This window comes from Lygodium microphyllum, chromosome 14, assembly GCF_053477565.2.
Source record: "Lygodium microphyllum isolate KBCC chromosome 14, Lygodium_microphyllum_v1.1.10, whole genome shotgun sequence".
NCBI classification, from domain to species: domain Eukaryota; kingdom Viridiplantae; phylum Streptophyta; class Polypodiopsida; order Schizaeales; family Lygodiaceae; genus Lygodium; species Lygodium microphyllum.
The window spans coordinates 17,210,020-17,498,377 of record NC_141148.1 but is presented as its reverse complement, the minus strand read 5'-3'; the positions used below and the strand labels follow the sequence as shown (position 1 = coordinate 17,498,377).

Genomic DNA, 288,358 nt, shown 5'->3' with positions numbered 1-288,358 from the left:
CCCTTTTAGTTTGTGATGAGATTTTCTCCTCTCAAGAGTCTTGGGCTCCTCTCTTTCCCCTCTGCTTTCTCGTTTGAAAAGTTAGCTTTTATGCAGTCTTTTACTACCACTACTTTGAAAAACTATTGGTATGGTGACAATTTTGTCCTTTCTTTTCCTTGAAAAGACAGCTCTATTGGAGTGCTTTCCTTGTGCTACTCTGGCCAGACACTTAGTTAGGGTAAAGGGGCCAATGATATGACATTAACTCCTTGTGGTGTGATGTCACCACACAGGAGAAGATTCATTGAATGGTCACTCTAGATGTTTGCATAAGGTGCTGAGCTACCTGTAAAATAGTAAATTATAATCTTCCTGCATGATCAGCAATGACAAAGCCAAGATGTATGCCAAAATGCTAGAGAAGAGTTTTCGGTTGTTCCAGTTAGTATGGAATGATGGAGCAGAGGTTTGAACCCATGTCTTGATGAGGAGAGATGAGCCATGTCTACTAATGAACCTACCAACTATGGTTGCGCTGTGTTGTGACTGAGTTCAGAAATTCTAGGCTGTAGCTGCTATCTGCTCAGACAAAGAGTATTATGAAGAGGCAAATGCCTAAGAGCGGTACTATCTTTTTGTTGTCGATGGAGGGCATTTGATGTTACAGATAGTGTGAATTCGCTGGTGTATGTATTTTTAAGGGTGGTACTCAATGTCTTTTTGAGTAAGTGTTTTTTCGCTGACTCTGCGGATTTTCAGACTCCTGAATTCCTCTGGCTTGAGCTGCATAAGTTTGCTTTGTACCAGTAGCTGAAGTTTTGCTTGACCACCTAACAGTGTGGATGACTTGGAGCTCCTTTTCTGTCAACTAGGTATTCAGAACTGTAGAGGATATATAGGACCCCATACTAGCAGGAATAGAATACTGTCCCCCTGATTTTAAGGTACCAAGTACTAGGAACTCTGTAAAGAGTGTTGCAGTACATCACAAATGCAATGGTTGTATGGACAACCAATCTGGTGGGCTATAGTGCCAGACCATCTGGGGGGCCATATGGAAAAAGGAGCCGAAGTCCCAGTGCCGTAGGAAGGCCTTGGCACGAATAGTATGCTCGACAGTCCAAACAGGGTAAGGCTGCTGAACTTGTGTATGCTTGTAAGGTAATGGCTGCTTGCAGGGGAGAGGGGCTGGAGAGCAGGGGACAAGGGAGTGGTGAGTGCACGTTTTGTGACTATGTTTGATAGTAATGCTGAATTACAAACTTCAACTTCACCAATCTACATCTATCTCAATTTCAAGAGATTTTTACAACAATGGTCTTACCTTGTGTAAACCCAAGAGCATGCTCTGTAAAGCATCATACCAGTGTCAGAGCAGAGTTCTTTTCTCAACAGCAATGCTTGTCTGAAAGGAATGTTTAATGACTTAAGTGCAACTGCCGCTTAACAGTCTTATCAATATGGACACTCTGCTCAAGTTTTCAGCTGCTTCAGGTTGTGCCTCATCAGTCTATCCGGTGATACCTGTCCCACAGATTACCACTTACTCTAGGGTTATTGACATTAGAATTTAGTGTGCAGAACTGATGTATGTTCATGATGTTAATGGCATACTGAGAAGTAATAGTTAGCTGGTAATTTAACTTACACTTGCTGCTCCCATGTCCCCCTACAGGCTGATACCTGTGCCACACCCCACCACTCAGGATATGGTGACTGACATTAGTGTGCAGAACTGATGTATGATCATGATGATGTTCATGGCATACAGCGCAGTAGGACTGGTGCTGCCTGAGGTCTAGGAGGGTTTGACTCATGTAAAGTGTTTTATCAAATGTACATAAATAGGAACTGAGGGATTCAAGGAATGGGAATAGCAAATTATCAGCATGTTTTCAGTTACAGTGGAATTGATTTATGTAGCTACTCTTGAGGTGTGTGGATGAGGGTAGAGGCATCACATTCTGACGTATGGATCTTCTCATGGTTTTGGCTGTTGTGGAGTTTGCAATGAATTTGTGTTGTCTACTTGTTGTCCGTGTGATATCTTACAGATTTGGGTGTAAGAGTGTGATTTTAAATTTTGCGCTCATACATTTTAAAAATGTCTAAGAGTGTAGTTTTAAATATCACATGCATGCTGTGACAAAAAAGCTACAGTATCTGGTTCAAAATGTGAACTTAGGTCAGGAGTAGGCGGGAGGTTCCCTGACAAGCTTTTACGGCTGTATCATGTGTCATCTGATTGGACAGTTTGGACTCTTCTGCTACAAACTTAATCTTCAAAACAACTGGTTTTGCTTGCAGATTAATGTTCAGGTTTGACAGTTTGAATTTGGATTAGCTCAGGTTAAGAAATGGAGACAGACTTTTGTATGCTTATTCTGAAGCTAACCGAGTTAATGGTGTCTTAGAGAATATAATGCTCTAAAAAGCTCAGGATGTTTTTATTTCTTTCTTTGAGTATGAACAGCAAATTCCTTTTTTGATGTTTTTGAAGTTTTGAGGTTTAAGAGCTGCAGTGTCTATATAGGATATTTCAGTCTGTAGTTTGAATTTCAAGAGCAAATTTATCTTCACTTTTTCCAGTTTGAGCTTCAAGAAACTGCAGACCATGTTTGAGCTGCAAGCTTTCAAGTGTAGGTGAGTTTATTTTTTTATCAGAATGCAAGTGTATGCTGTGGCATGTTTGATTTACTATACCCAGTTAGTGGTTTGCTTTTGTAATGGAACACATCTGGGTGTTCACATTTTAAGGTCAGTAAAAATCGATTTGGCTTTTGAGTGGATCACAGGATGCCTGTACTTCTGATGTTAACATTTGTTTTTGTGTGGAGTATACAAGTTACTGATTGGTAAAGATTGACAAATTAATATCAGTGTTCAGAATTACTCAGGTTTAACATGATTAAGAGATTGTCATCTTTTCAGTTTGCAGTTCTTAAAATTAATGGTTTTGACTGGGATTTTGTGTAGTTCTTGGCTCTGCTCCTGCAGGCATGGCACCCCGTGTACCCGTGTTTACACCCATGGTTCGTCCTCCCTCTTTTCCTTCTCGACCTCCACTTCAAGCAGGTAGCACATTGTCTCTACCACGACCAGTACTGCGTCCAGGTGTCATTCCTCCCAAGTTTCCGTTGGGGCCTGTGGGATCAGATCTGGGTGCTAAGGGTGTTGGCCCTCTTCTTCTACCTGATAAGCCACAGACCACAGTATATGTTGGAAAGATAGCTCCAACGGTGGATGATGAGTTTCTAAGGTCTATTTTAGAGGTAAGTTTCTGTCAATTGCAAGTGTGCATGATTTTCTCCATGAAGAACGAAAGCTGAATGTCTTGGTGTCTTTTCTTTACAGCTGTGTGGGCCTCTAAAGAGCTGGAAACGTGCCCCAACTACTGGAACTCCTAAAGGATTTGGATTCTGTGAGTTTGAGTCAGCTGAAGGAGTGCTTCGAGCATTACGGTTGCTGAACAAATTCAGCTTAGAGGGGCAGGAACTTGTGGTATAATTAACCTACTTGATTTCCAAGTTCAAATAAATTATTTTGTTGCTTGTGGGAATAGCCCTAAAAATGCTTATCTCTGCCAAATATAGCCCAGCTGAAGCTTTTGTAGCTTAAGGAGTCAAAACATATTGGTTGGTACATTGAACTCAAATCTTCTAACTGTCTGGAGGATTCTGCTATGTTATTCATTGTACATATTTTTCTAGACTGCTCTCACGTTCAGCAAGTAGAACTTAGCTATTTCCTGTCCCAGAATGCTGTGAGGCTCGCTTAGAACTGTTTTAGAAAAAGGATCTGATTTGGTTAGAATTTGTATGGCAGCTCAATGTTAACCAAGCAACAAGAGAATATTTAGAACGTTATGTTCAGAAGAAGGCTGAAAGAGAGCAGCAGTTGAAGGAACAAAACAGTCAGTCTGTAGACACAGAGGTGGAGACAGCTCCTGGTGTTGATGTGCCTGAACCTGTGAAGCAGCCTGTTGTAGATGTCTCAAAAAAAGAAGCATCTGCTGAAGAGCAGGGTTCAGAGGAAAGTGCAAAGAAATTTGGCATTGTCAATGATGCAGATAAAGAAGCTGATAATGATGCACTTAAAAAGCTAACGAACATGTTAGAGGAAAGGTAACACCGTCTTCGTCTCTTTTTACATGATTTTGGGTATTGGGCATTTGCTGAAGTTATCATTTCTCTTCAAGTCATTATATGGTATATTTGCTGAAGTTATCAATTGTCGTCAAGTCATTATACGGTATAACTGTGGCAAGGGATTCTAACAAGTAGACCTAACAGGGCGAAATTGAAACCTCTCCCTCCTCCACCACCTCTACCTAGTGCTTCAGATGCTGGTAAATCCAATTCAATGTCAGAAGCTCCTGGAAAATCCAGAGATGGTGAGTCTGTTACTGATGGTGGGAGAAATGGTAATGTTATTTCATATTTTCCTAGTAATTTGATTTGCAAAACTTGCTATAAAGCACATGTAGTCTCGTGGTTATATTGCTGTGTTTCTTCCTGTTACAGCAGATGGACATGAAGGAAAGAATGAAGAGGAAACAAGTGAGAACAAAGCAAGCTCTGAGCTTGACAGGCCAGAAACAAGCTCGTCTGATCGTGGGAGACGGTCAGATTCTCATAGGGACAGAGACAGGGATAAAGACAGGGAAAGGGACCGAGATAGAGATAGGGACAGGAGGGATAGGGGTAGGGATCGTGACAGAGAGAGGGACAGAGAAAGGGAAAAAGTACGTGAACAGAAAAGGGAAAAGGAGCGTGAGTTTGACAGGCTCGAACGGGACAGACAAAGGGAGCGAGAACGGCGACAGCGAGATCGTGAATATAGAAGTCGAGAAGCTGAACGGGCATATGAAGAAAGGGAGAGAATGTGGGAGGAGCATGAAAAGGATAGAGAGCGGTTGCGGAATCGTGAGAAGGAGAAAGAGAAGGAGAGAGAGAGAGAAAGGCGAAGGTTGATGAAGGAGCAAGAAGAAGATAGTGAAGAAGATGGATGGCGGAAGAGGAGGCATAGAGGGGATACATTTGATGAAAAACGCAGAAGGATACAAAGAGAGAAAGATGACGATGAGGAAGATCGGCAGAGGGAGGAACAAGAAATAATTGAAGCCAAGCGGCGTAAGCTGAAAGAGGAGATAGAAGAACAAGCAAGGAAGAAGCAAGCTGAAGAAAAGCAACTCAAGCTTGCTGAAGCTGAACAGATGGAGATTGAAAAGACTGAAGATGACTATATGGAAGTGGAGGCAACCATGATAGTTGAAGAACTACCTAACTCTGAAAGCAAGGAGCAGAATGCGCTGCCTAATGGTAAGCTTGATTTGTTACTTAAATAAATAAGTCTGAGAGTAGATATCTTTATTGAGGGTGCTTACATCTATCCAATATTATGTTTTGGCAGGTGATGATGTTTCGAGGAATGGTAATTCTGATATCCTGGTTGAAGAGGAAGATGGAAAAAGGGCTGGTACTCCAGTGCCTAAGAAGCTGGGGTTTGGTCTCATAGGATCTGGTAAGCGAGCTGCTGTTCCTTCTGTGTTTCACCAGGAAGATGAAGATGAGGAACCCAGGGATCGTAGTTTAAGGCAATTGGTTCCCATTGATTATTCTGCGGAGGAAATGCAGGTTGTCACATCGGCAAAGCCTGCTACTCCTTCTGTTGCCCCAAACCTTGTTGCAGCCGCTGAATTTGCAAAAAGCCTGTCAAATCTAGGCGCTACCTTTTCTAAAGATGAGGCTGAGTTTGATCGAGAAAGGTCAAAACGCCTAAATGACAGGTCAAAAGAAAGAGAGAGAAACTACTGGGAAAGGGAGGAAGACCGAATCAAAGAGAAGGACAGAGACACAGCAGTGAAAGATGATGCAGATAAGTCTAGGGAACGGGAAAGAGCCAAGCAACTGATTGATACCATTCCAAAAACAAAAGAAGAGCTTTTTGCATATAAAATAGACTGGGCAATATATGATCAGGTAAGTAGTTTGAAATGAGTGTCCTTATTTTCTTTCATTTACCTATCTGACAATCATCTCTTGGTGTTTTACAGTATGAGCTGCACGATCGAATGAGACCTTGGATTCTAAAAAAGATCACTGAATATCTAGGAGAGGAAGAGGCTACTTTGGTAGATTTTATTGTATCAAATACTAGACAGCATGTAACTGCGGCTCACATGCTGGAACTTCTGGAGAAAATTTTGGATGAGGAGGCTGAGCTGTTTGTTCTCAAAATGTGGAGGATGCTGATTTTTGAAATAAAAAAAGTGGAAAAGGGTTTGCCCACACGACAGAAAGGATAGCCTGCACCCTCAATTGTAAACATACTTGCTCATATTGATCAGCCCTCAAAAAAATCTCTCTTGGGTCGATTCTCCCACTGGGTTGTCACAGGGCACTACTTGGCTGATTCTCCATTTTTCTGAGTGAAGCTTCAATCACCCCTCCACTTGAAAGTTGACGATTGAGATTCAAGTATGACCCTTTAATTATTTTGGACCAGATATTTAAGATCTTTTGAATCATATGTAATTTGAAAACTAGAGTTGGAAGAAAGATGAGTCTGAGCTTTATTTTGGCAGCCTTGTGCCTCATTGAGTTCAATCTGAGGTATAGCTTTATTTCCAAAATAGAAAGGAAATGAGTAGGTCAGGACTGTAGAACATAGAAGTATGTCTTCTGGCTCGGTACAATGCTTTTGGAGAGGTCATGCTACATGGTCCCAAAGTGGCCTGTTGTGTTATGAGTGAATTGGAGCTTTCCAGAGATGTTGAAATGCTTCTAAAGTTAGTGGAATGGGAAATCTCAGGATGAAGCAGTGTGAAGAAAGATGAAGGATGATACCATCTCTCATCTTTTTGCAGCCAGGTATGTTGTTATGAACATTGGAGAGCATGGTCGAATGTCACTGATGTCAAGCACTCATTGAAGCTTGCTTACCATACGGGAGTTGCTTGAGAAGGCTTATGTGAGTGTGCCGAGCTTGCTTTAAAGCTATCTTGTCTTGAAGTTGGTGTGGTAAAGATAACAGGGAAGGTTATCTTGTGTTGCTAGTGCAGTTGGGCTTTACAATTCTTGGTCTTGAATGTTATAAATGTGTATCTCAATCAACATGAGACCTTTCCACGCTCTCTATTTGCTTGTAGCCCCTTTGGTAGGGTGTAGATGTACCTCTTTGGAATAAAATACTTGGTAGTTTCTAATGCACGTTATTGGACTTTCATTGGCCTTGTTCTATATGTTACTCCAGATTTGAAAATCTAGTGTCTTTGCTTTTGATGGTAACACTAACACGAGTTTAGGGTTGTAACACGAAATCAAAACAAGTTAGGATTTGCTTGTGATGCCAGGACAATTTCCAAGAGTTGCGAGAGGTGGTCTCATTAATCACTTGGTAAGGGCTTTCCCCTATTCTACCATATGTGGGGGCTTGTGTTGTCGATAGAGAAACTTAGCGATTCAAATACATGGGTAGAAAGGCCAATGGTGGGACTGTGTTGCACAAATGATGCGGTTATGACGTGTCATGGCTCCATGACTTATTGGGTACAGGGCCCCACATTTGGTCGATGCCCTTGCCCAAAATTTGATGTTAACACTTGGGCTTATTATTGTGAGGTTGTGTTCAAGTCTTGGACACCTTGTAGCCTCATGGTGTGTATAACACTCGGTTCTGCTTGGTAGGGTCCTCAAGGAGGGTCCTAGTGCGGTGAAGCTCCATTGTCATTCAGCTCAAGATCTATATTATTTGCACATAGGGAAGACCAAACTTAGAAAAAAAAAAGAAAAGATCCACTGCCATTGTGGTGCTCATCAGAATTCATGTGTCTTATCTCAAAATTCTTCGTTTTTGGGGGGTGCGAGTCATATCCTTTGCTTCTTGTAACAATTGTAGGGGTAAAATTCCTAGAGATCAATCAACTCATTAATTGAACCTAATTGTTGATCTAGGTGGTAAAAGGGACTTGGCACCATTTTCACATGGTAACTTGCATTCCATATTAGGAGCATTAAAGCAATGAGATAATGTGCTCTTAGCTTCTAGCATGTCCAATCTTAACAACAAAAAGTTTCACAAGGATTATTCAAACTAATTCTTTTTGAGATCTATGTAGTCTACATGTTCTTATCTTTGCTTGTGTCTCATTAGTAGTCGTAACATGCATAGTCATCTGTTGCTTGTGAGCCTTGATCTAAGTTAGACAAGGACATAAGAAGCCTTGACATTAAGCGTAGGTAGCCCTTTCTAGAGCATGCATTTCCCTTTTAGTTGTTGTAGGTGTGTTCATAGTAGTTGCTTGATTTTTAGCATGTGTTTTTTTCTTCACTAGGTTAGGTTTGCGTCTGCATTAGCTAGGATGAGGTGACTGGCTAATCGAAGTGACATTATTTTATTTAGGTTAGCATTTTTGGGGCAAGTTTGATTAGGTTGGCTTATATTTGGGCATTTCTTACTAATTGTAGTAAGCCCAGTTGGTTGGTTGCTTAGTCATAGGTTCATTCTTATAGGCTTTAGCATGCTTCATCATACAAGAACTTCTCTTTGTTTTCTAGTGTTGCCTTCTATCATTAGCTTGAATTGGTACCCTCATTCGCACTTTTGTGTGTAGGGATTGATCATGCCTCTTTGTATTCAACGTTCTTTTTCATTGTAGGTTTTTTTCTTTCATTTTCTTCTTCCATTGGAGTCTTTCTTTTCCCCTCCAGGTTTGTGATTCCACTTTCATTGTGTGCTCACATGGTATCATTGCCAAGATGTGGACTCAAAGGTTCTACAAAGAGAAGCGCACTCAACTTGCTGTTTTGAACAGATTTGCCATGAAGAAAGCAAATTTTGTACCTTGTTTGGGCCCACTACTTATGAAGTGTGTGGGATAGCTACAACTTCCTTTTGTAGGGTGTAGCCAATTTCTTCTCTGTTCGGGTAGGTCAACACCAAAATGCAACATATTCTTGTGTGTTTTTGCAAGTTCTTTTCGAAGAATTGTGGACTAATTTGGTGATTTAGAAAAGAGATCATTCAATCTTTTGTTGATAGGTCACACAAGTTAGATTATTGCAAAGAGCAACATGAAGAGCCTCATTTGTACTTTGATAGGTCTAGAAAATTGGAGCCTCCTTCTCCCCCCTTGCTTCTTTACATCTTTCTCACAGGGTGCATTTTATATGTCCTTGCCTAGCTATGATGGCTCCCTTGTAAGTGCTCGTGCTTCCTTTGCTTCCCTAAGAAAATCAACTAGATGATGTGAAATACCCCCTTTGATCATGCAAAGTACAGTGCCTTTGGTCATGCAAAGTAGAGTGTATCCTTGATACCATTGACTTATGGCACTCTATTACTACCCCAATCCCCATCCGATGCAAGATCCTCGCATTGGTTCTACGATGGACCTAAGAAAGATTGGCTTAATTCTAGAGTGCGATCTTTCCTCTTCATGAGTTTGCAACATTTTGTCCTTGTGCATGTGTGTAGACTTCGGACTATAGCAGAGGGGTGGATGAAGCTCTCTCCTCTATATGATTAGAAGACCTTTGCTCCCCATATCACCATGGAGAAGAAATTCTAGATGCTTTTTGTTGAGGAGTCCTCTTCTATGCATGTCACATCAACAAAATGGAGAACATGCATGATGAGCTTGCATCCCTTGGCACGACGATTTCATTAGAGGATATGGCAATGATTCTCATTACTAAAGGGCCATCTCCCAAGTATGATGTCTTCTATGCCACCTTGGTTACCTCCAAGATTTGGAAAACTCTTTTATGAGAAGAGCTAGCTCTGCTTGTTTTGGAGCATGAAGAGTGACTCAAGGGGATTGGTACTACTGGATTTAACCTTTATAAGGCTTTAATTGTAGGTTCGAGAGGGGGCAACAAGGACAAGAAGAAGACAAAGAAGCATGTTCAAGATTTAGAGTCTTCCTTGGGCTTTAACACATTCAAAGAAGCCTGAATCTCCACACTATTGGAAGGGCACTCATCCAGAGGAAGTGTTGGAAGAAATACCCCCACCTTCGTCTGAGAGTGAAGGATGGAGCTAAAACGTTTGAGCCATGCTCTACTTCTACACTAGCTATTACACATGAGTTTGTGCTCCTTTAGATCCATGAGATGGAGGATCCTTCTTAATCGACTTGAGAGAGAGAGGCCTTGGCTTCTAGATAGCAGTGCTTTGAGTCATATGAATCCTTGATGAGATTTGTTGTAGGGTCTTCATCTATTTGAGGGTGTAGTCACTATTGACGACATTTACTTGATGCTTATTAATGATGTTGGCACTTTGTCATTATTCCTTGACCAGCCATCAAGCTTCTTTTGGAAGTCCTCCATGTTTTGGACTTGGCTTCCCACTTCTCTCAATTCATGGCCTTACTAGACTTGGTACTTTGGTTGTCTTCACTAAGCAAGCTATCTTTATTGAGGGTTCTCCTTCAAGAGCCATTTTAGTGAGAAGTTGGTAGGAGAGAGGGATATACAAGCTCCATTCCCCTTCCCTTATGCAAGGTTCTCCGAGGCAGTTGCCTATGGCACCATTTATTTGGTAGGTTTCATCCCGTTTCCCACCATTTCTTCTAATTGTTTCCTTGCAACTCCCATCCCTTTTAGAGAGCGATTATATCGGTGATGCGGCTATGGATCTCGACCCCTTATGTTTTAGAGGGGGATTCCCAAGATTTTGAGGAGCTTCTTCATCGACACAGTCAATATCTTGCTTTGCATGTTGCCAGGGTATCATGAATTAGATTGCCATAATGTTACTATAACATAAAAAATGGTACTTTTTTTTTCTAGCAAAAGTATGTCTAGTCTTCCAAAAAACCAGCTAACTTATCTTAGCTAAAATGTGTTTTTTAAATCTACAAATAAGCATACTAGGTTAACCTGTTGACAGCCTAATGTTTTTGTTCATTAAGCTCATTAAGCTTTTGTTCTCCAATGTATTTGTTCCTTGTGTTGAATTGATTATTGTTATTTAATGTCTACTTCCTTAATTAATTTTTATAGTAATGTTAAATTCAATGCTTAATTATTCAATAATGATTCACTTGGGTTATTTTAATCACATTATTTTTGCATATCTAACATTAATTGCATGCTTTGATAGAGTAGTGGTTAATCTAGATGATCGCATCAATCCAATGGAAGCACATGCAATTACAGACATCGGCTTTAAGTCATTAGGAAACATATCTCATTCCACTACTTGGAAGCTCCAAATGATAGTGCATGCGAGGATTTATCATTGTACACTTTGAAGGTGAGAGAGCAATGCCCAAATCAATTCTTAAGAAACAAGCTTTTCCACAAATTAGGCAACTATAAAGTTACAATATTGTTGAAGTTCTTAGATTGCCAACATGTTGGTTTGGCAAAAGTTCTTCTCAAACACTTCAATGAATTTGAGAAGTCGATGCCACATAACAAGCAATTCCCTTTACACCTAGCACAACAAATATATATCTATGATATACTAAAAAGAAAAGTGAACTAATCAGAGAAGCCTCAATGTAGGGATTCGTCTACGAAGGGAAAGTAGTAGGGTTATTGCTAGAAAAGGGAATTAGAAACCAAAGTATATAGTTGTGATTACAAGGATCCAATAATAACATGCTGCTTTCTAGAATGACATGGCATCATTGGAAGAACTTGTGGAGAGTCTCACTGAAGAAGTTGATGTGCTTTGTAGAGAAAGAGACAAGGCACAACAACATGTTATTGATCTCTTGGAAGAGCTTGAGATTACTTAGTTGAGATAACTACAAAAGAGCATAATGATGAGTGGGGTCTTGATCAAATCCTTGGTGAACTTACCTAGGCCATCCCTTAAGAGAATATACACAATAAGGTAGGTCCTTCAAACACCAAAGAGGGTTGATCATCACATATTAATGAATAAAGCCTTATTGGTAGAAGATAGCTTTTGCAATGATTATTTAAGTCTCAGGCCCAATTGCATTGTAATAGTATTTGATTGGTTATAAGCTAATCAATAAACCATTCGACTTAAGCAAAATTCCTTTAACTCTATCCAAGGTACTTGAATAGAAGTTTGAACACAAGTTGGTGCAAATGGGACCTCGTTCACATGTAAAACCTCTTGTCCTACAACTCTCCACCACTTTGGGGCCATTGTGGTTAGTACTTCCTTGATTCCTCCTTCTCCAAACTTTGTTGGACTTGACTTAGAATTGGGGTTTGTAGAAGTAGGGGAACATGTACAAGCATGTACAAGCAAAGTGTGGGTGGAGTTTAAGAGGTCGAGAAATTTGGTTTAGAGGGGGTGGGTTGAGTAATGAGATTATGGTGGAATCTTTGAAGGGACTGAGGCATAATTTCACAAATAGGAGATATGATAAGAGCAAGGTGCTGATGACACAAAATGGAAAGAAGTGGTAGAGGTAGATGGGATATTGTTGTGGAGTAGGCAAATGGGGTGAAGGGAATGGCAAATAGTTTGGCGGAATGGGGGAAGGAATCTTGTCACTATGAAAGTGAGTGTGAATCAGTGCACAACCCTAGAGTAAAAGTGGTACCCGACCCTAACTATCCCTATCCCTAAATCCCTTCACTATCTTAGAGCGCATGCTCTCTCTCTTTCTCTCTCCCCCCTTCTCTCCTTCTCTCTCTCCCACTATCTTCTCTCCTTTGTCTTCTTCAATCTTCTTCTTCTCTCTCTCTTTCTATATTCTTTCACTGTCAGCATTCTCTCATTATATTCTCTTCTACTTCTCTCTCTCTCTCTCTCTCTCTTTCTCTCTCTCCACACACACACACACACACACACACACACACACACACACACACACACACACACACACACACACACACACACACACACACACACACACACACACACACACACACACACACACACACACACACACACACACACACACACACACACACACACACACACACACACACACACACACACACACACACACACACACACACACACACACACACACACACACACACACACACACACACACACACACACACACACACACACACACACACACACACACACAAGGCCAACACCTCACAAGGAATAATAATCATGCCTTTGATAGCTTATGCTAAAGCTTTATATAGCCTTAGAATGCTATGCCTTGTGGCCTTCTTTTCGAGATCTCAATGAATGAACGGAAGTCCTTTGAGGGCGAGTTCTTTGTGGATATGTGTGATTAGATCTGAGATGATTGCGAGCATAATTCATAGTGTGAGGATGAAGTTAGAGATCATGACATTAATGATGATGTATGATGAGCATGAGCATGATGACATTGTTATGGTAGGAAGTTGCTCTTTCTTAAAAAAAAATATTAATGACATTACAATATTACTCTCTCACATGTGAAATGGCAACAAGACAATTGCTAAGAGATGATGTTTCTTCCACCACCACCACCACTAAAAATGCACAAGCTGAAACCTACCCTTCTTGAAAGCTCCATCTAAATCAACTAATTGTATCAACCAAATTAGTCATATAAGCTAGATCTAGCTCTTGACCTAAAACCCTCTTATGGGAGGTCATCCATCTTGGAATTATATGCTAATATGGCCATTGATATGGGTGAAAATATCATCACATGCATTAGAATCCTCGACAATATCTTCACCTTATTTGCTTTGTGGCTACAAAAGGCTAGATCTAGGTCTCCTAGACAAAATACAACCATGAGGCTATAAGGTCTCTACCTTGTGGGAGGAATTGGAGTCCATGTTCACCAAGTATCCCTTGATTTGATAATGAGATAATTTCTACTCAACTATGGCGTAAAATAGCTATCGCAGGTTGCCTCATAACCTCCTTCAAACACACTTACATAAAAATGAATTTGGAGATATTCATGGATCTAGGTTGTCTTGCAAAATCTGAGTCAGTTTTCTCGTAGAGATGGTTCATCTTGTGTATAGCGTCAAAAGTCTATTATTAGGTAATAACCAATACTTAGTAGCATCGTGTCATTGAGACTAACAAATACAATATTCTATGTCATGCCTTGACCTAGAATAGATCATTAGAGGATAACAATATGCTCCAACCATATCCAAATTCTTAGTGAGAGGAAGAGCTTCATGTTGCTAGGAGAATAGGTTCAAGTAATTTCCAAATTGATATCTTGACCTACATAACACATGTTAGCATACACCCACATGATATGGTTCACTATGTGACATGTGAATATAATCCTCACATTTTTTATCGATTTCCGTTATAGCAATTGTATGTCATATCACTTTGCATATAAATAAGTTTAGATGCATCTTGTAATTGAAAAACCAACACACCTTAGAATCAACACATTCACAAATCACGCATCATGATCCTAAGAAGTATTGCATTCAATTAGGTGGGGGGAGGGACTCTTTAGACTCAAAACAAAAACCAGAAATCAAGTAATTCATCAAATCTAAAAGCTAGGACTCAATAGGGATCAAAATATAAAATTTTTGTGCATGAGCTAACATTTTTAAATCAATAGAGAAGTTTCTTTTTATTAATAAAATCATCTCATCATCATGTGCTGTGCTAGGTTTTTTAAAATGGCAGGAGAAGGAGAGAAAGCTGTGAACAAGAAAAAAAGCAAGCCCTATGTACCATTCATAGAAGAAGCCCAAAAAAAAATACAACTTGAAGATGGAAATTGGATAGTATCACCACCTACATTACCCTCAAATTCAAAAGCTTACCAAAGTAGAGATCTAGAAGCAAAGTAGATGGTGGAAATATATGGATTGAAGGAAAACATGGAAAAGTTTGAATGGGACATGGACTAGGACAAGTACATGGTTGTAATAGCCCCTTCCCCCAATATACAAGTTATCTCCTAGGACCTGGGCTCATCGAATCACCCTCCTTAGTCATGCATAATTTACTCGTGGCTTGTCAAAGTGCCTCCTCAGACTATGCATGGCTCACTGAATCTGTTCTCCGTTGTGCATAAATATTATCCATTGCATGTGAATGAGAAAGATGAGAAACAAAAAATTGATTAAGATCTAATACCTTATAGGAAGAAAAAAAAAGGAAGAAATGAAAGAAAGAAGGGAAGGAATAAGAGGGGGCATCCTGATAGGCCATCATTAAATGGTACCTCCACCCAATAAAATTTTCAAATAATTAAAATATTTAATTAGCTTCCCCTCTCACCCCTCTGCCAGCCAACCACCCCACCCCTTCTCTCTTGTTAGACTAATGATGGACCCCCATTTAATTTTTAAAAAGTGTTATATTATTAAGGTACCTCCCCCACTCCATCACTTTAGTTAGGGGGAAGGGCAAGAAGCGAGTTTTTTGAGCGAGCTTTTGAGTGAGTTTTTTTTTTCACAACCCCTCTATTCTTATTCCACATAGTTCACTTATTCTAGCCTTGGATGTACCCATCTGCACTTCCACTTCTACCACCACCACTGCCGCTAGCTCTACCACCACCACATCCATCATTACCTTCACCACCACCTTCACTCACTCACTCACTCACACACACACACTCTCTACATGTAAGTAGCTCATTCTCTTTGTCTCTGTGTCTCTTTTTCTCCTCTTACACAACACACATTCTCTCTCTTACCCTCTCTCTCCCTCTCTCCCCAAAAGTAATTTGTGCTAGCACTTTGGATTGATAGAATCTGTATTATATTGTATTACGAAAGGTGTTTTAACAAATAGTTCTCTCTCTCTCTCTCTCTCTCTCTCTCTCTCTCTCTCTCTCTCTCTCTCTCAACCCAAAAGTAATTTGTGCTAGCACTTTGGATTGATAGAATCGATAGAACTTGTATTACATTGGATTGTGATATGTCTTGCAACGAACAATTCTCTCTTTACTGATATATAGAGCTCTCTCTCTCTCTCTGTCTTTGTCTCTCTCTCTCTCTCTCTCTCTCTCTCTCTCTCTCTCTCTCTCTCTCTCTCTCTCTCTCTCTCTCTCTCTCATTTGCAAGGCAAAAGTATTTGTGCGAGTACTCTAGGTTTAACAGAACTTATTTTACATTGGATTATAGTATGTGTTGCAACAAATAGTTCGCTCTTTACTTGTAAATAGCTCACACACTCATACACACATACATTTACAATACAAAATAATTTCTACAAGCAATCCGGATCTAGATTTATATTACATTGATAAGTGGCAAGTGTATTATTGTTCCATAATTTGATAGACAATGATAGTAAAAGATTATCATAAATTTGATTATAGCTAACCAAGCGATGTATATCTGTATTTTCTCAATAAAATAAAATGCATTTGCTATAAGAATTAGCAGTGTCTTTTCTTTACTAGCTACAAGATAGGTGATGTTGAAAAACTTTTTCTCTTTTTAAATATGAGATGTAAGTTCTCTTCAATAAGCATGGATTGGTATATAAACATGTCTATATTTGAGTCAATTCCAAATACTCACTAAACATTTTTCTTTATACATGGCTCTAGCAATCTCATTAAACATTGGTTTTAAAATTATTATTAACGCTTGCATATTTGTGAATTATTTGTTGTGGTGGAAACATAAGATATTGATTGGTGAAAATATGAGAGAGAGAGAGAGAGAGAGAGAGAGAGAGAGAGAGAGAGAGAGAGAGAGAGAGAGAGAGAGAGAGAGAGAGAGAGAGAGAGAGAGAGAGAGAGAGAGATATTAATGAGAGACAAGAAAGAGGTATCTTTTAAAAAATCATTGATAAGAGAGAAAAGAAAGAAGTGTAAAAAGTAGTTTGGATAGGGAGATACCTTTTTCAAATTAATGTAGGAGAGGCCCAAAAGTAGTATTGTAGTATTATAAGAGAGTGCTAGAAAATTTTGAAGCCAAAGAAGGGGGGACTTCCCCTTCTTTGGCTTCAAAAATTTCTAGTACTCTCTCCCTTAATACTACCTTAGACCCTCTTCTACATTAATATCCTTGGATCTTTACACACACACACACACACACACACACACACACACACACACACACACACTCTCTCTCTCTCTCTCTCTCTCTCTCTCTCTCTCTCAATACTACAATATTATCTTTGGGCCTTTTTTACACATTAATAGCTTTGAATATTTATCAAAATGCACACACAATCTCTCTCTCTCTCTCTCTCTCTCTCTCTCTCTCTCTCTCTCTCTCTCTTTGTGGCTTAAAGAAATTAGAGCAACTCTCTCCTATCATACCACAATACTACTTTTGGACTTCTCCTATATTAATAGCTTTAGACCTTTACACACACACACACACACACACACACACACACACACACACACACACACACACACACACACACACACACACACACACACACACACACATTCTTTGTGTGTGTGTGTGTGTGTGTATGTGTATATGTGCGACTTAAAAAAATTCTTTTAACTTTCTCTTACAATACTACATTTGGGCATTTCCTAGACATTAATAGGTTTCGATCTTTGTCAACACACACACACACACACACACACACACACTCACTCACTCTCTCTCTCTCTCTATGTATGGCTGAAAACAATTATAGCAACTCTATTCAATAATACTACAATACTACCTTTGGGCTTCTCTTACATTAATAACTTTGGACCTTTATCAAAACACACACACACACACACACACACACACACACACACACACATTTCATTCCCTCCCTCCCTCCCTCCCTCCCTCCCTCCCTCTCTCTCTCTCTCTCTCTAACTTGAGATCAACTTCCTCTATTTAAAAGTTTTTGGACCAAGTACAATTAGACAAAAAAGTCACATTTTGATTATAATTTTAATCGTGTAAAACTTTTTAAAATCTTTGATAAGGTCTTTATTTTTCTAAATACACAATGCAAAAGATAATAACCATTATACATAATGTTAATTATTAGTTTTCTATATTAGGAGAAAAAATGTCCCAAAAGAGAGAACTTCTTTTTGTGCATAAGGTTCAAACATTTCAATATAGTTCATTCAAAATTTCTCAATCTACTATATCTCATATTAAAGTATATCATAAATATATACATAATTTGACCTTCCTAGCTAGTAATTATTTTTTCTCTTCTCTCTCATCAAACATTATTTAAAAACTTCCCTCTCCTCTTCACACACACACACACACACACACACACATTCTCTTTTTCTCTATTGACTCTATTGAGTCCTAATGACGAGAGAGAGAGAGAGAGAGAGAGAGAGAGAGAGAGAGAGAGAGAGAGAGAGAGAGAGAGAGAGAGAGAGAGAGAGAGAGAGAGAGAGAGAGAGAGAGAGAGAGAGAGAGAGAGAGAGAGAGAGAGTTGCAAGAGATACACATCGTGATAAATGAAGATAAGGGTCATGTACAAACACATACACATAGAGAGAGAGGCACATACATACAAAAATTTCACAAGCCCTCTCTAAACCTTTTTTTCACTAAACATAGAGCTGTTAGCAACCCCTTCCCAACCAAAAAAAATTCCATAAGTGTGTCCCCTTAGAGAGATGGAGGTAACTTGTGAATTTTTTTCGTCGAGAAGAGGTTGTTGGCAACCCCTGTTTGGTGATAAAAAATTTCAGGTCCCCTTAGAGAGATAATGGAGGAAATTTGTGATTCAAAGCTCACATACACACACACACACACACACTCTCTCTCTTGCCGAGAAGGGGTTGCCGGCAACCCTTGTTTGGAAAAAACAATTTCATGTCCCCTTAGAGAGATGATTTCAAAGTCACATAATCTCTCTCTCTTTCTCTCTCTCTTAATGAGGAAACTAGTACAACATTCAAGTAGACAAAGATTTGTTCTTCTCGTTCACATAGGAGATAAAGAGAATTTCGAACCAGATGATGATATTGAGTCTCAGAAGTCATGCAAGTTAGTAGCATGGAGACTTCTCTACATGCATAACTTGGTATCCTTCTATAGAAGTATATTTGCAATGGTATCTTGTCGATGTGTTCTCTATATGTAATAGAACTATGAATAGTAGGTTCATGTATGGGTAATTGGTGAAGGGGATATTGCAAAGTTTGCTACAAAAATGCACAGATTAGGTGCACTTGAAGGAGGATTAGCTCATATATAAGGATCACCAGATTGAGCAGCAGTGGAATGAGGAGGTGTACTGAAGATGTCCTATCTTTCTCAACTACCTAAATGTGATTTTCCCTCCAGTGAGAAGGCATTATACAAAAAATACTCGAATAAAAAAAGGTGCAGGAGATATAAGGATCTAGATTTCAATAAGTAATTCCACATGTATTCTTTAGAATATGTCACACTTTTTATGTCTTCAAAGAGAATATGGTTGATCGTAGGAAAGTGATTAATCGAGTGTATTTGTTCTCGTAACTCATTCCTCAGTAAGGAGTCAGTGTGAAGCCACAATTTCTAAAATATTTTGGTGATATTTATTGGTCACACTTTAGCCCTACAATGATACTTTTTGTGGATAATAGCATAAAGAAGATACAATGTAACCCACCTAACTCCTTTACATATCCATTTACATTTCAAGAAAATCCCATGGATTCTTCAAACACATGCTTCCCTATTTGACTAAGGAAAATCCCTTCAATACTATTCTCTTGGAATACATGCTTCCATGTTTGATTGAGCTAATAGGTTTTCACGGGGGAGTCTAGGAGTTTATTACACCCATTTCACCCTCTAGCAATGGACAACTTGATTGATATTTAATATTTGCAATAAATATGTTCATTTTCTTTGTGCATAGTAGTTCAGTAATTTGCAAATGCATTTGTCGATTTAGTATATTTTCTTTGTAGTTTTTATAGTAAGTTAATGCAATGCAATGTAAAATATATCAGTATATTAAAATATTTGATTGTTGAAGTCTAGAGTTTGAAATGAAGAATTCTTGAAAGGAATAATATCTACAAGTAATAAAGCAATATAGAGCTATATTTTACAGAGATTATGAAGTGATTTCTTGCAAGGATCTATTGTAAATGAATACATAACTTCAATCCGTGTGTAAGCCTAATCAAATGAGAGAGAGAGAGAGAGAGAGAGAGAGAGAGAGAGAGAGAGAGAGAGAGAGAGAGAGAGAGAGAGAGAGAGAGAGAGAGAGAGAGAGAGAGAGAGAGAGAGAGAGAGAGAGAGAGAGAGAGAGAGAGAGAGAGAGAGAGAGAGAGAGAGAGAGAGCAATGTGCAAGTATAAGTGGATATGTTTGTAGTTTACTCATATGTGCATGATTAAATTACTAACACATCAAGATGTAATTATAAAATAGGTGCAAAGAAAGAATAGAGGGGATATGAATGTATACGTAGTGTGATATCTCATATATATGCATACTTGAACCATTAACATTGTAATAATATTATCAAAGATAAAAACATAAGCTTAATCTAGTGATGTAAATAAGTCAAGGTGAGAGTACTAGTGCATTCTTAGAGAGAGAGAGAGAGAGAGAGAGAGAGAGAGAGAGAGAGAGAGAGAGAGAGAGAGAGAGAGAGAGAGAGAGAGAGAGAGAGAGAGAGAGAGAGAGAGAGAGAGAGAGAGAGAGAGAGAGAGAGAGAGAGAGATGTGTAAGTGTATTTGGTTTTGCTCATGTGTGCACAATTGAAGTACTAATACATCATGATGTAATTATAATTATATACTAATAAATGAGAGCAGGGAAATGTGAATATATATGGAGTGTGATGTCACTTGTGTATGTGTAATTCAACCACTAACATTGTAATAATATTATAAAAAGTAATCATATAAACTTAATGTTGTGATGTAAAGCAATTAAGGAGAGAGAACAACTAGTGTTGAGAGAGAGAGAGAGAGAGAGAGAGAGAGAGAGAGAGAGAGAGAGAGAGAGAGAGAGAGAGAGAGAGAGAGAGAGAGAGAGAGAGAGAGGAATGTGCAAGTGTATTTGGTTTTGCTCCTGTGTGCACAATTGAAGTACTAATACATCATGATGTAATTATAATATATATACTAATAAATGAGAGCAGGGGAATGTGAATATATATGGAGTGTGATGTCACTTGTGTATGTGTAATTCAACCACTAACATTGTAATAATATTATAAAAAGTAATCATATAAACTTAATGTTGTGATGTAAAGCAATTAAGGAGAGAGAACAACTAGTGTTTTGAGAGAGAGAGAGAGAGAGAGAGAGAGAGAGAGAGAGAGAGAGAGAGAGAGAGAGAGAGAGAGAGAGAGAGAGTAAAAGAGAGAAAGAGAGAGAGATAGAGAGAGAGGGTGTTATTGAGGGGGATGAGAAGAGGGAGATGCATATCGTGGGTCTCCAAGATATGTGAGAGAGAGAGAGAGAGAGAGAGAGAGAGAGAGAGAGAGAGAGAGAGAGAGAGAGAGAGAGAGAGAGAGAGAGAGAGAGAGGAGAATCGTTTCTAGTTACGATGAGGAGGATGAGAGTAAGATGTGGTGGTGTAGTGGCAATGATAGTGGTGGTAATGTTATTTAGGGGAATGAGATGTTGGTGGTTGGTTCCCAACATATGAGGAGAGAGGGAGGAGAATTGGTTGTGGTTCTAATGAGGAGAGGGAGAGTAAGATGTTGTGGTAGTGGTGGTGGTGGCAATGGAGGAGCAACATTGGTGCTTGATATATGCCCAAAAGAAAAAGAGGACCAAGTGGACTATGTGGAATAAAACTTGAGGTTGCCAAAAAAAGCTCACTCCAAAAGCTCGCTTCTCGCACGCACTCTTTAGTTAGTAGTTATCATCTCCCCCATCTTCACCTGCCCCCCCATTCCTTTGCCAACCCCCTATCCCCCCCCCCCCTCTCTCTCTCTCTCTCTCGTCAAGATTGATGATGGACCCTCCTATTTTAATTTTTTTAATTTTATATTATTAAGGTACCTCCCCCCATTACTTTAGTTCAGTAGTCACCAGCCCCATCATTCCATATATACACACAAAAACAAACCTCTCTCTTGCTCTCTTTCTCTCAATAACATGATTATCCCCCCCACCTTTTTTTTTTGGAAAAAAAAGGAAGTTTAAACATGCCCTCTCCTCCTCTTCTTGTAATAAAAAACTATCTTAGTTTTTTTGTACTGTCCTCCCCCTTGACTAACATGTCAACCCTATTTTTCCATTTTTAATAATAAAAATATTAAAAATCCAAACAACACTTCCTCTCTCTTCATTAGATTTAAAAATACATAAATTTACATTGTGCCAACACATTTCTATCTCCTAAAAATATCCAAGATATTTTCTACCACTTGCAATTTCCCAGATAACTTAAAAAATTTTAGAATTTCTCAATAGTTGACACGTGTCCTCCATTAAAAAATATATATATATATTTTTGCTACCATAGGACACCTCAAAATTCAATGACGCATGCATGAGATCTTCCCCCTTCCCCCTTCCCCCTTCAACTATAAATAGAAGGCAAAATGTGATGAGTAGAGCATGAGAGAAGGGTGATGGCAGGACTATGCCAGTTAAAGAGGAGTAGAAAAAAAAAGAGTGCGAGAGTGAAAGTGTGAAGAGGGAAAAGATGAAGACTCTCTCAACCTAGTGCATCCCCAAGGCAAACATCCATGACCCATTTCTAAACCTAGTTTCTTTCTCTTATCCAATCCCTTTCTCCTTTCTTTATCCATGATTCCCCCACAAAAGAAGCTCCACATGGTAGGCCTATCTAATAAAGAGGGATATTCAAATATGGCTAGCCCAACTGACGTAATAAGGCCTTTCCACGTGGATGTAATATTCTCCGCTTGCGAGGCATAGGAACCCCCCCAATGTCTATAAGAAAATAATTGAAAAGTTTTTATTACCACCCCCTTGTCGTCGTCGATAGGAAGAGGGAGTGGAGTCGATGGGGAGACATCATGATGATGTGGAAGGGGGAGAGGAGGCGATGACGTCGAGGAAGAAGAAGAAGAAGATGATGAGAATCCCGAGGGGGAGGCCAAGGGCCTATCGCCCCTCCACTAGTCCTCTTGACTAGACCCTATGGCCCAAATGGGCCCTTGCTGCCATGCAAAATAGGTGGAGTTTGATGATAAAAGCACTTAATGTCAAAGCACGGGAAGAAGGACAAGCATGGAACCCAAGAGAAGCACTTCAGAACCAAAGCATCCAATTGTAAGTGTAACATCAGTTCCACCCACATCGCAAGCTTTTGAGGTCCTATCTAATGCATTAAAGTAGGTTATCACATTAATAAGCTGGTTGGGCCATGATTATGACTAGAGTTAGGTTGGATTGGGTTGGCAATATTATTCCTGGAACCAATTGATAAACCTATAGCCTACGTATTAATACCTAAGGTAATTACACTTCTTGGAAGAAAAAAAAGCTATGGACTATGTCATTCCTTGTAAAGCATTCAAATGGAATTGTTTTGGTTTATGCCAAAATATCATGATACATACTTTGTTGCTAGTTAAAAGTAGATTGTTTGCCTTAACTCTTGATTGAAATGGGAGAACTCCTTGAGGGGGGAGAGTTGCTTGTTTCAAGGCTTAACAGACATACAAGGGTTTACTTAGGACTAAAACTAGGATGCCTTGAGATTCGTCCAATAGCTACTATGTTTATCAATCCTATTCAGGGATTGGGCTAGATACAAACAACAACTTCGAGCCTCAAAGGCAAATAGAGAGCTCAAGGGGTTAGGAAAACCCAAGTCAAGGGAAAGACCGATGCTTTTGTACTTGTTGGGAAGAAGGCTGGGTTATCGATCAATGTAAGTGATTAATAGAACTTATGTCTTGTACAGTGTTTGAAACCGTAACATATGCCTTAGCCGAAAGAAGGGTGTGTTAAGTAAATTTTACATAGAACCGCTCCTAATCCCAAGGGGGAGAGCAAATACACGATGGAAAGGTTATCACAACTATTCCTGCAATGTTTGGAAAAGGATACCATTGTTTTTTTGGATTGATCAAATAACGTCCTAAATGCTTTTGCATTAAACTGATTGTTGGGATGTGATTTGGATGATTATTTCAAGTGCTTGTGCTTGATGGTAAATGCATGACAAGGGTCAGTGATGACAAGTTGCCATGGGGAATAAAGGAATGTTTTCTTGGAAGATGATATTAGGATGATTGCCTTGATTGTGCTTGATTCTTAATTGGATTAATTAAGGAAGGATATTTTGTGTGGGTGGATCATCTCCAAGGTCACACCACACTTCAACATGAGAGGGCACTGATTGATTCATGGGCCGAAGGTCAAGTGGTGAAAAGGCCAACCACGGAAGTTGTGTCTCACTCCTAGGTCGCTTGGGGTCAGGTGGAGCTCTGCACACCCCTTGCTTAGTCCAGAACATAGTTGAAGACTGTCGTGAGCCCAATGTCAGTGGCATTGGAAGATCCTATTCTAGATAATGGATGGAAATTGTGGTACCATGTGATCTGGACCAGGTACTCCTATTAGACAGAAGGGATACATAATTTCTCATGTATGGGTAGGAGACAAAGATTAACTTGAAGATAAGTTAAGAAACTTGTTTGTCAAAAGGACTACTTGCTCTGTATTCGTGTTTGTGCCATAAATTACGCAAATGAACCCTATTCCCTAAAAGGCTTAATTAATGAAGCTGATTTTTAATATCACACATAAATGTGATACGACCTAATTAGATAACTAAAGAACACCCATTGAGGGAAGTGGGTGGACGACGGGTTCATCCTATGGTAGGGTGGTCCCAGAGAACTGGGAGGCTTCTCACAAGGTTTTATCGTCGTTTGACCTTTAGGTATTGTTAAGTTAGAACCCAATTTATCTTGTTTTAGGGGATTGGAATGAAATTATGTGCTATGGGTAGAGAGGTTGAGCGATGCATCCCTCTCGTTTCCCATTCTCTTTGAACCAAGTGCAGCATGGATTTGCTTCGGCTTGGGTATCTCCACGTAAAGTAGGATGTCTAGGACCCGACACTGGAATGCCGTCACGAGACCTTGACTGTTAGGGATCCAAGTTTCAAGTCGATCCTAATGGGTTCGTCAGCCGTGAACATTCCGTTGTGAGGCAGACTCGAGAAACCCTACGCGACAAACCCTATAACATTCCATGGGAGTGCTGGGCAACATTGCTTAGATTCTGGACTGCTAAAAACGTGCTTGGACAGCTGATAGGCGGGCACGTTATAGTGGAGGAGCCATCTTCAATGAATCTTAATATAGGGACAAATATATATTATAAAAATTTAATGAACATTGGAATTGAAAAAAGCCATAGGATTTGTTGATCTTCAAGTTACTTATCCAATTACTTGTTAGAAAATAGCATGCATGAAAGATAATGAAGGATCTAATTTACTTAGAATATACTTGATTCTCAAATCTTTCCTAAGACAATGTTTTTGAAGCTAACAAACATATCAAAATATAAAAAATCTATGAGTAGTTTTGGTTGTACTATTAAAGCCCATTCACATGCATAATCATACAATTGATATGTCATGGTATTCTCAACATGTAACCTCTCTCCTATAATTTGAAGCATTTTGGAAGCTATAATTTTTCATTACACTTGTAATGATAATTTTAAATCGAACCATAGGGTGCAAATAGATCTCTACCATACATGGCAAAAAGGACAAATGCTTGTGTCTATCTGCTAGTCATAACAAAATGAGATCTAAACATCCTATAATTATTATTGAACCCTTATAATAGGCATAACCAATAAAAAGTTGGGATTAATTACATATGACAAGCTGTGTATAGAAGCAAAAGCATGTAATTCTAGCAAATGGGACACAATGATTGTATCAAAGACTTAAGTAGTGAAATTTGATTGGGTTATTGCAATCACTAAATTAGAAAAGTGGAGTCTTAAAAAGGGTATAAATATCCTTTTATCATTAGAGAAATAAAATATTCTTTGAGGAATACTAATTGGTTACTGTATTGGGTTGAATTTTGATTGCGGTTTATGTCCAAAAATTGATAAAAGCTTTTACTCATGCCTAGATAATGGATACTACTGAGTAGTTTGCACTTCCCCCAAGGGAAATTATTAGGGCTTAACTTGAGTCCATTTTTTTCTGGCTAAGAGTGCTTTTGACCAATGTCTAGGAAAAAAGGTCCTATATGGAAGGTTCCATGCTATTGCAATACAAAACTGAGGGGCTTTGGTCAGAAATTGTAATTGCTTAGTTGGTCCTATGGTGGAGAAGAAATCTGTACGTGTATGATGTAGCTAGCATCAAGAGCTTGAAAATTATGGGCTACATATTTCTCTTTTGAAGAAGAAGATGGAATTTCATACCTCACTCTATGAGTAGAAAACAAGTGTAAAAATTATAAATATTAATACAAATGTTTTGAAAGGACTATCTTTGCTATTTTTGTATTGTACTTTAAGACGTGACATGAACCTAGTGATAAGGTAATTAAGGAAGTTGTGTTTGAATGTCAAACAATGTGTTAGTATGCTTAGCTTATACAATTAAAAAAACCACATTCGAATGGGAAGTGGGCGATCATCTTTCTCTAATAGAAAATGATTAAAGGGTGGTTGGACTTGATGAGTCAAGTGCTGTTCTAATATGGAAAAAATTAGGAGACAAAGAGTTGGTTGATGACTTTTCTAGGGTTTGATCTTAGAAGACAGTCACACACCATTTAAGGGAAATAGAAATGAGGTTTGGCCTTTTGGGCAAAGGAGGAGAGTTCAACTCTTCCTCACCTCTCACTCATTATGAAGCAAGTGTAGTGATTGACTTGCTCTTGGTTTTCATAGATTACAAAGTGATCATCTTGGTTGAGTGGTGGAATGCTTTTAGTGATAGTTAGGTATTTAAGATTCCTCACGTCAATCCTTGTGGATTGAGGCTAAGCACTTGACTATGAGGTAGGGGACCTAGGGGCACCTTGTCAAGACCAATGTTTGATTATTCCTATAAACTGTGAACAATGGTAGTTGGATAAACCCAATGACTACTAAAGTGCTATGTTTGGCAATAAGCGGTTGGTGTGAAAATCTATTTCAGCTTGGTTGAGCATTGATTAACTTAGTTTATGCTATTACAAGAAAAAATGCTCGTACAAAACCAAGTTGAATTGCATATATTTGACTGAGAAAATTGGGTATGTAATATCCTTTTCTCCTCAGAGAAATTGAGATGTTCTCATCTTGAGAGAAACTCGGGATGCTCTCTTTGGAGAATGGATTCCTCAATCCAAGTTGCATCTTCTTCAGGGAAGTCCTTCCATTTAATTAGGTATTTCCATATGGTATAATTCCTTGAAGGTTTTTCCTACTTTCTAGGATTCTCTCAAGTTGGACTTCAAGAATCCCTTGGGTTGGTGTTACCACTTGCTAATTATCAAGGATATGCTTAGGATTAGGAACATTAGATTTCAATAAGCTTATGTGGTATACATTGTGGATCTTTAGATGAGAAGGTAGGGCTAGCTTATATGCATGTGTTCCAAGGCATTTTGCGAATTTGTATGGCCCACAATATTTGGAACTAAGCTTTTTGAATTTCCCAAGAGATAGATAACTTTTCTTGGTCGAACCCTTAGGAAGATGATATCACTTTCTTTAAAGATTCAATTAGTCTTGTTTGGATTTGTGCATGTCTTTTGCTTGATTTTATTGGAATATGATGAGTTATCTTAGTAAGAATATCCATAATCACCAGGATGGAACCATACCCTCCTTCAATAGTGAGTAGGTTCACTATAAAATCCATGCTAATACATTTCCATTTCATTTGAGAGATATCAAGGGGTAATTCACCAAGGAGCTTAACCCTTTCTACCTTCATCCTTTGTTAACTTAGACATTGGGTTACGTATCTAAAGATATCTACTTTCATTCCTAGTCAATATAGCTCTTTTTAACTGCATTTAGAGCTTTGGCATAACTTGGTGTCTAGCCATGGGTCTTTTTTGACCTTCCCACAAAATTTTATTCTTCAACTCCCAGCTTTTGGGTACATAAAGTCTCTGCTAATAATACATCAACTCATTTCATAAGATATCATTCTTGAACTTGGCCTTATCTTTTAACGTCTTCTTTTCAAGATAGATAACCCTTTAACTTGTAGGTACTCTAGATTTTAAGGGCTTTAGTAGTAGCCATTGCATCCAAAATGGGATTACTAGGCATTGAGATGAGGCTTGCAAACTTTCTTGCATTGTAGGGTTTTTTGCTATTAGAGTGTTTAGGAAAGCTTTCTGAGACTGAGAGCATCAACCATCACACTCTCCTTGCTAGGGAGATATTGGAACTTGAAGTTAAATTCTTGCAAGACTTTGCTTCACCTTCTTTGCCTCATGTTGAGATTTGGCTAAGTGAAGATCCATTTTAGGCTTTTGTGATCACTGATGAGGGTGAATGTGTGACCAAGTATATAATGGTGCCAAAGTTTGAGAGCATGGTTAATTGTTAAAAGCTTTAGATCACGTGTAGAATAATTCTTCTTGTAAGACTTGAATTTTTGAGAAGAAGCTATAGGCTAGCCTTCTTGTGAAAGCACACAATCCATTGCAATAATGCTAGCATCAGCAGTGATGATTTTGAGATCATGAGAGGAGTTGGGGAGCCTTAATGTTAGTGTAGTAGTGAGGCATACTTGTAGTTTATCAAAGCTCTTCTGCTTTATAGGAGTCCACACTATCTTATTCAGTTTCTTGAGGAGTTCGATCAAGGGGGTTGTAAATAAAGGCATAATCCTTGATGAAAATATGGTATCATCTTGTGAGCCCTAGTAGGAATCCTCAAATTTCTCAGATAGTCAGTGGAGGTGGCCAATCTTGGATATCTTTCACTTTAGCTAGGTAGACCAAGATTCCCTTGGCTGAGACATGAAAGGTAGAGCTGGAGTGGAAGCACAGAAGCAAAAATAAGAGCAAAGCTAGAACTATGGTTGATGGAGCAAGAGATCAAGAGAGAGAGACATTGTATGTGGAAACCCCAACAGTCACAATGTGTGATTGGCTTTCCCTTATTCAAATGTCATTGAAAGAATAAAGAATAAAGTGACAATAGATGGTGTCTACCATCTCCACTATAAAGGGGTGTGGGTATTATCACGTTAATGGATACACAAGTAGTTAGGCACTGGCAGCTTTACCCCCAACAATCTCCCACTTAAAGGTGAATGTGCCACTAGTGAGGAGAGACCAAGAAAAAAGTGACAAAGGACAATTGTACATAAAGTACAATAGGATGAGAAAAGATGTCATCTCATTCAACACCCATAAGCTTTCTATGAAACCAAAACATTTTACAGAGAGACTTTTAGTGAGCAGATTTGCAAGATTCTCATTAGTTGAGATCTTGACATGCTTAATAGACTTATCCTCTACCACCTCCTTGATGAAGTGATAGTGCATCTCAATGTGCTTTGTCTTTGCATGGAATACCAATGGATTCTTGGCTAATTGAATGGCACTCATAGAATTCAAATGTAGTGTAGGGACCACATCAATAATACTAAGGTCCACAGCCAGATGGCCTAATCAAAGAGCCTCCTTATAAGCCTTAACAACTACAACATAACGTGTCTTTGTAGTGGATAGGGCCGTACATTTTTACACCCTACACATCTAAGAAACAACATCTCCAATAAAAGTGAAGAACTTAGGAATAGACATTTTGTGGGGCAATTTTACCACTGGTTCTTAATCTCATTATCTACTTCTTGGCTAGGGGGTAGTTATATTAGATCTTTAGGAAATACATTAGTGTATTCACTAAGCCATGAAGGTTCTTAAGGGTCCGTGGGCATGTCTTATTTCATTCGATCAAATAAATGGGTAGTCCTTTCCTTAGACCCTTAATTAGTTGACTTGCTTGCTATTTGTAATACATGTTTTCATGCCTTTCATTGAGCTTGGACTAAGGTTCCCTTGATATTGTTGAAAGTAGTTGTTTCTTCCTGTAACATTGAAAAAAAATCTTTTAAGTGTTAAAAACAACCACCACAACATGCAAACTCATCATCATTATGCATATTCATCATCTCTAGCTCGTCCTCATCTATGTCATCCTCATTGATCCTAGTGTCCATAAAGCCCACATCATGATCATCGAGTAGTAAAGACACAAAAATCTCTAAGACTTGATTAGGGAGCCAACAACTTGCACATGGTAGAGAAAAACACACTTGGGTGCCGAGTTAGCCAAATGATATGTAAGCCATAGAGCTTGAGATAATGAAATTTATTGTCTTCCCTTTGCGTATCATGCTGAGAGAGAGAGAGAGAGAGAGAGAGAGAGAGAGAGAGAGAGAGAGAGAGAGAGAGAGAGAGAGAGAGAGAGAGAGAGAGAGAGAGAGAGAGAGAGAGAGAGAGAGAGAGAGAGAGAGAGAGAGAGAGAGAGAGAGAGAGAGAGAGAGAGAGAGAGAGAGAGAGAGGTAGTGAGAGGGAGGGAGTTAGGGAGAGAGTGGAAAAAAAGGGGAATAGAAAGGGAGAGAGAGAGAATACTTGGATTACCTTTTTCTCCCTATTGGAAAGCTTTCTTGTTTTTCTAGATTCTAAGAATGTCATTTTCCTCACCTAGTTTTACTTTTATGAGATCATACAAGGGTCCAAGAAGGGATAGAATACACACATGTTAAAAGAAGTTTGCTTGCTATAATGGCCCTAAAGCAATGGAGAGTTGGATGGCCCTGAAGAAATGGAGAGTTGGAGTGGGACAAGAGGTTGCATGTGTGAACAGAGTCCCATCCACACCAACTTCTAGTCAAGTGCCATTGGATAGATTTAAAGTAATTTCGATTCAATAGATAGATAGATAGATTAGTCGGCTATTGATCCTACTTGCAACACTGAAGGGAAAAGAGTAGTTTCTATCCATTTGACTATTCTTAAAATGATTGCACAATAGAAATGAATTGTCCATTAGGAATAATCATGATTATACCCTTAAAGGATGAAACTACTAGGAGTATAGGTAGTTGCCTTGCTCATGTGTGTAATGTGCATGTCAAAATGTTGCATACTAACATGTTATATCATCTAGGAGGAAACTTTAGCATCATGACTTTTAGAAAATATGAAGAGGGTTTGAGGAGTATTGCATCCTAAATAATAAAGAGACTATCATGTATTGTTTTATATGATTGCGCTCAAGGAGAGATAAGTTGTGGATTATATCTTTTGTTGTGGGATATTCAAAGGAATCTGTTTTGATTTTGATAAATATTTTCAATTATTCTTGTTGCTACGAAAATGATGATTCTCAAGTTGAGAATAGATTGATTGCCTTGTTTGTGAATTTTTAAAAAGAGATATTGTGCCTACGTGGGAGGATTATTGGATATACCTAGGTCTCCTCCAAGACTAGCGGCGGAGCTCTTCACCAAGGGGATGAATTTGTTCACAATAGGTGTTAGGACTGTCCTTGGATGCAAGAGGTCTCTTTGTAGGGAGGATGTTAGGCAAGGAGGTGACAAGGTTACCAAGGGGCTATAAGTCTTGTGGGTGTCAAGGATCAGCCTACTAACCCTTGCAAGCTAGAGATGGTCTTCTTGGAATGCCTTGATGCTAGATAAGAATGGATTGGTAGATTGTGACCTTGGAAAATAAGTACAAGTAATCCAAGTACTTTGGATATGTGTCTTGGTATAAGAAAAGAATATTGGTACAACATTGTACCTTGGAGAAGGTGTGGATAAATATATTGCTTACAACATTTTTAAAATATTTTTTAAAAGCATATTTATATATTTACCTAATTTAGATGAAAGAATATTCTTTTAAAATGGATAATTAAGGAATTTGATTGCTATATGTTAAATTAAATCATGCTAGGACCAATTAGCAAACTAAAGAAAACCTTAGACGGAAGTGGTTGGCTAGATCCTTGATGAGTCTTACCAAAGGTAGAGTGGTTTTGGTGTGATGAGAGGCTACCATCATAATTAAAGTGTTAGATTAGAGAAATCTAGGAAGGGCCAAACATTGACTATCCTAACATATCATCACTAGAACCCAACCAATGCTGTTTTAGGGGGTTAGAGGTGAGACTTTACCATGTGGGAAGAGGGGTTGATGCACATCACTCCCCCTTATTTTTTACTCTATTTGAACCAAGTGCAGCAATGGTTCACTTTTTCTTGAGGGATGATAGCAATGCAATCACCTGAGAAGCTGATGCTAGATGGTTGATAGGAGACTATAGCTTTTAAATTAGGTTTCCATTTTTAGATCGAACCTTGTGGGGTTGAGATGGAGCTTGCCTTGTAGGGTAGACTCAAGTAATTGAAGATTATGAATGTTGGGATATTCTAATGAGTTTCGAGGGGCAATACTCTTGGTTACTTCTTGATGGGGTACTAAAATATGTGCTAATGATGTTCATTTAGGTAGGCACATTACACTTCTCCACTATGGATACTTACTTGATTAGGACCTATCTAATCCATATCTCAGAGGCAATCATATGTTTATAAGGATAGAACCTAAAAGTTTACCTTTGTGTGTTGGTTTTCTATGTAAGTGAAGTTCAACATTTTGACAATTTGGTTTGAGTATATTTCTTTTCCGTTTTCTAGTTTGACTACGAGTTTTCTAGAGTGGGTATCTAGATATAATTTCTTAACACATTTAGGAGAGATGAGGGAATCAGCACCACAATCAATAAGAATTTGAAAGGATTTATCTTGGTACACTTCAGGCACTTAAAGGATGGTAAATTAGTGTTTGGCCTCTTGATTATTGAGGGCCGTATGAATGGTACCTCTCTCTAATTCCTTGTAAATGGTAGAATCCTCCTCTTCTTCTTGCCTAGCAAGGAAGCAAGTTGGTCCACTAGTCCCTCATCTTGCTTCCCATCCTCGTCCTCCTCAATTAATGAAATTTCCCCTCACTCGAGGATTATGAGGAGGGTTAGCATTGTTTGTTAAAATAGGACATTCGGCTCTAAAGTGGCTATTGGTTGCATCTAAAGTAATGGGTTTGGGCCCCTTGATTGGTATTTACAAGGTGAGGGTTATTATTTTTGGGTTGCTGGTTAGGCCATTATTGACAAGGTTCAAGCAACCCCAACTCCAATTTTCGCTTTGAAGATTGACCCTTGCTCCCTTTAGGTAGGTACATCCATGGTTTGGAAAGTGTGGGGTAGCCCAAAAATTCCTTATGGGGAGGAAATCCATCAAGTGCTAAGCTCACAATAGTGCATCCTTGAGGTTAGAGGGTTTCATACCCTTTGCTTGCCCATTTAGTGATGGATTTAGGCCTTGGAAAAAGCAAGCTACTTGTTGCATCATTATCATTTTTCGAGAACACTTTTCTTTGATCAATCCGAACTCAAAAACAAAATAAAGAGGAAAACAAAATGGGAGTAGTAAACTTCCATGGTTGCGTCTTATTGCCGCAAACTAAAAAATCATCTAGTTTTCAAATTTTGTGTGCTATAGGGATATGTATATTTCTTAGACAATTGCCTTAATCGATTTCTAGGTCTATGAGGTCTTAGAAATAACTTTATGGTGACACCATTGCTTCCACCATAGACATGCTTCTTTGGTGAGACATAGTCCAATGATCATAGCATGATTGGCTATGCTCGTCCCAGCTGTGGAAAGGTAGTCTTCCATTTTCTTGTTCCAGGTTTTGGCATTAGTTTCTATATTTTCAATCCCTTGCCAATAAACTCAGGTGGTTTAACTTACTTTAGTAGAGTTTTCATGTTGATCAACCAAGAAGAATGGTGGTGGGGATACCTAAAAGATTTATTCAAAATTTAGATGAGATTAGTCACACCATCAAAAGCTCAAGTTTTGTTGCATCAGTATGTATATCATGCATGCTTTAGAAAAGAGTTTTTTGAATAAGTAAGGTTTTATTCATGGAATGTGGCCACATGTATTTCTTTATATTTTACAGGGGATTTCTCATGAACCTTAAGAAGTTGATAACAATTTGGTTGTTCAGGGAATCCTTTGATAATGTAATCATTTCATTTTTGCCTACCTAGGTGAGCTATTTTGCCAAGAGGTAAGAGTCGGTCACTTGATCATAAATATACCAATCTTGATAGATGCTTTGATAGTTTAAAATTATAAGGGTTCTAAAGCTAGATACTCAAGGGAGAGATTAGGAAATCCCTCCACTTGATAAGCAAAAGCATGTGATCTACAAAGGAATATAGGTTAGTTGGGTTGAATGACTTGAATAATCTTACTATACACCCACTAGGCTTGGGTCATAGCCTCGTCCTCAAAAATTGGACATGGAGAATTTGGATAGAAAGTAAAACGTTGAACTATGTTTAGTCTCTTGGCCCAACGAATCCTTCACAGCTCATATTTGAGGTTGCCGATATGATCGACATGCATGTAGTAGTTGGTAGAAGTCTACACAATCCATATTCTATGTCCACTGGAAAGCATGAAAGAACTAGTAGCAAGATGAAACAAAGATCCAATCCATCAACTGGAACACGTGCTCTTGCAACAAGGGTAGGCTACACTATGAGCTTCATTGGTATACTAATGGAAACATTGGGCGAAAGCCCTTCTGCATAAGACATCAAGTATAAGAGAATCCCCAAATATTTTTTCCTTACTAGCTTAGATATTTAGTTCTTTATTAGTTAATAACATTGAACATTACTTAAGATGCCCACCACCCATTTGAAGGTTAAAGAGTATAGATCATAAGATTTTTGGGTCACTTACTTTATTTGATTCTTGGAAAATTTAAGACATTAGTTGGCCTAAATTTATACTCTAATGGCAAATTGATAGTGGTTTTGCTAGGCTTGAGTATGTACTTTCAAGAAGGATTTGTATTTACATCAATGACCAAGAGGGGATAATCAAGGCAACTCAATATTTTTATGTTGGGGATGAAAGAAATGTAAGGTTGAAAGGTGAGAAGGATCGAAGCTTGCTTGGAAGTGAGTTATGGCAGAGAGCAAGAGCAAGAAGAGAGAGAGATACAAATGGGAACTCCAACAACCACAATGTGTGGTTAGGCCTTCCTTTATTCAAACTGTCACTAAAAGAATAAAGAATAAGTGACTGTGACGGGCGCCTGCCACCTGCAGTGTGCATTGGCCGGTACTGTCAGTGTAGTAATACATAGGTGGCTAGGCGGAGGCGCTTTACCCCCAAAAACCTCCCACTTAAAGGTGAATTTGCCCTAGTGAGAGAGAAAAAGAAAAGACAATACAACATGTACACATGTACAACAGGATGAGGAAAAAGACGTCATCTCATCCAATGCCCATCAATCTCCTGAGGAAGGCAAAACACTCGATAGTGAGGCTTTTCGTGAGCAAGTCTGTAGGATTCTGCTCAGTTGGAATCTTGGCAAGGTCAACATAATTGTCCTCAACGACCTCGCGAATGAAGTGATACCTCATCTCAATATGTTTCGTCTTTGCATGGAAGACTGTAATCTTGGCCAATTGAATGGCACTCATAGAATCCGAATGCAGTGTAGGCATAGCATCTGTCATACCAAGGTCTGCAATCAAACGGCCTAACCAATCCCAACTACAAAAGCAATATCTGGACGAGTGGCTATCATGGTATACATAAGACTGCCCACGGTTGATGCAAAGGGAATCTTGGCCTTCTCGCCCCTTTGCTCATCTATCTGTGGACAATCAGCGTGTGAAACCTGTTAAAGATGTGGGATCTAGAGCATGGCAAATTGCAGAAGCTATGGAGGATGGAAGATGAAGAGAGAACTCATGATGACATTAACAAAGAAGACAACTGTTATTACACAAGTGAATTAGGTTCCAAGATTGAGACTTGGACTCATAAAGACATTCTTGTGTAGTACTGACAATGACACAGAGACTTGATAAAAAGAGAAGTACTATTGCATTATCATCATATGAAAGTGATAGTTCAAGTACATCATTATATAGAGTTCTTTAGTAGCACTTAACATCCACTGTGCATATGGGATTTTGTCTCTCTTCTTCGAATGGATTGCATCTTCCTAGCCTACCTATTCCATACAAAGGGGCATACATAGGGTGTGATTGGCAGATTCTCAACAAAACCTTCACATGAGAAGGTAATGAACAACCAATAGGCTTAACATCTTGCATGCGGAAGCACTCAAGGACTTTATGAATGTACTCCCTTTGTGATAGATAGAGTAGTCCCTGAGATCTATCGCGCGTAATGCGCATATCAAGTATATGAGAGGCTTGTCCTAGATCTTTCATATCAAAGCTCTTCTTGAGCCGAGCCTTAAGAGCATCTAGCTCCTCATGAGCTGTCCCTGCTAAAAGCATGTCATCCACATAGAGTACCAAAATTAGTAAAGAACCATCACGGTCTTTCTTCATATACAAGCACGGATCCATAGCATTGTGGCTGTAGCCCTGTGACTACATGATTGCATCAAACTTATGGTACCATTCCCTAGGTGCCTGCTTCAAGCCATATAGAATCTTCTTTAGTTTGCACACTAGGTGTTCCCTGCTAGGGTCTACAAAGCCCTTAGGCTGCTCCATGTAAATCTCATCATGCAAGTCCCCATGTAAAAAATCCATCTTGACATCCATCTGGTACAAGTCTAGGTCAAGCTGTGCAACCAAGGCCAAGACTAAGCATAGGGTGGTCATCTTGGCCACAGGAGAAAAGACTTCATCAAAGTCAACAGCATGCTCTTGCTTAAAACCCTTAGCAACCAATCAAGCCTTGTATGCTAGCTTGGGGTATCCAGTGGTACTTTTCAGCTTGTACACCCACTTGCATGGCAAAGTATTCTTACTCTGAGGCAAGAAAACCAAATCCCAAGTCTGATTCTTATGCAATGAGTCAAGCTTAGACTACATAGCCCTCTCCCAAGAGTGACAATTAGCCCTGCGCATAGCCCATCATAAGTGAGAGGGTCTCCTCCATCTGTAACCAGTACATAACCCATAGAGGGTGCAAATTGGTCAGGAGGTCGTCTATCTCTAGTAGAACGCCTCAATCCAGGCTTTACTGCTTGTTTAACATCAGCATGTCTAACATTTGGGCCATGAGTATCAGGTGATGCTGCATGCTGTCTAGCTAATCGTGGAGCGGGCTGAATGGGAGCAGGTGGCTCTTCCTGAAAGATAACTCTGCGTACCTCAACCACTTTCTCAAGCTGTATATGCATTTTGTCCTCATGAAAGATGACATCATGGTTGCGGATCACTTTTCGCACCTGTGGATCCCATAGAAGGTAACCCATCTCTCCTGCATCTCCATAGCCAATGAAAATGCATTTGACACTTTTAGGATCCAGCTTATTGCATTTGTCCTTGGGCACATGGCAGAATGCCTCACATCCAAAGACACACAAATGATCATAAGAGGGGGGACTTGCTTGCCCATACCTCCTTTGAAACCTGAAAGTCTATGCCATTGCTAGGCGATGTGTTAATGAGATGCACTGTAGTAGTAACTACCTCAGCCCAAAAGTGCTGCAGTAAGCCTACATGGCTAAGCATGCTAGGGACTGTTTCCTGAATGATCATATTCATGCGTTCAGCCATACCATTCTGGGGTGGGGTGTAAGGGGTGGTCAACTGACGCTTAATACCCCGCTCATCACAAAAGTGTTCAAAAGCACGTGAGACATACTCACCCCCATTATCTGACCTTAGGTATTTGAGCCTTTTCCCAGACTAGTTCTCTTCCAATGCAAGCCAATGTTGAAATGTGTCTAAGACATTGGATTTTCTCTTTATGGGATAAGCCTAAAACTTACGTGAGTAATCATCTATGAAAGTAACAAAGTACTTTGCCCCACCAAGTGACTAACAAGGCATGGACCCACATACGTTTGAGTGCACAAGAGCCAAGGGCTCACCCATGTGTTTCTTACCAGACTTTTTATGTGTATTTCTAGTCTACCTACCATACAAACAATGATCATAAGAATCAAAATGCAAAGAGTCAAAAGGCAGAAGATACTGCAAAGCACGGAGCATTTTCATTCCTTTAAGATACATATGCCCCAAATGAGCATGCCAAAGGGATACATGGGGAACAGAACCCACAAACAAAACATGATCCAATGTAGCTCCTGATACAAGTAAGGGATAGAGACTGCCAGACTTGGCACCTCTTGCAAGTACAAGCCTGCCACGAGTAATCTTCCATGTAGAGGCTCCAAAAGACACAAAATACTCTGCATCATCAAGATGTCCAGTTGATATAAGTTGTGAGTCAACATAGGTACATGGCATACATCATGCAAAATAAAAGAATTGCCATAAGGAAACTGCAGCCTAACATCTCCAATGCCCACAATGTTAAGAGACCTATCATCACCAAGGTGCACAAAACCAGACATGGTACAATAGGTATGAAACCAATCTCGACAGGGTGTCACATGAAAGGGCGCACCCAAATCCAAGAGCCATCACTGCACATACATAGAATGTATCTCAGAAGCCTGTAAGGAATCGCATGAAGAAGCTACAAGTATGTAATCATCATCTGAATCAATGGCCTGCATAACATTAACCTCTTCTATCTTTACACTGGACTTTGTAGGTACAATACTGCGATCAGAAGACTTTTTATGCACTTTTTCTTTTCCATTTTCCTTGCACTAATCATCACGCATTTTATGGCACTGCAGCCTAATATGTTATGCTTTCCCATAATAATGACAAGTAAGATCAGACTTCCATCCATGGGGCTTACTGCGACCACGTGACTTGGACCTAGACTTCTGAGAGTCTCTGCCCTTATGATCATTATCATGCCTGCCATTTTTGCCACCTCTAACGGTCAATGCATGTGAAGAGTGGGAAGCATCATTGTTTCTCCTATTGATTCCCTTTGTCAATAAAGCACTCTCAACATCTTTGATTTTCAGCCCATCAAGCTTGTTCGTGCATATGGCAGTACGGAATACATCCCATGATTCAGGCAAGGTGCCAAGTAGAAACAACAAGTGCAAGTTGTCTTTGAACTCAATACCCTGTGACAACAGACTCTTCATGATAGCATGAAACTGACTGAAATGAGATGAAAGGGAGGTCCCCTCCTTCATGCGAAGGTCCATTAACTGCTTTAGCCAATACATATGTGATGCAAGACTCTGCTGCGCATAAAGCTCATGAATCTTCTCCCATAAATCCCATGCACTCTGATTCTCATCTTCAATAACATTATGATGGACCTCTTCTGTGAGTGACAAAATAATGGTAAACTTGCATAGCTCATCAATTTCCATCCAAACATCATCATCCATATTCTTAGGTTTAACACCCTTGAAACACAAGGGTTTAATCTGCAACTTCTATACCAAAACCTGCCATATTTGGGACTTCCAATACCCATAGTTTGTACCATCCAACTTGGCAATGTTAAAGAGAGCTATGTCTTTCAAATGACCAGCCATATTGTCCCAAATCAAAGCAAAAAAGTAAAATTGTAGGTTATTGTAATTAGCAGAAAATGTACTAAAACCACTACTAAAATTGGCTGAAAGGGTGGATTTCACCAAGAGAAGAACTTGTCCACCAAATATGACCAAGATAACATCAAATAGTAAGCATTACCCTTATAGAAGTGCTCAAAATCTGCAGATTTTAGCTTGCTGTAATAAATGACAACAATATGTAAAGCTGTCCCAAAATAAATCAATCACTGATACATATGTCACTGCAATTGCCAGGTAACAAGATACATCAAACAATGAGTTTCCAGGGGCAAAAAGGTACTAAGAACTGTCAAACCAATAACCTGTCAGGCAAGAGACATCTCTCATAGGTCCAGAAGTCATGCATGTAATGTGTCTCGCGGTGAGAGAAGAGACCAAGCACAAGCACAAATGATAGAGCAAGAAGCTCAATACATAACCATCCAAGATGCATACAAAACTGACAAACCTGTGATAGAGATAGGTGCCTGCCTCAGTAGTCGTATCAAATCAACCCACTATAGACAAATTGCAGACATAAAGCTCTCAAGAGAGTAAATGCATGTAACTGTCCCACAAGCTCAAGCTCATATGTAAATAAGACTCTATGTACATCTGAATATACCAAGAGGCTCCCACTGGAAGTGAAGTCAGATGCAAAGAGAGCAAGCAACACTCTAATACATCAAATACATAGCATCAGACATGCCAAATCCCAGTAGGGTACATTCGGAGTATAAATCCCAAGCTATCTCAGACTCGTAAAGCATAAGCTTGAAAGCATTCAAAGATCATGTAACTGACAACCAAATGTAATGCCAGTAGATCCAAAATTCTCAAATACACCTGAAGATGAAGCTCCAAGTAATTGTCAAGCATGGGCAAACCAAGAGGCATCCATATCTGACCAAAGCATAAATGCAAGAGGCCTAAATGTCAAGCATTGACAATAGGCATAGACCGGTCCAAAGCATGCTAGCTGAAGCCAAATGCTAGTGAAGAACAACCAAGTCAGAGTTTAATACAAGCTCAAAAGCATTCCGGAACCAAAGACAAGCTTGATGTCGTACCCCGAAGGTCAATACTTGATTGCATATCCCAAAGACATAGCCCGAAACCAATATGCATAACCAAACGTGAGATAATAGGCTTCAGGCCATTGCGGTACAACACTGATTTACTGTTTAAAAATGAGTATTTTTAGCAAGAAAATCAATCCAAAATGATGGCATAACATGTGCCTTGCATCCCCAAACAATCGGGCATCAATAGGTACCAAACCGGTTAAGTAGAAGTGCCCAAACAAGCATAGCATTAGATGCCAATGTTACTTCTACATAACATGACTGTGGAACTGATATAAATAGTCTTGGGAATGTACAAATCAGACCCAAAACTAATGCTAATGATCAAGGAGGCTTCAACCAAAGTTAGAGACCATTGCTAAGTGCATTGCCAAGCCCGAAGAAGCATGACATAGCCATCAATGAGGAGTAGGTGAATTGCTGTAGTGTGTTGTATAGAACACCCAAAAAAATGGTGCAAATTTGTTGATCCCTTCTTCTGCTCTTGTGCATCCACATGGCCTCAATGGTAGTGGTTGGAGGCTCCGGGGGTGCCCAGGGAGGCCCACAACAAGCCTCAAGTGCCAAAATGCAAGAGGGAGAAAGATCCAAGCTCCAAGGGTTTGAGCTATGGCTGCCTTGTTTGACTGCAACTTGAGAACTGAAGAAAAAAACTAAAAGAAAACTTCCATACCTCTATAGCAATGCCCTGAGGGCACCTCAATAGGCCGAGAAGGTGCTCGGGAAGACGGGGAGTGACGGAAGCTCGGGAAGGTTGGCTATGGCTACTGGGAAGGAGACCCAATGCTGTAGGTATTTGAATGGAAGCTAAAAATGCCACGAACCAAGCTTGGGAAGTTGGGAAGCCTTGCTCTGATACCAGTTGAAAGGTGAGAAGGATTGAAGCTTGCTTGGAAGTGAGCTATGGCGGAGAGCAAGAGCAAGAAGAGAGAGAGACACAAATGGGAACTCCAACAACCACAATGTGTGGTTGGGCCTTCCTTTATTTAAACTGTCACTAAAAGAATAAAGAATAAGTGACTGTGACGAGCGCTCGCCACCTGCAGTGTGTAGTGGCGGGTACTGTCAGTGTAGTAATACACGGGCGGCTAGGCGGAGGCGCCTTTACCCACCAACAGAGGTTGCATTCTAATGTGATTAATATTTACATATTTTTTGAGTCCCGAATACACATACTAATTCTAGTCGATCAATTGCTTATTTACAAGAATAAGGGCTTCTGAGTCTTTGATTTTGAAGAACCAAAAGACTTCAACCAAGTTATGCTATTTAAGAATCTAAGCTCTTAGTATATCATTCTCAATGTGCTTGATCCTCTCAATATCCACTAGGTAATTTCCATTACAAAATTTTCAACTTTCCTCTTGGATTGTTGGACAATCCAATCTAAGGATAATCTTGAAAGTAATGAAGTGCACATTGTGCCTGAATAAAAAAGTACTAGATTCACAAGCCATGGTATACATTTTTCGAAACATCTCATGGCTCAAAAGTTGGTTAAGAAATCCCTTTAAAAAATATTACAAGCTTTAGTCAATTGATTATAGCATTGACCTTTTTACTCTAAAAATACATATTTGATAGACAAGCTCATAATATCAATAGAGCATTAAAATTTACATTCTGATACCAAATAAAACATACCCAACCCTAAATTATGGAGGCAATACTATGGTACTTGTATAAGGACTCAATCTTGATCACCACTATCCATGCTTACTCTGAGTATGCATATTTAGGTAATTAGGTGTTCCCTAGGTCTACATTGCAAGCAAAGCATCTAGCTTCATCCCACAAGGATGGACCTACAAGTTCCTAAAGACAACTATAGTCTCTAGTAGCATTGTAGCATCAAGCCAAGATGATCACATTTTATGAGATATCAATGACTCAAGGCAGGTAAGAATTGCACATGGTTCGATAAGAGTGACAAATGAGGGGGAGCCAAGCATCAACCTCTCTACCCATAAGGCACAGTCTCACATTGCCCCCCTAAAACAAGATGCTTAACTCATTCTAGGACTAACATTAAGAGGTCACACTTGTTGGCTCTTTTCAAAACTTTGGGGAAAGCCACCCAACACCTGATCATAGGACGGTGTTGAGGGATATCATGTTTAGCTATGACTCGTTGGGGATCACTCAGACAAGACATGAAAGAAAACACTAAAGTGATACCAATAATCTCTTTGTATTATGTATGAGTTGGGGGCAAGAGGCAACTCAATCTTGCAAGAAACACTTCTTAATCTCGGCTTCTGAATACATTTACTTTGTCTTCTTGAAGGTTTGAACAAGTGGATTTTACCATTATTTGTAGTCTTCTCATCCCTATAATGGACTACTTTATCCTGTCAAAAGCTCTTTTGCCTTTAGGCTTTCCTTCATGCATTTGAGTATAGGCATTCTATGCCCTAAGTCCATGCTTTTCAATTGTGGATACATTTGTCAATCTTTTTTTGTGAGTGATTTTCCTCAAAACCATATTACTAATGCTTAAGCTTTAAGCTTTAAAGCTTAAGCTTTGCACCTCCTTTCAAAACATAGCATAGTTGCTCTAGATCAATCGTCATATCATCTTCATAGTCAAAATTTGCATGCTTGGTCTCCACGATTCTTGACCTTTGTGGTCTTTTATGCCCTCTTTCTATATCTTATTGGGCTTGTGACCTTGCATGTGACCTTGCCTTTTGTTAACCCTTGTCTTGCTTGTTCTAGCTTCCTTTCACGGCCTTTCATCTTGGCTGGTTTTGACCTTAGCCTCCCTAAGCTAGTGATGGTGCTATTCATATTAATTTATTGGTTTCTCTCTTGGGGGGACTACATTAGCCTTAGGAGAATATAATAATAATTTAGATTTAGATGGGAGTGGTGATGCCATATTCCCATCCATGATTGAGATAACCTTTAGTCAACCTACCAACTTCTCCTTCTTCAATGCTGATAGCTTAGAGTTCTTCATCCTGCAACTCAATTCCAGAGACCACCTATTTGGATTTTCTTTAATAATTGAGTTTAACTACTTTGATGCATTTAGACTAAAACTAGTTCCTTCCAATGAACTAGCTCAAATTTTAAAGTGTTCACACTCCTTATTTGTTGAACAGGTTCAAGGAAACTAGTTCCCATTTTAATATTTTCATACTCTCTTGCAATGAATTGGATATTTTGAAGCCTAAAGAGGCTAGTTCACATTCCTCTTCTCAAATTTACTTGTCAAAGACTCGGTTTCTTTGTGTCCCTTCAATCACCCCCCCTTGTTTCTTTGTTTAATCATTGTCTACTCTTTATGAAATTATTCCTTGGCATCCTTTTCCTATTTTATTGCTAACACACTCACATTCAAACATGTACCAAAAGGTGGGTTCATGCATGAAAAAACACACAAGTGGGTTTATATACAATGGCTAATTTGAATAAACTTGGTGGATATACATATATTGACTTTAACAGAAAATAAATAAGGACGAGAAATGATTCAAATACACTATGCAAGAAAGGAAATCCCTAAAGTATGGGTTCACATGAAAATACATGAGAGATAAATCACAAACAAAAGACATTGATGAAGACATATTGGGGTCTTGCTATTTGGCATTCCTCTTGGGTTCTTTGCGATTGGACACCTAGCACCATGACATCCACCCCCTGTGAACTTGCACATCCTTCGGATGGGCCACTATTACCCATTTTCATCTCCATTGAGATCCACAAATAACTTGATCTCTTCAACCTCTACATCATGTCTATCTGCTATATCATTTATTGAATCATCAATGTCCTCCTTATCTCATGCTACATATCTATCATGCATCTCATCCTCCCAAAACTCTTCAATTGCATAGGTCTCATGCGTTCTCCTCCTAAAGGTCTTTATCCTTTTCCCTATAGTAGGTACTTGCAACATTGTCCATCAAGTTTGGCCAATTCATAGGTAGCATTGTAAATATGCTTCACCACATATGACCTAAACCACCTCTTCACATCTTGTGGATGGCACTATATTGATTATCTAGGATGTTGTCATATACCAACACCCAATCAACCTCTACTATAGCTCTAGGCCATAGACATTGCCCACTATCAAATCTATCTTTATTCCTCAATCTAGCTACCTTCAATTTCTCCACTTCCAATTGCACATCTTTCTGGTCTTTGTTCTAGTTGTCTAATGGGAAAAGCTAGAAGCTCTTCTCCAAACAAGTCCTCTTGCCAAGGCAACATACTCCAATTCAAGGCACAAGTCTCAATGGGCATAGCTGGTCTCTATCCATACATCAATTCTATTGGCATAAATATTGTAGTTACACTGTGAGTCATATGTTCAACCCATAATGCAAAATGTAGCAACCTCAACCAATCTCCAATCCATCCACTACAAGCTTTAGCAAATACTTCACTATAGGTAGATGTCCTCTCTCACTCTTCCCATTTCCTTTGGATTATAAGCAGTGGTCAAAGCTAGTCTGATACCAAGTTTAGAGAAGAATTCTCTAACTTCTTTTACATCTAGTTTACTTCAATCTGTAGTAAATTTTCCAACACATTCATGCAGAAAATTTCTTTAGGAAGAAATTTGCATATGATAGTGGTAGTTTTAGTCCTTAATGCTCTGCTCTCTACTTGATTTGTAAGATCTTATTTGGCTAAAACTATATATCACATTTGCCAAAGACCCGTTGGCATAGTGACTAGGTCTCAACAGGTATGTAGGATGTAGCTCGTCCCTATGACATATTATTGAAGAATGCAATTAGTAGTCCCTGCAAGTCCCTACAAAATAAGAGATGTCTTTATACATGCCCTTCCACCAATACCTCTCCTTGATCTTCTCATATGTCACCCATACACCCCTATGGATACCCCATAGGCTCTTATGAAACTCTCTGATAATCTTTAGTGGTGGGTAGCCTTGTCATAGACTACATGCAAGGTTAGACCATCTCTCTTCTTAGGATGCTTCCAAAGCATTTCATCCCTCAAGAAATATCCATAGGCTTTTCTTCTCATTTTGCTAAATTTTGCATCTATCCATTCATTTCTCTTGATCAATGTACTAAGATACTACCCTATGTGCAACATCTCTCTAATGTAAAGTTCTTCTGAGGAAGGCCTCAATGGTTGAAACATAATAGACATGATCAAGTATGGTAGTTGAAATCTCTGCATCTTCCTCATTTGCAAGCAATGACTCCTCATCCTTATACCTGGCTCTAGAAAGCATATCTGCAAACCAAGTTCTCCTTTCCTACTATGTGCCTAAAATCTAGATTTAATGACTTGATGTAAGTTATCCATCTCGATATAGCTATGTCTAGGGTAGAGAAATTGGTAATCATGCCTAGCAAAGGCAAGCAATTTGTTTCAACCATGACTAGGGCTCTAATAAAATATTGCTTGTCATACTTAAGAGCTATAACAACTCCCCATAACTCCTCCCTCTAGATATGCGGATACCGTCTTTGTCTCTTGTTTAGGATCTTCACCCCAATTGAATGGCATACCTATGACCCTCCTCATCATCTTGACCAACAACCCAACCTACACTTAGGAATAGTGTCAGCAGTCAATATAATAGGTCTTTCACAAGTGTAGTTTGCTTTCCCAAGAGTAGGAGCAACTCAAATTGTAGCAATCTCTTCAACTTCTACATGGCTGTAGTATGTCTTTCATTCCATAATATTATTTTCCCTTTTCACAATAGCTAGTATAGAACATCTGCAGTGTGTGAAAAATGGGGTATCCAAATCATATAAGACACATATCATATCCAAATGTGTGCAAAATGGGGTATCTAAATCATATAAGACACATAAGCACTAGTGAATCTTCTGATCTTTGATGTAATAGAACAATACTTTGCAATCTTTCCAATGGCATCCACCTTCCCAAGCAAAGGTCTCTTGCCATAATGGCCACACATGTGCCCAACAATGATGACCTCATTCACACTAAAGATGGATTTTTGTCTTGAGTGCCAAGTTCATTTCCTCAAGCCTAGTCAAAATCTTCTCACAATCTATAATGTGCTCTACAACAAAGAGTCTACATCCCTACTCATTCAAATTCTCATCCTTCTCTTCTTTTGCTCTTTATGGGTACATCATCTAAGAAAGGCATGGAAGCTGAGGGATATACTTGTATGAGTCCTTGTGCATATCATTCATTATAAGAACAATAGAATTAATAGCACCTTAAGGCAAGGTACACATCCTAACAAGGTCTATCGGAGTCCGCATTAGTGGTAAGATCTCTACTTTCCAAGGCAAGTTGGAATTTGTTGAGTGTTGAAATGACCTATTTTTTGGCTGATTTTTATTGTTTTTGAGAGCTGAATGGTTGATTTTATGAGATGATTGATTGGTTTGGAAGTGTTTTGAGAGTGTTTTGGATAGGTTGGAATGGTTTTATTAAGCTCATGATGTTTATTAGTAGAGATGTGAAGTTTTGATGATGTTCTGATATGTTATGTTTGGTCCTGATAGCTTTTGTTGAGCTTCCGTTTTGTTCTGTTTTCTCTCTGTAAGGAAGGATGGAGTATTGATTGATAGGGTTTGAGATTTTTTGAAATATTATTGAGTGATTTTTGATGGTTTGGAATGGTTTTGGTATGAGTTATGTGGTTCTGATGCTTTCTGTTGACCTTCTATAACTCTCTGTTGAGCTTCTGTAAGCTTTTGTAGACCTTCTACATGCCTCTATATGTGTTCTGTTGGATGAGAGTGTAGCTTGGGAAAGTTTTCTAGCCTTGGAAAGAGGTGAATACAAGTGCAAAAGAGCTAAAAGAAGTCAAAGAAGTAGCTGCTGAAGACTGAAGAGAAGACTAAGTAACAGTGACAGTGGTGAGCTATGAAAAGACATTGTAGTGGCTCTGGTGCCTCTTCATATCAGACATACCTCTTGGGAGGTTCATCCACGACCTAAGAAGGATTATTGAGGGTTATTATTGAGTGATTGTAGTGAGGATATGATGTACTATTGATGGAGAGAGAGAGAGAGAGTCAGAGATAGTCAAATCTATCAAAACAGTGCAATTGTATATGAGAGATTGAGAGAGAAAACTATGAAGACATTGAAGATGAATAATATGTGATGTATTTCCATTCAAAGATGGTGTATTCCTTTGTGTTCTTTGTTATATTGATGGATTTTATGAAGATGTTGAAGAATATGGTTGATTCTATCAAATCAGTGGGAGATATCTACTATGGTGCTGCGTGAAGATTTGGTGTTTTCTTTGTTTTGATGATCAAAAGAATGAAATAAAAGCTTGTTGATGTTACAAGATAGATTTTCTTGCAAGAGAATTCCATTTTCCTTTGGTGTTTCTCTTGGGTCTCCATGTTTTTAGTGCGCAGCCGGGGAAACTTGCCATCAACAAGTACTAGAAGAGGTTGAAAATGAAGGAAATGGCATTGCCAAGAAGAGAGGAATTCAATGGATGTTTGTAAAGTTCCTTCTTCCCCTGAAGAGTTGGAATTTCTCATAATCAAAGCCACTTTCCACAAGAAGTTCATCCCACAATGGCGGAAACATATCACCATCATGATGCATGCTCTATGTGTTGGACAGTTTCCTCTTTCTGTTGAAGTAGCAGAAACTTGCATCTTGGTGGCAAACTGTTTGGAAATAAACTGAAGAGCAGAAACAGAGAGAATGACCATCTATGGAAGATTTGGCATTCATTGAGAAGTTTCCGGACATCATCAAGTGGGAGATTGTGAATAAGCTTCAGGAGTCGTGGTCTGTAGAGGTTCACGAAGACAAGAAGGAAAAAAGTCAGAATTTGTTCGTGGATGCTCAACAACAAGATACATGGGATGCTTGGTGTACTGATAATCTTCTGTTTGTTCAATTGTCAACACATTGGAAGTTGGTAGATAGAGTGTTTTTCACAACATACACTGTTGAAACCATCAGAAGCTAGCATTACTATGATGATGGCACCACCACAATGCTCAGACGTATGCATTTTGACACCTTCAGAACCGAATACCTTCCTCTGTGCAGTGGCATGAAAGCAGAATTCAGAGACGTTGAAAAGGAAGAAGTAGAAGAAATGTTGGCAAGAGAGTCCTCCAGAGATTGAAGCCTTCTGTTATCCCTCTGTGGAGCATTGACAACATAGTGGAGCCAACCCCCTGATAAATGACGCAATAAAGAGGCAAGCATTAGAATGAGTCTAGAGGTACGTGAGAAGAGAGAAAGCAAAAATCAAAGCTGAGAACGAGCTCGCAGGAGAAGCCGCCTTTGACGCCCTTGCGGAACTCTTTATAGAAGTCCCAATGGCACATCAAGCCCTTCCTCCTCCTGCTGGAGGTCCACTTCCAAGCTAGATCCGTCCTGGAAATAGTGATGACAGGCCAACGAATGTAGTTCCATTGCCAATTTTTAAGGGAGAGTACAATGAAGACCCTGATCTTCATGTAGCAGAGTTTATGGTAGCATGTGTGGCTAACAATGCTAGAACCCCTGAGCATTGGTTAGCAATATTCCCCGCCACTTTCAAGGGCGCGACCTTTCAGTGGTATGAGAAACAAGTAGCAGGAACTTTTGGCACATGGGACGACCTGAAGTTGGCCTTCCTCACTAAATTCAGGCGTGAAGGTTTTGAAGAGCGGATGCGAGAGAAATTTATGAATTTAAGTCAGTCCTCTGGAGAAAGAGTAGAAGCTTATGTCTCACGAATGGAATCCATCCTGAAGAGATGGACTAACCATAATCTAGATGATGGCATTCAGAAGGGGGTGTTTCTCAGAGGATTACAACTAGAAGTCGGTAAGTTTGTGGAGCTGCAAAGACGAGCCACACTGCAAGTTGCAACAGAAGGTGCAAGACTGTACGATGAAGTGGAAGCTAGATTGGCGATGAATCCAGAAAGAGGAATCCTACCTCCTCTGATGCCAGGAATGATGTACGCACCAAATGCAGACCCAGGGATAGTCCCCTACCCCTACCAACAAATGCCCCCAGTATCACAGTACAGTGCACCAAATCTACAGTGGCCAAATCAATGCCTCAAATGATGGTTCAACCACAACAACAATGGTCCCAACCAATTTTCCCAATGTCAAATCAGTAGCAACAGTGGAACCCTACCAACTAGAGCCAATAGCCAACAGTTCAAACAGGAGCTCTGAATCAGAATCAGAACAAAAACCCCTCTGTACTATCCAACCTGTTTATGCAGTGATTACAGAGACTCCTCAAAACCCTACTGCCAGTACCTCAGGAGGAGAAAGCTTGAAGGATTATTTATCCAACTCAGTTGCAAATATCAAAAAGGAGTTGATGGATGTGATTACAGAGCAGCTACAGACGCTGAAAGTGAATACCGCTAGCATATCCAACGTGGCAGGAGTAGGAAGAGATGTGATGCAGTCAAATACTTGGTGTGGTAAGTGTCATCAAGCGGGCCATTTAGCCACTGAATGTACACGAAAAACAACCATTCCTGGAGCTTTTTGTTCCTACTGTTTGCGGAAGAACCATATAGAGGATATTTGCTCTTTGAAGGAGATGTATGATAGGAGAAGGAAGGAAGAAGATGCAAGATTCAACTTGCTAGAATCTAAAATGACAACACAGGACATTGGACCAAAGCCTAGAGAGTTTGGTCCTAATTTCGGTCCAAGGAGGTTTCCCTCTCAAAGTTACAGAGGAAGACAGTCTGGCCGTACAGAGCACTACAATGCCACAGAGAGTCACACAGACAGTTCCAGAGACAGGACCAGAGGTCTAGGAGATAGAAGAGGAGGAGGTGCCACAAGTGGCAGAAGAAGTCCCCACGATGCCCCTGTTGGAAGAAAAAAGGAAAATGAAAATGGGTGTTGCCCCATTCCCTAACTGGTTAGAGAAGCCAGTGGATCCTATTAAGGAATACGATCTGGTAAGAGATCTAGATATCTTTAAACCAAACCTCACATTCCGACAATTATTGATGTTGTCTCCCAGTTGTTGAAAAAGGTTCAAAAGTATACTGACAAGAAGACGTGGATTAAGGATTGCTCCCTCAACAGCAACAAAGTCCAACAAAGCTCCAGACCCTGTAAAAGAAGTGGACGTGGCTAATGCCTTCCTAGATTCGGGTACCCCAGAGACTGGCGTCTTGATAGAAGACTGCTTTATTGCAAATGCACTGATTGATGGTGGTTCATCAGTGAACATTATGATGGATGTGACAATGAAGGATCTAGGCCTACAAGGTGTGCAACCAACCCAATGGCTCATCAGATTGGCGGATCAGAGCAGAATCAAGCCTTTGGGCATTCTCCCATATGTGAAGACTACAGTGGTTGGAAAAGATTATTGGCTAACCTATCTGGTGGTGAAGCCAAACTCTTATGGTATATCCTACCCTCTGTTACTGGGTAGACCATGGCTTTTTGAAGCCAGAGCAAGGATGGATTGGTTCAAAGGAACCTTGACCTTGGGTAGAGGACTCAATAAAGTGGTGCTGAACTTATATGGTGCTCAAAAAGGACATGGATCCACCTCCTTGGAATTATCTTCTGACTCCCCTAATGAGGCTACAGATGGAACATCAGCAGACGAAGATGTTGTCAAACAGATCCTTCCCAAGAAAACAGTGGCACGTTCCTTAACAGTGGATACTGTAAGCCAACTCCTGAAAGATGCAAAGCCCTTGACAATGGGTGAATACTTCCTACCTGAACCAGGAACGATTTCCGAAATCACTTCTGACAGTGAGATAGAAGCATGGATGTACTGCTCTCCCTGTTACATGGCCATAGCAGAGCCAGAAGATTAAACAGAGAACCTGTTCTTCTCTTACCGAGCTCCTATAGAGACAGAGACAGAGATAGAGACAGAATCAGAGACCGAAGAAGATGGAGATGATATTGAAGAAGAAGGTTATGAAAGTGAGATGGAAGAATCTATCCCACCCAAAGAGGATATATATGAAGAAGAAGTTCCAGAAGCATCAAAAGCTGACAAGCTCATGCTGTGGGATAGAATGGTGATGGTACCATTTGGTCTGGTAAATGGATCTTCTCATATGCAAAATCTTTATAAGAAATGGATAAAGAAGACCAAGCCATTTTTCAGTAGTGGCTCATACCACCCTCACCCACCTTTGCCAATAAAAGATGATGATGATGCACTGTGCCAACAAGCACCAGTCTTACGATTCCGACAGGCATTAGAGGGTCCCTGTTATGTGATGTTCCTGGACGTGTCATCAGAAGATGAGTCTTCAAGCCAAGAGATAACTAATCTTGAAACCAAACCCGAAACGGCTCTAATCCCATTTCAACATCTCAAGGAGCAACCTAAGTCTCCATCAAAAGAAGAAGTTGGGTCTAGTGGGACATCAAAAGAGGACACCACCCCCTTGAAGGAGTCGGATCTATATCCAGAAGCAGTCCGTGGGACCTTCATCCGTGAAGTAGAAGGTGAAAGGTAGTTAACTTTTGTGGATGCGGATGGCACTGAACGCCACTTGAAGGTGGGTAGCTGCCTACCAGCAAAGGAGTTGTCAACTTTGTACAACTTGTTGAAAGAGAATTTGGACGTGTTTGCATGGTCCTACAAAGAACTAAAGGGGATTGATCCCACAATATGTCAACATCATATTGATTTGTGAAAGGTGAGAAGGATCCAAACTTGCACACGAGCTATGGCAGGAGAGCAAGAGCAAGAAAGAGAGAGACAAGAAATGGGAACTCCAACAGTCACAATGTGTGACCGGGCCTTCCTTTATTTACTAGTCACTAAAATGAATGTAAAGAATAAAGTGACATGACGGGCGCCCGCCACCTGCAGTGTGCAGTGGCAGGTACTGTCAGTGTAGTAATACACAGGGCGGCACGGCAGAGGCGCCTTTACCCCAACAACCTCCCACTTAAAGGCGAATCTACCCCAGTGAGAGAGAAAAGAAAAGAAAAAGATAGTACAATTGTACATAGGTACAAGGGATGAGGAAAGGCAACATCTCATCCAATGTCCATCAATCTCCTGAGGAAGGCAAAGCGCTCAGTAGTGAGGCTTTACGTGAGCAGATCTACAGGATTCTCATCAGTGGAGATCTTGACAAGGTCAATAGACTTGTCCTCCACGACACCACGTATGAAGTGATGCCTCACCTCAATGTGTTTTTTCTTCGCATGGAAGATGGGATTCTTAGCCAATTGAATGGCACTCATAGAATTCGAATGCAGTGTAGGTATAGCAGCAATCCCAAGGTCAGCAACTAGACGGCCTAGCCATATGGCCTCCTTGCAAGCCTCAGTGGTTGCAACATACTCGGCCTCAGTGGTAGACAAAGCCACACACTTCTGAACCCTGGACATCCAAGAGACAGCACCTCCAGCATAGGTGAATACATAGCCAGAGGTGGACTTCCTACTATTTGCATGCCCTGCATAATCGGAGTCAATGTACCCCACGACCCCTGTATCCTGGCTGCCATAGCAAATACACATATCTGTTATGCCCTTCAGGTACCTCATGATACCCTTCACGGCATCCCAATGTTTCCTGCCAGGTGTAGCCATATAGTGTGCCACAACACCAACTGCAAAGGCAATATCTGGACGAGTGGCTATCATGGCATACATCAAACTACCCACGGCTGAAGCTTAAGGGATTTGGGCCATCTCGGCCCTCTGCTCATCTGTCTGCGGACAATCGGCCTACGATACCTTCACATAAGAAGGCAATGGACAGCCAATAGGCTTTACGTCCTGCATGCGGAAGCGCTCAAGAACTTTATGAATATGCTTCCTCTGTGACAAGTAGAGGAGTCCCTGATGCTTGTCGCATCTAATGCGCATACCAAGTATGTGAGAGGCCTATCCCAAATCCTTCATCTCAAAGCTCTTCTTTAGCTGAGATTTAAGAGCATCTAGCTCATCATGAGCTTTCCCTGCTATCAGCATATCATCCATATAGAGCACCAAAATAAGCAATGAACCATCACGGGCTTTCTTCGTGTAAAGACACGGATCCATAGCACTCCTGCTGTAGCCCTGTGACTGCATAAAGGCATCAAACTTATGATACCATTCCCTAGGTGCTTGCTTCAAGCCATAAAGACTATTCTTCAACTTGCACACTAGGTGCTCCCTGCCAGGTTCTGCAAAGCCCTTAGGCTGCTCCATATAGATCTCATCATGCAAGTCCCCATGTAAGAAAGCCATCTTGACATCCATCTGATATAGATCTAAGTCAAGCTGAGCAACCAAAGCCAAGACCAAGTGCAGGGTGGTCATCTTAACCACAGGAGAAAAGACCTCATCAAAGTCTACACCATGCTCTTGCTTAAAACCCTTTGCTAACAATCTAGCCTTGTATGCTGGCTTGGGGTGTCCAGGGGTACTTTTCAGCTTGTACACCCACTTGCATGGCAAAGCCTTCTTGCCCTTAGGCAAGGCAACCAAATCCTAAGTCTCATTTTTATGCAAGGAGTCAATCTCAGACTGCATAGCCCTCTCCCAGGAGTGACTGTCACCCCTGCGCATAGCCTCATCATAAGTGAAAGGCTCTTCTGCATCTATAACCAAAACATAATGCATAGAGGGCTGAAATCTATCAGGTGGACGTCTGTCTCTAGCAAACCGTCTCACTGCAGGCTCTGCTGCTTGCCCAGCTGCCTGTCCAACACCCTGACCATGAGCATCTGCTGTAGTTGTAGGCTGTCCAATTGGTTGTGCAGGAGCTCTAGGCTCCTCCTGAAAGATCACTCTACGGATCTCAACCACCTTCTCAGGCTGCCTGTGCATCTTGTCTTCATGGAAGACTACATCATGGCTGCGTACTATTTTCCGTGCCTGCGGATCCCATAGGCGATAGCCCATCTCTCTTGAATCACCATAACCAAGAAAGATGCATTTAATGCTCTTTGGATCCAACTTACTCCTCTTGTTCTTGGGCACATGGTAGAATGCCTCACATCCAAAGACACGGAGATGCGCATAAGAGGGTGGCTTACCAGCCCAAACTTCCTCTGTAACGTGGAAATCCAATCCACTAGAAGGCGATCGGTTTATGACATGCACTGCCGTACTAACTACCTTAGCCCAAAAGCTCTGTGGTAGGCCTGCATGGCTAAGCATAGAGCGGACATGCTCCTGAATAGCCCTGTTCATGCGCTCAGCCAAACCATTCTGGGCGGGGTTGTAAGGGGCGATCAACTGACGCTTAATACCCCTGTCATCACAAAACTGCTCAAAAGCATGTGAGACATATTCTCCCCCATTGTCAGTCCTAAGGCATTTCAGCCTATACCCAGTCTGGTTCTCAACAAGAGCAAGCCAACATTGAAAGACTACCAAGACATCGGACTTTTGCTTTATGGGATAAGCTCACACTTTCCTAGAAAAATCATCAATGAAGGTAACAAAGTACTTCGTGCCACCCATAGACATACACGACATGGGCCCACAAACATCTGAATGCACCAAAGCCAAGGGCTCACTCATGCATGGCCTACCCGATTTCTTATGCGTAGACCTATTCTGCTTACCATAAAGACAATGATCACACGAGTCAAAAGGTGCATAGTCCAAAGGCGGAAGATACTGCAAACCAGATAACATTTTCATTCCCTTCAAAGACATATGCCCCAAATGGGCATGCCAAAGTGATACATGTGGGATAGAGCCCACTGCCAAAACATGGTCTATAGAAGACCCAGATACAACAAGAGGATAGAGGCTGCCAGCCTTGGCGCCTCTAGCAAGCACAAGTCTGCCTCTGGTAATCTTCCAGGCAGAATCTCCAAAACATACATGAAACCCTGCATCATCCAACTGTCCTGCAGACATAAGACTGTGCGTAAGCACAGGTACATGATGTACATCCCTGAGCAAAAATGAACTGCTAGTGGAAAACTGCAACTGAATATCTCCACAGCCCACAATATCAAGAGACCTGTCATCTCCAAGTCTGACTGATCCAGATACAGTATGGTAAGAGTGAAACCACTCACGGTAAGGCGTCACATGGAAGGACGCACTTGAATCCAATAACCAGCACTGTGCATACATACTAGGTGTCTCAGTCAAGTGTGAGGCATCAGAAGAACTAGCTGCAAGTATGAACTCATCACTACCATCGGAATCCTCGGTCTGTGTGAAATTAATTTCTTCAATCTTGACGCTGGACTTCGCAGGTACTATGCTGCAATCAGAGGACTTCTCCTACACTTTCTCTTTCCCCTTATCCTTGCGCTTCTCATTGCGCAACTCATGACACTGTGGTCTAATATGGCCCTTTTTCCCACAATGATGACAAGTGACATTAGTGTTATGCCCATGCGACTTACTACGGGACTTTCCACGAGATTTAGACTGACCCTTCTGCGGGTCACGGCCACGGCCATGACCACGATCATTCCTGTCATTCCTGCCTGTAACTGTCAAAGCATGTGAAACATGAGAGGTTTCTAAGTTTTTGCAATTAACCTCTTCCTGCAGAAGAGCACTCTCAACATCATTTAGTTTCAGAGTAGCACTAGAGGCACATAGGGCAGTGCGGAATACATCCCATGATTCATTCAGAGTCCCAAGCAAGAAAAGAGGAGTTACTTCCTCTCCAAAGGTGATATCCTGTGCAAAGTCAGGTTCTTCAATATAGCATGGAATTGGCTCAAGTGAGCAGACATAGTCGCATTATCCTTCATGCGCAGATCCATAAGCTACTTCAACCAGCACATCTAACTCGCCGAACTTTTCTTATCATAAAGATTCTTGATCTTATTCCATAGATACCATGCACTCTGTGTTTCCTCAAATACATTATAATGTACTTGTTCAGTGAGAGACAATACAATCGTGGACTTGCGTAGCTCATCAAGTTCAAGCCAGTCGTCATTGTCCATAGTTTCAGGCTGCTCCCCGCTCAACCGAAGTGGCTTAATCTGAGATTTCTGCACCAAGACCTACCAAATTTGACTCTTCTAATAAGAGTAGTTGGTACCATTCAACTTGGTGATGTTAAATATGGCATTACCAGTCGAAGAGGATGCCATAATGCAGGCTGGAAATGCACAGACAATGTAAAATTGCTGGCTGTTTTATTGCAGAAAATGCTCAAAATTCGCTGAAATGAGCTCCAAATGGCGAGAAAAGTGTGCCAAAAGATGCTGCCTAGTTAGTACTAGGTGCGGTACACCAAATCAGGATATTTCAGCATAAAAAATACTACTCAGTCCACCAATAAATGCTTGTTGTAATAAATTTCAGAATTGCAATAATGAGAGCAAACTATCCCAAAACTGGATCTGATGTCAACTAAACAATGCTAGGTCCAAATCCGGCATAAAGAGGACAAAGTAAAGCCAAATGACAGTGAAAATACATGAGCATAACACCGAGAGATGTCAAATGGCATCTGCCAGTAAGAGGCACACCCCTAGACAATCCATGCAAAATGTACTTGCAAACTGCCAAAACCTGACACAAATAGGTGTCTGCTCAAAGGAAAGAGGATCCAAAATTGAGACTCAGCTCATAAGCATCCTGTGAACCAAGACATATACTCAATGCAACATCCAATTGTTGGAGTATAATCCCAAAGTCTCAATACATCTATAACTGCTCAATGACATAGACTGCTCCAATACATGTAACTGCTCCAATAGCATATAATCCCTGCTCAAGGTCAAGTGAGCATGCAAGATTCTCCCACTGGCACAAAAGGCGTACAAACGAGCTCAAGGGCTCAAGCAACCCAAGACAAAGTACCGGTGACAAGTGACCAAGTCAATGCATCATACGCATCCCAAGAGCATGACATACATGAAGCAACTGATGGAAGCAACCAAGTAAATGATCAAAATGAGTTGAAAATGCTCAAATACATCTAAGGTGAAGCTCCCAATGTCGGTAAAGCATAGATGAACCAAGCGGCATATTTCACGAACCAAAGCATGTAATGTATGAAGCCTAACTGTCAAGCATAGACATGAGGCATAAGTGGTCCAAGAGCATGCCAAGTCGGTCCAAATGCCAGTGAATACCAACCAAGACGGAGCTTATTCGTAGCTCAAATACATTCCATAGATTCAAACATGACCTCAAAGTTGTCCCCAAATGTCAGATACATGATGGAAAATCCCAAAGCATACATCCGGTACCAATAGGTAAGTGACAAAGCATCCAAAGTACCTTCAGCCCACTGTTATTACAGCCAAGTTTGACTGTCAAAACTGAGAAATTTCAGCCAATATTTCAGGCCAAAATCATGGCATAATCATGTGCATACATTTCCAAGGCACTAGGCATCAGGTAGGCCGCATACAGGCATCAAACAAGGTAACCGGAGTAGAGTATAAGCATCAAATGCCAATGCCAAGTGTGGCTGCCCTGTTTCCATCATTGTATAACAGTAAATGATAGTCCCAAATCAGCCAATATTTCAGGCCAAAATCATGGCATAATCATGTGCATACATTCCCAAGGCATTCGAGCATCAAGTAGGCCGCATACGGGCATCAAATAGCACAACCAGAATGGAGTGTAAGCAACAAATGCTAATGCCAATGGTGCTGCCCTGTTTTCAGCCTGTTATGACAGTTTATGACAATCCCAAATCTGAAGAAATCAGCCCCGAATGATCAAGACCAATGCCCAAAGCTTGAATGACATCAAACATGAAATCTAATAGCCCTCTTGATCAAGGTAGAGAGCAAGAAGCAATGGCCAAGTGTGGAGCTGAAGTAGACGAGTGCTAACAACTTGGAAAAAATGGCACAATCTGCCCTGTTGGTGCTGAACTTGCTGCTGCTCCACATGGGCTGAAAGGGGGTAATGGGGGGCTCAAGAAGGGCCTATCAAAGGCCTATGACAAGCCTCTTTGAGCCTTGATAAGTGTAAGGCACAATATGAGGGGAATAAGCTTCAAGGGTTTGAAGCCATGGCTACCCTTGCTGTTTGCAACCTATAGACTGAAATAAAACCTGAAAGAATGATCAAATACCTCAGTACCAATGCCTTGAAGGTGCCTCAATAGGCCGGGAAGGTGCTCGGGACACCAGAGAGTGACGGGAGCTCGGGGAGATCGGATATGGCTACTGGGATGGAGATCCAATGTGTGAAGGGAGTCGATGCGAAGGTAGAGAAGCACCGAGTTGAGCTCAAGAAAGAGGAAGCCAAGCTCTAATTCCAGTTGAAAGGTGAGAAGGATCGAAGCTTGCACGTGAGCTATGGTGGGAGAGCAAGAGCAAGAAAGAGAGAGACAAGAAATGGGAACTCCAACAGTCACAATGTGTGATCGGGCCTTCCTTTATTTACTAGTCACTAAAATGAATGTAAAGAATAAAGTGACGTGACGGGAGCCCGCCACCTGCAGTGTGCAGTGGCGGGTACTGTCAGTGTAGTAATACACGGGGCGGCACGGCGGAGGCGCCTTTACCCTAACAATTTGGAGCCTGATGCCAAGCCAGTACGGCAACGACAGAGGCGAATGAACCCGAATTATTCCACATTGGTGAAAGCAGAGTTGCTGAAGCTTCTGGAAGCTGAGTTCATCTATCCAGTGGCAAATAGTGAATGGGTCTCACCCATCGTGGTTGTACCCAAGAAGAATGGCAAGCTTCGTATATGTGTGGATTTCCGCAAGTTGAATTCCAAGACAAAGAAGGATCACTTTCCTATCCCTTTCACAGACCAACTATTGGACATAGTGGCAGGACATGAGCTTTATTCCCTTTTGGATACCTCACTCAAGACCCTACAATCCTGGATCTCTACGCTTCCCATCAATACAACCCTGACTTCTTCAATTGGTTTGGCCAAGCTTACCTGACAAGAATCCTAGACTATCTCTTGGTTCTACATTAGAGTCACCCAAACCTCTTGACCAAGAGAAAAATATCTCTAAACACAACACTTGCACTGATAAGAAGCAATGGAGGCATGTTCCAAGGGGTAAGGACAAAAGTCTAGAGCATATGTCCAACCAGGAGCAACTACCAATGCAATCGGATGAGGGGCTAAATGAAAGAGAATTGGCTAAAGAGCTAAACTCTCCACAAGAGAGGCATTTGTACCCTCAAAACCTACCAAGGCTATCCAACAGGCTGTGGCTATGTCTCATGAGGAAACACCAAAGAAAGAGAAGGCTGAGGCCCAACCAAGCACATCAATGGTTGACCTAGTTTAGGGTCTTGAGTCTTTAAGGGATACACCTCCATTGCCCAAGAAAAAGAGAAGAAAGAAATGGCAATTAGAAGTGGTTGTAGACACCGAGAAGTTTGAGACTAAGAGCTTTGAAGAGCTTGGGAATAAAGCATCGAGTCCACCCACTAAGGAAACCATTGCCATCTCTCCTAACAGTGGTGAAAAGTCAGACACATCCGTGCGTTCTGATAAATCAAAGCACCCATTACCATCAACGATTTCTTGCAACACTCAATCCACCGACAACAGAACTTACATTGACCAATCAAGAGTGGATACAACATTGTCACAATAGGTTGACGAAGCTATATCAATCACATTTGAGGAGAACCATGACACAATAGCAACAAAGCCTTAGGAGAAACATGAAAAACCCGAACAGGAGCAATCCTAGCTTTGACCAATCTTGCTCATCTAGGCTTGATCCCCTAGCTATGCTAAAGCCTAGGGAAACTCCCAGGACCTTGCATGAAATAGCAACCGAGCAAGCTTTCATAGAATATAGAAGTGTCATAGAGTGCTTGACTGAGTTGGATGCTAAACTCAAATTATTCACATGTGTTTACATCCTTGCAGACACAGGCATACTCCCTAGGGAGTAGCTTGAGGAATACTTACTATACCTGCTATCCTAGGAAGAGCAAGAATATCTCAATGAGCAATATGACAAGCTCCTACATGAACACGTGCAACTCATCTCTGACGAGGAGGCCGACGAACTACGCTTAACTGTGACTTCAATGAAGTGCTTTGCCAACCAAATCTCTTAGAGATAGAGCAACTAAAGCAACAATTAGAGGGTCGAAGTCAATTGGTTTGAAAATTGTGCTACAATGGCCGAACTTGGATCCTAGATTATGACAATATCAGAGGAGTGATTGGCCAAATGGCGGTCTCAAAGAGACCCAATCTACATGGCACCATTTTCCCTTCGAGTACTGATTGTTGTTCGAGGTATGGACTTAGCCGAAACTAGCCAAGAAAACTCTCTGATTGATAAAATTCTCATTGAGGAGGAGCTACATATTGCCAGTACTCAGATAAGGTACCATGCTACTCGATGTTGCAAAATATATGTTGTTATTGAGTAGGTTGCCAATGTGTGTGCCACATCCAGTACAATCCCGAGTTCTACAATTGGTTTTTATCCTCATGAAGTGATGGATTTATAAATGTGTATATAAATAAACAATGAGTTTTTGACTGTGTATATATAATACAAAAAAAAAACAAAAACAACACACACACAAGCAATGATAATCAAGTGCAGGTGATATGCATCAAAGTCAACACCAGGGGATTTAGATAAGTGATATCTCTTTGAGCTACACATGTCCATTATAATTGAAGCATATGACTTGCATGTACTCTCATGAGTTGCCAAGTGAATGCAGATTGACACATGTCTCGATACGAAAGTGTTCAATGTCCAAGTCACCCCAAGACCACCAACCCCACAAAGAACCATTATGGAGAAAGAAACAAAAATACCAAGAATAAAGAGCCATGACGGAAGCCTTGCTTGTTGGAAGAGAAAATCAACCATGCAGAAAGCACACAATGCATTTGAGCATGTCCCAAAGCATAGTCATTGGCTACTCTTTCTTTCTTGGCCAAACTCAACATCTGGGTAGGAGCCATGCTCTCAACAATGACAAACATTTCTTCGTCTACCAAGATGCAATTCACCACCAGATGCTCTATCCCTTGTCCATGCATAGCTCAGTATAGTCACTACCTCAATTGTATCGATGTCTCACATGTTACAAAGAGGTTTGCAAAATCTCAAGTGTATCTCTCCATCTCAACAACTGTTCCTCTAGCATCGAGGCTAGTAACACAATCATCCTTGTAATATCCATTTTTCAAAGCCTTTAGATCTTGACATTTCTCACTCCAAATGAAAGACTGATGGCCTCAACGTATTGCAATGGTTTATTTTCGAAAAAAGAGAGAGAAGAAAAAGGAAAAACAAAAAGAAAGGACAATAAAATAAAAGAATGAATGAATGAATGAAAGAAAAATGAAAAAAGCACTCACAATCATAGCACAACACCTAGGGGTCCTCAAATTAGGTGCGTCTAGTGACCTTGGTCGGATGGTTTCGTCCCTAGTACCCTAACCCTTTTCACATTCCCCCATAATTGTTCAGGGCACATCAAGGGCAGGAAACACCTAGGGAGCTTGTCTTGCCTATGGTTAGACTTGTCACCCTGACCCATTTGAACGATTCCTTTTTTGCACTCCACTTCAATATTATTGCAATAGATCGTGGTAAGCAACACACGAATGATCATGGGAAGTCCACCGTACTCGTTGAGCAAGAAAAGTAGCTACCATACCAAAAATTAAGATATCGATGAGTTCAATTATGCTACATTGTGTTGTCATAGTGCAAAGGATGTCTCATACACCTTCATGTGTACTTCTCCTCAACATTGACAACTTTGCTTCATCCACACGTTGCTATGCGGCACCAGACCAACAGTCTTTTACCTACGTAATATCTAAGTATCCATGTGCACTCACATAATATCTGCACCACAATATATACACAGTTTGGGTCCTCAAGTGCAGGACAATACTCTCAGCTTTCGACCTGTCTCCCAAACAAATCAAACTATGTCTTGTGCACGATAAGAAGACTAGCACTACCCTTAGGGAGAGTCCACCTATAAAGGTTTTCAATTGCAAGTATTGCAGATTCCAACGAAATTACCGTCAGCCCTTCATCAACACTCAACTTTGAATTCTTATCCTTTATCATCATGCAAGCCCACCAAAGAATTGTCATGTGCAGAATCCCCAAAAAGCAACACCTGTGCCAGTCATTAGTGCAATTTCCAACAAAGAACAACACTTGTGCCAGCCATTAGTGCAATTTCCAACAAAGAACAACCCTATCACCAACTCCAACAACCCTATCACCAGCCACCCAGGCCAACAACATGCCCCCAACGACCTTTATCCGCACCACCACCAAAACTCCTCCAAGGCAAACCATAGATGTCCCTTCCACTCACATCTTTGGTGCATGCGAAAGCCTACTACCTACGGCGGTGAGTGCCATGGGACTGGCACTCATCTAGGAGGGGGGTAATATTAATCCTAAAACAAACAAGGTGGAAAATCTAAAGTAGAAGACAAGGCTAAGGCAAAAGCAAAACGGAAGACGAATGCGCACCAAGAAAAATATGGAAACACAAGAAGTGCAGAAAAGTCCTAAATCAAGGAGAAAGGTGCACAAGAAAAAGCATAAGTCAATACTCTTGTAAAAGAGTGCAAGGCGCACTAAGATTTATTTTAAGAGTGCCAGGCTCTCACTCGTGCAAATTATAAAGGTAGATGGGTAGTGGAAAGGAAGCTAGAAAGATAGGAGGACAATGGGAAAATGGGCCTAGGTCACGGCCGGCCATGTAAAAAAGGTGATAAGGGGATGACCATCCAAAAAGGAATAGGGTGTTGTATATAAAGTTGAAAAGTGAATGAGAGGCTCATTCTTGTGTGTGGCCAAAAGTAGCTCTCCTCTTCTTCTTCTTCTCCTTGTTCTTGCTTGCTTGAGCTTGTGCTTGAGAGAGGGAGTGTGAGAGTGTGAGGGTGAGGGACCATGGTGGAGAAGCTCTCCATCTTCTCCTTTCTTCTTCTATTCTCTTCTCTTCTCTTCTCTTGCTCACGGCAATGGAACTTAGAGCATGGAGCTTGAGGATGGATCTTGCTTGAAGCTTGCACTTGGATTGTAGAGCTATCGGAGTGCTCTGGAGAGGAGGTAACTCGATCGGGCATAGAGATAAGCTTACTACACCCATAGAGATGGATGGCGCGTCGGCTATGTGAGAGGTAGCCATTAGTGCTCAACTTGGAATGCTTGAAATAATAAGTGGTTCGTGGGTATTGACGGTTGATCGCCTCTATACATGGGGGAATGATGACCAAGAAATGTGTGCAAATAAAGGCACAAAAATATGCTCAAGATGTGAACATGTTTTGAAAATCATGCATTTTTCTTTTGTACCATCTTGTTAAAAAAATCAAATATGAAGCAATGTAAAATGTGGGTCCAAAGCTCACATGATAAAAATAAACAACTTTTGTCTCATGCTAAAATGAAAGGGTCTTCAGACCTTAGCCAAGATGTTTGCAAGTTCAATTTTATATATCAAGAAAGGAAAAGGAAGAGGCTTGTTAGGTGATTTGAGGAGATGGGAGGTTGAGGTGGTTACAACCTCTCTCTTTCTTTATCCTCTCTTTTCACGCTTTATTTCTCTCCCTCATTTGGCACAACTCTTGGACTTTCTCTCTTGTGCTTTCTTGCTTTATCTCTTCCATGGAAGAAGAGAGTGAGAGTGAGGATGGTGATAAGGACAAATCTTGGTGTCTTCTTCCTTCTTATGTGTTTTGAGAGACGAGTTATTGGTGAGAAGGAGTGTTTTCTTGTGGGATTTCATGGCCAGCAAGCATATTTGTAGCCTCTCTTGGCTGGTTTATGGCTCATTTTATGCCGTGGTAGGGTGCTATTCACCTAGCCTTATGCATGCTAACAAAATCATCTACATTATGCTTAATTTTATATACCTACTTACAACCAATATCTTTCTTGCCCTTAGGCAATGGTCCTAGAGCCCAAGTCTTATTGGCTTCTAATGGAGCCATCTCCTCATCAATTGTTACATTTCAACGAGCACGACCAACAACATTGTCAAATCAAGTGGGCTCAATATCCTCGATCACCTTTACTATATAAGCATAATAGTGAGTTGCATAACCTTCAAAGAAAAATATTTTAATAAGGCATTTGACCTTGCTAGACTCGCATGCCACTAGATCACTCAATGGAGCCTTTGCATTACTATTTGTACACATGATGTTTTGATTGAAGGAATACCAAGCTCATCATCCAAACTCTTTGGACCATTGGATTGTCCATCATATCCCAAATGACTAGTAGATGTATCATTATCATCTAACACTTTCTTATTTCCTTTGTCTTTACTTGTAACACTTATAGATGCACCTAAATATGTGGGCTACATCTTAGTCACCCAGACCAAGGGGGGCTAACTATAGATGTGGTACTAGATGATGTTTTTTGTCCACTAAGGCTACGTGATTCTTGCTTTTCTTTATGCGCATAATTATCATAATCATCATTATCATTCAATATATCACCACTAGATGTATACCAACTGCTCATCTCATAAAAAATAATATTCTTGCTCACTATGAACTCACTTGTGATAGGGTTATAATAGTGCAATCCTTTTTTCTCTAAAGAGTACCCAATAAAAATATATTTTTTAGCCCTTAGATAAAGCTTTTTTGTAGGTCATCTAGCACATAAACATATGCAATACAACCAAGCACTTTCAAGTGTGATACATCAGACTTCTTTCCTGTAAAGCATTCTTTGGGAGTCATCACATGAACTGTAGCAATATGAATAGCTTTAGAACATTTTTTTTTGGTAAATTCTTTTCGGCCACTATCAATGCTTGTGTAACTTCTGTAATATATCTATTTGTTCTTTTTTGCAATCCCATTTTGTTGTGGATATATTTGTAACAATCTCTTTATCCCATATGACCTCAAGAAGTCATTGAACTCATCGAACATGTATTCTCCCCCTCTGTTTGACTTCAAGCACTTAGCTTTCAAGCTTGTTTTTATTTCAACAGTAGCCTTGAAAGTTTTGAAGTATTGAAATACATCACTCTTTTCATTCATAAAATATATCCACATATTTCTTGAATAATCATTGATAAATGTGACAAAATGTATGATGCTACCAATAGATATCTTTTTTCAAGCACCTAAACATCTGCATGCAGAATATCAATTATATTCCTTCTTACATCTCTATCATGTGAAAAAGGTTGTCTTGCCTGCTCATCAAACTGAATGCTTTACACACTTCATGAAATTTTGTAATTTATAAGCAAGCAACCTTGTAACAACATTTCATCGAACTACTGATTTAAGATGTTTTGCTGGTTATCACTAGCACATCTTATACCATGGCCTCTTAAAGAGGATCTACCACATCCTCTTATTAAACTTGAATAACATGCTTGGACCTATTCACCACCTTTTTCAAATGATTGCATGTTGATATTTTCAAGGATCTGAGAAAGACCAACTCATCAAAAATTAAAAACGACTTCTCTATATACATAGAATGACAAATAATTTCCAAGCCTTCTCATTATTAAGGCCACCCAAGGTAAATAAAACTAAATCATTGTCATTAAATTGATTGCTTATTATGTATTCTCTATTTAATAAATTTATGTCAATAAATTAATGACTCACTTTTCTTTAAGTGTTGATGATGATCTAGCATGGCCATGAGACCATTTAGAGACCAGTATTTCTAGTGCATCACTTAATGGGGTGATCAGAGCATAGTGACGGGGATATTTGGTACATGCAGTACAAGCTATGAAGGAAAAAAGAAGTGTTTGCCAAGTGTAAGAGTGTACATAAGAACCAAGGAGTTACATGTAAATGAAGATGGATTGAGTTCTAAGAAGAGGAAGTGCATTGGCATTGTGTATATGTATTTATGTGTGCATCCAGGGACGCTTGGGAATGTTTACTTGTGTGTAATGAGCATTGCATTCATTTGGGGTCATCCTCTCCCCTATAAGTCAAGGTTTAAGGTCTTTTCTTTCATTAAGAAAGACGAGCGAGGGAATTCTCTCACTAAGAAAGACGAGAGACGTGATTCTCTAGAAGTGAGGAGAAAAGTGATTTTCTCTTTCTAAGGTCTAAAATGATACAAGCTTTTGTGTGGAATTCAATCTTAAGGTTGAGGCCCAAGGCAATCTAATAAACTCTCCTTATCTATGTCTCAAGGTGGTTGCATGGAGCACAAGTTAAGAGTACAGTTTAAAAAGCTATTTTTTGAAAAATCCATTTTTTAAATATCTCGAAATAGAAAAAGGATCTCTAAAAACGGGTCGCGAAGGTTATTGGAAACAATGAGATCTACATCTTTTGTGTTGGATGTTTTTTCATCCAAACAATGCGCAAAGAGATATCTTGAAATTAGTGCTGCATAGTGGAACAACCACATCTTGCATGAAGATCAACTCAACTCTCTCTCCAAGAAGAGAAGCTCTTGAAAGCCTATAAAAGAGGAGGCTCTCCTTGGGTGTAAGAGGAAGGTGAAGGAAGCATCACTTTGCATGTATCCAAGAGGAGAAGAGAAGGTGCAAGTGCTGCAGAAGCCCTGCTGAAATCAAGTGTTGTGGAAGCTTTGCTAAAATCAAGTGCTGCGAAAGTTTTGTTGAAATCAAGCTCCAAGCGGAGAGCCCTACACATATTGTGTAGGAGAGAAGGAGACTCAAGAAGGATCGAAAGGTGCCAACTTTCAAGTTGTGCAAGTGTTAGCCGGTTGTATATCGTGCAAGGAACCGTGATCTTGTTCCCAAGATCTACAAGTAAGAACTAGCTTATGTGTAATGGAGGAGCTTGCTCCTTATCAATAATATAACTCCACAAGGGGGGGGACTAGCCCATCTTCCAGTCCCTGGTGTGTTGTCAACCTCTCTATCTCTATCTCTCTCTCTCTCTCTCTCTACATCTTTCTTTTCTCTCATATGTTCTCTCTCTGTGCTAGTACAATATTTACCATATATCTTTTAAGTATATAAGAAAGTCGAGCATGTATCTTTGTAATGTGTCCGCTCATCCACTTGTGGGACACGCCTTAGCAGCCCATTGGGAGGAGGGTCTAGAAGGCTCCGCTTGGCACTCACAAGGAATGACATAGGGTTTGCGATCTAGGTCTTCCCGAGTTTGCCCCGAGCAGAAGTGTCCTACCGTTCCCACTTGGGATCAACCTGAGGTCAGGGTTCCTTTCCTATCCGCAAAGTCTCTAGGAAGAAGCTAGCGTCGAGCTCCAGATGAACCACTTTGTGTAGAAACAATAGAGTCGAAGAGGATTCATGTTGCACTTGGTTCATGGAGAATGGGAATCGAGAGGGATGCGAAGTTCGACCTCTTTGCCATATGGCATAGTCCCATTCCTTTCCCCTAAAATAGAATAAATTGGGATTCTACATCTACTGACACTAGATCTTCATAGTTTGTTATCTCATCATTTGAGAAAAGTTTCTAGCTAACCGGGACCATCCTTCCGTAGGACGAACCTAAGTCATGTCACCCGCACTTTTCTCAGTTTCCTTTAGTTATCTAATTACCTACCACATTATGTTTTGACATGAAAAAGCAGCTTCCTTAATTAATCAAATTAATCACGGGTTCCTTTACGCAACTTAGGCACTGACACAAAAACATTGTCAAGCAAGTTCCTTTTTCTCCAATATGTGTTCTTTATTTATCATAATCTTGGAGTACATCCAATATCATGCCCGAAGGCTATCCTAGCAATCTACAGGATTGCTGCTCCAAGTTCCGCCCGTTGATTAGTACACAGGCCTCGAGATCCCATCTCAAGTCACGTCGGCCTCTTGTGCGGGATCCGGAGGCAAGGGATTTACAGCCAGAGCCTCGCCTGGCACCCCAACGTCCTCTCACTCCAAGCAGCACCCATGGAGAGACCTTTCACGGCGGGTTAGGTCCATATAGCTGGCGCGGCTCTAACAATCCCCTTGGATAGGGCCAAGCAGATAGTCGAAGGTAACTGTTCGTGCCTCTCCCTCCAGGCTTTAAACCTAAAGCATTAAGTGTTTTTCCTTGAATTAATTCTTTGAGCAAGGAAATCAAATAACGTACCTAAGTACAAGCACGAACATTTCGGAGGTCGTTTGTACAATCGATTGCTAAGGTGTGACTCCCTTTTTTCTGGATGCTCCCAGCATTCGATCCTGCATCTTTTTCCTAGATGCTCTTGGCATCCGATCCTGGATCGTTCGTGACTTGGCGAGATCCCAATAGTCTCAAACAAGATTATGCAAGCAAATGTTCTTCCTTATGGTATCTTAAACCTAACTTAGGCATTAGTTGGTCAATCAAGGCAACTGACATGCTTTATTCGCAACCCAACCAAGGGTCTTTTAATCTTCCAGTTCCAACCAAGTTTAGTTAACATACTTGGCAACATAGGACTCTTCATTTAGGCCTTCAAGATACAGTCTAGATGCATGCGCTCCTTCCATTTCTCTTAGTGCGGTTCCATGCAGAATTTTCCAATCAACCTTATCCATCATGCACATGGTGCATTTAGTATAGTTGTACATCATAAATGACCTTTATCTCTCTTCATTCCTAGCAACCAATAATTATCCCTAATGCATTGGATCACATGTGACTTGCGTATATGAAGGTCTAGGTCTTTATCCAACGGTGCAAATGTATCTCATGAATGAAAACCAACATTTCATGTGTTTCTTTTAATCAAGATTGCAAAACAGGAATTCAAAATGACTATTTATGCACTGAACTGGTTTAAAAGCTATTATTTTATGTGAAATAATGCAAAAACCTTATCATTTTATGTGTGTAAAAGCTATCATTTTGTGCATATAAACTTATGCGAACTCCATACTCTACCATTTCATGCATGCAACCTAGCGCTTAGAGTAAACAAAAATCCTAAGACTTGTTCTTATTCCAAGCACGTAGCTAACCCCTTCATTTCTTCCACGAGAAATAGTACATAATTAATTATAAAGCTTAAAGAACCAAGGTTTGATTTGTGATCATAGGGGCATTTGTCACGTTGGTCGCTCTGCTTGCCTCTCCTGCATTATTGGTACCAACGGTAGCTTTGGCACCTACGCTTCCCGCGACTTTCTTCTTGGGAGCCATTTGCCCCGTGGAGATTGGATAGTCTGGACCTTGACGGATTTCAAGACGATAGGCTCGGGTAGGAAAGGTCATTAGATGGGGGTCCTTCGCCAAAAGGATGGCTTCACGAACGCGACTCCTTGAGGCTACACACCGACTCTCACTCCCTCTCTTTCTTTCTCTCTCTCTCTCTCTTCTTCTTCTTTTCCTCTTCTTCTCTCTCTCTCTCTCTCTTCTTCCTCTTCTACTTTTTTCTCTCCTTCTCCTTCTTCTCTTCTGTCATGAAGGAAAATACAACATTAATATTTGCACCTTGGATTAATTCCAGCCTTTGTAAATTTAGCTTTAGCCTATATGTACATGTGTGAATAGCCCTTAAGTTTGGAAGAGGGTTAGAATAAAAGGGACTAGAGGCCAAAGGCAAGACATCTTTTTTGGATCATTCAATAATCTTGGCTTTACCATTTTCTTGGAGTTAGCTTCTTTCTAGCCTATGAAGCACTCAGCCATGGCCGTCATGTATTTTTGAATCTCCAACCATTAATACATGTTGAGGATGTCTTGGTGCAATAGATTTGTTAATTCTTTGTTGCAGCTTAGTTAATTTTCAATTTCAGTTAGATTTCATTCCATGGTTGATTGCTTTCATTACATTGGTATCAGAGCAGTAGCTTAGATCCTTGCAGAAGTCATTTTCAAGTACTAGATTCAGTTTCCTAGGCTAGAGAGAGCAAACCATAGTTAGGAATTTGAGTGACAGGACTTGACAGGACATGAAGATTTCAAACCGGAGTTATATGTGAAGGTCTGCTACAAACAAGGATGAAGATGGTGATTCTTGGCATTACCAAGGGAAGAAATGGAAGGCTCCAGCCAAAATAGCAGGACATGATCAAGATTGAGCCAAAATTTGGGGTAAGTGTACAAACAAATGGTTGCAGGACATTTTAACCGTGGTTACTTTTGAGAAGAAAGGGTTTCTTCTTCCCTTTCCTCATTTCTTCAAGCTTTCCACAAGAATCCATGGCCAAGACCACATCAGATCTTCTTCTTCTCACTTCTATCATGAGAATGGGTTGGATGACCTCTTTCCCTGCCTCAAGAGCTTCAAGAGGAGTAGCTTATGTAGCTACTTGGCACCATTGCTGATTTCCAGGACGTGAGTATGCACTCACGCTGTTTGCACCATCTGAACATACTCCTATACTGTGGGAGAAATTCAGGGTGATGATCCTCTTGATGCATTGCTATTGATTCCGGCCTTGGCTCCTTGCTCCTGGAACGCTTGTCTGTAGACTACGGCAAGAAATCAAAGCTAAGGTTTACTGTGTACCTTTCCCCTCAAGTGTCTACTTCCGTTGTGGAGCCCTGCAACAGCGTCTTGTCCACTCACTTTCTTCTCGAGCATACTGATGTGTCTGTGCTGCTTGACAATGAAGCCATATACGACATTTGCAGACGCTCCTTGGACATTGAGCGTCCTACCTACACTAATTTGAATCGACTCGTATCTCAGGTTATTTCCTCCCTTACGGCCTCGCTTCGCTTTGACGGTGCCTTGAACGTAGATGTTACCGAGTTCTACGTTTCTGTAGAGGTCTTGTGAATCTGGAGCTTGCAAGCAAGCTCTAGGACGGCGACCCGGCCCTGAAAGCGCACTAATACTTTCCACAGTTCCATTGCGGTTGTTCTTCTATCGGCACAGATCATCCTTACACAGCGGCCGTTCCAGTGAATCCCAAGCCCTTCTTGAACAACTTGACTGGCAAGCTCGTCATCGGGAATGGAATACAAAGGTTACCTGGCATCTGTGGATTCTTACATGAACTTACAATTGGGTAGCACAGAAGAATATATCGATGGGCAATTCACAGGAAATCTTGGTGAAGTACTGATAAGATCTCCACCTTGAGCACCATCCGTCTGTCCTGTTCACAAAGTAGTTCAATTGGAACTTCTGTTTAAGTAAACCCTGGGATCTCAGCCAATTGTGCATCATGAGACGGGGCTTGATTCACAATTCAAGGTTGTAGACCATGATGGCTGCACGCTTCAGGAAATCTTCCACTGAAAAGTCGTAGTCTACCTTTGCAAAGAGCTCCTCAGTCTACCTTTGCAAAGAGCTCCTTAGTCTACCTTTGCGGAGAACTCCTCAGGGCTCTGCTACAGAACAGAAGGCTGGTGCCTTAAAAGGCTTTACGCCTAATCATGAGAGAGGCCCAGGTTAGTGAGCAGGGTAATGGTGGCCTCAATTTCCTGCAAGCTGTTGTGCAGGATGCATGTGAGGACCTTCGTTAATTCAACAGATCCTTTCTCGAAACCGGCCTTCACCAGGCAATAAATCAATGGCTGGGAGATGTGTTTGCTGCGGCGACAGAGAAACTTGAAGGAGATCTGCAAAAATTTGGCAGAGAACCCATGGATTTGAGCTGTGGCTCAGGGACTGGTTGCATACGACCATTTTTACCAAACCATTGCTGTGAAAGTAAAGAGAGCTTTGACAACTCTATATCTTCTGCTTCAGCTGAAGCTTATCAAGGAAGGGATTATCCTTGAATATTGAAGATCTCTTGGACTGATTTTAGTTGGATTATCAAGCTCAGCCCACCTATGTCAAGCATTATGGATTGAAGGTCATTCCATCAACAATGCTCTTCTCCAATCAATCAAATGAGGTACTCTAATCACTCTTAATTTCTCTTTACATCCAATTGTTGCTGATCTCATTTCCAATTGCTGAAGAGAAATAAGAGGATTAAATGAAGCTTTCATTCATAGCCTAATGCATTACATGAAGCCTATAGGTTATCTCAGTCATTTTCTTTACTAAACCTCTTCAATTTTACTGAAATGGCCATCTCTAAATGTCTCAAACTCTTCCATAATGAATGAGCATTACCCATCTATTTCCATTCACTGAAATCAGTAATTTCTTGAGCTTCATTACTCAATCTTTTATTGCCTAACCCTGACATGAAATTGATTGCCTATTTTGCCTCTTGATCATAAGAAAATCATTACCCAATTGGTAAGTGAGAAAAAACTTTGTAAGCAGTGAGTCACTGCTGAGGTAAATACCTCTCCACTTCTCATTTACATTTCAGCCTTTTCAATTCCAATCTTGCATATCATGAAAAAGGGCAAATGAAAGGCAATTGTATTTCCTTCCTATTCCATGCATATCATACTGATTTTTAGAGCTAGAATTCACTTGCCATGTACTTGCCCACGAGGAAAAAGTGGATGCCGGGTGAGTCGGTAGGACAATAGTGAGGTGACCCTCCCCTACCGACGAGGACCCTGAAGGGGAGCGCAACCCGGCCCGAGAGGGAACTTTGCAAACCCCTCGGGTCTCGGATCCCACGCATTTTCAAGTTTAGGTGCAGGTACAAATCTCAAAGGCATTTGAAATCAGCCTACAGCATGAGGATGGACAGTGAGCTCTTGTGATATTGGCAAATGTATGGTATGGCAAATGTATGAAGACATATGGCTACAGTAAAATGTATACATCCTATGGTAAAGACACTATGGTTCAGTCTGAAAGATTGGAACAGAGTATGTATACATACCCTCATTAAAGATTGCAGTCTACTTTGAGTCAGACAGCCATTTTACTGGTTACTGAGGTCATTTCCAGTATGGGCAGACGTATGAGACTCTCCTACAAGGTTATGAAGTTGGTACATGCTGGGTATTGATGGTACAAGCCATTAATTGACTAGAACAGGGTATTCACTGCCTGCAGGAATTTTCAGACAGCAACAGAAAATTCCTTACAGAAATTTCTGTACTCATCCATTTTCTGCATTTGATAGATCATTGGATAGAGGGCTCTTCAAGCTTTAAACAGAGCCAGAGACCTCGTAATTTGGAGCTCTAGAAGTAAAGATAATCAAGTTTTTCTACTACAGAAATTCAGGACAGAAATCAACCCATGGCTAGAAATAAGAAGAGAGACCCTGTTTTGGATACTATCAATGAAGAATTGAAGGAATATCAGCAGGATAGGGATGAACATCAACAGGAAAGGGGTGAACATCATGACACTTCTCAAGATGCCATTTATCGAATGCATTATGAGAACGATGAGGTCGATGCAAGCTCCACTCATTCCCCTACCAATCAACCCATAGAGACGTCTCATATCTCAATGAATTCAAACAGTTTTCAGCAATTGTCAAATGATATAAAGGATATGAAATCAGGTTTCGAAGGTATGAGGTTGGGTATTGACAAGCTTGTAGCACTTCTTGGTGAGAAAATGTTGCCTACAGCTGGTCTTAATATCCCACACCCGCATAGGGCTGAAGAACCACCTAAACCACTTACTCCTAAGGTGGTAGGTCAATTTGAAGTTGGAGAATCATCTAAAGCTAAGGATTTTGCTCGTCCCACTTCACTTCAGCCACAATTCCATCAACAAAAGGGTCACTTTCAGCCACATGGGCAGGATTTTCAAGAAAGAGTGCAAACAAACTCAAAGCATGATGAAGACATCCATGGGTGCAACTCTTTCTACAAGCAATTTTACCCTCAAGCAAATGTTGGTGGTTATGAGCAAGTCCATATTAATTCAACCCCAAACTCTTATGGGCAGCCACATGGACATGTGAATTCAGCCCCAAATGCTTTTGGACAGCCACAACAAAATTTCTCTCCTCAAGTGCAGGTCAATAGGCCAAGTCCCATGTCAAATCATGGTTGGAATCAGCAAAATAATGGGCAGCAACCACCTTTCAATTCACCGATGCATGGACAACCTCCTAATGTGAGCAATACATACTTTCATCCTCAAGGACATTGTTTCCAGCCACAAAGTCATGGTATGCATTATGGACAGCAAACTCCTTATGCACAAGGGCATGGAAATAATGAATATCCTAGGCAAGGACCTTTTGGCAATTCTTTTGGGCCACAAAACCATAGTGGGCAGCAGCACCCTAATGGACAACCTCCTCAATATGAGAGAGAGTACAAGGAGAAAATAATTATCTCAAACTTCAAGGGAGAGAATCCTTCACCCACGGAGTTGGAGGAGTGGTTTGACAAGTTAGAGATGTATTTTTCTCTTTACCCAAGGCCCGAGAATGCCAAAGTAAAATTCGCAGCCCTTCATCTAGAAGGCTATGCTCACACTTGGTGGAGATATATGGTGAGGATGGGACATGACTTCTTGTCTTGGGATGCATTGAAAAATGCTATGATTGAAGTCTTTGTTTCCCCTATTGAAAAAGAGAGGTTAGAGAAAAAGTGGTATGCTCTTGAGCAACGTGGTCTCTCGGTTAGAGAGTACTCAAATCAGTTTTTGAACCTCTCGATGTATGTTCATGGGGTCTCCGATAGTGCCAAGTTGAATAAATACATATTTGGTTTGGAACCTATTATTTCTTCTGAAGTTGGAGCCATGAATCCTACATCCCTACAAGCTGCCATTCAATTGGCTGAACGTTATGGGCAGAAATACAAGGGTTTTCAGCCAAAAACAGGGCATTCTTTTCAGCCTACGTAGCTCTCAAGGACATCAGGCCATTATGGGCATGCTAAAACTGATTTTCAGCATATTGGGAAGCCATCAAATACTTACAGCAATACCTACAGCAAGATACCCACTTTTCCTACTGTGTTTGGGTCAAAACAAAGCAGTAATTTCAGACCTAATGCTGAAAATAGATTTGATGGAAAGAGGACTGATATAAATGCCAAAACTTCAGTCCCTACTCAAGGCAAACATGTATCGAATGATAAGCTCAAAGATATGTATGCTAAAGGTCTATGCTACAAATGTGGAGAGAAATGGTCACCTGATCATAAGTCCAAATGCAAGGCCAAAAATATGAAGATTAGCATGATCATCGAGGATGATTCCGATGGTGAATCTATTGAAGGAAGCTTGGCTCAGCTTGATGTCACAACATCTCAAGAAGAGGCGCATGGAAATGAAGAGAATGGCCATGAAGAGTTCTATGATCCGATGGATGGGTTTCCTTTCGACCCGGGTGGTCATTATTTGGATGATTCATGGACTGATTTACATCCATCGCTATGTGCCATATCAAGTGATGCATGGAGTGGTTCAAGAGGGGATAATACCCTACGCCTTAAAGGTCAAATCAAGGGAAGGACCGCTCATATACTCATAGATACGAGAAGTACACATAGCTTCATTAATGCTAAGTCACTCAATGGGTTGAAATTGAATACGCATGAAATGCCTACATCACTCAAAATCCAAGTGGCAAATGGAAATTTTGAGATGAGCAATCAATGCTGTCCAAATGTACCTATCACCTTTTCTCCATTGTGCACTACATCAGTGAGTCTAATTGCATTAGAAATGGGTCCCATTGATATAATACTTGGCTGCAACTGGCTGAAATCTTTGGGCAGATTTACCATGGATCTCAACAACATGGAAATGGAGTTTAAATGGTGTGGACAACAAGTAACACTACATGGAGCTGAAAAGAAAAGAATGGAGATGATCAGTCCCAAGAAGGTTAAGAAAGAGATAAATGCAAAGGCATGTATGTTCACCATTCTTCTTTCCAAGATTGAAGAGGATCAGCCCTCTTCTCCTACCAACAATATGGACCCATGTCTTTGTAATTTGCTGAAAGAATATGATGATATTTTCCAGCCACCTATCTCTCTTCCTCCCAAAAGAGAAGTGGATCATCCCATTGACTTGCTGCCCAATACAAAGCCCATCAACAAACCACCATATCGCCTCTCCAAAGTGGAAAGAGAAGAGGTAGAACGCCAAGTCAAAGAGCTTTTGGAAATGGGTCTCATTAAGGCAAGCCAATCACCTTTTGCTTCTCCAGTCCTTCTTGTGAAGAAGAAAGATGGCTCCTTTCGAATGTGCATTGATTACCGCGATCTCAACAAGGTCACTATCAAGAATAGGTATCCCATACCTAGAATAGATGATCTCTTAGATGAATTGAAGGATGCCAAGGTGTTTTCAAAAATTGACTTGAGATCGGGATATCATCAAATACGCATGAAGGAAGGGGATGAATTCAAAACAGCCTTCAGGACGGAGAGGGGTCTTTATCAGTTTATGGTTATGCCTTTTGGGTTGTCAAATGCTCCAGCCACATTCCAGTCTCTCATGAATAAGATACTTCAACCATTGCTCTTTAAAACAGTTTTGGTATTCTTTGATGACATTTTGATCTATAGCAAGAATAAAGAAGACCATTTGCAGCATGTAAAAGAGGTCTTTGACATATTGAGGATACACAAACTGTTTGCCAAGGCCACTAAATGCTCTTTTATGACAAAGGAAGTGGAGTACTTGGGTCATATAGTGGGAGAAGATGGAATCAAAGTGGATCCTAAGAAGGTTCAGTGCGTCAAAGAATGGCCTACACCAACCAATGCCACTTCATTAAGAGGGTTCCTTGGTTTGTCATCCTTTTACCGACGGTTTATGAAAAACTATGCTCATATTGCAGCTCCTCTTACCGATCGGCTGAAAAAGGAGGCCTTCTTTTGGGATGAGATCGCGGACAAGAGCTTTAATGAGCTAAAAGAATTGCTTGTTTCAGCACCCATACTAGTTTGCCCTGATTTCTCCAAGACTTTTACCATTTATGCAGATGCCAGTGGTAGAGGTTTGGGAGCAGTTTTGGTACAGGAGCATGGTGTCATTGCATTTGAGAGCAGAAAATTTGATGACAAAGAGAGAGAGATGCATGTTTATGAGCAGGAGATGCTTGCTATTTTACATGCAATCAAGAAATGGCACCACTACCTCTATGGGACACACTTCAAAGTCAAAAGCGATCATAGGGTCTTGAGATATTTTCTCTCGCAGCCCAATCTTTCTCCCAAGCAAAAGAGATGGTTGGCTACTTTGCAATCATATGATTTTGAAATATCATACATGGTTGGTAAGGATAATGTGGTGGCTGATGCGTTATCAAGAATGTGGGCATGTAGTCTATCTACTGTGTCCACCATCTATAAGGAGTGGATTGAAGACATTCAAGAGGAATATGTGCTTGATGAGCATGCTGCCCATATTTTACAGAAATTACAGCAAAGGTGTGATGCTGAATTTCCAAATTTTAAAGTGCATAATGGCCTCTTATGGTTTAAAGGTAAAGTGTACTTGATTCCTAGCAGTAAATTCAAGCTGAAGGTGCTTCAAGAGATGCATTCATCGCCAATGGCTGGTCACTTGGGCCTTTTTAAGACGTTTGATAGAGTTCATCAAAGTTTTTATTGGAAAGGTCTATGGAAAGATGTTAAAGAGTATGTATCTCAATGCTTGGAGTGTCAGCAAAATAAGGATTCCACTCTATTACCAGCTGGCTTACTTCAGCCTTTACCTATACCTACGGGCAAATGGACAGATATTTCCATGGACTTCATAACGGGATTGCCTACTACCAGTCATGGATGGAATAGTATCTATGTGGTAGTTGATAGATTGACCAAATCAGCCCACTTTATCCCAACTAAAGTCCAATATTCAGCAAGACAAGTCGCCGAGCAATTTATGGAAGGTGTGTTCAAACTACATGGTATGCCTATGAGAATAGTATCAGACCGTGATTCGAAGTTTATGGGCAACTTTTGGAAAAGTCTATTCTCTTCTATGGGTACTTTCCTCACTCCTAGCATGGCCTATCATCCTCAGACTGATGGGCAAACGGAGAGAGTCAATCATTGGGTGGAAGTGTACCTTAGGCATTATTGTCATGACACACAAGCTTCATGGGATCGTTGGATCCACCTTGCTGAATTTTGCTATAATAACACGCATCACATGAGCATTGGGATGTCTCCGTTTGAAGCTCTTTATGGGTATAAAGTTCAACTTCCATCAGTTTTATTTCATGAAGACATCAACCCACAAGCAAAGGAAGAGTTGGAAAGAATGGAGTTGCTCATGAGGCAATGCAAGGACAGCATAAGGAAAGAACAAGACGTAATGAAGGTCTATGCTGATGAGAAAAGAAGACATTTAGACTTCAAGGTTGGAGATTGGGTATTTCTCAAAGTGCCCAAGGCGCATTATGCTTCACTAAAGGGTGGGAATAATAAGCTTGCTCATAGGTTTTATGGACCATATTTGATTCTAGACAAAATTGGAGAGCTTGCTTATAAACTTCAGCTACCATCCTCCACTAGAATACATGATGTATTCCATATTTCACAGCTGAAGAAGTATGTTGGGCCCGATGTACAAGTATTGGAAGAGTTACCACCATTGGATGAGGCAGGACTGATCATATATGAACCTGAAAGCATTATTGGAAAGAGAGAGAAAGTTCTCAGAAATCGTACTCTCATTGAGTATCTTATTAAGTGGAAGAATTTGCCCATTGAAGAGTCTTCTTGGCAACCATCCACTTATGTCAGTAACTTTCCTTGGCTATTACAGGATGATATATGATGCAGTATGTAGTGACTGTGCAGAGACAGCTTGCTGTATGAAATTTCTGCAGACAATAAAACTGTCCTGACTTCATCAAAATTTGATTATGATGTTATGGGGTGATGCTTGGGAGTGTATACTTCGTTTCCACACCTCGTATGCCATATTTGGACCAATATATCAAAAGTTATGGCAGTTTTAGTGAATCAGCCCTGTTTGGACAGCAGCCAGTTTTCTCACAGTTTGGTATGCAAAAGGTCTTCTTTTCATGGACAGTGCTTTCTTATCATTTGGAAGATGAATGGGCATGATTACTATTATTCTTGACTTGGATATAGGCCCTTACTTCTTGGTTTTGAGGACAAAACCATCTTCAGGAAGGGATGGTTTGTCATGAAGGAAAATACAACATTAATATTTGCACCTTGGATTAATTCCAGCCTTTGTAAATTTAGCTTTAGCCTATATGTACATGTGTGAATAGCCCTTAAGTTTGGAAGAGGGTTAGAATAAAAGGGACTAGAGGCCAAAGGCAAGACATCTTTTTTGGATCATTCAATAATCTTGGCTTTACCATTTTCTTGGAGTTAGCTTCTTTCTAGCCTATGAAGCACTCAGCCATGGCCGTCATGTATTTTTGAATCTCCAACCATTAATACATGTTGAGGATGTCTTGGTGCAATAGATTTGTTAATTCTTTGTTGCAGCTTAGTTAATTTTCAATTTCAGTTAGATTTCATTCCATGGTTGATTGCTTTCATTACATCTTCTTCTTCTCCTTCTCTCTCACATCTTCTCTTCTTCTTCTTTTCTCTTCTTCTCTTCCTCTCCTTCTTCTTTCCCACTTCTCCTTCTCTCTTCTCTCCTTCTACCTCTTCTTCTTCCACTTCTTCTTCTTCTCTCTTCTTCTTCTACCTCTTCTTCTTCCACTTCTTCTTCCCTCCCTCTTCTTCTCTTCTCTCTCCCTCTCCTTCTTCTCTCCTTCTCCTTCTCTCCCTTCTCTCTCTCCTTCTCTTCTTCTCTCTCACTTCTTCTCTTCCTCTTCTCTCTCTCCTTCACTTCTTCTCTCCTTCACTCTCTCTCCCTCTTTTCTACTCATAGCCACAACGTCTGGTGGTCGAGGGGGGTGGCCTGAGTTGTAAGCCCCAGGGGCGCTATTGCAGCAGGTCGGGGGGAGGGGGGGCTCAATTGGAAGGCCCAAGGGGCCACGCAGTTGACTGGCGGAGGGGAAGGAAGGTGACACAGCAGGGAGGGGGGCGCTCTCTCTGTCTGTGGTCGAGGGAGGGGAGGAGCCTCCCCTTTCATAGGAGGGGGAGGAGGTGGGTGGCATGGCCACCCCTCGCACCTAGGGGGTTGCATGCCCCCCATTACACCACATCACTCCCTCTCTCTCTCTCCCCCGACGTACTGTCGGTGGGGAGAGAGAGAGGGAGTTTAAAAAATGTAAATTGATAATATTAATAATTTTTTTTAAATTTAAGGGGGGAGTTCCTATGGGGGGGGAGCACGGGCATGTTACATCCTCTCCCCCTTAGAGGACTCATCTTGAGAGGACTTGGGGGAATTGTTGGTTGAGAGTGTCTTTGTCCATCCAGGTGGCATCCTCTTTGGGATAATCTTTCCACTGGATGAGGTATTATCTCAAGGTCCTTCACCTCAATTTCCTCTCCCTGACATCTAGGACTCTATCGTAGCTCAAGGACTCCTTGGCTAGGCATTACAATTTGCTGATCATCAAGTACATGGTTCGGATTAGGTAGATATTTTTTCAATAGGCTAATGTGGAATACATTATGAATCCTTACGATTGCAGGCAGTTGTAGTTTGTAAGCATTAGGTCCTAGGCACTTAGTGATCTTATAAGGTCCACAATACCTCGGACTTAGCTTCTTATATTTTCCCAAGGACAGTGAACTCTTTTTAGGGCATACACGGATGAAGACCATATCATGTTCAATGAAGGATCTGTCTTGCCGTTTCAAGTCAGCGTAAGCCTTCTGTCTATCCTTGGCACCTTGGATGTCTTGCCTTATTGACTTGGTTTGATCATCCATGTCTTTCAGCATCTGCCTTGAAGCTTCTACCCTCAAAGTTAGATCCGAGAAGCTCAAAGGGGTACGACAATCGTGCCCATACAATGCTTGAAAAGGGGTCATCTGAATACTGTGTTGGTAAGAAGCATTGTAGGCAAACTCAACCAGTGGAAAATATTGAATCCACTTTTTGGGTATGTGATAGCAGTATGCTCTAAGCATATCTTCAATGACTTTATTGACTCATTTCATTTGACCATCAGTTTGGGGATGGTAAGCTGTACTGAAACATAGTTGAGTTCTAATAGCCTCAAAGATAGCCCTCTAGAAGTGTGATGTGAATAGAGAGTCACGATCATTAATGATTCTTTTGGGTAACCCATGCACTTTGACTATTTTCTTAATGAATAGTCTTGCGATGTCTGAAGCTTTATAGTTTGTCTTGACAGGGATGAGATGTGCGACCTTGATGAGCATATCTATTACAACCATAATAGAGTTGTATCCTCCCTGAACTTGGGGTAGGCCAACAATGAAGTCCATACTAATAAACTCCCATTTCATTTGGGGAATGTCAAGTGGTTGCAATTTCCTCGGCATTTTGACATGTTCTGCCTTAATGTGTTGACAAGACAAACATTCCGTGACATATCTGAGAACATCACCCTTGAGCCTATCCCAATAATAGCTCTTCCTAACTGCATTAAGGGACTTGGCATAGCCAGGATGTCTTGAGAAAGGGGAGTCATGGGCTTCCCAAAGAATCGTCTGCTTGAGAGTATGGCTTGCAGAGATACATAATCTTGTCCTAAAGTAGTTAAGTCTACTACTGACAGAGAAATCTTGATACTTAGTCTTTAGCTTTGGGTCTTGATCCTTGATGGGGATCTCCCTTAGCAATTTCTGATAGACAGGGTCATGATATGGCTCTTCTTTAGCTAGCTCAAGAATTGGGTTGTTTGGCATTGATACCTTTGTGGCTAGAGATCTTGCTGTTGATGGATCTTGCAAAATAACAGAGTTTAGAAATGCCTTGCGGGCTGAGTGCATCGACAACTACATTCTCTTTTTCAGGCCTGTATTTGATTTCAAAGTCATATTCTTCCAGCACTTCGATCCATCGATGTTGCCTCATATTGAGCTCATTCTGGGTGAAGATCCATTTAAGACTCTTGTGGTCTGCCACTAAGGAAAAATTGTTACCTAGCAAGTAATGCCTCCAAAATTTGAGAGCATGGATGACAGCCAACAGCTCCAAGTCATGGGTAGCATAATTCCTTTCACGGCTCTTCAATTTCCTTGAAGAATATGTTACGGGATGACCTTCTTGCATAAGCACACATCCTAAAGCAAGTGTGCTAGCATTAGTTACCACTTCAAACTCCTTACTAAGATCATGAAGTTTCAGGATGGGTGCTGATACTAAGCTTTTCTTTAGTTTGTCAAAGCTGGTCTGTTCGGCAAGTGGCTATACAATTGCTACTTGCTTCTTTAGTAGATCAGTCCAGAGGTGCTGCAATTAAAGCATAATCTTTGATGAAAATCCTGTACCATCCTGTCAATCCAAGAAAACTACATATTTCCTTGACAAAAGTTGGTGTTGGCCATTCCAGAACGTCTCTAACCTTAGCTGGATCTACTGAAATTCCTTCCGTTGATACAATGAATCCCAGATATTCAATCTGTCGCTTGAAAAATGCAAACTTCTTCTTCTTGGCATAAAGCTTGTGTGCTCTCATTGTTTCAAGAACAATGCAAAGCTAGGGTTCATAATCTTTTTCTTGTTTAGAGTAGACTAGGGTAGCGTTGAAGAAGACGAGTACTTTTCATAGGGCCTAAAGAAATCTTGCATTAACCTATTGAAGGTAGCAGGAGCATTTGTTAGCCCGAATGACATCACTAGGAATTCAAAGTGTCCATACCTTGTGCTGAATGCAGTCTTCGAGATATCTTCTTCCTTGATCCTTATCTGATAATATCCAGATCTGATATCTATCTTGGAGAAGATCTTCGCTCCTTGAAGATGGTCAAGTAATTCATCTATTCTTGGAATGGGGTATTTATTTTTAATGGTTGATTGATTCAACCCTCTGTAGTCAATGCATAGGCGAAGCGTTCCATCTTTCTTCTTTTGGAATAGCACTGGAGCTCCCCATGGCGAACTGCTAGGATGGATGTATCCTTGGTCTAACAGTTGCTTGAGTTGCTCTTTCAGTTCAATAGCTTCTAGAATGGACATCTTATATGGCCTCTTTGTTGACTGGTGCAACTCCTGGTGTGCCAGTATGATTTCGTGGTCGACTTCCCTTTGAGGAGGATGTTCTGTCAGATCTTTAGGAAATACGTCTGCATATTCCTTTTAACCATGAAGGCTCTTCTCTAGATTCCTGATTCTAATCTAGCTTATTCAGTTTAATGAGATAGACAGGTAGGCCCTTTCTAACACCTTTTATTATCTGGGTTGCTTTTGCCAGCTGTATTTTTGGCTTACCAGCCTCTCCTTGAGTTGTGACTAGTTCCCCTTCAGAATTTCGGAAGGAGACTTGGCCCTTTCCACAGTGGATGTGGGCATCATTGGGTATTAGCCAATCCATTCCCAGTAAACTTTCGTGGACACCTAGGTTCATTACCCTGAATCTCACCGAAGTTAGTTTTCCACCCAGTAGGAATTTCACCTTAGCAGTTTGCCTAGTACAAGAGACCTCACGACCATTTGCCAATTCCACAAGTAAAGTAGGTGCATCTATTGTGGCTATCCCTAATCTTTTTGCATAGATCGGTGAAATGAAGGAATGTGTACTGCCACAATCAATTAGGGTTTTGAAGATTTTACCTTCATAATCTGATGGAGTTTGAATCATTGAGAATTGGTGATTCGGACCCTTCTTGTGAAGAGCGGCATGAACCGTTGCCCTCTCAATATCAGCATCCATGGATGGATCTTCTTCATCGCCCAGCTCCTTGTTGGAAACACGGGAGGTTCTCCCTCTTGCCATGACGGTGGTTCCTTGGCCATGGGCAGCTCCTTGGAATTGCCCTTGGCGATGTCCTCTGCTAAGCTTGGGACACTGCCTCTTGAAGTGTCCAGGCTCATTGCAATGAAAGCAACGTGGGTTGCGGTCATTACTTTGTGTAGGAACAAAGTTGTTGACAGCATTGGCCCTAGCTTTCTTTCTTTGGCCCTGATTCTGACCCTACCTCTCTTGGTCTGAGCCTTAAACATACCCTTGTTATGATCCTTGTAAGGCCAAGTCCTGTTATTCTTGGTTTGGTCTGCACCTCCTGTATTATTGGAGCAACTCGAATGAGTGCATCTTGTAGGTCCGTTGGGCGCATGGATTCCAATCGGGTGTTTATGGGTGGATTCAACCTAGCACAAAATTTTGACACCTATTGTGTCATATCCATTGGAGGTGCGCACTTTAGGAGTGAAACGAACTTTGAATAGTATGCATCAAGGGATAATCCTAGCTGCTTCAAATCATAGAATTCATTCATCTTTTGTGTGCGGTAGGTAGGTGGTAGATACCTCCCTCGCACAGCTTCCTTAAGCTTCTCCCAAGTGACTGTCGCTTCCGAGATCGCTTGGTCTCTGCACCACTGTTTCCACCAAAGTCTCGCTTCGCCTGTAAGCTTAAGTTTTGGCAAGCATGGCTTGGTTAGCAAGTGCAATTCATGCTGCCTCAAAGTAGTCCTCCATAGACTCAATCCAGATCTTGGCATCGGCTTGAACATTCCTTCTCTTGCCATCAACCTCAGTTGGCTTAATTTGTTTGAGAAGGAACTTCTTCTCTTGAATCACAGCTGAACTTAGTGTAGGAGTCAGACTTGGAACCTGCACTTGGGGTTGCGTTTGGACAATAATATTCTTTATATTAACAACTTATCAAACGTTTCCCATATTACATTAATACGACTAGCACAGCTTTTAGCCAAGTGATTTAATCGCTTAACATCTTAGCTAACATTTACAATCAAGATAGACGATAGTAAAAAGTCTTGTTCATTCATGAGGGCATAACCCTTTGAGTACATTTATTTTGGGTAAGTAGAACAAGCTGATTGATACATCAGTTTGGGGAAAATAGGATTGTGTTACAATCGGATACAGGGATGGAATAATAATATGGAGTGGGTCATGGATTTTCAAGAAACGATAAGTCATAGGAAGCTTGGGGCATCCCTTCCTTTGATATCCGTTCTTCTCATAGTGCCCTAACACTTTGATCCTGTCTCGACAGGGATTACCCAGGTCACTTCTTCATAGACATACGTGTTCTGCTTGACTTGCCGACCGCCAACATGCAAAGTTGCATTTGCATGAGCTTCGACAAAGAGGAACAACTTCACAATCTTTAAATCCTCCATCCACTTGATTCTCTTCAAGTTGGTCTGAAGGTACGCGAGTCGGTGGGCCGCTATGTAGTATATTCTTGATTCTCTCGTTCATCTCCGTTCCGCATACAGGGGTGAAGGATTATAGATGTGATCTAGAATATTCATCTTGCTTAGCCTCTAACGATAATCTGAAGCATGCATTGTAGTCATAAACATGACTTGGAACACCAAGAACTTGCTCCATGCTTCGTGACTTTGCAACCCAACATCCATAAGTGAGTAAAGAAATGTTTTCAATCAAAAAACACTGCTCTATTCCACTTACCTTCCCTTGACTGTCCCCTTATTCCCTTTATTTTCCTCCATTAAGTTCCCTTGTAATCTTAGATCCCATTGGTTCACTCTGATACCAACTGTAACATGTCTGCTCGTTCGCTTGTGGGACACGTCTTAGCAGCCCATTAGGAGGAGGGTCTAGAAGGCTCTGCCTGGCACTCGCAAGGAATGGCATAGGGTTTGTGATCTAGGTCTTCTGCTCAGGGAAAACTCGGGAAGACCTAGATCGCAAACCCTGTGTCATTCCTTGCGAGTGCCAGGCGGAGCCTTCTAGACCCTCCTCCCGATGGGCTGCTAAGACGTGTCCCACAAGCGGACGAGTGGACACGTTACAATCTCGAATTCTATAACAGTGGTATCAGAGTAGGTCTCTTTGATTTTCTCAAAGTAAAGGCAATCCTTGCAAGAAGAAGGTAAAGATGGCAACTGATGAAGCACCTACAAGTTAGCAATTACAAGCTCAATCGATAGAGTATCATAGCTTGTTGGAGATTCCGAAAGTATGTCAATTGATTGATAGCTTAAGGGCAATGGAAGAAGCTACTTATGAAGGAACGAATCCTCTAAAAGATGGTGATACTAGAGGAAACACCATTTCACCAATTGATGTTGAAGATACAAAGCATCCAATTGTTGAGATGGTTCCTAGAAGGAAGAAGGATTCTCGGGTCAAGAAGAGTAAAAAGACCTCACCTCGAGTGAGGCAGATAAGGAGGGAGTCATCTGCCTCAGCAACCAACTACTCCCCTGATTACTCAAGTTCCTCCTCCTCCTCCTCCTCATCTTCTAATTTCTACTCTCTTGGTTCTAAGTCTCATGCAATCCGCAAACGGACAAAGAGGGACCATAAGAGGAGCAAGCTTAAGAAGACTAAGACTTTCAAGTTTGGGGGGACATAAAGTTTGACTCTTACTCCGGTAAGAGAGATCCTACTAAGGCATTAGCCTTTGTCAAGCAAATTGAAGTTGCTTTCTCTAATGGTAATTTCTCAGAAGAGTCCAAGCTCAGGCATGTAGGTATGCACTTAAAAGACACCGCTAGCAATTGGTGGTTGACTCTCATTTTGGAGGGAATGAAACCTATGACTTGGAAAAAGTTCAAGAAGAAGTTTTATGCTTAGTTTTTGCCTCCTGATTTTGAGAATGATGTCAAGAAGGAGTGGGATTGGCTAGGCCAAAAAGAGCATGAAAAGGTCACTAGTTATGTGGACAAGTTTTGGTCTACTCTTCTCAAGGTTACTCCTTTCATGGAGATCAGCGCGATGAAGAGAAGAAAATGAAGTTTGAAGCTGGCCTACTCCCTCATTTACACAGAACCATGAAGGTGTATCCACATGAAACCTTATCTCGCATGATGGAGTCTGCTATCATAGCTGAAAGTTTGCATACACTTGGTACATCTCGAAAGTTGGAGATGAGTTCTTATAGAGCTAGACAAGAGCAGCTCTATGATCAACCAAGAGACATGACTAATCGAAGAAGATCTACTTTTACCCATGACCAATATTCAAAGCCAGAGGGTAACAAGAAGAAGCGCAAGTATCTCTTGCCCTTTGAGATACAAAAATACAAAGAGGAAGGAAGGTGCTTTCTTTGTGGTGAGTTAGGGCATATGAAGCCTGATTGTCCTCACAAAAGGAAGTGAGCAAATGTGGTTAAAGATCCTCCTCCACCATCCTCAAATTCTGTTCTGGATGTGCAAGATAACACTCATTCAAATGAGAAGAAAAGACAAATCTTAAAGGGTTGGGGGACACTCGACAATCAACGAGTTTTGATACTCTTTGATCCAGGGTCCACAGATAATTTTGTGTCAGCATATACTGTTGAAAGGCTACAAATTCCACTGGATCGATTGGGAACACCAATTGGATCAAGTTCTCGGCATTTGAAGGACTTACAACCAATTCTACTCCTATTCAAGGGAAGTTGAATCTTAGAATTGGGGATTACCATGACCAAGAATCTTTTCTACTTGCACACATAGGTAACTATGATGTTATCTTAGGCATGCCTTGGCATTACAATATTAGACCTCTTCCCGATTTTGTTAAGAAGACCCTTGCATTTCAATTCAAGGGTCGGAACATAGTATGCATTGCTGATGCTAGAGATTGGCATGTGCCAATGGTTAGTCATGTTAGCATTTCTAAAGAAATGAAGAAAGCTATTTTTGTGTACATGATTTTTGCGAGAGAGTCAAAAGAAACTAATGATTCAAGGGCACGGTGTGCCTCTAATGAACACACAATACCAACTAATGCTTTTAAGTCTTAGACTTTAAAATAACCCCTCTCTTTAATTGATCAAGCTAGACATGATTTTGTAAAACAATATGAAGATTGTTTTAGTGATTCACTCCCGGGAGAGTTACCTCCTAAGCACTCGAAATATCACACAATTGATCTTATCCCAGGCAGTTCACCACCTAACCAACTGCCTTATCGAGTAAGTGCAAGTCAGAAAGAGGAGATCCTAACACAAGTTAAATGAATTGTTGGAAAAAGGGTTAGTTCAACCTAGCTCTTCTCCATACTACTCTCCAGTCTTGTTCAAAAGAAAGACAGCTCTTTCTGTATGTGCATAGACTACAGATCTTTGAACAAGATCACAATCAATAATCGTTTTCCTATCCCAAGGATAGATGATATCTTGGATAAGTTGCAAGGGGCTAGTATCTTTAGTCACATTGATCTCAAGAGTGGCTATCACCAGATACGAATAGCACCTAAAGATGTTTATAAGACAAATTTTCGTATGACATTTGGACTATACGAGTTCTTAGTCATGCTATTTGGTTTGACTAATGCACCCGTCACATTCAATTGAATGATGGAGAGAATTTTCAGACCTCACTCAAAGTTCACATGTGTCTTCTTTGATGACATTCTAATATTTTCACGGTCTAAAGGAGAGCATAGAAAACATATACCTATTGTTTTTCAAGAGCTTCGCAAGCATAGACTACAGGTCAATGCTAAGAAGAGTGAATTTTTCCTTTCGGAAATTCATTACTTAGGCCATATTGTTTCTCACAATTTGGTGAGAATGGATCCTGAGAAGATTTGAACCATTGTTGAATGGCCTACACCTACTTCTGTACATGAAGTTAGAAGTTTATTGGGCCTATGTTCATACTATAGGAGGTTCATACGAGGTTTTGCGTATGTTGCATCTCCTCTACATGACCTTACTAAGAAGCGAATGCCTTTTGCTGGCGATCAAAGCAACTACAAGCCTTTGAAAGAATTAAATTCCTTGTGACTCAAGAACCAGTTCTCATAGTTTCGGATCTTCAAAAACCTTTTGAAGTTCAATGTGATGCTTCTGGGGATTGCATTGGAGTTGTGCTTAACCAAGAGTATCATGCAGTAGCATTTGAGAGCCAATGCCTCAAGGACCATGAGCTACATGCTCAAGTATATGAGAAAGAGCTTATGGTAGTGGTACATGCTCTTCAAGTATGGAAACACTATTTACTTGGTGCAGATTTTGTTATTAAAATAGATCACCAAAGTCTAAGATACTTCCTCACTCAGAAGAAGCTCTTAGAGAAACAGATGTGTTGGGTAAATTTCTTATCTATGTTTCATTTTCAAATCCTTCACACATCTGGAACTAAGAATGTGGTAGTAGATGCTCTATCACGGTGACCTCGAGTGAATGCAATCACAACTGTTTACCATAACGAGTTCATGGATTTATCCAAAATGTATGCAATTGATTCAGACTTCTCAACCATATGGGATCAACTTAACTTAGGTCAGTCAATTACGCCTTACTCGATTTGAGATGGTTATTTGTATCATCTTCAAGAAATTTGTGTAGCATTACCATTGTGACACAAGGTAATGGATGAAGCATATGCATCTCCATATGCTGGATATAGGGGTATTCTACCCACTATTCAAGCATTGGAAAGATATTTCTTTTGGCCCACTTTTAGAGCTAACATTGAAAGATATGTCCGTGAGTGCAAGATATGCCAAAAAGTAAAGTATGACAGGCATAAACCACCTGGTCTACTAAAGCCATTACCTATTCCCAATGAGCCTTGGAAAAGTATAGCCATGGACTTTATCATGGAGCTTCCTCACACACAAGCAGGCAATGATGCAATCTGGACTATCATTGATAGATTCAGTAAGCAAGCTCACTTTATACATGTGCGAAACACAATCAAAGCCGATCATATGGCTAAGCTATTCATTGCTCATATTTTCAAGCATCATGGCATGCCTAAGTCCATTATAAGTGATCAAGATCCCCGCATGACCAGCCTCTTTTGGCAAGCTCTCTTCGAGAACCTCGAGACAAAGTTAACATTTTCATCCTCTTATTATCCTCAGACGGATGGGCAAAGTGAAAGTGCTAATTCTACTATTTTGGACCTTTTGAAATCATGTGTCTCTGATAATCAAAGAGAATGGAAAAAGTATTTGCCTTTACTAGAGTTTGCATACAATAATACGGTGTACTCTAGTACTGGTAAGGCACCCTTTGAGATCATCTATGGTAAGCCTCATTTACCACCCATTCTTCTTATGAAGGATAAGATCTTTGCACCAGATGAGTTTGTTAGAGACATTGATACAAATTTTACTCAAGTAAAAGCTGCTATCCAAAGGACACAAGAGAAGCATAAACACGAAGCAGATAAGTATTGTCGTAAGCTAGATCTCAAGTTGGAACAATATGTTCTTCTTAAGTTTGAGAAGGGTCGCTTGAAGAAGCAGAAAGGTCAAAAGGGTAAAGTGGTTAAGCTTTCTAATTGCTATTATGGCCCTTTCAAGATCACAAATAAGATAAACGATGTGACTTTTTGTTTGGATCTACCAAGTCATTGAAACATTCATAATGCTTTCCATATCAGTTTGTTACGTCCCTATATTGGAGAACCTCCAATGGAACCAATCAAGGAAGATTTACCTGGCATAGAAGAAACATAAGAGTTCCTTGTGCACCCAAAAGAATTTTACACCATCAAGACAATACTCTAAGGTCGAGTAAGGTATTAAGGAAGTGTTTGGTTAAGTTTAAGAATTATCCCCTTAGTTTATGACTGAGAGAGAACTACAAGACTTTCCAAATCTTCTTAAGGACTATGTATCCCCTCTACAGTTGAGGTCAACTGTTTAGAAGCCAGAGGGATGTCACTAAATTGATTGCTTACTATGCATTCTCTATTTAATAAATTTATGTCAATAAATTAATGACTCACTTTTCTTTAAGTGTTGATGATGATCTAGCATGGCCATGAAACCATTTAGAGACTAGTTATCCTAGTGCGTTACTTAATAGGGTGATCAGAGCACAGTGACGAGGATATCTCGTACATGTAGTACAAGTTATGAAGGGGGAAAAAAGTGTCTGCCAAGTGTAAGAATGTACACAAGAACCAAGGAGTTACACATAAATGAAGATGGATTGAGTTCAAAGAAGAGGAAGTGCATTAGCATTGTGAGGTTTAAGGTCTTTTCTTTCATTAAGAAAGACGAGAGAGGAAATTCTCTCACTAAGAAAGACGAGAGACATGATTCTTTGGAAGTAAGGAGAGAAGTGATTTTCTCTTTCTAAGGTCTAAAATGATACAAGATTTTGTGTGGAATTCAATCTTAAGTTGAGGCCCAAGGCAATCTAATTAACTCTCCTTATCTATGACTCAAGGTGGTTGTATGGACCACAAGTTAAGAGTATAGTTTAAAAAGCTATTTTTTGGAAAATCCATTTTTAAAATATCTCGCAATAGGAATAGGATCTCTAAAAATGGGCTGCGTGGGTTATCGAAAACAACGAGATCTATAAATTTTGTGTTGGACATTTTTTCATCCAAACAACGCACAAAGAGATATCTTGAAATTAGTGCTACAGAGTGGAACAACCACATCTTGCATGAAGATCAACTTACCTCTCTCTCCAAGAAGAGAAGCTCTTGAAAGCCTATAAAAGAGGAGGCTCTTCTTGGGTGTAAGGGGGAGGTGAAGGAAGCATCACTTTGCATGTATCCAAGAGGAGAAGAGAAGGTGCAAGTGCTGCAGAAGCCCTGCTGAAATCAAGTGCTACGGAAGCTCTGCTAAAATCAAGCTCTAAGAGGAGAGCCCTACACATATTGTGTAGGAGAGAAGGAGACTCAAGAAGGATCGAAAGGTGCTAACTTCCAAGTTGTGCAAGTGTTAGCCGGTTGTATACCTTGCAAGGAACCGTGATCTTGTTTCCAAGATCTCCAAGTAAGAACTGGCTTATGTGTAATGGAGGAGCTTGCTCCTTGTCAATAATATAACTCCACAAGGGGGGAGATTGGCCCATCTTCCAGTCCCTAGTGTGTTGTCAATCTCTCTCTCTCTCTCTCTCTCTCTCTCTCTCTCTCTCTCTCTCTCTCTCTCTACATCTTTCTTTTCTCTCATATGTTCTCTCTCTATGCTAGTGTAATATTTACCATATATCTTTTAAGTATATAAGAAAGTCGAGCGTGTATCTCGGATTCTATAACAATCATTATCATCTGGCATTGCATCAATAGCTACTAAGGAATTTGCAATGCTTCTCACTTTTAAAACATATGTGTTTACAGATATCTTTCCTTTCTTAAAAGTGTTCAACTCTTTCTTGAGTTGAATCTTCCGTGCCTTTGTATTTATTGAAAACACGTTCTCAAATTTTTTTCAAGATGCATATGAAGTATTTACATATTGAAGATGTTCTAACATAGTATTATCATTGACTGTAGATAGCCAATACATTTCCTTTTTGTCTTTTACATTCTATTCTTTCCATGCCTTTAATTTTTCTGCAGTCACAAGATTACTTAACTCTAGTTTCTTTTCTTCACCAAAAATAAACTCTTAGAGGCATTTTTAATAAGAAATATGTCAAATGAAACTTCCATAATGGGTAGTTATTATTGTCTAGCTTCTCAATGATGGGGTTTTTACAGTTCTTTGCCATTAGGACAAAATTAATACAAAATATCAAGCACGTCTTTTGAAACCTTTATAAGTACATAGTAATACACTAAGCAATTGTTTTCATTGATTATTGAGTAGTATATGAATTTACCCTAAAACAATTGTGCACAACCTTGGGGTTTGAAATGGGGCTTAAAACAGCCTCCTCAGATGGCCAAAAGGTCAACGAGAAAGTGCTTTTCTCACACACCAAATCTCATAGCAACATGCGATTGTCTCCATAGGTACTATCCAAGAAAAAGAGTGGAAGAGTGGGAGAGCTTCTTACCCATTGCTTTCTTGCTCGAATACTTGCTTCTTCTCCTTTACTTTAGCCTTTAAAACTAGACTCCCTCAGTGGTGCCGCTCTAATACCATGTCACAAATTGCATAGTTGGGGCTTTCTTAAGCTACTGCACCAAACACACACCATATATACAAGAGGAAGCTCACTCAACAATACAAGAAGAGAGATAAAGGCTAAAAAATTTTCTAGTTGGTTTTTTCTTCTTCTTTTATCCACAATACAACGCACACAAAGAATAGACAAGATACAATATAAAGAAAAGTGGCCTACTAAGTCAAACAATGCATAACTAACTATACTAATCGATTGATACTATAACTATGCCATCTATAGGTAGGTACAATAAACCAAATATAATAAATAATAAGCTAGTGACCATGTGAGGATCATAATGACCACTGATGTGCTAAGTGTAGATATGCAGATCCATCTAACCAAGCAGTCTATCATCAATGTCCGCAGGTGTTGAGCTTGCCATGTCAATAGATTAGCCTTGTTTGCAAGAGATCTCTCCATAGGAAGGATGTCATATTAGGAGGCAATAAGGATACCAAGGGGCTCTAGCCATAAATTCCTTATATGCTTACAACTTGCATAATCCCTATGAGACCAAGATGATCTTCTTAGAAGGTGTTCCTACTAATTAAGATGTATTATACTTTTAGATTCGTCCTTATGGATGATAAACATATTGTAAAAAAATAAACCTTCAAAATGAATAAATGAATATTTTATAAGAATTACTTTACTTATTTTAGTGTTATGATTTTAATTTACATGAACAAATTCTATGTTTAACGATTAATTAAGAAAGCTACTTTGACATATTATCATAAATATGCTAGATAGTTAGATAACTAAAGAATTTCCAAAATAGAAGTTAGCACATTAACCAATTATAAAAGCTAGAAAAACCCTAAATTCATGACATCTTAGGGGACTGAAGTGAGAGTATGCCCTACGGACAGAGTGTTGAGATGGCAAACTCAATATGTGCAGACATTGATGATGGACCGCTTGGCTAGATGGATCCACATATCTACACATAGCACATCGATAGCCATTATGATCTTCACATGGCACTAACTTATCACTTATTATGTTTAGTTTGTTACACCTACCTATAGTTGACAAAGTTATAGCCTAGTCGATTAGTATAATTAATTATTCACTGTTTAACTTAATATGCCACTGTCCTTTATGTTGTATCTTATTTATACTTTGTGCACATTGTATTGTGTGTGGAAGAAGAAGAAGAAACAAGCAAGAAAATGTTTTGGCCTCCATCTCTCTTCTTGTGCTCTTGAGTGAGTTTTCTTTTGTGTGTATGGTGTGTGTTTAGCGCAACAACTCGAGCAATTCTCCCGACCACAAAATTCTTGACGTGGTATCAGAGCCAGTACCACTACGAGAGGCTAGTTTGAAAGTTGAAGTGAAGAAAAAGAAGGAAGGATTCGAGCAAGCAAACAACGTGTAAGAAGCTCTCCCATTCTTCTACTCTTTCTCTTGGATAGTGCATGTGGAGGCACTAGAAGCAGGGCCGGGCCAAAATCTCAGATTGCTATGAGATTTGATATGCGTGTAGAGCACTGTATATTTTGCAGATAAGCCCTTTAGGACTTGACCATTGCTTTTTTAGGCATCTGAGGCCATTTTGAGCCCCATTTTAGAGCCGCAAGGTTGTAGAAAATAGTTTCAAGGTATATTGCGATTTCGGCCATGTCAACCAAAAGTGGATGTACAAGTTGCAGATTTTGAATATATAAAATTTAAGGTATTTGCTAGGAAGCAAACATAAGTTTTATTAGTAAACATGTTTTAGATTACATGTATTATTGAGCAATAATAAGTGAAAGAGATCACTTCGTGTATTGCTGTGTACTTATTTTGAAACGTTGTAGAAGACTTGCTTGCTATTTTGTGTCTTTATTGTTTTGTGATAATGGTAGAGAATAATGAAAATTCCATCATTGAGAAGCTAGACAAGAACTTATTATGAAAGGTTGCAGAAGACTTGATTGTTGTTTTGTATCATTTTTGTGATAATAACAGAGAATAGTGGAAATCCCATCATTGAGAAGTTGGACTAGAACAACTACCCTTCATGAAAGTTCCATGTGACAAACTCCCTTATTGGAAAGGGCATTTATGATTTTATTTCACGTGAAGAAAAGGAGCCAAAGCTGAGTATCCCTATGATTGCAAATGAATTAAAGGAGTGTAAAGCATGGAATGAAAAGAAAAAAAAGGTGATGTATTGGCTATTTGCAGTCATTGTTGATAATACTATGTTGGGATGTATTAGGAATGCACAAACTTTACATGCAGCTTGGATAAATTTGGAGAACATATTTTCAGTAAATATAAAGGCAGGGAAGTTTAAGCTCAAGCAAGGGTTGAATACCTTGAAGAAAGGAAAAATGTTTGTTAATGAGCATACTTTAAAGGTAAGGAGCATTGCAGATGCTTTAGCAATTTTCAATGCAATGCTTGATAATGATGATTTGGTTTCATCTACTTTGAGTGGCCTTAATAATGAGAAGACTTGGAAATCATTTATCACTTCTGTATATATATGGAAGCCATTTCCAAATTTTGATGGGTTGATCTCTCTCTTAATTATTAAAGAGATCAATATGTAGGGTGATCCATCTGAAAGGTCCAAGCATTTTACTCAAGTTCAAGAAGGAGACATGGTAGATCCTCTTCGAGAGGCCGTGGTATGGGATGTGTTAGTGATAACCATCAAAATAGCTTAAATTAGCAATTTAGAAAAATGTACATTTCAGGAGGTTGTGGAAACTTTAGAGGCAAAGGGAGCTCTAGAGAAAGAGGTGGATGTTAGATCAAAGGTTCTAAAAATTCTACTATTGTTTACCATTATTATGGCAAAACATGTCATATTACAACCCATTCTTATGTTAAGAAGGATGATATATGCAGTGGTGGTAAATTGCAACAAGGAGACTATGTATCATCTTCATGGTAGAATGAATACAAAAATGAGCGTCTATTTGTTATGTAGCATATGATGAATGTTATTACAAGAAAGGAAACACATGATGATGCATGGTATGTTGATTCACATGTACCTAATCATATGATCAATCATGCTGAATGGTTTGGAGAGATGCAGTATTTATAAAATCTAGGTTATGTGCAAATAGGTGATGATTCATGCACCCAATTTCACACATTGAAAAGGTTTCATTGTCCTTGCATGATAGCTAGACAAAAAGTTTATTAGATGTAATACATGTGCCATCAATCACAAATAATTTAGTGTTTGTTGGCCAAATGGTAGAGCAAGGGTTGTAGGTTTGATCCAATGCAAAAGGTTGTTTTATAGAAGACTTTAATGATAAGCGTAGGTTGGTCACAAAAGGAAGTAGAGTCAGCCGCATGTTCACTTTAGATGTTGGAATTCCTACAATGAATGCTACTATATATGTTGAAGAAAAAGGAGTGGTTCAAGACATTGAGATATGGCATAAATATATTGGACATGAAAATGTGCAAAGGCTGAAATTAATGCAGTCCAAAGGATTGATTCCATGGTTGTCTACTTTTAAGTTGTAAAATTTCATAAAGTGTGTGAAGCATGTCAGTTTGGTAAACATGCAAGATAACTCTTTTTGCATGAAAGACATGTGAGTAAAAACATACTTGATGTTCTACATACAAATGTTTGGGAACCTACACATAACATATCTCGTGGTGGCAATAAATATTTTGTTACGTTCATCGATGATTGTTTAAGGAAGCTATGGGTATATTTCATGAAGGAAAAGAGTGATGTATTTGAGCATTTCAAAACTTTCAAGGCTACAATTGAAACATAAACATGCTTGAAAGTTAGGTGCTTGAGATTAGATAGAGGGGAAGAGTATCTCTTTAATGAGTTTAGTGCCTTCTTGAGGTCTCATGGGATAAAGAGACAGTTTACTTGTAGGTATACCCCACAACAAAACGGGATTGCAGAAATAAAAAATAAGCATATCTTAGAAGCTACATATACATTGATGGATAAAAAGAATATGTAAAAATATTTTTGGTCTAAATTTTTTCATACTGCTATCTATATTATGAACAAGACTCTTACATCTACAGTTCATGGGATATACGCAAGATGCTTTATATGCAAGACACTTTATACGCAAGACGCTTGATGTGCCACACTTGAAAGTATTTGGCTGTATTGCATATATTCATGTGCCAAATGAGCTATAAAAAGAGCTTGATCCAAAGGCTAATAAATATATTTTTATTGGATACTCTTTAGAGTAGAAAATGTATCGTTGTTAAAACCTTGTCACGGGTGAGTTCAGAGTGAGTAGGGATGCTATTTTTTATTAAATGAGCAGTTGGTATATATCTAGTGGTGATGCATTGGATGATGATGATGATCATGTTAGTTATGTGTAGAAAGAAAAGCAACAATCAGAGAGCCTTAATGGACCAAAATTTTTATCTAGTACTACATCTATAGTTAGCCCTTGGTTTGGAAGACTAAGGAGTAGCCCCACATCTTCAGGTGTATCTACAAGTGTTGTAGGTAAAGACAAAGGAAAGAAGAAAGTTAGATGGTAATGATACATCTACTAGTCATTTAATATTTGATGGAGATTCTAGTGGTTCAGAGAGTTTGGATGATGAGCTTGTATTCCTTTAGTCAAGACATGAGGAGTACAAAGAGCACATAGTAATGTAAAGGCTCTGTTGAGTGATCTAGTGGTATGCATATATAGTAGGGTCAGATACCCTGTTAAAAGATTTGGTTTTAAAGGTCATGCAACTTATCTTTGTGCTTATATGGTAAAGGTAGTTGAGGATGTAGAGCCCACTTGTTTTGAGGATGCTATTGGTTATGCTTATTGGGATGCAACAATAGATGAGAAGATGGTTGCATTAGAAGCCAATAAGATTGGATTTTGTACCCTTGCCTAAGGGCAAGAAAGCTATTGGTAGTAAGTGGATTTACAAAATCAAGCATAATGTAGATGGTTCAATTAGCAGGTATAAGGCTAGGCTGGTTATTACAAAAGGTTATACCCAAACATATGGCATAGATGATGAAGAGACATTCAATCCAGTTGCTAGGATGGCAATTGTTAGATGTGTGATGTTGCTTTGGCAATAACTAAAGGTTGGAATTTGTAGAAAATGGATTTTAAGAATACCTTCTTGCATGGTGAATTGCAAGAAGTGGTGTATATGGAGCAGCCAGCAGGTTATGAGAATTTAGAGCATCCCACATATGTGTGCAGGTTAAAGAAGGTGCTTTATGGGCTCTAAAGCAAGTACCTAGGGCATGGTTTGACAATATCAGAGAGTATCTTGTTAACATTGGTTTTTATATTTCTATCATGACCACTCACTTTATGTGAGAAAGGGAGATGAAAGCTTGGTCATTATAGTCATCCATGTGGATGACTTGATTATTACAGGTGATTATGACAGTGGGATTACTGAAGTTAAGGACTTTATGAAGAATAAGTTTGAGATGAAGGATTTGGATGAGCTAAGGTACTTTCTTGGTATTGAGATGATAAGATGTGATGATGGTATATGGCTATCCCAAAGGCAATATGGCTTAGATCTGTTATGTAAGTATGTATGACAATATGTAAGTCTTTTTTAGTACCATTGGAGCAAAATGTGAAGTTGAGTACTGATGTTGGGGATGCGATAGAAGACCCTACTATGTTTAGGAGGATAGTAGGAAGTTTGATTTACATGACTATCACAAGACTAGACTTGAGCTATGCCATTGGCCTTGTTAGTTAGTTTATGAAAATGCCTAGAAAGCCTCATTTGGATGCAGTTAGATACATATTGAGGTACATGAAGTCCACTTTACACTATGGACTCTTTTATGAGACAGGTAAGGATGTACAGGTGTTTGGATACACAAATGCAAATTGGTCTAGTATTATGTGAGACAGAAGATCTACTAGCAAATTTATGTTTTCCCTTGGTAGTACAGAAACCTATAGTTGCTTTATCGAGTACATAGGCTAAGTATAGAGGTGCTGCTATGGTAGCATGTGAGGTGGTATGGCTACAAAAGTTATTGGGTGATTTTGGATGTGCAAGAAAATGGCCCAGTTGTCATTCATTGTGACAACATGAGTAACATACAACTAACTAGGAATCCAATGTTTCATGCTAGGACAAAACACATTGAGGTGCACTACCACTTTGTGAGAGAGAATATACTTCCAGGAGAGATTGACTTGGTATATGTCAATATACAGGATCAAATAGCTGACATTTTCATAGAGGTATTGGATGTAGAGAAGCCTCCAAAGTTTTGAAGCTTACTTGGATTTGTAGAGATATTATTGAGCTTGAGGGGGAGTGTTGAGATGGCAATCTCAATATGTGCAAACATTGATGATGGAATGCCTAGCTAGATGGGTCTTTATGTCTACAATTAGCATGTCGGTGGTCATTATGATCCTCACATGGCCGCATGCTTATCACTTATTATATTTAGTTTGTTACACCTACTTATAACTGACATAATTATTGTGTGAGTCAATTAGTATAGTTAGTTATGCATTGTTTGACTTAGTAGGCCACTTTCCTTTATGTTGTATCTTATCTATACTTTGTGTACATTATATTGTGTGTGGAAGAAAAAAAGAAACCAACAAGAAAATGTTTTGGCCTCCATCTCTTCTTGTATTCTTGAGTGAGCTTCCTCTTGTTGTATGGTGTGTGTTTGGCACAACAACTCAAGCAAATCTCCCACCATGTGATTCTTAACATAGAGGGGTTGATGTGCCACAGTTCCCCTCATTTCTTACTCTCCTTGAACCAATTGTGACATGGGTCCACTTCAATTTTAGTGGATTTTCCCTAAGTAGACCCTCGAAGAGCAACACTGGTAGTTGGTTAGGTGACCTTAGTTTATGTATGGATAGGGTCCTTATGGGAATGTCTAGAAACTTCCCTTGCAATGTTGACTCTAGGCGACAAACTTCTAGTATTCCAGGGAGTCTTGGGCAACATTGCTTAGAGATATCTCTTGATGGACCACCAAAATTCATGCCACTGAGGAGTCTTCAATTGGGCATGTCATAAGTGGTATTAGAACTTAAATAAATGTAGAAATGTTTGCAAAATATATGAGAAGAATGGATAATCTAAGTTGGAGTTTTGGATGTTTTTTCACTAATAATGTGAAATGAACCTTGGTAGAGTGGTCAAGCTTGGGAATGTTTTTTGGTATTCCAAGCAATGTAGACATTGGTGATGCACTCTTTTGACATTGGGTGGAGAAGAGAAGTTATGGGCACCTTAGACCAACTATACGATCCTTCACTACTACACCAAGAAAGACAATGGTGGGTTTGGAATTGAAAGTTCTACAACTTTGACACCGATCATCTTCCTTACATATGTACCAACTTGAAGAGGATACAATGGATGGAGAACTTCAAGGATGTGAAGGCATTTAATATTTTGCAAGTCTAAAAGAAATCACACTTTGTTCATAAGTAGCCGGTAGATCCATCTGGATGGCTACATTCAGGACAACAAGGTGAAAAAAGTGATTCTAACAGAGAGAGTGTCCATGTAGGGTTGCTCTAGTCACCATGGCTATTACGTAAAGGGTCTCCCAACTTTCCCATTTGGTACAAACTCATGGATGTACATGGCAAATTTTCATCCTATTACACTATTGATGTATATGATTTTATCGTTCCTAAGTTCCTGTATGAGAAATGTAATATCTTAGGTTATGGAATTCAAAACATAGAAAGGGTCTACTTACTTGAACTAGTCGCCCCTACTTGACGTAATAAACCTAGCTAGCATTATCATAGATGTGAATAATGAAAAGAGTCTTTTTTTACTTTTTCAATTGTGTACTTATTGTACTACATTTATGTTCTTGAGCACAAATTATGGGAATCATATATTGTGAATGTTAAGTGAAAGATGCAATTTTAATATGCTATATATTTGATCATGTAAATTTTGTCAATCCTAGGGTATTGTGCCTACTCTTGGCCTTGTCAAAGTGCAAGAGAAGAAGTTCCTTCTCAAGCAAATCAAACCACTTGAGTTTGATGGCAAGGGAAATGATGTGAAATCCAAGGTAGAAATGTGAATCGAATCAATGGAAGACTACACTGCTATAGGAACTATCCCTTCCAATTGAGCAATGATCGCCAAATTAAAACCAGAGAATCTCCCCTATGGTGGAAACAATGGTGTAAAGACCAAGGAGTTTTTGAGTTACCCATCACTTGGGATAAATTGAAGGAAGCATGCACAAGAGATACGTTTCACCAACTTATTGGACCATGAAGATGAACAAATTCTTCATCTTACATAATCTAAATCTAAGCTTGGAAGCTTACTACTTGAAGTCTGTGTCACTTTTGAAGTATGCACCACCCATGCCTATCTCCTAGCAAATGTCAAATTTTTGGCATGGATGAGCTCTTCATTTGAGGTGATGTATTCATCTAATCTTCAAGACACATTGATCTAGGCGAGGGAAATTATTCAAAAGCTTCAACCAAAGTCTAGATAGAAATGGTAAATTTTGGGGACATGGTTCTCCATACAGAGGGCCATGTGGCTTCATCAAAGGAGTCCAAGGCCAATAAAAAAGTAATCAAAGCAAGAAGGACAATACAAATATAGTCGGCAATTTTGTGCCAATAGGGCAACAATGATATGTAAAGATGTTGCCATTGCAATGAGCTTGACTACTTCAAGAGACAATAACCGAAGCTTAACCAAAATTTTTGTAAGGGTAGATTCATGGTAAAAACTGATTTGCCATGGCTAGAGACAAAAGAAAAGTTTCTTGTGTGACTCATAGGGAATTGGAGAAAATGAAGACTCTATATTGGAGATAGAAATGGATTGAACAACTATTCATGCTACCCTCAACAAACAGGGGGACTAAATTGCCAATTTATAATGATTTCGACACTAGTGACTTGTTGAGGTAAACATTTCAAAATTTTGATTGATTGTGGAAGTATTCATTCATTAATTTCACCAAAGTGTGCAAGAAAGCTAGGGATAGACATTGCACCTACATCCAAACTTTTGGTAGAATTAGTCAGTGAAAAAGAAGTTATTTGTGTATAGCAACTTAGTGAAGTGGAATTTGACTTAGGAGGCAATCCTACTAACATGAGGTTCAAGGTTATTAACTTGGGAGCCTATGAGTGCTTACTAGGAATGGATTGGCTAATCCCATATGACATCCCCATTCATTGTGGAAAGGGCCAAATTACATTCCAAAACCTAAAGGAGAGTAAGTGACAATCCAAGGTGAGGCTGAATAATCTAGAATAAAATTGGTAAAAGCTTCTTGCATTGTTAAAGCATTAAGGAAATACCTACCTATGTACTTAATTAAACTTAATAAGATTAAACATAAAAATGAAGCCAAAGAAGGACCATCTTGGCTAAAGGAATACACACATGTATTTCCAAAGAAATTAATGGAACCCCCACTCCAAAGAGAGGTCGATCATGAGATTAAGTTAGTATTAGGAGTTGCTCTAGTTGCTAAGTGACCATATTGGATGTCCATTCCAAAAAGTATTGGGTTGAAGGAGCAACTTAAGAAACTTTTGGATCAAGGGTACATCAAACCAAGCAATTCAGCTTGGGGAGCCTTAATCCTATTTTTGAAGAGAAAAGAGGGAACCCTCCACCTTTGCATTGACTATCATGGGCTAAACCAAGTAACAGTCAAGAAGTATTGATGAGCTTCTTAATCAATTTGAAGGAGAAAAAGGCTTTTGCAACATTGATCTACAATCAAGTTTCTACAAAATAAGGATTAAGGAGGAAGAGATTCCCAAAATTGCTTTCAATAAAGATATGGTCATTTTATGAGCCAATTGTAATAATTTTTGGATTGATTAATGTCTTTGCTACTTTCAATAGATTAAGGCAAGATATCTTTCAACCCTATCTTGATGCTTTTATTCTTATCTTCTTTGATGACATCTTGACATACTCCAAGGATAATGAAGACCATGAATGGCAACTCTGCATCATCCTTGATAACGAGGACACAAAATCTATGTGTGAAGAAAAAGAAATGTGCATTCTCAAGATGCAAATTGAGTATCTCGAATTCATACTATCCAATGAAGAAATTGCGGTGGATCTTGCCAAGGTCAAAGATGTTCAAGAATGGGCACCTTCAACAACAGTTAAGAAGTGCAAAGCTTTTTTGGGTTAACTGGATATATATAGTTTTTATTAAGAATTATGCCTCGATTGTTTCATCTCTCATTGATTTGCTCAAGAAGCAAGTTGCTATCATATGGACTACCATTGATGATAATATCTATCCTAAAGCCACTCAACCTAATCCAAGAGTTGAAAGTTGTAATAGATACAAGCTCTCGTGTTGGATTGTGTGCTTATGGAGGAAGGTCATCTAATGGCTTACTCTTTGAGAAAAGTGCATACTCATGATAAGAATTATGCTAGTCATGATCTAGAGCTACTACCAATAATCCACGCTCTCAAGTTGTGGAGACATTATTTATTTGGAAACAAGTTCTCTCTAGTCACTAACCACAAATGTCTATTGTGGATCTTTACATAGTTGCATCTAAACATGAGGTAGTGTTGATGGATTGAGGATTTTTAAGAATATGATTTCCAAAAGAAGTACGGGCCAAGCAAAGAGAATGTATAAGTGGACACTTTAAGAAGCAAAGAATTTCTTAATGCTCTTTTCTTAAAGGAACCCTCTAAAGCAAGATCTCTAGCTGTTATGGTGTCAATGACCAAAAATCCTATTATAGATATGGTAAGAGAAAAATCAACTAAAGACTCAAGATATTGACAGATGCTAAGGGAGGTCCAAAAGCCAAAGTCTAACAAAACCCAAAGATCAAATTCAAGTATAAGAACTTCTCTATTGACGAAGGAATGGGCCTACTTCAAGACAAGGTTATACATATCTTTGAACCAAGAACTCAAGAAGAAGATACTTTTGAAAGCTCACAACTCCCCATTCTCAAGACACCCTAGCTATGCAAAAACTTTCAATTTCGTGAGGAAAAAATATCATTGGGAGAAGCTCAAAGGAAATGCACTTAAGTATATTATTAAATGCTTGAGTTGCTAGATGTCATGAAAGCTCTAGCCACTTGATATCCCTCAAATGAAATGAGAATGAATCAACATGGATTTTGTAGTTGGGTTACCCTTAGTTTAAGGAGGATGCAATTCAATCTTAATGATTGTGGATGTGCTAAAAAAAATTGTGCATCTTATGCTAGTCAAGACCAACTACAAGGCTTCAGATATGGCAATGCTCTTTATTGTTAAAGAGATACTTAGCCTTCATGGATTACCAAAGAGGATCATTAGTGACCATGATCCTCTCTTCACTGCTCATTTCTAAAAGATCTTATTTGAGACCATTGGAACACAACTTTGCTTTAGTACAACTTACCATCCCCAAATTGATGGCCAAATAGAGCAAGTAACTCAAGTCATTGAAGACATACTTTGAGCTTATTATTGCAAAGAACCTAAGCCATGGATATAATATCTACCCTTGATTGCATTTGCTTACAGTGCATCCTATCATCAAAGCATTTAGATGACTTTGTTTCAAGCATTGTATGGGCAAGATTTTCTTACACCACTCAAGTTTTTTGACCCTAAAGGTAGAAGATTCTAAGAAGATGCTACAAGAAATGGATGAGTAGGTTATAGCCATTAGATAATATATCTAAGCTGAGAAGGATTGGTAGAAAGAATATGTTGATCTAGAAAGACAAGAGTGGATATTTAAGGAAGGCAAAATGGTCTTTGTCCTTGTCCCCCCTAAGAAGAGTTTCTTATTCTTGGGACAATTCAAGAAGCAAAGCCCAAGATATTGCGAGCTATACGAGGTTATCAAGTACATAGAATCCAATGCATACAAGTTACAACTCCCTAAGCACTTGAAAGATCACAATGTGTTTCATTTTAGCCCATTGAAATGTTATGTAGCCAACCTTGATCATATTCTTGACGATCATAAAGTTGTAATGCCAAGCAGGAGTTCTTCAGCTTCAACCTGATAGGATGCTTAATGTAAAAGATAGAATCCTAAGGAACAAGACCCTTAAATAGTATCTCATCCAATAGAAGGATTATCCTTAAGAGGATGCTGAGGAAGCACTATCTAAATAGTATCCCCAATTTCTTTAAAGATGAGGATATCTTGAATTCATCTTAGGGAAAGAGGATGCATCCCCACCTTCATCATATGTGACAAGGGGATGGGGGGTAGAAAATTAACTTAAATTTAAAACTTTGAAATTAATCAAAAGGTAGATTAAAAACTTTAGTATTTATCACATACATATTGTTGACCTCACTATCACGCCATCACCACACAATCAATCCTCACCATGCAAAGAGGGGGAGGTTATCCCTCCTCTAAGGCTATAAACTCATTATTATTTTACCCCTTAGAATTGGTCTTTGGCCTAAGCTAGTATGCTACTCACATATATAAATATAAATAAATAAAAATATGGAGAGAGAAGTGGAGAGCATAGAGAATGATAGTGAGAGATGTAGGGATTGAAAGGAGGAAAGAGGATCACAGAAGCTTCTAAGTTCCATTGGAGGACCCCCTCTTCTTCATCAAGGTCCAAGTACTTTCCCCCTTCCTTTGAAATACATTGCGAAGGAAACTCCTAAAGCTACATCACTTCTATAGTCTCAATTTTCCATCGGTGATTCTTCTTTAAGACTACCAGAGCTAAGGAGCATTGCATGATGGCACCCAAGAGAACAAAGCTTAATAACTACAAGTGTGGGAGAGAGAAACATAGTAGCAAGCACTAACAACATGCCAATATGCCAAACGGACTCCAAGTTCTCCTATTGCGTGTAAGCCCTTGTAATTGAAAGTAATATTTTGATGCTCATTTCAAAAGATGAAGAAAGCTTTAGTTTAGAGAATGATTTTTTATTTATGAATTTGTAAGGCTTGGCTTAAATCAATCGAATAAATTAACTAGGATGATGAAACTCTATTAGACATAATATCTTTGGGTTACAAATCTATCGTCTCAACAATACTTGGAATTGTGTTTATCTCACATACATGGAGAATAACTATCCTCTCAAGATCCTTATGAGGATTAGAAGGTGAATGATTACTCAAGGAATAGAATTAGAAAAGGAAAAAGGGGTCTTGAGCTCCCAAGGAGTAAAATATCCATGGTCAGTTATTGTAGTTTTCTTAGAGAAAACGCAAAAGAGAAGGCTTTAATCCCCCTTTTTGTGACCCAATAGGCCATCATTAGAAGATTACCATCATCATGCCAAAGTTAAAGGAAGTAAGGAAACTTCTTTGAGTTTTCATCAATATGTAGGAGAAGATTAAAGGTAAAACTATGTGATGCTTGAGATCCATCAATCAAGGGATTGAAGCTTTAGAAGCTTGAAGAATCATAAGAGCATAACCCAAACTAGATGAGTAGTTTGGATATAAGTGAGATCAAAATGTGCGATTAATGAAAAACAAGATGAACATAAGAGAGAACCTTAGTTCTCTAGAAGGTTAGGAGAATTCAAGGCCTTGGAAACCCTAGGAAAAATCCCAAGGGAAAGAGTAAATCGAAGAAATATTGTACAGATTGCCTACTAGGGTAAATTCCACCCTAATTTGTGCATTTAAGGGATTGATTGATGCACTATGAAATGATATGTTTGTGTTTGTAGATTTAGGATTTGGATTAAATCTTAACAATAACAAGTTGATATGGTTGCATAAACCTCCCCCAAGACTAGTACCAGAAACCCTATATTAAGGATGTTTTTTTAATCATATTAGGAGCTAGGTTTGGCCCCCTTTGCGAGAGGTCTCTCTATAAGGTAGAAAATAGGTTAGGAGGCAATAAGGGTGGCATGGGGGATCTAGTCATAAATTCATCACACGCCTAGGATATGCCTAACTCCTATGAGCCTAGGATGGTCTTCTTGGAAGGCTCCATTACTAGTTATGGGTATGAACTTGGTGGATTATACTTTTAGATTCATCCTTATGGATAGGAAAGATATTGTGACAAAATAAACCCTCAAAATGAATAAAGGATTGTTTTACAAGAGTGGAAAAGAGAAGTCATGTGTATCTTGGGACACTATATGATCCTTTGCCACTCTATTGACAAAGACAATGTGTTTGGGATGGACAATTCTGCTACATTCATGTCGATCATATTCCCTACATTGGTAGTGACTTCAAGAGGATACAAAAGGTTGGCTTTGATATTCTGTAAATCTAGAAGAAATCCAACCTTGTTCACAAGCAGCTAATAGATTTGTTTGGACTGCTACATTTATGATGAGGTCACAAAAGTGATTCCAGTAGAGACAATGTTAGTGTAGGGCCGCTCTAGTCAGTACAGGTATTGTGTAGAAGAAGGTCTCCTTGACCTTCCCTTGTACAGACTCATGGATGTCCATGGTGAATCACCATCCTATTAAACTATTTATGCATTTGATTATCATTCCTAGATCCCTATATGACGAATGTAATGCCTTAGACTATGGAATTTGAAACATAGAGAGGGATTATTTTTCTACAAACTAGATAGAAATAATTCCCCCTACGTGACGTAATCAGTCTTGCTAGCATTATTGTAGCCATGAATAATGAAAAGAGTCTCATTTTTTTCAAAATTTGTACCCATTGTACTTACTTTAAGCACAAATTGTGGGAAACTTCTACCATGGATGTTAAGTAAAAAGAAAAATTTTAGTATGATGTACATTTGTTCATGTAAATTTTGTCAATCCCATGGTAGAGTGCCTACTCTTAGCCTTGTTTAACTGCAAAAGAAGAAGTTTCTTCTCAAGAAGATCAAACAACTCAAGTTCTATCACCCAGCCCTGTGGACAAGCATAAGCAGTGAAAATACAAAGAGAATGAAGTCAAAACGCAGTCAATAATTGCAATAAATGCAATTGTCCTACATAAAAATAGGTCGCCTCAGCTTGTTGTCCCTAAAACACAAACAATGGACTACAAAATACTCAAAAAAAGAGCAAAGACTAGACTAAAAATGAGTAGAAGATGGTCACCCATGCTGAAAAATCAATTCGCAATAATAAAAAATGAGTCCAATGAGCTGTAGAAAAGCCAAAATGCAAACTTGAAATTGTAGAAAACAGCAACACAAACTTGGATCCTAAAATTTGATACCATGTCAAAAGTGGATGTAGTAATGAAAGCATAAAGAGATGCTATTCATCTTTCTTCTCTTTTCATCAATCCCTAGTGGATTTGTGCCTAGACCTTTCCAACCCCTAACATTTGGTGAGCTTGATGTGAAAGGCCTAACTCAGAGTCTACAAGATGGGAGAACTAGCTAAAGATGAAGTTGTTGTCATTGCAATAAATGCTAGAGATTTTGTGAGGAATTATGAGTTGATTAAACATGAAGAGACTATTACCAAGGCTCTATAAGAAGTGATTGCAATAAAGATGAAGAAGTTTGATAGCATTTTTGAATGTTCTTTCTGAGTTCTCTTCTTTGTAGCATTCTTCTATGTTTTTTTCTCTTTTGTCCTTGTGTTCAGTAGTCGAAAAGAAACCCTTGCCAAAAATGTAAAATTTCAAGCTTGACTTGACTAGGCTGCCCATGAGCTAGTCTCCCAGGGAGCTTCTCTTAGTTGGAATCTAAGATTGGAAGCTTATTACTTGAAGTTTGTATCGCTTTTAAAGTATGCACCACCCATGGGTATCTCCTAGCACTTGTCAAAGTTTTGCTATGGATTGAGCTCTCCATTGAATACCCATCTTGAGGCAATGTGTCCATTTGGCCCTCAAGTTGCATTAATCTTGGCAAGGCCAATTATCCAAGGGCTTCAGTCAAAGCCCAAAAGTGGGATATTTTAGGAACAAGGTTATCCAAATAGAGGGCCATGTGGTTTCATCAATAGAGCCCAAGGTCAATACCAAAGTAACCAAAGGAAGAAGGTGAAGAAAAATGTAATTGGTTATTTTCTGCCAATGGATGGCAACAATAATATTCAAAGATGCTACCATTGCAATGAAACTGGACACCTCAGAAGAAAATTCCCAAAGCTTAACCAAACTTTTTGCTAGGGGCAGTTTCATGGTAAACTTTGATCTACTATAGATAGAGGCAAAGGAAAATTTGCCGGTGTGAATTATAGGAATTAGAGAAAGATGAAGACCCTACATTGAAGGTAGAAATAGAAAGAGCAACTATCCATGCCTCAACAAAAAGTTTGAAACCTTTACCTCAACAAACACGACTTACTGAGGTAAAGGTTTCAAACTTTTGATTGACTAGGGAAATACTCATTCATTCATTTCACCAAAGTATACAAGAAAATTAGGGATAGACATTGCATATACATTCAAAATTCTAGTAGAATTAGCCAATGGAAAAGAAGTTATTTGTGCATAGAAATTTAGTGAAGTGGAATCTAACCTAGGAGGAAATCCTACCAACATGAGGGTTAGTGCATGGATGCTAGGAATGGATTGACTTGTCCCCATTGATACCTACATTCATTGTGGAAAGGATCAAATTACATTTTGAAACTCAAAAGGGGAGCAAGTGACAACCCAAGGCAAGATTGAAAAACCTAGAATACAACTGGCAAAAACTTTATGTATTGTTAAAGGATTAAGGAAAGGCTTATCTATTTACTTAGTTAAACTTAATAAGTCTACCTATCAACTTAGTTAAACTTAACAAGGTTAAGCATGAAAATAAGAACAATCTGATGAAGCCATAGATCATGCTTTGAATCCATCAACACTCCTAATATAGTGCTGAAGGATTATATATGCTCTTCAAGTTCCTTATGAAGCGATCCTACCAGCCAAAATCAAGGGAATGCCTCATTGAGGTAAACATTGATTAAAATACCAAATTTTTTTGCCAATATTCATAGTTTTGAAAGGGATCTCACTAACTTGTTGGAGCGATTCATTTTTGCATCGAATGTTCTTTTAACAAGGTTACAACGAATCTTCCTATATATTAGTTTTATTCTTTTTGCTCTAGTACGAAATATGATGTGTCTCCTTGAGGCATCCTTGGCAACATGATTTAGTGGTCCTTCGAGATGATTCTTTCAAGGAAGTGCCACTCAATACTTCTTTGAATAACATGAGGTTTAATGTCTAGACACTCTAAGCTCCACTTTGGAACAAAAGGTCTTGGCCATTCCCACGAGAATCAACCTGAATTTTTCATTTTCTATGTAAACTAAGTCTCCTATTTGGAATTAGCTAGCATCAGTCTTTGAGCAATTGCTTATGCTAGATTACTTGAATCAAAGCTGACTTGTATCGCACTTGGTTCAAGGAGAGTGAGAAATGAGGGGGAGTATGAAAACATCAACCCCTCTACCCATAAGGTAAAGTCTCACTCCGTTTCCCTAAAATGGTATGGAGTCAAGGGTCCTAGTTGACTCAATGGTCAATTTCTCCTATACACTGACACAACGAATTTGTGAGAAGCTCTCGGCTTACTGAGGCTACCCTAACTTAGAGAAGATTTGTCAGGGATCATGCCCTTTTGCTTCCCTTGGTTGAGTAGTTTAGTTATTTACTTATTGAACACATTTAAATTGTACACAAAAAATCATCTTCCTTAATTAATCCTTTAAATTACAATGTTATTTTACATAAATTAAAATCACAGCACACAAACAATGAAAAAAACCATTTGAAAGACATGTTCTTTAATTAATAAGAATCCTTATACAAGTCTTCATCTTTCGCCCATATGGAAGAACGATGCGAAGGCCAATATTTACCCAAGATTTTCACCCCTGCATCAAGAAGCCCATCTCAAGTCACATAGGTATTTGGATGATTCCTAGGAGTCTAAGAGTTTATCAACTAGAGTCCCTTGGCACCCTCACTCCTCCTGCCCAAATAATTCCTATGGAGTGATCTCTCGCTATCAAAGTCGGTCCAAAACTCTTTAAGGCAGAAATCTATTTTCCCCTTGGGAAGGGACTTGCAACTAGCCTTGGGGGAGGTCTAGTGTGCTTTTCTTTTTATCCTATTGTAGACTTAGTGTATTAGGATTTTTCCATTATTCAATCTATTTCCTAAATGCATTGAGTCAAACTCATATGCATTGCTACAGACACAAGCGATTTCTTTCAAGTCATTTCTTAACAAAGGAGGCAATTGAGTAGGATCTTAACTTGGAGGCAACCCTTTCCTACTTGATTTTTCTTCTAACTCTTAAGTTTTCCTAATTTTCCTTCGGCTTTGATTTTCTAACTTTCCTTTCCCTTAACCCTGAATTAACTTTCCTCTTTATGATCATTTTCCTTGATTATTGTAGGTCTTTGAGTATAACCTTTCATTCATAATTCTTATCAATGATTGATCATTAATCCCATTAAGAATTTTAGAGATTATCCTAAATGGGGAGAAATTATTGGATTTTTATTTTTATAGTGGGCTTTTCTCCCTTAAGAAATACCCTAATTGATAATCTTGATAATCTATTTTATCCTTATTAATTCACTTAATAGAAGCGAAAGTTATTCTTCTTTATTTATAAATACTAATGGGATATATTTTTTCAATATTTAAGAATTTTGTAAGCATGAAGAGAAATGTAAAAACTAAAGAGACTATTATAAATGCAACTTTAGTTATCCTAGTTTTACATAATTTATAAACGTAAAATGATTTTTTTCTCAATGTAACTTTTATCTTTCCAATATTTTCATGCAAAAAGAGTTATTATCAGTGCAAGTTTTTATCTTTCAATGTTTTCATGCAAAAAGAAATTATTCTTAATGCAACTTTTTATCTTTCAATGTTTTCATGCAAAAAGAAATTATTCTCAATGCAACTATTCATCTATAAGGATCATAAGATAATTGTTCAATGAAATATTATACGATTTACCCTAGCTTTAAATTTTGACTTAATAATCCTTACAGTCTTTTTTTGGTTTCTAACCATGTATTTAACAAGCATCAATTTATGAAGGAACTTGATCTTATGCCGTGTGAGGTGGCATGTTGACCACACTTGTGACCATGTTAGTAGCTTCCACACTCTTTGCTTTTGGGACCCATTGCAAAAAGGCATCCACAATACTAGTTTTGAATTTGGGTGGTCTTGAGCTCCAGATAGATTTTACAATTCCTTGTGGGATCTCACTCTCTCTACTAGGGAGGAAGGACTTGTGTTGAAAATGTTGGAGTGGTACTCCTCTCGTGCTTTAGGGATGTCTTGTTTGTTCTCACTTCCCCTCTCTCTTTACTCTTCCTTCCCTCTATACTTCTTTACCTCCTCAACTCCCTCCCCTCTCTCCTTCTTCTCCTCGCCTCTTCTACTTTCCTCCTCTTCTTTTTCTCTACTCTCCTTTCTCCTCTCTCTCACCCCTCTATTCTTGCTCCTTCCTTCTTTCCTTTCTCTTCTCCTCTCCTCCTTTTCAATTCTTCTTTTCTCCCTCTCCCTTCTTTTTTCTTCACCCTTCACTTCATCCTCTCTCCTCCTTCTTTCTCCCCTTCCCTTCTCCTTCCACTTCTTCTTCTTCTTCTTCTTCTTCTTCTTCTTCTTCTTCTTCTTCTTCTTCTTCTTCTTCTTCTTCTTCTTCTTCTTCTTCTTCTTCTTCTTCTTCCCTCCCTCCATCTCTCTCTCTCTCTCTCTCTCTCCCTCCCCCTCTCTCTCTCTCTCTCTCTCTCTCTCTCTCTCTCTCTCTCTCTCTCTCAAAACACAATAGTCGCAATTGGGTGCATAGAAAAAGGCCAACTAGTCTTGCTTAGCATTAGGCTAAGGTACAAACAAGGACTATTCAAAGGAACAAACAAGAGTAAGAAATCAAGGTGTTTAGGGAAAATAATAACCTATTTAGCTAAACAAGAGTCTAGGAAATGTGCATATATTTGCATAGTGGCCTAGTGATCCAACCCTAAAAAAGGATAGGACTCCTAGCTTTGGATAACTGTTAGAGGAACTTGACATGATATTGATACCACCTGAGTTCTTGATTTGAGTGATAGAATCACCCAATTAATTTGACCAAGATAAGAAGACACATAAACAAAACCATGTCTAGGTTAGATTACTTGGGAGACATCCTAGAGGACCTTTGAGAGTTCCATGACATTTTCCACATGAATGCAAATTTATATCTTTCAAAGATAGCACCTAAGGAAATAGAACCAAGATTTATGATCCTAAAGGGTTAAGGTACAAGCATGTTCAACAAATTGTTGGCCTTACCATGGATGCATAGTAGTAGATGGTTGAGATGCAAGTAGACATAGACAATATTGATAGGATGCTTTTACATTTTGTGAGTTTGTATCAAACTTAGTACAAAGACAACTATTTTGATAACATTGGCATACCCAAGTTAGAATCCACATGGTCTGAACCATGTAAATGCAATAGGTCACACATCCAGGACTAGAGATCAAGCCAAAGTCTCCCTTTTCCCAAACAAGTAAAGAAGTATAGAGCAAGAGATTATCCTTACAACTTCATATAGAAGTTCAAGCATGTGTGAGGAACAGAACATAGAGAGAGAAGGAGGGAAGAGAAAGACTGCAACAAAAGAAGAGAATAAAAGAGAAAAATCTATGTTAAACTCTAAGTGAATGTTGAATAGAAGGAAAAATAATCAATCCCTACACATAGTCCAATGCATCAATGAGGACACTAGATCAAGCTAATGATGGAAGGTAGCATTGAATGACATAGAATGTCAAAGTGTGCTAAAGATCTATAGAATAATGATGAACATCCATTGTGGAATGGGTACAAATAGCCAAAGAATATTGAAACTAGTTAATTGCTACCATACAACTCAATAAATGTTATTCAACTAGCATCATGATTATTAACATAATAATAAAATGCTATCACCTATAGGGAATGCTAGTCACTCCATCTAGCTAGTGTTAATGCAACATTTAAACATGGAAAAAGAAATGCAAATGGTTGGAAAACTAGATTAGTCAGTATGAACACACCCAAATCCAACAAAAAAAGAAATGCATGCTCTCTATCAAAACACATGATATGATGGATAGACACAATGTCAATGTCCTTTGATTAAGACTGAGGCTCACTAGTAGGCGATGATTGTGTAGCCAGTTCATGGGTGAAAAGGGGAAAATATAGTTTATGGGCCTAGATGTCATTATGAAGTCATCCTTTGCCACTCTCAAGGACCTCTTCATTAACCAATTTTTGAATTGAAGAGAGTCCAAATGACAAAGCTATAACCAAAGCCTTCATCATGAGACTTTAGGATGAAAGGATCTATATGGTAGGCAACTCAGTTTTGGATTGATCCTATATTAAGAGAATACTAGATGAAGCCATTTGGATTGGTGATCTCCATAGAGAAATGGATAGTAATAAGAAAGGTACAGGGTCCCAATACGATCCTCAGCCAAGTAGAGTAAAGTTCAAGATAAATACAATCCAAGACTTCATGATAGATTTTAAGAAGCAATAACATGAGCTCTTGAAATTTATAGAAGCTCTAAAGTAATCATGACCTTATTGGCAAAATATGCAATACATACATTGTGACATAAATGATCTTTTATCATAATAATGTAGATAGACTCGAGCATGTACCCATTGTGAATGTGTTGGCCATAATGCAACATACTTCAAAGCCTTAAGAAGACCCTCTTATTCGACCCCGAATACAAATGTTTGCTATCGCTAGCTTGATAGAGGACTTCTTTGCCCAAATTACCAAAAATTGGCCTTACCTACTCCACCTGAACAAATGCTTGAAGCACCTAAACTTGACATCAATCCTTCTAGAACTCCTAGACCTTTAAGGCCGATTATTACTCATCCCCGTAGTGATTCTTCTTTGCACTACATAGAAGATTCCATAATAGATGAGGACTACAAGAATGCCTATGTCTCTTATTGACAAAGAGGGCAATCCCATCCTCATGGACTATTGCCCACTGTTTATCATGATGTTGGGATGTGGAAGGGAATGAGGATGTTTGGCATTGTGAGACCATAGCATGTTGGACATGTGGCTAGCTAGCTCATATACCCTCTAGATGTCCTCAAAAGTAGGTTCTCCCAAAGAGAATGAAGTAGAACAAATATTTTTTGAATGTGAAATCAACCATATGTATCCCTATTACCCTTAGCAAAGTAGAAGGTTAGGAAAAGCAAGGCAATTGTACCCTTAGTACCTTTGAGTCTTTTGGAGCCAAAATGTCAAAGACAAGGGTATTCTCCCAATCTCCATTAATGCTATTACATTGGTACAAAACAAAAAGGGGGATTCAACATTCTTGGATCGACTATTGCTAATGGAATGGTGATATGCAAGAATAGTGCAATAGAGAGAGGAAAGCATGTTGTAATTAAGTTGAAGAGTGAAGGACTAACCATACTCCAAGAACAAGTAGTGATTGCAAATGCAGAGAATGCCACTACTAGAAAAGAGTGAAGGACTAACCATACTCCAAGAACAAGTAGTCATTACAAGTGCAGAGAATGCCACTACTACACCTCATATAGAAAATTTTGACTACCACATCCAAAGTAGGTGAATGTCTTGACCTAGAGCAATAGCTGGCATTAAGCGATAAGGTAAAGAACTAGATTGAGGAGGAGCAAACTAAGCCACTAGAAGATGAAGCAATGGAGTCTATGAGCATGCTAGGTGTATCCAACATAGCACCTCTTTCCATCCCCATTGGTCCCCATAGCTTTGGGAAGTCTACTTTTGAGCCACATGTTTTAAGAGAGACTTTAGAATGGACCCATACAATCACAATGAGATAGTGTGAGGCCCATGAATTTCCATTTCAAAGACATAGATCCTAGTGTCGTTACAACCTTGGCCTCCATTAGGTGTCATTATCCCATCAAGAACATGATTCAAAGGAAGTTTAGTCATTTACATAATCTTTAAAGGCTAGATTGATGGAGTCAAAGTAGTTGAATAAACTATTCAAGAGCCTCAACAAGGTAATATACTCATCCTACTTCTTACTCCAACTCTAGAGCCCTAGATGTGAACACATATTGGGAAGGAGCTAAGCATCATATCATCCTTCATGTGGAAGCCTTAGGAGACTCTGTAATAAGAGGGATTATTGATACTAGAGTACCGATTAGTATTGTCAATCAAGAAGTTATAAAGTCTTGGGGAAACCCTCCAATTGAGCAAGTACATTTCAACTTGACCATCATTGATGGATTGAATATTTGCCCATTGGGAGTACTCAAATATTGACCGATCATGATTGTAGGAATCAAGTTTTCTATCAAATTTGTGGTTATGAAATGACTTGATTATGACCTAGTCCTTAGATGTCCTTGGATGTGAGATGAGATAATAATTTGACAATTGGGGCAATAGTCTAGTCTTCTTAGGCAAAAAGATGAAATTTAATGCAAATAGAGAGAAAATTTTGAAAAACCACTCCAATGGACTTTGATGTAATATCCAACATGCTATGTGGAGATACTAATTGTCCTATTACACATTAACCATCGAATTGATATATTCCTTGATAAATATTGAATGCACATTAAACTCATGAACAAAGGAGTAAGAAGGAATAGATAAACCCACTTTGTACATGCTTGAGCCTGGATAAAAACATTCTTAGTGCCAATACCTATCATGAACCTCATCCCAATGAAATAATCTAAACTAGGGGGCTACCACACCCCCTCTGATAGGCTAGAGACTAAAAAATACTCACACAATGGAATCCCTATTTCAAATTTTTTTGAATTAAGAGGCTGTCACACCCCCTTTGATAGACTAGAGATTCAAAAAATATTCACACAATAACATTCCTATTTTAAGGGCAAACCCGAAGCGAATCTACTCATCTTTGAAGAGTTGCTAGCTAGATACAACTAGTAATGGATTGAGCTACATAGACTAGTATAGTATGAGAGTGACAAAAGAGTTCATCAAGTATTATATAAAGGTATAATCATAGAAAAAGTATCAATTAACCCCAAGTCATCAAAGGCAAGAAGCTTGATTGTAGATACCAACATAGTTAGAGTGAAATTGGAACTTGAATGGCTAGAACATTTAGAGGTCTTAGATCATGAACAATCACCATACCAATCTATATAACTATTACTCACCTTTGAAATTATAAACTAAGAAAAGAGAGGATACAATCTTTGATGCTCCATGGAAGTCTAGTATCAAGCTTAAAATCAAAGGGTAGTGTAGATACTAATCCTAAGATTCCATAGATAGCATGGAAAGAAAAGAAAAATATTCCTATTCATTTGAGAAAAAGGTGGCTCAAGAAATCTCAAAAGGACCCATACTCTAGAATCAAGCCTTTAATAGAAGCCACAAGATGTTCCTAGTTGTTTTGCAAAATTTAAAAAAGGTGGGTCCAATCATTATGATGTTTGTTGGTGGAAAGACATAAGATGAATCCAACAAACCAATTGAGGGACCTATTAATGTAAAGGAGGTAAGCCTCGCACAGAGGAAAAGGAATTCCCTAGGCTTGTCTTTATTGCAAAGCACCTCATTGCTAAAAATAAGAGTAAGCTCGTCACCTTAGTCTAAGAATATTGAGATGTGTTAACTTGGAATTAAATCGACTTTAAAGGTGTATCACCTTAGGTACCTAACACGTAATATTCCATTAAACCATGATGTATCACCTTAGGTACTAAATCGGAATTAAATAGACAAAGGTGTATCACCTCATGTACTAATAGATGCTATTCCATCAAACCGTGAAGCCAAGAGAATCAACTTGTAGCCTTACACAATGAATCCTGCTATGCCCATCATGTTTGTGAGGAACTAGACAAATTATTGAAAGTAGGATTCATACATAAAAATGTTCAAATTCTTAAACGACTATAGAACCTTGAAATTCATGTACACATCTCCCAAGAACATGATCTATACCTTTCTTACACAACACACCATATATCTCCTAAAAGAACTTGCTGCATAGTTCTAACTTTTGGTGGTGCTAGTCTCTAATAGGATCACTAGGAATGATTCCATTAGTAATAAATTGCAACATTTGATCATAATATAAATTTGCATCAATAACTTGATCCTCAAATAATTCACATCAACTGGGTGATCATTGATTAGTTCTTTAGAATATTCTCCTTCCAACCTACTTAGAAAATATGCTATGGCATGCTCCCTTTGTAGTGTATGAATCACCCTATAATTGATTTCTTACTAGAGGTCTTCTTGTAAGTTAATCTTATCTAACCAAATAGAATAGAGCGTAATGATCTATACGAAACACACATGATTCTCCAACAAATAATGTCTAAACTTTTGCAAAGCATATACTATGCCCAATGCTTCTCATTTGTTACAATTCAATTCTTTTTTGTTGTAGCTCCTACTAGCATAATACACTATTTTAAACCATCCAAGAACCTTCTCTTGCATTAATACTACTTTGATAGAGCAACATTTCGAGAATCCACAAATACATTGGAAAGGCAAACCCCACTGTGGGGGTTGTAGTATCAAAGCTACTAAATTCTTCAACACATTAAAAGATTTAGTTTGATCATCCATCCATGAAAAATGTAGCCCCCTTCATTGTTAAAGTTACTAAAGGTTCACAAATATAAGATAGATACTTGAGATATTGGCCATGCCACTTAAATTGTCCCACAAACCCCATTTCTTCATGTACATTTCTTGACTCTTTGACATTTTGAAATACAAAAATGTTTCTTGGATCTATTGATATTCCTTCTTTTGATAATATATGTCCCAATAGTACTACTTTTTTATTAGCAAACATTGATGTGAAAGGATATGTTGAACTTACTGTATCTCTCAAAATATAATCTTAAATGTCTCGAATGATCATGCATCCTCACAAAGAAACAAAATTTGTCTAGGAATACTTTCTTAAAACTTGCCAAATATGGATCAATGTTTTTTGTGCTACTCCCTCAATTTTGGTAATCCATTCTTCAACCAAAAGTTGGTACTTATATTGAGAAATGCTCCCCATTTAGTTTTAAATCTTGTTTTATCAAGGTCTTCCAAGGCAAGCCATGTAGCATGAAAATCCATCCAAAAAGCTATATTGAGTTTCTTGATATAGTAGATTTGTAAAATGAGATAGGAAAGGGATCTATGATGGTGGCTACATCGAGTTTCTTATAGTCCACACAAACCCTGATCTTGCCATTCTTTTTGGATACCACCATAAGTATCACCAGAATTTGTTAATAACTACATCATCTCGTGCATCAGCTTAATGAAGTGTATTGTAACTACCTTGTCAATTTCTTTCTTAACCTCATTGGCATAATTTGGATGCATTTGTTATCTCCTTTGAATAATCAGCTTAACATCCTTCTTCAAATTGATTTGGCCTTGACACATCAACTAGTAAAATCCCTTCATATCTATGCACTCTTAAGAAAATATATCTTGAAATTTTTTGTATAATTCAACTACCTTCTACTTAAATGCTTGATCTACATGAAGAGTGACCTTTATAGGTTTTGTAATTGTCTTTAACAGTTAGGTTTACCTCCTAAACTTCATCCTCAAACACTTTGGCTAAATGAGTCATAGTGTACTCATACCTCCATTTAGCTTTGTTGGATTATCTCCTCTTGTAAACCTTTCATAATCTAACTCTTCCTTTATTGCATTTCTATTTTCTTAAATTCTTGACTATATCACCTTTTCTTGCATTGCCTACTTTCATATATTCATTTGTGTTTTAGCAAGAATTTGCATATAATATGAAGAGCTCTACCATTTTGAAGAAGTCTGCTTTGCTAAATTTTGGTCTTTGGCTCTATACTTCTGAATTTTTGAATTTTGTACATTTGTATCTCCTCATGCTCAGATTTTGTATCTCTGCATAATACCTTCCATATCTATTTCAAAAATTGGAATGATTGTGGGATTAGTTTGCATAAATTGCTCCTCCTTCTCATCTTCTACTTCATCTACCAAATTAATTGTTTTGGGGAAAATTTTGACCTCTATACTTTTGATTTGAGAGGATCTTATTAGTTGTACACAATCTAAACCATGGTCTTCCTAACATATACTATGATTCTTCAATATCATCCATCCTCAAAACTACAAGGTTCACTTTGAAAGTGATACCTACTACTCTAATTTGTAGATTCTTTAGAATCCCTGAGGATTTTAATCCCCTTTGATTAGCCATTTTCACTTGAAAAGGGGTTGGTATAGCTCAATTGAGATCTACTCCAAAGGTTAATTACAATGAGCATTTGTGTAAAACTTGAAATAATTCATGAGATCCATTGACTTCCTACATTCCCAATTGTCCTATGTCCACCCTTTTCTCACTTTATTTATCATCCTATATACACCTTTATCATGCTACAATATATTAGACCTAAGCCTTGGGAATGCTCCTTTTTGTATTTTAGTAACCTACTTAAGGGTGTCATTCCCATTGCAATTGATGTTTGCTTTGGCCTTAGATCTTGTGACATTGCATCCACTTCATCTTGACAATCTTCCACCACCATGCAATTAGAACAATCATACCTCTCATGCAAGCCATCCTTTAATTGCTAGTTTACCTCAACCTTTACAAACTATAGGTTTCACAAACCATAGTCACGGATATGCTATAGCCATCTCATCTTTTCCCTTCCCTTTCTTTGAAGGTAATTTTGCTAGAACTGCTTCAATTGGGAACAATCTATTTTATTGTTAATGTGCTCTATTTTTTGTGTGTCATTCTGGCTTCTTCTTACTAGCATTCCTCTCCTAGCTTTATGTTTCACCCACAATCCACAACTTGGTCCAATATAATGAGCTTGAATTATGCAATAATGACATGGTCCTGCTTGTACATCATGTTATTCTTTCATTCTATTCAGTGGGGAAATCTCCTTGGTTCCTAAAAATTACTTATTGTCTATTAGCATGAATTACTTAATTTAGTTGCACTAGCTCTCACGGTCTCATTGTTGGATATATAATGTGTAATGCTTAACTACTTTTGACATTTGTATTATATGAAAGGTGAGAAGGATCGGAGCTTGCACGAGAGAGCTATGGCAGGAGAGAGCAAGATCAAGAGAGAGAGAGAGAGTCACAATTTGGGAACTCCAACAATCACAATGTGCGACCGGCCTTCCCTTTATTCATGTGTCACTAAAAGAATAAAGAATAAAGTGATAGTGACGGACGTCCGCCACCTGCAATGTGCAGGCATGAGTACTATCAATGTAGTAATACATGGGTGGCTAGGGAGAGGTGCCTGTAACCCCAACAACCTCCCACTTAAAGGCGAATTTGCCCCAGTGAGGAGTGAAAAGAAAAAGAAAAGACAGTACAACATGTACACATGTACAATAGGATGAGGAAAGACGTCATGTCATCCCATGCCCATCAATCTCCTGAGGAAGGCAAAGCGCTCCGAAGAGAGGCTTTTGGTGAGCACATCTGTGGGATTTTGGTCAGTCGAGATCTTGACAAGGTCAATAGACTTGTCCTCAATGATCCCAAATATGAAGTGATACCTCACCTCAATGTGTTTCATCTTCTCATGGAAGATCAGATTCTTGGCTAACAGAATAACACTCATAAAATCCGAATGCAGTGTAGGGATAGCATCAATACCAAGGTCATGAACCAAACGGCCTAACCATATGGCCTCCTTGCAAGCCTCAGTGGCTGCAACATACTCGGCCTCAATGGTGGAAAGAGTCGTATACTTCTGCACCTTGGATATCCAAGAGACAACATACTTGGCCTCAGTGGTAGCTGCAACATACTCGACCTTAGTCGTGGTGTGGGAGCTTTCACTCAACCGCGAAGACCCATGGACCGCTTATTGTTTCAAGCGTTCCAAGCCGAGCACTAATGGCTACCTCTCACATAACCGACGCGCCATCCATATCTACGGGTGTAGTGAGCTTACCTCAGTGCCGCTCGAGTTACCTCCTCTCCCGTGCACTCCGGTAGCTCCACGATCCAAGTGCAAGCTTCAAGCAAGCTCCATCCTCAAGCTCCATGCTCCAAGCTCCATTGCCGCGAGCAAGACAAGAGAAGAGAAGAGAAGAGAAGAAGAGAGGAGAAGATGGCGAGCTTCTCCTCCTCAGTCCCTCACCCTCACATACTCACTCCCTCACACTCTCGTACTTCTCTCAAGCACAAGCTCAAGCAAGCAAGAACAAGAAGAAGATGAGAGCTACTTTTGGCCACACACAAGAATGAGCTTCTCATTCACTTTTCAACTTTATATACAAAACCCTAAATCCCTTTTGGGCGGTCATCCCCTTTTCCCCTTTTTTACATGGCCGGCCGTAGCCTAGGCCCTTTTTCCCATTGTCCTTCTATCTTACTAGATTCCTTTCCACTACCCGTCTACATTTACAAATTGCACGGGTGAGAGCCCGACGCTCTTTTACAAGATTCCAGGGTGCGCCTTTTTATTTTAAAATACGCCTTTCCCCTTTTGTATTTGCCTTGGACTTTTAAGGTTGCCCTTGCGCTTTTGGCCTTTTCTCCTATTCTTTCTTCAGTCGGGCTACATTTTTTCCGCCTTTGCCCTACGTCTTTTCTATTTCCTTTTGCTTTCTTCGTGTTGGGGTTAACATTACCCCCCTCCTAGACGAGTGCCAGTCCCATGGCACTCACCGTCGTAGGTAGCAAGCTGTAGCATGCACCGAAGACATGGGTGACAAGGACGCTTGTGGTTTCCGTGGAGGAGTGTTTGTGGTGGTGTGGTGGAAGGTCCTGGGGGTCTGTTTGTGGCCAAGGTGGCTGGTGGAAGGTTGTTGGAGTTGGTGGTAGGGCTATTCTGTGTTGGGGATTGCATTGATGGCCAGCACAAGTGTTGGTTCGTTGGAGATTCTGCACAGGACGATTCTTTGCGGACTTGTCGGATGGTAAGGGATAAGCATTCAGAGTTGGGTGTTGATAAAGAGCGAACAACACTTTCGTTGGAGTCTTCAACACCTGCAATTGAAAACCTCTCATGTGGTCTCTTCCTAAGGGTAGTGCTAGTCTTCTCTATTGTGCACAAGACATAGTGCAATTAGTTTGGGAGACAGGTCGAACTCTAAGCAAGTTGAGAGTATTATCGTGCACTTGAGGACCCAAACTGTGTATATACTTTGGTGCAGGTATTATGTGAGTGCTTGGGCATACTTAGATATTACTTAGTTAGAAGACTGTCGGCATGGTGCCTTGTATAGCAATGGGTTAGTGAAGCAAGGGGCTAAGTTGAGGGAAGATATTATCGATGAAGACAGGGAGTACACTTGAAGATTGCTTGAGAAATCATTATGGTCTTGTCAAGGCCATGTAGTGTAATTGAGCTCCTTGATGTCTAGCTCTTGGTAGCCAGTGACTACTTGTAGTGCTTGAAAAGTATGGTGTACTTTTCCATTGTCTTTCATGCCTTGCTTACCATTATTGATTGTAATGGCATTGAGATGAGTGCAAAAGAATTGTGCAAGTGGTTCAGGGTGACAGGTCTAAACATAGGCGAGGTGAGCTCCCGAGGTATGTCCTGCCCTTGATATGCCCTGAACAATGGTAGGGGATGTACAAAGGGCTAGGGGATTAGGGATGGAGTGAGCCGACCAAGGTCACTGGACGTACCTAATTTGAGGACCCCTAGGTGCGCTGCTGTGATTGTGTGTGTGTTTTTCTTTTTCTTTTCTTTTCTTTTCTTTTCTTTTCTTTTCTTTTCTTTCCTTTCTTTTTTTTCCTTTTTTTTTCTTTCTTTTTTTTTCTCTTTTTTTGTGTGGTGGAAAAATGAATACAATCAATGCCATACTTTGAGGCTGTTAGCCTTTCATTTGGATTTGAGAAATGTTGGGATCCAAAGGCTATGAAGAATGGATATTACAAAGATGATTGTGTCACTAGCCTTGATGCTAAAGGAACTGTTGTTGAGATGAAGAGATATACTTGAGATTTTGCAAACCTCTTTGTAACATGTGAGACATTGAACAATTGAGGTAGCACTTGAAGTGAGCTGTGCATGGACAAGGGTAGAGCATCTTGCGAATTGAATCATGGATGATGAAGAGATGTTTGCCCTTGTTGAGAGCGTGGCTCCTGCCCGAACATAGAGTTTGGCCAAGAAGGAGGGGGCAATCGATGATTATGCTTTGGCCATGCTCAGTTGCAATATGTTCGTTATCTGCAAAGGTGTACTTGGGTTCTCATCCAATGGCGTTTCCGTCATGGCTTTGGTTTCTTGGTATGTTTGTCACTTCCTCCATAATGGTTCTTTGTGGGGTTAGTGGTCTTGTGGTGACTTGGATATTAAACGCTTCTAGACCTTGACCTGTGTCATTCTGCATCCACTTGTCACTTCGTGAGAGTATATGCTTGCTTGTGTTAAGTGCATCGAACCAATGTAATCATGATAAGACATACTTTTTTAGAATTTTATGATGTTTATTGGGATGCCTATTTCATTGCATGTTAAGGTCGCATACATTAACAAGAAGTAACAAGAATGTGTACAAGTGGGGATCTTGCCCCTTTACTCATCAAAAAACAAAATGTTATGGCATGTTGACTTGTCGAGCTACTTGTACATCATAGGGATTTAGTCGATAGGTACAAGGCGGGGTGAGTCCGATTGGCTAGGCGACTGGGGCGGTGCTAGTGTGGGGCTCCCGTGAGGCTGGGCAGGGAACATGTCGACTGGGACATGAATGGTGTAGTCCCAGGCTGCGACCGTTTCCAAAATGTCCTTAAATAGTTTATTAAATTCTTCCCTGTCCCGGGCCGCCTTTTCTACCCTTGAGCATCTGGTGCCTGAGCGTACGTTGGGGGTTTGTGTCACTGGCGTTGCCACCTGCTGCGCGTTTCTTTGAGTCTCGACTTTCTTGACTCGAGGATTCTTTGGTCTTCGTCCGGGACGGTGTCGCTTAGGGCCTCACTTCTTGGCATAACTCTTGAGGGTGGGCACATAGCGCTCCGGTGGAGGGGCACATGCCACATGCTCCCGTCGTCTGTGAAGAGCGTCTTTGTATGCCAGATGTCCATGGTTCCCCATGTGTTCCATCTGGAAGCCTGCAAGATGCAATCCAAGGGTTAGACTTGATACAGGATACAACTGTTTGCATGGAAGGGATTTTAGTGTGGTTTATCAAGTGCATATGACAAGAAGGGGAGGGGTGAGGCATGCAGTGTTTGTCGTAAAGGGATAGCCCCCATGATGATGTTCGTTTTGCCTCCATCCATTAGTCGATATTGGCTTATGCTAAGTTGTGTGGACTGGTTGTCATGGAGTGGGATAGGGCACATCCTCGGAAGGATAGACCAAAAAGGGAAGAAGGTGTATAGAAAGGGGCTGCACCCTGTCTACACCATCAGTGTTGTTGGTCAAGGCTTCCTATGGCGGTAATGTGGGTTGCATGCCCTTCACTTGGAGGTGGGGATGGTCACACGGCTTTTAAATGTGTGATGAGAGGAGGACTTGAGGAGCTTAGCTTGTCAGACCCAACTCTTCTCCCTGCGCTTGACTATCATTACTTGTGTGTGTTGGTATTGTTTATACAAGGTGACACAAGAATCGGTGCTTATTTATATACATAATGTCACTTCACAAGGATAAGAACCAATTGTAGAACTCGGGGTTGTACTGGAGCGTGGCACACGCATCCAGCACTCGTGGTAACTTGTCCGAGACTACTGGAAACATGTAAATCCTCCTCTGTGAGAACCTTATCAAACAGAGAAGCCATGCAGACCTACCCCAGCACTAATAGATATTTTGCCACATTGAGCAGCATGGACCCTTGTCCGAGTCTACTGGAAACATGTAAATCCTCCTCTATGAGAACCTTATCAAACAGAGAAGCCATGCAGACCTACCCCAGCACTTTTGAACTGAGGCAGTTATTATGATTGCCGTGCATATCGTTAATAGATCGCTTTGTAGTGCCATTGATTTCCAAGTTGCAGAGGAGGTATGGACAGGAAAGCCTCTCTCTTATGCGCATTTACGTGTCTTTATATATGAGGTATTTTTCCATGTGCCCAAGGATAAGTGTAACACGCTAGATCCTAAGAGTGTTAAATGCATATTCTTTGGTAATGGAGATGCAAGAGAGATGGGTTATCGTCTATGGGATCCACAGGCAGGGAAAGTCATCAGCAATCATGATGTAGTCTTCCATGAAGACAAGATTCATAGGCAGCCTGAGAAGATAGTGGAGATACACATGGTTATATTTTAGGAGGAGCCATGAGCTCCCGTACAACCAATTGGACAGCCTGCAGTAGCATATACTCATGGTTAGGGTGTTGGACAGAATGTTTGGCAGTAGGCAGCATAGCCTACAGTGTGGTGCTCTGCTAGAGATAGACGCCCACCTAACAGATTTGAGCCCTCCATACACTATGTCTTGGTTACAAATGCAGGAGAGCCTCTCACCTATAATGAGGCTATGCGTAGGGGTGACAGTCACTCCTAGGAGAGGGTTATGCGATCTGAGATAGAATTTTTGCATAAAAATATGACTTGGGATTTGGTTTCCTCACCTGCTTGCAGTAAGAAGGCTCTGCCATGCAAGTGGATGTACAAGCTGAAAAGTACCCATGAACACCCCAAGTTGACATAGAAGGCTAGATTGGTAGCAAAGGGTTTTAAGAAGGAGCATGGTGTTGACTTTGATAAGGTCTTCTCTCCTATGGTTAAGATGACCACCTTGCGCTTAGTCTTGGCTTTTGTTGCATAGCTTGACTTGGACTTGTACCAGATGGATGTCAAGATGGCATTTTTACATGGGGATTCGCATGATGAGATTTACATGGAGTAGCCTAAGGGCTTTGCAGAGCTTGGCAAGGAGCACCTAGTGTGCAAGTTGAAGAAAAGTCTTTATGGCTTGAAGCATGCACCTAGGGAATGGAAGCATGGAAAGCTCATGATGAGCTAGATACTCTTAAGGCTCAGCTCAAGAAGAGCTTTGAGATGAAGGATGTGGTACAAGCCTCTCACATACTTGGTATGTGCATTAGACGCGACGGGCATCAAGGACTCCTCTACTTGTCACAAAGTCCTTGAGTACATTCATAAAGTCCTTGAGTACTTTCACAAAGGGAGTGCATTCATAAAGTCCTTTAGTACTTCTACATATAGGAAGTAAAGCCTATTGGCTGTCCATTGCCTTCGTATGTGAAGGTATCATAAGTCAATTGTCGCAAAGATGAGTAGAGGATTGAGATGGCAAAGATTCCCTATGCATCCGCAACAGGCAGTCTTATGTATGCCATGATAGCCATCGTCCAGATATTGCCTTTGCAGTTGGTGTTGTGGCACACTATATGGCTAAACCTGGTAAAAGAAGCATTGGGATGCCATGAAGGGTATCATGAGGTACCTGAAGGGCATTGCAGATATGTGCATATGCTATGGTAGCTAGGATACAGGAGTCATGGGGTACACTGACTTTGATTATATAGGATGTGCAGATAGTAGAAAGTTCACTTCTGGCTATGTGTTCACCTATGCTGGAGGTGCTATCTCTTGGATGTCCAGGGTGCAGAAGTGAAAGCTCTTTCCACCTGTTAATCCCAACACGAAGAAAGCAAAAGGACATAGAAAAGATGCAGGGCAAAGGCGGAAAAAAGGTAGCCCGACTGAAGAAAGAATAGGAGAAAAGGTCAAAAGCGTAAGGGCAACCTTAAAAGTCCAAGGCAAATACAAAAGGGGAAATGCACATTTTAAAATAAAAAGGCGCACCCTGGAATCTTGTAAAAGAGTGCCGGGCTCTCACCCGTGCAATTTGTAAATGTAGATGGGCGGTGGAAAGGAATCTAGTAAGATAGAAGGACAATGGGAAAAAGGACGTAGGCTACGGCCAGCCATGTAAAAAAGGGAAAAAGGGGATGACCGCCCAAAAGGGATTTAGGGTTTTGTATATAAAGTTGAAAAGTGAATGAGAAGCTCATTCTTGTGTGTGGCCAAAATTAGCTCTCATTTTCTTCTTCTTCTTCTTCTTCTTGCTTGCTTGAGCTTGTGCTTGAGAGAGGGAGTGTGGGAGTGTGAGAGAGTGAGTGTGTGAGGGTGAGGGACCGAGGAGGAGAAGCTCTCCATCTTCTCCTCTCTTATTCTCTTCTCTTCTCTTCTCTTCTCTTCTCTTGCTCGCGGCAATGGAGCTTGGAGCGTGGAGCTTGAGGATGGAGCTTGATTGAAGCTTGCACTTGGATCGTGGAGCTACCAGAGTGCGCGGGAGAGGAGGTAACTCGGGCGGCACAGAGGTAAGCTCACTACACCCGTAGATATGGATGGCACGTCGGTTATGTGAGGGATAGCCATTAGTGCTTGGCTTGGAACGCTTGAAACAATAAGCGATCCGTGGGTCTTGGCGGTTGCGTGAAAGCTCCCACATTTTGGTTCCGTTGCCGGGACCAACGGATTCAAGCCTTGAGCGCTTGCGCGCTTCGAATCGAGCATTGGAGTAGGGTTTTCCCCGAACCGGTGCTTGAGGTAGATAGGTAGGAAACGAGGGGGTTGAAGATGGTATTCGATCTCCTTGGCAAGTAGGTTTTTTGATTTTTTGAGATTTATGTTGTGAGATGGAGTAGTGTAGGTATTTACTTTGTGATTTGGATGCATTTAGGATAGGAAAAAAACAAAGAAAAAGAAGCAAACAGTAGGGTTTTCTGTTGCTGTATAACAGGCTAAAACAGGGAAATAGGGGCACAGATCCTTGGAGTGCCGCTTGATCCGAGCACCATAGTGATTCTAGGCATGTCAGGCACTTCCTGGTAGTGTTTTGTACCTATCTGGAAGGCGCTGGCCGATTCAATGGAGTAGACATTGACCTAGAGACATCACGCACAACTCGCGGGCCATTGTCTGCGCCGTCGAACCAGGCCGTCCGAGTTCCAGAATCGGACCACCCAGAATCGGACCAGTCCATAATCGGACCACTCAAAAGCGGACAAGGCCATCCGAGTCCCATAATCAGACCAGACTGTCCGAGTCCCAGAATCGGACCAGCCAGAATCGGACCAGTTCAGAATCGGACCAGTTTCAGAATCAGACCATCCGACTACTAGAGTCGGACCAGCCCTGTCAGACAGTCCGATCGGACGTGCCACGTGGCACTCGGACCAACCAGAATCGGACCACCCAGAATCAGACCAGGCCGTCCGAGTCCCAGAATCAGACCAGTCAGTCCAGAATCGGACCGTCCGACTACTAGAATCGGACCACCCTGTCCGATCCGATTACCAGAATCGGACCACTTTGAAAATCAGACCACTTTGTCAATCCGACTCCAAGAATCAGACCAGTCAGTCTAGAATCGGACCGTCTGACTACTAGAATCGGACCACCCTGTCCGATCCGATTACCAGAATCAGACCACTTTGTCAATCCGACTCCAAGAATCGGACATGACTAAAATCGGACCACTGGTCCGATCAGACCAACCCAAAATCAGACGTCCGATTCTGATAATCGGACTCCTGAAAATCGGACATCTGAGAATCGGACAAAAAACTGTCAAAATCGGACAGGTATCTAGAACACAAATTCTAACAAATCTAAACCCCGAAAGACCAGTAGAGCTAAAGGCACATCACATATCCATCACTGGGCTGAAACTTAGAGCAAGTAGTTCAAAATTTGGCTATAAACGGTCCTCCAAATTGCCAATGGTGTTTATTGTAACAGCCCTGCGGGCCGGGGGGGGACTGCCTCCCCCGAACCCCCGCAAAGGGGGCTCTGCCCCCTCCGCACCTCCCCCGAGTAGGTTGGAGAGAAAACGCGCGCCATGACAGGTCTTTCAAATTGGACCCTAGTGAAGTATTGGCTCTACACGAGCATGGATTCTCGCTTGCAAAAGAGCAGCCAAAAGCCCATACCCGAATAGAGACAAACAGAGAACCTAGAACCTCAATGGGCCCATCTAGCCAACAAGGGCAAAAAGGCCACACTGCAAAAACACATATGTGTTGCATTCGAATTGCATCTACTCAAAGCAGAAAGCAACAATATCAAGCTACAATAGCGAGAATGACTAGATATGACAGTCCTGACGATAGATGCTCCTTGAATAACACTACACAGACAACCCAAGATACCAGTGGAGAATCCACATCTAGTCCTATAGTCGGGGACACAAGGGCATTTGCCAGAAGGCTTAAATTTACAAGCCAAGACCTGGAAGATGAAGACGTAGTACCACCTGCTTATCTTAGGGTCAAACTCACCGCAGAAAGAGAGCATAGTGTTGATGCTCTCATTGATGAAGGAGTAGATTTCAATATCTTGACTTACGAAGCATGGACTCTACTAGGTCAACCAGAGCTCAAACCGACTGATGCAACTCTTAACCCTTACGGGGAACACCCACAAGCACTTCTAGGGAAGTGCAGAATCCTCGTAACTATTGAAACATAAAGCTTGCTAGTCCTGTTCTATGTTCCTCCAAATAGCGAGAATTGTGAAAAGGAAATCCTCCTAGGAAAGCCCTTCAAAAAGGCAACGAAGTGTGAAGTGGACTATATAGCACAGAGGATACACCTAACACTATCGGGTGTGAGGATAATCACAACTTTTAGCAAGGGTGACCTCACCAAACCTCGAGGGAAGGGAAAGGAGCATTCTGACATACCAAGCAAGCCTAGTAATGAGAGCAAGGACTTGTTGGAAGAGTTGATACAAGCACATGTCGAACAACGAGAACTAGTGAGTGAGGCCATGCTTAAAACAAAAAGGTCACGAGACAAGGCCAAGGATGGAGTTGGGACTTATAGATATCGTAGAAGACCACGAAAGGAGTCCAAGCCTTATAGATGCAGGCATCGATGGAGGGTCAGCACAACGCCGCAATGGATATCCAAAGCATTGCTACGTGCTCAAGGGTACTACGTAGGCCACCGATGGATTTGGGTACCAAAACCCCCTCTTAAACCTCCTTTGTCGACTGAAGGCCAGGACGTATCAAGAGCAAAGAAGTGTAGGAGGAGATCGAAACGAAAAACCAAGTCCCAAGTCAAAAACAGTGGAGTGACCGAGCCCCTCATGGTCGAAATCAAGAAACCCAACGGGACCAATTGGAGGGTAGATCCTCAGCCTAGTGTGCTTGACAAGCAGACATCAGATGTAATCATTGAGTATACGCAAAAGCCACTAGTGCCCAAGGAGCCTTTGATTCCCCAAGAGGATAGTAGGCATCATAGGCACAACATTGCTCATGGCAAGGTTAAATGCTCAATAAAGCAAATAGCAAAATCATCTAATAGCCATGAGCAAATCTTCAAGCCAGTGTCAAAGCCACTTAGGAGTCCCAAGTCTCCTACACCCTCTTTCCCTAAACGGACATAGGAAGCACAACACTCGTCAAGTGCGGCTACTCAATCCCAATCTCAACCTACATCAAAGCTTCCAAATGTCCAAGAGGCAGGACACGACACCACCCTTAGCTCTCAACCTAAGGATGTGCCTGTGCAATCCACCATGGCTAGACCAACGGATACTCAATCTATGCAAGTGAATGCTCTAAGGGAAACAAAAGGCACGACCACTTTTGATCTGCCTAGAGACTTGACACCGCAGTCTACCAATGGTAGCCAATCCACTAAACTAGCCACCACTACTTCCAATTAGTGACCACAGCAGCCACAATCTTTGGCCGTGACAACACCCCTTGCGGAACATGTCCTTTTTAGTTTACCTATGGAGGAGGTGTTGCAACCAACTTTCTCGACAACTCTAGCACTCTCAAAGTGCCTAAAGCCTAGGCTGGAGGAGTTAAACACAAGGGAGTTGGCTGAAGAGCTAGATTCCCCGAAAAGGGAGGTAGTTGTGCTCTCACAACCTAGCGAGGCTATTCAGTAGGCCACGGCCATGTCCCGTGAGGATACTCTAGAGAAGGAGAATGCTAAGGCCCAACCAAGCACATCAACGGTCGACCTAGCCCAGGGTCCTGAGCCGTTAGATGCACCTGCGCTGACCAAGAAAAAGAGGAGAAAACAATGAAAAAAACAACTATTGCATGTAGTTGCGGACCCCAAGAACATTGAGACAAAGAGCGCCGGAGAGCCGATGAATAAAGCATCGGGTCCATCCACCAATGAACCCATAGATGTCTCCCCTAATAGCGGTGAAACCTCAAACACATCTGTCTGCTCTGAAAAATCAAAGCAGCTATTGCCATCAACAGTTGCTTTCAACGCTCAATCCACTGACAGTAGAATCCACATCGACCAATCAAGAGTGGATACAACACAGTCACAACAAGGTGACGAACTCACACTAGTCACATCCAAGAAGAACCATAACGCAACAACGAAGCCTCTAGAGAAACATGGAAACCCCAAGGGCATGAGCAATCCCAACGTTGACCAATCTTGCTCATCTAGGCCTGAGCCCCCAGCTATGCTAAAGCCAAGGCAAACTCCTAAAACCTTGCATGAGATGGCAACCAAGCAAGCCCTCGCTGAACATAGAAGTGTTGCAGAATGCTTAACTGAGTTGGATGCTAAGCTCAAAGTGTTCGCACTTATCTACGTCCTTGCGGACATGGGCGCATGCCCTAAGGATCAGCTTGAAGAATACTTGCCATTCCCCTTATCTTGGGAAGAGCAAGAACACCTTGACGAGCACTATAACAAGCTCTTACATGAACGCATGCAACTCATCTCTGACGAGGAGGCTAACAAACTGCGCTTAACTGTCACGTTCAATAAAGTGCTCTGCCGACCAAATCTCATAGACATAGAGCAACTAAAGCGACTAACAGAGGGACGAAGTCAATTTGAACAGTGTTGGTGTGAACGCCGCATTGTAATGGCCAAACTAGGGGCTCTGATCATGGCAGTCTTTGAGGAGCGATTGGCCAAATGGCGATCTCAAAGAGACCCAACCTATGTGGTACCAACTTCCCAACGAGTGCTGATTGCCATTCGGGGTAGGGACTTGGCTGAACCACCTAGCCAAGATGGATGGTCCTATTCATTTGCTTAGCCCTACCATTCTGGGGAGGGGTGTAAGGGGTGGTTAACTGATACTTAATACCCCTTTCATCACATAATTGCTCAAAAGCACATGACACATATTTACCCCCATTATTTGTCCTAAGGCATTTTAGCCTATGCCCAAACTGATTTTCTACCAAAGCAAGCCATCTCTGAAAAAATTACCAAGACATGGGATTTATGCTTTATGGGAAAAGCCCATACCTTACATGAAAAATCATCTATGAAGGTAACAAAATACTTTGCACCACCCAAAGACTGACATGACATGGGCCCACAAACACTAGAATGTACCAAAGCCAAGAGCTCACTCATGCGTGACATACTAGACTTCTTATGCATAGACCTAGTTTGCTTGCCATAAAGACAATGATCACAATAATCAAAATGAGAATAGTCAAGGGGCGGTAAGTACTGCAAACTAGAAAGAATTTTCATTCCTTTAACAGACATATGCCCCAAATGAGCATGCCAAAGAGATACATGAGGTAAAGACCCCACAGACAAACATGATCAACTGTAGATCTAGAAACAACTGAGGGGTAGAGGCTGCTAGCCTTGGCACCTCTTGCAAGCACAAGTTGCCATGAGTAATCTTCCATGCAGAGTGTCCAAAAGATACATAATATCCTACATTATCAAAGATGTCCAGTGGACATGAGACTGCGTATCAATGTAGATACATAACATACATTGTGCATAACAAAATTGCTACTAGAAGGAAACTGAAGCCTAACATCACCAATGTCGACAATCTCAAGAGACCTGTCATGACCCAAGCGCACAAAACCCAAAACGGAACTATATGAATGGAATCACTCTCGACAAGGTGTCACATGGAAGGACGCACCTAAGTCCAAGAGCCAACACTGTGCATGCATAGAGTGTATCTCTGTCATTTGCAAAGCACTAGATGAAGGTACTGTAAGGATATAATCCCCATCACTATCCTCGGGCTGCATAGCATTGATCTCTTCAATTTTAACACACGGCTTAGCAGGTACTATGCTGCGATCAGAAGACTTTTTCTGCACTTTCTCTTTCTCCTTGTCTTTGCGCAATTTATAACATTGTGGCCTTATGTGGCATTTCTCCCCACAATGATGACAAGTTAGATTTGAATTTCTCCCATGAGACTTATTGTGCGACTTGCCACACGACTTGGACCGAGACTTCTGCGAATCCTATCCACAGCCATTATCACGATCATTCTTTGCATTTCCATCATGTCGGCCTCTAATTGTCAAAGCATGAGACACATGAGAGGTATCCAAATTCTTACGGTTTATCTCTTCCTGTGCAAAAGAGAGCTCTCAACATCAGATAGCTTCAGAGTAATGGTAGAAGCACATAAGGTAGTGTGGAATACATCCCAAAGAGTTCCAAGTAAGAACAATGGAGTGACATCCTCTTTGAAATCAATGCCCTACGAAACCGAGTTCTTAAGAATTGCATGAAACTAGCTCAAATGAGTTGACATGGTCACATTCTCTTTCATGTGGAGATCCATAAGCTGTTCCATCCAATACATTTGACTTGTAGGACTTTGCTTGTCATAGAGGTTCTTGATCTTATCCCAAAGCTGCCAAGTACTTTGTGCTTCCTCAACTACATTGTAATGCACTTGTTTAGTGAGAGACAAGATGCGGGTGGACTTGCATGACTCATCAAGCTCCATCCATTCCTCATGAGTCATAGTTTCAGATTGCTCTCCACTCAACCTTACACTACAAGATATATGCCTTATACCGACATTAAAAGCGACGAAAATGTAAATAATAAAATTTTCCCCCGTCATCGCAAAAAGCGTCATTATTGGCGATGCCATAGAATAGTCGGTATCATCGGCATTATTGGTGTCAGTATCAGCGTCGCAAATAGCGACATTGATACCGATAGTCTGTGAGACGATAATAACGACGCCAATAATGATGCGAGCAGTAAATCTGCGACACTAATAGCAATGGTAACAAGAAAAAAAAATTGTGGCATGGCAGCTTTATAGCACTGTGTGCTTTATTTAGGCCATACAAAATAGTTTCTGCACTGTGTGCAATGCTCGTGCAAACAAAAACAAAGTATACTAAAATCATAATACTGATACATGAAATAAATACATGATCACATAATGAAAGCGATTGTACAATCATGACAAGATATCACTAATACATAGAAAATGTCTACATAGATCAGGCGACCAAAAAAGAAAGGGGTGTAAGCTCCAAGGATCCAAGGGCGAGCTACATATCCTCGCCATCCAAAAGCTCGTCCTGCCGCAAAGGAGCATTGAACGGACTCTGTTAAAAAAGAAACAACAACATATCAATTCACCATACAATAATGCATTCTAATTAAGCATGGTAACTACGGACAAGAAAGATGAGTGACTTACAGGGCCACCGCGTCTATACGATCGGTCGATCAATGCAGTGAGACCGTGCCTCTTTGCACATCGAGTCTTAAGGCCGGTCGGATCGCGATTTGTAATGGAGTGCTGCAAAGAAAACAAAATACTAACTATTAGAAACATGATTGTCAGTACAAAGGATATTGCAAAAAAATAAACAAGCAAAATAAAAGAAAAACTTAAAAAGTCCTCCAAATATGTCATGTGGCCGCCACTCCCAAGATGATGAACCACTTCGGCCTCGAGTTGTGCCCTCGCCGCCTCGCACTACTGACTCCAACGTCTTGGAGAATCTGTAGCCTCCTCCCTCAGTCGGCGCCAGTCATCCGAGTCTAACCACTCGGGCTTTGCAGCCCCACTCTTGAGTGCCTTGCGTGCGTCCGATCGTCTGTGACATATATGCATGCATGCAATCCATCATCTAGTCCGTAGAAAATCTATCTACTGAGGCTCGAACCAGAAACTCCTCATGCAAGGATGCTACTATGTAGTCCTTGCTCCCCTCCGGTATGTTCTTCCAATGATCTAAGACGTTGTGCCGAAAAACTTGTTGGCACAACTCTCTCATGCGAGCCATCACCCTCCTCCCCTCATCATTCATGATGATGGCTCATGACCTATTATCGACTAGATATGCATATCCCCTTGGGGTATGCGTAATATGGATCCTCTCCCATCTGGGTCCACGCTCTTGGGCATATCTAGGAGACCCCTGTGCATCCGGTGTACCGACCGAGGTAATATTTGTCAGAGTGGCACCCATAGAGGTGCCACCTACAGACGATTGAGAAAAAGTCGGAGTAACTGGAGTAGATGTGCCCACAGGTGTGACAAATCCTAGAGGTGACGCAACTCCAGCTGAACGATGAGATGGAGACACCGCATCTGTGCCTCCATAGTATCCACCTGAGCCTGAGCCACTCTCCCTGGAACCGCCACGAGAGCGAGGAGTCGCACCTATATTTTGTGCTGACCGCGGACTCACTACCTCCGTATCTCTGCAACATCCCCTTGACCCTGAAGCACTCCCTCCCTCTGGCCGAAGTCTGGAGCGTCGACCTCGTCTGCTCGAAGCTGAAGCATCTGATTGCACTAAAATAGATCTAGCAGAGCAGCCTGACGATGTCCGAGACAGCTCCTGATTTGCCATGTCTCTGAATCTCGTGATCTGGTCCGGAGACATGCGCGTGAAGATATCCTGCAACTCCTCATCGCTCATCCCTCGACTCATCCTGAAAATGTCACTTACACAAATAAAAAATGATGTTAGAATAATCAATTTAAATCATACAAAGCACAGTAATATAAATTCTAAAAAAATATCTCACTTAAAATGCATATCTTATATATCCTTATAAGCGATTGGTCAACGAATTGAGTAAGTGGATGCTCCAAGTATGAAGTATCCTATGGTCCCATGTCAATCTCTTGACACAACTTCGCATACACTGGAAGGTTGATAGACATGTCATCACAAAAGGATGAGTCCACCTCGTTCTCAAAGAATTTTTGGACTCCTGTATTTTCATCATTGTTAGCCGATGCTAGCTCCAAGCTTTCGGTGGCCTCCACCCCTTGCAATATTGACCCCTCTATTTGCATATTATCTTCATCTATGCTCGAAACATCGCTTTGATCATATACTCTCACACTTCGAGGAGTTGAAGGTATAATATACCACCATCGAGGTTGTCGGGGGTTTGGATAGAAGATTATCTGTTCACAAACACGTACAAGAGAGTTTAAACTATTGTGACATGTACCATATCGTAATACAATTAACAAACAAATGAGTGCATGCACCTGTTCACAATGGGCCAGAAACACAAAGGTGTCGTGCAAATCCGTCCATTTTTTTTCGAAATCTATTTCGAGAAATCTAGATGGACCTTGTCAAACTGTTGCTCCAGCTCCTTCAAGTACCACTTTGAATCATTGCACATCGAATAGTATCATGGAGAAGCTACGGTAATCCACTGTAACAATACTTTGCAAGTTTCCAAAATACTCCATCTCATCTATAATCATGTTTGGATCCGTTGCTCGTCGTCGGCTCTCTTGCTCAAACCTTGCCATGATACCACATTCCATTGTGGAGTGCATTTTGTCAATACGCTCCACGCGAAAATGTCGTGCGCGCGACCACGCTGCACTATATATTTTGTACTATACATTGAAACACTCAAATTATATGTCACATATAAAATATAGATACGAAAAATCCTAAACACCTCATCATCTTTGGACTACATCCCCTCGAGAATTCCCACTCCTCCATTGAGACCTCTGCCCCTTCGCAAGACACTGTGGTCAAAGCTCCATGCAACCATCACGTTGACATGAACCGCGGCATCTCCTCCATGCCCTCGTGTTATCGAATTGGTCGATGACGTGTACTACGTCGGAATTCAAATCGCGCTTCCTCTTGATCTTGCCTAGTGATCTGGTATTTGGCGAACCACATCTCCATAGAAGCATGGTGCAACATACAAAAGCGATTCACCTTCTCCTCCATTGTAGCATCCATTCTTTTTTCTATCCCATTTCCAACCACCACATCTCTGGTCAGTCTATCATCGTCCTTTAGCGACCATAGCATTTTGTTGTCTGGATCCACCGTTGGTAGCCATTGTGACATATGCACTAGCGTCTGAGACACCAACCAACCTTCAGCCATGCTACCTTCTGGCCAAGCTCATTGTCGCACAAAGCCTTTCAGGGTTTTCATGAAGCGCTCCAAGAAGAACATCCATCACGTATGGATAGGTCCAGCAATATCCACTTCATCTATAAGATGCACAAGAATGTGGATTTGTATTGTGAGCATGCTGGTGGGCAGGTATTTCTCAAAGAGATAGACCGTCTCCACTGCTCTCCACCTCGCGGATTCAATAGAGGATGTCTTAATCTCCTTCTGTGGGATCCATTGCACCAAAGTCGACAATTTGTAAATGGCCCCGTGTATTTTTGGAGTAAGACATCCTGCGATCGCGATTGGTAGTACAAACCGCCACAAATGAGAAAGCATTATGAATAATGGCTACACTCCAAATAGCAAAATGTGCACGCCAATTACAATCCATACATAGTACAAACCTGACATATCTGATGCCAGTCATGGGATTTTAGCCCTGATAATTGGTCATCTTTAGAAAATACAGACGTGAGAGAACGCATCATACCCGTTGGAGTGCGGATAGACTTGACTACTTGCTTCACAATGCGCTCTTCTTTAGTGGACAAAACCCAAGGAGTGTGAGGTAGCTGCATGTGACCATCAGCACTCGACTGCAGCCAAAGCACCTCCATCTTACCTACCTCATTCAAATCCATTCGTGCCCCTATAGTGTCTCTCTTTCCTGTGATGTGGTCCCATAGCAAGCTACCCACATTCTTGAAAATATGTATGAGATCTAACAAGTGGTTGACCTGTAAGTGGGTCCAATATGGCAACTCGTAGAAAACTGAGAACCACCGCATTCTGTTTGGATGTGACTTCGCGTGGACCATTTTCAGCTCGTACCAGCTTGCGACATTCATACGTGTTGGAGGTCGTCCAAGAAAACCCTCCCTGAGTTCATGATCCTCTGGCAAGAAAGCAGTGTGTCCTTGATATACCATATTCTTCATGGTTCGTGACCTTTAAGAGTCTAACTGTGGCCCACACAATGGACATGCATGATAACCTAAGGTAACCAGACCTGTTCCAACACCACGACCCACTGAATACAAGCTTGAATGAGATAAAATATAGATATTACCAACGAGAATGGAGGCTTATTCACATGAGCACTCTTTGAATCCCGAAAAGTCATGCATCGTCCACATGAGAATGGCTCGAATATTGGCAGACCGCCGACCATCGCGCTTGCTCATATCTTGCACGGTGACCCCCTCCTCCCACAAAATCTTAAGCTCATCGACTAATGGACGAAGATTATTTTTTACTTTGTAGCGGCTGAGGACGAGTAAGTTAAGGATGAGATATCCTTTCTTTGTAGAAAGCCATGGAGGGATATTGTAGTTGACAAGGACTATAGGCCACACACTATAAAAAGTTGAGCACAGGCCAAATGGGTTTACGCCATCCATTGCAAGACCGAGCCGAAGATTCCTTGCTCTCGGGCAAAGCATGGGAAGGTAGAGTCAATGTGGCTCCATGCGCGTAAATCCACTGATATTCGTTGAACTCCATCCATGGACCTATTCTTCACATGCCACGTTGTCAAGCTCGCCATGTCAGACGTACGAAACATGTAGTTTATGCGGGGGATAAGCGAAAAGTGTCTGAGAACTTTTTGAGGGATGGTTTACCCTTGCAAGTCCTGTCGATACCTGTGAGCACCACACTTTGAACATGTCTCCATAATCTCGTATTCTCCTTGAAACAATATGCAATCATTGATACATGCATGGATGTTGTTGTAGTCCATACCAAGCTTTCGTAAAACATGTCGTGCATCATCACGAGACTCAGGCATGGTATTTGCAGGTGGTAATATATGATATTTCAATAACCTGAAAAAAAATCATAAAACACCTTGAAAAATCACAAATGTTTTTAATAATAGTGCCGAAAAAAAATCAACGAAGCGTATGTACAAGGTACCTGAACAACTCGGTCACACTCGCATTGCTCCACCCGTATTTTGCTTGCACACTTAAGAGTGCAAGCAGTGTCTTCAGGCGAGATACTCAGCACCCATCATATAATGGTATGGATGCTTCCTCTCTAAGCGGATTAGAAGTCTTGCATCCATGGGAATCAATGCATGGATCATTGCCTCCATCTCAGGCTCCAAGATTGTAGGTAGGTCTGGAAGACTGCCTATCTCCTCTGGCATTGACGGTATAGATTGGCCTTGCAAGTGGTGGATTGGCTTGTGCACTCCATCCATCGCATGCCCACGAACTCTTCTAATTGGCCGCAAAGGGTGTACTCCTCCTTGGGATGGGACGTCACCTCCCTGGATAGAAAATTTGCCAGCCATACCCAATCTTATTGTATATGGTATTCAATTAGCTTGTGAGTACAATGCATGATTGATATTAACTTTTCTTACCGTTTGTTGAAAATCTGCAATCGCCTAATCAATGATCTCAGATTGAAACTTGTCAAATCGTCGTACGTATTCTATAGACAATCGACGTTTTTGTCTAATTGCCAGCTTGCATTGAGAGCAAGGACATGGGACACATTGATTAAGATACGCCTCGCGATCTTGAACAACAAGACCTTCATCGTTTTCCATTTTGTCTACGTTACAACAAATAATTTATTTTTGTTATCATTCTTTTTTTTGCTTAAATTATTATCCTCCTTCCATCTCTCTCTCTCTTTTTCTCTTTCTTAAATTGTTATCCTCTCCTTCCATCTCTCTCTCTTTTTCTATGTTATGACTACGACCACGACTACGACCACGACCACGACCACAACCATGACCACGACGACCACGATGATGACTACGACCACGACCACGATCACGATCACAACTACGACCATGATAACCACTACGACTACGACCATGACTACGACTACGACCACGGCCACGACCATGACCATGACTACAACTACGGCGACCACGACTACGACCCACAACCATGGTCACGACTACGATGACCACGACCACGACTACGACCATGACCACGACCACGACCACGACCACGACCATGACCACCATGACCACGACTACGACTACAAATACAACTATGACTATAACCACGACCACGATCACGACCACGACTACGACTATGACTACGACAACCACGACTACGACCATGACCACGGTCCACGACCACGGCCACGACCATGACTATGACGACTACGACTACGACCACGACCACGACCACGACCACGACCACGACCACGACCACGACTACGACTATGACTACTTATATAGAGATGAAGAGAGAGACAAGAGTTGAGAGAAGAGAGAGGAGAAAGAGAGAGAGATCTGACTAGAGCATTTGACACCCATAGTCAACACACCGTGGAAAACACAAGCACAAATTGACATTGAATTATGGCAAGAAAATCCACTACAAAACAATAGTTATAATACTCAAGGTAGGATTTCAAAGTCTTATTGATTTCAATCGGTCATGGATGCCATACTATGGGTAGGTTGCACTCACTAAGAATAGGATTGGCGATTCACCTCATCTTCTCTCCATCATCAATAGAATTCTCCTTTACCATTTACAACTCACCCACCTTCTCTCCACACTATTGCATACTACAATCTCTATGAGGGCATGAGATTGGGATCTCCACAGATACCAAAGCATGATCTCTAGCTTGATGCTTGCATATATACTACTACTACTCATGGAATAAACCTTAAAATAGTTATGCTCAAATATATGCTTGTTAGAGCATAAATTTGTTTTTAAGACTATTCTAAGGAAGAAAGAGGGTTAATGATAAAAGAGTGTCCATCCTTGCAAGTGATTTTATATTATATTTATTAATTAAAATTGATAGTTGAAGATGAGTTTTCTAAGAGATCTTGTGGTGATGCTGTTTTAGTTTTGCGAAGCATATGAATGATGTTGTTTTAGTTTTTTGTATTTGTCTTTTTAAGAAGAGATTGATTTTTATGGAATATCCAAAGTTATTTTTGAATTTACGTTATGAAAAATGAATGTTTTTCATACTGATAGGCTGATTGCCTTCATTGTATACTTGTGTGGTGGAGCCTAGGACAAGCCCCATGTATGAGAGGTCTCTTTATAGGAAGAACATTATGCTAGGAGGCACAAGTATGCAAGGGCTCTCTAGCCATATATCCCTTAGGTTTGTTGAGGATTGGCCTAACCCCTATGAGCCTAGGATGAGCTTATTATAAGGTCATCTTTACTTTTCTATCTTTCTCTCCCTCTCTCATTTCCTCTCCCTCCCTCACCCTCACCCTCTCTTTCTCTCTTTCCCTATTAGGTTTAATGATTTTTTTTCTCTTTTTCTCTCTCATCTCCCTCTCTCATTTCCTTTTGCTCTCTTCCTCTCCTTCTCTCATTTCTTATCCCTCCCTCTCCCTCTCTCATTTCCCTATTATGTTTAATGTCTCCCTATCCCTCTCTCATTTCCTCTCCCTCCCCCTCTCTTTCTCTCTCCCTCCATCTCCCTCTCCCTCCCTCTTCCTTTCCCATTTCCTCCCCCTCTCCCTCTCCCTCTCCCTCTCCCTCTCTCATTTCCTCTCCCTCCCCCTCTCTTTCTCTCTCCCTCTCTCTTCCTTTCGCATTTCCTTCCCCTCTCAATCTCCCTCTCTTTCTCTCTCTTTCCCTCCCTCTCCCTCTCTCATTTCCTCCCCCTTCCTCTCCCTCTCCCTCTCCCTCTCTTTCTCTCTCATTTACTCTCCCTCTCTGAATATACACAAATTATACAAAAAAAAGGTAAGAGAGAGAGAGAATGCACTCTCTCTCCCTCTCCCTCTCTCGTTTCCTCCCCCTCCCTCTCCCATTTCCTCCCTCTCTTTCTCTTTCTTTCCCTCCCTCTCCCTCTCCCTCTCTTTCTCTCTCATTTCCTCTCCCTCTCCCAATATACACAAATTAAACCCTAAACAAGTAAAAGAGAGAGAGAATGGACTCACCGTAAAGATTCAAAGGAGGGTTTGGCGGCTCCTCTTCTCGAGGGCAACTCCTCTTCGCGATGGTGGCTCCTCCTCTTCTTCACGAACAACGACGGTGGCGGTGGCGGTGGCGGTGGCGGTGAGAAGCCTTCTTCCCCTCCCTCTCTCACCCTCTATGCAAAACGGTTGCTCTCTCTCTCACTCTTCCTCTCGAAAACTTTCATGAATTCACAAAATGAAATGCGCTCAGGTTTTGGCCTGCTTTTTTTTCTCTGTGGAGCGTCACTATTAGAGTCACATTTGCGACACAAATAGCGACGCTGCTATTTATTGTCGCTAATCGGCATTGCTATGGCCTAGTTTCCTTGTAGTGTTAGTGCCTTTATCTGTGATTTTTGCACCAATACCTGTCAAAATTGGCTCTTTCAATAGGCATAATTCATACCATCAAGCTTAGTGATGTTGAAGATAGCACTGTCAATGGAAAAAGATGCCATACTATAAGCTGAAATAGTGCAAACAATTCAAAAGTGCTTGATGTAAACTGTAAAAAATGACCAAAAAACCACCAAAACCAAGGCAAAATGGTGAGAAACGAGTATTTAATGATGCTATCTACCAAGTACCATCAAAATTACATCAAATCATGATGATTTAGCATGAAAAATACATGACAGTCTGGAGATATATGCTTGCTGTAATTTATGACAGCAGTGTACAATGAGAGCTGACAGTAGGCAAAACCCAATATTCAAAGTCAATCACTGAATGTCAATGCAAAACTAGCATCAAGCGGCCATCGACAAGCATGTAACAGTCAAACTGACATGAGCCAACACCCAAGCATGTCAAACAAAGTTCGTTAGTAAAGTAGGTACACCGCCCAATCAACATGGCAAAATGTACATACCACTGCCAAGACCTGACACAAGTCATAGTGAATACAAAGCCGAATCAGCCCAAGTAAATATACACGGACCAAGGCATATCAACCATACATCATCCACAAGGAGATCCCAGTCTCAAAGATCCAAAATCTCAATATGCATAACCCGCAGTGCTCAGTGCCTGATAAGCATACAAAGATGCTCCCACTGGCACAAAAGTTGTAAGTGTCAAGCAAATAAGCTCAAACAAAGCATGTAAGAGCACCAGTGATGGAGTATCCAAGATCATACATCAGTAAGACATCCAGAGTATATAAGCGGTCAAGTATCCAATGAAAGCATTCAATGTCATGAAGACAATCCCAATCAATCTTTGTTGAGCCAAAGCAAGACCAAAATAAGCTCAAGAATATCCAAATTCAAGCCCAAACGCAGCTCCAATAGCATTCAAGTCCAAACAATGTAACTAGCATGTGTAGGTAACATAAGCATCAAGCATGTACCAACGGGTCATACATAGACCATAGGTATAACCTTTGTCACAAAGCATACCAGCGTAGACCAATGCCAAGTAAATGCCAACCAATACAAAGCTCAAACTGAAATAAACACTCAAAAGAATACTTCAATACCTTTGAATGAATGCCCTGAGGGTGCCCAAATGGACCGAGTAGGTGTGCTCGGGAAGTCGGAATTCGAAGGAGTCGGATATGACTGTCGAGAGAATGCACCAATGGTGTAGGGATTCAATGGGATGTTGATGGAGTCACGAACCACGCTCTAGTGCTCAAGCAACCATGCTTTGATACCAGTTGAAATGTGAGAAGGATCAAAGCTTGCATGGGAGAGCTATAGTGGGAGAGCAAGAGCAAGAGAGAGAGAGATTCACAATGAGGGAACTCCAACAATCACAATGTGTGACTGACCGCCTTCCGTTTATTCATTTGTCACTAAAAGAATAAATAATAAAGTGACGGCGGTGACGGGTGCACGCCGCCTGCAATGTGTAGGCAAGGGTATTGTCAGTGTAGTAATACATGCGCGGCTAGGCGAAGGTGCCTTTACCCCCAACATTATACCAACATGTTGTAGGCTCATGCCCTCTTTTTGACATATATGGTAGAACTTATCTTTCTTGGTTTACCAAGTTACTCCCAAATTCCTCAATTTCCCTCTAAACTTGTTTTTCAAAATATTTTGATATTCCTTTAGGTTTCTTCTTATCCTTAAATGACCCTCCATCTCTTGTACTCTTGGCTCGCCTTTTCTCTTACTATCTTCATCATTTGAATCTTTTGACCTCATGCGATTTTGATTCGAAGATCAAATCATTATTTGCATCCTCTGTTTCTGAATTGGAATCCTCCTCAGAGTTTGAACTGACTTCCTTAGCTATTTTTCTTGAGAATCGTAACCAAAATCCTCTTTTCCATCATTGCTACAGCTTGCACTAAGTCATTAAAATCATCAGTTAGTGGGGGGTCTATTTGTATATTAGCAACAACAATGTGAATATTTTGATTTAGCCCTTTGGCGAAATAAGATATAGTAATTTCCAAAGAAGGCATGTTTGGCTCACCAACATGCCTTTTTTCTTAATTAATTTAATCCTACCTAAGATACCATGTATTGTCTTATTCAAATAGAATCCTTCTAATACCTTTGCTTCATATCATCATAATCACTAAAGTGGTCTAATCCATACCCATTGAACCAATCCATTGCTCATTAAATGTTGTTGCAAACTATTGTTTCTTTATATCATCAGTATAGATGGTCTCATATCCACTTGTTACCCATCTTGTCTTAAACTATGTGATATGACAATCAAAGTCTTGTTTTCTTTTTCCCAAAAATGTTGATGTCAAAACTTTGGGGTTTTAGCAATGGTTAAGCCATGCAGTTGGATGTTGTTTGCTTTCTTCTTTTCAACAATGGTAATGGATTGAAATTCAACCTTTGATGATAAATTTCAACTTGTTTCAACAAAATTGTATGTGTCCCTTGCCTAGCTCTTTTTTCGAGGGGTCCACTAGGGTTTACCATATGGTACCACATGAGTGCAAGGGAGGGGGGTTATTTAAGGGAAGGAGTGTATATTTTATAAGGTAAGGTCCCATAAATAGGGAGTAGATAAGGGGCATTTTCATATATTTCTTACACGCAGGTGACGTCTCCTTATTACTACTAGTGAATCCCCCATGGCTCTTTTTCATATTCTCATTTTGCCTAGAAATCTAGAAGTAGTTTAAGAACTTTAGATGAGCATCCCATATCTTTGAGATGTAATTTTTTTTCTCTTGCCATCCCTTTTTCTAGTTTATCATATGATCATTTTGCATGAACATGCTTAGCATGGACAATGAGCACAAGTACTCTCACATACATGCTCAACTTGTGCTACTTTCGACAATGGTTGGCCAAAGTACAAAAAAACCATAATTTTGAATCACTATTTGCATTCATTGAACAAAATAACCTAGTCCACATCGTGTCCTTGTAAAGATAGTTGTGTGAAGGGATATCCACCTCATGCAACATATCTCAAATCCAATCATGTTGCAAATACTTATTATTTACAAGAAGTAGAGGGAATCTTCTAGACCCTTAGTTGTTATCCATTGACATATTAAAAAAGTGTCCCAACCACAAGGACCATGATTTGATAGCAATTAGATGTGATCTATCCAAACTTTGCACACATTCATCATATAGCGTAGATAATGTGTCTAGACATGTGCAAACATGTTATGGTCAAAAGTGTAACCATGATCATGAACTCATCCTTAGGATGAACATGGTGCTATGGATCCAAAGCATTAATATCAGCCATCATTTCCATCCAATCATAGCTTTCCAATGGGATTTCTAAAAATACAATCATGTAATATCATTCATTATCAAAGTCACCTCAAACGAGAGTTTTAAGCAACCAAGTATTTCAAGAATCATGCTAATACAAGACTACAAGCTCTCTCTTCTTGTGGAAAGATGAGAATATTCATACAAACAAAATTGAATGACCAAACATATGCTCAAAGAAGCATTGAATGCAACTACAACTTTAGCTCATGTTGCATGAGTATTAGCACCCCATATTGCTCAAAAGAAAAAACCATTACCAACAAATGTGTTGACTCGATGCCCAAATCATTTTAGTTATGTTCTTGTATACATACCAAAGAAGTCTCCACTTTTGGAACATGAAAGCATTGTATGCTATATGCCAAGTATTTTGATGGAAGCTTTAAACATGATGTATATATACATCACGAAGTGCAATTGGACAACAAATTGTTTTCAAGCACACTATATAGCATCTACATTTGCACCATCCTCATGCAATGATCCTCATGCAATGATATGCAGCCATACACAACGATATTCTCATATATGAGAAGGCAGTGGCTTCTTTGGTGCTTGCATATTATCTGATGACAAATTTTCTTTTTCCTTAAGTTATGTAGTATTCACAATTTTGGTTGGCATATTGTAGTTCTGTTGCTCAACATCCACTTATGCATTGGGCTTTTGCACGACATTTTTCTTGAAGGAACAACATTTGTAAGTGGAGGATGCAACCCTAAGTCTAGGCATTCATATGACACATGCCCAAATTTAAGGCATGCAAAACATGCACTAATGCATCCCATATTTCACATTTAAAAACTTGCTATTGTACTCAACATTTTCAACCTTGATAGCTAGGGCTTGCAGTTTTTGTCTATGTGTATCCCACAAAACAAAAATCTAATTTAGATTCTTAATGGCCTAAGTGGATGCACAACCTTGCCCAAGCTTGGCAGAATACCCAAAACTTGAGAGAGAGAGAGAGAGAGAGAGAGAGAGAGAGAGGGTGGGTGTGTGTTGGGGCCCGAGGGGGAGGGGGGCATATATTTTAAGAAGTGTATGTGTGAGAGTTCATGCCCGCACATATGCATGTCAGAGGTAAATTTAAAATTGAAAGGTGGGAATCGGGATTCGAGATGACACTAAACCTAAGCTTTGGTCGAGCCTTATCACAGAGAGCTTTTGAAGTTGAAGTATTTTATGAAGCACGAAGGTGAGGCGGCCAGCCGCGTAACGCGTTTACGGCAGCACGCGCACAAACTTTTGACTACAAAAACCGGTCAGCGATGAGCAAAATTTGAAGCCCTAAATTCTAATGTCTGTGGGTGTTTCGGCTCTGACGGCACGAAGGCCCACTAGCACTGATACAATAACACAGTCCCGTGATCTGTCACGTCGGGCGTAACGTGCCATCGGGCAACGGCAAATGCTTCTGACTTCCAAGGCCGGCCCCCGTTCATCGCCTCAATATCCTCCTGCTTATTTGCATAGGCGTTACTGACCCACACGTCTGTATATGGATATAGGACTTCGTATCCTGCTCTGCTGTGAGCACTGAGCAATTGCAATTCTTTGCAATGCGTGATCACCGAGACCAGGCTTAATGTCACTTCAACTTGATGTGATCCCGGATATTCTTTAATTTATGATCAGATGTGATTGATCATCTGTGCACGTCTGAGGAGAGCAGGCTTTATCTGCCGCGCCACACACACACACACACACTCTCTCTCTCTCTCTCTCTCTCTCTCTGTCTGACTTTCTCTCTCGCTGCGTTTTAAAGGTGTGCTCCTCCAAGAGATCTTTGCCCTATCCCTAGAGGAAGCGCTGGTCATCTCCTGATCATCAAGGTTTCCCTGCCCCCCTTCATTCAGACCAAGAGATCTTTGCTCCATCCCTAGAAGCGCACGCACACAAGCTGCTGCTGTCCTGATTGATCAGTTGTTGATTAACAAAGACCTAGCCAAATTGTATGGCGCAGATCATGATCAGGCCGCGGATCATGCGTGATAGGCGGCAGCATGGGGCCCGAGCGGCGACGATCGACATGATGTATACGATCTGGATGTTCATATTGATGAAATGGGCGCTAATGCAATCGGCAACAGCAAATTCTTGCATTAACGGCGGCGGAGGCGGGGAGCTGCAGCTGAGGTTCTACGCAGAGACGTGCCCGGAGGTGGAGAGGGTGGTGGAGGAGAGGATCGCGTACTGGAGCTCCCTGGACCCCACCACGCCAGCCCCTGTGCTGCGCCTCTTCTTCCACGATTGCTTCGTGCAGGGCTGCGATGGCTCCGTGCTCCTCAACTCCACTAGCACTCAAGCCGAGAAGGACGCCGCCATCAACTTCAGCATTGGCGACTTCTTCGTTCTCGATGACATCAAAGCTAGGCTCGAGAAGATGTGCCCCAACACTGTCTCCTGCGCCGACATTATTGCTCTGGCCGCCGTCTACTCCATCAAACAGGTACACTCTCAGATCTCTCTACATTCTGAAGCCCAACTTAGGAAAGCATCATGGCCACATGACACTCGAAAATCGGGGGGTAAGGTGTTATTAAAGACGAAGCCCTGCGAAACATGGTAAGGTGTCGTCGGTCGAGCATATGGGTGTACATAAGGTGAGAAAGAGAGAGATATATATATATATCTGCACTTGCATAGATATAACCAACATATACTTATAACGAATATGGCCAAGTTTCTCTATAAGTACAAAATCTAATTCTTACATATAGTTTGGAAGCTTATATATCAAAACCCTTGATAGCTAGTTGATTTCAATGTTACACATAATTAAAATTAATAGCACTAGTAAAAAAGTACCATTTTTAACACCTTAGAATTAAGGAAAAAGGCCCCATGTTAGGCATCAAATCTGAAGGCTACATGATTGAAGTTATATTACATTCAAGGTTAGTATCTATCTATGTATATTTAGCAAGATCCGAGCTTGATGCAAGTCTTGAAAACAACCATTCAGTATAATTACTAATTCACAATCTCTGATTGTGATTGGGCATATGATAATATGATCTTAGGCTGGAGGTCCTTTGTACAAGATTGAATTGGGCAGACGGGATTCCTTGACATCTTATGCACAAAGCTCCCAAACCTTTCTCCCTGCCTTCAACCTCACTGTGGATGGCCTTCTAGAGAACTTTCAACAAGTTGGGCTAAACAAGGTGGACTTGGTAGCCCTCTCTGGTAAGTAATGCAATTAGTAGATATATTGTATCATTGAAATATCATATGGTTGTGAAGTTTGTGAAGTTTTTGGTAATCTCTCTTACTTGTAAGATTCAGGTGGTATTGGCTTTTGTAAATGAAAATAGTAGCTCATCATCTTGTAGAAAGAGAAATGCACAACCTTGTAGCTCATCACATTGTAAAAAGAGAAATGTATAGACTTGTTCAAGGCACTATAGCAAGGCCATGCCTACACACCAACTTTAGCTAACTTTTATATAAAACATGTCTACATGTAATCAAGACGGTCATGTAAATTATTGCTTTTATCCATAGGAACTATAGCAACCAATAAACCAAATGCCATTGCATTTTCATATTTCTATATGGATTTCAATGTTAGAACTCTCAATGGATCAATAAGGTTCATAATTTGGTCATTAGGAGGACCATCCTTGTCACTAAAACGACAATTTTCATGCTTAGAGTATCATGCAAGCTGTTTGTCGTGTGAGCCATTTCTTTAACTTTTTGTCATGTGAGCCATTTCTTTAACTTTTCTCCACACAAGTTTGACTTGGATGTATTACCAAAAAGGAGGGATTGATGAATGCTACCTTTTGCACAATCAGGAGCATCCATAAGAAACACTATGAAAATTTTGGGCTAAAACATGGGTCCTTTAGGGGGTTTGACTCACTCTATCCCTTTAAAAATGGGGCCATGATGAAAGTATTGCAAACAAATCCCAAATTTGTTAAGCCTTAGATATTTAGAATATACTCTTCGAGCTCTTTCTATTGATCTATAACACACTATGAGACTTCATTTTTTTTTAAAAAAAATCCAAATTTGATGCGACACCTTGTGTGGGATCACATCAATTTGGAATCTTTTGAAATATGAAGAATCTAATAGCATCTTATAGATCAATGAAGAGATCTTGAAGAGTGCATTCTAAATATTCTAGATTTGACAAATTTGAATTTTGTTTGCAAAAATTCCACCATGGACTTATTTTTTTGAGGAGAGTGAATCAAACCCCTTGAAGGGCCTTTTTTTAACTCTAAATATTTCCTATTGGATGTCATGTATGATCAATTCATGGAACGAAATGTCATTATCTCTTATCTACTTTAGGCAAGAAGGGACTATCATTTATTTTTTTATGTAACTTTTGAAACTATCAAATCTCAAGCCTTAGTTAGATGTCAAGTGGGTTAGCATTCATCAAATTTATTTTTCAATGGAAATATATGCAGTTCTATCAAATAAAATAAATTGATAGTTGTTTAGTGAGATTAATATGTATATATTGATTAAGAAGTTTTTGTCACAATAATCATAAGCTTAAAACCACATAAGGAGCTTAGAAAAGCATGCCAAGGCACATCAACACCATTCAATAACTTTTTGTAAATGACTACAAGGTATTATATGTATGTTATCTTATTATCTCAAGTCATTATAATATGTAATAAGATGGAAATGTGCTTATATATAAATAATTATTCCATTTTTGGTTTTTAACCATTGGATAAAGACACCTCAGAGGTTGATAGCAATAAAATGTATTTTGCTTCTTTGTGATATAAATTCATTCCCAAGTGTTGTTATGTAGGTGTCTTTCTTACAAACATTGATATTCACTTTGGGTATAATGCTTGTAATGCAGGAGCTCACACTATTGGACAAGGTCATTGTGCTAGCATAAGCAACCGCATTTATCCCAACATTGACAAGACTTACCATAAAGGTTATGGTGCTGAGCTTCTAGCCAATTGCACAGACAATGGTGCACTCAAACCTCCCAATTTTGACTCAAATGTTCAATTCTTCAATGACCAACTAAGTTCCTTAATTTTTGACAATAAGTACTTCAAGGGTTTGCAACAAGGCTATGGTGCATTTACCTCAGATGTTTCTCTTTTATTGGATTCTAGAACCAAGCCACTTGTTGATAAGTTTGCAAAAGATCAAAATGCTTTCTTCAAGCAATTTGGTAGATCATTAAGGAAAATGGGAAAGATAGGAGTTCTAACAGGCACCCAAGGCCAAATTCGTAAGCAATGTTGGATCAGAAACTCTCAGAATGCAGACTTTGCCTTCAACCCTGTTTATTGATGAGTAAATCACTCGTATGTTGTGTTCAAGACTAAGCACATTCTCTCCTTGATTAAGGTTTGATGTAAGAAAATAAAAGACTACTTCTATATTTAAAAATGATGATATTTGATGTATCAAAGCCCTTCTCTTTTCAAAACAATCATAATGTATACATAAAGCTAAATGTTTTGTATGGCTTAGTAATTAAGCATTATTTCTTATATATGAGGAAGATTTTTACTTTTTGCTATATTGACAACATGTTAAGGATAGTTTCTATTATTTTTATGTAGTAAGTGGTTTATCATGTATGGATGAGTGTTTGGTGTCAAAGTTGTAAACTTGTTAATCCTAAACCCATTGTGCTCCAAAATCCCCAAAACTAACTTTGTAGTGAGTCAAAATGTAATGTGAAGTACGTAAGTCCATGCCATATGGGTTGATGTATCACTTATAGGCTATGTTGAGGTTTTCGTGTGATATCCATGATAATCGAAAATGGCACGTGTTAGTGAAATAAATTTGAAACCTTACTAGTTGTTGAAAAAGTCATTTTCGATGGATGCTATCAATTTGATCATGATGAAAATATGTCTTTACAAGTTGGTTATGCAATGTATGGCGTATTATAGTAGGTTGTAGAAGAGGTAGGAGAGTCTTGATTTTGTTTTCTCATTAGCATGTACACACGCACACGCACACGCACACACACATGTAACTATTGTCTATTAAATCTTACATGATTTTTCATTTTGTGCAATATATTTTTTATTTCAACAATCTAATTGCATTCTAAATATGTGATTACCTCTTTGATTTTTTAATAAGTCACTCTTGAGCTACAAAGCAGATTTTGAATTATTGTCCTTTAAAACACATATTAGATCTAAAGCTAAATTGTTGAAGTATCAAATGGAGCAAATGCTTGATTGTAGTAGAAGGATCTCAAATTTACTTTTAAGAACATTGAGAAAGCGAGGCTAACAAAGATCCATGGCACATGCATTATTATTATGACTCTTTTTTTTCTCCCCATGATTTGATATTGTAAATGCAAGACAATGTGTATGTGTGTGTCTAATATCAAATGCCTAACATATTACCTCTAGTGGTATTTATATGTTAGATATTGATAAGTAGAACTTCATCATGACCAATCTATGCCATGATTATAGCTTCTCGTTCTATTCATTCCATGCTTGACCATAGAAAGTTAATGTGACTTATTGTCATTGTTTTATCTTTTATAAAACACTTGCATGCATAATGAAAGTTCGTAGAAATGATCATATGCTATGGCAATAGGGTAGTACAAATCAAAACCATAAATTTGGGAGGGCAAAAAAGTGTGGCTACTCACGAGCATTGATCCAAAAATGCTTTTATTTCAATTGCAATAGGTGGCATCACACACACACGCGCGTGCGCGCGTGCACGCACGCACGCACACACACTACAAGACCCTCAACCTAATAGAGATACTCAGTAGGATCTCAGTCACTATCACCTAAGATAGGAGCTAGCCACCACACTTCTTTAACAAACTCAAATACCTTATTTCTATTTTGTGATGCCTCATGAGGGACATTATTAGATGATATCCATCTACTATTAATGTAGCAATCTAGGTATTATTTGTTGGATGATTATTTTGTATTCCACCTTTTGTTGTACTCTTTAGATAGTCATTGACATTGCTTTCATCCATTATGTATCACTTAACACACATTTTTCAAGAACATGTTTGTTACATATTGGGTTTCGTAGTTCAACTTTGGTAATTTAAAGGCATTATATTTCATACTTCTTTCTCTCCCAAAGGGTGACAAAACTAGGATGTCAAATCTTTTGCTTTCATTGAGGGCACATTATATGCAATAGTGCACATTGATATTGAGGAGGAGACTTTAAATAAGATTCTAAGAATGGAGTGGCAAAGAAGGCGGGGTTGGTGCCAAGAGAGTGAATGTTTCGGAGATGGTGAAAGAAAACAAAATAGAAAAGAAATGAGGAAGTGAAAATGTATTAAACACAACAACATATATTGGAGTATCCTAGCCTTCAGGCATTGATGATGACAAAGTTATAATTACACTCTTTTCAAACCACCCAAAACCATTAAACATTGATGTTTCCAAATGTGGATAAAACTTCCATATAATTTCTATCATGATATAGATTGTTTATTATTCTTGTAACCTTTATATTATGGGCTTAGGAAAAAGAGAATTAGAAATATGATTTAGGTCTATAAGTAATTAGAGATGCCTTAGAAACTATTAGCAAAAGAAAGTCTGTCAAGCAAGGAAAGAAAAAACTCCAAGTGAATGCTTTTCATGTGTTTTAAACACAAAAATTAAAAAAATGCAAAAGCTTAAATACATGCATGAGGGAGGTGCTCACTCATATAAGGGGAGAAATTGTACCCATTCTCTTGTCATTACTTGTCTTCTATTTCTTTCTTATTCTCTTATCTTTTCTCAAATTTTGATGATTAATTGTAAAAGTACAACTAAGGTGGATAGCATATCTAGTCTTGTAAGGATGAAAGCATGAATATGCATCTCTACATGAAGCAACTTGACAATCTAGTTATGAAAGTATTCTATTTTGAGATTTCAATGTGCAATTGTAATGCATGAACTTATAAGGACTACAATCAAAAGCACAAATATCCAATATTTTTTTTGCAATTGAATATGCCTATTATCACAAAGCACCTTTAAACTTGTTTACATTAAAATAATAGTCAAATTATACCTTAACAGAGAGTTACATTCTTGTCTCTTTGCATTGTGTTTATAGTTCCATTTGATAGATATATTTGCATAAAAATTTTCAACTTGTGTGATAGCCTTTGTGATATAAAATCTACATTGAACATATCATTTTTATATATAATAACCTTTCAATGTAATACACCGATTATATCTTATATCTAAGGAGGCTAATGATTTGTTGACCCTTCTAAATACATATATCAATCGTATGTGTTTATCATCTTGTATGCTCATTTTGGCCGTCTTTATTCTCAATAAGGTCATGGTATTAACTTTAGCGTGTACCTTAAGATACATATGCTTACATAAACATAGGTGGATTGTTTCAACGACTTGCACAACTAAATTTGATATGCATAACTTGCCTTAAGGAAGATGTTCTCAACAACAAAAAGAAGAAACATATGCTTATGTATGTGCTACAAAATATTAATAAAAAACAATTAGCTATACAACATGGTATATTGTCGTATGTTGGATTCTTGGGTATTTTCCACATTACCCTTAAGTAAATACACTTTCTAGATAGGTAAAGATACAACCTTAATAATACTTAAGAACTTTATATCCAAAGAAGAATAATCCTCGTTGGAAATGCTCAAATTTAATGTCTAAAAAACCAAAATTAACTTATAGATAAATTATTGCCCCTGTAAAATAGTTTTAAAATCAAAAGAAAAAGAAAATCAACTACTACTCCAAATGACAATGAAGGTGGCATGAAGATGGAGGATAGTCAAATGGGAGAAAAAAGTATGGATCACCATGACATGATTATGTTGTTGCAATCTCGTAATAATAACCCCTCATTAACTCTATGATATAACTTTAATGATGTTAGAAATAACATTAATCGGGTGAAACTTGCTATGTCAGTCAACCCAGAGGGGTTTTCGTGTATTTGGGGGGGTTGGCTAATTCTTTTCCTTTAGTAGATAATCACCCAGCCCACTAGGTATAGAGAAAACCTAGTGGGCTTAAAACCTTAGAAAATCTAGTATACATAGAGAACCTCGATTGCATTTCTCACATTTTCTTCTAAGCGAGTCTCTTTGGGGAGTGCATCCTTCTTGGGTAAATAACTCTCTTACGAGATAACCCCAAGAGTACCTCATACAATGAGTGGATGGTTTTGAGAATCTTTACATAGGGATACTTACAAACAAGGAACCAAAGTGTGTGCAAATAGGATCAGATTACCTATTCTAGTGAGAGTAAGAGGTAATCCTTGGTCGTTTGACATTCTTGATTCTTATTTTTGAACAAATATTAGTGCAATCACAAAGTGCATTATATCTTGGGTATTTGGTCCTTTTATGGGCCGTACATATAATATATATGAAGCATTGGATTAGAGAATAGAGATTGAATATGTGTGAAATTTTAAAATGAATAAATGTCCTATCTTGGGCAATGTTAATTTATGGTATGGTTATTGTTTGATGCTATTTGGACTATGTTGTCCATAATGGGCAAAATTAGTTTACTAGCACTTGTTTGTAATTAGTTTAAATATGTGCTTTAATATTATGTTCATTATTGATAAGCTGTGTTTATGAATGTTCATGCGGTATAAAAGCTATTAATATTCACATTGTTATTGCATGTTTACTTATCTTTTTCATAATTCTTGCATATCATCACTCACGTGCATCATGTATTTATTAAAAGTACACTTAAGATTTATTAATTTTTTAAATTGTGTCACCAAAATGAATAGTATTTATGAATTTTATATAGTTGTTGATGATATAAGAATAGCATTCACATGTGAATGTATATCTTTTATTTTTACTTTCACTTATTTTTTGCTAAAGAATAAAAATTAAATGATTGATTGTTTCATGACTTGTTATGTAGTTCATTTGTTTATTTTTATTTTTATTTGTTCCATGGATTATTTCATGTTTTACTTGCTTGTTTGTGTTATTCTACTGTAAAGATTTATAGTAACTCAAGTAGCCACTAACATTATAGAGTAGTGATCATTGATCACCTCCATGTGTATTGCACTATCCAAGAATACAAGGATACTAATTCCCCAATTTTTGAAGACTACCAATGCTTCTTTCTTTGACTAGTATAATATAAAGTCAAGTCCTACTAGCAAAAAAGTCACCGATGATAGAGTGGCAATTTGGTGTAAACCTTTCAGGTGGATACATGCATTAGGAGTGTAATTTTTGTCAAACCATGAAGTCCAATGGTGCTTCTCACATTAAGGTCCATTTTCTTGGTAGTGTGAAGAAGTCCATCATGTGAATAAACAACTAGCCACCAAATAAGCAGCTAAAGTCATTCGAGAGAACCATGAAAGCAATAGGACTTCTGTTGCAAGAGTGTCATGGGCTGAAGTTGAAATGTTTGACTCGTATAGTGACATTCTCAATCAATTGAATGTTTCCCAATCTCAGACACCCCATGCTTCTAACTCTAGAGAGTTTCAAGTATGACTTGATGGAGAAAGTTATTCATCAAACCTCTCTATGAGAGTTTTCATGTGACACAATTGGAAGAAGCGTAGATGGTCTTAGCTAGGTTTTAAAAAAAACTATACAATGAAATTTGTGGATAATGATCACTAGGAACATGCATGGAATAAAATTGGGGAGTTTGGGGTTGGCTTTTCCCCATTGTCTTATCACTTAATAAGGCATGATGTTCTTAATAAGTGCCACTCAGAGGTAAATGAGTGGATTGAAAGGGTTGTTCTACACAACTTGGGTCTACTAGATGTACTATTGTATTAGATAGTTGTTCAACGACGAGGACCATTGATAAGCATCATGTTGCTTTCACTAAGGGGAGAGATATTCTTAAATGCAGTAGATAGCATAGAAAAAATTAAGTCAGGGGAGTACATTGGGGAGATTTTAGGTAAGACTATTGAAGAGATAAAGCATTGTCATGGGGTGTAAGTTGTTATGGATAATGCAAACAATTGTAAAAATGTAGCTAGACTTGTAGAAGAGTGATTTCTAAAGATTTCATGTAGTAGTTGCAACACTCACTCACTTAATTTAGTGTATTGAAAGAATGGTATCAAAAGGAAGATACAACTTGATTTGCTAGCATTATTGATGATTCTAGGAGAGTTGTCAAGTTCATTCTCAAGAGAAGTCGAGAACTTAACATTTCCCATGCTCAAATGTCATGCATGTTGAAGCTTCTTGCAGAGACACAGTTTTGTACCCATTTTTATACTTTGGTGCACTTACTTTGAAACAAGGGTGCTCTAATAGAGACATTCTTGTGCACGGATATGTATAATTGGGAGGCTAAGCAAAGTGTCCATGTGAGGAATAAGGCTATCAAGTTGCATTCTAATTTTTTGAATAAGGATAAGTAGTGGCGATTTGTGGTTGATGCATATCATGTAATGATGCTCGTCATGAATGCCATATGCACCATGGAGGAAGCAATGACTCCATCGCAAAGTCCTGAAAAAAATCATTTAAGGCATATCATAGAAAGGTGCTGTTAAAATATGTTTAGAGGAGATGGATTGTAGCCCATACATTGTTGCATAGTGTCACACATCTATTAGATCCCAAGTATTGGGCCCTAGACTTATTTGCAACAGTGAGGTAGTTGCAGACTTCTACGCTATGTTCAACACGTTCTATGCATTCAAATATCATGCAAAGAATCTGTTAAGGAGATCTCTAGATTTAGGCTATGAAATCACATCTAACTTGTACTATGAAAGAAATATTTATTGGCTCAACTTTCCATATTTGATATATTTTGAAAGCCACCTCTTTATAGAAAATCAAAAAGTTGTATTACTTGTCATTAAATGTTTGTACATCAAAGTGTTAATGTGTAGATTTCAATCAAAGAGGTTGTGGATAGCACTAGGAGTACTCTCTTGATCTCTCTCTTAAGAATGCATATGAGACACTCTAAATATCTTATACAAAGTTTCTATCCATAAAAAGGGCACTCCTTGTTAAGAATCATTTGCTGCACTAGGGAAGCAAGATGCACTTAATGCTTGTATGACAAAAAGTATGAGTTCGTTTCACTATCAAATGGCTTAAAGTAGCACATATACATATTGTTTGAGCTCCTGGGGACATCTAGATTTTGCTTGATGGCATGGAGATGGAGTACGATGCTCATGAAGCGATCGCATGGTAACACCCCTTGCGAAGTGCTCTCCACAACATGGCACTCTGCATGCTCAATAGTCCTTATGAGTGTCTTACTTTGCTCCTCAATGTGAGAAGAACTTGTGGCAGAAAGACTTGCTAAAACTTCCAATTCCTTTTGGGCTAGCTTGTCCTTCAAGACCTCCTCTCTTGCATATAAGTCTAATGTGGCATCTTATTGTGCCAATTGCAAATCATCTTGCGTGATTGTCACACTCTGTGCTATATGTCCTTAGTGCAATGGTAGACCTCCTTTGATGAGAAGTCCACCAAGGTTGGCCGATTTCACAAGGTGTATGTATAGCATCTCTACTAGGTTCAAGGGGGAGTCAGTATTATGAAGAGGTTGATCAAGCACCTCAAGATCTATACATTGAATATTGTCCCTCATGCCATCATGAAGGCATTTGCTCACTTTCCATCACTCTTTCTTTATGTTGGTGCTTGACTACGGCTACATTGTCTTGACCATTTCATCAAAGCATCACCTTGTTGACCTCCTTCCATAACATGTGAGCTTTCTTAGCCCATTGTAAGAGTTGCTGAGTTGTGCGTTGGGTCTCCACATGATAGTCAAACTCTTCAAGTGCTCATACGCGAGCCTATGCTCATTGTATGATCCTCTTCATTGCCATCATCCTCGTTTCTCACCCAGTGCTAATCTTTGACCTCAATCATATTGTCTTTTAAATAGGTAGAGATTTGGGGTCACACTTTAATAGATTGAGAGGAGGAAGTCTATTGATTATGAGCAACTACATCCACAATGCAATGAGACGGCATGTTAGCACAATGAGAGAGGAAATAAGTTACCATAATGAGAGAAAACTACAACAATAAACTCCACATTTTTATAAAATTACAAATTAGGAATTATGACTCTTTCATAATGATGGATAGAAAACAAGTTAGCACAATGACAACTTAACATAACAAATGAGATATAAAATGTTGAGAAATTAATTGAATGAATGACGAGTTTACACAATGAGATATAAATCATTAGAGATGCAAAATACAAACTCGACCTATTAATAGATTGTATTTGATAGAGTATAGATACAAAAATATGGCCCTCCATTCAAGGTATCCATAGGTTCAAGAGTCATAGAGACTCAAAACTATTTTACAAAGCACAAAGAGAGATGACACAAACAAGGCTATTCAGAGAGGGTGAGGACCAAGCACCCTACACACATAAAGTTTTAAGTAATTATGTAAATATTCAATCCCTAGAAGAAAGAGAACAAGAATACAAACAAAGGCAAATAGAGCTCTAGCTACACTTGGCAATTAGCTGCCATGACAAGGGGTAGGGGAACTTTCCAAACTCATATGCCATCTTCAAAGTATAGGAAGACTGAGAGCGAGAACATGTCAAACTTAAAGTTAAGAATATGAAAACTCAAGTGATCACGAGCTTTCCATTCACACCCTAAAAAATAAAGAAAGGAAAAACCCTACAAATAGAGTATGTGGACTTGATATAGCCCACAAGGCCCTCGTTAGGCCGAGGGGACGTTTTGTATAATGAAAGAAGAAAATTCAATTGCTTCTATATCTACCTCATAATCTTTGTGCATTTCAATAAATGTATATGTGTACGTATGTATGTATATATTCACAAAGAGAGAGAGAGAGAGAGAGAGAGAGAGAGAGAGAGAGAGAGAGTACAACATTTAGTCAAAATTCTCAAGATATCCCTTTGGTCGGGTTCCCCTTAAATTAAATTAAAAACCCCAAAATACCCTTGAATTGTCATGATTGTTTTGGTAGATCCCTCACAATTATACTAATCCTTCTCTTTTCCTTCTTGGGTTATATGCTCATTTTCCTCCAAACTCTTATGAGCATCACAAAAGCCCTTTTGTCAGTTAAGGGTTTCAAATATTGATAGTTTTATAAAAGACCTAGCTTTAGCTTGAGACATAAAAGCACATACAATGCAAATGTAAAATTGGGCATACAAAAATGTAAAATTTAGCATAGAATATGTAAATTTTCTTATATGAAAATTAAAAATTGATAATTATACACTAGATAATTGAGTTGGTCATGAAATTGAGTTGACACTAGGCTATGCATGTTCTTTTGTGAGCTATATCAATAGTATTAAGTACTACACAAATCTTAAAGTATAGTCTAGAAAGGTCCCCTAGTTATTGTAGGTGATAACAACAACGAGTATATCAAGAGGACCATGCCAAAATAATGGAACTAATTAGCTTATTGGTCTTAAATGTAAGTAACAATGCACACACACACTCCCTCTCTCTCTCTCTCTCTCTCTCTCTCTCTCTCTCTCTCTCTCTCTCCCCTTTAAAAAAGAACCCTTTCTATTCTAAGTTTAGATCAAGTTTCTTGAGCTAGGGTTGTTTTGTGGATAGATCATATTAGAGAACTGTATAAACAACATTACATGGAGTAAAAGCCATTCTTCTTGTTGTTTTCGTGTGAAGTCTCTTGCTCCTCTATGAATTTTGGTGTGGCTGCCTATGATTGACTTTCGGTTGCTTCGTTTATTCTACATATAGTTCTTCTACTACTAGGTTTGTGTCTTATTCTTTTTGTCAGGAATGATATTTGCTATTTGTACTTTCAAAATACCTTCATCATAGATCATCTTTTGTCTCTCTTGTGCTACTTGTAGAATTGTGTGAATGGACGTTAGCCTGGTTGGTTAAGTGCTTTTGAGATGAAAATACTAGTCCATTGCGCCCTTTTGTTTTATGTTGCCTTTCTTGATGACCATGTTTATTAACATATTTGAATCTATGTGGTATATTGCATTGAAAGGACTTACCTTGATTGAAGCTTGCACTATGGTTCTATATGCATGCATTAGGTAGGGCAAATACCTATCCTATTATTGATAACTTGGTTTCATTATCAAATAGGAGGCATGAGTATTGGATGATGACATCCTCTATCAAATTTTTTGCCATTTTTTCTATTATGATGTGGAAATTATTTTGGACTTGGTCCACTTGGTCATATATTCTATTAGAACCACAACAAATTTATTTTTGCTGTTGGTTTCTCAAAAGGGTCTAATAAAGTCCCATGCAACTAGTTGAAATGGTCTTTGTACTATAATTGAGTGGAGTAGTCCATTTAGCATGTGTTGGAGTTTTATGAGCTTAACATTATATTCAAGAGTTCAATTGCATTGTAGCTATATGTATTAATTTGGGCCAATAATAGCTTTTGCATATGAAATCTAAATCTTTTTTGATGCTTGCATGAACGAAAAGGGATGATCATGATGATAATCAATAAATGTTAGTTAATAACTTTTTGAGATGTAAAGTCAAGGATGTTATCTTCAACCATAAACTACATTTCATGTGGATGCAAATCTTCTGACTTGAGATTTCCAAGTATTTGAATGATAGTCGAATGTGTGCTAGTTTGGATTAAAATATCATCCAAACATCTGACTACCCTTTTCAATGAGAACTTGGAAGAGTTTATTTCCCATGCATTGAAATGTGCTAGGTAGCTTTGTCAATCCAAACAGCATGACCCTTAATTGGAACACTCTTATCGAGGTTTTAAATGGTTTCTTTGGCACATCCTTTAGCCTCAGGGTAAATTTGCTAGTAGCATGAAGTGAGATCCATGGATGTAAAATACTTTGATTATCCTAAGTTTGAAAGATCATCTAGGATTGGAAGAGGATATACATCTCCGATTGTCATTATTGTTCAATAGCCTATAGTTGACATAAAATCTATACTTGCCATTATCTTCCTTTGCCAAATGTGGTTTAGCTACCCATAGAATGGCTTCCGATAGACTTGGAGGGCCCAATGACCTTAGAGAACATGTCTTTTACAACTTCTTTGATTATTTCAACTTGCTTTGATGAGCATTGTCTCATGGGCATCTTGATAGGAGGTCACAGGTATGTAGGTATCTCATGGGTTATGGGAGCATTTATGTGACTAATTAAGTGTTTTCAATGGTGACAAATTAGAATATTGCCGAAGTAGATTACTTATGTCATTTTACTTTGTGACTAAGACTTCTTCAAGTTGAATTTGCTTAAAATGGTGTTTTAGCAAAATTGTGACAAATGGAATTGGAGATCTATTTGGTAGTTTAATGACTTCTTCCCAAAAATTAAGTGTTGCAGGATGTTGTCTTAACCACTTACACCCTAAAATTGATTATTACTCTTTATGGATCATATAATTGGGAATTCTATTATTGATGGACCATATCATTATGCTTGTGGATCTTCTAGTAAGATGGATGTATCACCATGTGGGTCTCTAAAATTTTCCCTTATGAGTCCTAAGGGCTTTTTCATTCACAACTAAAAACCTAAGGATGTTGGTGGTACATATAGTTGTATATAATAAATTTAGCTACTACCCTAACTTTAGGTCTCACCTATGTATATACTATTTGTATGCATTGTTGATACGATCAAAGTGTATGGTATGTTTCTCTTTCTCTCTTGCAAGCATATAAAACAAAAGAAGATAAAGTGTCAATACGAAAGAAAGCATCATGACCGACTTTCCCAAAACATGTTGTAATACCATGCCTAGCCTTAAAAGGAAGAAGAGACAAACATTGTAGGAGCCAATTGAGTGAATGAGACACATAGATAGCATAAATACAGTTGAGATTTAGGGTTAATATAATGGCTATTTATAGAAAACTATATAGCACTAAGAAATGGAACAATATATCAATGCAATAAAAGGACAATTAAATAATAATAATAAAACTTAAGCTCCAAGATGTGAATCATTAAAATGACTACCATTGATGCTTTTTTAAAATGCATGAATAATCAATGCAAATAAAAATGCGACAACCTAGCACATAGACTATTAAATGAGACTAATCAAACTTAGGCCCAACCAAAAGTAGCATTGCAATAAGCATTGTTGGTGCTTTAAAGGATGCATTAAAATTGAAAAAAGTATACAAATTAATATCAATATATCCAATGAGAATGTCAATAGTTCTTTATATGTCTGATCAAATAATATGAACCGAAAGTAGACACAAGCTCAATTGTACATGAGACAACCAAAAGTACTCTTAACAAATAACTAATGTCAATGAAATATTTGAGTAGTATACTTGTTGCGAAAGTAGAACAACGAATACAAGTTCAAAATGCCATGACGGGCTTTACACATAGATAAGACTACCAATTTAAGAATTCTAACCCTGTAGACTAGATGGTTATGAGGTGATACATCAAAGGTATTTTAGCTTCGAGTGGCAAGTAATCAAAAGCAACTACCAATAAGTTATGGGGTGGACTTGAGCCATGGAATTCAAAAAATATTACTTAGATTACCATATGTCACATATGTGAAGAGTGGTTGGTGTTAAAATTATGTAAGCTACTCAAATAAAGTGCTATTGTGGCTCCTCTCATGAGGCACTCATAGTGTGTCCTTGAGGCTCTCATCCATGTGACTCTCAAGTCTCATCCCTTTGGTAGCTACAAATATCTTCGTAGTGGATACAATTCTATTTATCTTGCATTAAGACATTGTGTGTCCAACTCACTATTCATTAGCTCTTAGTTAGTGCTTGTTAGCTCTAGCTCATTGTGAGTGTTCTTGGTGGATCTCTTTGAAGTAACTCTTGTGTAATATTCATCATTAGTGAGTCAATTTTCTTTTGTTCTCGTTGCTATAAAAATTGGATTTTCAAATACCATAAATATGGATAAGTACAACACTTGGCACTACTATTTATAACTATTGAAAAAGTTGATAGTTTTTAGCAAATTACAATGATCTTAATACAAATGCATCATGTATATATTGAATCATGAAAATTTTAAACTAATGAAATATCATCAATGTAATATTAATTAGAAGCATTAAAATAGCTTATTAATTTGGGTGAAAATGGTCTCAAATATGGCCATGAAATTTTACACTTTCTAGCTTATTTTTACTCATATATATTTTTGTTCCAACTAATATCTTGTATCGATCACCATTTCCTAAGTCAATTTCTTCTAAATCTTGTTTGTTGATGAGATAAAATAAACTTTTTATAGAGGATCCAAGTAGCCAGAAAGTGGCTTGTCTTTTTACAAATTATTGTCAACATCTCAAGTTGTGCACAAGGATTTGCTCCTTTCAATTTTTAGGCACAATGTTTGAATGCTTGAGACATGGAGTTTCCACTAAAGAGAAGGCTATCTATGCTCCTCTAAAGACTTTAGCTAGACCCCGATTCAGGGGTCCAGGTAGTGCTAAACTCTCACTAGCTAAAACTGTTGATACCGACGAGTTCCCTTAAAGGGATGCCATACCCCAAGATTGGGCGTCGGCTCGAAGGTGGTGTCCCATCTCACCCAAGCAAACACTGCCTCCCAACAGCATTTGCTTGCTTGGGCAAGGCGGTTCCATCATTGGTACAAGTACAAGCTTGCACACAAGTTCGCAAAGGGAGGATATCGTCATTTCCCTACGTGTGGTGGGTAGGAATCACGCATACAATGCTCACAAGTACCTCATGCTTACAAATCGTACATTATGTTGTGCAACTTGAGATTCCATCATTTGATGATAGTGGGGAGGAGGTAAACAGATATATGGATAAGGGAGAAGACACTTTGAGAAAAACTAGGTTGTTCAATTGCTTTGATTACTTGCCAATTCCTCTTTGTAGATTAATGCCCTATGCCAAGGTTAGAGGTTTGAGGGATGATGTTAGTAATTTGAAAATGGCTCCTTGGAGAGAGGGTATGTTGTAAAGTAGGTTGCCTTTATTGTCCTTATATGGAATCGTTCTAGTGAGCAGAGACTAGTTAATGAGGAAATTGTAATGGCTTAACTTATCATACATATCCTATAAAAACTATAGCAAAACAAATCCATAACTTGAATATAGAGGAATACATATTTCTTGAATTCGAAAACAACAAAAAAATAGCAACAATTTTTTAGTGAATTGACACAAGATTTCAGGCCATAACATCTACCAAAATAATCAAGGGTGGCAAAGAAGGCAATTTGAAGGACCAACCCAAGAAGCAAAGTCACATGTTTTGGAATGTTGGATGGACATATGGAAAGATTGGAAGATTTATAAATGAGGAAAGCTTTGTAATTGGTTTCACTTCCTTGTGAGAATCCACCACTAATGCTTGGGAGGTGATTCATGAATCATTGTGTGGCTCTTATGATGCCACATATGATCAAAGACTATTGGATGGTCTTCTTGAAGCTTTGAGTAGCTCTAACTTGCACTATCTTGGACATTGGTGAGCTACTACTTCTAGGGAGTATTTTCGTCATCCCATGCTTCATACCTACTGTTCATTATGTTAACTTGTGTGTTCTCTATTAGCACAATACATATAGTTACATTTCTTTTAGCACTCCAATACTAGTGGTTGGGAGTGACTTGGGATCGAACTTTGCTTCTTTAACATTGCAAGGATTTTTGGATGGCACATATTTACAATATTAAAAAAAACATCTTGTATCAATGTTTTAAAATAATAATAATCTAAAGGAGATTTAATAGAGATGAGAGATAATGTTAAATGCATATACTCGATTTCTTATTAAATAAAAATATTTTTCTAAGACAAAACAATATAACATGAAGAAAAATTTCTAAAGGCTTCATCAAGTGTTTTAAGACAATATCAAAATTAGTTAAAAGAAAAATTTTCCTTTTTTTGCACAAGAAAAGATGTATTGTACAAAATGGTTATCATTGTGCATAAGTATTGGGGATAAAGGTGCATGTGCCTACGCCACATTGTATTTACTTCACACACCGTTGATGATTGCACCCCTATACATTGCAGGTGGCAGCAGGTGCCCACCACTGCCACTTTATTCTTTCACTGACTATTGAATAAGGGAAGGTCGATGTGTCTCTCTCTTACTCCATCTACTATAGCTCTTGCTTTGCTCTTGCTTCTACTCAGGCTCTACCTTTCAATTGGTATTAAAGCTTGGATGCAAGGAGCTTCACTAATCATTTGCTTCAACCCATGAAGAAGCTTCACCTCAAGGTTTCATGGCAACCATTGTTTCTTCCTCCCAAGGTATGCATTGAGTATTCCCTTCTCTCGACTTTAGGAGGAGCTTTTCAAAGATTAGCTGAGTCTTATTGAGTAGTTTTTGAGCTAAAAAGTATCCATTCTATCCATTTTTGAGTGGATACAGAGCATGCTATAAAATTCATGGATAGTTATAGTAGCTTAATATCACTTTCATATTTTGACCATAACTTTTGTATACGAAATGCTAGAAATGAAGAGTGCAACGAGAGCTATAGATTTGAGTACTCAAAGAGTTGATTCTATGCAATTTTGAGTTCTATATTTTATATAAAATAGAACAGTTTTGGTTTGGATAGTAAGTAGTTGATTGGTTTATGCTCTTCTCATGATTATGGGGAATATTTGCAATACCCAAATTATGCATTGTTGCTCAAAAAAGGCTTTTGGATTGACCAAAACTTGGTTAGCTTAGTCATTGAAGTGTTTATTGCTACAATAACAGTTTGGGCAACAAGCATACAATGGTTAGCTTCATGCTTTGAATGTATTTTATGCCTACATGGTATTTCGGGTATACTACATGTCTACGGTGATGTCTAGCATTGATGTATGAGCCTAGATATGATTATAACATGCTTTGACACTTGGATTTGAGCTACATTTGATGTACTTGGACTCTGGTCAATTGCTTTGAGGCTTTGTGCTAACTTATTTATGGATATTGATGATTTATTGAACACTTATGCTCTCTAATGTATTTGTAATGTGCTTGGGCTTTTCGAATGCTTTGATGTATATATCTTGAGCTTTGCTTGCTCACTTTGCATTCTAGATTTACTTCTAGTGGGAGACACTTGCACTTACTTGCTAGAGCTTGGTTTTTTGAGATAGTGGGACTCTTGGTTCATGTATATGCTCTCTTGCATGCTATTGGATGTAGTTACCTTTGCTTATGGGCTAAGTTGATTTTGTATGCTTTGGACATTGACACTTCTCTGTTAGTACTTTGTCAGCTATGTATATGCTTATGGGATGTATGGTTTATTGACACCCTTGAGTTTATGATAGACTTTAGTACTAGTGATCTATACTTAGCCATCATTGCTAGTTGCATGCTTTATATCCACGTTGCTACTCTAATATCCTTAGTAGTGGAAGCTTTTCTTCTCGACTATTTGCCCATAGTTGGATTGACATATACTACTATCTTTTTTTTTCACTGTTGTAAATATAGTTTTCAGCATTGTCTTAGAGAGTAGATATTGTGCTTTACCAGCCTATTGCTTGTAGTTGGTGAACATCACTCTACTTTGGTATTCCCTCTTGTTTTGACCTTGGTTTGGCCGAGTTTTGGGATTGATTTACAATCATTTAAAACAACCCATTCTCTTAGATTTTGCATTGGTCTACTATCATTCTGACTAGTTCTTCAAATGATAGGGCCATTTTCAATATTGAAAAGCTTGATGGCACTAATTTTACCTATTGAAAGACGTAGGTGTCACAAGTATTGGTTCAAAAGAAGTAGGTTAAGTCGTTGAAAACCAAGAGTGTAAAGCCTAAGGCATGGAAAAGGATAATTGGGATGAGTTGGATGAGCTATGTAAAGCCATCCTTATACTATCATTGTCTAAACATGCATTTGAATGAATTTCATTCGATTTTCAACCAATTGACTTCGTAAGGCATCGAGTTCAAGGATAAGCTACCTCCCTTGTTCTTCCTTATGACACTTCTAGAGTCATGGGACACTTTTCGTATTGCCATCATGTGTATACTAATATGCCTAAGGATGGCTTGAAAGTCTAGGATATTGAGGGTGCCTTACTCACAGAGGAGATAAATAGAAAAAATATAGATACAACATATACTTCTCATGCATTAACTATTAGGGGCAGAGAAGATGGTAATAGCAGTAATGTCTACCATGGTAAAGAATCATAGAGATCTTAGTCTCGCGGATAGTCTTGTAGTAAATCTCATGGTCATAAGGCCTCTCTAACATGTCATTATTGTGGAAAGCGGGATCAAATTCGACCACAATGTCATAAGATGCACGATGATAAGCACAAAGAGTAAGGCAAGGGTAAAGTGTAGAAAAAATCTAATGATCACAACATTTTTCCTAGTAAGTCCAACATAAAGATTGAAGAGATAAATGCTTGAGGAAGTTACTCTATGTATATTCTCTACATCATATGGATTAAATGCCTATTTATAAATATTCTTACTTTGAACCCACACGATACACACATATATTCATGAGTAACTTACCCAAGGGTAAATGTAGTGCAACCTAAGTTGGATGATAAGTATATCTTAACACCTTTCTCTCTCGATGCTTCTCACTTAGCCCTCATGCTTCATCTACATATTCTCAATATTGGCTACTTGATTTGAGGACTTCTTTTTATGTTACCCCACATAGTGATTGGTTTAGGTTCTATCGCAATATGACAGGATTTATGAGACTAAAAAATGACTTGGTCTTGGGGATGTGTAGCTACAGTTTCCTTTGGGCGGCTCTTTTACTCTACATAATTTATGTCGTGTATTGGCTTTGACCAAAAGCCTTCTATCTACTAGATAGTTGGATTATGTATGCTATTATGTATCTTTTGGTGATTCCGTATGGAAGATTATCCATGGGAATATTGTTTTTTCTGGAATTGCTAAGGCTAGTAGCCTCTATCCTTTATTTGTACCTCGATCCCTTAACCATGTTTTAACTATCATTGGCATGCCATATGTATGTTTATGGCATCGTTGCCTTGGACACATGTCCTTAAAGGGAATGAAAATGCTTACTCATTTGCAATATCTTCCACCTCTTGATAATAAATATTTTGATTCTTATGACCATTATCTTTATGACAAGCAAACATGCATTTCTCATGAGAAATCTGGCATTATGTGCATGAGTGAGCCTTTACCTCCTATGCACTTTGACGTATGTGGTCCCATGCCTTGTTAGTCATTGGGTAGCGTAAAGTACTTTGTTACGTTCATTGATTATTATTCGCATAAGGTTCGTACATATTCTATTAAGCAGAAATTGGATGTCTTACCTACCTTTCAACATTGGCTTGCTCTTATTGAGAACCAGTCTAGTTATAGACTGAAATACCTAAGGCTTGACAATGGAGTTAAATGTCTCTAAATCATTCGAGTAGTTTTGTGATGAGGTGTATTAATTGTTAGTTGATTGCAACATATACTCCACCCAGAATGGTATTGCAGAGGGCATGAACATAATTATTCAAGAAAGAGTTTGTAGTATGCTTAGTTGGGTAAGCTTATCATAGTATTTTTGGACTGAGCTAGTTAATACTACAATACATTTGATCAACAGATCCCCATGCATTGCTATTGGTTGTCAAGTTACAAAGAAGGTATGGTTTAGAAAACCTCCCTCATATGTGCATCTTAGAATCTTCGAATGTGAGGCTTTTTGTCATGTACTCAAGGAGGACAGATGCAATAGTAAGCTAGATCTTAAGTAAGTGAAATGAAACTTTCTTGGTTATGGGCATGTAGGTGAGGACTATTGCCTATGGGATCTGTAGGCTCAGGAGGTTATCCACAGCCATTATGTTTTCCATGAGAGAAAGATGCATAAGCAACCTAAGCAAGTAGTTGAGGTACATAGGGTGACCTTTTAGGAGGAGCCTCCTATTATCGTACATTCAGTTAAATATCTTGCAGCTAATGTTTCAGTGGCCCATGATTATGATGTTGAACAAGATGTACATGTCCCATGGAAAATCTACTAGAGATTGACATAATTTTGATCGATTTGCACTCTCCATGAACTATGTTATGGTGATAAATTCTAGTTAGCCACTTACTTATGAGGAGAACATGCGTAGAGGTAATAGTCACTCTTAGGAGAGGGCCATGTAGTTAAGATTAATTCACTACATAAAAACCATACATGGGATTTGATTCCTTTGCCCAATGTAAAACATGTATTACCATGCAAGTGGGTGTATAAATTCAAGTGTACCTCTGGATGTCCCAAGCCAATATACGAGGCCAGATTGATCGCTAAGTATTTTAACTAGGAGCATGGTATTGATTTTAATGAAGTCTTTTTCCCTCTAGTCAAAATAACTATCCTACGATCGATTTTGGCCTTGGTTGCGTGGTTAGATCTGAATCTTTATCAAATGGATATGAAAACAACTTTTATATATGGAGATTTGCATGAAGATATCTATATTCATCAACCTAAGGGTTTTATGTAAAAGAATAGGAAACACATTGTGTGCAAGTTGAGAAAGATCCTTTATGGCGCTAAAGTAAGCACTTAGGGAATGGTATCATAAATGTTATACTTTCATGCATTCACAAGGATATACTTGTAGTGATATGGATCCATGTTTATACATGAAGACCAATAATGGTAGTTTTATTATCTTAGTACTTTATGTCAATATGTTGATTGCTCGAAGAGCTCATGAAAAGTTGGATGCTTTGAGAACTCAACTCAAAACAAGCATTGAGATGAAGGACATGGAGTAGGTCTCACATATTCTTAATATACATATCACGGGTGATCACTCAAAGGGATTTCTTTACCTATCACAACAAGCAGATATACAAAAGGTGCTTGAGTGATTTCATAACCAAAATGTTCAAGTTACTTGGATATCCTTTACCTTTCCATGGTAAGGCCAATCAAGTCAATTATTCCATGAGTAGAAGGCCGAGATGGTCATAACATTTGTAGTGGGAGTTATACATGCTATATGGCTACACTTGGTCGACAACCTTAAGACACCATAAAGGGTATCATGTGATACTCAAAAGACATGGCAAATATGTGAATATGCTGTGGTGGCTAGGATACTACAATCGTGGGTTACAATGACTTCAACTATGAAGGGAAATGCAGATAGTAGAAAGTCTACCCTTAGAGGACAAGTATGTTGAGCTTGTCAATATCTTTTGACAAGGATCATATAAATCCACTCAATAAAAGTCTCTTAGCGAAACATTTTACATTCCTTAAAAATATGATGAACATAAAATGAGTAACATCTTTTTTTCATCATATTATACTTTATATACATTTATATTTTGTTAATTTTTTTCTTTTTCTCTCCTCACTCGAGGCACATTTGTTTTTAAGTAAAAGGTTGTTAAGGATAAAGGCACATATGTCTACGCTACCTTATATTTATTTCATATATACACCATGATTGCACACACATACAATATAAATAGTGGGTGTTCATCACTATCACTTTATTTTTTATTATTTTAGTACCTATTGAATAAGAAAGGCCGATAATGCATTGTGACTATTGAAATTTCCACATATGATGTGGTATAGACACTTATATGATGGTGTAGACACTTATGTGAAAGCTATCACACCCATTAAGGATAATAGTTTATGTATGATGAAGCTTCAACCCACACTATGGGCACCTTTGAGCAGTTTTCGAAAGTGCTAGGTGAGACCGTAATGTCATTAAGAATCCTTCATCAAAACCATAAATCGGTGGGGCTTGACCTATTACACCTTTGACCGTCTTAGGGAAAAACTTGTTCTATGTAGGAACCCCTTTAAAACAAATGAACATAATAAAAAAGCATATATTGGTTGGCAATGGAGAAGACAAGTCACACTTAAAACATATAAATAAAAATCATTAAAGTATTAAAAAAACATTCATTCTCGAATCATGCAATAAGTAGTTATATAATGAAAAGCAAATAAAAGTTGGGCAACCTCAAATGAGAGAACACCATCATGGAAATATATGAAAAGAGTTACTAAATACATGATGCAAAGTTAATGTAGTGCTTAGGCTTTCTAAACTCCTCTATGATGGTCCAAAGTTGCTTGCTTCTTTCCTTCATGATTTTCTATCTTGACATCTACTTGAATCTTTTTCTTCCAAAATTGGCCTTAGTTTGATCTCTAGCTTGGATCTCTCTAAACGTCCTTGACAATCTTCATCACTTAGTGCTTATTGTGTTACTCCATGCCACCCGTCAACGAGGCCCTCTAACTGTGCATGAAATGAAATCTTCTTTTTTATGCAACTTTATTAACTACCACAAAGATAAGTGGATGTCATACCTTGCTTATCTACTTGCTCCTATCTTGATTTCCTTTCGTAAGTCCTCTTTTACTTTGGTCATTACTTCTTTGACTTCATCTTCAATCCTCTTGTTAGTTGTGGTAATCTTTGTTACTAACTTTCCCTCTAGCTCTGCCAACCACGTTCTTTGCTTCCAATTAGCAAATTGACTGATGTAAGTATTCCTTGTTTTAAATAAGATTCATTATTTAGATCAATGATGGTATCTCTCTCCGAATATTATTGTCCAAGCTCTAAAAACAAAAGACACTTGTAAGTAAAAGTATATTGTATCTACTACTTTAACAAGTTACAACCATATTTAAGAAAAAAATGCTCCTACCTATAGATTTGCTCCAAAAGCACTATCAATGCCACTTGATGATTTAACACCATAGATGATAAGCACACCTTCAAGTTAGCTCGAGATAAAACCTCAATGCTATGGCCATAGGAACCACCAATGCAAAATACTAAATTTTGCATATTCTACAAAACATTCAATCCAAAGCAAACAAAATAAATAGATATGATGATATAATTTAGTAACTAAACAATGTGAAAAGACTAGCCAAAGAAACCAATTGAATTCAGCATATAATTTCTTGGTTACAAAAGAAAAAATTTTAAAGCTATGTTATAAAACCAAACATTAGGAAAAAACAAAGAAATAATACAAGCAAAAAGTAAACAAGATCTGAACTAAATCAATTACTAATTCAACAAGTCTCAAATTGAGCCATTTCACTCAAGTTAACTAGAGCTCATTTTTAGAAAGGCACCACCTCGTCATTGCACTGTTGTAACAGTATATGCCCTAAAGGGAAACACTAACAAACTAATACGTGACTAAGGCTTTTGAGATGAATAGTTGCTACCATGGTTTTAAAATTTAAGGACCTAATTCATGCAGATTGAAACAAAGTCAGTTTCTCTAAGATACCAAATAGATGTAGCTTCCTAGATCTCCTCAACAGTCTTCATTAAAAACGCCTATTTGGTTTACCTCTCATTCTTGTGCTAGACTCTAGTCATGATCTAACCTTATAAAATTTATACTTCACAATTTCTTGGCTCGGTAGTCTCGAGTCTTAAGGGCATCCTTCATGCTACAACACCCTTGTATCGCATTTACTTCATTATTTCATTCATTCATATGAGTTTCTCTTTTTTTTTCTTCTCAATGTTTGCCATACACACAATGTTTCTCCTTGCAAACCCTACTATATCTTTGGTTGCTCAATCATTTAATGACATGGTATCAGAGCTAGAGGTGCTCAGTGAGCTGCAAAAATCATGTGCATTAGTGAAGGCAAAGATAGGTTGCAAGTTCGGCATCCATATCTAATTTCCTTACCATTTTCACTACATCACTAAGAGACATCCTTCTTGTCCCTCTCACCCTCCCTTTTATAGGTTGGCACTATAGTATCATGGCATCCCCCCCACCAGATTGCCAGTCTCCTGGGTGCTCCTATTATACCACCGACGATTGTCCACATCGACCTCTACTCCTTATCCCACCGGAATATCGTCTTCCCCTAGGCACTCCTTGAGCTACCTTTGCTTTTTGGGCCCCAAAGATTGTTCTACATCAACTCTCAACTTACTATGCTCCAGGCAATAAGCCACATCCAATGCGCATTGTAGTGACAGAAAGCGCGAAGATCGAGACATGCAATGCTTGCTAGCAGCACAAAGAGTGAGAGAGAGTGTAGAGTAGTCAGGAGAGTGAACATGATTTTTGGGTACAATGACGACTGTACCACTTTAGGTTTTTAGATATACATACATATGAAAGTACAAATGCTAAGGGTGTGTTCACACTCGAGCACATTTAAAAGGCATGAGGGCCTTTATTCCCAACAATCTCCCACCTAAAGGCAATGTGCCTTAAGAGGAGAAAAGAATCATCTAAGTTTAGGTATGTACAAAGCTGAAATACATATATCTATTCAACTCCCATCATCTTTCGGCAATGAGCAAACCGCTCTACTAGAAGACCCTTCGTGAGAAGGTCTGCAGGATTATCATATGTATGCACTTTGACAAGCTAAATGCTCTTGCTGTCAAGTACAACTCTAATGAAGTGGTACTTCAACTGTATGTGCTTCGTCTTCGCATGAAAGACGGGATTCTGTGCTAACATGATAGCAGTCTGACTATCACAATGGAGAACATGTGACTCTGTAATGCCAAGCTCTCCCACTAGATGTGAAAGCCATAAATCCTTCTTGCATGCCTCAATGGGAGCCACATACTCTGCCTCTATAGTAAACATTGCAACATACTTTTGTAGCTTGGAGATCCAAGAGACTACTTCTCCTGTGAAGGTAAACACATACCCAAACGTGGACTTTCTGCAATCTGCATGACCAACATAGTCTACATCTGTAAAGCCAATGATAGATGCCTTTTGCTTTCTAAAGCAGATGCACAACTCCTTTGTGCCTTTGAGGTATCTCATAATACCTTTCACTGCTTCCCAATGCTTTTTATCAAGGTTTGCCATGTATCTGCTAACCACTCCCACTGCAAAGGCAATGTCAAGATGTGTAGCAATCATAGCATACATCAAACTGCCAACTGATGAAGCATATGGTATCTTGGCCATTTCAGCCTTCTCATCATCAATTGTAGGGCTATCCTTTACACTGAGTTTCACATATGGAGGCAATGGAACCCCAATTGTTTCCCCCCCCCCCCTCCATATTAAAACACTGCAAAATTTTGGAGATATACTCCTGCTGAGATAGATAGAGTAATCCTTTTGACCTATCTCGGAGTATTCACATGCCAAGAATGTGATTTGCATCACCAAGATCCTTCATGTCAAAGTTGCCATGAAGACTTTGCTTTAGTGAATCCAAGGCATGAGTATCCCTGTCGGCAATCAACATGTCACCAACATACAAAACCAAGATAATCAGGTTGCCATCTGCTGCCTTCTTGGTGTACAAGTAGTGATCCACATGAATTCTATGGAAAACTTGAGATTGCATAAATGTATCAAACTTATGATATCATTCTCTTGGTGCTTGTTTCAGCCCATACAAACTCCTTTTGAGTTTACATACCATCTTCTCTTTCCCTTTTTCCACAAACCCTTCAGGTTGTTGCATATATATATCTTCATGCAAATCACCATGTAAGAATGTAGCCTTTACATCCATCTATATGAGCTCCATATCTTTTGCTGCAACCAAGCCCAATATGGTTCTCAATGTAGTCATCTTGACTACAGGAGAGAAGATCTCATCAAAGTCAATTCCATGTTCCTGCTTGTACCTCTTCGCAACCAATCTTGCTTTGTACTTTGGTGAGAAACCAAATGTGACCTTCATCTTGTAAACCCATTTGCATGGAAGTGTTTTTTGCCCTTTAGGCAACTGCACCAGATCCCAAGTGCCATTTTTCTCAAGAGAGCCCATCTCTGACAACATGGCTTTATACCATTTCTTGTTGTCCTGTCTATCCATTACTTCCTTGAAACAAGACGGTTCACCCTAGTCTGTCAACATGACACAATCAGCCACATTGTTTGCACCAACAATGAATCTATTAGGTTGTCTGGTAGCCCTAGATGATCTCCTAACCCAATGATTATTGTTTACTGGTTGTTAAGCATTTGCAGCTTGCTGTCCTAGCATTTCAGCCTATAAATCAACATTAACAACTTGTTGTCCTAACTGCTCCTGCACATGTAGTGGCTCATTATCATGGGCAATAGCTAGCTGATCATTTTCAGCATTATTTTCTGCATTTACAAGTTCATTTACAACAGGTATTTGTTGATGTACAACACGCACATTTTGTTGTCCAATTACAACCCTACGGACCTCCTCAGTCCTTTCAAGATATTTATGCATGCGATCTTCTTGGAAGATAACATCATTGCTGTGTACTACTTTCCTTTTCTCGGGATCCCATAATCTATACTTCATTTCACCCTCGTCACCATATCCTAGAAAAATGCATTTACAGGACTTGGCTCAAGTTTGCTGCGGTTTTCTTTACAAATGTGCACAAAAGCCTCGCATCCAAACACTTTCACATGAGCATATGAAGGTGGCTTGCCCATCCAAGTATGCATGTCATCATCTATATCTGCAAGTAAAGCATATACACCAAAGTGTGAAGAGACAAAGAGTACGTCATTCCCACTGTCACTATCATGAGTGACTATATTCACCTCTTCAATTTTGACTCTGCTCTTCTTAAGCTAACTCTCTTTCTTTTCTTCCTTGCTATCATCTATCTTTTTGCCCTTTCCTTTCTCTTTCTTCCATTTGTAGCAATCACGTTTAAAGTGACCCTTCTTGCCACAATGATAGCATTCAACATCTTTGCCGCGTGATTTACTGTGTCCCTTGCTATCAGATTTGCCTTTTTGCTGTGATCTACCCCTAGTATGCAAAGCACTGGAACACTTATTGGATGCATTGTTCTGTCGATTCATTTCTTATATTCAGCCAATACACTGCTTACAACACTCTTCTATGCATACAATTCTTCCAATCGAGTCAAAATAGCATATGCAAAATCCAAACCTTCAATGTTAAACAGCAAGGTATCAGAAATTGATAGCTCAATGGTTGAGTGTGCAAGCTCATTTAACTCATCCCAATCTTTCTGTTCCATGTCTACGGGCTTTGCCCCTTTGGTCTTAATCGGCTTTGCCTGCTTCTTCTGCAACAGGATATTGTAGCATTTTTTTTGCCAGACTACAAAGTTATGTGCTCCTTCAAGCTTCTTAATGTGCATGAGATTACTGCTGTCACTGCTGCTAGCCATGATTTTCAGTCCAAATGTGACAAAAAATTTCAGTAAATGCAGGCCCAAACTGTCACAGAAGTGACAAGGTACAAACAAGTACCAACCAGCAATAAATGACCACATAGAAGCAGAAATTTCAGATCTATAAGTAAATTTTCAGAAGCACCAAACCATGTGCTACAATATTCCACAACTGATTACAGTTGTTCCAAGGGCAAATACATCATATTAAATGAGAAGTCCCAAATTTTAGTTGCAATTTCTGTTGTACATGTACCCAAGGACATAAAATTTAACACGCACGATTCAAAAACCCCAAAATTTTTGTGCTCAAAGCATCAACCATACATCTGTATTTTCTCTATCATGCATAGAACATGCCAATTTTGCCAAAATAGAGCAATTTCAGTAAAACCCCCAAATTTCACTGATCGATCTATCCCTCCCGATTGCATTAATGCGTGTTTCTAAAAGCATAAAACGGGCAAAATTAGCAAAATTGCACAATTTTGCAAAAGCCCCAAATTTGTCGAGTCCAAATGTACACCAATGTCAACAAATTTGACTCAGCTAAGCAAAATTTCAATGATATGAGAGAACCCCCAAAATTTTTTGAGCCAATGTGCATAATTTCTACAATTTCCTGGTCAGATTGTCCTATTTTGGATCACTGTTCCTGAATTCAAAAAAACCCCCCAAAAATTTCAGCCAAAATGGTGGTGTGTGCTTGTGCGCGCGAACACCCGATAGAGAAAGGATAGAAAATTTGCAGATTAAAAAAAACTTTTCAAATTGTTGACCCCGTCTGCCCAGTCAGTTGCCCTGCCCCGTTGCCCATTAGCCACCTGGCCTGTCGCGCACGTTTACCTGGCCCATCGGGCCTACTGGTCAGCCCCGTCGACCTGACCTGTCATGCTGCACATGACACGCTCTATTGAATTGGCCTATTGCGCTGCACACAAACTTGTATTAGTCGTCTTCTCCTTGACTCTATCTTCTGCACACTGGGACTGTACTGTCTCACTTGTCCACTACTACCTATCCCATGACCTGGCACACTATCGCCTGCTGTCACCTGCCTACCAGGTCAAAAAATGACCTGTCACCTGTGCAGATTTAGGGTTTCTGGATTGTCGACTGACAGCGCAACACACACGTGCTTGAAATCAATGGCGACCTGATGATTTCACATGAACGAAACATTAGAGATGTCTCGCACAGACTCCGAGGAGCGCAAACACCTTAGCAGAAGCTCTAATACCAGTTAGTAGTGACAGAAAGTGCAAAGATGGAGACACGCAGTGCTTGCTAGTAGCAGAGAGAGTGTAGAGTCGTCAAAAGAGTGAACACGATTTTTGGATACAATGACGAGTATACCACTTTAGGTTTTTAGATAGATATATATATATATATGAAAGTACAAGTGCTAAGGGTGTGTTCACACCCAAGCACATTTAAAAGGCATGAGGGCCTTCATTCCCAACACGTACTAAGTTCTCAAGAACAGCCAGAGGCTTTCAAACCTCTTGAGACGATGAGTCCTCAAGGCAATAAGCCGCATCCATTGTGCACTAAGTCCTCATGAGCAATCGGAGGCTTTCAAACCTTCTGAGGCGATAAGTCATCCTGGAGACCACCACACTACGCGGCAGTTTTCCTTGTCCATTTTCGGGTCTAGTGGCTCCCACGGCCCACATCTCCTCCACAATCTCACTCCATTGAGAGCCTGTGAGTGATCCCCAACCTTGGCTCATCTTGAGCCTCCTTCTGCTTCACCCTCTTCTCCTTAGGTTCAGGAAGACACCTCTAGGTGCTCTCCAACTTCTGCTCCTTCCAAGCCCAAGATACCTTCTTCGGAATGACTAGCGGTACTTTCTTCGTCATTAGATATACCTCGGCGTCCATGATCCATGAGTTGGAGTTCATATCTCTCTCAGCGGGGGCTCCAGACAGGGATCTTTTTCCTTTGCCCTCAAAGGGGGCATCTCCTTTTTCTTCGGCTTCAGAGGGGGATCCTACTCCTCTAGTTTCAGAGAGGGATACTACTACTCTCGAAGTTTCTTACCCACCATCATTTACTTTCAAGGAGTGGCTTTCTTTTGAACAATCCTTTTCTCTACTCCTACCCAATCTTTAAAGGATCTATCTTCGATTGGGGCCCTTGGATTTTCAGCCGCAACTTTGTGACTAGGCCTTCATATTCCTTCCAGGATGGTGTAACAGAGCTAGTGGCTTCTCACCCGAGATTGTGTTTGAAGTTCTACTACTCGTTTGGTCTCTTGACTATCTTCCAAGTCTCCTTTCAGGTGGCATTCTTGAATTAAAGGGTGGATCTTCTTCTCTTCACCTAACTCCTCTCTTATGCTCCTTTTTGGGCTTGAAGAGGGGGTGTTGAGAAACCACATCATTCCATACGGTTTTCCTTCATTCCTGTTTTTGGCTTCAATTTTCAGCCCCAAAAAGTCTTTCTAGGGCATTCCAAGAGAGTTAGAGCGCCACTCGAGAGACTTCAATGGGTGAGACTCGAGATAGATCGTGCCTACATTTGTACGGTACATCCCCCATTTTCAACATCTCTCACCACCCTCACTTCTTTTGAGACTTTCGTCTCTCCTCTCCTTCCATCAACTTCTTGAAGCACCCTGTCTACTCTATATTAGGTTTGCGTTTGGAGCACACCTCATCCTAACGTCAGTTTCTCCACCCTAGTGACAACACATCTCAGTCCGGCATCAACATCCCCACCTTGGTAACAGCTTTCTCCTCTTCCAGGCATCATCTCCACCTTGCATTTGACTATCTAGGTGGGTTTTCTTCATCAAACGTCTTTATCCACTAGCATGTGTCATCATCAGAGCTAGCTGGATCTTGCATTTTACATTCCGGCTGGCGACTTCATCACTCATCACACTTCCCAACTGGTGTCATCATCAGTCGAGATAGTTAACATCTACATTTTCAATTTCTCGCTCTTTGGTCTTCTCAACGTCACTCTAGTAGATGGAGTCAATCTTCAAGCTTGCGTTTGCAAACTCATAGGCTCCCCATCCTCCAACACGAGTCTCCTTGCTCCAGGTATCATCAATCATCATCCTTGCGTTGGGGATTCAGAGGCTCCTCACTCTCTGATGGCAATCTCCCTGCTCCAGGCAACACCTCATCATCCTTGCATTTGCAAACTCAAGGCTTCTTCAGGAATCTCGAGTCTCGAGGGCATCCTTCATGCTACAACACCCTTATATCAAATCCACTTTATTATTTTTTTCATTCATCCAAGTTTCTCTTCTCGGTGTTTGCCGTACATACCGTCTTTTTCCTTGCAAACCCTAGTGTCTTTCTAGTTGCTTAGTCATTTCTTGACACGTGAAGTACTGGAGCCATCAATAGAAATAGGATGTGCATGCTATGGGATACCTCTTGCAAACGTCCCATTGGCTACGTGTGAATTCCCCTCGTATGCATACCCTACACTTTTGTCTCAAATGGGGAGCCTCTGCGGGACTTTGCTTTGATTATGGACAATTAGGTCACTTAAAACTTTATGGCAGAATGTACTAAAAGCAAAGAAGAGACGACATACAAATGATGTTCCTACTATACAACAGGAGATGGTTATGCATCGCATATGCATATAGATGACCAGCTTGTGGGAGGAAATTTGGGCAAAGGCAAACAATAGCTTCCAGCCCCCCACTAATGGTGCCCTGGCTTGCAAGAGCTGCAGCAAAAAAAAGGACAAAAAGTCAAATGATGTCCAAAACGTTGGATCCTTGGAGAATTTTCTATGAGAGTGTGCAACATAAGAGAAACACAAACATGGAGAGAGAAGGGAAGAGCAAGACTGAAATGAATGCAAAGAATGGAAGGAATAGTTTGCAATGATCTGAAAATGACAATTGAATGCAAAGAGTACCGACAAGTCCCTACACACAACTAGAGTTGTCATTGAGAGCACCCGATCATGCTGACGAGAGCCTGCTGCAAAACTAGCCAATTAGCCCAAATATGGGCCGATAGGCTGTAATGGGCTGCATATAGTGCAGCTGACCTGCTGGAAATGCTGCCACCTCTGCCAAATTGCCTATGCCAATGTGAATGCAGCCATAAAACTAGCACAAACTGAGATGCACCAAACTGGATGAGCAATTGGCAATGTGAACACACTAAAGCACACTAGAAATGAAATGCAAGGCTGGAAATTGGAATGCAAGGGCTGTCAAAGCTCCAATGTCTCCATCAAACTCTAATAGAGCTCACAACTAAGAGATGATCAGCATGAAATACAAGGAATGTTAACATCCCCTCTCAAATCCTAGGGAATGGTTGAAGGCCCAACAATCCTATGTGATGGAGCACAGAAGCTAATGATGGTGGGCTGCAAGAGTCAAAAAAATATCAAATCGTAGTCATACATTTGAGAGAAAGTCTCTAAATAGTCACAACCCTTACCTCTGAGCAAAACCTTGGCAACAAGCCTCACCTTGTGCTTGTCCAAGGTGCCATCAGCTTGGTACTTGGAGTATAGACCCACTTCACACCAATCGCCTTCCGCTTGCCTGGATACGAAACCAAATCCCAAGTCTCAAGGACCAGCACAACAAGCTGTAGTTGGCTGTATTTAATGCAGCCTACCTGCTGCACATGCCGCTGCCTCAGCCAAACTACCTGTGCCAATGTGAACACAGCCATAAAACTGACACAAACTGAAATCTTCTGTATTGGATCAAGGACTGTAGTATGAACACACTAAAACACACTAAAAACAATATGCAAGGGCTTTTGGAGCTCCAATGTCTCCGTCAAACTCTGACAGAGCTTTTCATTACCTGCATTTCAGAATAAGTAACAGAAGACTTGCAAAATTTGAACCGTATACCTTGCACTGTGTCTGGTGTAACAGATGACATTGAATAGCTTGTGTTTTCCAAATCAGTCTGTCCTCTGTGAGTTTGATTCTTGTGATCTGCATCAACATGGAGCTCCAACTAAAGTGCAAGATCCTCTAGGTTGTAGACTTGGTTGATGGACTCATATGCCGAAGGTGTAGTTTCAGGTGGATTAGGAGCATCCAAACTCACTCCAACTTTATGGTTCTATGTCATGGGTGCTAAAAGACAATTGAGAATACCATTCCTTTTTGGCCTGTGTCATAGCCTCTGAGGGAGAATGCTTTGGTGACGAGGAAGAAGACATCTCAGAAGGTGTCATTGCATTTTGGAAAGCCAAACTTTGTTCTTCACAAGGGGAGAGGATCTTTAGCTCTTTGAGCCCCTCTACGCTAGTGATACCATGTTAAGAAATGGTGTCACCGAGACAGAAACGCTGAAGTGTATGACAATAGAGAGAAGACAATCTGCTGAATGCTAATGAGTGCATAATGAATATGAAGATGATCCAATCAATGGGGCCTTGGACAATCATGTCTCTAGGATCCGGGCAGAGGTGGCTGAAGGAGTGGATGCCAGAGTGTGTCATACTCTTAAAAAATCCCAAAAATGCAGCAGGCAGTCTCTACTAATGACTGAGTGTAGGCAACAGCATTGTGAGTGACCAGCTGACTAAAAATTCAGATCAGTGTGTGGATGGAGATGATGCCCTGTCTGAAGCAGGCTGGAAAGTCAAAGCAACACCAGGACAGCTTGTCTGGAACCAGAAACGCGGCAAGACTGATGTCAACTGATGGTAGATGGCTTCAAATCAGCAAAATCCAGATGCTGGACTGCTGGAGATAGGCTGGAATCGATCAAGCTCAGCTAGGTGTCCTCCCAAATGATAAAATGCAGCTATATGAGTGGCTGCCAATTGTAGGATGCAGTCATCTAGTCTTAGTCAAAAAAAATGCTCTCCTGCCCGTTACATCGCTGTGCCCCCCGCCCGCCTTTCGTCATCCCCCCCCGCCTGCTCGTTGCGCCCCTACCCTAGCGCTTCATCGTGCGCCAATGCCTGTGACTCCCTCCCTCGCCATCGACTCCCTCCCTCGCCACCAGCCACCAGTGCCAGCGCCAGTGCCATCGTCCCCCCCCCCTCGCCAGCGCCATCGTCACCAACCACCAGCGCCATCAACTCCCCCCCCCCCCCTTCACCATCGACAGCCACCTGCACCCATCTTTCCCCCCCCCCCCCCCCCCCGCCTATCTTTGCTCCCCCCTCCCAACTCCCCGCCCCTCGAGTGCTGCCTTGCCGGGAGGCCTGGCCCGCTATCAAGCTGCAACACCACCGCCATTGAAAACAGAACCCCCCCCCCCCCTTTTCCTCCTCCAGTTGCTCCCTCCCCCTGCAGCAACTCCCCATTCAGCAGCATGATAGGTAGGTTCTCCCAGAAGGGACGCGCAATAGAAACCTTTGGTCAGACGCCGACGCACTCACCGAGTACCCCCCAGTCGAACACCTTGCGCATAGTCCTCTCTGAGGAGCAGCTCTTAGCCGTCCGAGCTAAGGAGCTGGAGCTAATGGAAACAACAATTTATGGTCAGGTAGTAGGACATTCCCCAACCAAGGCCCAGCTTCGGGACTGGCTCCACTCCACGCTGCCCATTGGGCACAGCGCAGATCATGGAGGCGGTCCTATTGGGCCAAGGGATCTTCATGGTCCGCCTCAGTTCGGCAGACGCAGCTCGCGAGCTACTCGCCAATTCACCATATGCATCCACGAAGGGGGTCATATACATGGTCCCTTGGTACAATGGCTTTATTGTGGAAGCGTTTGCACTCCACAACAGGTTTCTTCAGCACCCGGTCACCCTTCCTTTCCCCGGCCTGGCAATTGAGTACCGCCAGTTGGTGGAAGACTTTGGGAGGCTCTTCGGCACTGTCCTTCCCGCGTCCTTCGTGGATGCAGTGACAGCTGCAGGGGTCCCAAAGGTACGGGTGGCAGTGAAGGAGGTCAAGAATATCCCACAGTTCCTAGAGATTGAGGCAGGCGGGCATTCCTTAAGGCAGCAGGTCATTGTGACTGGGCAACTAGGGTAGTGCTTGCGCTGCCACGACTTTGGGCATTAGGCAGCAGGTTGTACACGGTTTGGAGCCAAGGTGGCTCCACCCACCGGTCCGTAGGTGGACGCTGACGGGTTCACAAGGGTCCAGAGGTGACAGAGAGGGAGACGGCAAGGGGGGGCGCAGCCAGCCCCTCACGCCCAGCCTCGTCAGCAGGGTGATGGCGGACGAGTGGCCCCCTTTCAGCAGAGCACTCCACAGCCCCCCTCCTTGTCCGCCCCACCCAACAGGACCGCCGCTCCCCCCCCACTTTCTCCACATGCGCCACAGACTACCTCGCCTAAGCTCCCACAGGTCCCTCACCCACCCCTCCCCCCCTCCTTCCACTAACCTTGGCCCACAGCCCCCCCTTGCCACGGCCACCCCCCCCCCCCCCCACACCCGCCATGCATCTCTAGCCATCCCACCATAGCTCGATCCACTCCACCCCCATCACTCCCCCTACCAAGCACCCCCCCTGATCCACACCCAAGTTAGGTGAGCCCCCCCAGACCCACCCCTCTCCTCCCACAGGAGGTGATGAGCCACACACACCTACCTCCTTTGCACACCAACAGTCCCCCCCCCCCCCCCCCCCGTCCACACAGCCACCAGCTCATCTGCCCCTGCCACCCACCATACTTTCCCAAGACAAGCACAACTGCTACCACAAGAGTTTTTCCGCAGTGGCCCATGGTCCTACCTGCGAGTTGCGGAGCGCAGAGAGTTCCCACTACCTCTAGAGGTGGGGATCTTCGTGGTTCGTAAGTCAAGGAGGGGCAAGGTCCACCTACTAGCACCACCGGATGGACCAAACTACGCTTTCTTTTTTCAGTCATCTTACTCACAAGAGTGGACGACTATACAGATTGAGGAGGAGTTGAAGAGTCAGGTGGCAGATCACATCCCTAGTGGATGGGAGATGAAGGATTAGCACTGTTCGCACAACAATGGGCCAGGTTGCGAAATGGACATTAACTGGTGGGCTAGCACCGACGTCCCGCATTTGAGCATTATCTTTCGAGCCCCCCCACGGTGGAGAGCGCCAAGGGACGTGATCGAGTAGCCCCCGGCACAGGCAGCCCGCTTCTACCAGTGTACAGAGTCGCATTTTTCAGCATGGCTGATAGATGCATTGATAGTACCAGCTGAAGCATCTATCACCCCTATGGTCAGGCCAAGGGCCACCATGGGGGACTAGAGCTCACCATCCAGACCGGCGACAAAACGTACTTGCATGCCTCACAGTCTCTCTTCCTCATCTACAGCATCCACACCGAACAGATGCCTGATCGGTCAATCACAGGTTCCCCCATGAGCCTATATCTTGCATCCTAGAATGTGAACAGTCTCCACTACAGTGGCGCGCATGGCTCAAGGAAGTTGATTGTCCGGCAGGAGCTACAACCTGCCCTCGCCGGACAGATAGACATCTTGCTTTTGTAGGAGCACAAGCTCACCCTTGCCTAGGCTCAGCGGGTTGGGAAGGTACTTCCGGGCAGCTCGCATACTTACTAGGAGCAAGCCATAGGTGCCCACCGCAGGAGCGGAGGCGTATGCACCTCTATTGGCCCTAGTCTCACCACTTGTGTACAAGACCACGGGACGATAGTGGCAGGAAGGGCTCTATGGATCAGACTGGATATTGGGGACTCATGTATTGGAGTCCTCAATATCTATGCCCCTACGGAGGTTAGGACACACAACAGGTTCTGGGTGGAGATTGTAGATGGACTCCCAGAGGTGGACTCCAGGATTGTTGGAGGAGATTTCAACAACCTGGAGGCTTTGGAGGACCAGCAAGGCAGAGGAAGAAACTACCAAGGCATGGTTGGGGAGGAGCAAGAGGCATGGAAGGTCTTTTTGCTTGCATTTGGAGCACGGGATGCCTGGAAAGACCCTGCCTTCCACAGGAGGGAGAGGTCGTTGGACTTTTCCTAGGGATACAGGCGGCTAGGTGGAGCCTTGATGGAGCGATTGGATAGGTTTTATGTGGGAGAGTGGGGAGGTTCTCGTAGAGGCCAGATTGAGCAGTTGGCAGACACCACATAATCCGATCACTGCCCGATTCTCCTGGCACTTAACCCCCCAGCATCCGCCCTAGATATACGTCCTGTCGGATCCCTGACTCGATCTATAGGAGGAAGGAGGTGTCGAGACAGATAGAGCAGATTTGGACCAAAGAGTGGGTCAGAAGGGACAGGATAGCACAGGAGGTTGCAGAGGTCCTAGCCGAGTCAAGCAAAATTTGCCAAGAGGCAGCCCTACAGGCCAGGCAGCAATGCTGGGAGGAGGAGAGAGCACTCCGGCGAGGCCTGGCAGCTACGCAGAGATTGTTGCAGGAGGCACCAGGGGACCCCACCCTCCACGCATCAGTATGGGAGGACCCGTTCTAGCCCTGATGAGGTGATGGAGATTGCCACTGACTATTACACGCCCCTCTTCCAGCAAGAGACAGCTTCAATTAAAGGACAGAGATGCAGACAACAAGTATGGGATCACACCCCGTCCCTCGTCACAAAGGAGACAAGACACGCCCTCCTAGTCCCCTTCACAGAGAAGGAACTAGAGGAGGCTTTTTATACACAGGATGGGCAAAAATGCCCGGGGGAGGATGGCCTCTCTAAGGCCTTCTTCAATACCTACTAGGAGGTGGTGAAGGATCCCCTACTGAGGGCTTTCCAGGAGATCTTCACCTCAGGACAGATGCCAGGGAGGCTCTCGGCAGGCCTTATCAGTCTTCTCCCCAAAGGGGGAGATCGGTTGGAGCTATCCCAGTGGAGACCGATCACCTTATTGTCAGTGGCCTATAAGGCTCTGGCAAAGATGATTGGTAGACGATTACGCCATGTGCTTCCAAATATCATTCATGACACATAGATAGGCTTTGTCCAAGATAGGAGCATCCTAGACAATGTATTTACATTCTTTGAGGCGACAGAGTGGGCTCAGCACAGTGTGCAAAGACGGGCAGTACTACTCTTGGACTTCGAGAAAGCCTATGACGGGGTGGACTGGGATTTCCTAGAGGGTACCATGGTGAAGTTAGGATTTCCCCACACTTGGATTCGCAGGGTCTCCGGCTTTTACAGATCAGCCACCAGCAGGGTTCTCATAGGCAGAAGGCGAGGGGAGGAGTTCCGGCTGAAGAGATCGGTCCGACAGGGCTGTCCCCTGGCCCCATACCTGTTCCTACTCTTTGCAAAGGTGATGTCTCACTTCCACCGGTTGCATGTGAGCGGACTACGCAGCCTCTGACTTCCAGTGAGAGAGGAGACTGAGTTGTTGGACTCAGAGTACGCACACGACACAGGCCTCTACATAGAGGACGAGGTGATGTTGGAAAGAATGAGGCTGGCTCTTGATGTGTTCTGTGTTGCAGCAGGTGCGAAAATCAACTAGCGAAAGTTGGTTGGTTTTCTCATAGACCCGGACTCCAACGCGGAGTGGGGCGTCCACTTGGGATTTAGATGGGTGAGCATAGGGAAAACCGTCCAATACCTAGGGTTCCACGTGGGACTTGATATCACTCCTGCCCAACAATTTCTTCCTGTCCTAGATTCTATTAGGAGGAAACTGACCTACTGGAGCACGGTTCGCCTCTCACTAGCCAGTCGAGCCCTGGTGGTTAACCAGGTGCTCCTAGTGACGGCCTGGTACATCACCTCGTGTTGGTGTTTCTCCTCATCGTGTGTAGGGCAACTTCGCCGCCTAGTGCAGAATTTCCTTTGGTCGGGGTCTGATGGCTCCAGAGACTCCAGAGCCAAGGTGGCATGGGCGACCATCATACGACATCGATCAGAGGGAGGACTTGGGATCATAGACCCAGAATATCAAAGTATGACCCTCTTGGGCAAGCTAGTTGTCCACGGTCTCACACCAGGCAGGCAAACCTGGAAGGTCTTACTGCAAGAGGGCCTTCAAGACTGTAAACCGAGGCTTGGCGAGGAGTGGAGGCCATATCTGAGATGGATCTTCACTTCAGCCCAGATTACCCCCCCTAGATCACCTTTCCTGCGGAGCCTACTCCGCGTGTGGCAGGGCCTCCGTAAGGCCCTAATCCAGAGCCCCCCAGGTTGCCAAGAGGAAATAGACCGTCAACCGGTGATCTGAAACCTCCAGGTCAAAGATAGGGAAGGGGCACAGATAGGTGAGCGCCCCCACATCCAGTGGGCTGGGTGGGAGGCTGGCCCAGCTCACTCCATCAGGACATGGTGGGAGGTGCACAGGATGGCAGACGAGGAGGTGCTACAGCGAGTATCAGGGTGCACGAGAGGAGTGGAGTTGAGGAGAAGAGAGAGAGGCGCAGCAATACCTCCGGAGTGGCTTGCCCCCTCGACACGAGAACCAATAGAGGCCGGGGAGGTATGGGCAGCCAGGTTCTCTCCAGCAAGCATCCCTCTTCAGGTGGCAAGTAGAGTGGGTGGCGCCCCCCAAGGGACCTTTTTTGCCATTCAGGAGGGGGGACATCTGGCCCTTGACAGAGGGCAACAGGATGAGGGAATTGCCACCCTTTCATGGAGGAGGATTCGGGTGGTGGGTCTTCAAGGGAAGACTTGGCGACTGGACCCCTATGTTTTCTGGATGGAGCTCAAGGAGTGGCGCCTTTGGACCTGGGAGGGTAGACCACTTGATGAGCTGGAGTGGGATCCAGGAGAGTGGCTATGGCCGGCCTCTACGGTTGCCAAAAAGCCACCCAGGTTCCTAGAGTATACTGCCAGGATTGGCAGACATGTACTGATGCAGAAGGATATGGACTGGGCGTCGTCACGCAGCAGGCACTGGGTGGAGCACAGCATCACGGAGCCCTTCGAACGGACCTTCTAGACCGCCTATGGGATAGCTGGAGGCCGAGGAGGGTGTCGTATTCTTTATGGCTGGTGGCACATGGAGGCTTGGCGGTGGGAAGCTGGCTTGCCCAGATGTAGAAGGAGGGAGGTTGTAAGCGCTGCACACAGCAGCCTCTAGAAACCCCAAAGCACTGCCTTTGGTCTTGTGAGGAGGCACAGCTTGTGTGGAGAGAAGCATGCCGTATCCTTCGACGTATAGCCCCCAGCCTTAGGTGTATTTCATGGGGAGCTTTCTGTTGGCAAGCAGTTAGCCAGGGCCGTCACCTTTTGTATGAGGCCAGGATGCAAGACATGATATTCATGATCGAGGCAGGGTCATGCGCAGTGGTTGGTCTGGAGGCTTTACCCATCCGCTAGGTACTGGAGCCCACAGCAGACCGCTCAGAGATATGGGAGATCATAGGGAGTCTTACTGGATGGCATATTTGGAAGGCGCAATGCCAGGTGGCTTTCGGCAGAGAGAGACTTTCAGCACTTGCGACCTTAGCAGAGCTATGGACCTCCATCATTCACTCCCTTCGCGGCCGATGGGATCAGGTGCAGGGCGAGTCCAGGGCTCGTCAGGAGCTCCGTGGTCACTTCATGCGTACCTGCGGCGGCCAAGGCCTATTCTTTCTGATGCAGGCAGGCAGTCCCGTTTGGCAATATACCCCTCCCCCATGGCTTCTTGCCCCCATCCCCCCTAGACTGCCTTGAGAGGCTTGTATACATGATGTAGTGGTGACTTTGCATCAGCTCCAGTTATTCTGTTGAGCATGAGCACTCTGTTGTAATCAGTTTTTTGAGTAATATAATCAGCCACATTTTACTTGCAAAAAAAAAAAGGATGCAGTCATCTGGCTGTAGAATGCCTCCAAATCCATGGCAGGCTGGAGCAGCTCTGGAATGTGTGGCTGCTGGGGCAGCACTCTGATAGGCTACAGGAACTGAGGTATCCACCAGGAGTGTAGACAGCAGTGGATGTAAAGAGGGCTGATGATGGCTGAGTGGAATGATAAGGGATGGGGATACACAAACACAAAACTCCTATTTATAGAGGATTCGGAGTGCATTTTTCCTACTGTCAAAAATAAAGCCATTAATGTCTGGTAATTTAGCAGTAATTGCTTTTTGGGGTTGTTTTAAGGGAAATAAATTAGAGTGTAATTCACAATAATTATGTTTGAGTGCAAACCCTAATATTAATGGCTCAACAACAAACTCTCCACATTGTAGTTGATGATGTAGGAAATTGCAGCCCCATTTTAGATATAAGTACCATGTGCCATTGCGGGCCTTGAAAATCATTCTTGCAAAACTTTCAAACATCAACAATAAACTGAGTGGACATATGTTCTCTTTTCTAAGGGCACAAAACTACATGGATGATTGCAAAACAGCAAAAAGAAGATATTTGGCAAAGTTAAACAAACTTTAGCTGCCTTTGACAAAGGCTCCACCAGTAGACACGTTGAAGCATTTGATCAACTAGGTTTTGAATGTTCAAAAGAGCACAAGAGAAGCAAAAGATTTTTAAGAACAACAAGAAGAATACCACTTTTTTTTTTTTTTTTTTTTTGGCAGTGAAGCAAGCTTCTTTACCTAGATTTTCCCACGTTGATTTCAATTATGTGACACACATATAAGTATATCAAGGTTCTTTCTTAACAAAGGAATTGAGGCTGCATCCCAATTGTAAGGCACATGAAAATTACTATGCCCATATCTTGGTTTGAGAAATGCTCATGTTTACTGAATTGAGATGGTCGCATTTACATATATTCAACCAAAACTACATGTCTTATTCTACTCAGCTTTTTGTTTTCAAAAAGTAAAAAATCATTGGATAAGTGAAAGTCAACAAAATTGGAGCTTTTATAGAATTTGGATCCCTATACAGCACAACACACAACTCTCCTTTTTTCAAAAAATTACCTCATGTTTTTAAAATAAGTAACCATAGACACATACCCTATCTCTTGCATCTTCAATAACTCTTGCAAATTGCTCAGATGTTAAATCTTGTCCACGCTCATCAAGCACAACTACCTGCACATGATTAAAGCAGTAAACCATATTTAAAAGCATGCCACTTGAGTACTTTTTAGGTGATAAATGCTTTAGTAAACCCCTAATTTTAAAGGAATTGCCAAAAAGAATCTCAAATTTCAAAATACCAAAGAATATCATGTGCTTTGGGAAGTGATTGTTCAAACTTGATATGTTCTCTCCGATTCTCTAAATTCGCCCATGTGTACCAAGCCTTGGACTACCTCACAAAGTTGTTTTTGTCACTACACATCGGCAAGTGCAACGTGTCCCCCATGATCTCCCCTTACAATCAATCACTATGGCAGCATATTGTACCACTTCAACTATCATCACATATCTCTCTACTCGCATCAATGTGACACGGCATACTCATAAGACTCATTGTTTTGGTGTCCAAATATGACTCCAGCATTGTCCAAACTTGATTGCCAACCTCAAAATTGAGTTGAGCACAAGTCAAACATCCTTTGCTTTTACACAAGATTGTGGCTTATGTGTGCATATTGTTTTGTCACATCCTCTAGGTGGGTCACAACAATGACAATTTTCTTAAGTCTAATGCTCATGTTTGAAACCACACATCCAGATTCCAAGGATCCGTGTGTCAAAATATGACGTACCAACGAGATAGTAGGGTTTGCGGGGAGGAACACAGAGTGAACTTGGAAGACACTGAGAAAAAAAGGGAAGAGAGAAGAAACTTTGATGAATGAAATGATGAAGACCTGAATCATGGAGTAAATGTGATACAAGGGAACAAGGGTGCCGTAGCACAAGGAAAATGATGAAGACATCCACGAACCACAAACCGCAATGTCCTCCTGAAGGGGTGTGAGGGTAGTGGAGAGGCTGGAGAGAAGAGGTGACGGACTGAATGAATCAGCCGTGAGGAATGAATTAGAGAGTGGCCTATAAATAGGCACAGTCACTCTAGGATGGCGTCCCTTTTTGGGGTTGCAAACCCTAAATGCAAAACGCAGAAACACAAAAAACGCAAACTGCGGGTGAAGGGTGAACAGTTTCTCAACACCCCATCTCGGGCCCAAAAAGGGGAACAAGAGAAGAGTGATGCCACTTGGATAGTGTCCCTTGTAGGGAAATTGTTCACTTGCCCAAGCACCCTAGTACAAAGATGATGAAAACATGCAATGCATAGGAGGAATGTCGGACTTTGTGTGGTGCCGAGAACCATAAGGATATGCCCGTACTCGATCTCAGGAGGTGGCTCCATGTTGACCAAGGGACGAAGAAGATCCACCCTGTAATTTGAGAATACAACCTAAAAGGAAACCTTTGAAGATAGTCAAGAGACTAAATGAGCTGTAGAACCTGAAACTCAACCTCAGGAGAGAAGCCACTAGCTCCGTGACTCCATGCTGGAAGGAATACGAAGGCTTAGCAACCAAGTCGCTACTACTGAAGACCCAAGGACCCCGATCTAGGTAGATCCTCTAGATTCTGGGTATGAGTAGAGGAAATGATTGCTCAAAGGAGAGTCACTCCTCAAAAGTAAAAGGTGGTGGTGTGTGAAGAAGTTCATGGCACATAGGGTCCCTCTCTGAATTGGAAGGAGTAGAAGTAGAAACCCCCTATGAAGCCAAAGAAGAACTGGAAGCCCCCTCTGAGGGAAAAATAAGAAAAACCCCCCTCTAAATCCCAGTCTGAGAGAGAAAGGGAATCCAACCACTCATAGCTCACAGACTATGAGGCATCTGATGACGAAGAAAGTGCCACCGGTCATGCCGAAGAAGGTATCTGGGGCTCGGAAGAAATATCCGGAAAGCACCTAGAAGTGGCCTCTTGAACCTAATTAAAAGAGGGTGGGGAAGAAGGAGACTCAGTATGAGCCAAGGGTGGGAAACTGTCATAGGCTCTCAGGAGAGTAGACTATGGAGGAGATGTGGGCCATGGAAGCCATGTACCTGGAAGTGGGTGGAGGAAACCTCCGTGCTGTGGGGTGGTCTCCAAGAGGGCTTATCGCCTCGTAAGGTCTTAGAGCCTCTGTGTGCTCGAAAGGACTTAGTGCGCACCAGTTGCGGCTTATTGCCTTGAGCATAATACTCCGATAGCCGATGCAGAATAATCTCTATGGCCCAGAAAGGAGAGGTGGCATAAGGAGTGCTTGGTCGAAGATGCATATACTCTGGGGGGATGGGAAGCAAAGGTCGATGTTGACAATCATCGGTGGAATGGCTATTCTTGCCGAAGTAGAAACATCGAGCAAACTGGCAATCTATCGATAGAGACGCTATGGTACCGGTGTGGCAAACTCGAGAAGGGAGGATGGGAGGGAGAAAAAGGATATCTCCCAATGCGCAACAGAAATGATAGAGAAATCAAATGTTGATGTCGAGCCTGCTATCGGTCTCTGTCTTCTCTGATGAGGAGAATCTTTGTAGGTAAACACAGCTAAGGAATGCTAGATCTAATGCAAACAACAATGCAAGAGAGAGAGAGGCTAAAAACACAGGTGAGGAGAAAGAAAGACTCAAAACGCAAGCTGCAGGAGAGAGAAAGACTAAAAACGTAGGAAAAACTAGCAGTAGCAATCAGTTTGCTGAAAATCAACTTCGAATAGTGTGTGTTAGGTTGGAAATAAGGACCAGACTGTTATAGACAGCAATGGCCAGCTTAGACCATGATGTCCTCCGTGTCCAGGGTGTGGACAGCAAGCTGAAATACCTGAAATCTATAAAAACGAGATTACTTTTTGAATGGAGAGTGATCAACAATAGTTGCTCTACTGTAAACAGCTACAAACTATGGGTGAAAGGCTAGAAACAGACGCTAGCAGTCTATAGATAACAACAAGGGACAGCTGAGACTCCGATGTCCTCCGCAAAAGGGGTGTACACAGCAAGCTGAAAATGCCTGAAACTTGTAAAAACGAGATATTGATGTAGTGGAAGAAGAAGAGAAGTGTATGCCGAACCCGCCATTGGTCTTTGTCATCACTAGAGTGGAGAATCTTTGCCATTGTTTGAGTAAATCCAGCTCTGATACCCTATCAAAAGATGACATACCAACATGATAGTAGGGTTTGCAGGGAGGAACACAGAGTGAACTCGGTAGACACTGAGAAGAGAAGGAAAGAGAAGAAACTCTGATGAATGGAATGATGAAGACCTAAATCATGAAGTGAATGTGATACAAGGGAACAAGGGTGTTGTAGCATAAGGAAGATGATAAAGATAGCCACGAACCACGAACCGCAATATCCTCCTCAAGGGGTATGAGGGTAGTGGAGAGGCTGGAGAGAAGAGGTGACAAATTAAATGAATCAACCATGAGGAATGAATGAGAGAGTGGCCTATAAATAGACACAGTCGATCTAGGATGGCGTCCCTTGTTGGGGCTACAAACCCTAAATGCAAAACGCAGAAATACAAAAACACAAATTGCGGGTGAAGGGTGAAGGTTTTCTCAACATCGTGCACCATCTCCTCATCTGACTCCAAGAACCTTGACAAAGAAGATGAAGCAATCTCAAACTCTGGTTCTGACTTTGGCTATGTTGCATGACTATGCATAGCCCTTGCTCTAGTCACTCTAGCCCTCCTTTTATGCATGTCTCTCATGGACTAGTATTGATAGCCCCTCATAGAGCATAGAGTAGATATCTCACTCCTCTTATGGTACCTCTGGGATGTCACGCCCTCTATATTAATTTTATCGACATCCATCTATAAAGGTGAATAAGAAAAACATACGGAAGAATTTCAACATGTTCAATGCTTGTACATATTACAATTTACAATCCAACTTTCAAGCAATTACAAGGTTAAAAAGTTAAATTATACAGAATATAATTCATCCCTTGTGAAGACTCGAGATACAAAGCAATGCTCTCAAGTAGCTGAAGATTGCAATGGCAAAACACTAAACACTCCAAGTGGGCTATTATAAGCTTGTTTCTCTCTTTTATATGGAAGAGGACCCATGTGCTTTAGTTTCCCTCGACCAGACCTGAACTACAATCTTGCAAGAGAAGACGAATGGCAATGCGTTTCTATTTAAATTTAAGAGATTGAGATTAGGCAATTAATAATAGACAAGCTACAAAATCAACATTTACCTCCTCTTCAAGACCATAATGCCTTCCCAGAGCCTCCAATGATAGAGAAGCTTAATAGGGCGTCATAGGATTTTCACAAGACGGTGCTTGAGACATTATGAGTCAGAATCGAGTTGCATATAAGTCTCGCACAAAGACTAGCTCCACAATCATCGCAAGATACTCTTTAGAAGAGCACCGGCTTTGATACCACATGAAGATACCCTAGGGTTTGCACTAAGGAAACACAACATATACAAGCAAGACTGAAATACAAAGACTTAGACGGTAACAATCAAAACTCAAATCCTAAATGCAAAAAACGCAGAACGAAAATGCAAAACTCAAACTCTCTCAAACTGCACACCACTTTTGTGTTTTTCATTAATTAAGCATGTTTTGGGACTATTTAAAAATGTTAATCAATCTGTAAAGCATGTTTTAGCTCAACAAGAGTATTTGTGAAACTAGCCTATCGATCTAATCTATAGAGCATTGAATATAAAGTTACAATACATACATTGTTCAATTCAGTAAAGAAAATAAATGACACAAAGAACCTAAGAGATAGAGGGCTCTTGAATAGCAAACGATACCACTCAATTCTAAGGTACAAACTTTCAATTTAATGAAAGTTTCACGTTGCACCTTGTTCCTTTTGCCTTGTCCTTGTACCACATAGTTTGCACACTTGTCCATTACATGCCCGTCATTGCTAGTGTAATGGTCATTGTGCCAAGAGCTACGGATACTAGAATTAGAGCTTATTTGACTTAAAACATTAAGCTCATTTCTCATTCTAGTAACATGCACCCCTCTTGAAACATTGTAAGTGACCTTGATTGGCTGTAGTCAAGATTCAATATGGCATACAAAATGACCAACACATATTTCCCAGTAACCAACTATATTGCCATTACTACATTATTCTCAATGTACAATTGTCCATACATGCTTCCAAGTAACCGAGCACACCCTTGTTACTCCATGTATACGCTATATACAACTATATAAAATGGTAGTCACTGCACCAATAAACAACTAATCAAAACTATGCATATCCATGGTTATCAAAGTGGTACTCCTTGCACTTGTGAATAATCAAGCAGAGCTATAGAAAGACAAGTATCTACCATATTAATCCTAGGAAGTCTCAAAGCTCACAATCTACCGAGACAAAAGGATGCAAGAAACCCAATACCTTCATTCAAGCAATGTGAATTCCTTATAAAAGCATCCATCTCGTCTCACAATTTACCAAAGAAAGTCTTAACAACTTTCTCAGTAGCATCAATACATCAATGCTCTACGGCTATAAAGCACTTCTTTCAACACCAAAAGACAACCATACATTTTAAAGAATTCAACCCATTCAACTATCAAATGCAGCATAGCATATGCTTTACCTGCTAAAGATCCAAGTACACCAAGCTGCCATAACGAGCACCCACTCCCATATCAATTGTGTATCATCATCAAAGCTCATACCTACGACCAGCAAATCGGGTGTACAAAAATTCCCAACCAACAGATGCAAAAGCCCTAAACACAAGTCCATGACTGAAGAATATAAGATCATGAACACAAAGACACTAGAAAGTTGTAACCAACTACAAAACAACAGTTTATTTCATGCCATTGCTCTATATCGTGGCCATCCCAAAGCCATATTTTGTGCAACCATGCACTTGCCAACAACAAAAATGAAAGGAATATCTTCATGTGTATTTCAAAAAGCATAGCAATGGTTCATGACCAATGACACTTGCTTGTTTCTCAAGAACCAAACACAATGCCATGCATGAATCCACATGTCACATTCTAATGCTTTCGCAAACACTATACTCCACTAGATGCCTTAGCCACCTATAGATGCCACTTTACAAGACTTATCCCCATAATAATCCTAGGCATAAAACTTTCAACATAATTCAATTCTAAGATACAAACTTTCAATTTAATGGGAGTTTCATGTTGCACCATGTTCCTTTTGCTTTGTCATTGTACCACATAGCTTGTACACTTAACTCCACCGCATGCCTGACATCAAATCCTTCACTGCAAGTGCAATGGTCACCGTGCCAAGAGCTAGGGGTACAGAATTAGAGCTCATTTTACTTAAATCATTAAGCCTATTTCTCATTCTAGTGCCAATTTTCCCTCTAGACCTTCAAGTGCAAGGTCTTCCCACACTATGGACACTTAGATATCTTCTGCTTGGCTTGTCGTTTAGCTAAAGATGATGCCGCCAATGTATAGCTCTATGCATACATTTCACCAAAATCTATCCCCATGTGATACGTATCCTACTCGAGCACCATCATGACTAGCTCCTTCGAGGAAAAAGTATCTCTTATATGAGAGATGTGTTGGAGGTAAAGGCGCCTCTGCCTAGCTGTCCGTGTATTATTACACTGACAGTACCTGCCACTACACACTGCAGGTGGCAGGCGTCCATCACCGCCACTTTATTCTTTATTCTTTTAGTGATAGTTTGAATAAAGAAATGCACGGTTACACATTGTGACTGTTGGAGTTCCCATTTGGTCTCTCTCTCTTTCTTGCTCTTGCTCTCCCATCATAGCTCTTCCAAGCAAGCTTCGATCCTTCTCACCTTTCAACTGGTATCAGAGCATGGTTTCTCGAGTATTCTTACTTGGTTCGTGACTCCTCAGCTTCCTATCGATTACCTATACTCATTGGGTCTCCTTCCTAGCAACCATAACCGACTCTCCCGAGCTCCCGTCACTCCCCGGCTTTCCCAGCACCTACCCGGCCCATTTGGGCACCCTCAGGGCATTTCTTCAGAGGTATTGAAGCTCTCTTTGTTATTTTACTTCAATCCACACATTTTGTGAAGCAGGGCAGCCATATCCTCTTGCTTTTTGTGATGCCTACTCTCTACCGGTGACTTTGCCCTTCAAGAGGGAGCTCCTAGGGATCCTTGGTTACTCCCCCAACCTTGCATTGCCCTTGCCCAGCCCTTCCACAGGCCCCGGATCAGTTTGGGCCAACTTTTAAACGTGCAAAAAAATTCAATTTTTACTTCAGCTCTCCCTTGGCGCTCATTGGCAGCTTGAAAACACTTCATTTGGCAATTGGAAACACCCCGTTGATGCTCAGCATTGGTGGTTATCATTGGCATTGATTTGTGGACTGATTTACCTCAGTCCAGGACTATTTTCCACAGTCCATAGGCAGCCATAACAGTGTTACATCAGCACTTTATGTTTATGCTTGGTTGGCATTGATATCGGTTGCTCGGTTGGTCCCGAATGCGCCCCGAACGCTAGGGGAATATATACCTATGATGTGAGATGCTTTTGGGGCTGAATTTACTCAGTCATTGACTGTTTTACACAGTCCACATGCAGCCCAAAACAGAGCAGCCCTCTATCATTACACTTTATGCTCATGCTACATAGTCATTTTATAGCCGATGATGCCCGGTTGGTGCCTATACATATAGGAAAGTATGCCTATGGTTTATCCATGGTTTTGAGCTTGGATTGAGCCACTGCTCAGTTTTGGACGTTTATTTGCTGCTAGAATATTTAGAGCTGAAGCTTATTTGGTTATGTTTGGATATGCCTGTTGGATTCAGGCTATGTCTTGGATGTATATAGTGATGTAGTGACTCTCGGGGATCGACATAGAGCTTGGATTTTCTCTCGAATCATTGGTTGAGCTTGAGCTCACTTTGCATAGCATTGGGATCTTCATCTCTGATGTACTTACGGCATGTACTTTGCTTATGTCTGACCGATCTTGACATGCTTGGCCTATGCCACTACTACATGTCCATTACATTGTTTGGAGTTGGATGTTGTTGAGCCTTGCTTTGGCTTGACATTTGATTGCCCGAAGCTTACTTTGGCTATTTCTCGGTCTGCCAGAGTTACAGTTTGGATATACTTGATGTCTCTAGATGCTATGTATGGATGCTACATGGCCTATATGCTCATGAGGTCTTATTGATGCTTGATCTTGGATATTCTAACACTGGTGCTATAATATGCCCTTGTTGAGCTTCTTTGCTTGACATGTACAGATTTTGTGCCAATGGGAGTGTCTTGATATACTTGACAGACATTGAGCAGGCGGTTTAGATTGGACAGTATCTCAATCCCTTAAGTATTGTTGTTTGAGAAGTTTCCCAAATACCATAGCCTCATGATGGATATTCTTGTGTCCTTACCGAATTAAACAATGATAATAAATGGCCTATATTTTTGTATTTAAAGGGTGGTAGAATAATTATCTACACTCTTATCTTGCATACATTTCACTTACTCTTTAGGCTTAAAAGTTGATGTGATTGATTTGCTTGCACCATAGTTCAATATCTTGAAGTCCACAAATAATTTGTGGAAGAAAAGCAAGGATTATAGCATCCAATATAAACATTCTACCATGCCTCTTTCCGTTAATAAGTAACATAGCACCATAATCATGTTATTGAATGAAACAACCTTGAACATAATCATGTTTGTTAAATTGCAAGCCTTGTTCCATCAATCCAAAAATACCTTGTAGAGAATGATGAAGCAATAATATAGTCAACCAAGGATCCATGAGCAATGCTATATTTTAAATTAGAATCAAGTAAAAATTTTAGTAGTAAAAAAACTATTCTTGATAATGAGTGAAGCATAGAGTAGACATCTTAGTCGACAAAATTGTCACCACCAATGGTATGGAAGACTACTATCAACAAAGTGAAACCCAAGTACAAAATTATCAAGGTACATGCATATTATAAGTGCACTTGAATGAATGTTGAAGGGATTGAAGCATAGAGGAAATATCTGAGCATATATGTACTAGATTTGCACAAGGGACAACAAAGATAAGCAATAGACAACCTTGAAAGTACCATGTGAAATTTAATAGAAGATTTTATGAGTGTGATTGGAATTGCAAGTGATAGGAGTGGCAACCAAGCTCACACACACAAAAATCATATACATGCATTACTTTTGGAGACTAAACTCTAACACACAAAGTATTCCCAAAAGAAAGTCACTCAAATCTAAACCTAGGTATATCATTCAATAGTTCTTGATGATAACTCAATGGATTTATGTCTATTCAATGAGAAAACATATAAGCCACTAAAGCTAAAGACTGTAATATTAAAATTGATAGACTTAAGGCAAAATAGAGTGAATCATAATACATATGGGGTGTGCTCACTCACAAATTATTTGGGGAGAAAAGGAATGTCTTTAACACCATCATGGAATACTTAGGGAGAGGAATTACACTCGGTACTATGAACAAAAAACAAAACTCGTCATCCTTGGAAATAGTAGTGCCATCATATACAATGACTTCATCAGTACACAATATTCTTAACTAACGTTTCACAAAATTAGTCGCATCAACATTACCAATGCTCCATGTCACTAGAAGGAAAAGTAACGGTTAAAGGACTCACAAGACTAGTCAATCTCACATGTGGTACCACACTTGCCTTCTTCAACAAGCTAACTATCAAGAAACCTTCAACTTCCACAAATCCCTTGCAATGGTTATTGGACCTTCAATGTGAGCATTTGTAGCCAACACAAAATACATAGCAAGAGGCATTTATACACTGGATAAGACGAATAGAAAACAAACCTTAGACTCATGATCCTTGGAAATAATAGTACCATCATATAGAGTGTGTTCATTATTTAGTACACAATATTCTTAACCAATGTTTTGCAAAATTAGTAGCATGAACATTGCCAATCTACTATATCACTACAAGGAAAAGTGGTCAAATAGAATGTCTCACAAATCCTCTTAGAAAACTTCAACTCAATAGGCTTTTCCCCTTGCCTTCTTCAGCAAGCTAACTCTCAAGAAACCTCCAACTTCCACACATCCTCTATAATGGCTATTGGGCCTTCAATGTGAGTAGTTGTAGCCTTTTAGCTCAACCTTCAATAGCTTAAAAGAACTTTATTCTCCTTCTTAGTGATCCCACCTACACCATCCACCCTTCTAATCATCAATATAACTTGGTCTCTTTATAGGTAGCTCAAAATTACCAATAAAATATTATCTCATTTTTTAATGTAGAGTAATGATCAATAAAACATTTGCTTTCACTTTCTTTGGCCAAGAATAGTATTTGTTTATATTTCTCATGCCTTTTGTTTTTCCTGAGTAATTCACTATATGTATATCCTCTATATCATGTGCGTCCAAGGCCTATTTATAAATATCATTATCTATGATTTTTTCATTAATAAAACAGAACCCTTTTCTATTCAATCTGTAAATAATCCCTTTATATCACAACCTTATGTGTGTAAAATATGTGTAAAAATTGTATTTTTAAAATCCCTTATATTGAATCCACATGATACATACACATATTTTTAACTGACCTCCATGGGTGTTTTGCTCAAAAGGAAGAAAGTTAGATCTAACACTTTTTATAACAAAAACCTTGGCCCCCAATCACATGAACTGAAGTTCACAATGATCTAGCCTTTATCCACACGATCTCCTTACTTTAATTTCTAGAAGCATACACCTCTTCATTTGTGTAAAAATGATTGACTCAATGTGTCCTGGTGACACTCTATCACAAAATATCCCTTCCATGGGTCTTGCATGACTAGTAAACCTTATATGCCAAGTGATTGGACCTTCGTTTTATCAAAGTCATGTTCGTGATGATATTGTTATGAGAGAAAAGTTATGCAATAATGATAGATTGAAAGTATGAATGCCAAAAATAAAATTGTACTAATGAAGTATAATTAGGTCCAAGTTCTAATTGTGGTCATTAGGTGCAAGTAGGTTACACAAACTTTATTAAGCAATAGAGCACTGTCATATTTAGACTTGACATAGGGGTATGTTGGCATCGTGATTTCAATACGAAAGTATATTCAAAAGAGAGTCTACTATATGCACTAACTAAGACAAATACTTAATCAAAGGAAGAAATGGTTGTATACTCTAGCATGGATTACATCCCAAAGGGTAATCACTCAAGACAAATCCATGAAAATGGACTAGACAATCATAGTTGTCATTGTAGCATTATAGTGTATAGAAGAATATAAAGAGATCTTAGAGTTTGGAAAGGTGAGGATCCAAGCAAAGAGTTGAAGAGGGATGGAGGGGAAGTGAAGAGTAATACAATGCTACTTCTTTGATCACTTTATAGCTTCTAGTGCTCACGGTGTCGTGCTAGTATGCACACAACGTGTAAAAATAATCTAGAGTATGGCTTTATTATTGATTTAGAGAGCCAATGCCATTTTAGACATTAGTGTTAGTGTCCATGGTTCAAAAATATTAGATTTTTGAACAAGTTTTAGTCAATTTTTTATATTTTAGATATTATCTCTTGTAAAAATTCATAAAACTATAGACAACTTCTAGATTATGATAACATGTAAAAGAAAACATGTAGCTTTTAGCTAATTTGAGAGGATTTTATGTAAAAAGAGAGATTGTCGAAATCGCGTGACACGCGATCGTTGTTTGCAAGCAGTGAACAACACTCCAAAGTGGCAGATGAAGAAGGAGTGATCTGGCTGAATTCTGGCCAGGTGTCTTGGTATTTTACCCCCCTTTCGAAGCCAATGGAGGCATCAGATTGGTGATCTGAGCAGCATAGAGGAAGGTATTACTTTAAACACTTTTTTGTCTATAATAGTTTTATCTTCTCTTAATGTAGGAATAAACTAACAGACTTCATCTCTATTCCTATTCTTATACATTTTCTTTTTTTTGTGAGTATTCTTTTACATCTTCTATTTCTTCGAGCCCCTTCTCTTCCGTGCATTGATTTGAGGCTGATATGTTCAGCCATATTCAGAGAATTAGCTATATCACTGTTCTTTTAATTCATTTCTTACTCTAATATAGAAGACATCTTGTCAAAATATGCAAGTATTATGCACCCCTATGGCAAAGCAATGTTTAAACAAGCACGTCTATGGAGCCTTTTTGTTGTAGTGTTTGTAGATCATTCATAGATGCTTTGAGTTGAATTAAGAGGAGCTTTTTCTCTTATTTCTTGGCTGTGGTAACTTATCCTTATCAGGAACTCAATTTGAAGCTCTCTTGAAGCAATTCTCTTTGCCCTACAAGCCTTGTAATTGACTCATAAGCTTTTGTCCCTATCCTGCACAGTTGATTCATGCTATGGCATCATGTATGAATGAAGGGATGCAGAGTTGTTTATGATACATGACAACATATTGTACCTAATTTTATAATTTGTGATTGCTCTTACAATCAAGAAAACAAGCTTGATTTGAGTTAGAACTTGTAAGATAATACTCTTGTGATCTTTGCTAAGAACATGCAGTTGGAAGCTCTACTAACATCTTCAAGAACTTAGCTTGAAACCTATAACCCTTCTCTTATCTCTACCATCTCCGGAGTCTAAGCTCCTGAACCCTCATACGTTCTTCTCTCTCAAACCCCTGTGATTGACCGTGAAGTACCTCTTGAACCTTTAAACATTCATTGTAATCTACTTATCTCTTGAAGACACATCTCTATCTATCTTGTCCAGTTTTCTTACCAAACCCCTGTGGTGACCTTCAACCCTACGCGCTGCGACAATGGAGAATTCCATCCCGATAATCCATGGCTAGTTCACTACCTTCTATTACTTTGTCATTGTCAAAGGGATATGCACATAGGCTATAATGGTGTGGGGTCTCTAAAAGGCACGATAAGATAGAAAAGGGAAAAGAAAGAAGAAGTTCTGATGAAACTTAAGAAGGGAAGCTAGGAGAACTTCAGTTTACATTCGATGTTAGCTTGTGTGAAACGAAAAACACAAAACCCATATAAGAAGTCCTAGTAATTAGCCCTCAACTCAACATTGATCAAACACACAACAAATCATCAAACTATTTTTGAATGGTAATAAAATACCATTAACTGCATAGCTTTCTTCTCATATCACATTAATGAGTCACATTGGCAAAAAGTTGATGCATGGGGTCTTTTTCTTCCACTCCTTAGATAGTTTCTTGAGCTTAAGATATAAGTTCACATTAACTAAGGAAGGTCTCGATTTGCCCAATTATCTTTGAGATATGCACGACTACAAAGTAAGCTTTTGCAAGGTAGGCATCTACAATAATCTACTCTTGTTCCACTAAGGAAGATAACACCTAACTTGGAAAAAGACACGGATCTCATCATCCCACATCTATGCTTAAATATTGTAGAAACACGAGTTCTCCTTCTCATCTACAAGTTGTATTTTATGTGGTCACCTCACACATCATGGGTGCAAGTGTTTTGGCTATTGCATCGGCATATCGGGTGGAGTAGCATCCATGGACAGTTTTCTCATCTACATCTTTCTATATATTTATTAGAAGAAGAAAGAAGCTTATGAGGTTAATTATTGCAATTTTAGCAACGATTTTTTGAAATCTTTCAAGTATTCATTGTCAGCACCAAAGTCCAATCGCCTTTCACATTCTTTCTCTTCAAGCTGCAACGAGATGCTGGTATTGTTATGCTCATGGCCAGCTTCCCTCTCACTCGTTGCCAGCCACCTAACGATATTAACATCCGCAACTCAATTGATTTCTTCTTCGTTAAAAGCGCTATTCACGATAGTTGTTCCCAACATATCGTCATCCTGTGAGTTGGTCACAACGAGCACTCCTAAGGCTTAGCTTCATCAATAAGTGCTTTCAGCCCTCGTCATCCACTCTTTGATCAGTATGGCGACCTTCATAGTGGACCACGACATGAATCGTTTGGATGTGATGTGAGCTAGCAGCGTCTCCTTATTGTAACTTTGTCTTTCTCCTGTCAGCCTCTCTTCACCATAAGCTGCTGTTGTTTATGCCGTTGCACTGCAGTCATCTTCACACTGTCATCCCGTACATCGTTCAGTAACCTTCGACCAAACTGTTATCCTTCTTGCAGTCCCAGTCAGCACTGGGAGCGACACCACACTACTTGTCAGGCCAAACAAGCAAGCACAGCTATAACAGTAAGTAGCTGACTCTTTTTGCCTTTCCCTTTTTCCAGTCAATCCTAAATGATGAACCATGTTACTATAGTTGGCTCTCCACAAACAACCTCGGCTTCTTCCTCCTCAACTCCTACCTAATAGCTTGGCTCTCCCACGCATGTGCTTTTCTTGCCCTATTATCCCTGCTCGTGTGAGACCCTCCTGTCCATTATAGCATTCAGCCCTTTTTAGGAATGCCCCCATTTTCCAGCCCATCTCTTAGTTTCCTCTCAAATAGCTGCCTTTTCAAAGGCTAATAGTAGCCTTCACTCATGCATACCGTGAGCTTGTTTTTCTCCCTCCCTTTTTAGTTAAAGTAGCCTCCCTCTAGCCTCAATCTTAGATTTTCACGAAAAGTTAGCCCTTTTCCATCCTTAGCTAATAGAAGTTTGCACTAGACCACAAAACAAACATATGCTCAATGTTCTTCAAAATGCATCACTTTATCTTTAATAAGATCAAGTCACTAGATAACTCATACATCGAAGAATCTGAAACAATCCCTACCAAGCCCAAAAGAGCTGACTGATGATCTATACACATACTGAGAACTGTTTGTGCCTGCTTGACCATGAGACCCTGTGAATTTAGCAAGCTGACAATATTCTCCCATGCATATTTTCGATGCAATCTCGCAAAGAAATCATGTGATTAACAACTGTTCTCTCTCAAAGCATCCATGGACACCAACAACTTATATTTTTCAAATTGGTGATCCTGCATATAGGTCACTTGACATTTCAACCGCTGCAAACAAGTTCCCAACACTGAACAAGATGCTCTAGCTTGTACCAATTTCGAGAGCTCTATTCGCTGAAGCTTATAGCACCCCATACTCACAAGCTGGCTTTCGAGCATTCTGACTGAAAATAGGCCAAGCATTTAAGTGCTCTGAATGCACATGATGGTAGAATTGAAGAACCACCCCAACAAAGCTTTAAAAGCCTCAATCAGCTGATGCAATATTTTCAGATAATGATCAAAGAGAACTGCAGCATACAATTAAATAACTGATCCTGCTGCAGGAATGTTTCATTGAGTGCATAATGGTAACCACCCCAACAAAGCTTTAAAAGCCTCAATCAGCTGATACAATATTTTCAGATAATGATCAAAGAGAACATGCTATCTTTCCACCCACATATTAACAACTTCCAGTAAGAAAAAGTTATTCTAACATACATATATCCTATCAAGACAAGATCAGGTGCTAGTATGTTGTTCAGAATGGTAAGTATCCCCTGACTCTTAAGGGGTGCAGCCAACACCAATGGTGGTATTTCAAACATAACACTTCTAATATCTCCCAACATGAAACCTGGATGAGCCAAAGAAAGACATTTTAGAGCAGCCCATAACTGACAACAGTACCTTGCAGAATTTGGAGCATAAACACCCATCATCCAGTGCAACTCATTCTCAAACATGATTTCCACAATGAAAAATCTGCCATGGATATCTTGTCTAATCAAAGAAGGCTGCAACAATGATCAAATGGCAAACATAACCCCTCATTGATAGGGTACACTGCCACTGTAAAAAACGATATAATCCTTCTGAACATAAATGTTGCCAGCAAAATGATGTTATTTATGCACAACAACAATAAATTCATCCCAATTGCCTTCAAATACACGGTGCCACATCCGGTACTGCTTAATTTGGGAAGAAACTCCCTTCAAATTCCAAGCACAATCTTTCATAATCTTAAATCTACTTGCATTGGGGTCTCTAAGCCCTTCCCTTTATCTTGAGCCAGTTTCCCCACCTAAAATTTTTCTATCTCCATCATAAGAGTTTGGATCAAATCCACCTTGCTTCCCCCCTAGGGCTATCTCTATAAGGATATACTTCAGGCTGAGAACAGAAAGTAACACTAGATGTCACAATTCTACCTCGAGAATCAAATAACATAGACGAATTTACTTGACCTTTCATAGGTCCCGACTGACACATAGAATAATAAGGTTGTGACAAATGCTCCACCAAGGAACCCTCTGCGCTGCTACTGCCTAGATTGAAACTCTCTTGGTGTTGTCTTGCATAAAAACCCTTCCCTTTCGGATGAAAAGTTTGTCACATTTGGAGTTAAAGAGAGAGTTGGGGACTTGGCCCCTGACGAGCATTCCTCTTAACCACTATCACCCAAAGGTGCTTCCCCCAACTCATCACTTTGAGCTTGTTTCACACCTTCACATGAAAGTGCCTGTTGTTCTACCCCCTTTGAAACCCAAGTACTATCCAAATCAACATGTTGCATACTCTTTATTGGCTCAACACATTTAACTTGTTGCATAAATTGTTGAGGGGTACCTTTCATAAGCATACCTCGTTACTATTGTTGAACCTATTCCCAAGGAGATTACGAAACAGAATGTCCCAATTGCCCACATCTAAAACAATAGCCTGCAAAGGTATCCCATTTCAACTCATACAAACAAGTTCTCTTCCCTTTAGCCTCAAGGCGCAACTTGTTGAGCCTAGGCTTACCAATATCCCATAACATGCAAGCCCTATTCCTATTGCGAGAAGCCAATCACAATAGGGTGGTCGAAGTGCATCTTGAAATTCTAACAAAGGCTTCCATGGCACCACATGCACCAACTGATATTCTGCTCCTACTTTTGGGCTTGTGCTTCAAGGGCCCACATGCACCGAGTGATGTTCTACTCCTTTTGGGTATGAGAGGTGGTGCTTCAAGGCACTCCGACTGCGAAATGGTCTTCCTCCAAGCAGAATAGGCAGGTTTTCTGTGGAGGCAGACCACAACCACTATGTTGCATGGCCCCTCCCGCTCCTTATGGTTTAAGCAAAAGATAGAAAATATTCCTCGTCCTCGAGTTGGATAAAAGATACTACATAGCTTTCTATATCTGTATGACCCTAATCTAGCACCCACAAGTGATCTACCATCTATGGAACGGACTTCTCCCTTCAAAAATGCCACAAGAAGGCTTCTTTAATGTCATTGTAAGTAGAGAAATGATCCACCTGATACTCTGTAACCAAGTAGTGACTTTGTCATGCAGGGTAGTCTCAAACAGTCTCCTTTTGGGGGAATCAACTTGACCGAGATTATTTGAACCATGTGTATTATCAAACTAGCAGATATGGGAATCCAGATCCGCTTTGCTGCCCTAGAACCTTGAATACTGATCTATATGTCGCCACTACTCGTGTTCCCATCGGGATGTGCACATGAGAATTTGGAGAAGCAAAAGGAGAGGTCAGTGGCAACAGAAAAAGGTACTCAGGTGAACACCAGTCGACATGACTGCTAACTGCCTAACTGCCAGATCCAAACAGACAGCACTACAAGGTTACATTTACACCTGGCCACCATTGCAGCCCTTGCCCTAACAAACATCAGTTTTCATAGAATCATCAGGAATATCCAAATATCAAAAACTCTCCTAACAACTTACCCAGTCCTTGGCTGAAATATGCCTTAGAACTCTTGTCCCTTCAGCTTTTACCTGAGCAAGCACATCACTAAACCAACAAGATACTGATTTTGCTTAAAGAGGAAAATAACCAAGTAAAAAACACAATCACCCCATGTAGCTGAGCATACCTTGCATTCTCCGGGTTTGAACGGACTTGCACATCCTCAAGATCACAATATCTCCTCACCTTCTCAAGATAAGTTAAAACTACTGTTTCAAACCCATCCTTTCGATTCTTCCCAACAGAAATTAACTTTATAGACAAAGTTTTCTGCATAAAGCAAAAGTGAATATTAATAGGCAAAAGTAATCAGCTTAATGAAACAAGATTGGTGCAGATATAAGCATGTTAAATGCATATCAAAGCAATTGCCAGAAGCTCATATTGGTCGTGGTATGACATACTTCTCTTCCAAATTCCTTTACATAATAATTTCAGCAGAAAAAACAAAGATTTCTATCATATGTCAAATTTTGGTGCAAATAAGGATCCTACAAAGGAGATGAAATTATATGAGCTTCGTAACAAAAAACAAATTAAAGGACAAGATTTTGATATCACACTTGTTCACAAAAGTACTTGGTACACACCGCTGACATCAGCTGTTGGGGTCATCGTTACATCCTTGGACATCCAAGATGGAGCCAATGGCTTTGATCACACCCTTGGGTACTTGGTACACACTGCTGACATCAGCTGTTGGGGTCATCATTACATCCTTGAACATCCAAGATGGAGCCAATAGCTTTGGACATCCAAGATGGAGCCAATAGCTTTGGTCACACCCTTGGGTACTTAGTGATTAGGTGTGAACATGCCCTTATGCTAGGACCATTAAGGATTCCTATAAAAAAGGACTCATTGGCTCATTTATGCCACATTGAAAGTGATCACCAAACTTGGACCGGGTGTGGCCATTATGTTGTTGGTCATAGGCTTAGAGATGATGTCATTTGGCTCAAGCTAGGAGGTGAATATGATGTCCATTTGCCTATGGTCCCTTCCAAATGAGTGCAGCTTGCATTGTGTCTCATGTGCAAGTTGGATCCTAGGTGGGTGCCTCATTGGTTTCAAAGCAAGAACCTACTATTTTACATGCAACATGATGACATAGACGAAACCAATGGAAGCTCACATGACCATGATGGTCCATACTTGATGGGTTTACCTGTTAGAAGTGGACACAACAATGGAAGTGTAGAAAACTATTGTAATAGACAGCTTAACACAAGAGAGAAGAGAGAAGAGACACTACAAAGGAAAGAAATACATTGCACAAAGCACTCAAAAGAAAATAGGAGCTTGGAAAATGAAACTAACTAATCTCCTAACACCCTCTCTCAAATCATGGATGATCTAGTACACTACAAAGATACAATAATAATGATTCATCATAGTACATACAACAATGACCATCACATAGGACCATGGATACCGAAGCAATGGATGTGCAAGCCACCACCAAGGTGCCTTCGAGAAAACTTAATGTCAATGTCAATCATACCAGCTCTTGAGAACATAGACGAATCATAGCAATTCTCTATGTCTATCAACAATGCCTCTGAAGTAGCACACATGACCATCCTATCACCAATGTGGCAATGCATAAATGACCATGGATTTCATGTGAGCTCAAACTAGGAGCCAATCCCACTCTCTATCAAATAGCTCATCATAAGCCTAGATCTCAATCCTAGCTCTAGGATTTCTAATTGCCAGACTTCAATCGATACATCACGGAAACCCCTCTCTAGATCCTGTACACACGTATAAAAGTGTAGATAAGGCCCAACTTCCCCACCTCAGCACCCTCTTATACTGCCTCTCTGGCATCAAAGAGTTGTGAGGGATGACCTGCATCACCTATACTAGCAAGTTGGAAGGAAGGCCCCACTAACAAGCATCAAGGTGCATGGCTAGAGCCTAAACTTGGACTTGTAGATGATGAAGACTCATCAATAGAGTTGTTACCCTTCATGTTCGTCCCCCCTTTCACTTCCGCAACGCTGCTAATGACTTGCAATCCTCCACGGACGTTCCTTCTTACCACAATAATAGCACTAAGACTTCTTTTTCTTCTTCCGTATGTCACCCCTCTCTGAAACTGGAACATCTGGAGCACCAAGAGATAGCATCCTCACCAAAACCTAAATCTGAACACAATTCTCCAACATGACATTCATAGATGAGTAAACAATGTCTCCATGGTAATCATCAATAGGAGAAGCCGAAGGAGCCATGATGAGGGAGATATATTAGAAGATGAGTAGAGAAAAGGGATCTTGAGGGATGGAAATGTGCCAAGAAGGCAGACTCACAAGATTTTCACGAGTTTAAGCAAGAAAGAAAGCACATACAAGAAGGATCAACAATAACCAGAGTGTCGTGAAAAGAACACAACCACCAGCTACACAAGAACGCTCTCTAAAGCTGAGTAGTGCATCACACAAAAGCTGATCAGAAAACAAGACACTTGCAGCAAAAACAAATCAAAGAAAAACGAACATATCAAAAACACAGTCCATACTATGCAAAACACAAAGTTTGCAGCCACCAGAGACTAAAACCAGCCTGAAAACACTTCGCGCCCAGCCTTGCACAGGAGCAAAAAGTCAAAGCACACATGCTGATCACAAAAATGCAGGCAGGTATAGCATTAAATGCATTCATCCTGCAGAAAAACTGATCGCCTCCACATGGAGACACAAAACACAGATTGCTGCAGGCAAAATGCAGGCTGAGCAGGGCAGAAACACCTTGGCATTTGTCAGCAGGTGATCCCCCAAGCTGGAGAACACTTGCAGTAGGTCAGGACAGGTCCAATCAGCAGAGAAATTTGAAAGCTCAAACCTGCAGCAGAAGAAAACAGCACCATAGGACCTAACATGAATGTCTGATACCATGTCAGGAGCAGGACCCCAACCTGAAACCTGATACCATGTTAGAAGTGGACGCAACACTGGAAGCATAGAAAACTATTGTAATAGACTGTGTAACACAAGAGAGAAGAGAGAAGAGAGACAATGGAAAGAAAAGAACACTACACAAAGAACTTAGAAGAAAAGAGATGCTTGGGAAATGGAATTAATATAACAAGACATGAGACAATACGAAAACAATGTGCGTCCCCAACTATGTGGGCACTAGCATCGGCTCCCTCTCTCCACCAAAACCTAAATAAGCCTCGAGTAGGCAAACCTCATCACAACTAGTAGGAAATGCCCAATCCACTAGAACATACACAGGCTCACACATGAACTCAATAATCTACTAACATTAACTCCCTCTCAAAAAGTGTGGTATGGAAGGCTACCAGCAACGGAGGTGGACATGGGTGGCCACATGTAAGTGGATAGTTGGGTAATGTAAGAAATTATTGCTTGGTACTTGTTTTTGGAATATCAATTTTGGCTACATATTGATGGTGTCAATGATGGTGCAATGAAATTCCTTAGTACAAGGTCATGTGGCCACAATCCGGTCATGACATACTAGCAAAGTCCAATGTTGAGAACCCCACATGGATCCTAAGCATTACCCAAACAATAGCCGGCAATGCAATCCTACGTGCCAATAAAGGCCAAATAGCATGATAAAGATCACCACATTGCTAAGGGCAATGCCTGTTGAGAAACCACTTCTTCAATTTACACATTTCATTTCGGGTTTCGCACTAACAGCCCCAAAAAGGGATGGTGTCCACATTTTGGCCACTTTTTCAATGGATGCCCACACAATGGTGCACCACCCTAGATAGCTTATGCCTATAACTAGGGAGTCACTTCATTCATTCTTCACCACACTCTTCAGTCATTCTTCACCCCTCTTTCTCAATCATCAGACACCCTTCCCGTCTCTCACCAACCCCTTCCATTGCCCTCAAACCCCTTTAAGAGGACATTGCAATTCATGGCTCGTGGTTGCCTTCACCCTTCCTCTTCTACTTCAGGCGCCCTGTTCCAACATCACGCCTTGCATTTGGAGCATCTTCCACCTGGCATCACCGTCCTCTGCTTGGCATGTCAACACCCTTCTCCTTCAAGCTCCACCTTCACCTACGTTTTTCAGTCTGGAGGCCGCCTCCTTGCTTGGTGTCATCATCTCCAGCTTGGCGTCAACATCCTAGTCTCTAGCGACAATCTCCATGACCGAGCCTAAGTGATTTCATCACTCATCTATCTCAAGGGCTATTGGGACCTACATTTTTGCAGCCTGGCTTCTCCTCCATCACCTGGCATCACTCATCTATCACAAAGGCTATCGGGGCCTGCGTCTTTGTAGCCCGGCTCATCCTCCATCATATGGCATCATCATTATTCACTTGGCATCAACATCTAGGTTGCTCTCCCTGCATTTGACAACTTTGACACTATGGGATTTGCATTTTGCTACCTAGGTCACTGGCTAGCCTTAGAAGACTACAGTTCGCTCCCTCAATAGCTGGTGATCATCTTCGACATCTCCAATAGCATCAGAGAACTACGGTCCGCTCCCTCGACAATTGTCTTTCACCTTCTAGTGATCACTTCGATAGCCCACTACCCAGATGACTATGATTCACTCCCTTCACTTCGCGAATTTCCCATGTTGCTGCCTAATTCAGACAGAACAATGTAATTATCTTTTGAGCTTCGGCTCCACTGTATCAGTTTTTCTTCTCATAGCACGATTCAGTGCATCATCATTGTGTTCTTCTTGTGTTTCTGAGTTTCTCTTCTCTCTCAATGTTTGCAGTATACAATCTGTGTTACTCCCCGCGAAAACCCTACTGTCTCTCTACAGCACTGTTGCTTATTTTAACAAGGTATCAGAGAATACGTGTTATTTTTGACATGGTATCAAAGCGCAAGAGCTCAAAGAGCTAAAGACCCTATTCATCAGAGAAGGCAAAGACAAGTTGCAAGTTCCGCATCATCTATTGCTTCTCTCTTGGAAAATGACAGTCAACTATGAAGGAGAGAAAAGAGAGACAATGAAAGAGTGCTAAAGCAAAAGAGTAGAGTGTACTTGCTGAATTGAAAGAATGAGAATGAAAGATACAAGATAGGTCTAAGATAGACCTAGCTCTAACTCAACTAGAGTTAATTGACTCTAACTCTAACTCTAACTCTAAGAGTGGTGACACAACTTATAACTTTAGTTGTGTTTACACTAAGAACTGAAAAAAAACTAAAGACTAAAACATTGGGCACTGCCCATAGAATTGGCAAATTCTAACACCCCCCTACAGTGCCAATGTGGTAAAGTACAAGAATGATCAATCACCAAAGGATAGCAAGCTTAAGGACTTGCGAAAAGCCTCAAACTTCTCATGAGGTAGTGTCTTCATGAAAATGTCTACAACATTTTCCTGTACAGGGGTTCATACATCAAGCGGATCTCTCATGCATAGCATCTCTCTCTAAAATAATGATAATGCACCTCAATATGCTTTGTACAAGCATGAAACACAAGATTTCGTGCCACTATAATAGCACTCTAACTGTCAAAAAGAATGGGTGTAGGACCCTCCAATGATAAATGTAGATCAGCCAGCAATCTACATAACCATACACATTCCACTATTGCCATGAAGGCTGCCTTGTACTCAGCTTTACAAAATGAGGTAGCCACTGTAGGCTATTTCTTGCTTGACCATGAAATGCATGAACGGCCAAAAAAGAAATAGTGTCCACTAGTAGACTGCCTAGTGTCTACATGACCAGCCCAATTTGAATCACTATGAGCCTGTAATTACGAGTCTCCCCCCGGGAAATAATAATGCATATGACTGAGTACCTTGCAAGTATCTAAAGATCCGCTTAACAACTTGCCAATGTATAGTCCATGTGCTATGCATACACATGCTCACCTAAGATACTACATTCTGAATGTCAGGGCGTGTGTTGCAAAGATAAATAAGACAACCAACAACCTATGGCTGTAAATTGCAACATCAAACATCTCTTCACCATCATGCATAGACAGCTTTAAGCCTGGCTTGCAATATTGCATATTAAACCTATGTAACAACTTATCCACATACCGTGACTGTGACATGATGATATCATGATGATTTTGGGTAAAGCAATTCCCCAAATAATATTGTTTTAATTCAGCCTGAAATCTGTAATTTTTGCTTCTGAAGGTCCACTAAGCAACATGTCATCTACATAAATAATGATAATCAACAAGCCCCCTCCTTCATTCTTAATGTATAGAGTGGACAAAGTTGGAAATATGCATCAATTATAGAGTACCATGCATGAGGAGCCTGTTTAAGACCATAAATAACTTTGTTTAGCTTGAATACCATGTGCTCTTTCCTCTTCACCGCAAACCCTAGAGGTTGTGACACATACACATCCTTGTGCAAATCCCCATTCAAGAATATTGTCTTAATGTCCAACTAATGTATCTTCCAATCATAATTTGCAGCCATAGCAATTATACATCTCACTGTACTCATACGGGATGTAGAAGAAAAAGTTTCTTCATAATCTATGCTCTTCTTCTGTGCATAGCCTTTTGCTACCAACTGTGCTTTGTACCTATCAATGGTACCATCAACCTTGCGTTTGAGTTTAAAAACTCATTTTGTGTCAATGGCCTTCTTGCCAAGTGGTAAATCCACAAGATCCCATGTAGAGTTGGTGGCAATAGAGTCTAACTCAACCTACATGGCCTACATCCAATGTACATCTTGATGAGCTTCATCCAAGGAAGTAAGCTCATCATCATCCAATAGTGAGCTCATAAATACATGCTCATCACAATCATCTACTCCCGTAAAATCAGTAAAATGGACTCCCCCTGCATCATGTGCTACATGTCTAGCATCCCTTCTAGTGCGTTGAGCTCAAGGAGCATCCACTTTACTCTCCTAGAGTGTTTGCAACAGCCATCTTGGGACTGTTTTTGCTGTATTTACAGCAGCGCTTTCATGTTGTACTATATTTTCTACTGCATGTGGCAAACCATCATCATTACCCTATTGTTTAAGCACATATGGTGCAGCAATAGCTTGTTGCATTATGTCTGTCTGGCCATTTATTAAAGTAGGCATGGACTCCAAAGAAAGTGGCAAGAGACCCTCAAAGACATCACCAATGTCATGGGTGGTTGACATTTAAAACAGATCATGTGAAAATGCAGCATTTTCAGCAAATATGACATCCCTACTGACAAAAACTTTCTTTGTGCATGGGTCATACAAGCGATAGCCCTTGCTTTCCGAACTATAGCTAGTACATATGCATTTTATAGCCTTGTCACCAAGCTTTCCACGAAGCTCTTTCGGAACATGTGCATAGGCTATGTAAACAAACACCCAAAAGTAGTCAACCTTAGGTTTCTTGCCATGCCAAGCTTCGAATGGAGTGATCATCTTTAGTGCCTTAGTGGGTGCATGATTCAACACATGATTTACACACTAAAGGCCTTCTAACCAAAATTTGTGAGAAAACCCCTTACTTTTGAGCATGCAACGAGTCATCTCCATAAGAGTGCAATTCTTCATTTCAGCAACACCATTTTGTTGAGAAGTCATTCTAACAGTGGCTTGATACATAATGCCATGATCAAGCAAATGTCTCAAAAGTATGAGACATGTACTCCCCCCTCTATCCATGCGAAGTGTCTGCACTTTCAAGCCAATTTTAACCTCAAGCTTTGCAACAAGATGTTTAAAATGCATAAACACATCAGATTTTGCTTTCAATCTATACACCCATGTATACCAAGAGTAGTCATCAATAAATGTAACAAAGTAAAGATGACCTCCAAGTGCACGTATCCTCATGAAACCACAAACATCAGCATGAATAAGCTGCAATTTCCGGATAGCATGCACTACACCATCCTTTCTTAAGGCAAATCTGTACATCTTACCCAAAATACATCCCTCATATGCATGAGGAGATGTTGTCTCCACTGGAGGCAATGTATCTACCATATGACACCTCTAAAGGGACATCAAACTCCCAAAACTCATACGTCCATAGCCAGCATGCCATAGCTCCACATTCTGCATAGCGAGCAATAAAGTAGTGACTGCCAAAGCATCATGAGACTATGCATCATAAGTATCCAACAAAAACAAACCCTTATACATGGTCCCAGACAACCTGAGTGCATAACCCATCTCCCTGTCTTTGACAATGCATTTATCATCCTCAAAGACGACCTAAAAGCCATGCTTGTTAAAAGCAGAGATAAACAACAAGTTATTTGTAATGCCAGGCACAAACAAGACATCTAGAAGCATGAAGTCAGAACCATCCACAGCAGTAATAGTGACTGTCCCAATGCCACAAACATCATAACTGCTATTGTTTACACATATAACATGCTTCTCAACAAGGGCTGAATGCAAAGAGAAAAACAAACACTTCCCTAGAAGTGAGGTGCTTTGAAGCTCCACTGTCAAAATACCATGTTTGTTGCTTTTGAACAGTATTAAATGCTGAATCAGCCATTAAAGAATCATAACTCCAAGTCAAAAATGCATGGACAGTCAAACTGGAGTCCTTTTTCTTCTCTTTGTCTAATCTCTTACGGCATTCATCCATATAGTGACCTAGCTTCTTGCAATAATGACATTTCCCCTTCTTTTTAGACTTTTCTATGTCTTAGACAGCCTTATTTGATGGCTGTCCAACATCACCCTTTTGCTGATTTTTTGTATTTTGATTGACTTTTCCTTTGCCTTTGAACTTGGAAAGCATAGCCACATCTCTTGAATGCAATGCAACATTCTTCCAAGTCTGATCCTATTGCAACAAGAGGCCTTCCAACTCCACAAATATAAGGGGTTGCTCCCCTATTGTTTACACATATAACATGCTTCTCAACAAGGGCTGAATGCAAAGAGGAAAACAAACACTTCCCTAGAAGTGAGGTGCTTTGAAGCTCCACTGTCAAAATACCATGTTTGTTGCTTTTGAACAGTATTAAATGCTGAATCAACCATTAAAGAATCATAACTCCAAGTCAAAAATGCATGGACAGTCAAACTGGAGTCCTTTTTCTTCTCTTTGTCTAATCTCTTACGGCATTCATCCATATAATGACCTAGCTTCTTGCAATAATGACATTTCCCCTTCTTTTTAGACTTTTCTATGTCTTAGACAGCCTTATTTGATGGCTGTCCAACATCACCCTTTGACTGATTTTTTGTATTTTGATTGACTTTTCCTTTGCCTTTGAACTTGGAAAGCATAGCCACATCTCTTGAATGCAATGCAACATTCTTCCAAGTCTGATCCTATTGCAACAAGAGGCCTTCCAACTCCACAAATATAAGGGGTTGCTCCCCCCCCCCCAAAGACAACATCAAAGAGGTGTGGAAACCAAGATACGACTCTAGAAGAGAGTTCAATGTGATGTTTACCAATTCAGCATCTTGAATGATTTCATCCACATTGAGCAATTGCTCATGCAAATCCTGTATGCGAGTAAGGTGATATGTCATGCTAATACCCTTATCCATGTTCACATTGGCCAACTCTGTACGGAGATAAGATATATTTCTCAAGTACATCCTATGCTGATTTTGAGGTCTTACAAGACCGGATGTGTGGAATAATCGATCTTTTCACTGACAAGGCAATCAAAGAAAGTGCATGTGCATTTTTTGAGTCCCATCACCTATGATCCTCGATAGGAGGGGGAGAAGGGGCAGCAACAACACCAGCAGCCTATCCCCTAGCGTTACACATAGGTGTTTGAGGTGCAAGATCTCCTAGTTGCTGCAAATCACCTATAAAATGGTCCCACGAGTCCTTTGCTCCAAGAAGGTTGCAAACCATGAATCTCCACAATGGGTAGTTTCATCCATCAAGTTTGTCCTCCTGAGTGAGAACACCAAGAATGATACTCCGATCATTAGTTCCAAGATGTGCCATGCTGTCAGTAATGGACAAAAATCTGCAGCCAAATACTTTTTTGCTGAAGTATAGATTGTACTCCTCAAAGTACCAAAAATCCCCTCGAGATTATAGAAGTACCAAACTGTTATACAAATGCCAAAGTGTGCCCAATTTGACCCAAATCAATACTCAGTCAAGAAATAACAGCAATGCACTAATGTATCACACCTACCACAGCAATGCAATTAAATGCTGGCATATCACTTGTTTGCTGCCTTGGAATGCGTGTCGAGCAAAAGCCCTAAATTTCTTCCTAAAATTTCAAAAAATTTGTACCTTACAGCTTGAATTTCTACAGTAATGTCACCGCAAGGTGCATGCCAACAATGAACAGTAGCTGGAAACTCCCTCATAATGTATGCCGGAGCCTCTAGGACGAAAAGGTCCAAATTTCTTGCACAAATGTCAATGAAATTATGCAATGTCGGTGTTTCCAATGAAGAATCGGATATGGGACTATAGATCAAGCAAATGCCCTAAATTTTTTGGTGGAAATGTCAAAAATTTTGTGAAAATTTTTCAAATTGGTTGTCAATTTGAAGTCCAGGAACAAAATTTGACAAAAGCCCTAAATTTTGTACAACACGAGTTGAGATTCAGAAAGAGATGGTCAAAATGGATGGGAAATTACAAAATTTTTGAAAAATCCCCAAATCTGAAAATTAGGGTTTCTCCACTTTCTAGGATTTGCAGAAAATCGCAGGTAGGGCTGAGAATATGGTGGGCAGAGGTGAGAATATAAGGGGCAAAGCTGAAAACAATAGGAGCTTCTCCAAAACAGTAGCTCCACGGGCTGCGTGGGGGCTGTATGTGGGACTGCACGTAGGGCTGCGTGCAAGCGGAAAACAGCAGCAGCTTGTGCTTCTCTTCCTCAAGCAAAGAGCTAACTAACAACAAGAGGACCTTAGGTGGGGTGGCACCAGCTGACAGTGGCTGAACTGAATCCGCGCATAGAACTTGCTTTGATACCAAATGTTGGGAAATGACAACTAGCTATGGAGGAGAGAAAAGAGAGACAATGAGAGTGTGCTGAAGCAAAAAAGTAGAGTGTACTTGTTGAATTGAAAGAATGAGAATGAAAGGTACAAGATAGGCCTAAGATAGACCTAGCTCTAACTCAACTAGAGTTAACTAACTCTTAACTCTATGAGTGGTGACACAACTTATAACTTTAGTTGTGTTCACACTAAGAACTAAAAAAGAACTAAAGACTAAAACATTGGGAACTGTCTATAGAATTGGCAAATTCTAACATTTTTCCCTTCATTTCCACTGCATCACCAAGAGATAGAGATACCTTTCTCTTCCTCTCCCACCCACCCTCCCTTTTACAACTGTCACTCCAGTGCTATGACTTCTCCACAAGCAGACAGACAAACCACTGGGTGCTCTCTTCTGGCATCACTGGAACCCTTAGCGATGCTTGCTATCATGGACGTTTGCTCCCTACCCCGCCAGAATATGTCTCTACCCCCATGCACTCGTTGTGCCACCTCTCCCTTCTAGGCCACAAAGTTTATTCTGCACTGGCTTTCAGATTTTTATACTCAAGGCAATAAAATGCATCCGATGTGCACTAGGACCTTTCGAGCCCCAAGAGGATCGATAGGTATCATACATGGCCTACTCACGACCACCGCAATGTGCTACGGAGGTTGCTTCTTTTTCTTCTAGGGTTTCAGGAATGCCATCTCGACAACCCGTACTTATTTACTCCACTCCCTAGAGAGAAAGTGATTGTTGGATATCGTCCCCTTGACAATCCGCTCCTTTGAGAGACAGTGATTGTTCAACACCTTCTATTACTTGAACTCCGCAGTCCGCTCCACTAAGAGACAGTGATTGTAGCCCACCCCAACATGAGCCTTCCTTTTCCTCACCCTCGACTACTCAGGTTCGAGAGGCCACCTCAAGGAGTTCTTCAATATCTTCGATACCCCAAATACCTTCTTCGGTACGACTAGCGTCACTTCCTTTACATCAGATGATTCGGAGTCTGTGATCCATGAGTTTTTAGATTCCCTATCTCTTGCAAAGGGGGTTCTGAGGGGGATATACTCTCTTTGCCCTCAGAGGGAGCTTCTACTTCTTTGGCTTCAAAGAAGGCCCCTACGTCTCCACCCTCTGAGGGGACATCTACTCATCCTGAAGTTCATCACCCTCCATTTACTCTTTGGGAATGGCTGTCCTTGAGGAGTCATTTCTCCTACTGATACCCAAGATCTTCAGAGACCGCCTAGATCAAGGCCTTAGAGGTTCAGCCGCGACTTGGTGATGAGACCTTCGAATTCCTTCTAGCATGGAGTTACGGAGCTTCTCTCCCGAGGTGAAGTCAAGTTCTACAGTTCATCCCCTCTACTATTCCTTACTACAGGTCACTTTTCTGGTGAAAATCTTGGATCTCCGAGATCCTCTTCTTCTTCATCGTATCTCTCTTTGCTCCTCTTTCTTTGTCCTTTCTTGGACCTGAGAGGGGGTGTTAAGAAACCACTTCTTCAATTCATACACTTCATATAGGGTTTCGCATTGATAGCCCCAAAGAGAGATGGTGTCCACATTTTGGCCACTTTTTCAATGGGCACCCACACAGTGATGTGCCATCCTAAACAACTTATGCTTATAAAGAGACAGTCACTTCATTCATTCTTTACGGCATTCTTCAATCATTCTTTATCCCTCTTCCTCTATCATCATACACCCTTCCCTTCTCTCACCAGGCCCTTCCATTGATCTCAAACCCCTTCAAGAGGACATTGCAGTTCATGACTCATGGTTGCCTTCACTCTTTCTCTTCTACTTCAAGCGCCCATAGTTGAATTCATACTACATGCGGACAAGTTCATTCCAAACGGTTCATACCATACCGTACAGTACATATCCATATCATTTCATAGCCAAAAAACAAGCTATTTTTGGCCTATAAAGACTAGACCACACAATATCTTCCAACTCCCAAGCCTTATGTTTGTTATCATAATTTCAACTCTCTCTCTCTCTCTCTCTCTCTCTCTCTCTCTCTCTCTCTCTCATGCACAAAAGAATGAAGAGCCTCTTTGTCCATCCACCCTAAACTTTGCTTTGTTCTATGATGTATTGCATATACACTCCCATCTGTCTTCTAGTAGCACATTACGCATATTGTGCATGAGGTTTTACCTTGTTACCCTCATGTATTTATCCTATTAACTCAAGTGACATTGCTATTTTAGCTCTAAACGTGCATTTTATTATCTATAATCCAAAATAACTAAGTTTTTATTATTTTTTCCGTACTAATATCGTACCGTACCTTATAAAATCATAAGGTACCAATTAGTACCATATTTTATCATACCGTACCATATCATACCTTTCGTACCTAACAACCCTACAAGCACCCTGTTCTAGCATCAGGCCTTACGTTTGGAGCATCTTCCACCTGGCGTCACCATCCTCTACTTGGCATCAACACCCTTCTCCTTCAGACTCCACGTTCACCTTCAAGCTTCACCTTCACCTTCATTTTTCAGTCTGGAAGCCACCTCCTTGCCTGGAGTCATCATCTCCAGCTTAGCATCAACATCCTAGTCTATGGCGATCGTCTTCATGATCGAGCATGAGTAATTTCATCACTCGTCTAGCTCACGGGCTACTGGGACCTGCATTTTTGTACCCTGGCTTCTCCATCACCTGGCATCACTCGTCTATCACAAAGGCTACTGAGGCCTAGGTCGTCGCAGCCCAACCTAAATCATCTGGCATCATCATTATCCACTTGGTGTCAACATCTCGGCTGCTCTCCCTATGTTTGACAGCTCCGACACTCTGGGATTTGTGTTTTGCTACTTAGATCACTCGCCATTTACTCACCAACATCAAAGGACCGCGGTTCGCTTCCTAGATAGCTAATGATCATCTTCCACATCTTCGATGGCATCAAATGAATACAATCCGCTCCCTCGACAGCTGTCTTTCACCTTCCAGTGATTACTTCAATAGCCCACTGCCCGGAGGAGCACATTTCGCTCCCTTCACTGTGCAAATTCCCCATAGGTACTACTACCCGATTTAAATAGGATAGTGTAGTTATCTTTTGATCTTCATCTCCACTATATCAGCTTTTCTTCTCATAATATGATTCATGCATCATCACCATATTCTTCTTGTGTTTTCAAATTTCTATTCTCTCTCAGTATTTGCCGCACACACTCTATGTAACTCCCCGCAAACCCTATTGTCTCTCTGTATCATCGCTTATTTTAACACGGTATCAAAGCATACCTCTTATTTTTAACAATGCCCTCCTTGAATGCACCTAGAAATGGGTGGGAACTATAGTAGATGACAGTATACAATGAATCCACAGACTAACACAATGTCAAGGAGCAAGGGGGAGCATACCTAATGGATAATCTTCAAGTGTCAATGTCACCTTATCTAAATCATGGCAACCTATAAGTGATTCCCTTTCCATACAAAATGCCATAAGAATGGGTAACATGCAAGTACTGCAAGACACGCAAAATGGCTTACCAATGGAAAAGAAGAGACTTCTTTGTGAATAAGGAAAAAGAGCCACCAAAAAAATATATTAGGTCATGTATGGATGAAAAATATCAAAGATCCAACCTGACTACGGCAGCCAAATGCCACCACCAACTTTGTACTACCCTTGAAAGAGGATTTGAACTCAAGGTCCATAGGGCATGAGATGGACTTGCAAGCAACCATCCCAAATGCAATTAACATCTTGATGACATAACATGTTGCAAGAGAGAGATGACTTGAGGTACCTAATAAATCTCAAGACCAAGGAAGAAATGGAAAAGGCTAAGGTCCCATCATATCAAACATGGAGCGAAGTACCTCCCTTGTAAGCTCCACCTCCTTTGTATGGCTACCTATTAAAATCAAATCATCAACATGAAGAATAATGAGGGACACCCTAGCCAACCTCCAAGCGAAAGGTTAGGGTTGTGTGCAATCTTCAAAAGAAAATGATAAAGAAAGAAGTAATCTATCTGTTGATATCAAGCCCTAGCTTGCTTCATACATGTAGGCTATCTCAAGGGCTATACATTGATGCCCTTTGATCCATGTTTTGGGTTCCCTAGGCATTTAAACTATCATTAAAAACAATTGTTGCCCCTAGTATTCTAGACACTAAGTGACACGGGTTAGGGTTTCAATTAGCAAAGATATAGAGACTCAATCCTTCTTCTTCATCTTCATTCTTCTCTATCTTTCATTGTCAATAGTTTACACATAAAGTATCTCTCAAAGTGATAGATATCTTTGACTTTCAAGTCACTTTACACACAAGCTCTCTTTTATTTAGTACATACATAGGATATAAACTTAGACTATGTTTAATTTCTCAACACTCCCCCTCAAGCTCATAACAAGCTTGCAAAAACAATACCCGAAGTGCACTTCTAAAGTACTCAAACTTATCTTTACCCGATGCTTTGGTAAACATATCTCTAACTTGGTCATTGGTTTCGATGTGTACCAAGTCTCTCTCTCCATTCATAACTTTCTCTTTGATAAAATAATAGTGCACTTCAATATACTTGGTCCTTGCATAATCGACTAGGTTCTTTGCCAACATGATGTTGCTAAAATTATCACAATCCATTATAACTCCACCATCTATATTAATCCCCATATCACATTGAAGTAGTCTCAACTATGTTTACTCACATATTGTCAATGCTATACCTCTGTAATCTGCTTCCGTGCTTGACAAAGCAGCTATCGGTTTATTCTTGCTGCTCCAAATCACCGTGGCTAAATCAAATGAAAAAGCATAACCACTAGTGGATCTCCTATCCATAATACTTCTTACCTTGTCTGCATCTATGTAACCAAACAATGGAAGCTTAATCCCTTTTTCATAGAACAAGCCAAAGCTAACTATCTCTTTGACATACCTCAACAAACTCCTGACTTCATCCAAATGTGACTTGCATGGCTTTTGCATGAATTGGCTTACCACTCCCACTAGATAGCTCAAGTCCACTCTTGTTATGGTTAGGTAGATCAAGCTACCAACCATCGTCCTAAACATAGTGATATACTCAACATATTGTCCATCATCAACCACCTTTATGTTCTGGTCCAATGGTATATCCACTCATTTACATACTATCATCCCATAGTTCTCCAACATTTTCAATCAATACTATCTTTGCACCAACCAAATCCCATGTGGTGTATCAATCACTTCAATGCCCAAAAAGTACCTTAATAATCTAAGGTCTTTTATGTTGAACTCCTTGTGCACAGTATACTTTACTTCAGCAATCTCTCTTTCAAAAGTATCTGTTATAATAAGATTATCAACTAATATGACCACAACCACCATTCCATCCTCCATGTGTCTAAGATAAAGTAATTAATTAGTCATGCTTTGCTAAAATCCCATGTTGTATAAAAACCTGCTAATCCTCTTACACTAAGCTCTAGGTGCTTGCTTCAATCCGTGCAGTGCTTTCCTTAGCTCACATAAATAATGCAAATACTTAGGGAGAATATATCCTTCAAGCTATTCCATATATACTTCCTCTTCCGATGTACCATTTAAAAAAGCATTCTTGGCATCCATTTGATATAAATTACAGTCATAAATTGAAGCTAAGACAGTCACCAATCTCACTGTAGTCATCTTTGCAACTTGACTAAACGTCTCCTCATAGGCTAATCCATTTGTCTATGCATAACCCTTTGCAACCAATCTTGCTTTGTACCTTTTCAATGAGCCATTCAACTTCCACTTGGCTTTATAAACCCACTTATAGCCAATAGCTTTCTTTCCATAAGGCAATCCAACTAGATCCAAGTCTTGTTCTTAGTCAATGCATCCATTTCCTCATCCATAGCTTTCTTCCAATCTTCGCTTCCAATTGCTTATTCAAAGCAAATAAGCTTTACATGCTGCACATAAGATACTATGTAAGCATAATGGATCTTTATAAAGCTATTATATGTCAACTTCTCAACTAGATATCTTACTCTTTTTTATCTTCTCAACTGAGGTACACTAGACAATGTCTCAACCGTTCTTACATGTGGTGGTATATACTTTCTTGCACTCTTTATTCCTGGAGTTCTAACATGAGGCATCCCAAACTTACCATCCATAGACTCATCTTGTGACCTCTCATCCATAGACTTATTCATGTCTGTCTTCTTTTGTGTACTCCTCAACTTGCCACTCCATGGGCTATAACTGCCACTATTTTCTTCATGGTCATGAGGTCCAAACATGTCCTCAATATGATGACTTCTCTGATTATTGTTTGCTGCAATTTTCTTTTCATAACCATCAACATCACTACTCTCATAAGCATCTATCTCAATTGCAGCTTTAGATCTATACCAAGACTCATATTCACTGAACCTTATATCCCTGCTTATGTAGACATCTCTAATGACCGGCTCATAGTATTTATAATTCTTCTTCTCATCTAGATAGCCAAAGAAAATACATTTGAAAGCCTTCAGTTGCATCTTTCTCCCCAAATCATCAAGGACATGAACATAGCATACACAACCAAACACCTTGAAATATGCAACTGTAGGTATTCTTCCATACATCTCATACAGTGACATGTGATGAGTTAATGCTATAGGAGTCCTGTTTATAATATGAACTGCAATATATAATATCTCAACCTAATGAGTCAAAGGCATATATATATGGTTTATCGTAGCTCTTGCAACTTCCGCAATGATCATGTTCTTTCTTTCTACAATACCATTCTATTGCGGTATATATCTACATGTAACCTGTCTCTTAATTCCATGATCTCACAAATCATCAAAGAACTCATTTGATATATATTCATCTCCATAATCTAATCTCAAGTACTTTATGTAGCTCCCAAATTGCTTTTCTACCATAGCTTTGAACTCTAAAAACTTCTCAAAGGCCTCGCTTTTATATTTAAGAAATAAACCCATAGTATCTTGCAAAAATCATCAATAAAAGTAAAATATAAAACCTACATCTTCTACTCAAAGAAACAATCTAACATGGATCCCAAATATCCGGATATACCATTTCCAAAGAATATGTGCTAACTCTTTCCCTCTTTGAAAATGGGAGTCTAGACTTCTTGCCAAACTGATATGCCTCACATACATGATTATAATTGATATAGCCAAACTACAGGAGACCACAAACAACCTATCTAGAAGCCTTTGTAAGTTAACATGACCAATTTTTTAATGCCATAACTCAACGTCCTTATCTTGTCCATATCTAGCTTCAACATACATCAGATTGGACTAAATCCAAGATACATGCCTTCCTAGAGGCTCCATGAGAGTACAAACTCTTTACATGTTTTCCCAAAACACAGTCATCACAAAGTCAAGCTTTGAGTATTTCACATCAACTCTTCCAAGTGAATAAAGTGCTTGTAAACCCTTTTGGTTCATGTGTCCAAGACACTTGTGCCATAACTCTATGTGTGATTGCACTTCAACAATTGTAACAAACTTTCTAGTAAGTGCCTTGTGTTGAGAAACCCTTCACCCACAGTTTGCGTTTCTGCATTTTGCATCTAGGTTTTGCATCCCCAAAAAGGAGCACCATCCTAAACTGGCTGTGCCTATTTATGGGCCACTCTCTCATTCATTCCTCACGACTGATTCATTCAGTCCGTCACCTCTTCTCTCCAACCTCTCCACTATCCTCACACACCTTCAAGAGGACATTGCGGTTCGTGGTTCGTGGCTGTCATCATCATCTTCCTTGTGCTACAAAACCCTTGTTCCCTTGTACCACATTCACTCCCTAATTCAGATCGTCATCATTCCATTTATCAAAGTTTCTTCTCTCTTCTCTTCTCTTCTCTTCTCCATGTTTGTCGAGTTCACTCCGTGTTCCTCCCCGCAAACCCTACTGTCTCGTTGGTACGTCATCTTCTAACATGGTATTAGAGTTAGATCTACTCAAACAACAGCAAAGATCCTCCACTCTAGTGACGGCAAAGACCCGTGACGGGTTCGGCATCCACATTTCTTCTTCCACTACATCAATATCTCGTTTTTGCAGGTTTCAGGTGTTTTCAGCTTGCTGCCTACACCCCTTTCGCGGAGGACATGGCAATCTCAGTTGTCCCTTGCTGTCACCTATAGTCTGGCACCTATTTTCCCTTCCATCCACAGTTTGCAGCTGTTTACAACAGAGCGACTGTTGTTGATCACTCTCCATTCAGAAAGCAATCTCGTTTTTGCAAATTTCAAGTATTTCAACTTGTTGCCCACACCCCGAACACAGAGAACATCGTGGTCCAAGCTGGCCATTGCTGTCTATAACAATCTGGTGCCTGTTTCTGACCTACCATACATTGTTCGGAGCTGATTTCAGCATACTAATTGCTACTACTAGTTTTTCCTGCAGATTTAGTATTTCTCTCTCCTCACTTGTGTTTTTAGTCTTTCTCTCTCCTGCACTGTTGTCTACATCAGATCTAGCCTTCCTTGGCTACATTTGCCCACAAAGATCCTCCTCACCAAAGAAGATAAAGACCATGGCGGATTCGGCATCAACATTTGATTTCTCTATCATTTCCACTGCACATTGAGAGATATCATTTTTCTCCCTCCCACCCTCCCTTCTCCAATTTTCCACACTGGTACCATGGTGTCTCCACCGACAGATGGCCAGTCTACTAGGTGTTCCTACTGTGGCAAGAACGGTCATTCCACCAATGACTGTCGACATCAACCTTTGCTCCCCACCCCCCTAGAGTATATGCGTCTTCCACTAGGCACTGTTTGTGCCACCTCTCCTTTTTGGGCCACAGAGATCATTCTACATCGGCTATTGGAGTATTATGCTCAAGGCAATAAACCGCACCCAACATGCACTAAGTCCTTTCGAGCACACAAAGGCTCTAAGACCTTACGAGGCTATAAGCGCTCCTAGAGACCACCCCACAGCACGAAGGTTTCTCCCACCCACTTCCAAGTACAATGGCTTCCATGGCCCACATCTCCTCCATAATCCACTCTCCTGAGAACCTACAGTTGTTCCCCACCCCTGGCTCATCGTGAGCCTCCTTCTTCTCCATCCTCTTCCACCCAGGTTCGAGAGGCCACTTTTGGGTGCTTTTTGGCTTCTTCTTCTGAGCCCCAGATACCTTCTTTGGCACGACCAGCGGCACTTCCTTCGTCATCAAATGCTACACAGTCCATGATCCATGAGTGGTTGGATTCCCTTTGTCTCTCAGACTGGGATTCAAAGGGGGATTTTCTTACTTTGCCCTCAGAAGGGGCTTCGAGTTCTTCTTCGGCTTCACAGGAGCCTCCTACTTCTACTCCTTCAGCTCAGAGAGAGACCCTATGTGCCATGAAGTTCCTCACACACCACCACCTTTCACTTTGGAGGAGTGGTTCTCCTTTGAGCAATCATTTCCTCTACTCATATCCACGATCTAGAGGATCTACCTAGATCGAGGCCCTTGGTTCTTCAACAGCGACTTGGTGGCTAGGCCTTCGTATTCCTTCTAGCATGGAGTCATAAAGCTAGTGGCTTCTCTCCCGAGGTTGAGTTTCGGGTTCTACAGCTCATCAGTCTCTTAACTATCTTTAAATGTCTCCTTTCAAGTGGTATTCTCAAATGACATGGTGGATCTTCTTCGTCCCTTGGTCAATATGGAGCCACCTCCCAAGCTCGAGTACGGGCATATCCTATGGTTCTCGGTACCACACAAAGTCTGACATTCATCCTACGCATTGCATGATTTCATCATCTTTGTACTAGGGTGCTTGGGCATGTAAACAATTTTCCCACGAGAAACACTATCCAAGTGGCACCTGCTGCATGAGCATTCTTCAGCATATAACATTGCATCTCCACCTCACTTTTCTCTTGTTCCTCTTTTTGGGCATGAGAGAGGGTGTTGAGAAACCCTTCACCCGCAGTTTGTGTTTTTGCGTTTCTACATTTTGCACTTAGGGTTTGCATCCCCAAAAAGGGACGCTATCCTAGACTGACTGTGCCTATTTATAGACCAATCTCTAATTCATTCCTCACAGCTGATTCATTCAGTCCGTCACCTCCTCTCTCCAGCCTCTCCACTACCCTCACACCCCTTCGGGGGGACATTGCAGTTCGTGGTTCGTAGCTGTCATCATTATCTTCCTTGTGCTACAGCACCCTTGTTTCCTTCTATCACATTCACTCCATGATTCAGATCTTCGTCATTCCATTCATCAGAGTTTCTTCTCTCTTCTCCATGTTTGTCAAAAGCCCCTGAATCTATTAGAGAATCTGCTAGAGCAGCTAAAGTGCTAGCTCCATCTATGGCTCTCTGACATTGTGAAAGTCACAACATGTTCACCTACGTCCTTACAAAGCTCAACCATACCAACGTTAAGAGTCAACATCAGAATGTGAGCTGTCGAGCTTTAAGTTAAGCTGTTTGAACATCAATCACTTTTGCTACCACAATGAAATTAACTCAAAGGAAACCTCACTCCACATGCCCTTGAGCAATGTTACCCATGCATATTCTTAGAGTATAATAGGACCACTTGCGTCCACATTGATAGCAAGTAACATCTTGTTGTTTTTCCTTGCTTTTGCTGCGATTTTTGTTCTTATTGCAGCATTTGAACTTTTTTCAATTCTCCCTCTTACATTGTAGGCTACTCCATTGTTTTTCCCACTTGCCTTACATCTAATCTCTTCATTGAGAATAGAACCATACACACCATCAAATGTCAAGTTGGGGTTGCTGCTAAATGACACAACCAATGCTTCCCATGAATTAGACAAAGTCATGAGCAAGAAGATAGCCCTCAATTTAGGATCAAAAGCTCGCAAATCTGCATCCTGTAACTAACTCAAAATACCAATGAAAGTATTTAAATGCTCTCGGACAGACTTCGACTCATCAAGCTTCAAGTTGACCAACTTCCACATGAGATATACCTGATTGACAAGAGTTGCATTCTCATACATAGCCTTGAGTTTCTCCCAAACTGTATAAGCAATAATAAGTCCCTTGATACCAACCAAGTTATCATTTGTGACAGCCATTTCAATGTAAGCAACAGCTTTTTTATTCATTTTAGCCCAATCCTCATCGGACAAAGCAATAGGCTTATGTTCTGCCAAAGCATCATTACAATCCTTCAAAAAAAGTATACCCTGCATATGATCTTTCCAAAGATCAAAGCCATTGCCATCAAATTTATAAATCTCAAAGAGATTCTTTGTGTCGGATGTAAATGCACTACACACCATCTTCAACAATAAAAGGCTGCAAGAAAATGCTGAATACATTCAGCCAATAGCAAGGTTGCTGAATATAACAGTAAGTACACACTATTGTACTTCCAAAGATGTCCAAGAAGCAAATGTTTTGCTGCAACTTCAGTTTCAAGTACTGATTACAGCATGTACATGAATCAAATCTGATTCATTTGCATAAATGACAGCTCCCACTTCAGTAATACATCACCATAATGCTCAAATGCTATAACTTGAGTGCTGTATATACCACTGTTTCACTATATAATGAGCACTCAGCAATACATGTGCCAAGAGAAGCTGCCATTTTATAACATTTGAAACATCCCAAGTCCAAATTTCTCCCACTCAGCAGTGAATCTGCTGTAATTTCACTATCAAAGCACAAATTGGCTCAAAATGCATCACCAATGCAAAAAAACCCAAATTTTTTACATTGAATCTGCCCCAATTGCATCAATACATCATCCCGAGTGTCAAATACGGACAAATGTTGCAGAAATTTCACAAATTCTGTGATAATCATTAGCAAAATCCGAATCAACATATTGCTCTTTCATGACATCCAACTCAATGTGATTAACAATGCTAACTGCTCAAATCTGAGGGCTACATAACAATGCATCAACAATGTTCTTTTTGCCATCAATGTGTACAATCCGAAAATGAAACATAGAGAGAGAATTTTCCCATCTCATATGTTTCTCAAACAACTTTTTCTGCCTCAAAAAGCACCTCAATGTTTAATGATCTGTTTGCACTGTAAAATCAACCCCTAATAAGTAATGTTTCCACATAGACAATGCATGAATTACAACCAAGAGCTCTTTCTCATAGATCTACAAATTCCTCTCTAGACAGTGGTGGAGAAGACGGCTCTCATAAGCCACAACTTGACCATCATACATTAAAATAGCCCCAATGTTGTTTCCACATGTATCACACTGAACCATAACTTCCTCAAATTGGGCAAATACAATCTAAAGTCATCTTTTCCTTCAACTTTTCAAATGCTGAAATTTCCAATAGTGTCCATTTAAATGGGACATTTTTCTTTTGCAAAGCATGCAACGCAAATGCAATTTCAACAAAACTGCCTACATAATTCCTATAGTAGGAACATAAACCCAAGAAGCTACAGATCTCATGCACATTCTTCAATGGTAGCCATGAACATTAGTGCCTCAACCTTCACACGGTCCATATGAATGCCATCAGCCAATAGAATGTGTCCCAAAAAGTGAATTTTATACAAAAATAATTCACTTTTCTTGTCATTAATGACCAGCCTATGCTTACGCAACTCATTGAACATAATATCCAAATGCTTTCTATGCTTTGTCTCATTCTTTGAGTGGAAAATCATGTCATCAAATAAGGTGGCTACAAATTCTCTATGTGGCCTAAAGATGCGATCCATTATCTGATTGAAAGTGGTAGGAGCATTTGTAAGTCCAAAAGACCTAAGAAGAAACTCATACAATCCAAAAGATGTTCTAAAAGCTATCTTAGGTACATCCTCCGGTATAATGCCTATCTAAAGATACCTACTTTTCAAATCTACACGATTGAATATGGCTGCCCCTTGCAATCTATCCATAACATCATTGATTCGAGAGATTGAAAACTCATTCTTTATCATGATTTTATTTGAAGCACGATAGTCAATGCACATACACCATGAACCATCCTTTTTTGCATCAAAAGTACTAGAGAACAAAACAATAAAGAGCTAAGCTAAATCAGCCCTTTTTCTAACAACTCATTCTCTTGGCTCATGATCTCCACCTGCTAGGCTGCACTAACCTCATAGGGTGGCTTATTATGTGGGCTACTTTCAGGGATAATATCTATGTCATGATCTTCAAGCCTTTCAAGTAGTAGCTGCCCTAGAAGTGATTGAGAGAAGCAATCAACATACATTTTTAAAAATTAAAATTAAAATGTGATCCCTCTCTAACTTTGACATGTTTCCAACATTTTCATTATCAACCTTATCCTTAGTAAAAGCCAATTATACTGAAAGGTGATTTTTCATTACTTTAGAAATGGCAGTATCCAATACAACAAGGACAAATTCCCCTTTCAACTTCACATCAAATGTATGGATCTTACCCTTATGTTGAATTGTGATCACTTTGGCATGTGAGTCAATCACTACATGAATATGATGGTACCATGGCATACCAAGCAAGACATCACAACCCTCAAGTAGAGCAATAAAGAACTCTTCACTGTCCACATATCCTTGAGTGTACAACCAAAGCTTTTCAACGAATGGTGTGATAGGTTCTACATGGCCTTTGCATGCCATTCCAACTTCTCTCATGGGTCCCATCTCATCTCCTCTAATGCCTAGACGGGCTACCATGTCTATAGAGATGAGGTTAGCTTGTGCACTATTACCAAAGAAGATCAAAGCATGATGATCCCTGATTTTGCCCCATGCTTTGCATAACTCAATAGCATCATCATTGAGTTGATTACCACTAAGAACATCATGTATCAATCCAATTGATATTTTATGCTTCTTACGCTTGGGATCTCCCTAGATTTCTGATTTTCCAGCTAGCTGCCTATGGAGATAGTCCTTGGCAATGTGACCCTCCTATTCATAAATAAAATATTTATTTGTAGCCATTAATTCCCTACGTTATGCCAATGATTTCCAACCCTTTCTTTGTGATTTTGGCCTCTTTTTGGGCTGATTTTCATATCTGCCTCTTTTCTTAACCTTAGACAACTTTTTATTTGGCTTCTCCCCACTCTCTTGGAAGCTTGAATCCTTCCCATGTAGCAAAGCATCGGCTATAGCAACAATCTCTATGAGCTAAGACATGCTAGACACAGTGGATGTTATGCAAAAATCCTTGATTCCTTTAGGCAGCCCACATACATACTTTTCCACTTGCTCATGGAGGGGTACCGAACAATAAGAAGTTACAAGCAACAATGCATCCCAAAACTTCTTATTATATTACTCTAAATTATTGCATGCCTTTGCATCAAACTTATTCCAAGAAACTGTCATGATGTCCACCTCAAAAGTGCTTATCAATCAATTCGATGCAAACATTTGCTTGAATTGTCTCTATGTTGACCATGCTTTTCCTTGCATCAACAACGTGAATCATCATTGCAATGTATTCCCCTTTAATAAAGTGGCTGATTTCCGAATCTCGAAGGATTCCGTGAAGATTTTCCCTGAATAGACTACATCAAACTACTGAAGATTGCAACCTATCTTGTGCACCACCGAAGAACTCAAACTTCACTCTTTTTCCATCCTCATCATAGTCTTTTGCTACCCCTTTAGGAGTCAAATTATCATACATTGGCTGCTGCAAAAAGGGTACATTTGTTGTATTTACATCATGACCAAAACCAAAAGAAGCATTTACATGACCAACACTTGTTCCTTGAGCCATAAGCATTCAAGGGAACAGATACATTACCAAACATGCCATTTTGTACCCTAGGCATCAAACAAATGCTGCCATACATAGGGTTATGCACTTTGTGCCCTAGGCATCAAACCAATGCTGCCATTCATAGGGTTATACGCATTTCAAGCCATATCCAAATACATTGGGCCTTGCACACCATGCATTGGCTGCTGCATTTTATAGGGAGTTGTGCCATTTGTTTCCATATGCGGTCCTTGTCCAACCATTACATGAAAAATCGTGCTACCACCAAAGTATACAGACTGCCCCATCATTGCATGTATGGGCTATCCAAAATCCATTGGATTGGCACTCCCATAATGGCCTTGCATTTGCACACCTTGCCCCGAAGGTACCAACTATTTCTCTTCATTGGCTTCTTTGGGTGCTTTAAGTTAAGGCTTTGGCACTATTTTTGGTGCACCTTGCTATCCCAAAGGTGTAGAAAACGGCTTCTTCTTCTTGCCCTTGCTATCCTTCGTAGGAGCATTCAAAAATTGAACAAACAAAGGATCCTTTGTCAATTCAGCAAAGAGATTTGATGTTGTCCTCTTCTAATTCTTAAACTAGTCATCAGATTCCTCTTCCCCTTGCTAGTCATCAGTCTCATTTTGCCTTGAAGGCCCTGCATCCTATCTAACAACATTTTCAGCTTACTATCCATCATAAGAGCCTTCTTCAAGATTGGTAAATGTATTTCCTTCTTTCCCATTCGTCCATACTAAGAGACATCATCACTGCTTAATTCCATCTCCCTATATGAAGGCATATTGCTTTAATTACTCAGTTGAGCACAAAAATCAACACTAGCACAAAGCTTTAGCTTGCAATCAAGTGCCTCATGCCCACCAAATCAAAGGATTGAGTGGTATCCTAGAAATGCGCACTTTACCATTACATTCTTGGACATTGGATACCCTATTATCCCCAAAATTGACACCTCTTGCGGTATTTCTTTAATTTTTCTTGCTATTGGATAGAGAATAGACTAAGATATATTTATCTCCTTCACTGATCCAAAGCCCCTTGCTATTACAACCGATCAACAAGCAATTCGGGCCAATTCCTTGAATTTCAGCTGCTGATTTCATTGTGTACAATGCCTTTCTCTACTAGCGTAGGCCCCAAGGTGGCTACTGAACTCTAATATGAATTAGGGTTTACAGCAGAATTGTCACCACTATCCACCAAATCTAACTGAGAAAACCTTCAATTGGCTAAGAAATGCTAAGATTTTTAGAGAATGGACTGGAGAAGGTGAGAGAATGCTAAAATGAAAGAGAAATTTGAGTTTTCTCACAGGAGAGACCCCAAATCTAATTGCTGCCTTGTTTGATCAGCAATTAATGCCGTAACCTACAGCCCTAATGCCTCCAAGATGCTGTCGCCTACTCATAAATGCTATCGCATGCAATTTTTGGAGCATTAAATGCTATCGCCTAGTTCCTAAGGCCTCCTATCTCAATCGACAACGTTCTCAACTCCAAAGGGCTTGTCTGGCTGGTCTGCACAGGCCCACATCGTCTCCATAGGGACAACAAATGCGAGTCTCGTCCACATCTGTGAGTTGCCTCCTAACGAGGTTACCACAGAGGCCCACTCATCACAGCCGAGCACTTCAACTCCTGTTTGGATTGTGAACAGTGGAGCTACACATCATATGACTCCTATAGATGACATTTTCCGTACCCAAGCCCTTGCAGCCGAGCGGGTCCACATACGAAACAACTCCTCGATCAAGTTTCAGTAGCGTTAGTTTTGCCACTGACAAGAGTCCGGATCTGGTTTCGCTAGACAATGTATACCATATCCCCCAGCTTGGGGTGAACTTGTTATCTATTCAACAACTTTGTCAGTTGGGGCAAGCGGTGTTCTTTACAATGACCACAATCGAGATCCTTGACTCTCAGATTAGTTTAGTGATTGCTCGCAGTGAGGCACGGCCTAATGGCCTTTACCACATGACACACTTTCTGACCGAACCAACAACCGAGGGCTTCGTGTTCCACAACTTCCACGCATTAGCCACATCTCAGGAGCCTACGAACAATGAGTGTCTTTGGCACTTTCGATTAGGGCATACTGGTTATGACTCTCTTTATGAGTTATTCGGCCATGAGCTGGTTGAGGGCCTTTCCCGCGTAAAACTAGCTCACAATGTCTGTAAAGCTTGTCAACTCGGAAAGCGGCACCATACCCCATTCCCTCAATAGTCCACACATCGTGCTGAGGAGCCTCTTAAATTGATTCATGTTGATCTTTGTGGGCCAACATCCATTGCCGCCTTGAATGGCACATTGTACTTCTTTTTTATAGTGCATGATCATTCTAGATACATGTGGGTGTACTTCCTCAAGCATAAGTTAGATGCTTTCACATATTTTTTTGCTTGGATGCTGCTGGTTCATAACCAGACTGATCATCATGTTGGTTGCATGAGGAGTGATAGCAGTGGTGAGTTTATCTACTACAAGTTTTCCGAGTTTCTACTGAAGCATGGCATCTCTCACCAGCTCACCACTACTAACTCCCCCTCTCAAAATGGAGCTGTAAAGCGTAGGAACTGGACAGTCATGGAAATGGCACGCTCTATGTTGTTCACAACAGAGCTTCCTGAGTGCCTTTGGGTCAAGGCTGTTAATACTTCGGTGTACATCCTCAACCAATGCCCGACTGCGGCTCTTCTTTAGAAGACCCCGTATGAGGCATTTTTTGGCTCTCAACCTGTTATTTCCCACTTCAGAGTCTTCCAGTGTCATGCCTACCCACACGAGCCTAATGATAAGATAGGAAAGCTCACTCCCCGAGCTGATCTTATTTTCGTCGAATATTCCTCTAAAGCAAAAGCCTAGGCCCTATCGTTTGTTCAATCCTTGGACAAACAAGGTGATCGTTAGGAGGGACGTCGTTTTTTCGTTTTTAACAAGAGGGATATCGTACAATCCTCTACATCGGATTCCGAATCTATTCCTCCTTCCACATCATCAGTGATCGTGCCTCCTGAGCCTGGTCTACTTTTCACTCCTGACATTCTTATAGATTCTTCATCTCCCAGGTCCCCCTCCGTGAGACCCGTTACCTCGCTGGTACCAACAGACCATGCGGGATTCGAGGATCCTACCACCGGATTCCACTCTGGAGGGACCTAGAAGATCTACCCGGTCTGCTCCTCGGGCTTCATTTGCGTCACTGTTTACAGCCAATCACATAATACATGGCAAGAGGCTCTTCAACACCCTCAATGGCAAGAGGCCATGGAGAAGGAGCTAGAGAGATTGACCGAAATGAGACTTGAACATTGGTGGATCGTCCAAGCCACAAGAAAGTCATCGAACAAAGTGGATTTTAAGGACCAAGCTAAAAGTTGATGGGACTTTAGATAAGTACAATGCTCACCTTGTCGTGCAAGGGTTTCGACAAAAGCATGGTATTGATTATGGAGAGATCTTTGTTCCTATCGTGCGGTTGACCTCTTTCCGGTTGCTTCTCGCACTAGCCACTCACAACGGTTGGCCAATATATCAGATGGATGTCAAGAGTGCCTTCCTGAATGGTTTTTTGGAGAAGGAAGTCTATGAGGAGTAGCCACTAGGCTTTCCTTCAGGTAGCCCGAGGGATAAGGTATTCCGCTTGCAAAACGCTCTTTTTCATTGTTCCTTTCTAGAATTGACCTATTTTCATAAGAAGAGGGCTTAAAGCCTCCCTTAATAGAATACATTTTGAATAAGGGAAACTTCTCAAATTCCAATCAAATCGCTTGTGAAACAGGAGATTTCTCTCTCTTTTCGTATAATAGAAGTGGGAATTCCTCATGCAAAACATACAAAAATTCTAAGTTATCAACAAATTGGTAATGTCAACCCTGCCCTTAGAATATGGGCTTGGTTCATGTCAATTTAGAGAAGTCTATTGAAGAGAAGATCAAGCTTGTTGAATGATTGCATTGGAAATCAGCTTTATCAAAGTAATTCATCTATCACGACTTTCTAAGAATCAAAAGATTTGGAAATACTTTACTCGTCAAAAAAATCCTCATTGTTTTCCATCAATGCAACAAGATCTTTCATGGAATTTCTTGGAAGAAGGGGTCTACATAAAGAGAAGCTAGCAAATTTAGATGTCTGGGAAGAATCTCGGCATGATAGAATATCATCATAGTATGCCACCTTAGTGTTCACCCATTTACTTTATTCCCTTTAGGTGTGGATAAATTGTTCATACCTCAATTAAGGTGAAGAATAGACTTTCCTATATTCATGGGGGAAAGCCTACAAATCAACAACCTTTTATGTAGTCACTTTTGGATAGTTCTTTTCTTCCAATTTATCATGAATTTGGGGTACAAGCACCACAATCTTGCTTCCATACGATGGATGAGTCCTTACGGACTCATGGATACCATTCTACCCCTTATGACCCGAACTTATATGTTCAATCTACTGTAGAGGGGATCAGTTATATCCTGCTATACATTGACAACTTATTCATCACAGGTTCAAATTCTGCTGCCATAGCAGACATCAAGGCAAAGCTTTGTGCTACTTTTGAGATGACAAACCTTGATTTGTTGTCTTATTTTTTGGGGATGGAAGTAGTTCGTTCTAGGAGATGCATTTTTGTGTCGCAACAGAAGTATGCACTTCAGCTATAGTGAAATAGCATACTTCTGATCAGACACGGCCAGTGGCCACACCTCTTGATCCTATTGTCCACTTGTCGAAGGATACCCTAGGACAGCCCTTCGATGCACATACCTATCGCTCTATTGTAGGAGAACTTCTTTGGTTATTCACACTAGGCCAGATTTAGTCTACTCAGTTAGCATACTCAGTCAGTATTTCACAGCACCTAGGATGTCACATTGGATTGCATGTCTTCGTGTGTTGCATTATTTACGGTGTACTTATTCTTATGGCTTGACATATGGTTCTGGTTTATGTTTGTAGGGGTACACTGATTCTGATTGGATAAGAGATCCCGACACCCAGTGTTCCCATGGCAGCTACCTCTTTATCTTGAGCACAGCTCCCATTTCTTGGTCCATCCATCCTATTGTACATGTTTAAAAGTACTTCCATTGTCTATGCATGATGGGGAGGCAAAGTATATGGCTAATGCATAACATGTGCCAACAATTACAAAGGATCTTGTTTCTATTCATAGAATGATTGACCAATTTTTATAGATTAAGTTTAACTGCCATGATCGTTTTGTTAAGAATCTTCAATATAATCATGCAATACAAGGACCATAGGAGACGATATTGACACATTTTATAAACTTTTAAAAAAAGTTATGGGTGTGTCTAAGATCATACAATCCAACCCCAACTTTCATAGCATTGTAAACATGCCTTTATACATGCCATAGTTATAAGTTTTACGTGTACATAAATGCACTTATATAATATGTGCTATAGAGAGCTATTGGTTGCGAAAATGTGGCTAGAACTGCTAGAAATACTTAATTTCAAAATTGAAAAATGACCTACCCTACTTTATTGCATGATTACATTATCCTTGTACTAGGGCACTTGGGCAAGTGAACAATTTTTCCACGAGGGACAATGTCCAGTGGCACCTGCTGCATGAGCATTCCTCAGCATGTAGCATACTTTGCATCTCATTGTGCAAAGCACCACTTGTGCGGATCCTAAGTTGTTTCCACCGGCGGCTGTTGTTACCACACCACCATCCTTCTTCATCACATAGATACCCCATCACCTATTTTTCCTCGTCATCGACACCCTGAGTGGATGGGTTAGCTTGTACTGTTTTGTAATGTGTTGGATGTACCCTCCCTACTCCCGTCTTCTGGGTTACTTTTACTCAATCGGCTCCATCCCATTAAATTTACTTCACTTATTCAAAAAAAAAAAAAACATTTCATGTAGTTCCATCCGCCTTTGTAGGGCTTAGTAGGCCACTGGGCAGCCAACATGCACCCTTTGTCCGATGCCCTGTCCTCTCTTGGGTGACTACTTGGATTCCCTTGGTAAGATAACCATCGCCTTTGTAGTCTTGGTAGGCCACTGGGCAGCCGATGTGCACCCTTTATCTGATGCCTTAGCTGCCTTGGAGTGGGACGCCTTGGGAAACATAAACATCACCATGGCTGGCCTAACCTTTCAGCTCAGTTTTGGGCCTTAGAGGGGATGTTGAGCTAAAATATGCATTACTTGCTGATTAGCCTCTTAAATAGCTCCAAAACACACTAAAAATGCTCTTTTAGAGTAAACCCTAAAACGGGGAGCGGTTCGAGAGAGTTCAGTGGAAACCCTAATTTTTTGGGTGCCCTTCCACATCTATAAATAGACAAGCTGCCCCCATTCAGCCATTATCCTTGTTTGCAGGTTACACCAGCCCACACACCCTCTGCTGCTGTTGGTGCCCAGTTTCCAGCCTACAACCCGCCTCCATCTACTGTCCAGCCATCATCGACTGCAGCCACATTATCTTCAGCCTATCGATTGCTGTAGGCGACAACTCTCAGCTGCTGCTGGCAACTGCTCCAGACTGTCCCAAACTACAATTCAGCCTGTTGTCCATCATCTCTAGGGTCAACCAGCCTGCATTTTCAGCATTGCAGTCCTTGACACCCTCAGACACCGTTTCAGCTTGCTGAGTAGACTGTGCACAGTTTCCAGCCTTTGATTGGTGGCACACTGCTGCGTTTACCAGTTTCTAACCTCCAAACTGCTGCGTTTTGGTGACCAACCTGCTGCCATTCACTATTCAGCACTCCTATACTCCGACTGGTGGTCACAGACTTGGGATCTGTCTTCGGTGGACTTCACACTTCAACATTGCTCTGCCCTTGAGCACACTATACACTCTTACATTCATTTGCAGCATTCATTCACTTCAGAGTTGTGTTCTCTCTCTCCCTTCTTCTGTTTATGTTTGAGTTTTGAGTTTTGCGTTTAGGGTTTGAGTTTTTGAGTTTTGCATTTAGGGTTTGAGTTTTGCCCTCTGTGTCTGTGTCTGTGTCTTTGTGTTTCTGCCATGGTCGTACACTCTGTGTGTCCTCAGTGCAAACCCTAGCGGTTTCCTTCACAAGACACACTCTCCAGCTCATTACCCTTGCCCTGATCCTTGGGATACAGGAGTTCGAGGTTCAGTATTCATTCACTGCATAGTGTGTTTGCTGCATGAGCATTGTATATTCAACAGTTATATTACTTCAATTATTTTCTGTGTTCATTGTCTCTAAGTTACCCTAACCCTAACTGTGTTCTTTTATCAATCTATGCTTTGTTGTACGATTGTTATTTGTGATTATGTATCAAAGTATTTCTTTACACCACATGGCTTCAATACTTTATATACTAACTAGGATGCTTTGGCCATTGTGTGGAGCCCAATATTCCATGACTGCATTGTTGGAAACATGAATCCTCATTACACTAAACCACACTAACACTAATTACCTATATATTGAAAAGAAATGAAAGTCATAACTCACAAGACATGCAACTAAATTGAAATGAAGAGATGAACTAAATGGAAATCATGTTAACGACTAGAGAAGATACAATGGATGAGCTCTTTGTCAAGCTGAAAGTAGCAAGAGCGATGCACCAATTCGCATCTCTAGCTCTCATACATAATTGTGTTACAAAGTGAGGATCCACCGGCTCTTTTATAGGCCATTATAAATTGCCTAGTAACATTATTGAAGACTGGATATATTGTTCTCCCCTAACTAAGAGCTAGTTCTTGTGAGCCTATTGGAAGGGCCTATTTTCAATACCCTACCTTACCCAAATAATAGGCAAAGGATAATATTAATAGGATAAGTAGAATGAATAGAATAAATAGGATAGATAGGATAAATGGGATAAATGGGATAAAGGGCTTAGGTGGTACTCACTCTAAGATGACAAAAGACAAAACATCTAGAACTTACTTAACAAGTCCAAGATTACAAAAATCTCCAACGTATAATGTCCAAGGTTATAATAAAACATCTAGAGATCCAAGATTACAAGGGAAAGAAACATCTAGAACTTGCATATCCAAGACTAATAACAAAAAAACCTAGCCATTACAATGATAAGAATCAATCAATGGTGATTGGATTGGAGTATGATCCATAGGGAACAATCTTCACTAAGAACTCCCATGCCATACAAGTTCCAATGGTCCAGAAATCTAAGTAGCCTTCCTTGTCCCTGATGTCATTCCTCCATTTCTTTCGGGCTTCTAAAGAAATTTCCTAGAGCTCACTTGGGTGAAGTCAAGGGACTATATAGGCTACAAAATCGGTAGCTCTTGAGATTATCCACACCATGAGCAGCTAGATCAGCTCTAATTTATGCTGGTGAAAACTGCACCTAATTGGGGGAAAAATGCACTCATAGATTTGGAAGTATCAAACCCAGAGATTTTTGCCATGAAGAGGGATGCACTGATGTGGGTGAGATGCCTTTAAAGTCATTGTCTCAAATGGTTTGCGGGTTGGAGAGAATCAAGCCCTCCATGTGGGGTAGTAGTTGGCTGCCTATTCTTGGATTTGAAAACATTAAGTATAAATGCTAAGTGGATAGATGGAGATTCACTTTCCTAAATGTTAGCTGCAAATGCATGCTCCTGAAATGAATCTGCTCTAAACCATGTTGAAAACATGGGTCCTCATTGCACTAAACCATACTCACATTAGTTACAATTATGGTGGAAAGAAATAAAACTCGGTCATAACTTACAAGACATGCAACTAAATTGAAATTAAGAGATGAACTAAGTGGAGATCGTGTTAATGACTAGAGAAAATAAAATGGATGAGCTCTTTGTCAAGATGGAAGTAGCAAGACTAATGCACTAGCTCGCATCTCTAGGTCTCATACAACTATGTTACAAAGTGAAGATCCACAAGCTCTTTTATAGGCCATTATAAGTTGCAAGGCAAGTTGCACAATGACATCACTGATGACTACATACATTATTCTCCCCTAACCAAGAGCTGGTTCTTGTGAGCTTGTTAGAACTTGGAAGGGTCTCTTTCAAATACACACAAAGCATGTAGCATTTCATTACAATTATGTTCATGAGCAAATGTCAGGTGGAAATATAGAGTTGTCTTGCATACCCACTGAAGACAACTTGGCAAATCTCTTCACAAAGACTCTTCCTCAAACAAAGTTTCAAGCTTTTCAGCAAGCCTTGAACTTGATCATGTTTGTTCCATGATCTATCAAACTTTTTATTGTCGTAGGTTACTATATCCACTTAGATGAACTTGTGCAACCATGACCTTATATCTCTTTTTCTTTTCTAGGATTTTGTTACTATGCCTAGATCAGTCCGGCCATTTCATGGAGAGAGGCTTGTAACCTATCTCATGCGCTACATGTTGATGCCCTTTGATCCATGATTGGTACAAAGAGTATGAGCTGGAGAAAGTGTTATACTCTAACAGATCCCAAAACATAGCTGATGGGCTATGAAGATGTCTAGCAGAAGCAACTGCAACTCTCAGCAGGCTAGATCAGTGCCGTACAAAGCAAAACTGTAGCAAATCTGTAAACGCAGCCAAGGAAGATGACATGGAAGCTAGGCAACACTATTAAACTGCAAAATGTAGGCTGCAACTGATGATGTGGCATGCCGGACAGCAAACACAGGTGCTGAAGATGACATGGCAGGCTGACAACAGGCTACACATTGTAAACGCAGGCTGAGACTGGTCATGCAGCAGGAAACGCAACCTGATCTAGAGAAGGTGGCTGATCAGCAGTTGCCAATCGATAGGGAGTGTTTAACGGTAGGTGCCAACTGAAAACAACTGTAGACAACAACTCAAACTGAGATATCTTCCACAGATAGGGTGTGGACAGCAAAGATAGGCACCAGCAATTTGCAAAACTTTTGGGCTAACTTGTGCATAGCCTATCTATCTATAGATGAGTGGATCCTCCTAAATTAGGGTTTGGCTTATGGGACACAGACACTCTCTAAAAACACATACCATTCAAGGAGACTTGGTAATAATTGAGTTTTGAGGCTATTTTAAAGAGCTAATCAGAATATAATGCATTTTTTAGCTCAAGGGAGTAGTCAAGGGGCTGATCAAAAGCGGACAGACCAGAAGAGGAGGTTTGGCATGACACAAAGGCTGCATTTTCAGCATCCAATTGTGAGCAAGAGGACATGTCTAGAGCGACCAAAGGCACATGCAAACAAAGAGATGTTTGCTGTTGTGTGTAGGAATAGCTCTCAAAGTGCAAAAAAGGTTGCACTTGAGCCTTTTGGAGCAAATTTAACTTTTTAGTGCTTTTGCTATAGGAATAGCTCTCAAAGTGCAAAAAAGGTTGCACTTGAGCCTTTTGGAGCAAATTTAACTTTTTAGTGCTTTTGCTAATAAATTTTCCTCAATGATCAGATGAAGTCCTAGCCATCTACATTTTTAGAGCCATAAGGGAACTAACCAGCACATGTGAGACTATTCAAGGCACAATAGAATGTCTTCTAAAGCGGACATTCATAGAATTCCATGCCATCATGGATTGCAAGGTCTTTGTCCTACCGGCTCTTCCCCAGGATCAAACACTCGATGGTGAGAACTACAACATCTAGAAAGTGATGATGGAGGCCATCTTGTAGTCTTAAAATCTAGTAGAGGTCATGACCAAAGCCGTTGATTGTCCGGTGGTCTAAGATTCATCCACCCTTTCTCAATCTAAGCAAGTGCGGTTGGAGAAGGCCCAAGCATATTGGGACAAGTTAAATGCTCACTTTCGCTTATTCATTTTTCTCTCTTACACGCCGGACATTATTGCTCATGTGAAGCATTTAACAAATACCCAACAAATATGGCCACACTTGGGGAACCTATATGACAAGAGAACCCCTATGAAGAGGGTTTCGTTGCAAATGCACACCCTGGATCTGAACAAGTCACATCAATGAAGGATCATATCAACAAACTCTAGCAATAATCTCACTGTTAAAAGGACCTACTCAAAGGACATAATGATGATTCTTCAATCACATCTACCACCTTGCTATAGTGATCTCTACTCTTCTTTGATCACTTCGGGGCGTGCCAACACCATCAAGTGGGAAGGGTTGGTTCCTATAGTTCTGGACCAAGAAGACAATTTTAAGGTCTAGAATCCTCCGAAGGGCACCTGTCACAAAAGTGGCAAGACAAGTCATTGGAAGAAAGGTTCCCTAGAAAAAGACAAGGAGGAGCACTGCTCCATTATCTACGTTTCTCCAGCTAAATGTGTTGGAGACACCCCTGTAGCTCATGAGTGGATCATGGATAGTGGCGCTTGCCACCACATCACTCCCTCCAAAGATAGAATTGATCATTTGCATTTATCATTAATGTCAAAAGATGACGTACCAACAAGACAGTAGGGTTGGCAGGGAGGAACATGGAGTGAACTCCGGAAAACATGGAGAAGAGAAAAGAAAAGAGAAGAAACTCTAATGAATGGAATGATGAAGTTCCGAATCATGGAGTGAATGTGATACAAGGGAACAAGGGTGCCGTAGCACAAGGAAGATGACAATGACAACCACGAACCACGAACCACAATGTCCTCTTGAAGGGGTGTGAGGGTAGTGGAGAGGCTAGAGAGAAGATGTGATGGACTGAATGAATCAGCCGTGAGGAATGAATGAGAGAGTGGCCTATAAATAGGCATAGTCAGTCTAGGATGGCGCCCCTTTTTAGGGCTACAAACCCTAAACGCAAAACGCAGAAACACAAAAACGCAAACTGCGAGTGAAGGGTGAAGGATTTCTCAACACCCCCTCTCACGCCCAAAAAGGGAAACAAGAGAAGAGTGAGGTGGAGATGCAATGCTACATGCTGAAGAATGCTCATGCAGCAGGTGCCACTTGGACAATGTCCCTCGTGGGGAAATTGTTCACTTGCCCAAGCGCCCTAATACAAAGATGATGAAAACATGCAATGCATAGGAGGAATGTCGAACTTTGTGTGATGCCGAGAACCATAAGGATATGCCCGTACTCAATCTCGAGAGGTGGCTCCATGCTGACCAAGTAACCAAGGCAAGAAGATGTAGAGAACCCCTAAGATCCAAGATTTCCACTGGAAAGGGGACCTGCAGTAAAGAACAGTAGACAAAGTGAACTGGAGAACCCGAAACTCAACCTTGGGAGAGAAGCCACTAGCTCCGTGCATCCATGCTGGAAAGAATACGAAGGCCTCGTCACCAAGTCGCGGCTGAACCTCCGAGGTCCCGATCTAGGTGGTACTTGAAGATCCTGGGTATCAGTAGAAGAGATGACTGGTCAAAGACAGCCACCCCAAGAAAGTAGAGGATGGGTGAAGAACTTCATGTGGAGTAGGATCCCCCTCTGAGGTGGAAGGTGAAGGGGCCCCCGCCGAAGTCGAAGAAGAAGTAGATGCCCCTCTGAGAGCAAAGAAATAACATCCCCCTCGGAATCCCCCTCTGAAGTAGATAGGGAATTCAAAAACTCATGGATCACGGACTCCGAAATGTTTGATGACAAAGAAAGTGCTGCAGGTCATGCCAAAGAAGATACCTGGGGTGCCGAAGAGAAAGCCAACAAGCACCCAGAAGTGGCCTCTCGAACCTGAGTGGAAAAGGGTGGGGAAAAAGAGTGGGGCTCAGAATGAGCAAGAGGTGGACAACGGTCGCTATCTCTCAATGGAGTAGATTGGATAGCCGAAGAAGAGGAAGGAGTCGAGCAGCCACTGTCTCTCGAAGGAGCAGACTGACGAGGAGACGGTATCAAACAATCAATAACTCTCGATGGAGCGGACAGCAGATCCATAGGTCGTGGTACCTGAAAATAAGTGGAAGAAGACTGCCGTTGGCATTGCGACTATCTCCAGGAGGTTGTAGCACCAATCGATCCTCCATGTGCTCGAAAGGACTTAGTGTGCATTGGATGTGTCTTATTGCCTTGAGCATAGTACTCTGATAGCCGATGTAAAATGATCTTTGTGGCCCAGAAAGGAGGTGGCACAAGGATTGCCTAGTGGCAAACGCATATACTCCGGAGGGGTGGGGAGCAAAGGTCGAAGTCGGCAAGCATCGGTGGTGTGTCCAGTGATGCCACAGTAGGAGCACCTAGTAGTCTGAACATCTGTTGGTAAAGAAGCCATGGATACCAGTGTGCCTTGCTGAAGAAGGAAGAGGTCAGCCACCATGAACCACGAACCGCAATATCCACCTCAAGGGGTGTGAGGGCAATGTGAAGCACGAACCGCAATGTCCGCCTCAAGGAGTGGGAGGGTAGTGGAAGGGCTTGAAGTGAGCTGCTAGTGGGAGGAGGATGTGACCAATAGTAAGAGGTTACAACAAGTAGAAAAACGCAGATGAGGAGAGAGAAAGACTAAAAACGCAGGCAAGATAGCCTGCAATAGAGAGAAAGACTAAAAACGTAGGCAGCAAGTGAGAGAAAGACTAAAAACGCAGGCAGGACAACCTGCAAGAGAGAGAAAGACTAAAAACACATGCAACACGAATGTGATGACGTGGCAGGCTGTACGACAGCAAGTCTATACAGGAACAGCAGTCGCCTGGGTGGAATCAGCTCCAAACTACATAAAGAGGGCTGGAAATACAGCCTGTAGGAGAGAGAAAGACTAAAAACGAATGCAGCAGGACTGTGATGACGTGGCAGGCTGTACGACAACAAGCCTACGCAGGAACAGTAGTCGCCTGGTTGGAATCAGCTCCAAACTGCGTGAAGAGGGCTGGAAATCAGGCATCGACTGATGGAGACAGCAATGGACAGCTTCGGCTGAGATGTCCTCCACAAACAGGGTGTGGGCAACAAGCTGAAACACCTGAAATCCGCAAAAATGAGATTTTGATGCAGCGGAAGAAGAAGAGAAGTGGATGTCGAACGCGCCACCGGTCTTTGCCTTCACTGGAGTGGAGGATCTTCGCTGCTAGGTGAGCAAATCTAGCTCTGATACCATGTCAAAAGATGACATACCAGCGAGACAATAGGGTTGGCGGGGAGAAAGTGAACTCGGTGAACATGGAGAAGAGAAAAAAAGAGAGAATAAACTCTAATGAATGGAATGATGAAGTTCCGAATCATGGAGTGAATGTGATACAAGGGAACAAGGGTGCCGTAGCACAAGGAAGATGACGATGACAGCCACGAACCACGAACCGTTGGACTGACAAGCCACAGCTCAGCTGGTTTGGGTTCGAACAGGAGCGTATGAGTATGACTGCTAGAGAGAGTATGCAGAGTGAAAGTACGAGAAGATAAGAGTGTACCAACAATGTGTTGGTACACAAAGAATAAAATGTATTTATACTTAGGGCACGTAAAGGGTGCGTTCACATATACAATGTGCGTATACTATATACACGGAGGTTACCGGGCCTTTATATCCCAACAACCTCCCACTTACAAGTCCGATATGAACCTCTAGCTAACCAACTCCCACTAGTCGAATGCAACGCTCGTGTTGAGCTCTGCTTAGACTTTTAGTGAGAACATCTGCAAGGTTATCTTATGTTTTAATCTTGGTCAATGTGATTTGACCATCTTCCAAAATCTGTCTGATGAAGTGATATCGCATATCTATATGCTTTGTGCGTGAATGATACATGGCATTCTTAGCCAGATACATTGCACTCTGGCTATCACATCCCAAAACTGCAATACCCATAGACATGCCGAGATCATGCAAGTCTGCTCAACCATATAGCTTCCTTAGAAGCTTCAGTAGCTGATATGTATTCAGCTTCAGTGGTACTCAGTGCAACAATGTTTTGCAACCTGGAACACCAAGAAACAACTCTACCAGCAACTATAAAGACATACCCGCTGGTGGACCTACGAGTGTCCAAGTCACCTACCATGTCTGCATCACAATAACCCTGCAAACTAAGTGCACCTTGCCCATAGCAAATACTTTTTCTTTGTGTACCCTTAAGGTATCGAAGAATACACTTGACAGCCTCCCAATGTGCTTTGCGAGGATTTGACATAAACCTACTAACAACTCCCACTACATGAGCAATGTCTGGACGAGTAGCAACCATAGCATACATAAGAGAGCCACAAGCTGATGCATAAGGAACTCCCTTCATAGCATTTGCTTCCACGTCATCTATCGGGCTGTTAGCTTTGCTAAGCTTGAGATAAGGAGGTAAAGGTACCACAAAAGGCTTAGCTTCAGCCATGTTAAACCTGTCCAGTACCTTTCCAATTTACTTTTCTTGAGATAAAAACAGTAATTTCTGCATTCTATCTCTACGAATCCTCATGCCCAAAATATGATCTGCATTCCCCAAATCTTTCATGAAGAAAGCTGATTTCAGCTGATTTTTTAGAGCATCCAAGCTAGTCTTTCTTTTCCCAGCTAGTAACATATCATCCACATACAAAACAAGTATTATGGGGCTGCCATCTATATCATTTTTCACGTACAAGCAATGATCTGCATGGCTGCGTGTAAACTCATAAGATAGCATAAAAGTATCAAATTTTTTATACCATTGCCGTGGTGCTTGCTTCAACCCATACAGGCTGCGTTTTAGCTTACACACCATCTGTTCTTTTCCAGGAACTACAAAGCCCTCGGGCTATTTCATGTAGATTTCCTCATCAATGTCACCATGCAAGAAAGCTGTTTTTACATCCATTTGATACAGCTCTAAATCCAAAACAGCAGTAAGAGCAAAAAGCACATGTAAAGTGGTCATCTTCACAACAGGTGAAAAGACCTCTTGGAAGTCAATTCCTTCCTTTTGTGCATAACCTTTGGCAACAAGCCTTGCCTTGTACTTGGGTTTCCCATCAACTTTCTTGACTTTGTACACCCATTTGTTTGGAAGTGGCTTCCTTCCCTTTGGTAATGACACAAGATCCCAAAGTATCATTTGCATATAGAGATTTAATCTCTTCTTGCATAGCTAGCTCCCACTTACTGTTGAACTCACATGACTTGGCCTCTTTGTATGTAAGAGGCTCACCCTCATCTATAAGCATCACATAATGCAAGGAGGGGTCAAACCTATATGGTTTCCTTCTTACGCGTGTAGACCTGCGTACCCAATGATCAACATTGTCAGGAATTGGGTCTACATCAGGAGGTATATTATTTTCAGCATTCATTTGCTACTGTAAACCATTTTCAGCATGCTATTCATGCTGTACAGCACCTTCATTTTCATTTCCAGCACCTGCATTTTCATAATCAGCAAGCCTATCTTGCTGTCCATGACCTCCTTGTGCTTCTATTTGCTGCTATCATCATCTGGCTCAAAAGTAACCGGCTGATCATCAGTTTCAGCCTGTGGCACAACACCTTGAGGCTCATTTTTTGAAGTTATGGGTGGCTGTAAACTCTGAAATTTCACCTTTTTCAGATCTTCATTAGAGGCTAAAGAGCCTTTCAGCAATTTTGCATCATTAAACACAACATTATGGCTGCGAATAATTTTATTGGACTAAGGTAACCACACTCTGTAGCCAAATTCACCCTCATCACCATAGCCCATGAAAATGCCTTTGGTGGATTTTGGGTCAAGTTTGTTCCTCAGCTCATCCCTAACATGTACAAAAGCATCACAGCCAAATATACATAGATGGTCATATGAGGCTGATTTGCAAGACCAAACCTCCTCAGGGATGCCATTATTTAAGGACATATTTGGAGAGCGGTTTCAAATGTGAACTGCGGTTTTGAGTGCCTCTCCCCAAAATGCATGAGGGAGATTGACAGTGGACAGCATGCACGGCACTCTTTCACATAAAGTCCTGTTATATCTTTCAACCACCCCATTTGAAGAAGAACTGTAAGGGGCTGTAAGCTCCCTCTTAATACCATGTAAGTCACAAAATGACTTAAATTCAATCGATGTGAACTCACCCCCATTATCAGTTCTCAAGCATTTCAGCTTTCTATCTATCTGAGTGGTCGCAAATGCATGAAAAGTTTTAAAAACAGCAAACACTTCACTTTTCTTTTTCAGCAAGTACACCCAAATCTTCTTGGAACAATCATCAATAAAGGAGACAAGATATGCAGCACCACTCAATGATTTCACGGGCATACTACATACATCGAAATGCACTAAGTCCAAGACATTGGACTTACGAGAGACACCAGAGTAAAAGGAATTTTTTATTTGCTTTCCAAACTGACACTCATTACAAAAATCAAGTTTAGAGCATTTTCCATCAACCCTCTTCAAAGAGGTAAGAACATCAAGTCCTTTTTGGCTCATATGGCCTAATCTCTTATGCCATAACTCCAAGTGGCTGCAAATTTCAGCAACTGCAAGAAACTTGCCATTCAAGGCTTTACGATGCAAACAATATAATGTGCCCTTCTTGGTTCCTTTTGCAATCAGCATGGAACCCTTTTTTACTTTCCACAAACCACCACCAAACAGTGTGGTGTAGCCATGCAAGTCAAGCTAACCAACAGATAGTAAACTCTTTTTAATGCCAGGCACATATCTGACATCTTTCAACACAAGTTCTTGACCATTGTCTAAAGACAAGTGTATGGTGCCAATCCCATCAATACTGCAAGCATGGTTATTTCCAAGGTACACCTTTCCATAACTGCCTGCATTAAACATAGCAAAACACTCCAAGCAAGGAGTTACATGGAAAGAGGTACCAGAGTCTACAATCCAAGTCTGAGTGACACCATCATCAACTGACAAGGGTGCATCAATCACATCAGCCTTGGTAATCTGCATATCCTGCATGTGACATACAAGGGCATCATAATCAACTGCACATAATACATCAGCCTCTGTATCTGAAAGCTCCTCTATGACCGCACTAGAGGCCACATTGGGCTTTTCTTTGCCTTTGGATATCTCCAATGCATCTGTCTTTTCTTCCTTCTTCTTTTTATCTCCTGCATTCTTCTCTCCCTTGTTCCTACTTGTAGTACCTGCAGTTAGGTTTCTTGTGGCCCTTCCGAGCAAATGATAGCAAGTGATGTCACTATTATCCTTTCCTTTACTCTTGCTCCTGTTTCTTTGCCCTGCATATGCAATAGGTGTGGTGATCTCATAAGTAGTTTTCAGCTTCTCCAATATTGCATAACCTGTGTCTAAACCCTTAATGTCTGTCAGAATGTCATCAGTGACACCCATCTTTATGTAACCCACAGCCTTTTTATTCACTCTAGCCCAATCCGCATCAGACATTAGTGCGGGTTTATCTTCCTGCAAAGTATCCTCACAATCCTTCAGGAACAAAATGCCCTGCATACGGTCTTTCCAAAGGTCAAATCCATGACCATCAAACCGTTTAATCTCCATCAAACTCTTGATGCTGAACTGGAAGAAGTTGCAGCCATTTTATCACGAACACAAGAGTAAATGCACTAATCTGCGGAAGCACAAGCTGAACCAGCAAAATACCCTGCTGTTTTTCCTCAACCAGAAATAAATCTCTGCTGTTTATACATTAACCAGCCACTGCATGGGCAAAAATGCAAAAATGCAAAAATGTAAAAATTTACGAAATTTTGCGCAAATCCCCAAAATTTCAAGTCCAAAATTGCATGAATGTCAGTCAATCTGACCCAACTGAGTAAAGCTTTGCCAATACATGAAAAACCCCAAATTTCTGGGATCCAATGTTAGGAAATTTTATCCAAGAAATGCAAAATTTCGACAAAATTTGCAAAATCCCCAATTTAATTGAGGTCACCACACGCAATGTCTCCAATTTCTGACTCAAAAGTCACTGACATGCATGAATGATGCTAAATCTGGGAAAAGCCCCAAATTCTGTGGCCCGATTTGCACAGATTTTGAAACTCTGGCTCTAGTGTGTGAACACCCGCCAAGGCTAATGAGGGGATTAAAGAAAATTGATTTTATTTTTTTTTTAAACGACGGAACTAACCAGGGGGTCTGTTGACCCCCGTCGTGTCACGTCGCTCGTCACGTGAAGTTGCTTGCACGTCCTGACGCCTGCCCGCCGAAACTGCCCGCGAAAGACGTCCCGTCTGACCCACACGCCACGTCTAATTGACGCCTAAAAAAGGCCCGCTGGAACTGCTCGCCTCGTCACGTCTAACCAACGCATCACGTACTGCCCGCTAAAACTGCCCGGAAAAGGCGTCACGTCTGACCTACGCGCCACGATCTTGAAAACGTGCAGATTCTTATGAGCTCTGATACCAGTTGTTGGATTGACGGGCCACAGCTCAGCTAGTTTGGGTTCAAAGAGAAGCGTATGAGTATGACTGCTAGAGAGAGTGTGTGTAGAGTGACAATACGAGAAGATAAGAGTGTACCAACAATGTGTTGGTACATAAAGAATAAAATGTATTTATACTTAGGGCACGTAAAGGGTGCATTCACATGTACAATGTGCGTATACTATATACACGGAGGTTACCGAGCCTTTATATCCCAACACGAACCGCAATGTCCTCCTGAAGCGGTGTGAGGGTAGTGGAGAGGCTGGAGAGAAGAGGTGACGGACTGAATGAATCAGCCGTGAGGAATGAATGAGAGAGTGGCCTATAAATAGGCATAGTCAGTCTAGGATGGTGCCCCTTTTTGGGGCTGCAAACCCTAAACACAAAACACAAAAACGCAAACTATGAGTGAAGGGTGAAGGGTTTCTCAACAATTAGGTCATGTCAACATTGAAGAGTGCTCTTCCATCCCTATTCACCACATTGGTGAGATTCAAATCATCCCCAATGGTAGAGGTAGAGCCTTTACATCAAATGTCTTACATATTCAAAGTCTTAAGTCTTGGCTACCATTTGCTTTCAATGAGCAAGATGTGCTACTCAGGCCTCACTGTGGAGTTCAATGCTAAGTCCTTCCAGATTCTAGATGGCTGAACATGGGAGGTGACGTGCCATGGGAGGAAGGAATCTCGTGTTTATAAGCTTTGGAACACGACAGCTCTTACCTCCTATCTTCTTACTTCTCAATCTCAAACTGAGCTATGATATGCTTAGCTTAGGCACCTCAACCACAAGTACATTTGAAAGGCCGCTTGTGCACTGATATTTCATGGCTTATTGGATATTGGGTGAGCCATACCCCTTGCGTGTCTTGTGTCAAAGGCAAACAACGGCATGATGCGATCCCAAACAAGGCCTCTCAATGGGCCAAGATCCCCCTTGGAGCTTGCTTTCACTGATTTATGTATAGACTAATGAGATAGAAGTGCCGTAAGGCATCAAATATTTCATGTTGATCATGGATGACTATAGCAGGATGACTTGGGCATATATTTTGCAAGTTAAGCCACAAGCCTTCTCAAAATTTTCGAGACTGGCTAATTTTCAAGGAGGCTCGACAAGAATGATAAAGCCAAGAAATTCACCTTCAACAAAATGGCTCACCTTTGTACAAAGCAAGGGATTGGAAAAATATCCTTTTGAAAGATATATGTGAACCATTAATTTGTAACTAAGCCTATATGTCATCTTTTTTTAAATTTAAGTATTATATGATGCATATAGTTCAACTATAATAAATACATGTGAAATACACTTGGAAGAAAAGATCTAATCGGGTCCTCTTATAAAGGGGCCAATACGGTGAGGTACCCACTCCAATTTGATGGCAATTTTGCGAAAAATGATACAACTCTTTTAGCCAACTAAAGCTATGACACAAATATTTTTCATATTACATATAAGCTTAATGTTTCATATTACATAAAAGCTTAGTTCAAGTAAAACAATTGAGCCATCTAAATTTTTACATATTTTGGAATTTGTAAAACCTTAAAACAATGTATCCATGAGTGTCATTCGACTAGTCCCACCCTTCATTTATAACTAGGTCTACTTGATAAAAAATATCAAAATGCCCTAAAGTTTTTCCTACTCGTTTATAACTAGGTCTACTTAATGCCCTAAAGTTTTTCCCTACAATATATATAATGGGAGAAGTTTTTTGGAAGCCTATACATGATTTGAGTGGAAGCATTTGCTTGACTCAATTGGACAAAAAAGATTAATGGGGGCTGTACTTAATTGGCCCGTTTACCCTATAATTTTGCCTTAGGAATTCAGTTTCGACAAGAGGAGGAGGGATTGAGTACCGCAGAACGAGCTGTTCCGAACCCTTTCTTCGCACTGAATTCTGTACAAATGGAAGCGAAACGAGTGTGTCATCACAACAATCCCCGAAGGAAGGAAAGCTCTTTGGGTGAGAACTGACTTGAGGAACAAAAGGGAGTAACAGGATGCCATTGATGAGGCAGATTGCGTGTTCCATCCATCGAGAGGCGTGCGAAGCCCTTGCCCTGCAGAAGCGAGAGTCCGTGGGACGATGGTGTGCGTGCTTTTTCAATGCTCGAGCGTCGAGGAGCCCGTCAGAAAACGGGGCAAGAAGTGCTACACTTTTTTAAAGGTCCGGGGCTGGTGGTTTACCTTCAAGTGATGCGTGCTTCACATTCGACATCCCTTCCCAAGGCTGTGAACACACCTAGTGACGCCTAACCAACCACCATTCGAAGCATGGGCTACTGGCCGGGGGAAGGCACATTTTGCAAAAAATAAGAATTAACAAAAATATAATTTCTTCGATTGGTTCTCTCCCATATGTAAAAGACTATAAACGTCCAACCCCTAAATAAGTACTTTGATAGGTTAAAATTTATATATAAAGTGGGTGTCCATCATTTGGTATGTAGCCAACTTAAGAAGGATAACCCAATACGACAAGATCCTCATTATCTAGCTTACCAACCATCAAGTAGTATACTGAAACCACCACTTCTTATACTTGATTTTGTTGCAACTGATATTTGTCCCTAACACCCTCAAACACAAACCTAATTCTGAGCTCCCAAAGCTTATAGAGCGCAAAAATTCCAAGTGTATGAAGGCATATCAACCTAGCTATGCTTGCTCTAACTTTATCTCCAAAAATGCATAGATCCAAGCAAACCTTATCAAAATCAAAGATCCCAACAAAGACAAAGAAGCTCCTCCAAACATATTTGGCCAAACACCCATTCCAAAATGCATGCCTCATAGTCTCTATCCCTCCACATTTACATTTTCATTATCTAAGCCTTCGCTAATTCAACATGGTAGTAGTCATGAGAACACCTATGATGTCTCTCCACGCAAACACCCTATTTAACATGTCTTTGTGTCAGGTAATATAAGTACTTGTCAAAAGTCAATAGATAAAATTCGATCCAGCTTTAGCTAGGTTTGTTTAATTAATTGTTCTATCACATATAGAGTTGGGATCAGGGTGAAGAGAGATGTTTTCAATGGGGATTTAACGTTTCCATCGATTACTCAAAGGGTTTTTAACATGATGTAGTATGAGTCATTTATTCTCATAATGAAGCTAGGTGTTATCTAATTGACCTATACAAAGTTGGGACCATGATGAAGAGCGATGTTTTCAATGGGACCTATGTCATTTAGCTCCAACACAAAAAGTTGGATATTTAAACATCACAAATAAAATTTGACACAACTTTAGCTAGGTATTATTTTACTAACTCCTCTAGCCTATACAAAGCTAGGACCGTGGTGAATAGGTAATGGAATCGATGAACCAATAGCACGTATTGTGCATATTTTAATGTCTTGACTTTATGAGTTTGAGCATATGTGATCTTGTTTCATAACCACAAAATTCATAGAAAACTTGATTCTTGCAATTATGACCTGAGTACTCCCAATGGGCAAATATTCAATCCATCAATGACGATCAAATTGAAATGTACTTCCTCAATCAAAGGGTTTCCCCAAACCCTAATAACTTCTTGATTGACAATACTAATTCATGATCTAGCATCAATAATCCCTCTTATTATAGAGTCTTCCATGGCCTACACAAGGAATATGATGTGATGCTTAGCTCCTTCCCAAAATGTATTCACACACTTAGGGCTCTAGAGTTGGAGTGAGAAGTAGGCTGGGTATATTACCTTATAGAGGCTCTTAAAAGGTTTTTTCAACTACTTTGACTCCATCAATCGAGTTTGGAAACGTACACATATTTAGGTCTCCTATTGAAATGAATTGATTATCATCACTAGTGATTTATGTAATAATGTTAATACGTTTTGTTAGTGCTACTCGTTGAAGGGTGGTCCATGTTGACAACATAAAGTTTTGTTGTTTGATTAAAACTTTTATAAAAAGACTTTGCTCTGTGGTGTTGTCATCTCTTCAAGACAATGATTGTTAGATGAGGCCTTTGTGCGAACCAACTATTCAATGAACAATAGATCGATTCGCAATGCTTCTATTGAGAACGATGATCAAACTTGTAGTGTGAAAGATTAAGTCGTATCCTTTAGGGTTTGAATGAGCTATAATGGCAAATCACACTCATTGGTCTTCTTTCCATTGACTAGCTACAAGTAGTAATATCCTTCATATATGGGCAAAGTAACTTCTAGTGTCAAAACGCATTAGTATTTTATTTTTTTTTGTTGGTGCAAGCTAAAGTCTTTGAAAAGGTGAAGCTTGTGTGCATTTTCAAGTTGAAAAAGTAGTGTCTACAATTGTTAAGCATGTATAGATTTGTAGGATCCTTGACTTTAGACTATATAATGTAGACTAGTCTATAGGATGCTATGTGCCTAGAGCTAAAGATTATGGTTGATCTTCTAAGACTTGTGCTCTAAGTATTGTTCAAGTTTTACAAGGCTATAAAGGGAATTGAGCCCAAAGGTTGGGGGTTTTTCCTATGTGGATTTCTCTCACGACGTTAAGAATAATTGTTAATTCAAAATCAATGCCATCATTAACTTCTTCATAGTAATTGATACTCATGTATGCATGTTGTGCCAATAGAGGAGGTAAGAAATTCAACTCAAACAATATGCATGCCGATAGCTCTATAAATAGCATCACCATCATGTTTGTTGCATCAAGCACATCAACTATTCTCAACACTCATATCTAGGAGCATTCCTAATTTTAGTCTTAAAGTGTTATATAGGTTAATAGTTAATATGGAATCTAGTATTTTGTTATATTGCTAGATGTACTTCTACCTTATATATACTATTAAAACTTGCAATATTCCCTTCATGTTTTTAAAACCTAAGTTACTATGAAGTTATAAAAGTGGCATGACATTGGGTTGACTTTAGGTGCCTTTTGATAATAGTTGTTATCCAATTATGTTGTTTTCTCATGGCTTTGAGTATTTATGCATATGTTGTTGAAAATGTGAATGGAGTTTAGATTGTTTTCGCACACGACTTTTGAGTGCTCATAACAATTGATTCAATCCTACCCAATGTTGTAAAGCAAACCATGTGGTGAATCTAGCATCTCAAACATTAATATATAGATAGCTTTATGAAACATAAAAGAATTAAATAAGTTAAGAGAAAAGGTGAAGATTGTTGGAAATTGCTACGAATTGAGGTAGAGTCCAATTCTGTGTTGTTCAAATTCACAAATAACAAGAGAAGACACACAATAAGGCCCAATCTCCCTTGTGACCAAAGCCATCCAATTGTAAATAAATACAAATATAAATAAGAATACAAATTTTTGTGTGTCAAGAAATTTTTTGTAGCTTACTATAATTGCTACAAATAATTTTGTGTACATCAAAACCATCATGTCTTGAATGTGACAAAACACCCAAAAAGACTTCAAAAGGCTCTAAATTCCCACTATCTACATGTGAGGTCCTAGATATAATGTAAATCTTTTTCCTCAACTTACATTTATGATTATCATGTTGGAAAATTCACTATTGCTTTGAATTTCTTGTAGCTCGAGCTCAAGGATATCACAATCCTTTGCACATAAATATGATCAAGTCATGATTGTATTTAAGATTGCAACCAAAGAATAGAATGTACCAAAGGGGGCATGTAGTATCAAGTGATAAAAATAGCCAGAGGAGGGGAGAAAGTTAACCACTAATTTTGATAGGAGACACCGCCTAAACAATTAGGCACCCAACCCGTAAGCACAACAACCCACTTGCAATGGTGATGCTCTACCAATTGAGCTATATCATGTATGCTTCAACAAAGTAAAGTATATGTGAATAGGTTTGATGTTTCTTTTCCACTACAAGGATATGAGGGTATAGTGACGGCCGTTTGCAACGAGAAATAGAGGTGTCGCTATATTTGCAATGCAAATAGCGATGGTACTCAGACGAAAAAAAAGTGGGCCGAAACCCAAACGCATTATTTTGTGTGCATTCACGAAAGAGAGAGCGAAAGGGAGAGCGAGAGGGAGAGCGAACATCTTGCATTTGAGAGGGAGAGAAAGACAAAAAGAGGGAGAAAGAAGACTTCTCATCACCACCACCGCTCCCGCCGTTCGCGAAGAGGAGGAGGTGTACGGAGGGCGAAGAGGAGCCGCCGTCGCCAAGAGGAGCCGCTAGACCCTTCTTCAAGCCTTTACGGTGAGTGCATTGTCCATTCTCGCTTTGCTTTTGTATTTTCTCTCTCTCTTTTACTTGTTTTGGTATAATTCGTGTGTATTGAGAGAGGGAGAGGAAATGAGAGAGAAAGAGAGGGAGAAGGAGAGGGAGGGAGAGGAAATGAGAGAGGGAGAGGAGAGAGAAAAAGAGAGAAAAAACATTAAACCTAATAGGGAAAGAGAGAAAGAGAGGAAGAGGGAGAGGAAATGAGAGAGGGAGAGAAAGAGAGGAAATGAGAGAGGGAGAGGAGAGAGAAAAAGAGAGAAAAAACATTAAACCTAATAGGGAAAGAGAGAAAGAGAGGGTGAGGGTGAGGGAGGGAGAGGAGAGAGAAAAAATGAGAGAGGGAGAGGAGAGAGAAAAAGAGAGAAAAAACATTAAACCTGATAGGGAAAGAGAGGGAGAGGGTGAGGGAGGGAGAGGAAATGAGAGAGGGAGAGGAGAGAGAAAAACAAATGAGAGAGGGAGAGGAGGGAGAGGGTGAGGAGGGAGAGGAAATGAGAGGGGGAGAGGAGAGAGAGAAAAAATCAGAGAGGGAGAGGAGAGAGAAAAAGAGAGAAAAAATATTAAACCTTATAGGGAAAGAGAGAAAGAGAGGGTGAGGGTGAGGGAGGGAGAGGAAATGAGAGAGGAAGAGGAAGAGAGAAAAGGAATTAATTGTTATTGTTTGTTGTAATAGTAGTAGTAGTAGTTTTTTTTTTCTTTTCTTGTTTATTGTTGTTTAGTTTTCTTGTTTTTTTTTGTAGTAGTAGTAGTAGTAGTAGTTTTTTCTTCTTTTCTTGTTTATTGTTGTTGTAGTAGTCGTAGTAGTAGTTGTTGTTTTTTTTTTCTTTTTTTCTTATTTATTATAGTAGTAGTGGTAGTCGTGGTTGTGGTCATGGTCGTTGTTTTTCTTCTTTTCTTGTTTATTATAGTGGTAGTGGTAGTGGTAGTCGTGGTCGTGATCGTGGTCACAGTCGTAGTCATCATCGTCGTCGTCGTAGTAGTCATAGTCGTGGTCGTGATCGTGGTCGTGGTCGTGGTTATGGTCGTGGTTGTGGTCGTGGGCGTAATCATTAAAGAAAATGAGAGAGAGGGAGGAAGAGAAAAAAGAAGAAGGAACGAGAGAGAGGGAATAAACATACAACATAATAAAGAAAGAGAAAGAGAGAGAGAGATGGAAGGAGAGGAGATAATGAATGGCGCAAGCTAGTACGAGCTGAAAATGGTCCACACGGAGTCACATCCAAACGGAATGCGACGGTTCTTAGTTTTCTACGAGTTGCCATATTGGACCCACTTACAGATCAACCACTTGTTGGATCCCATACATATTTTCAAGAATGTGGGCAGCTTGCTATGGGACCACATCACAGGAAAGAGAGACACTATAGGGGCACGAATGGATTTGAAGGAGGTAGGCAAGATGGAGGCGCTTTGGCCGCAGTCGAGTGCAGATGGTCGCGTGCAGCTACCTCACGCTCCTTGGGTTTTGTCCACTAAAAAAGAGCGCATTGTGAAGCAAATAGTCAAGTCTATCCGCACTCCAATGGGTATGATGCGTTCTCTCATGTCTGCATTTTCTAAAGACGACCAATTATCAAGGCTAAAATCCTATGACTGGCATAAGATATATTAGGTTTGTACTACGAATGGATTGTAATTGGCGTGTGCATTTTGCTATTTGGAGTGTAGCCATTGTTTATAATGCTTTCTCATTTGTGGCAGTTTGTACTACCGATCGCGATCACAGGATGCCTTACCCCAGAAATACGCGGGGCCATTTACAGGTTGTCGACTTTAGTGCAATGGATCTCACAGAAGGAGATTACGACGTCCTTTATTGAATCCGCAAGACGAGAAGCATTGGAGATGGTTTATCTCTTTGAGAAATATCTGCCTACCAGCATGCTCACGATACAAATCCACCTTCTTGTGCATCTTATAGATGAAGTGGAGATACGTGATGGATGTTCTTCTTGGAGTGCTTTATGAAAACCCTGAAAGGCTTTGTGCGACAACGAGCTCGGCCAGAAGGTAGCATGGCTGAAGGTTGGTTGGTGTCAGAGGCGTTAGTGCATATTTCACAATGGCTACGAACGATGGATCCAGACAACAAAATGCTATGGTCCGCTGAAAGATGATGATAGACTGATTGGATATTTGGTGGTTGGAAATGGGGTAGAAAAAAGAATGGATGCTGCAATGGAGGAGAAGGTGAATCGCTTTTGTATGTTGCAACATGCCTCTATGGAGACATGGCTCGCAAGGTACCAGCAAGCTAGGCAAGATCGAGAGGAAGCGCGATCTGAATTTCGACGTAGTACGCGCCATCGACCGATTCGATATCCCAAGGGCATGGAGGAGATGCCGCGGTTCATGTCAACGTGATGGTTGCATGAAGCTTTGACCACAGCGTCTCATGAAGGGGCAAAGGTCTCAATCGAGGAGTGGAAATTCTCGAGGGGATGTAATCCAAAGGTGATGACGTGTTTTAGGATTTTTTGTATCTATATTTTATATGCGACAACTAATTTGAGTGTTTCAATATACAGTACAAAATATATAGTGTAGCGTGGTCTCGCGAACGGCATTTTCGCATGGAACGTATTGATAAATGTGCTCTACAATGGACTCTGGTATCATGGCAAGGTTCGAGCAAGAGAGCCGACGACGAGCAACGGATTCAAATACGATTATAGATGAGATGGAGTTTTTGGAAACTTGCAAAGTATTGTTATGGTGGATTACCGTAGCTTCTCCATGATACTATTCGATGTGCAGTGGTTTAAAGTGGTATTTGAAAGAGCTGGAGCAACAGTTCTATGAGGTCCGTTTGGATTTCTTGAAATAGATTCCAAAAAAAAATGGATGAATTTGCGCGACACCTTTGTGTTACCAGCCCATTGTGAACAGGTGCATGAACTCATTTGTTTGTTAATTCTATTACGACATGGTTCATGTCACAATAGTTTAATCTCTCTTGTACGTGTTTGTGAATATGTAATCTTCTATCCAAACCCCCGACAACCTCGATGGTGGTACGTTATACCTTCAGCTCCTCGAAGTGCAAGAGTATATGATCAAAGCAATGTTCCAGGCATACATGAGGACAATATGCAAATAGAGGGGTTGATATTGCAAGGGGTGGAGGCCACCGAAAGCTTGGAGCATGTAGAGGAGCTAGCATCGGGTAACAATGATGGAAATACACGAGTCTAAGAATTCTTTGAGAACAAGGTGGACTCATCCTTTTGTGGTGACATGTCTATCGATCTTCCAGTGTATGCGGAGTTGTGTCAGGAGATTGACATGGGACTATAGGATACTTCATACTTGGAGCATCCACTTACTCAATTCGTTGAATAATCGCTTATAAGGATACATAAGATATGCATTTTAAGTGAGATCATTTTTTTAGGATTTATATTACCGTGCTTTGTATGATTTAAATTGATTATGCTAACATCATTTTTTATTTGTGCATGTGATATTTTTGGATACTTAGATCATCAAGTTGAGTCGAGGGATGAGTGATGAGGAGTTACAAGAAATCTTTATGCCATGTCTCCATATCAGATGGCAAGATTCAGAGACATGGCGGACCAGGAGCTGTCTCGGACATCATCAGGCTGCTCTATTAGATCTACTTTAGCACGATCAAATGCTTTAGCTTTGAGCAGACAAGGTCGACGCTCCAGACTTGGGCCAGAGGGAGGGAATGCTTCAGGATCAGGGGGATGCTGTAGAGATACGGAGGCAATGAGCCCATGGTCGGCACGGGATATAAGTGCTACTCCTTGCTCTCGTGGCGATTCCAGGAAGCGTGGCTTAGGTGGTTGTTGTGGAGGCCCGGACGCGGTGTCTCCGTCTCGTCGTTATGGTGGAGTTGCGTCACCTCTAGGATTTGTTACACCTGTGGAGACGTCTACTCGAGTTACTCCAGCTTTTGCTCAGCCATCTGCAGTAGGTGGCACCCCTATGGGTGCTACATTGATAGATACTATCCTGGTCGGTACACCAGATATACATGGGTCTCCTGAATATGCCCAAGAGCGTGGTCGTGCAGGTGGGAGAGGACCCATCTTAGGCATACCCCAGAGGGATATGCCTATCTTGTCAATGATAGGTCAGGGGCCATCATCATGAATGATGAGGGGAGGAGGGTGATGGCTCACATGAGAGAGTTATACCAACAAGTTTTTCGGCACAACGTCTTAGATCATTGGAAAAACATACTGGAGGGTTAGAAAGGACTACATAGTAGCATCCTTGCATGAGGAGTTTTTGGTTCCAGCCGCAGCAGATAGATTTTCTACGGGCTGGATGATGGATTGTATGTGTGTATATATGTCACATAGACGATCAGACGCACGCAAGGTACTCAAGAGTGGGGCTGCAAAGCCCAAGTGGCTAGACGCGGACGACTGGCACCGACTGAGGGAGGAGGCTACATATTCTCTAGGACATTGGAGTTAGCAGCGCGAGGCGGCGAGGGCATGACTAGAGGCCAGAGTGGTCCATCATCATGGGAGTGGCAGCCACAGGACATATCTAGAGGACTTTGTAAGTTTTTCTTTTGTCTTACTTGCTTATTTTTTTGCAATATCCTTTGTACTGACAATCATGTTTCTAACAGTTAGTACTTTGTTATCTTTGCAGCACTCCGTTACAAATCGCAATCCGACCAGCCTTGAGACTCGATATGCAGAGAGACACGATCTCACTACATTGATCAACCGATTGTATAGATGCGGTGGCCCTGTAAGTCACTCATCTTTCTTGTCCGTAGTTACCATGTTTAATTAGAATGCATTATTGTATGGTGGATTGATGTGTAGTTGTTTCTTTTTTTGCAGAGTTCGTACGATGGCGAGGATATATAGCTCGCGCTTGGATCCTTGGAGCTCACACACCTTTATTTTTTGGTCGCCTAATCTGTGTAGACATTTTCTATGTAGTAGTGATATCTTGCCATGATTGTAGTAGTCGCTTTCATTATGCGATCATGTATTTATTTCATGTATCCGTGTTATGATTTAAGTACACTTTGTTTTTGTTTACACGAGCATTGTACACAGTGTAGAAACTATTTTGTATGGCCCAAATAAAGCACACAGTGCTATCCACAAATTTTTTTTCCTTGTTACCGTCGCTATTAGCATTGCAAAATTACCTGCACGCGTCGTTATTGGCATCGTCATTAACGTCATAAAGCGTCGTTATCAGCGTCATTATTTGCGTCGGTGACGCTGATACCGATGCAAAACTTACCCTATTCTCTTGTTTTGCCCTTGATCCTATTGCTTTTATAAAGAAAGCTAGGAAAGCTTTCAAAAAATACACCATATAAAGATATAGCAAAGCATCTTATAAATAAAGCTTGTTTTGATAAAAGCATATTTTAAATCTAATACTCTAATATTATTTACATTAAATATATTAAATTAAATCATATCAAAGAATAATGATTTAATAAAAATTACCAATAAAAAGCTTAAACTAATTCATGAATAAACTAATAATCTTAATAATATGCGATATTGTGTATGTACATATTGTTGTACATTACATTTACTATGTACATTCACCTAAAGATAATTTATAATTGATAATTTTTCAAAATTAGTAGCTAATTTTGCCTAATGGATTTCTTTCTTTCTCATGCCTTGTAGAGTCCCTTCCCTCTCCCAATCTAAGGTCTTTCCATGGATATATGGTGTAAATTTTTACTAGTTTTGGCCCGTTCCATGTGAATTCACTCTTGTCTCACTAGAATCGGTTCTTGACTAGATGGCCCTGATTGTCCCTTTGACCTAGCCATTTTTTTTTCTTACAACACCATGTTCTAAGCTATAGATATTTGATATCAAAGTGTGTAATATTTTACATAATTTTGACATATTTTCATATGAACGTATGTACTTGGCACTACAATTGGGTTTTGACCTTACATCCATGTCTGTCCCTTTAGACCAACCATTTTTCTTTTTTAATAGTGTCATGCACAATGCTTAAGTGTAACAAGTCACAATTACACAACAAATAGATAATGAAAATCTATAATAAATATAAAATCATCTTATTTTTATATTCATTTTTATAATATATTTTGCATGATCCCATGATGTAAGTTGATCCCTATTATATTCTTTGCCTTATAAGCGTATAAAGAACTCACAAAATGACAAGTCTAATTTTTCATAACACCAATACTTATATGCTTTGACTAATATTTTCTATGTAAACTTTAAGTAAACCTTACATGATAAATGAGTCCTTCTTATAGCCCCTAATGGTCTTGATTGAGCTTTTGGTACATTATGAATACCCAATACTAAGTAAAAGTTCATAAACTTTTTGCTTTAATGGTCATCAATAAATGTATTGCATTTTGCCTTTATGTTTTGTCTAAGTCTTAAGATTCAATCTAACATGTTCATGAGGATATAAGTATAGTGTCAAATTCTGGATTTTTCTTCCAAATAGGCAAGGGTTTGTTCTTAAAATGGTTTGTTCAATTATCTCCAATAGCCAACTTTTCTTGCTACTAGTTCAACGCATAGCTCAATTTCATTATTCCTAAAATGGACGCAACAACCATATTGGTGTGATGTGTATGAAATAAGTAAGACCAATGGGACATTTATTTCCTCATAACAAAGTTTTTCCCTTGTGCATGTATACATGTCTTATTGTTTAACTTTTATGCTTGGCACACATAATAATACTCATCTTTTTAATCTACACACTATTGAGTTTCTTATTCCTAATATATATCATCTATGAATTCCTACAAGAATAACTTTTTAATCCAACAATTGATCATATATCAATATTTTTCATGAGGAGCAACAATGCCTACAACTTGCAGAAGCGACTTCATCTTCTTCATCTTGCAAAGTCCTCCTATGGGAAACAAGATCTTAATATAGCATTTTGAGGACTACTTGTAGTTGCAAAAGTGTCATCACTTCTTGAAGTGCAATCAATCATCATTATTATTACCATTATTGTTTCTAAGAAGTTTTTATTTTGGATTGTGATATTTCACACATCATATATTGGTGACAAAGGGACTGTTGGGCTAAACATATATAATAGTCAGGACATTGGATGAACTTATATTCTTTCAAAAGTTGTAACTCACTTTAGCCTGACAATATCTCACCTTGTCTCTCAACACTCTGCTCCAACTAACCATGTATCCTTCTCTCCAACCCAAGAAACCAAGAACACAAGACCAGCTTCAAAACTCACATATCTTATCTCCCATATTGTAGTCTAAAAGCTTGAACACTTGAAGATGGATCCAAGATCCAAACAACACAATCTCATGGCATCACTCCTTTGCATCCATAGTAAGCACACCAATGAGTCAAGAAGAAGAAAAGCAAGAAGACAACGTAGAGCTTCATCTTTTCTCAACCCTTGCTCAACCTGCCTCTCTCTCTCTCTCTCTCTCTCTCTCTCTCTCTCTCTCTCTCTCTCTCTCTCTCTCTCTCTCTCTCTCTCTCTCTCTCTCTCTCTCTCTCTCTCTCTCTCTCTCTCTCTCTCTCTCTCAACAATGGAAGCAAGATGATAGAATAGAAGAAGAGAATAGAAAGCTTCAATAGTCACACTAATATAGCTTTGCGGCATGGATGCACTAAAAGGGTAAATATAATTGAGATCTCCCATCCTTATGTAGACAAGGATTAGGGTTCAGGTTAGGTCACTTCTTTAGGGTGGCACCCTATTTTCATTTTAGGGTTCCACTTTGTGTTTTAGGGTATGCATCCCTTTTGCATTTAAGGGTTTTCACAACTATTAATTAGGTCTTGCACCCTCTTTTGGGCATCCTATTCACATTATGGAATCTAGGCTAGTTAATCCTTGAAGAATACTTGCACCTTAGCCTAATTAGACCTAGCCTACATTATTCTAATCACATTTTCATGTGTGCAATCCACACAATAATTGTAGACAAACACATCTACATGTGATAAATATAATGTGCACATTGACTCTCACAAAAATAATGCAACCATAATAATGATATGTCTTTGAAGTACAAAAATAGTTGAAGTGTCCAAAAATAATCAATGAAGCTCTAAAGAATAATATCCACCATAAAATAAATCATGACACTTGTGCTTTGGCTTTTCCTTTGGCTTTCTTTGATTTTAGCCTTCATTAGTATTTCCAAAATAATGTTAACATTATCCCCCTCTAAGGCAAGTGCTAATCCCATGGCACCCACATCAAAGGTAGACATGGAATGCTAAGATGCTCAATGAAGTAGCAATCTTGATGGAGGAGTAATACATGCTATGGATGAAGAACTATAGCTTGTGAAGAAGATGTTGTCCCTACTAATGGTACAAATGAGCTTGTAAATAGTATGGGAGATGTTAGTAGATATAAGTGTTGATAGTACAACTTATAGAAGATGGTATTGTGGTTGGCAATATATTTGAATGATGGTCTATCCTATTGGGTAAAGTTTGAATGGTCAAGAAAAAGAAAAGGAGTTTGCAAAGGAGGATGGGAGAGTGGATGTGGATACAAATTTGAGGGCTCATGAGTCTTTATAAACTATTGTACTTGCAAAGTAAAACCTCATGTGCAATCACTTCCTAGGGGAGAGTGCTAGTCTTTTTTTATATTATGCACAAGACATATGATATTGTTGGTTTGGGAGATGAATCGAATCAAGGCAAGCCAGAACTATTGTCCCACACTCAAGGATCTAAAACCATGAATAGGTTACATTGCAAATATACTATGAATACATGTGCATATATAGTCTAATACTTAGCTAGAAGACTGTTTCATGGGTTCTTTTGTTAATGATGGATGATGAAGCAAGAAATCTTACACTATCGAAGATGGGAAGAATTATCACTACAAACAAAAAAGGGAGTTATTAATGAAGATGTTAAAGAGACACCATTGAGGAGATGGACAAAATGTAGAGTCCAATCCAAAAAACACTTGAAGCATATGGTTCTCCACTGGATCAAACACATGCATTTAATATACTTGGTCCCTTTCTACTTGAAGTACCTTTTCTTTCTTGTCTCAAGTTGATTTTTTAGCACTCAAATGAATGAGATAGAAAGGGAAAAAGTGAAAGTGACTTAGGGAGACAAGTCTAATTGAGACAAGCCAAGACTCCCTAGGTATGTCTTGACCTTGATGTGCCCTAAGTAAATATGGGAGATATTAGGAAAATGGCTAGTAGGTTAGAGACCGAGCTAGTCAATCAAAGTTGTTGGATGCATCCAACTTGAGGACCCTAGGTGTAGTAGTGTAATACTTGTGAGTGCATATTTGTTTCTCTTTTTTTCCTTTATTATTATTTCTTTCTATTTATTTTTTCTTTCTCTCTTTTTTTCTCTTTCCTTATATATTAACAATCTTGTACAACTCAACATGCATCCTTACAAATTTGAAAGAGAACTATAAGAGATCTAACGGCTGATTGAGAATAATAGACTGGACTCAAAGAATGAAGTTATACATTGAAGTGTACAAAATGGAGATTGAATACTAAGCATGGAAGTATGAAGTATAATTCCTTGTTATTGTTGATACATTAGTTTTTGAAAAGGGACCAATACTAGTTGGTGAAGATGTGTAAAGTTGATGAAGCAATTGTGACATCCCCTCAAGTAAATGACCACTATATGTTGCACTCATTGAAGAAATTGAGGACCTCATTATGGATGGGTATTTAATGTCTTTGCCTTTTGTTGGAGTCTCTTAAACGATCTTATTTTCTTGATGTTGCTGGATCTTTGAATCTTTAGAGAGAGCTACAATGGCTGATGATGTTGGCTCTACAAACATTGATTTTTCATTGTGTTGCTTTGTCATCTAGTGTTTCTTGCATTCACTCGGTGAAACCTTGAGTACCATGTAATGGATTCAAATGCAAAAGATAGAAAGAATCAATGAAATTTTGTTGCTTTATACCATTGTACTTAAAACAAAAGTTAGATCTCATACCTAGGATATTTTCCTCACACATAAGATATTGCATTGTTCCAAAAGTCAAAGGGTCTTTGATTCTTATCAATCCAACAAATTGAGCGAAACAATAAAGAATGTACAAATTAACTAGAGTTAGTAATATACAAAAGTTAGTGTTTTATTATTTTTCAAATCCACCAGTCATAGAAATTTGAATTATACTCCAATTCAGCAAAAGTATCCAAGTCAATTGGTTTGGTAGCGAGTCCACAAAGGCAAATAACCAAATCGCTATGCAAAAAAGGTTCTACAAAGTGATTGGCTATATGTAATTCCTCTTCAATCAAAATCTTGTCAATCAATGGATGATATTTCAACTATGATGGCATGCTCAAATTCCAAGCTAGAATAATAAAGCACAGTGAAGTGGTCTAATAGTAAGTTGGGTAAGGTTGAAGTGCACAAACCGTGCATCAGTACTCAACTACTATCATAAGTCAACTACCATTCCAAGCAAGCTCAAGTTGATGAGAATGCCACTTCTTCAAGAATGGGCTTGAGGAATGGCAATTTTGCTTAATCTTGTCAAGTACTAACAGGTTCTTGATTTTGATCACAAAAGTACTAACAGGTCTTAGCATACTCAGTTTGAACTAGAAGGCTTTTATAGAAGAGATGTTATCTCTCTTTCCAAGTGGGATGCCATTTGAAAGCAACTTGAATAGTCTCATAATCTCAACAATAAGGTCTAAATTAATCATTGCAAATAGCTTGGTGTAAGTAGTAAATATGGCATTAAATTGCAGGAGCCATTCTACTTCAGAGAAATTGTATTTCCTTGCTAAATGATTAGCTGCGATACTTAATAGTAATTTTGTATCAAGTTGGCAATGAAGCACAAATACTTATTTGGATATTGTATTGGAGTCAAAACATACTAATAAGGGTGATTCTATGGACAATATTCTCACAAAAATCAGATATCTTAAGGAGCAATTAGTTTCTATGAATAAGATAATACTTGAGGGTTCACTTGTGTAAAATATTCTTGATGGACTATTAGATTCTCATCAAGGTTTCATTTCTCTTGTTTATGATGAAGAAAAACATAAATACCTAAAGGTTTGGAAAGTTAGTTGTTGTGTGAAGATTTCAAGAAAAAGTAGGTTTAATATTCATGGGTGAATATAGATTTTATTATTGGTCAAAGAAATAAAGGAAAGGCCTCTTTAAACAACAATCAAAAAGCTACATCAACTTTCACCAAGAAAGCTAATAAGGATGCTAAAAAGCCAAAGAAGAAAGGCAAGTGCAACCAATGTAGGAACCATGTCATTACATCAAAGATATATCCAATGCCACTAGAGAAGGTAACAAATAAGAAAGAGAAAACTACAAATGCTACCTCTCTATCATATGTATAATCTATCAAACTTGCATAGGATATAGAATGGGCATTTAATGTACAATTATAGTATGAAACATATTTTCATGATTATGTTAGTTTGTAGTCCTATATGTTTGGTATTTTAGTAATACTAGCATGCACATCACCTCTAAGAGAAAGATGTTCTCATTATTTAAGCTAACTCTTAACACAAACACTTGTACCAATAACTCCTCTTATCCTCTTAAAGAAGGTGAAAATGTTATTCTTGCCATTAGCTACGATAATGCACTCACACACTCGGATGTATTTATTTGCTCTGGATTAAGAAGAACTTGTTGTCAATTGTTGCATTACTAGATTAGCTTAATGTTTTGTTGATGGCAAATTTCCTCTTCAAAATCTCAATCATGGGGTATTAATTATTGTAATTGGTGAGTTATGCCATGTTCTAGATAGACTCAATGCATATGAGACAAGTATAAATGTTGCAATATATTCAACTTTGGATATGAAGTTTATGTCAAATGTAAAGCTTTGGCATGCATGCTCTAGTCATGTAAATATTGATAGTCTTTGTACTCATACATAAGCATAATATCATGTTTGACTACAAGGTCTTAAAACGCATTTAAAACATGTATATGAAAGCTGCATATTAAGGGAAAATAAGCAGCGTGAAAATTGATTGCATATTGCAAATTATACACAATTATGATGTGGTCCTATGGGAACACCATCTTTTGATTCTTGTTGATGATTAGTTTATATATATATTGGTTATATTGATTAGTTTAGAAATATATGGATATATCCATTGAAAGTAAAATCTAATGTATTTCTTTTGTTGTTTAATGATTGTAGGTGTACTAGAATGTAGAATGGGAACCCTTCAATTGAATTAAGAGCAAAAGTATATATCTAAAGACTTAGATACATTTCAAGTCAAATGTGGGATAATAATACTACCACTGTACAATGCCATATACAAGATGTGGTCAAACGTCAAAGCCTTGCTACATGCATTTTGGCATGAGATTATTGCATGTAACACTTATGTGCTAAATAGGTTTCCTATTAAAGGAATCTTGGTGGATGGAGATATGGTGTTTGTGGAAGATATTATGCCCATTACTTTCTTGTACTAAAAGTCAGAGGAAGCTTAGATTATATTTAAAGTACATTGATGAATGATATGATGACCATATGCAGAGACTCGTGATGCTCATATAGATGCAAGTAATTGACCAATACAAATTCAAAATTAACCTATAAAATTATCCCATTGATATTCATCATAAAGTTGATGAGGAGAAAGTAATCATTAAATAGTCAAGAAGTATGCCAAATAGTGTAACACAAACTTTACACGATGTGAAAACACACATTGGTGGTAAAAAAATTTCCACATTTTTAGTTTCCCCTAGAGCTACTTCTCTTTAGAATTGGAGGGACTTTAAGTTTAGAAGGAGTAAAAGAATTAGGGAAGAAAAGCATGCAATTATATCATGAAGCAATGGAGAGTAAGATAGGGTAGTGAAGAAGAAAATAGCCATTTCAAACACAGATGTAGCAAGCTAAAACCAAGCTCTCACTAATTGTTGCATATATTTAGCCTTATCCACTTGTGGTAGGATGAGGACTTCCAATCACAATACACATGCAAGGCTAGATCAGGGTTGAAGGAGATGCCCAGAAAACCTAAACATATTGATGTTGAGGAAAGAAGCACACACAAGTTTAAAGTAAGAAAAAAGACAACCTGTGTATTGCTCGAAAAGAGGCACACTCTAGGTCAAAGCTAGCAAATTGAGATAGTTCTTAGATTCATATCCTAGCCCTCTTATTTTTATTTTAGGGAAAAAAATAGATTCATGAGTATCCAATGCTGTCAAAAATCCAATCAATGTAGAAGAATTGCACATTGGATATAGCCTCGATTTAGAACATAAAGTTCACATCGACTTAAGTGACAATGATATTCCAAATAGTTAGCAATCGGCTATTTTTGAACAATGATATTAGAAGAATGGAAAGATTTTAAAGCAAATTTTATAACTAGAATTTCTCGATGATCCTAGATTTTTGTTTCACAAGCTATACCATACTTCCCTATCATATGGTGAGATCAAATCAAGGGTTTCCAAATGATATGCATATGAGGAGTGTCCTCTAGCCATGCAAGCTATGGTAGGGCATAAAATAGCATGGGCCAAGATTGTCGATAACAAATTGAACATGTGCAAAAGTAAGGCAAGATGATTAAAGAGGAAGATTGAAAATCGGAGGGAAACCGACCCTCACATTTTGGGTTTCTAGGTCCTAGTAAGGTCATGTTGAGCACATTGGGTGCCAATAGCAACATATTGACTAAAAAACATGCTATGGGGCCTCAAGTAGTCCCCCAACATGACATGCTTGACTTGGAGGCAATCACACAAAGATTTTCAACAAAGACCACGACAAGACTAGTCCCCCAACATGACATATTTGACTTGGAGGCAATCACACAAAGAGTTCCGACAAAGACCACGACAAGCCTAGGTTAGCTTAGTTGAGGGAAAGTCTACAACAAAGAAAGAGAAGTTACTAAAGCATGAGGGGTCAACCACAAATAGTGCCCCTAGATTACCAGAAAGGACGTTATGAGCCCTCTAGAAATGCTTCCAGATGGCATGTTTGACTTGGAGGCAATCACACAAAGAGTTTCAACAAAGCAAGGCCACATAAAGACCAGGTTAGGTTAGTTGAGGAAAAGCCCACAACAAAAAAAAGACAATTTATTCAAGCATAAAGCCTCAACCATGAGCACCAAAAGAGATCAAGATTATATCATTCTGTTCCACAACACCTTGAGAACCTATATCAACAAGTTCTATGTGACGTTAATGAGATCAAAGAGATGAAAACTCATATTCATGTATCAAAACACATGCTATGTTGACTTGGAGTCATTGTAGACATGCAATGTGATCTTGTTGAAGAAGTTGAAAGTGATCAAGCTGCCATTCTACCGTTTTGCATTGCATATCCTTGACATCATCTCATATTGTCTATCCTTTAGTGCTTTTAATCCTAGGAAAAGCTTGGTAGACAGTCCTTTGGTGTACTTTTAGTCATTTTATGCTTTAGTAAGTTTTCTATGGTTCAATATGGATATAATCACTTTGTTTTTTGATTTCTATACTTATTATACATTCTACCACTTTCTATTTGGTGTCATTTGTCATTTGGTACTTTGTATTCTTCTATAATATGCAATTTTCTTCCCTTTGGTCCTTTATGTCCTTCTTTCATTTGGTACAAAATGTCTTTGGTGCTATGACTTGGTACTTTCTATCCTATGGTACATTCTTTGGTACTATAATGTTACCTCTTCTTATTTGATACTTTCTAATCTTTTAACATTTCATAACTTTTTCCATTCCCTATCATTCAATAATGAGTGTCTTTGGTGCTATAATTTGGTAATTTTGGTATTTTGGTACTAACCTTGGTATTATAATTTGGTTCTTTCTTACTTTTATACTTTCGAATTGTAAGCACAAAATGTATTTGGTGCTATAATTTGGTACTTTCTATCCTATGGTACGTTCTTAGGTACTATACTGTTACTTTTTCTTGGTTAGTACCTTCTAATCTTCTAAATTTTGGTAATTTTTGACATTCAGTATTGGATATTTTTCTAAAATCTAATATTGTCTTTCCTCAAGTCCTTTTGGTTCCTCTATCATTTGTTAGAAAGTGTCTTTGATGCTATAATTTGGTAAGTTATGGCATGTTTAAGCTTGATGAAGAGGAGTGTTATTTGGTTAGATGCCTTACAATGCTCATGTGTATTTAGTATTTATCAATTCATTTCTATTTAGAAATGACTAGCGGTAACATGTTGTGTGCCAACTTAGGTATTGATCAATGTCTTTCATTGATCACCACTAGGTACATGAATAGCATAAAACATAGTCATATTTGCCCTTCAAGTTGTGAAAGATCCTCTTCATAGCTTACAAATGCCTTAAACTTGTGGAATGAGTAAACTTGCTCACACATGATATGGCAAACCACACATTCGGCCTTGTGAGGCTAACATATAGAAGGCACCTAATAGCTTGCTGATATAAGGATGGATCTTCTAGGTGACATGGATCTTAGAGACTAAGACATGAGCATGGTCTCTTATATTAGACCTAGATATTAAAGATTAAGATGTGAGCATGCTCTCTTGTATTGGAATAGACTCATGTGACTATCCTTGGTACCACAATTTGGTGCCTTTTTGTCATTTGAGACTTTATATTCTTCTATCATTTAGTTATCTTTCCTTTGGTCCTGTTTATCCTTCTATCATTTGGTAGTAACTACCTTTGGTGTTATACATTGGTACTGCTAGTCATTTCTATAATTTGGTACTTTTTATCATTTTGAAGTTTCTATTCTTTCAACATTTGGTATTGTTTGACTTATGATCCTTTATCTTCTTCCACCATTTGGTATTGTATGTATTTGTCACCTTTTATCCTTTTATTATTTGGTGTTTTTTGTCCCTTGAAACATTTCATCCTTAGATTTTCATTTGGTACAACCTCTCCCTTGGTATTTTTTGGTATGCTATATCCTTCTATCACTAGGTTCTATCTGTTAGTTGGTACTTTTTATCCCTCCATTATTTGATAGTGTCTATATTTTGGTTCTTTCTACCCTTCTATTATTTGGTGGTTTATCCTTTTATACTTGCTATCCATCTATTGTTTGTCATATGTTCCTTGGTAGTTTTTCTCCATTTGTTACTAGATAGTATGTTCATTTTGTATTGTCCATTTTCTATTTTTATCATTTGATACTAAATGTCTTCTTTGATACAACTGAGAATGTCGATTCATAGACTAAGAACTGTGGGAGCACCCTTTTGATTGGGGTTGGCAAAAGGATCGTACTATCCAAGCCTCTTTTGCTTTACTCACAAGTTTGTAGAAGGAGGAATCAATTTCAATTCTTGTGTTTGAGGGGGTCCTCCAACCAAGAAGGACTACTTGAAAAGGCCAAGAGTCTAGGCCTATGCACAAAAGGAATATTAGGTGTGGCAATTGTTCCCCAATATTCAAGCCTATCCACATCCATTAGGCATTTTGGGCAACCCTCAAACCAATTTGATACCATGAAAGAAATGTCTTTGCTTCTCTCTTCAGTGATGGAGCAAGTTTAAAAAAGGATACTGGAGTGTACAAACCAGAGCTAATTGTTGATGAGAATTTCTTGATGCCTTTCTCTCTCTTTTTTTTATTTTCCAACATAACTTGTTACTAATGAGGGAAGAGGGAGGGGAGACTCCAGGCATACTTGGAGAACACAATATGACATAGAGTTGTACGCTACATTCGAGAAGGATGAATCATTCTCCTAAGAGAGAATTTATATAGGATCTCGAAGATGTAATGATACACTTCATGGGTGAGGTCTCTAGTTCAAGTCCAAGATGGCCCAACTGCACCAAGGATAAGGAACACTACAAGATATAGACCTTATATCGATGTTAAAAGCGTCATTATTGGTGACGCCATAGAACAGTCGGTATCAGCGTCGTTATCAGCGTTGCTATTTTTGTTTCCTCTTATACAACATCAACACTCAGAGCTTTTGGAGTCATGTTGCAGGGTTTGCCACATTCCAAATGCAATGGTGATGTCAAAACATCATGATTTGGCACACAAAATTCTCTTCAATACCTAAAACAAGCTATAGGAAACCTCTTTATATACAAAAGTTTGTATTTTGATTTATGTTTGTATTTCTTTGTAATTAGGTGGCTTTTGTCATGGTGGAGGTTGGGTTGTATCATGTGTTTTCTTTAGTTTATTCTAAATTTCTTAGCTTATTTAATTTTTAAATGTCTCATCATGTTATATTTATTTAATATGCTAGATTCACCACATGGTTTGCTTCGTAATAGTGGTCTCAAAGACGCGGCTATACTCCAATGTACTATTCCAATTCGAGGAATCCACGTTAATCTAGATAGTGTTGCAACCAAGTTATGCCACGTAATCTTATTTTAAAATTTAACTTTAGTTACAATGTGAACATGTTGGTTTTGTCTTCAAGTATTTCCCCTTAAGACAACACTAGTAATGAATAATGTAGATTTGCCACATGAGGCAACACTAATATTTTGGAGCTAGATTTTATAAAGCCCTATATTTTGGTTTATCCCCATATGACACCTATTTTATATTCTAGTGGTATGGGATTTTAGAATGTGTAGTATGTGCGTGATGGAGTACTCGAGTTGTTCATACTTTGCCATAAGCATCTAAAATTTGTAGTGCTTTTGGTTTTTAGTATTTCTATCTCAGAAGTATACACAATTGAGGATAGTTGCTTCTCAGTAGGAGAGTATGTTATGAAAAATAGACTCAATTGTCATTTTGTGAGTTCTTTGTAAGTTTATAAGGCTAAAAATGTGATAGGGATCAACTTGCACCATGGGGTCATGTAATAGATATTATAAATATTACCATGAAAATGATATTATATTATATTTATTTATTTATAGATTTCTATTGCCTATTTGCCACATAATTATGACTTGTTACGGGCTTGTTACACATAAGCATTGAGTGTGACGTTGATTGCATTATACTTAGTAGATAGATAGATGAGAACTGGTATGTTTAGTGTTATGGTGAGTGGATTATTAGGTAGAATTAGGTAAGTTACTATTTTTGAAGAATTATTGAGTGTGAATAATCTTTAGGGATCTATATAATAAACATAATGTATAATAATATGTATTTTTATAACATTATGTATTGTTAAAATTATTCATTTATTTATGAATTACAAGTTTAAGCTTCTTATATAGGGAGTCCCTAGATTTTGCATTTGCGTTATACCACTGATTGTGCTTCTCAGCAACTATCATGAAAATGGATGTATGTGCAAAATTTGGATACAAAGAGTATATACTCATGTGGCCAAATATTGAGCTTTGATCCTTGCTTATATAGAAAATGTTGAAAATAGTACTAAGTAATTATAGTCTCTTTCTATCAACTGAATTGCATATTTACTTACTATTTATATGCTTTTTTCGTTTCTTAATATGCCATTTGAAATTGTCTCATATGTAGAATATGAAGCAAATATAGAAAACACACATGGTATTGATGTTAAAGAAACTAGAAAGAATGGTATTGAGGACCTTGCAACATGCATGTTGATAAGTTTTTCACTCAAGGAAAGACTATAATCGTGAGGACATGAATGATGTTTAACCTATGGTTTAGATGGTTGAGATGTGGATAGATTGGAAGATTGAGCAAATTGCGCGTATCAAGACATTGCAATTGATGAGGAGTTAAAGGGTGTCAAGGGTCTTAAGGTGATAGTTTTGTAAAAGGGAGCTAGGGACCCATTGAAGGACGTGAGCATCAATGAGGAGTTTTTGAGAGCAAAGGACCACAAGGCCAAGGACCTTGTGGAGAGCACTCCAAAGGAGATTGGAAGGACCCTAGAGGACATGAGGATTAATGAGGAGTTGTGGGGAGCACATCATATCAAGGCTAAAGACCTTAAGGAAAGCATTTTGCAAGAGAATGCTAGGGAAAGTCTAAAGAATATGAGCATTGGTTAGAAGCTACCACGATCACAAATCTTGAGGGTGGATACTAATGGTGATGATGGGATGCAGAGTGCCAAGGATCCCAAGGGGAAAATATATTTATGAATGACTATAGGAAGCCAAGGGCCTCAAAGTAACGATATCAATGATGATCAACCATTGAGAGTAGCAATTTTGATGGGTATGAGAATGGGCATGAGAAGTGCTAGTGTTGTGTATGTATCCTCTTTTAGTGATGCATTCTTGGGTGATGATGGGCTATAGAGTACCAAGGATGAGAAGGGGAAAATATATTTATGAATGACTATACAAAGCCAATGGCCTCAAAGTAACGACATCAATGATGAGCAACCATTAGGGGTAGCAATTTTAATGGGTATGAGTATAGACGTGAAAAGTGCTAGTGCCATGAATGTACCCTCTTTTGATGATGCATTCTTGGTTCCCATGGATAATGGCATGTCATAGAATTGTATTTTGGATTCTAGAGCATCATTTTATATCACTCCACATAGAGATTAGTTTAGTACTTACAATCTTGGGTAATGAGGATGCATTTGTCTTGGTAATAAGCATTGTGGGCATTGAGGATATACATTTCTCATTGCCTAATGGATCTTCCTTGGTCTTGCGGAATGTACAACATGTTCCAAACTTGGTTAAGAGACTCATAAGTACATGACAACTTGATAATTGTGGATATAGGTTGATCTTTGGAGATCATATATAGAAAATTTGCAAAGGGTCTCTGGTTGTTGCCAAAGGGCTTAAATCTTGTACTTTCTATCCTTTGCATGTTTCAAGGGTTATAGACCATGTTGCAGCTACTACTAAATAACCATAAGTTTCTTTATGGTATCACAATTTGGGGTAGATTTAAGTAAAGAAATAAAAGATTTTCACCATTTGAATTATCTTCCACATTTGAATTTCTTTGATCTTGGGTTTTGTGAGCATTTCCTTTTTGGAAAACAAACTAAGTTGTCTCATAAGATAGTTGGTACTAAAAAGCCAAAACCATTGGAATTGGTGCACAGTGATTTATGTGGACCTATGTCTAATGCTTTGATTGGTGGAGTATTATACTTTGTTAGATTTATCGATGCTGGTTAAAAAAGTTTGTGCCTAGCCTCTTCATAAGAAGAGTAATGTACTTGATGATTTTCAAAAGTTCTTAGCATATGTTGGTGGGTAAAAAGCTTATATTTTTTAGGACTAACAATGGTGGTGAATACACCTCTCATGCATTCAAGAATCTTTGTGATAGTCGTGGTATAAAGAGAGAGCTAACAGCTCTAGAGAATGTTGCTCAAAATGGTGTGGTTGAAAAGGTGAATAGGATCATTCAAGAAAGTGTCTATAGTATATTCTCTAATGCTGGTCATATTAATGGGTTTTGGGTTAAAGCTATAAATACAATAGTTCATTTGATCAACAGATCTCCTAGCAAGCCATTACATGGAAAAATTCTAAAGGAGTTATGGTCTAGAAATGTGCCTAATTATGATAGCTTCTATGTCTTTAGTTATGAGGCATTTATGCATGTACCTAAGGACATGGCGAGTAATCTTAAGAAATGTATCTTTCATGGATATGGGAAGTCAAACCCCAAGTCCAAGAAATGTATCTTTCTTTGATATGGGAAGTCAGAAGAAATGGACTATTGCTTATGGGATTGTGAGTCTAAGAAGGTAGTACTCAACCATGATGTTAGTTTTTAAGGAGGATGAGATGGATAAACAACATGTTAAAATAGTTGAGATCCATAGAGTAGTATTCCATGAGGATGGACAATCATCACATGAGCAATATGTATGGGGTATTCCACATGATGCAAGGCTTGGACAACCAAGTAATGTTTAGGTGGGGGTGCCATATGCCACACATAGATAGACAACATCTTGTTTTATAGGATAGATAGGTGGGACAACTAGAGGATCTTATTGAGCTAATTTTACAATGGTCTATGAGAGTTCCTAGATTGGTGGATAGATACATTCCATCTATAGATTGAATCATGGCTATAGATTGTGGTGAGGGTTCTTATTATGTCAATGGTATGAATAGGGATGATAGTCATAAGTGGAAGATGGCTATGCAATCAGAGATGGATTCTTTGCTAAAAAATGCTACTTGGGTGTTAGTTCCTTTTCCTATGGGCAAACATGGACTACCATGCAAATGGGTCTACAAGTTGAAGGTATCTCAATTTGATGCATTACCTAAGGCAAGCTTGGTAGCCAAGGAGTTCAAAGTTGAGAAGGGGATTGACTCTAATAAGATATTCTCACTAGTAGTCAAATGATCACCCTTCATACATTATTTACATTGGTTGCCAAAGAGGATATAGAGTTGATTTAGATGGATATAAAGACAACTATCTTACATGGAGACTTGCAAGAGGACATTTATATACAATAACTTGAAGGATTTGTTATGAAAGGAAAAGAGCATTTGATATGTAAGCTACGTAAGAGCTTATATGGTTTGAAATAGGCTCCCAAGCAATTTCATCATAAATTTAATAGCTTTGTGCAATCTTGAGGGTACACTAGAAGTGAGATAGATTATTGCTTGTACACTAAGAAGGCTAATAAGCATAGCCTTATGATTTTGAATCTCTATATGGATGACATTTTGATTGTTGGAAAGTCAATCACATGGACATGGTTGCATATAAGAAAATATTACATGAAATCTTTGACATGATGGACTTGGGAATTGTCGATGGCATGCATATTATGTGGGATAGAGACAAAAATGCACTCTGTTTGTTCCAAATGGAATAGATGGGGAAGGTATTTGAGCATTTCAATATGGAGAGGGAGAATGAAATCCATGTTCTATCATCTCTATATTTGCAACTTTTCCAAGAGGACATCTCAAGTCAGATGGGCAAAAGGCTGAAATGGCCAAGGTTCCTCATGCATCCATAGTGGTCGCTAGCTTGATGTACGTCTCGACATTGCCTATAGAGTGAAAATGGTTAGTAGGTATATGGCAAACCCTAAGGAAAAAGCATTGGGAGGTGGTGAAGAGTACTATGAGACTTGAATGACACTAGAGGTATGTGCATGTGCTTCAGAAGGAAGGATACATCTATTCTTAGAAATGTGTGCCATGATTGCTACATATTGAAACATTGCCTATGCAATGGAAGTGGGTAGCAGGTATATGGCAAACCTTGTTGAGAAGCATTGGGAGGTAGTGAAGAGTACTATGCGACTTGAATGGCACTAAAGGTATGTGCATATGCTTTGAAAGGAATGATGCATCTATGCTTAAATATGTAAATGTAGATTTTGCATGGACTATAGACAAGTGGCGTGGTCTCTTGGGTCTCTCAATTATAGCCATGTATGGCTTTATCTATCCCACTAATGTTAGGTATGTTGCAACCACTAAGACTTATAAGGAAGATGCATGGCTTACTTATCTAGTGGAAGACTTGGGCATTGCAGGAGAGGTGCCTACATTGCACTATGATAGTTAGAGTGCCATTTAGCTAGCAACAAACCATGCCTTTCATGCAAAGACAAATTACAGCATTGAGCTTGTTTGGGCTCATACGTATGATAACCTTGTAGATTTTCTTATGAAGAGTTCACCTTCTGAGCACTTTGCACACGACAAAGTGTTGATGGGCATTGGATAGTATCTTCACTTTCTTACTATATTTCCTTAAAGACACATTAACCTTTGAGTTGGAGGTTGTTTAGGTAAAAGGCCAATGGACAATAGCTAGTGGACACCCCTTGTATTATGCATTGTACATTCATGTATAAGTGAAGATCATTGTACATTCATATATAAGTGAAGATAACAAAGAATAAGGGTATTATTCATTGTAACCACAAAACTCTCGTATGCTTCTCTCTCTCTCAACCCTAATTGCACTCCATAGTCAACCTCACATCCCATCACTACTTTCCTCTTAGTCCCTATCATCTATATGCTATTACCTTCAAATGAATACTCTTACTTCAAATAAACTCCTTGTGTACTTTTTTATCGTGAATGAAAAGTATTGTTTGTTTCTCTCTTTTGCTTTCACTGATTTTGCTTACTTCTTTTACAGTAAAAAAACCTTAGTGCTTAAGTGAGTTGAGCACACTGATCTCCATGATGAATTGCTTGCATAAGAAGGTAAGATAGTCCCATTGATGGAGATGGGGTGTTGTTGAATAGTAAAAAAAGACAATATATTGAGCCATGACATGTACAAAAAAAAAATAAAGGATGTTGAGTAATACATCCAGATAATTTCCATTATTGCATGTTTGAGACTAGTTGTTAAGGAATCACACACTCTGTTAAAAAATACTTTATGAAGTAACATATACTTAGATAATATATTAATGGGGTGATAAGTTATTTTGTAATGACCTAATATAATCTTATTTCTTCCATGTGAATGTACATAAGAGCAGTGTGAAAATGGTAGACTCACAAGTATTGATTTGCATGATAACCCAATGTTATTAAATGTCTTAAAGAATATATGAATTTTGCTATAAAGAATGGGATTAAAGGGTCTTACACGGGGTTAACATGGGGATAGCACATGCGAATACCCGGTTACACGGATGGGGTATTTAAGGTGTACAAGGACCTGGTTAGGGTACAACATAGACAGGAGCTGTAAGAAGCTTTAATGGAGTACCACAGGGTGCTGGCAGCCTTTATTAGAGATCTCACAGGAGCCATGGCCAAGTTGGAGATACTCAAGTCAAATTTAGCAACTCGTTTTCAACTTTGAAGTAAAGTTCTGGAGGTTCTTGGGTGAAGAAGACTCGCATGACTTGGAGAGAGTCTTGACTACAGTTACTTTTCAAAGGAGTGCTTTCTTCTTCATTTGTGAGGAGCTCCCATGGATTCTCAGTCCAACGGATGAAGGGAGAAGTCTTCTTTGTTTCTGCCAAAGCTTTAGAAGCTTGGTTATGGTTTTCTAATTCTGGGAAACCAATCGGAAGACAGTAGCTTTGAACAGGTGGTGGCCTCATTAGACTATCAGTAGCACCCTATAACGGTGGAGTCTTCACAGTGTCAGAGAATCTCAGAATGTCCTTATCTAAACCACCACTACATGTCCGAGGCTCGGCCTTCCACATGTGGCCAGTGAGTGTATTAGAAAGACTTGGTGCAGAGGTGCTGTAGCTCTAAACATCTAAGCCACTTACTGATGAGACTGGTAGGTAGCTGCTTTGTGGGTCTACTGTTATTTGTTTATATTGGTGTTCCGGCTCAAGATAGGCTTCCGCTCGTATGTCAAAAGAACGGCTGAAGCCATTTGTATGCTTGAGGTCATGAAAGCAGGTTCATACGCCAACGACGGAAGGGGATCTGGAGGAACATGACTGCAAACATCTCATAAGGGCTGTGTAACTCCGCATATGAGGGGAGGGGGGAGCGGATCTGGCAGGCAGGGGAGGCAAGCCCCAGGGCTGCCCCCATAAAGCCCCCCTACTTCTGAAGCTGCCCTTCTTTCCAAGCTTGGGATTCATCCCTTCTCGTATGGTCTGGTTGTACAGTTAGTTTATGAGAATGGTTCTGTTTTTGACCCCGCTGTTTTGGATCTTACGGAGGATGTTCTCGTGAAGAAGACCTTAGAAAAAGCAGGTCTCAGATTTTCTTCACATTCAAGAGAACCATGTAAACCATCAATCCTTTGAGACTCCATAGAGCCTTCTAGTTCACAGGCTTCTCTTCTTCTCAGATTTGAATCTCAAGTCATCATATGATCCCAGAATGACACCTATCGCAATGGAATGAGCTCGACTTTGCAACACATCTTCCCCCAAATCATCCACAGTTGCAAAAGTAATAGCCAAGGAGCTCGCTTGAGCAGTCTTTGCAGCAACTGCTACAGATTCTCCAAAACTCTTCCACTTTACTTGGGATAAAGGTCCTCATTTGTCAAAACCTACTAAACCAACCCTTTTAAAATTGAACCTACGCAGCCTTACAAAAGAAGACTGGCGAGCTTTTGTAGTGAAATCTTCCTCAAAAATGATGGCTGCAAGAGTACCCTTAAGATACTCATCAAGCTTTCTCAGTTTCAAGTTTTTGAAGCTTCCATCTTCCTCTTTTTCCAGATCACTGCCAGTCATCTCCCTGCTCATGATCGAATATGAAGAAACCTCTTCATCTGAACAACCAAAATCGTCTGGAAAAGCAGAAATGTTTTGATTATGGCCATCATGTGTGAAATAATTTGCTTCCTTATTTGTAGAAATGGGTGTACGCTTCCAAGTTTCACTCAATGATTCTACCAACTTTTGGTCTTGAGCTGTGTGTGATTCTGAAAGTGCACCCTGTGAAGAGATACCTGGACTGGATGCAAGGCTCCAAATTGATCCTGCACATATGAATTGCTAATTTACTAGTCTGAGATGAAGGATTCATGGTTGCTACCAACACCATTAGAGGCATCTTCTGTCAGATCTTTGCATATGATTTGAGTGCAAGCAAAATTCTGTTGGCTTGGAAGGGAGAATCAGTAGTTGCTTCTGGTGAAGCTGGTGTGATAGAATAAATGCTTCAATCACAACCGGGTGATTAGTCTGGCAGAGAATATTTCCATGCTTTGGCAAATTGCAGGGAAGAGCATATGACATTGGCACATGCAATGGAGTGGATTTGACTGTATATGATAAATTTATTGTATTGGCATATGCAATGGAGTTTGGGATGTCATGACAAGAAAATGTAATGCTTGTTGCATTTCAAAATTGAGGCAGCTTATTGATGTGTGTAAAAGCAGCTGCTAGACACTGCTACTAAGATCTTTGAGAGCTCGATAAAGAAGCAGCTGTTGTGTGCCAGACAGTGACCATCTTGACTTCCTTGTTGATCAACTGGTGGTGCAACTCTTGCAGTTATCTGTAGCAGAATTAATGCCACAGGGAGGTCCATTCTGGAGTCTGTAAACCCATTGGCAGGTTTACTTAATTGAACACTTGGATGGAATTGTAGTTACTTAGAGATGTGCTGTGAGGTCAGTTGCCGGTGCTAAGCTAAATCACATATGGGCAATTTTGATAACCAAAGTATTGTATTTGACTTTGAGCAACACCTAGGCTACGTAACTTGTCATGAGGGTGGATCATACTCCAATAGATTTGATCAGCAATGTGGCTATCATGGACAGCATGATTATGCTTACAAGCATTCCTTTATGCAGCAACATAGTTCTTATGCAAGTCATGATCATGGACATATAAATGGTAGCTCATACAACATTGGTCAACAACATGCATATGGAGATTCTTATGCAATGCAGGAGCAGCAAGCCAGTGATTATGACCAGCATCATGCCATTACCTATGCTCATGGACTTGCCACTTATCATACTTATGGTCAGCCTAGGATGCAAGGATACCATTGTAGTCATGTTGGACAATCATCATGCAATCTTGGGCAGCATGTTTATGGGCAACAATATGACCAAAGTTTTGGTAGTAGGCAACAACAAATAGATGTATTTGGGCAGCAGCATGAACATTTTTGTGACATGCATTCTCATAGAGATTATGGACAGCACGACCAATGCTGTGGGATCAATGATCAAAGGCAACATGCTTATGACGGTTATGCGTGTGATGCGCAGCAGGGCTATTATCAACATATGCAGTATGGATAGCATGAATATCATTATGAGCAGCAGCCACATTGGTATGACCATCCATATGGACAGCATGAGCATTATGGTCATGAGCATGGACAACCATCTGTTGTACATGAGCAGCATGTCGGGACTATTATTGAGCTGACTGATGGTGATGAGCATGTGTGTAAATTGCTATCTAAGGCTAAATGCATTAGACACCTTATTAGTGATACGATACGGGAATTGCATGCTGTGGGCTTATGCTATCGATGTGCTAAGCCAATATCTTGTAATCATCAAACCACATGCAGGGCAAAGATTGCCAAAAATACTCTTGGTATTAGAGTATTATGATGCAAAGGATGGAGAAGATCTTGTTGAAGACCATTTTGGTATGAGTCCACAACAAGAACTTCAGTTCAAGAAAGAAGATCATGGGCATCATGTGGATTTGGATGATCATGACCCCATGCGGGAGCCCCTTCAGTCCACATACCTGTAGTTTGAATGCTTGGACATCACTAAGAATGCAGGGTCCATGAATATGTAGCACTTAGGGGCTAACGCAGTAAACTTTTTAGCTTATGCAATCCCATGTGTTGTTGACAACATCCAAGTGCAAACCGAGCTTAATCATATGATGCTTATGGTAGAATCGATGCAACAGCTAGTGGTTCTGACCATTCTAGCTTTATTTGTGGATGGTAACCCAATGCATGAAAATGATAACCACTTTCCATTTGACCTTGGTGGTAGTGCAGAGACCCACGCTTGCATGGATGACCTGTATGCTAGTGATGCTTACCATGCAGGTTATCCATTTGATCTCAGGGGTTAAAGAAAAGCTCTATCTACATCAGCACTCCCCCGGTGCAGTCCCCTCACCTTGAGGCGGCAACCTTGGCTGAAGGATAAGTCGATTTGGGCATATTTTGTAGTAGACAGCCATCTGTTTTCGAATAGTTTTGGGCCTGCATTAATTGCACCTATGCATGACCTACCTGAGCTGAAAATACGCTCAACGAGCTTCATTTTGACATGTGGAACGTCTCGTTTGGAGTTGCCCATAGCAAGTTATGATTAGTTTTCCACTGCAAGCCTGTTTGGGATAGCATGCTATCCAGTGTTGTCCAGCCCTTCTTGTTTGGAATTGGTGCCTATCTTTGTATCGAGTTACCTTCTCCCCTCATGCTCACACTGCATACATGCTCATAGGCCACCGTTCCACAAGATCCCCCCCCCCCCCACCATCCATACCAATACATCCTGTTTTTGTTTTTGAGGGCAAAAACCTTCCGGGTCGGGATGGAATGTAAAGAATGGGATTAGAGGGTCTTAACGGGGTTAATATAGGGATAGCATATGCGAACACCCGGTTACATGGATGGGGTATTTAAGGTGTACAAGGACCTGGTTAGGGTACCATTTAATGAATATACATCTGTCCTTTCACATTCTTCCCTGCCCTTCCATGGCTGACAGCCATTTCTCTCTCCTCTTCTTGTCTTTCTCCCTCTACTCCTAGTCTTTCTCTCTCCTCGTCACCCTCTTTCTCTCTCTTTCCCTCTCCTCTCTGTAGTCTCTCCCTTCTCTTCTTCTCTCTCTTAGGTCTCCTTCATTACATTTGCACATTGATTCCAACCCTAGAACCACAATTCTAGGAGAAGACATATGCTATAACTCACTCAAAAAATCATTATGAGAATCACCTTGGCTTCCATCATACAATCCATGTAGTCTTTGTTATCAAAGTTGGGTTTTAAGAATCTTTGACATGAGTAAAGTTGTTTTCCCATGGCTTCATGTATAGATTAAAGACCTTTTCTCAAAGGGTTATTGTCAAAGATACAAACTATTTCATTCCTTTAGTGGCTTAGTATTTCGTATGTTGGATTTGGAGTTAGAGAACTGCACACATACAGCTTGGAGAAGGAGAATCTTGACATCACATAATACATAGTATATTGAGAAGTATTATTGGAAAATATTTTCAAGACTAATTTTTCATGAGAGTGAATCGAAAGATATATACCTAAATGTGCTTAGTGAGAGCATCAAATACTAGGTTCCATGCATATGCCAATGTGCTCTAATTATAAATGAATATAGTGGTGGTAGTTGATTTTCCAACACCC

The 288,358-nt window shown here is 40.2% G+C and overlaps 3 protein-coding genes across 15 annotated transcripts in view; 2 read left to right on the top strand and 1 right to left on the bottom strand.

The window, feature by feature from the left end:
- Nucleotides 1–7,207, top strand: part of LOC148025371 (splicing factor PWI domain-containing protein / RNA recognition motif (RRM)-containing protein) — a 9,855-nt gene extending 2,648 nt beyond the window's left edge. For 5 of the 9 annotated variants that reach the window (XM_087692436.1, XM_087692441.1, XM_087692438.1 and 2 more), the window contains 7 exons: nt 2,959–3,254; nt 3,337–3,483; nt 3,808–4,106; nt 4,275–4,405; nt 4,506–5,303; nt 5,395–5,963; nt 6,038–7,207. In XM_087692436.1, coding sequence (XP_087548562.1) covers nt 2,959–3,254; nt 3,337–3,483; nt 3,808–4,106; nt 4,275–4,405; nt 4,506–5,303; nt 5,395–5,963; nt 6,038–6,289 — 2,492 coding nt within the window. In that variant the 3' untranslated portion in view covers nt 6,290–7,207. Of the gene's footprint in view, nt 1–2,958; nt 3,255–3,336; nt 3,484–3,807; nt 4,107–4,274; nt 4,406–4,505; nt 5,304–5,394; nt 5,964–6,037 lie in introns of those variants that run through there. The other 4 variants (XM_087692444.1, XM_087692443.1, XM_087692442.1 and 1 more) reach the window with 4 other exon arrangements.
- Nucleotides 7,208–147,569: 140,362 nt separating this feature from the next.
- Nucleotides 147,570–151,678, top strand: LOC148025370 (peroxidase 63-like). The gene is made up of 3 exons (XM_087692435.1): nt 147,570–148,711; nt 149,286–149,451; nt 151,109–151,678. Exons 1-3 carry the CDS (start codon nt 148,217–148,219, stop codon nt 151,555–151,557), a joined length of 1,110 nt encoding a protein of 369 aa, XP_087548561.1. The 5' UTR covers nt 147,570–148,216; the 3' UTR covers nt 151,558–151,678.
- A 6,472-nt stretch (nt 151,679–158,150) lies between these two features.
- LOC148025369 (methyltransferase) lies at nt 158,151–255,733 on the bottom strand. Of its 5 annotated transcripts, XM_087692431.1 has the most exons (8): nt 255,462–255,733; nt 255,343–255,383; nt 208,843–208,985; nt 208,694–208,760; nt 191,128–191,205; nt 172,923–173,068; nt 172,579–172,725; nt 158,154–159,228 (listed from the first exon to the last, which is right to left on the bottom strand). In XM_087692431.1, exons 1-7 carry the CDS (start codon nt 255,520–255,522, stop codon nt 172,584–172,586), a joined length of 678 nt encoding a protein of 225 aa, XP_087548557.1. In that variant the 5' UTR covers nt 255,523–255,733; the 3' UTR covers nt 158,154–159,228; nt 172,579–172,583. The 5 variants fall into 5 exon arrangements, 4 of the variants coding, with proteins under 4 accessions (XP_087548557.1, XP_087548559.1, XP_087548558.1 ...); XR_015693061.1 differs by lacking the exon at nt 172,923–173,068 and having other exon boundaries at nt 158,151–159,228; nt 255,462–255,732; XM_087692432.1 differs by lacking the exon at nt 158,154–159,228 and having other exon boundaries at nt 172,586–172,833; nt 255,462–255,727.
- Nucleotides 255,734–288,358: the final 32,625 nt, after the last annotated feature.

Excerpts from the sequence above, each read along its gene's own strand:
- LOC148025369 (XM_087692431.1), bottom strand. The coding sequence starts at position 255,522 with ATGGATGGAACACGCAATCTGCCTCATCAATGGCATCCTGTTACTCCC. Across the intron at positions 191,206-208,693 it reads ATATTTCAGCCAAGGACTGG|GTAGTTGTGCTTGATGAGCG; the intron begins GTAAGTTGTTAG and ends AATCATGTGCAG. Across the intron at positions 172,726-172,922 it reads CTTTTGGAGCAAATCTATAG|AACGTGGTTGGCAGAGCTAG; the intron begins GTAGGAGCATTT and ends TTGGAAGCAAAG.
- LOC148025370 (XM_087692435.1), top strand. The coding sequence starts at position 148,217 with ATGGCGCAGATCATGATCAGGCCGCGGATCATGCGTGATAGGCGGCAG. Across the intron at positions 148,712-149,285 it reads CCGTCTACTCCATCAAACAG|GCTGGAGGTCCTTTGTACAA; the intron begins GTACACTCTCAG and ends ATATGATCTTAG. Across the intron at positions 149,452-151,108 it reads GGACTTGGTAGCCCTCTCTG|GAGCTCACACTATTGGACAA; the intron begins GTAAGTAATGCA and ends CTTGTAATGCAG.